General features: G+C 43.4%; 1 protein-coding gene, 2 long non-coding RNA genes and 1 pseudogene across 6 annotated transcripts; 2 read left to right on the top strand and 2 right to left on the bottom strand.

Moving 5' to 3' along the window:
- Positions 1–1,156: 1,156 nt before the first annotated feature.
- On the top strand, positions 1,157–9,270 carry LOC311604473. Its single transcript, XR_014781507.1, has 3 exons — positions 1,157–1,318; positions 2,681–2,780; positions 9,142–9,270. It is a non-coding gene; the product is annotated as an uncharacterized lncRNA (long non-coding RNA).
- Positions 9,271–57,481: 48,211 nt separating this feature from the next.
- HIVEP1 (HIVEP zinc finger 1) lies at positions 57,482–178,678 on the bottom strand. 3 transcript variants are annotated; one of them, XM_084795435.1, is made up of 9 exons: positions 178,567–178,678; positions 172,415–172,557; positions 112,005–112,058; positions 84,564–90,493; positions 81,373–81,506; positions 80,484–80,659; positions 77,213–77,314; positions 60,527–61,032; positions 57,482–59,101 (listed from the first exon to the last, which is right to left on the bottom strand). In XM_084795435.1, the coding sequence occupies exons 2-9, from the start codon at positions 172,452–172,454 to the stop codon at positions 57,989–57,991; spliced, it is 8,055 nt and encodes a 2,684-aa protein (XP_084651561.1). In that variant the 5' UTR covers positions 172,455–172,557; positions 178,567–178,678; the 3' UTR covers positions 57,482–57,988. The 3 variants fall into 3 exon arrangements, with proteins under 3 accessions (XP_084651561.1, XP_084651560.1, XP_084651562.1); XM_084795434.1 differs by lacking the exon at positions 178,567–178,678 and adding an exon at positions 175,887–176,019; XM_084795436.1 differs by lacking the exon at positions 178,567–178,678 and adding an exon at positions 175,487–175,607.
- Positions 178,679–226,765: 48,087 nt separating this feature from the next.
- LOC311605109 lies at positions 226,766–234,769 on the top strand. Its single transcript, XR_014781797.1, has 3 exons — positions 226,766–226,815; positions 228,459–228,574; positions 234,375–234,769. It is a non-coding gene; the product is annotated as an uncharacterized lncRNA (long non-coding RNA).
- On the bottom strand, positions 230,585–230,908 carry LOC311604630 (large ribosomal subunit protein eL37-like; annotated as a pseudogene). Its single transcript has one exon. The product of its transcript is annotated as a large ribosomal subunit protein eL37-like (transcript).
- Positions 234,770–288,358: the final 53,589 nt, after the last annotated feature.

Consider the following 288,358-nt stretch of genomic DNA (forward strand, 5'->3'; position numbering starts at 1 on the left):
TTATATTCAGTTTTCTGTAAGGGTGCAACTCCTGATAAGGTGACCATGATCTAGTGGAAAGGCTACATCTCCAAGAATATTTGGGCAGCACTTATTGGCCTTGATGGGGGAAAAGACCAGGAGATGGGTGGGTAGGGAAGGTGGGGGGGGGGGGAATCTATGAAGAGTTGGAAAAGGGTGGCTGACTATGTTCAAAACACAGTGTATGACATTCTAAAACAACTAATAAAAATACTTTAAAAAAATATTTGTGGGGCCAGAGAGTCTTAAGATCAGTTAAGAGTTATGAGCACTTGCTGCCCTTACAGAGGACTCAGAACTCAGGTGGTGGCTCACAGCTGTCTATAATTTCAGTTCCAGGGGATCCAACAGTTTTTTCTGCATGCATGTGGTGCACATACATACAGGCAGACAAGTATTTCTACATTTAAAATAAACATATCTGGCTTTTATGTGGCTGCTGGGCCTCCACACTCAGGCTTAAGCACTTTACTGGATAAGTGTTTAACTCCAGCCCTCTCTGCACCATGTAACCCTGTCTCAGCTCTGGGTCATTCCCTGCACAATCCTCGGGGGGGGGGAGGGGGGGGCTGCCCTACAGGGTCACAAAACTGTGGCTGCAGTGGCAACCATCTTGCCCCTCCTTTGCCAGGGGAAGGGACCAGAAGAAACCTCTCCTTGGAAGCCAAGAAAAGAATACGTTTTTCCTAGAAGTCCCCAGATCCCTTTGTCTAGAGAAGGATTACACTCCCAGGCTGAACTGCAGAACACCCTAGGAAGGTTGCAGGTCCTACAGCAGGAGGCTGCCAAGGACGGGGGAGGAGGGCGTGGCCTCCGACAGGCAACCCAGTGAATGCCAGGGTTAAGTTTTATTGCAACAATAAACTGCGCTCACACATGTCACCCACACATCAGTTACAGATGAGTAAGAACAAGACCGCTGTGAGCCTAGACATGCCCGGAGAAGAGCCTTTGTAAACTACCTCAGGTCAGGACATGGCAGCTAAAATGAATGCACACTGGTGGAAACTGATCTTTGTTTATGTGCGATTGTGCTCCTTAGGAACTGCTTGTAAATTCATCCATAAGTATATGCATGGAGTGATGAAATTCTCTTGAGAGGCGTTTACAATACCTAGTCCCACACCATTAGAGATAGGCCCAGGTAGGTGACTCTCCCTCCTCCTCCTCCTCCTCCTCCTCCTCCTGCTGCTGCTGCTGCTGCTGCTGCTGCTGCTGCCGCCGCCGCCGCCACCAGCCTATAGATAGACTCTCCTCCTCGATTCTGGATAGACCCTTGACACTGGGCCATTTATAGGTATACATGCATGTGTGTCAGATGTCCTTTCCCATTTCTGCGTGACAAAGTGCCAGTTTAAGAGCATTCTACTCAGATAATCCTTTGCAGTTTATATTACAAAGGCAAATCATTTCTTTCTTTAAACTATGAATTGCACTTGATTCAGCTTCTTTAGATCTCTTCTTTTATTGCCTCGTTTTAGAATGGCTGACTAGTATTTTTCTGGTTCTTGATGTTTGCATGGGACACAGGCAGACCAGCAAACCTGTGTGTGTGTGTGTGTGTGTGTGTGTGTGTGTGTGTGTGTGTGTGTACATATACAGAGAGAGAGAGAGAGAGAGAGAGAGAGAGAGAGAAAGAGAGGGAGAGCAAATAAATGCATTTGCTACCTTTTAGACCTCCTTGGACATGTGCCAATAGCCTTGCTGGATGCAGAGCAGTGAGTCTGGGTGGCTGCCCACTGTTGCCCACTCTGATGGGTTCAGCTCCCTCTCCTGTTCTCATCACACTTTCCCTAAGCATCGTCAACTTCCTCTATCAAATTCCGGAGCCTGGCAGCTCTCCACCAGGACAGGCAGGCTTTATAACTGCCTCTGGATGAGACATTGTGGTTCTGTGACTCCACACAGAGAAGAGCTCGCTGTCATGTGGAGTGAGCTCCACCACATGGGTGTGTTCGTGAGCTATGCATGTAGTCAGAGGCATGGAGAAAGGAGAGGGGGCTGAGAGGAGGGTCCAGCTAAACCGAGACACCCTTAGTGATGGAGTGAAGGAAGTGCTAGCCACGTATACCACCTGCCTGCTTCCTGCAATACAGTTTAGGGCCGTCACCTGCGAGAGATCCCACACCAAAACCCCACCTCCTCAGAAGGGACAGTGTGAGGAATGAAAGGAAAACTGACCTCAGGTGAGAAGAAGTAAGGAAGGTGGAAAGGAGACAAAAAAGAGAAGGTAAATACGAGAGCTGGGGCTGCAAATGTGGCTCAGTGGAGAGTGCTTGCCAAGCATGTGCCAAATGCCTGGGTGCAATCCCTACTGTCAAGAGGAAAGAAAGAAGAGGAAAAAAAATCAAGAATGAATAAAAAGAAGAGTGGGTTTGAGTAGCTATGAAACCAGGTTGATGGGATAAAACTGCTGGTGGAGAAAGACTGAGTTCAAATTGAGAATTTGTGTGGACATTCTCTGTGGATATCCAAGTGCAGGATGAAGTCTGGACCTTAGTGCTGAGAATTCAGCCTTGATCTAGATCTAGAAAGACAATATCCTTTCAGTCCAAGAGGAAACAAGCGTGACATAAAGCCAGGAACTGAGGATTGTGAAGGAAAATGAAGTAGTCAGGTGGGGGAGGGGCTGCATGTGACGTCATGTCTTTCAATGCAGGTAACATGTAAGAAGAAAATCCATGGAAGAGAGAGAACACAGGACTCAAGTGTCTGAGACAAAAGCATGCCAGACTCACAATAACAGTGGCCAGAGGGGAGTAAAAGCAAGAAGATTGGAGAAAAATCTGGGGAGGGGGTGGGGCAGGGAAGTTTACCAGAAAAGGACAAGAAAGGAACCAGCAGGAAGTGTGAGCAGGAGGAAGCTCCCTGAAGAAACAGCGCGTGCATCTCATGTAGGCCTAGGGACTGGGAAAGCTATTTGGGAAGTGCAGGGCAGTGCCTACGAAGGCAAAAGCACAGGTGCCTTGAGCAGACAAGTTCCCTCTCTCGCACAGAGCCCGCAGAAGTACCCGCTTCTGTGGACCAAAAAGCATTCAAACCACACGCTTTTATAACAAGTTAGAAGTAACCAGGTCCAGTGGTCCACCTTGTCCAGTCAATGGGATTCAGAAAATCCTGTGAAAACACAACTCTGGGTATGTCTATGAAAGAGTTCCCAGAAATATTTCAGAAAGGAAGAAAAGACCTACTGTCAATATGTGGGATACATATCATGCATCCCACGACCTGGGGTCACAGGTTTAACCAGAAGGAGAATGAACACAGAGCACCCACACTCACCCCTCTGTCCTTCCTGGCAGGGGACACAATGTGACAAGTTGCCTCTTGCTCCTGTTGCCATCAAGTCCCCACCACAACAGAGACTGTACCCCCTAACTAAATAAACATTTTATTCCTTAAGCTGGTTTTTGCCACAACAGTAAAAGAAATAATGAACACATCAGGTATTCCCTAACTACACAGACACTTACGCTGTGGCATTTATCCAAAGAAGTGAGACACAGCAGTAACAATAACAAACAAACAGTATAGCAACTACACAAGACAGAGTGGACATCACTAACCTAATGGGAAGGTGAGCAAAGCTAAATATGGAAAGATGCATTTAATATCTCTCTAGTCACACGAAGTTCACATGAACAAAAATCATCTGTGGCGATAGAAATCACATGCGTTGCTTCATTACTGACCTAGAGACTTAATGAGTGAGGAGGTAAACTCTAGGATGCTGGATATGGTCCACAGTTTCTCCCCAGTGGGCCTTATACTGACTCTGTGTGTGTGTGTGTGTGTGTGTGTGTGTGTGTGTGTGTGTGTGTGTGTGTGTCTCCAGGCTACTAAAGCAAAGCGCCTTACACTGGGATTCTTTTAAACATCAGAAATTGGTTGCTGTTCATTCTGAACTATGGAGGTCAGTCTGAAGCTACAGTGTCTGTCTGGCCAGGGCCATTTCTCCACTTCACACATGTCACCGTCTATCTGTGTCCTCACGTGGTGGAAGACTGGAGGGAAAGACAAGTTTCTGTCACCTCTCACAAGAGCATTAATTTCATTGATGAAGGCTCCATCTTCATAACTTATTTGTGTCTAGGCCTAATCTCTTAATACTGATACATTGAAAGGTAGGTCTTAGGGGCTGGAGAGATGGTTCAGTGGTACTAAGTGCTCTTCCAAGGACCCAGGTTCAAATCCCAGCACCTACATGGCAGCTCATAATTGTCTGTAACTCCAGGATCTGACACTCTTACATATACATACATGCAGGCAAAACACCATGGCACATAAAATAAAAGTAAATAGATTAAAAAAAAATAATGTTAGATTTTAACATATGAGTTGGGGAAGAGGGCACACATTCAGAGTAAATACTAATATGTAAAAATTTAGCTGAATACTTAAGATTTGAACACCTTGCTGAGTGTGTATGTTATGTTTTAGTATTTTGACGAAGGAAAATGCAATTAGCCTCTGCAAACACTCCATGTAGAGAGGTGTTTAGGAGACCACTGCTGTGACAGAGAGCAAAAATTGACTGGATTAAGATGGTGTGGGAAAGTAAGCCATCTCATTTTCATCTTTAGTATGGGAAAATTTAAAGCGTGTCTGTGTGCCTGTGAGAAAGACCTTTCAGAGAAGAGAAAATAAAGATGGGAAGTAAGAGAGAAAACTAGGGTAGGAAAATACTCATCCACATCAGATAGAGGAGTAGGGGGTTCCCCAAAAGGAGCTGCCTTTCAATAGGAACAAGGACTGTTCTCCTGTCCTAGCAATGGCAAGGACAGAGTGTCATGGCTATAGGAGCAGGCAGGCTGAGACACCACCAGGAGGGAAACCCTCAATATACAAACGTGATTGATCTATATTGTAAAAGTGGAGTGGGTATCGTTTGGGAGACAAGATAGATTGGAGGCAAAAGGTTTGAAAAGCTGTCTGGGAGAGAGCCTGGCTTAGAGAGAAAGGAGCCGACTGCCTGGTAGAAGGGGGAGTGAAGAGAGTCATCCACCAGAGCTCTGCTATTTGTTGTACTTCAGAATGCTCACGTGACACTTATAGACTAGAGCATGAGTGACTCTTGTAGACTGTCCTTACATAGGTCTATATAGCTTGCTATGCACCTAGGCTATGGGGTGTGCATATATGCATGGTGTGTGTGTGTGTGTGTGTGTGTGTGTGTGTGTGTGTGTGTGCGCGCGCGCGCACGTGCGCGCGCGTGCCAATTGTGCTTAGAGCTAAGAAAAAGAAAATGATGAGATGAAATCAAGCACAACAGTCAGGCATGCTGGCACACACCTATAACTTCAGCACTCATGATGCTTGGGGCAGGAGAGTCGTGAGTTCAAGGCCAGGCCAACCTGGGCTACAGTGTGGGACCATGCCTCAAAAGAAGGACAGCAATAACAAATTAAGAAGAGAAAATGGTTGGATTATGAGATATCGCATAAACAGTAAGGACCCGGCTCCTACCACACATCAGATTCTTTGACAGTACACTTCTTTATTAGGGATAGAAGTCTAAAACAGAAGTACAGTAGGGGGCAGACAGGTGGCTCAGCTGTTAAGAGCACTGGCTACTCTTCCAGAGGACCTGGGTTTGGTTCCCAGCACCCACATGGTGGCTCATGAGGATCTGTAACACCAATTCCGGGGGATCTGGTGTTATTTACTGGACTCTTCCGACACTGCACACATGTAGTACCCATATGTACATATAGTCAAAACACTCAGACACATAAAGCAAATTTAAATACATATAGGATAGTAAATACATAAACCAGTAAAACAGATGTTGTTATCATTGTCTCATGTTTTATGCCACACTATGTGTACTAAACTTTCATACCATTGGCCACATAGTAGGTTTATTTATGCCAGAGTCACCAAAAACACATAAAAAAAAACACATAATGCTATTTGACATTATGACAGCTACAAGATCATAGGCAATGGGGAATTTTTAACTCTATTATACTCTTAAAGTCTATGGTCGTATATGTGGTCTGTCATTGACCCAAACAGCATCTTGTATGTGTAGGTACTATGAACCAGATTTAACAAAAGGTTTTATTTTAGGAAGGTTTAGGAAGGTTCTGTGAAAGGCAGGGAGCCACTGTGAACAGGAAAGAGTCATGTGAGTGAAGGTTCAGGGTTATATAAATTTGGTTTTTTTTAAAAAGCCAAGGCAAGCTCTGCTTAATGAATAAAAAGTGGTGAGTTCTCAGGCGAGATCATCATGGAGGAACTTGACACACTAGTAAAGATAAAAGACAGCAGGTTTACCCAAATTGCTCAGAGAAAAAACTCAGATGCCTGTATACAGAGAGATGATTTTTTAAAAAAAAAATGTTCAGAGTAACATTGTCCAAAATGGAAAACAACCACCTGGAAGAAACACATGCCATCAACCAAAACACTGACATAGTCTCATCAAAGGATAGCAATGGGCCATGGAGAACTGTTCTTACACAGCACAGAAGAAAGGGACATGACCCAAGATGACAGTCTGTTTGGTGACAGTAATCACATGCTTAAATGGAACTCTGACCACCATGGTGAAGTGAAGTCGAGGAAGGAAGGGCAGCATGGGTGTGATGGGGACAAAACTGGCATGGAGTCCCCCTAAGGATGCAGGGGGAAAGGCTACAGAGGCCAGTTCAATGCCAGGGATGGTAGTTTTCATCCGAAGGTTAATGAAAGATATTTTAATATTGTGTTATTCTTTATGCTTTTTTTTTGGACATAAGAAATGTTTCCTGGTGTGTTTTACATAAGGACAGTAAATTGGTTTTACTTTAAGATTTAAGAAAACTGCTGGCGTGGGCTTCTTAGAAAAAGAGGTTAACATGATCATGATGAGGTGATCAGAAAAGGCACTGGACCTTTACATTTGTATTACCCTGCCTTTCCCTGTCTCACTCACACACTCTCTCTCTCTCTCTCTCTCTCTCTCTCTCTCTCTCTCTCTCTCTCTCTCTGACTCTGTCTCTCTGTCTCTGTCTCTCTCTGTTTCTCTCTCTCTGTCTCTGTCTCTGTCTCTCTCTGTCTGTGTGTGTGTGTGTGAGAGAGAGAGAGAGACAGAGAGAGAGACAGAGAGACAGAGACAGAGAGAGACAGAGAGAGACAGAGACAGAGAGACAGAGTCAGAGAGAGAGAGAGAGAGAGAGAGAGAGAGAGAGAGAGAGGGAAAGAGAGAGACAGGGAGAGAGAGACAGAGAGAGAGAGAGGGAGAGGGAGAGAGAGAGACAGAGGGGGGGAGAGAGAGAGAGACAGAGAGAGAGACAGAGAGACAGAGAGACAGAGAGGCAGAGAGGCAGAGAGACAGAGAGACAGAGAGACAGAAGGTTTTATTATGTATCCCTGGTTAACCTGGAATTCTCTATGTAGACCAAAACTGGCCTTGAATTCACGGAGATATGCCTGTCTCTGCTCCCAAATGCTGTGATTAAAAATGTGTGCCTCAATACCCAGCCAAGCCAAGATTTTTTTTTTAAATAAAGGAACAACGTGTGGATACTGACACAGGACTAGAAATATAGTCCTCACCTTTCCTTTCAAAAAATAAGCTTACAAAATAAGTATTCATTGAGATAAAAGGAACTTCCTTAAATAGATATTCACGAGAAACCAAGGCCCCTCCCCCTTCCGCCCTTGCAAGACGATGAAGCTATTATGGGACTGAAGGTTATTAATTATAGTGATCACTGCATGTTTAATTGTCTCGTCTCTCAGATGAATGGGGTTGACAGTTACTTTAAAAGCATGAGAAGCCTCTTCACTCACCATCAGCTTCCTCTGCCACTGTGGCTAGGGGCAGCATATCAGTTATTGGGTATGAACGTGCAACGTGCTGCTTCACAAGATGAAGTCAGATGAGAGCCTGAGAGCTATAGTCCCTGAAGGCTATACAAGCTCCCAATTGGCCTTGAAAAAAAAATTAATCTCATTTACAAAATTTTCTTTGGTCACAAAATACACTCACTTCCCCAAAACTCTACTAGTAACATCATTACAGCATAACCCAGAAAACTAGTGCATGATGTATTTGGCTATAGGCATATACTGATAGCCTCTCAGGGTAGTGTGGTTGCTGAACTAACAACATAACTGCAAGTACTGGAGAACGGGTGCTATGAGCCATGCCACCCGATGCCATAAGCTTTATTGTATACAACAGTTTCTTGGTAACTAGTTTCACTGATGACTAAGGAAAGGTTCAAGGTAGAAATGGTAAAATGGCACAGGACTATAGAAACCATTTTCTGCGATACCTCTAGATAAAGCACATGTTTTTTAAAATGTGCAAATTTTCCAGACAGACACCAGATAAGGCCTAGACATTATGTCACAAACACTTTTTTTGTTGTTGTTGTTTAATATCCAGAGAAAGAGAAGGAAGATTTTGGAGTGCCATGCCTCCATGTACTTTTATCTCTAGAAGGATACTAGGAAAGTAAGGCCACTGAGCATCACGACTGTCTCAAAATATATTTTGGAGAAAAAGCAGGCTAGAGGTGATAAGAACAAAACCTAAGGATCAGTAGTCCTCCAAAAAAGCAGAAATCATCCTGTAAGTCTGAAAGTAAAGTGTGATCAGTCAGATGCATCTGTGGTTCCCAATCTGCACATTCCACAGATTTCAGATCAGAAGTATTAAAAGAAAAACAGTTGGTGTCTATCTGCACCGGGCATGTGCGCACTTGTTTGTAGTCATTATTCCTTGAACAGTGGGATACAGCAAATATTTACTTGGCCTATGTGTTGCAGTGGGTACAGAGGATACACAGTGCCGTTGCACACCACTTAGTCTGCAGGATGGGACAAGCTCTGGCGACTGGATGACATTAGGCAAATCCGTGAGCATCTGTACTTACATAAAGCTACATGGTTCAAGTTAATCACTCCCCATGCCTCTTGGTTCAATCATAAGATGCTGAGGCTGTCACATAACATAACAGGCTGCTTCAAACTTTTTTTAAATATGTGTATAAGTAGATGTGCACACAAAAAATAATGATAGGAAGTATAGTCAGTGTATAAGCAGTCACGTGGTCGTTTGTAATCATGATCAACAATTACATGTTGAGCCGAATTGAGTATGCTTTGCTTTACTTTGACAGGCAGTTCAGAAGGGGTAGTCACCACAAACATGACTCGCACAGTATGCTGAGACGTCACTACAGCTGAGACATCCATCGCCCAGCAATACGGTTTTCTGGTTCCTTTGAACAGGGTTTTACGGCCCTTTGAGACTACTGTCATATATATATATATATATATATATATATATATATATATATATATATATATATATAGTCTAAGGGGTGAAATGCCAGTATGTGACACATGACTGTATGAGAAGAAATGCATAGATTCTGTGTAAATGCTGGGCCATTTACTATAGCACGTAGTAACAGCCTTGGTTGCAGGTAGCTGCAAGGTCCCTGGAATGAGTCCTCCATGGGTTCCAGAAGATAATATAGTTAATAATATAGTAGTCATTATAATGGTAAGTATACATTTCCAGCCTCACAATAGCTTTATTATCTTGTCCTTGTGCTTAGAGAAATTTTTGAAGATGGAGAAATAAGGTTCAGCAATGTTTCCAATTTCAAGTCAGCTTCTTTAGTTTGATGAGACCTAATTAAATTTTGTTGTGATTTTTAAATAGTTGCCTCTATAGAATGTTCTTCTCACTGACCAGTCATTTGATATGCTTGTCACTCTCCTTTATCTGTCCACCCATCTACCTAATTCTGCATAGCAAAAACTGCAGTTGACAGGCTACTTTCCGTAGTTCATTTATCCCACGTAGTGTTTTTAAACAAGTTTGAGTAAAGGGCTTTGAAACAGGGAGTTTTACCTATAATGTAGACTTATTGCTTCTGATGGGTCGGGAGGTTTGGCAACACTGGGACCGTATTTGTGCCTGGAGCTGTCTGCTCCACTGAGCCGTTCTTGTCCTTCCTGGATTCACCATGCCCTCTTTCTTCTGCCACGTTGTGCCCTGGCTGTGAAAAGAGCATTTGCTGCTATTTATTATTTATTATTGGATTCTTACTGTCATTGTTCTTAGAAGAATATTTCTCCACGTGGGAGGGGGGGATGCCACAAAAGACTGAGAGATGTGAGTGGATTTTCTTATACCCAGCCCATCTTAACCGCTCAAGTTTCTTTTGACTCCTGAAGGCACTTTTGTCTGTAATGTAGACTTACAGAGGTATAGATAATATTTGCCATGGGCAATAAAATTTATTTTCTTTAGGGGGATATGATTACATATGTGCAAGTTTATGTTTTTATTGAAAACTTTATAAAACATATATATATACACATGCATGTATATATACATATATGTATTTGAAACACATATACATACATACTTACATACATGCATACATACATACATGTGATTGTTTATATAGACACTGATTTCTTATAAGCCAATAAACTTAAAGCATTTCTTATCTGAGAAATAGAATGGAGTTTTCCTGGAAGAGAGGGGAGCACAGAACTCTTAAGACAGTCTACAAACCTTCCTCTAAGTTAGTAAGATGGGATTTTCAGTATAATCTTCAGTGATACCTCGAGAAAGGGAAGGAGGAAAAGAGGATGGAATCAGTCAGGAGAGAGGATAGATAACCCTGAGTTATCAGGGAGGCTCTCATTTGTCAGGTATTGAGAGTTTACAGGATTTCTAAATAGCAACAAGAATAAAAATGACTTCTATCACATAGGAAATATTTTTTAAAGAGGAAGTCACATGCAAATTATAGAGCAGTTTTTGTTTTGTTTACAGTTTTCTAAAGAAAAACGGCCAGCAAAGTTCATCTGGATATGTGACAAGTCTTCCATTATGTTGCACTTATTTAACCTTCCCAGAACTTATCAGTAGTTTACAAAGTTTTTCCCATTTCAAAATTATTCAGTTGAGCCCCAGACATTCTTTCCCAATGTACTGTAAGCCAGAAATTATCAAAGGAGGAAGGCAGCTGTTTCAAACCTGCCACATGTTTTTATTATAGATTCAGAAGAATATTTTCTTATTCCATCTAGAGTCTGCCAGCAGTGTTGACTTTTTCCGTACTGTGCTTGACCTCAGCATCTTTAAACTACTCTATGCTGAAACACACAATAAACAAAATTCACAGCGCTCAAAAATGATGGGGTTTGAAATGTGGCGTTTCAATGAAATCGTCAGCTTTAAAACCATGCCAGCTTGTTAGAGCCTACTTTTTATCTTGGCGGCAGTAAAGAAGGTGGGAAGTTTATGGGCTGAGGCCCAGTGTCCCTGCACATCCAGTCTTTGTATTTCATCTCTGCATTTTTTTTTTCCTTTCCTCCCCTGGTCACCTAAGGCAAGGACTCTGTGCAGCATCGGAGCTCAGCAGCTGGTAAACGCTAGCCCCCATTTATCACAATCTTTTTTTCTGAAAAGATAAATTGTTCTTTGTTCTGAGCCAAGGTTCCCTTACAGGCTTTATCAGCAACTGTTCAGCCTCAGATGAATTTCTTTGACATTTCTCATGCTTTTACAATATGCAATAAAAATAAAAAAAAAATGGAGCGGGGAACATCAGTGTTTTTGAACAACACAGGAATATTTGATCATATGAATGAAGCAATTATACCAAATAGAATGTATTGCCATAGCTATACTTGTTTGATGAATTAATAAATATTAAACACTTAGTATTGGACATACCTTGCCCAATTCACATAATCATTGCTCTTAATTCATTCCTTCAGTAATTGTCTCTTGAATACCTATTACGTGCCCATCACTGCCCAAAACTGAAATCCATCATTAAGTGAATCAAACCAGTGCATTCTTTCTTAGAGTTTGCAATATCATGCAGAAGTCAGATGACTGGACAAGGACATAGGATGTTTAGAGGTGGAAAAGGCATGAGAAAGAAAGATTAGGTAAGAAAGGTATTTAAAGGAGTCTTGGAAGGTGATGGGTAGAGGTTGGTTTGTAGAGATGAATAGGGTGACCAGAGAGAGCTTGGCTGAGGAGGTGAATCAAGGAGGAAAAATTTGAAGGAAGTTAGAGAGTAAGCATTAACTATGTAGAAGGAATATCTTGTGTGTCGTATGGATGTAGCACCTGTCAATAATAAATCTGATGGCCTATAGCTTTGGCAGGAAAAGGAGGCAGAACATCAAGGAGGCAGAGAGGATTATGGGATACTGCCGCGTGCTTGAGACTCAGCCAGCAAGATGTGAGGAGGACAGACATGCAGTACCTGAGCTCAGGTAACCAGCCACGTGGCATTATGTGGGTTAGTAAAAATGGGTCACTTCAAGTTATGAGCTAGTCAGAGAATAGCCTAACTACATGTCCAAGGTATTTGTAAATATTTTAGATCTCATGAGTTACTATTCCAGTTCCTTATGAATGGGAGGAAAAGCCCCTACAACAAGATCTGGAAAAAGTACGTGCCAGGTAGAAGGAACAGCATATGTGAGGGGCAAGGAGGAGACCATGACAATTGTGTATTCTGTGAATTCAGGGAGTACAGACAACAAACATTCCCTAGCTTAGTTTGCCAGGGTCACGACAGCACAACAGACTGCAAGCCTCAAACAACAGAAATCAATATCCTTGTAATTGTGGAGGCTGGAAGTTCAAAACCCAGGCCCACTCCCCTGAGGCCTCTCTTGGTGGCTTGTGTATAGCTTTTGCTCTCTTGATCTTCACATGGCCTTTCATCTGTGTGCCTGTCCCAATCTACCTTCTTATAGGGATGGCAGCCAGCCTGCGTCAGGACCTGCCTTGACTTCATTTCACATTAATCAACATTGAAGGATCTTACTTCAAAATAGAGACAGTCAGAGGCATTAGAGTTTTCACTGTTAGTGTGAATTTTGAAAGAACAAAGCTTAGCCTGTAAGCTTTGTGGTCAGACATACAGTGGCAAAATTCCCTTCCGACAGGCTTCCTTATTACTGCAAACGTCTGGCAGTGAGATCCCAGCTTCAGATGAGCCTAATGACTCATTTCCATTTATAAGAACCGCCTGCTCTCATGAAGTTTATCAATGTCCCCAGGCCTCATTACAGCAGAATTCTGGGGTTATGAGTGAATTATACGAAATTAAGTCATCTTATCACCTAATAGAAGAATAAGAAAGGAGAGGAGTTTCTGAACTGAAAGAGAAAGAATATAATTACAAGGAAACTCAGTGACTTTGTAATTTCTTAAGTTCTCTATTTTTAAGGCTGAATCTAAAAAAGCAAACAAACAAAAAAACAAAAAACAAAAAGCATCTGAACAAACAGTCTTCTTTCTCATTACCCATGGTTTCTCTTTCCGTGCTCCATGAGGATATTATTCTTTGTCAGAAGATGTAATCTTCCGTGTTAGTACACAGCCAATATGTGAGCAGCCAGTCTCTCCGTCCGGTGCCATATCTCCCCCAGTATGATGAACTATGCCTTCAAATGGAGGTAACAGGAATCTTACTTCCCTCAAGTGTTCGTGTGAAGTGCTCTGCATGACCTGAGCAAGTCATCTCAGCTCCTCTATACTTCACTCACTTTGAGAATGAAAATAGATATGGCTGTTCCTTGGGGGAGAATTTAAAATCATGTCCCTGCGTGTGTGTGTGTGTGTGTGTGTGTGTGTGTGTGTGTGTGTGTGTGTTGTCTTTTGGCCCATTCAAAAGCCTTGACCCAAAGTTTCACCTCTTTTCTTAAAAACTATCCTTTTGTCTTTGCCTTTGTCCCACTCCACACACTCAGTACATGAGAGAAAGTTCACCCTCTCACACCTTGATGATCCACACCAGTTCCTTTGACTACATAATTTGAATGTGGAATGACCCCATAAGACCATGTGTTTGAACACTGGGTCCCCTGTCTATTGTGAAACCTCTGGGAGGTAAGGCCTTGATGGACAAGGTGGGAAGCTGGAGGTGGGCCTTGAGGTTTACAGTTCAGCCCCACTTCCGGGTTATTATTTGTTTCCTGACCCACCAAGAGAAAGCAACATCCTGTTCCTGTTGCCACAGCTGTGAGCCACTCCCACCACCATGCTCTCCCACTGTGATAGCCACTCCCACCACGATGCTCTCCCACTGATAGCCACTCCCACTACCACGCTCTCCCACTATGATAGCCACTCCCACCACCATGCTCTCCCACTGTGATAGCCACTCCCACCACCACCACGCTCTCCCACTGTGATAGCCACTCCCACCACCACGCTCTCCCACTGATAGCCACTCCCACCACCACGCTCTCCCACTGTGATAGCCACTCCCACCACCACGCTCTCCCACTGTGATAGCCACTCCCACCACCACGCTCTCCCACTGTGATAGCCACTCCCACCACCACGCTCTCCCACTGTGATAGCCACTCCCACCACCACGCTCTCCCACTGTGATAGCCACTCCCACCACCACGCTCTCCCACTGTGATAGCCACTCCCACCACCACGCTCTCCCACTGTGATAGCCACTCCCACCACCACGCTCTCCCACTGTGATAGCCACTCCCACCACCACGCTCTCCCACTGTGATAGCCACTCCCACCACCACGCTCTCCCACTGTGATAGCCACTCCCACCACCACGCTCTCCCACTGTGATAGCCACTCCCACCACCACGCTCTCCCACTGTGATAGCCACTCCCACCACCACGCTCTCCCACTGTGATAGCCACTCCCACCACCATGCTCTCCCACTGATAGCCACTCCCACCACCATGCTCTCCCACTGTGATAGCCACTCCCACCACCATGCTCTCCCACTGATAGCCACTCCCACCACCATGCTCTCCCACTGTGATAGCCACTCCCACCACCATGCTCTCCCACTGTGATAGCCACTCCCACCACCATGCTCTCCCACTGTGATAGCCACTCCCACCACCACGCTCTCCCACTGTGATAGCCACTCCCACCACCACGTTCTCCCACTGTGATAGCCACTCCCACCACCATGCTCTCCCACTGTGATAGCCACTCCCACCACCATGTTCTCCCACTGTGATAGCCACTCCCACTACCATGCTCTCCCACTGTGATAGCCACTCCCACCACCACGCTCTCCCACTGTGATAGCCACTCCCACCACCACGCTCTCCCACTGTGATAGCCACTCCCACCACCATGCTCTCCCACTCCACTCCCACCACCATGTTCTCCCACTGTGATAGCCACTCCCACCGCCACGCTCTCCCACTGTGATAGCCACTCCCACCACCACGCTCTCCCACTCCACTCCCACCACCATGTTCTCCCACTGTGATAGCCACTCCCACCGCCACGCTCTCCCACTGTGATAGCCACTCCCACCACCATGCTCTCCCACTGATAGCCACTCCCACCACCATGCTCTCCCACTGATAGCCACTCCCACCACCATGCTCTCCCACTGATAGCCACTCCCACCACCACGCTCTCCCACTCCACTCCCACCACCATGTTCTCCCACTGTGATAGCCACTCCCACCACCACGCTCTCCCACTGTGATAGCCACTCCCACCACCATGCTCTCCCACTGTGATAGCCACTCCCACCACCACGCTCTCCCACTGTGATAGCCACTCCCACCACCACGCTCTCCCACTGTGACAGCCACTCCCACCACCATGCTCTCCCACTGTGACAGCCACTCCCACCACCATGTTCTCCCACTGTGATAGCCACTCCCACCACCATGCTCTCCCACTGTGATAGCCACTCCCACCACCATGCTCTCCCACTCCACTCCCACCACCATGTTCTCCCACTGTGATAGCCACTCCCACCACCACGCTCTCCCACTGTGATAGCCACTCCCACCACCACGCTCTCCCACTGTGATAGCCACTCCCACCACCATGCTCTCCCACTGTGATAGCCACTCCCACCACCATGCTCTCCCACTGTGATAGCCACTCCCACCACCATGCTCTCCCACTGTGACAGCCACTCCCACCACCATGTTCTCCCACTGTGATAGCCACTCCCACTACCATGCTCTCCCACTGTGATAGCCACTCCCACCACCACGCTCTCCCACTGTGATAGCCACTCCCACCACCATGCTCTCCCACTCCACTCCCACCACCATGTTCTCCCACTGTGATAGCCACTCCCACCACCACGCTCTCCCACTGTGATAGCCACTCCCACCACCACGCTCTCCCACTGTGATAGCCACTCCCACCACCACGCTCTCCCACTCCACTCCCACCACCATGTTCTCCCACTGTGATAGCCACTCCCACCACCACGCTCTCCCACTCCACTCCCACCACCATGTTCTCCCACTGTGATAGCCACTCCCACCACCACGCTCTCCCACTGTGATAGCCACTCCCACCACCACGCTCTCCCACTGTGATAGCCACTCCCACCACCACGCTCTCCCACTGTGATAGCCACTCCCACCACCACGCTCTCCCACTGTAATAGCCACTCCCACTACCATGCTCTCCCACTGTGATAGCACTCCCACCACCACGCTCTCCCACTGTGATGGACTGTACGAAGAAACTGAGATCCAAGTTAGATCCTTCCTCTCTTAAGTTGCCTTTGTCAGATATTCTGTCACACTGACAAGAAAGATGATATATCTGGCTTCTGGTATGTGCCACTTGCCAGCCCAAACTCTACCAAGCCTCATTGAAGTCTCTAGGGTAATGTATGTCTTGGCACCGAGGACACAGAGATAGGCAGATCCCTGTGGCTCAGTAAGAGATCCTGTCTCACAAACAAGATGGACAGAACTGAAAGGACATCAATTGCTGGAGGTTGACAACTGGCCTACTTCATGCACAGGTACACACATGTGCCCATGAACACACTCACACATACCATCACACACACACACACACACACACACACACACACATACACACACACACCACATGTCTCTGTGTGCACACACATTTTTATTAGCCATTGTTCCCAGCAAGCACCACGTCATAGACTTGTTTTCATTACTATTATCCTTTTCTAGGAAATTGCTCAAGGGGAGTAAAGCATCAGTGCTGAAAAACATTCTTCTAGGTTAATGGGACATCCAGATTGAGAGAGATTTAAAAAACAAAACAAAACACCAAAAATCCAACCACCATCGTCATAACAGTCCTATTGAGAAATCACCATTAAGGAAGCTCTGCCTTCAGTCATCATTACGAAGTTTCTTCTTTTCTTGGGAATCAACATCTACTTCCTAAAGGAGAAACTATATTAATTTTAAAAACGTATTTGGGGAAACTCTTCTAAAAATATCATAGTGGGTGACAAAGTTGAATTCAAATAAGTCAGCTATCCTCCACTCTGTTAGGTCTTGGGTCTTAGATATGCCGCAGGCCCATGAGCTAAAGGCTTGCTCGCCAACTTCTTGTGGTATTGGAGATGGCAGAATGACTACAGGGTTAGTGTGGAGAAGGAGGTTAGGTCACTTTGGCTGTGCCCTTGAGAAAAATATTCGATACCCACGCCTTTCCTTTTTGTCTTTGCTTCCCTGATACCAGGAGGTATCTACCTTGATGCTCTTTCCTGCCACAGCCCAAGTACAATAAAGCTATGACCAAACTTCTGAAACTGAGTCAAAAGAAACATTTTCTCCTTATAAGTTGGTGGTGTCGGGTACTTTGTCACTGCAGTGACATCATGACCCTTAAAGCCCATGATTCTTGTTTTCAAAGCAGTTACAAGGTTGGCAAACAACTCTCAGACTTTGAGCTGTTCCTGAGACTGCCACAGCAGTGATGGGACATTTTCCAAGGAAAGACTATAGTTATGTACGGGTCGTTGGCCCATTGGTCACCTAAGAAAGTTAGTGAACTGGGGAGGAGATGAAGACTGAGGGACAGTGTTAGTATGATTGGGAAAACTCTGTTCGTTGCGCATTTGCATGCCACTGCACTGCACAGATGTCAAAGGCACAAGTGCTGGTTTCTCATCAGGTCTATGAGGAATAGCTGAATGGGGGGGGGGGGGAAACAGCCTCAGCAAGCGCATCTCCTTTCCCTTCAGATGCTGCAAGGAGTCATTGCAGGAGTGATGAAGCCACACTACAGGCAATCAGGATGAGGTGTGCTGCCAGGCTCTCCAGGTGCCAGCAATCTCAGCTCATCAAGGATAACTTGTCATGCTTAAAAAGTCAGCAAAATCTGAACAGATTTTTTACAAGGCGTCTGATATTTTGATGAGGCATTTTTCCCCCACTAGGTCCAATTTCCTCGCAGTTTTACTTGATCGATGTTGGCGACCTCCTAAGTCTACTAACAGGTGGTGTTGGTGGGTTAATTACAGGAGGAAATTAGCACACATCAGAGGTGTTGGTGATCACTCCCGCTTGCAATCGCCTCTAATGGTAAATGACTTATTACAGCTTCCTATTCAACCTGTGGGCAAAAGGATCAGGCCACACAGAGGCTGCAGAGTCCATACCCCTGCAGGAGGCAGATCCCGGAGCTGGGTCTACACTGGAGACTTGGCAACAGCTGATCTGAGTGGACAGAATGTTTTCAATAACCAAAACACAAATCATTCTTCTCCTAGGGCTGCCATAACAAAGGACAACAAAACATGAGGCTTAGATACCAGACACTCACACCCCACTAGTTCTGGATGTGTCTGGTCCAAGGTCAAGGTGTTGGCAGGGCCATGAGTCCAGTACAGGGCTGAGGAAAGGGTCCACTCTTTACCTCTCTTCCAGCGTGTGGTGTATGCCTTGTTTATGGCAGCATTTTCTGTGAGCATCTCCGCTCAAGCTTACCCTTATAAATGGGATAACTGTCTTTTTTGGGGGGGGAGCCCACTCACATCAGCTCATACTTACCTATTACTTCTGTGACAGTCCATCCCCACGTCAAGTCATTTTCAGAAGTATGAGGATAAAGATGCTAGTGTCTATATCATTAGACAGGAGGTATAATTTAATTCACACCTCATCACTATCTCATGAATGATGGCTTCATCATTCACTGCATTAATACATCCAAAGCTGGAGAGGGAAAGAGGAATGTGTCATGCTGCATGACAGTAAAATGAGCACCTGTGTCATACTAATCTGGGTATCAATTCTGACCAGGTTGTGTACGGTGTGTGGCCTTTGAGGTTCACTTTATTAATTGATGGAAAACTGGTCTTAATTGCCTCAGAAATTTCTCAGGGTTACTTTGAAATATTTTTATTTCCTATGTTTAGCAAACATTTTCTTTATAAATATTAACTTATCTAATCCTTATACCAAGCCTAGGGCACACAGGTAGCAGAGTGACTTACTGCCATAGCCGTGGTACCGTGTAATGGATCCTGTCCTGTATGCTGTTCTGCAAAACTCAAATGTTTAGTTTATAAGGACTCCAGGCTTATGAGCCTGTAAAACTGCCCCTCCGTACAGCTCTGTGGCACTGTCTCCTCAGCTTTTCCCTTCTTCACAATTACTCTAGTCAAACAGCTGATTTTGTTTTTGAACACGAAGGCTGTCTGTCCCTCGGGACCTCTGCATCTGTAATTCTCTCTTTCTGTAATGCTCTTCTTCACCAACAGGATAAGTGGGGCTTCCTCCATTTCTTCCTAACAGGCACCCTCCACCTGGCCAGTCTCAGCATGTACTCTCTCCTTTTCCATCATGTCAGCCAACACCACCGGATGTACGTTTATTGCTCATAGACACACTGCACCTCCTCCCCCAGCCCTCACCGGAAATTGCATAAGATCCATGGAGGATGGGGATCCTGACAGGAGACACATGCTTGTGAGGCTTCCCGAGTTGATTCATTGCTGTAGCACGAGGACTTAGCAAACCACAGGGACTCAGTAAGTATTTGCCACTGAACAAATGGAATTAAAGAGTGAGTTGATTCCTACAAGGTCTGCACTGTAAGTCGGATCCCATCCATGGTATAAGTGAAGCTCTTCAACCCAGAAACCAGAATGGATTTAGAGTAGCAAAGAAATGAGTTAATAATAAGACAATCTCCATTAGGGTACCCTCACCCCCAATAGTATAAAGAATTCATGTAGCTGAAATTAGCTATGCTTCGTATGGGACTTCCTGAATAGCACAGAGGGACTCAGTGGAGTTGGATTCGGGAAACTATGATGAGAGAGAGAGAAAGAAAACAGAGGGAAAAGGATGATGCGCCATTTGAGTGATGCCACCTGATAAAGCCCATGGCTGCTTTACTGAAAACATTTCAGGAAACCAAGACATACATTTGAAAGCAAAAATAGAGCAAAGTTCTCAATAGGTCTATTTTAGCAGGGGTTCATCCCCCACTGCTGTGGACTTGGTCTTCAACACATAGATATTGGGGAAGGGGACTTTTAATAGGGGAGACTTAGAGGCCTCAGAAAGGATTAATGCCTGTCTCATGCCAGTGGGTTGGATCTCCTATGCCAGGCTTCCTGACTGAGAGAGTGGCAGTTATAAAGCCAGGCCACCAACATGCTGAGCATAGCTTTTTCTTCACAGTTGTTGCCTTTTCCCTTCTCTACCATGCTAAAGAGCAGCTAGAGCCCCTTCAGAGGCGCACAAAGTTTACCCAGGTCATCTTTAGCCTGCAAAGCTGAGGCAGCTAAAGAACAGTGCTTTTTCATGAAGTAGCCAGCCTGGTTACACGACATGAATAGAGGGATAGCAATGGGCAAGCGAAGACCTTGTATGTGCTGGACAACATAGGAATGTGCTGGAAAACAAAGATAAAAATGTAAGTGGACCCTTTAGGGGCTTTGGGGACTGTGGCTGGAATGTGTCCCACTCATAATGAAAAGACCCAGAAGCAGAAAGACTCAAATGGTATATACTCACTTATATCTGCATATTAGCCCAAGGGGCATGTCCCACGAAAGCCTTCACTTACCAGGAAACTGAGACAGAGGGGAGGACATTCTAGTGGGACTCTAGATGAGAGAATCATGGGAGAATGGCAAAGTAGAAGGATCCAGAGGGTCCTAGAAGCCTACAAGTAGAACATTATGATAGGCAGATTTGGGCCCAGGGGTCCTGCTCAAACTAAGGCACCAGCCAAGGACAATACAGGCAGTAAACCTTAAACCCCTACCCAGATCTAGCCAATGGACAGAACACTCTCCACAGTAGAGTGGAGAGTGGGATATTACTTTCTCACATACTCTGGTGCCTCACCTTTGACCATGTCCCCTGGAGGGGGAGACCTGGTGGCACTCAGAGGAAGGACAGCAGGTTACCAAGAAGAGACTTGATACCCTATGAACATATACAGGGGGAGGTAATCCCCCTCAGGAACAGTCATAGGGGAGGGGAATAAGGGGAAAATGGGAGGGAGGGAAGAATGGGAGGATACAAGGGATGGGATAACCATTGAGATGTAACAAGAATAAATTAATAAAGGAGAAAAAAATAGAAAAAAAAAGACACAGCAGATGCCTCCATGTGGCAGAATTGGTCTCTGCATGGTCCATTCTTCATTTCAGAGGGGAAAGAAACTTCTCAGACCCACTGAACTCCGTGCTTTAAGCCTCAGGTGTACCAAGCCCAGCTGGACCATCAGAGTGACACTTTCAGAGACATCTCCTCTCCTCACTGACAGAGTCACAGTCTCTACCTGCTGTCATTCACTTTCCCATTGCATCACACAAGAACAGATCCAGTGGCTTCCAATGAGCTCTTTTGCCTCTTTCAGCAAAGAGAGTATAGCTTGCTGGTGACTCTGGATGCTACTGTCACCTCTACAGCAAGAAATGATCTCACAGAAAGGCCCCCAAGCAAAGTCACAGCATGGGACGTGCCTATTGATTAGACAATTCCAAATGTTTAAAAGAAGACCAGACCAGGCCCAGTTGGTACTGTGTGGCATCAGTGGCATCGGTGACAGTGGCACTCTGCTATTCCCAGATGTGAAAGCAAAGCCAGGACAAACACCGACGTCACTGCTGTCACTCTGCCACAGGACCACCATACTCTGCTGTGGGAAAGTCTGAAATTGCAGCATTTCTCACAGACCTTTTTGGCACAGTGACCATGAACCAATGGTGCTGTATAAGATTATTTCCAGTTTCCCCCATGTTCTCAGGGACAAAGCCTCATGAGCTAGAACATTTCCCCCCACTGACTTCAGGAGGATGAGAGCTCTTGAATGACTGAACTTAAGGGTCAGATCACAAATGGATAAATGATCTGACGTCATGGCACTCCTGGCGATGGTCTGCAACCCATTTCTGAGAAGGTGTCCCATGTCTGGAATGTACAGAAAGCCAATTCTTCGGGTTCAAAATGCATGTATTGGGGTTCATCATACACACTTGGAATGGTATATCCTCTGATTACTTAATTTTCAGCAAATTTTAAGAAGGAATTATTTTTTCCTGGGAGTCTTCCAGTGGCCTTTGACTAAAGTTCATACCACAGGGAGACGGTGTCCATATAGCTAGTTGTGGCTGGTGGTAACGTCCATTTCCCACCCTTGAGATGTGTGACTAATTCAAAAGAACCAGAAGCGCCATCACACAGCCGTCATCTTAGTACTCAGTCTGAAGCCTGCTTGGGTGGCTCAGTGACACTCTGACTCAAAAACAGAGAGATAGAGGCAATGGGTGGCACAACAAAGCAGTGCTTTCTGAGTGCAACAGGGCAGCTGTGCATATGAACTCATAGAAGCTGTGGGAGCAAGAGACCTGGCCAGACTCAAGCCAGACAAAGCCCCAGTGTGGAATTAAAGAGGTGGTGAAGTCCCACCCGCCACCCCCTCGCTGACAACTGATGGCTTCTAGGAGTCAGAGGGCCAGATTTCTTCAAAGATGCTGCTCCTGGGAGGGTACCTAGGGGCCAGTAGATGGACCTACACCCACATATGCATTGTAGCAAGAAGTAGACTTTGTGGGTTTAAAAGCAAAAAGAACACAGGAAACTAGGAGGGAATAATTGTGGAGAGGACGGGGGAAATTGAAGGGGAGGGAATGGGGATGAGTTAGGTTAAAACAGGAGCTATGAGTATATAAACTCCTCAAAAAATGAAAAAATACATAAAAATTAAAATAAATTTGCATTTGAGACGACCTCCTAGTTAGCTTCGGCTGTCAATTCGACATAGCCCAGAGCTAAAAGAACTGTGACCAATTTGGAAGCAGCCTTGGTCAGACTGGCCTGTGCGCATGTCTGTGGGGCATCTTCTTGGTGGCTAATTTCATACAGGAAGCTTGGGCACAATGTGACCAATGTCACCCTTGGGAAGGTGGCCTGTGTTGTGTAAGAGAGTTGCCTGAGGAGGCTCGAACAATGGCTCTGGTTAAAAGCACTTCTTGTTCTTGTAGAAGAATTGGGTGTGCATCTCAGCACCCGCCTGGCAGCTCAAAGCTGTCCATAACTCCTGTTCCAGAGAATCCTACGCCTTTTCTGATCTCTGTGGGCACCAGGCATATACTAGTGGCAAAGACATACATTTGAATAAGATGCTTATACACATAAGAATAAAAAGAGAGGAGGAGAAAGCTGCCTGAGTGTGAGCCAGGGAGAACAAACCAGTAAGCAGCACTTCTCTGTGGTTTCTTCTTGAGCTCCTGCCTGACCTACCTCTGTGATGAAGTGATGGACTGTGACCCAGAAGTATAAGATGAAATAAGCCCTAAATTTGCCATGTTGCTTTTGGTCCAGGTGTTTATTCATAGCAACAAAAATACAAGCTACGCCAGTGCTTATGCCTCCTTTTTTGATGATGCAGCCAAGATTTATCTACTACATACTCAAGCGAGAAAGGAGGGTCAGAAAAGTTGACACCAAAATAGAAATTTCCAGTAACAAATATCAGGAGAGAAATAGCACCAGCATTAAAAGTGGGTGTGGTTGCACATTCCTATAATCCTAGCACTTGGGAGGTGGAGGCAGGAGTGTAAAAGAGGGTTTTCTGTAACACTTGTTTTTCACCCATGCCCTTATTCCCAGAAATAATGACTCTGAGAATTAAACACATTTACAAAAGCCTAGGCCAATATAGCTAGGCATGTTCCCTGACCCGCTCATAACTAATATCCTGTTTATTCTATTCTAAATTCTGCCACGTGGCTGGTTACCTCTGCTCAGGTTTCATGTGTCTGCCCTCCTCAGGGTCCCGGGATGAATTCCCGGTGTGCTTCACTCTATCCCACCATTCACTTTCTCTATTGGAACATATATTTCCCTCCTATTTCCTGCCTCAGCTATAGGCCAATTAACTGTTTACTGACAGGTGAAGAATCTATAAAGTACACCTGAGATTATACCTACACAGGAGGGAGTTCAAGGTCACTCTCCACTACACATAGAGTTCAAGGCTAGACTGGGTTACTAGAAACCTTGGCTCCAAAAGAACAAAAACAGAACCAAGAAAACAAGGAAAGGAACAAAATAAAATCCAATGCTCCCTAAAACAGTCAAAGTAACAAGAAAGGAACCACCCATTCCAGATTAGGAAATGGAGGAAATCTCTCAGAACAGCAGAGAAGATACTCTATGATGGAAAGCCATAGAAATTTGGAATCTGCCACCTACAGTATTGAAGGTTGGTATGAAATTTTTGTTGTTGTTCCTGGAAGATTAGAAAATATAGAAATTGACCTATATGTTTTCCAAGTTACCAAATCCTAGAAAAGCAACTCCATAAACGCAGAGGGCACCGTTCTTGTTATGGTGCAAGGCACTCGGACTAGAGCCCACATCCTTTCATCTTATGAGTCTGCGAACTTTCATTTCAGTGGCATTCTTGAGAGCCAGCCATAAAGACAACTGGCCTGTAAAGGCTTTATCTAAACTGTATTGGAAAGAAACTAGGGGAAATGCTTTAAAAAATAACTTGCTAGGCTGCAAGAAAGTTCAGACAATGAAGTGGTGCCACAAAATCTTAAGGGTTGAGTTCATATCAGTCCCTGGAAGGTGGAGACAGGAGAATTCCTGGGACTTGCCAGCTACCTAGTCTGATCAATCTGTAAGCTCCAGATTCAGTTTGTGAGAGACACTGTCTCAAAAAAAGAATAAGATGAAGGGTACTTGACGAAGACATAGGATATAAACCTCTAGCCTTCACATGCCACACACATATGCATATGAACACCTGAATATGAATGCACACATGTACACACACACACACACACACACACACACACACACACACACACGTAACTTCCTGTACTGAGTATCTATAAGAGTGCATTTTTGGATTTCCAGCTGAGCTTTTGCAAGTATCTCTCCAAGAAGCCAAGCCAAAATACAATGAAAGTGACCCCAATAGCAGTATTAGAATTAGACAGATTCCAAGACACTTATCAGAGACCTCCCCTGAGTCAACAGTGAAAACTGACATCATGTGCATGAAATCCAGATTAATATATTTTAAGATTCTGTAATACAGTGCTCAGCAAAATTTCTCTTTTTAAATGAATGGCAAAACAAAACAAAATTTTTAAAGAAGAAAAACACATATTTGAAAATTCCTAGACTAGTGAAACAGCAAGAAAACTGTACCAGTCAACCATGATTTATTTATCATGTCCTTGGTTCCCACTTCTTTCTCAAGCATATAAACTATGAGCCTCAGATGGTGTCTACAGGACTGGAAAGATGGCTCAGCAGCTAAAAATGCTTGCCACCAAGCTTGGTCTCTAGAATCCATACATGGAACCAACTCTACAAAGTTTTCTTCTGAGCTCTAAACATGTGCCATGGTGTGCCTATATATGTATGTGTGTGTATGTGTATGTGTGTGTGTGTGTGTGTTGTGGTGGTGGTGGTTTGAATAAAAGTGGCCCCTATAGGCCCATAGATTTGAATGTTTGGTCACCAGAGAGTGGCAGTATTAGGAGGTGTGGCCTTGTTGGAGGAAGTGTGTCATAGGGGGTAGGTTTTGACATCTCAGAAGGCCAATCCAGGCTTACTGGCTCTTTCTTCCTGTGACTGCCAATCCAGATGTAGAACTCTGAGCTACTTCTTCAGCGTCTTGTCTGCCTATATGCTGTCATGCTTCTGGCCATACGGCTAATAGACTAAACTTGTGAAACTGAAGCCAGCTTCAATTAAATGGTTTCCTTTATAGGAGTTACTGTGGTCATGGTGTCTCTTCACAGCAATAAATACTGACCAAGACAAAGGATGTGTTTGTGTGTGTGTGTGTGTGTGTGTGTGTGTGTGTGTGTGTGTGTGTGTGTTATGGATGTATGTATATATGTATGTATGTATGTATGTATGTCTCTAACTTAATGAGCAGTTGTATATTGATCTCCATGTTAATGCCTTTCCACCTGGTTAATGTGTTGTTAAAGTCATGTGAGAAAGATTATATAGGACCCAAAGATTTTAGACAAGTGACTACACTTGTGACCATGGGAATAGCTATTGTTCCTCCCAGACACCCATCTGCCCTGTAGGTTTCCCAAGCACCAGAGACTCAATATCTCAGTAGTGAAGCCAGTAACGTCCCTGACAGCCCATCTTCCCAGGTGACAGCCCTTGAGTATTGCCTGCATATAGCATCCACCAACTTGTCCTGGCCAGAGACCCTGGTTCCTCATCTCCCCCTCCCTCTTCACCATTCTAGATCTAAATTTTTCAGACAAATGTTTTTCAATGCCACCTCCTACACTTCTATGAAACCCATTTTCTTTTCGAGACTCTGTTTAGACTGGCGTTACCTTTTGATCACTTCCTATGCTTTTAATGGACTTTTCTTGGCTTCACCTTCCAGGGCTACCAGCAGCAGTCTCAGTGAGATGTGAAGTTGATCCTAACTTGACTTGCATGACTAACTCAGACTTAGTGAAAACTTACTCCTTCGCGATGAATTAACTACTGTACATGCATCTTTCTGGCATTAGCTCACATTGAGGCAGATTTGCTGTCCCCACCTTTCTACATTTTGCATTATTGAGGACAAATAACGTGTCTTTACACAGTTTTTAAAAACCTTCCATCCTTAGCTCAGTTCCTGGCACAGAGTAAATGATCAATAAATCTTAAACACAATGGTCGCTTCCCTGTCAGCTCCTAGCATAGCACAGCCCCAAATAAATCTTAATTAAATGAAAGAAATGGAATGTGGTACTTAGAGAAGCTTGAGATTAACCAAAGGCTCCTTTCCCATGGAAAAAGATTCCAACAGTGTGGGGAGAAATGTCTGTCTCTACCAGGGTCATGTGCCAGGAAAGAAAAGAGCAAGAACCAGGGGCAGGACTCAGAGGAAGAGCTCCTGCCTAGCATGCCTGAGACCCTAAATTCGGTCCCAGCCTTGCAAAGGAGGGCAGGAAGGAAGGGACGGGGAGGGAAACAAGGAAGCAAATTCAGGATCCTGGTGGGAGCAGCAAGATGGGAGGTCACATTCCGAAAACAAACTCCAAATCAAATGATATAAGTTTCAGCTGGAAGGATGAATGAGCGATGTGAAAATATCCCGAAGTCTTGGGGAACAGGCAGTAGGGCTGTTAGTTACCAAAGAAAATGTGGTAGGCATAACCAGGGAGATACTTGATCTACAGATAATCAAGACCTCTTTGGGAGTTATTATGGGATAGGACCATGGAGCTGCTGATAGTTCCTTCTTAGCTATTTCACAAACCAAAGATTCCTGATAATGGGTGTAGAGGCACGTGGACTATAGCTGAACTCTAACAGATCCCTCGTTAGACTTTTCCTATGATCACTTCCTGTTCTAGAGGGCACTTCCTAGCCATGAGGTAGAAAGGAAGATATGAGTAAAAGACAGTGTGTCTGCTACTTGCCCCCAAAATAACAGTTGCTGAGGAGCAGTGTTGTCAATTTAAGTCAGCAATATCACTGTCTCCAAGGCATTGATCATACTTTTGAATGTGAAATGTCAAGGAGGGAGCTGTGCGCCACAAGACTAAGATGCCTTTTTCTCCTTGTATTGATCACTTGCTTGCCTGGACTTGGGGCAAATGGGTTCACATTCTATTCATGAGTCTGACTGCCCACAGCCAGAATAGCTCCATGCTGATTATAACGGTGCTCCTCGTGTGTCCAGCTTCTACTGCACCCCAGGAACCCCAGCACTGGGAGGCTGAGGCAAGAGGGTTGTGAGTTCCACACATCATGACCTAAATTAAAAAGTTCAAGACCTACCTGGGCTGAATGGTAAGATCCTATCATGGAAAAAACAACAACAACACCCAGAGCCAGACCCAGGTACCACGGCACAATCCTATATGCCAGAATGTGTGAGGTGCAAGGCTTCAAGATAGAAAGTTGAAGGCCAGTTTTGACTACAAAGCAAGTTCAGGGTCAGCCTTGGCTGTATGAAACCCAATCTCAAAAAGCCAAACCAAGCAAACACTAACAGTGGTGACAACAACTTAAAAAAAAAAAAAGACCCATCCAAACAGGACAAAGCCCACCTGGAACCCTCTTATCCTATACATGGTTGGTGGGTTACTATTGTGATGGGAACTTCTTTAAATATTTGTGGTGGTTTGAATAAAAATGGCTCCAGAGACTCACAAGGAGTGGCATTATTAGAGGTGTCACCTTGTTGTAGTAGGTGTGGCCCTGTCAGAGAAAATGTGCCACTGGAGGTGGCTTTGAGGTCTCAGACGCTGAAGCATGGCCCTCTTACTCTCTCTCCCTGCTCTCCCTGCCGCCTGCCAATCAGGAGGTAGAACTCTCAGCTACCCCTCCAGCACAATGTCTGCCTGCATGCCGCCATGCTTCCTGCCATGATGACAGTGGGCCAAACCTCTGAACTGTAAGCCAGACCCTATTAAATATTTTCCTTCATAAGAGTTGCTGTGGTCATGGTGCCTCTTCACAGGAATAGAAACCCAAACAAAGACAGAATTCGGGTGAAAAGCACTTGTTGACTGCATCAACCCTTTAGCAGTTTTGTTGTTGTTGTTGTTGTTTGTTTGTTTGTTTTGTTATTTTAGAAAAGGAAGCTGGTAGAGTACAGCATTCAGCATCCTTGGTCCTTTTGTACACCAGTTGGTTCACAGTATGATGTCCTTAGGAAAACAGTATGATGTCCTTAGGAAAACAGCCAAAGGAGTGTAAACAGTAGGCCTGGGTCAGGTAGCTGTGTTCCAGGGGACAGACTTTCTACACTTCAGATGTAGGCACTCAAGGCACACACCACGAACTTCTTTAGGAGAACCCTGTCTCACCTGCACACTGTGTAGATCACCCGTGAATTGCATTGCTCTGCTGAGTGTACTAGTCTTAAACTTCAAGAAGCATCCTGGGACATTGTGCATTTTTTTAAAATTAATCCACTTAACATGCTTTTTAATGGCCCTTCATTTAAATGACACTTGTGTTTCTATAACCACTAGAACATACATTTCTCTACTTTCGATAGTTCAGGAATTCCCCTCTTTCAGTCCTAGACACGCTGCATCTTTTCCGTTTCCTTTATGCTACACAGTACCAGATGCCTGTCAGTGTGGTAGCCACTGGAACACAGCAGCACCCGAAGGAAATCCATCCAAGTGCCCATAGACCCCAAACTCTAGTGGATAGCTCCATTTGATTTCAGAGAAATATCACACACACACACACACACACACACACACACACACACACACAGATTATTAAGGATTTCATATTGAAAAAACTCAACTGCAGCCCAAATGAAAGTTTATGTACAACACTGCATATTCTTGCCCCTTACATAGCCCAGATGTGATGATTGAATGAGAATGGTCCCTTAGGCCCCCTCTCTCCCTCCCTCTCGCCCCCTCTCGCCCCCTCCCTCTCCCTCCCTCTCCCTCTCTCTCTCTCTCCCTCCTCTTCACTCCATGCTATGGATCAAAATATAAGCTCTCAGCTACTGCTCAAGCACCATCCCTGCCTGCCTGCCATGTTCTCTGCCATAATGGTCAAGGACTCACCCTCTAAAACCATAAACCCCAATAAACTCTTTCCGTGGCCATGGTGTCTCTCCACAGCTTTAGAAAAGTAATTTAGACAGCAGGTTAGCTTTCTCCGAGCCTTGGGATTGCAGGCATATGTCACCACAATCAGGAAACATTCTTTTCAACCTTCTCTTGTGTTTGAATCTGTTTTTCTTAAGAGTTGTTCCTCTCTGTTCCAGATTGAAGGTCATTTTTCTCTAAACAAGAACAGAAACAAAATTACTTACTTAATTAATTCTTACTTCTCTCTCATATATATTAATGTTTTCTCAGATTTCTTTAAGCACTGTCTGTCCTTGGCACTCTCTCTCTCTCTCTCTCTCTCTCTCTCTCTCTCTCTCTCTCTCTCTCTCTCTCTCTGTGTGTGTGTGTGTGTGTGTGTGTGTGTGTGTGTGTGTGTGTCTGTGTCTGTGTGTCTGTGTGTCTGTGTGTCTGTGTGTCTCTGTCTCTCTCTGTCTCTGTCTGTGTCTCTCTGTCTGTTTCTCTGTGTCTCTGTCTCTGTCTCTCTGTCTCTCTCTCTGTCTCTCTCTCTGTCTCTCTCTCTCTCTGTCTCTCTCTCTCTCTGTCTCTCTCTCTCTCTCTCTCTCTGTCTCTGTGTGTGTGTGTGTGTCTGTGTGTCTGTGTGTCTGTGTGTCTCTGTCTCTCTCTGTCTCTGTCTGTGTCTCTCTGTCTGTTTCTCTGTGTCTCTGTCTCTGTCTCTGTCTCTCTCTCTGTCTGTCTGTGTGTGTGTGTGTTTACTTTTATAAATCTTGCTACCATGCTGAATTTTTGTCATGCTTTCCTAAAATATAAGCTTATACTAAACCTATTTCTAGGGTAGCACTGGCCTAGTAGAAGCCACATATGCAATAGTAATTCTCTAGATGTGGCATTTTAGTTAGGAAAAAAAATGAAATGAGTAAAGCTTATGTCAGTCATATGGGTTTTTTAACTAACCCAGTAAATAAATATTAACATTTGAACATGTAATCAATACAAATTATTGGTGAACTTTGCATTCCATTTTTTGTTTTGATCCTGAGTCCTCTGAATCAGGCCTGTATTTCTGCACTTACAAAGATTTCCAGTTCCAATCGGCCCCATTTCTAAGGCTGCATCCACATGCATGCACTGCCCTGAGTGCTGAGCATATCTGAAGACTCAACATGCAGCATGCAGATGGCATACACGCTGTCTCTTATCTCCGTTTAATGTGAAACTGGCAATTTCTCCTCAAAGTATTTCCTTTCTAGAATTTATGACAACAGACAGAAGTTTGGCGGTTCTGAGAGTGAGCCCGTTTTAAGCAGGGTTTACAGTGGTGTCTGCTCATGCTTCAAGCCTTTTGTTTCTCCTTTCTCCTTAGTTGCAAACTGCCGTTCCCAACAACACCACTGAGATGCTCAAAACCTCAGCAGGGGTCACTAGACACCTCCACTCTCTGCTGCTTTTCATCATTAGTGTCTGAGCTGGTCATTAAATCTCACAGCAGATTAATCTAGCCTTAAAAGAGATCCAGCAAACAAACAAATAGCGAGATGCTTTATCTCATTAGTAAGCAAATAGATGCAAAATGAAAGAATAATTGGGTGCTAATTCAGACCGTTAGATATCATGTTTCTTGTAAATGACAACACTCAAAAGATAGAAAGCTCCCAGAGCTGTTTTTCACACTCTGTTGGTGATGGCATTGCATCCTTTTGAGAAAAAGGCTTGGACAATATGAATCAACAATGTTAGCAGCGTTTATTCCAGTTGATCCGATAAAGACTCTGCAGAGAATGCATCCCACAGAGAGAACAAGGGATTGACTGTGACATCCCTGTGGAATGCTTACCTCAGAGCTAATCATAAAAGCAAAGAGTGAAAACAATGGCCATGTTCAAAATGGGGAGTGGTGTAGGTTAGTTCCCTAGCACCGTGAGGCAGCATGTTATGAGGGACTCCAGCAGTAAGAGCACAAGGATCCCTGGGCACAGTGGCCCACGCCTGTAACCTCAGCAGTCAGGGAGGCAGAGGCAGGCAGATCTCTGTGAGTTTGGGGCCAGCCTGCTCTACAAAGTGAGTCCAGGACAGCCAGGGCTACACAAAGAAACCCTGCTGAAAGAAAGAAAGAAAGAAAGAAAGAAAGAAAGAAAGAAAGAGAAAGAAAGAAAAGAAAAAAGGTACAAGAATCATGTGTTAATAAAAAGCACTCATGAGGTGGATCTTCAATGGCCCCAAAAGTCCATGTGTTAACAAGCTTAGTCCTCAACTGGGCACTATGGGGACCTGGCAGGAATTAGGGAAATGCCTTCAGAGAGAATCTTCAAAGCCACATTTTTGTTCTTATATACAAATCAGTGAGGCATTTATTCTGCTAGCTTGTTATAAGTGTTTTGATTTTGACAAGTACATTAATTCACTTAAGGACTATTTGCAGTCCAATCCAGTTGACTGCAGGAAATATAATAGTTGCTATCTAGAAAATAACAGAAATAGTAACGCGCGGCATCCATAATCTCAGAAAACAATGAGGCTAGACACTATAACAGCAAAGAGATGGAAACATAAAATAAGACGTGATAAATAAATGTGATACATAAAAATAGAAGGGGTTAAGTACACAAAGCACCTTAGATTTTGAAGAGGGCTACAAAAGGTCTCTGCCTCCAGTGAACGTCAGCATATGGAGAAAGTCACAGGAGAGAGAGGGGTGGCATTCAGACAAAAGGCTTGCATACACCTTGAGCGGGGTGCTCTGGTTGCCTGTGTCCCCCAGAATTTATGTGCTGGGAACTTCATCTCTGACGCAGTCTTTTGTGTCTAGCGTGGGCCTACACAACCAGCAGGTTCGCGGCAGATGTCAGCACCCGGCTTGCAGATCTGGGCACCCACCATGAGGAGTAGATTTCTGTTGTTAATCAGTTATCCAGTTGGTGGTGTTCTGTAACAGTGTCAGGTCAGCACACACTAAGACAGACAAAGCCAGCTTGGTCTACGGACACCCAGGCAAGCTCATGAGAGCCGGAAACTAGAGTGTGCAGACACCAAAGGAACAGACGTCATGGAAGACATTGGAAAGAAGGCAGCGCAAGGAGGTCTTGTACCTCTGAAGGCGGGGGCCTTTATTCGGGATGCAGTGGAGAGTCACTAAGATATTCACTGCCCACCTCCTGCTTATTCATTTTTGAAAGGGTTCACATATTTAAAATGTTTAATATACATAAACTGTAAATAATTCAGTAAGAAAAAAGGTTAGAGTGAGGAGTCAGCCTTTCTCTTTCCTTCCTGCTTTGTATCCCAAATTCTTTCTCCACCAGGTTAAAAAAAAATGCTTAGGTTAGAATAGAAAAATATGCACATCCATATTTATATCTTTTCTCAAATGCTAACATGATATGCATAATATATACTCTGCCTTGTATTTGGTTTTCCCCTTTAGTTTTGTATTTTGAGACAGGGTCTCACATAGCCCGTGCTGACCCTAAACTGAGGAGCACCTGAGGCTGGCCTTGAACTCCTGATCTGTCTCCGCCTCCCACGAGCTGAGGTTACAGGGATGTAGCACCCACAAAGGGCTTCTTTTCTTATCTCTGATTCAATATATCTTTGCAATTTCCCTATGCCAATACATATAACTACCTCGTCTTTTTCCGTCAGTGGCTGCCCTGCTTTCAGTCGAAGGGACAACCCACAATTTATTTTGCTATTCAATGAATTATATTTAAATAACTGAAAAATATATAAAACAAAATTAAGTGTGACATGTGGTAAGAGTATGTCTATAAAACGAAAGAAAATTATCTCCAGAATTGTAATTATATTATCAAGATCAAGGTGAGTTATCAGATGCCACAAATGTCATTTTCATTAATTAGGCTTATTCTTTAGCAATGCCGTGCATGTGTATAATGCATTCTAATTTCCCTCTCCCGCTACTCTTTCTCTCATCTCTCTTCTATCCCACAAAACCCTACTCTTTATCAGTCCTTTTTCTAGACCCATGTCTTCTCTTTATTTCAAATCCCAGCACCAGGCATTCCAATCAAGAAAGTTCCAAAGCATCCCCCCCCCCAAACACATAAAACAACAAAATAATCGCCCCTATTGGTTACCACCAAGATCTAAACACAAAGATGCTATTGCTGAAGTCATTATACACCTCGGTTGCAAGACATCCAGTCAAGTTGTAACCTAGCAGGAGCCTTCCTCTTTAACTGCTGGTTTTCATAGTGCTGGAAGGCACTAATGTGGCTGCCAGCAGGAAACAGCATTACTGGCCTTACCAAGATTCGAACCATATTAACTATATACCTCACCTGGCAGGGAGAATATACAGACATGTGTAATAACAGTGACACAACAGGCATGGAATAGGCAGCAGCCCTCTGGTTGGATTTGAAGCATGCTTCACTGGACGGAATCTGGGCCTCATATGGTAAGTGTGGCCAGACATACATGGCCGGAGAGTTCACAGAACTTAATAGACTAAAATAAGCTAAAGTAATATAGCATACAGCTATATACCAAATATTCATTTTTATCCTCATAGAAAAAATACTACAATCAGCCTCAAAGAATCTCTTCTTTCCAGTGAATGGCGGTGAGAACACAGAATCATGCTGTTCAAGGTGCTCAAAGTGTGTTAGGTTTTTTTTGTTGTTGTTGTTTTGTTTTGTTTTTGTCAACGTGACAAGTCACCTAAGAAAAAACCTCAATGGAGAGAGCATCCTCATCAGACTGACCTGTAGGCAGGCTTGTGAGGCGTTTTCTTGATTGATGGTCTATTTAGAAGGACCCAGCCCACTGTGGGTGGTGTCATCCCCAGGCATGTATTCCTGGGGTGTATAAGATAAGAAAGCTAAGTGAACAAGCTAGGGTAGAGAGCTAGTAAGCAACATCTTCCCACGGCTTCTACTTTAGTTCTTGCCTCCAGGTTCCTGCCTTAACATCCTTCAGTGCTGGACTGTGATGTGAAAGTGTAACCCAAATAAATCCTTTCCTCCCTAAGTTGTTTTGGGGCAATGTTTTAACACAGCAGTGGAAAGCAAACAAAGACAGGAAGTAGTAGTTGATTGCCCAGCCCTAAACAAGACATGTAACCAATCCCCTTTAAGGCTCAGGGAACAGTGGAGGAAGGAGAAAAGAATCTAGGAGCTGGACGATAGAGGGAAGGGCTGGAAAAAGCCATCACTTGGGCAACATACAATAATTGCAGTCATGGCCAGGTTCCAGCTGCAGGTGCTTGCAATGGATCTGCTGAGAATTGGCCCCTCCTCATGCATGGACTATTGGCTGGAGATAGATTCTAAGAATCACGGAGTTACTGCCTCCAGTTGTCTACTCACCTGTAAGCCTACCAGACTTCAGTGAATAATTCCAGAAACTGACCACACAGAGGGGGCTGGTTAAACTCCATGGATACTAGAAACAAAAATGTAAAAACCTCATTTTCCAAATCAGATCTTTATTTGGACATTTAGCATGTTTCTTTTGTTTGTTTGTTTGTTTTGTTTGTTTGTTTGTTTGTTGTTTGTTTTTTGAGACAGAGTTTATCCGTGTCTCCCTGGCTGTCCTGGACTCACTTTGTAGACCAGGCTGGCCTCGAACTCATGGAGATCCGCCTGCCTCTGAATCCCTGAGTACTATGGTTACAGGTGTGTGCCTCCACACCCGGCTCATTCAGAATGTTTCTAAAGTGGCATGCCAGATGTAATTCTTCAGGGTTTTTTTTTATTTATTTATGATACCTTAATAAAAATAAATTCCCACAAACAGAACAACTTGCTAGAAAGTGTCATTTTAAAGTTGATGTATTAGCCTGCCAGATTGGTTGGAAGGATTATTTTTACTGCAAGCAATAGTGATGTTCAGTGAATCCGTTCTGCATCTGTCCCCACAAGTACATTAGCAGCATCTGGACCATTGTTTTCGGGGGATGGTGGGGTATAGTGCTCTTAGCTCATATTCCACTTAAGGATGAAGACACTTCACATGCCACGGCTCATCATCTCTGCTCTTTCTAGGAACTATTGGCTCATACTTGGTTTTGTTTGGTTTTGTCCGTTCTTCCTTTGAGGGCCTGGCTTTTCTAACTGGCAGACTACCTGTAACACAGTTTGCACGCTGTATCTTGTACTAACACAAAGCCCTTTCTAAACAGTATACCAAAACTCAACAGCGATGGAAGGTTTTATAAAAAAAAACAAAACTTCTGTGTTATTAAAAACAATCACTTTAGCCAGGCATGGGGCACTCGGGAAGGTGAAGCAGGAGGATTGCCACAAGGTTGAGGCCAGCCTGACCTATGTGGTAAGTTCAAGGCCAGCTTAGACTACAGTATGAGAACTTCCCTGGAAAAGATCTATGTGTTTTCTTCCTGGTTGGAAATACTGCTGTCTAATCAACCTAGAATTTATTTTGGTGAAAGAACTAAGAGAAGATTTCAAGTTAATTTATTCCAGATGAACCACAAAATTACCTCATGATTATTTTCTCAGTAAGCCATCGTTTTTCTAGTTATGTGTAATTCAGATATTATATATAAAATACAGGATATATATTATACTTATATCTATAATTGTGCCTATTTATAGAAGTATATTTCAAATAATAAACTTTTTATAATAATAAGCTGGACCCGGGCTCTATAAGAAAGCTAGTTTGCATGAACCAGTGAGAGTGAGGGAGATAATCATATTACTGGCTTACTTATTCCTTATTTCTCCATTGAACTTAAAACTGATTCATATAGTTCTAAGAAAAAAATTCTGTGGCATATTTATTTGTGATCACAGTAAATTCCTTATTTAATTTTGAGAAAGGTGAGGTTTATAATACTCTACTTAAGATCAGGGCATCTTTTTTATTTAGATGGGTATTATTTTACGTTAGTGGTATTTGAATGATTTCTTTGTGTAGCTCTTTGTTGTCCCAGTTACCTTTGCATCCACTTGACAACACCTGGAGTCACCTGAGAAGGGAGTCTCAGTGAGGAGCTGCTCAGACCAGCCTGGCCTGTAGGCATGCCTGTGGGGGCTTTGTTCTGTTTTGTCAACTTGACAGACTCTAGAGTTATCTGAGAAGAGAAACTTCAGCTGAGAAAAGTCCCTCCATCAGACTGTCCATTTGCAAGTCTGTAGGACATTCATTATTTCCTTGATTAATGATTGCTGTGTTCGAGCCGAGCCCACTGGGCATGGTGCCATCACTGGGCAGGTGCTTCTGGGTGGCATAAGAAAGCAGGCAGAGCAAGCTGTGGGAAGCAAACCAGTAAGCAGCGTGTCTCTGTAGCCTCTGCTTCCGTTCCTGCCTCCAGGTTCCTGTCGTGAGTTCCTGCCCTGACTTTCTTCTATGATAGACTATGACACCAGCATATGCCAGACAAAACCTTTCATCTTCAGGTTGCTTTGTTTATGGTGTTTCATCACAACAATAGAAACCTGAAATAAGTCCAACTTCATCTTTAATTGATGTAGGAGGCCTAGCCCACTGTGAGTGGCACCCTTGCCTGGGTAAATGGTTCTAGGCTAATAGCTAAGCATGCACCTGTAAGATCTAGTGAACAATATTCCTGCACAGTTTCTGCTTCAAGTTCCTGCCTCAAATTTCTCTCCTGACTTCTTTCAATGAAGGGCTGTGACTAGAAGTAAATACATTTCTTCCTTCCCTAAACTGCTTTGATTCATGATGTTTTATTACAGAATCTAAAAAAAAACTATAACATTTTTATACTAACTTCTTGTCATGCCATTGCTATTATAAATAGAATGATTTCCTTCATGTATCCTATTATTATGGAAGTAATTAATTGATTTTTTTAATATTAAGTTTTCTTTTAATTCATCTTTTTTTTTTCCGATATAGTGCTTGCTGGGTGCTGCCATCTTGAGGATCTCTAATTTTTTCCCTGCTTTTAGATATACAATGGTAGAATCTACAAACATCAATACAGTCGCTTGTTCCTTTCTTGATTTCTAGTTATCATTTCTTTTTCCTGGTTGTTCTAGTCAGGGTTCTCTAGAGGAGCAGAACTGACACAGAATTTATTAGACCGACTTACAGGTGAGTCCAGCTGCTCTAACAATGGCTGTCTACTACCACTGGGGAGTCCAAGAACCCGGTAGTTGTTCAGTGCACATGCCTGGATGTGTCAGCTGGTCTTCGGTACAGAGTGGGATCCTGAAGAAGTCATCTCTAATACCAGTGAAGGAACAAACTTGCCAGTGAGAGTAAGAGGGAGCAGGTAAAGACCAAGCACTTCCTTCTTCCATGTCCTCTAGATGGCTGCCACCAGAAGGTGTGGCTCAGATTAAAGGCAGATCTCCCCACTTCAAAAGATGCAGATAAAAAGTGTATCTTCCCTCCTCAAAAGATGCAGAGTGAAGGTGGATCTTCCCACTTCAGATGATTTAAGGCAAAAAAAAAAAAAAAAAATCCCTCACAGGTGTAACCAGCTGCATGGGCCTTCGTTAATTCCAGATGTAGGCAAATGGACAATGAAGAACAACCATCTCACTGATTGTGTTAAAAGTGGTAGTGAGCCTGGGTCTGGATACCCTCTGCACACATCGTGACCTCAGCAGCGCCAGCTGTGTCTGCTTCCTCTACCCATACTGATCATTGCTCTCAAGCTGGGAAACTTGCTTATAGAGCAATTGGAAAGTGTCCAAGCAGGAAGCTGAGCTGGAGGTAAGATGGTTCTCCGTGCCTACTGTGAGCATGACAGACTGAGTGGTGCTCTGTCGAGTGCCTAAAAACGCTAGCTGCAAATATTTTGTACTGTGTGGTACCTAATCACATTGAGTAGCTAATCTAATAGCTGTTATGTGGCAATGCCTATAACCAGAAATATCTTATATTTTAATAGTAAGATGTTTATTTCAGAAACATTACTTCTAAATGTGTATAACTAGGCAAAGTGAATATGTATATGTCTAAGTTTTAGCTTGAAACTTTGAAGACTATTTCAAAGTTCTCTTGTTGGTTATTTTTAAATAGATAATGACTCTTAGAAAGATCATTTGTATTGCAGTGAAATGATAATACATATTACTTTCCATTCAAACCAATAACTATGTGGGACAATTAAATAATACCATATAAAACTTTCTATTTTATTGCTGGAATTTTAAGCTTATGGGTACAAAGTAATTTTTTTCTGTTCTAACTGCTTCATAGATAGATAGTGAATCCTAAAAAATCCCATCTGTGACAACAGATTGATACACAAAAGAGCTGCAGTTCAAATTTAAGAGGCTAATAAAAGGGGAAATGGAAGAAGCCATCAACAGCCTCATTATCCTGATCATAATGAAATTAAAATGCAAACACAGTCTGCCAAAATGCAATTGTTTGTGAATGCTACATTAATAAATGGCAATGAATACAGATCAAAATACACTGTTTCTGTATGCAGTTCTGGAAGGGCAGGAAGTTTACTTGAATCTGTATTTACTATAATGACTGTATAATTGAAGAAGGTGACAAAAAAAAAAATACTGACATTTGTATTGAGTGTTCTTAAAGACATTACATGTAAACCTCCAGTAGCTAGCATTCTAGAAAATTCTAGATCAGCCTACGAGGTAAAGACAAGGATGTCAGCTTCATTCTTCATTTCTGGTTATAGGGTGTGGGATGTGTGTGTGTGTGTGTATGTGTGTGTGTGTGTGTGTGTGTGTGTGTGTGTGTGTGTGTGTAGAGCCAAGAGTCAACCTTAACCGTTTGCTTCTATTGCTGTCCATGTGATTGTTTGTGACAGGGTAGGTCCCTGAAGCTGGGGCTTGCTGATTGGCTACACTGGCTAGACAGGGATCTTCCTGTCTCTGCTTCCCAGTGTTGGGGTGACAGGGGTGCCCTCTCACGCAGTTTTTAATGCAGATGCTGGAGACCCACAGTCGGGTTCCCGTGCTTGTGTAGCACACACTTTACCTACTGACCACCTCCCCCTCCAGCCGGCAACAACATGCTTCTTCTTCTTTTTTTTTTTCTTTTTTAAAGCAACTACTTATTATGTGTGTTTCCACATAGCATGACCTGACAGAAGGACTTTAATAGGCTTCTTTTTCAATGTGGATAAGTAGTTTCTACTTCCTTAAGGCTGGAGTTTACCCATCTGTCCATTGTTTATCTATGACTGCATTTGTATATATAATGTAATTTTGTCTAGGTATCCCAACTAACATTAATTACATTAACTTAATAATCTGGAACCTTTAATTTTAATTTTGTTACCTGTACTTCTAACGCTGTATCCTCTTTACACAGACAAAACCAAACATAGACTCTTATCAAGGGATACAACAAAATTACTGATGTGCATTGACTTTCCATTCCATCATCTCCGGAAAGTATTGCTACAATCTGGTTTGGAGCAATGGCGACTAGGCAGGGTTTGAAGATGAATTGAGATCAGTGTCCAATACTCAGATGATCAACTCTTAAAAAAATGCTGGGGGAGTGACAAAGATGAGGACTCAGGATGTCTGGGTTCAGGTAGAAGCAGAGCAGATGAAATTCGACAACGGAAGCTTCATTATCCGTCCACATCCTCCTCTATAAAACACAGCTTTTATCTGATGGATCCCTGCAGAGCACATCTTTTAAGAACTCTGGGTGTAGTTTGCAACATTTGTACAAGGTATTTAACAAACACAAGGGGGTGCTGAAGCAGCTCGCTCCATAGAAAAGAAATAAATGTTGGATCTTTTAGGTTTCTCTCCCGCCACACCCCTCCATACCCTCCTCAGCGCACCTTCCCTTCTGAGTCTGAAAAGTCTACATTTATGAAAGAAATGTTAAGATCGGTAACAACAGGAGCCTTGTTTTACTAAACGGGTGTATTCATTTGTTCCCGAGTTTTCCTGGCTTTCAAAAGCATGGAAACTAAGACTGTTCTGTTTCTCTAGTTTCTCATTTCATTTGGGATTATTTGTTCCTGGAATTTTTATACAAATCATGCTTCTTAGCTCTTCTAGTAGAGAGTAGCTTAGGCACTACTTTTTCAAACATCCTGCGTCAAAGAGTTTCCCAGAAACAATGTTACGCTGCTGTTCGGTCTTTGGCATTATTTTTTTGTAGTTTTAGGAAGAAGAGAAGAGGAAGGAGGAGGAGGAGGAGGACGACAACAACAACAATAACAACAACAGGAAGAGGAGGAGGGGGAGGGGAGGAGGGAAGGGGGGAGGAGGGGAGGAGGGAGAGGAAAGAGAGGAGAAGAAACTAAGATGTACATTCTGAGTCACTGGAGAGGGCCACCTTTTGTGCTGGTTGCACAACACACAGTCAGTCCTCATCGGAGTGACCTCCATCAGAAGTCACTAGGAAATAATGATGTGCAAAAGACGTGGTGTCTGTGCTGCAGAGTGGTGTTTACATCACTCGGCTAATCTAGTGTTTTTCCCCTTCATTGGTTTCTCCCCCACAAGACTCTTGTGAGGCAGTAAGGCAAATACTGTTCTTTTAAAAGAAAGATATGGAAAGTCAGTGAGATGAAGTCCCCAAAGGCCTCAGTAGTGAACACCCACATGATCTGCCTTCTGAACCAGGACTTGATCGCTATGTCATGTCATCTTCGCTCTTTGAAAAGATAGCTATCTTCTTTATTCCCAAACTGAAAGGAAGACTATTTGAAGTCACTGTGGAATTCAATGTCCTGTCAATAGACCGCATGATTAGAACTTTTGTTACTAGTTAGAAGAGGGCACTGTGCATTAAAGCTGACAGTCACCCTGCTAGCTTTCTGCTCTAGACACTGACAGATGCTATTCCTTAGCTTCCCATTCCTGAAGCATGAAAAGCAGCTTCAGAATGGGTTTCATCATGTAGATTTTGAAGTTGTTCTTATGTTTTCTTTCCTTTTTACATGAAAACAAAATGCTTTAGTACAACAGAGAAGGCAATGATGTACAGAACTTGCTCTTTTTTTCTTTTTCTTTCTCCCTTTTCATATGACAAGTTCTCAAAGTTGATTTTTAGGTGTCTCATTAGCCAGCATCTTAAACTATGTCTGGTCTTTTCATCGTGCCATTGTTATTTACTATTAATTGAAGGGAGTCCTTGCAATTTGGGCCCAAGGTATGGGCTTGTCCAACTTCTTAATTTTAGGAGCTGAGAATTGACTACAGAAGAGGGCCCCTTGGGTATCTAAGGAATCTGGTCTGGAAAGATGAAACATAAGGCCTTCCACTGTTTGTCTTTCTTGGCTCTAATGGTAACCCCACTCTACTTGTGCAGAGAAAAGCAAAGCTTTCAAGTTGCCTCTCTCTTGTCACTGAGAGAGGAGAGAGAGAGAGAGAGAGAGAGAGAGAGAGAGAGAGAGAGAGAGAGAGAGAGAGAGAGAGAGAGAAACATACTTTATGATGGCTCATCAGATAGTAGCCTTGTGTTTTATAAAGTGACATCAGATCTTCATTGTGACAATATAAGCTCTCCCCTTTCCTACTCACAGTAGCCTATCAGCATCCAGTATATGTAAGAATGGCACTTTCATGACCCAACCAGGGAGAGAGCCACCGGTTTGGCATTTGAATGTGTTTTTGCTGGCTTGAGAATCTATTGGAAGTCCCCAGGGATTAGTCTTTTGTATTACCTCAGATCTTCTCTACAATAGCAGGTTGGATGAAGTTCAGGAGGCAAGTTAAGCATACTTATAATCAGAATGATAAAGCTATCTGGAGAGCTGAAGCAGCAGCCTTGGGCTACCTTTGTTGGCCCAGGAACCTGACCAAGCCGCAGCATTGTGCTATAGTTCTGCCAGCCGCAGTGAGGTCACCTGATGTTCATTCATCACGTGACTGACTTTCCAGCTTACTCAGCATTGAATACTATTTTCAACAAGAGACTCTGCTGCATGTGGAAGCAAAGACAAGTTCATGTATTTGAATTGCCATCTTTCATGTAAATTTCTCTAATATTGTAGGTCAAGGTCTAAGATAATATAGAAGAAAAAAGAGAATTTGGAATGATCTAAAATTATTTCACTATTTAAGTAAAAACTTTAACAAAAGGAAATTATGTAGTGTTTAGGAAGTATGGGAAACAAAGGGTCCCTTTTCATTTTGTATGCTAACACATCTATTTATAATTGCTTGTTAAGAGTTTTAGAAACAATAGTCATATTAAAGAAGCTTACAATTAGAAGGAATCTGTAGGTGATTACTAAATACCTGGCATAAGTGGCCACATCTTCTCCTTTCAAAATATTGAATGTTTGTAATTATAGTTTATAAAAATAATGAAGGACTCTTAATTTTCAGGAGATGAAGATTGAAGTTTGTGAATCGCTGAAAACACATATTGCCAGGAAAGCGACTGAATTTCAATTTAAATGCACATGCTTACCTCGTCCCATGATGAGCCTGCTGGCTGGAGCTGAAAATGGATGAAAACAGGTGACAGCATATAAATACACAGCAGGACAGGTCTAGGCCTTGGTCAAATGTTTAATCCACTCAAAGCTTCACTGACATTAACAGAAAACAAGCGGACCATGGTCTTAATGCTGTGGTTTGAATATGTTCTTCCTCAAAGAAGATATTGGCTAGTTAATCCCTAAAGGTAACAATATTAGGGGTAGTTAGGTAATGAAGGCTCTACCGTTACAAATGAATTTTCAGTTACTTATAAAAGCATATGAATTTGTGAATTGTCACCTGTTGTCCTAACCCTCTGGACCATCCACCTTCTACTGTGAAGTGGTACGTCTTGAAGGTCCTCACCAGATGTAAGCTGCTCCCTCCGTCCTGGACTTCCTTCTCTCCAGAACTGTGACAAGTCACTCTCTGTTTTCTATAAACGTTCTCAGGCGTTCTGTTACGAATGCACAACAGGTGCCAAGCCAGTCAAGAAGAGGACTAGGTGAAAGAAACACCACGGGCGATAGAATGTCACATCTTAAGCAAGCAGGCATCTTAACACTTACCACTTTTCATTATTTCACGAATGCTATGTCATCGGTGATAGAAAGCTTCCTAAAATCCTTCATGTCAAGTTCCCTAGTTTTTAAAAGGAAAGTTTACGTCAGGACTATTTTTTTTTATCCTGTGTTATTTTCCACATTACTGTTTTGTTTTATTTCACAGACGTAACATGAAGGTATATTCTGCTTTGGAAGCAATGGTCTGTTATTTATATGAAACTATAGTTAGGAAAAAATGCCTAACGTCACTGTCTATTTAAATCTTGGTCTGATTAAAATTCCTTAAAATAAATTAAGACATGTTTGAGATATGACTCGTAAGTAATGCTGTGTGAGTAAAAACACTCACCATGTTCATGGATTATTACAGCAACAACAGCAAATATAGCAGTAGCAAAAACAAGTGTACACTTAAGTTTTCAACATCATCCACTCTCCCTGGGATGAAAGGAGAAATATCTTATTCATTGCCGGCAGAGACCATTGGGCCATGTTTCTAAGTAAAGTAAAGCCAAGCCATGAAAAGGTGAAGCTAAGGAATCCATCTCCTTAATTCCTGGTTTAGATCACTGAGAGTCTGTGCAAAACAAGACCCCTTTACTTCAGGCTGTTTAGGGCTTAGCCTAATAGCAGTGGCAGGGCTTGCAAGGAAGGAATGGTTGGGTACCACGGAGGGAAACTATAGCAACCACAGTTGAAACAAGAACCTTAAAGATGAGCAGCATGATAGCCTTTGCCAGGGCTGGCATTTTGGTCTATGTGTGCCCACTATTTTGTTGTTGGCTTGGGTAAGAAATAAGCATAATAGTCATGCACTTCATAAAATAATGGCTATCGCAATGCTGTCCTTACCGAGGACATACAGCTGAGCTACAAGCTGTATGTGTCACTTCCAGGCTTTCCAGTCTCACTGGTGAGTATTCCTGTGGGTTGAATGGAGGGACGTGGAATTGCAGGAACACCAACTTTGCCGTCTTACTTTAATGAACACTGTGATATTATCTATCTAAATGATTCCCTCAGTTAAGATGTCCCTCTGCCCAGTGTACCTGAACATACTGCTCCCCCATTCATCCCACAACCACATCAGATATGCATAGGCTTATACAACTCATTGCCCCTCATTTGAATTTTTTTCTCATTTGAATTAAAAAGTCCGTGTTTTTTTCTCATCTATTTGTTGACCATTTGTATTTTTTTCTGCTGTGAATTATTACATAGTATCAATTTTTTGAGCATTTTCCTATTAGGGTATTTGACTTTATACTGACATAAAACATTTTAAGTTATGTTTAGGATATAAATTTTATTAAATATCTGAGAAAATATCTTTTCATAACCTAACCTATCAATTAAACATTATAATAAGTTTGTATAGTATCAAAGTTCATCATGCTGATCAACTTGAGGTCATGAGCCTTCATGATTTTTTGTCTTTACCTGAAAGCTCTTTGGTTAACTCTGTGTCCTATGGTGTTGAGCTCGTTAGCTTTCTGTCATCATGGCAAATACCAGAGATAATAACTGTGCTGGGTAGATTTTCATGTCACCTCGGCATGGGCTAGGGTCATGTTGGAATAGGGAATCATAACAGAAAAAAAAACGCCTCCTTAGGATTGGCACACAGGCAAGTCTGTAGGGGGTTTTCCTGGTTGATGATTGAGGGTGCAGCTTACTGTGGGTGGTGCCAGCCCTGGCCAGGTTGTCTTGAATGGTATAAGGAAGCAGGCTGGGCAAGCTGGAGGGAGCAAGCCTGTAAAGCAGCATTCCTCCATTGGCTCCGTGTCAGTTCCTATCTCCAGGATCATACCTGGAGTTCATACCCTAACTTCCCTGGATGATGATGATGAACTGCAAACTGTCAGATGAAATGAACCCCTTCCTCCCCAAGTTGCTTTTGGCCGTAATATTGATCACAGTGGTTACTAAGACAATAGCTCAGTGGGGAAAAGGCTTTTTGGCTCACTGTTTCTGAAGTTTCAGTCCACGGTCACAGGGTACCACCGTTTGGGGCTGCAGTGAGGCATAATTTCATGCTGGGGGCCTGTGGTTGAGCAAAGCTGTAGTTCCTGGGCTAGGAGTGGGGCTTGTGAGATTTCTCCCTTCCACAGCAGCACCCCTTTGTGTTGGCATGTCTAGGTCCTGTTTAGGCAGCCATAGTGTTCACATATCATGGATGTAGCTCCTGTCATTTGTAAGAGACGTGATCTCACAGTAGATTTCCGGGTCCTCTGGCTCTTCCAATCTTTTTGTCTCCTCTTCTGTGCTGTTCCCCTGAACCATAGGCACAGGATTTGTTGTGGATGTGCCCACTGGGTCTGGGAAGCACGTGATCAGTTTGTGTCTCATATTTTGACCAGCTGGGGTGTTTTGTGATTGTCTCCATCTGTTTCAACAAGAAGCTTCTTTTCTGAAGGGTGAGAGCCACACGTGTCTGTGGGTATAAGTATTTAGAAGGAAGTTAGGAATCATGCAGTTGGTAAAGTAGTGGGAAATAGTTCCTGACACTGAAAACTTACCTAACTTTCAAGGGCTAGTGAGGTCATGAACCTAGAGGAGAACCTTGTACCCCTACTTCTCTAAGCCCCATTTTCTTAGGAGTCTACTATCTCCCAATAATACCACAGGCTAGAAAACCAAGCTTTTAGCCCTTGAGCCTTTGGAAAATCATTTAAGATCTACACTTGATAAACTATCCTGCATTTTTCCCAGTAAATGTATATTCTCCCACTTTATAGTTATATTTTGAAATACCGTCTTGAGCACTTTAAATTAAAGTCACAAGGAGCATATGCCTCTGTGGTATAACATTGTGTTGCTGATAATCCCAACACTCAGGAGACTGAGACAAGAGGATTGCTGAGAGTTAGAGCCTAACCTAGGCTAAATGGTAACATGTTTAGATTCAGATCAACCTACGGTACATATTGAGACAGTCTCAAAAGAAAAGGACCTAGAAAATTAAGCTTTTTAAAGCATTGCTTATAAATGTAATCACAACTATTTAAAATATTGAACATCATAGATACAAGCTTTATATACCAGGTTTTCCCCCAACTTTCAATAATGCCTTGTCAGACATATTTAATTAACAGAAAACCCCAAAATTTAAAAGTATAAATGTTTGTCATTTAGCTAACTTGTTAGAAAAAATATAGTAATTTCAGAGTTAAAAACCCTCAGAGCAGAAGGAATATTTGCTTACTATCCACTGTTATTTGGTTTTAAGGTTCTAGCGTTGGTTTTTTTCCCCAAACAGCAACAATAATAAGAGGTAAGTTAAACTGAACACTTTTAAGAGGCTAGGAAGCCTTCTGACACACATGATACGATGTTTCATTTCATCTCCACCCATTTCTAAAGTTGGTGTTCTTATTCTCATTATAAAGATGCAGTGGTGAGTCTCTCTAGTTTAGAAAGCTCCATTGGTCAAGAGTGAAGGATGTTATCCCAAACACTGCATGTAGGATCTGTGCTCAAAAGCCACCATGAATGTGACCCTTTCCGTTTGTGGAGACAGTCTTATGTACTCTAGGTGGCCTTGAGCTCACTGCTAAATAGCTGAAGCCAGATTGATTAATTAATTTATTTATTCGTTTATCATCATCATCATCATCATCATCACCCTACTTTTTCATTTTTGTTGTAGTGGGTCTTGAATATATGTGTATGTTAAGCAAAAATGACCCCATCATCCCCTCTTTATATTTTTTAAAGGTAGGAGAGTCTTCTCCCTTTGGACTTCCCTTTATTTTATTTTTTTTTTATTATTAAATGAGCATGTGGAAGCATTAGCTTGAGCTTTCCTTTTACATTTAGAATTATGATCTTAAAAACCACCAGGACTTAACAAAATGATATTTCCTAGATTCAAACAATGCATCTCCTGTCACTTACTGGTTTCCAATTATGCTGAGCAATCAAATTCTACCTTCTGCAGTTGGGAACTATCTTGGATCTGCTAGGGATGGGGGGGAGGGGGTGGGAGGGGGAGTTGGGAGTCCAGCATAACCCAAAGGACAAAGGCTAACGGGCTGAGTGGGGCTCCAGGAGCTTCGGGCGTTTTAGTGACTTAGCCTTGGGCTCTGAAAAGAGACTCAGCTAGCTTCAGCCAAAAAACAAAGCCACCAGAGGAAAGCTCAGGAATGGGCACGTGGCATCCTTCTGACATCACCACCTCCATGGGTCCCACGGACCCTTCTCTCGGAGGATACATCAGAATACTTCATACTTTCAGGCTTCTAGGAAGAGCAGTTCACATATGTTCCCTGGACGACCTATCGGATTTTGTCTATGTGGTGGTTTCTCTGAGAAATGTCACCCATAGGCTCCCATATTGGAACACTTAGACCCCAGTCAGTGGCACTCCCATTGAGGGAGATTGGGGAGCCTTGGTGGAAGGACTTCACTGGCTCCACACACACACAGGCCATTACACAGTGTCTCTCTGCCATAATAAACTCATTCCTATGGAACTATAATCCACCACCACCTCACAAAAGACCTCTTTCTTTTGTAAGTGGCTTCTGGACATGGTGTCTGATCATAGCAACAGAAAAATAGATAATGCAACCTGATTGTCTGATTTTTCTGCAGGACAGAGGGGAGATATTCTGAATAAGGCATGGAATCTTAAAGTGTGTGTGTGTGTGTGTGTGTGTGTGTGTGTGTGTGTGTGTGTGTGTGTGTGTGTTGCAACACAGCTTCAAATGAAGACGTGGCTGCCATCTCACAGGTGACAAATTCTTCTGAGTGAGTGTTAGTATCTGGTCTAGTATAAAGCCTTGACACAGTGCTAACATTTATTCACATATTGCCATGCCCTAAGAATTGTTTAATACATCACAGTAGCAATGCTTTAATTTCCCGCAAAAGTCCTCTCAAGTAAGAACTTCTTCTGTAGACTGACAAATGCAAAAACTAAGGGCTAGAAAAAACACATTTGGACAGTTAGCTGCTTGGCTGACCAACTGGAGTCTGAATTTGGGCAGTCTGTTCTTCAGTGGTGGGCTTCTATTATCGAACACTTAAATGAATCACAGCATATGCTTGTTTTTGTTCGATGAATGGATAAACCACAGACTATCCATAACTAATGATTGTGCTGCAATGATTTTTTTTTTGGAGTGCATTCTTTCTCATTTACACTCCACTATGGCATGTGGTTGTGAGCTGGGTTTTAACAGGAAAATAGTCTATGGCCACTTAAGCCTTGAGCAGTGATTACTCTAAGGCTGACTAGAGTCTGTCCTCTGGCTGGCGTGAGGAAATTTACAGAATTTGTAAGTTGTTCACTTGTAAGCCATTACTACTGAGAGTCATTTATAAATGAGTTCAGCGTTGGGTCTTTATGCTGAAGTGGTAGTTACTTAAGTAGCTAAGATGACACAACGGCAACAAAACAAAAGCATTCAGTGCCTTAGGAGACAACAATGCGCCTGCCGTGGACACATCAACTTCAGCTGAAATTCCAAGGAACTCACAACTGGACTGAGGGCAGAAACTACATGTTTTGACGCCTGAATCTGTTGTGTCTTTCAAATCCCCACACGCACACACCCCTTACACCCCTTTTCTTTCTTTCTTTCTTTCTTTCTTTCTTTTTTTTTTTTGTGAAGGATTTAGAAAAATGATAACAAAGGGTTCAAGGAATTTGTTTAGTCACAAAACAAAACAAACAGAACATTTTTTTTTCTGGGGTAGGTCGCTGGGGTCCTGGGGTCCAATCTGATGGTTATCTCCATTTAAGGGACTTCAGAGCTCTGACCTGAGGCCTCAGGGTTGCTTAAGCATCAAAGGAGACTGTTGGATATACACTGGATGTTTTACACTATTTCCAACAGAGGCTGAGGCCAAGAAAAATATTGCATTAAACATTTAACTTTGCAGTCTTTAATACACAGGCATTTTTAGTGGTTTGGGACTGACCAGTTTTTTAGTAAGTTTTTAAAAAATAATTTTCTCCTCATACTTATTAACAGAATATTTTTGAGGTTTTTTTTTGTAATTGGCATCATGAATGCAAAGTGTCTCAGCCTTTGTAGATTATGAAATGATGTGAGTTATACCAGCTAGTTAATATGCTGTTAATGAAGATTGGATTTTTGAATCAATAATCATGATTGCATGAGTATCTATTAGTAACTAGACTCTTTACATGAAATTGTAAAATTCTTCCACGGAATATGAATGCCAAAGGAACTAAGCATACCTTGCTGTCTAATAGATAGAGATGTTTCAAATAACTAAATCCAAATATGTCAAAGAATACAAATGGTGAATCAAAACCAGTCTTAACATTTGACCCTACTGGGCAAAAATAAGCCTTGCTATTAGCAAAGAAAACTAAGCATGCTGGGCTAATTGAGTGATCTCAAGGCTGACCTCCAGGAATGTAAAGCCCCATGTCTTCCCTCCAGCCTGGTTTTCTTAGATCTCATTTGGCAACATTCATGGGTAAATAACTAAACATAACTGTCTTTCAAATCACTAAAAACAAATGGATAAAAGATAGTTTGTTTGCAGCAAGAATATACAGAGTAACTAATGTCTATTGGTCTTCATTTATAAATATATATATTAGTCTACAAGCATATGGACAATGAAAACAGGTAATTTGTTCACTTCTACATTTTTAAAACCCTAAGTAAGAGGAAGAAAAACAGGTTAAGTGCTGTGTGATGACCCTACTGGCTCCTATCAAGGAGCATTTGATATCAGCCACTTCTTTCTCCCTCCTGCTGTTTTCATAAGTAGAGACAGTGAATGTCTTTGGTTCCTTCTAAGTTTTCTGATTGCGTTCTTTCCATTGTAGTCCAATAAGTGCATTAAAAGAAGCACAATTTGATGCTTTGTCTCGTAGGAACATGTACGTTAGTAATCATACTTGTCATAAATACTGAGAATTTGCTCCATTTCTTTTTGAAAATATTTTTGAAAGGATCAAACTCAGAGATATTAGAATATTTTTATAATGGGCCAGGTTGTTTTTCAACCACATCCAGAAGCAAAAGAGCAAAAATTCACGTTCATCTTTCTTCCTTTTCCATCCCAGCTTTATCATCGTAAGATAAGTAACAGAGACATCTTGGTATATAATAGTTAATAACTGAAGCCTAATGTAGAGAGGGATTTACTGTCTTACACTTGGTTAGAATTGTCACTTTCGATTACCCTTTTATCTCCTGCTATTTAAATTAAATGTTTCATCACTAAATATTTTTTATGGCTCCTATCATATGAAGTATGAGAAAGGGCATAGAAAAAGGTCCTTAAAAATCTGTTATATACACAAACATGCATGGCACTGGACATAGTCATTTCTGTAGAGAATTTAAATGAGATGCTTTCTGAGTACTAAGAGACTTCCACCTAGAAATGAACACACTATAATCTCACCGCTGTAAATCATGAGTGGGAAAGCAGCAGAGTTCAGGGGGAAACAGACAACCTCACTACTCAGCTAGCCTTGTAACACTGAGCAACTTTCTCCACCATAAAATGGGGATAATGTCATATTGTATTTGTTGCAGCCCTTTAAAATACTGCTATCCGCGGTGTATGGCTAGTTTCATAGTGTACTAGCTTATGAATGGAGCGGCCTGCACATAGTCTCCAAACAAGAATCTAGAGCAAAGTCTCTTGTTAGTTTAAGAGATTACTTGATTTTTTAAAAACTTCATTCTTTTTGTGCGTCTCTGCACACTTGTATATTTGTTCTCCTGTGTGGGGGTGTACACGTTGGGGGTACACCTGCACATGTGTATGTGTGCTTGTGTGTGGAGGCCAGATGTTAATGTCAGATGTCTTTCCCAGTTGCTCTCTATCGAGGCAGGGTCTCTTCGCCCAGATCTCACGAATCCTGGCTAGTCCCGCTGGCTGACTTGCACCAGGGTCTGAACTCTTGGCTCTGTCTCTGAGGTTCTGGGGTGACAGGTAAGCTACCAGTCCAGCCTAGCCTTTTTGTGGGTGCTGGAGATCCAAACTGTGGTCTTTATGCTTGTGCGTCAAATGAACCATATCCCCATCCGTGCTAAACAGTGTATTCTTAAGATTTCCAAAATAATACTTCTCCTGGTGGGCTAGGGATGGGGGAAGGGCAGGTGATGCATTGGTAATTGCTGTAATTTCAACCAAAGTGCCAAAGCTCTGTTTCCCTGTTAGAGTCTGTCTTACATTCAGCCCATCTCTTCAGGTGATGAAATCTCTTTGCCTGCTCACCCACACTCTTTTGTGTCATCAACAAATGACTCCTGTAATTTCACCACGTCTGTCTACTCATTTAAAAAAGAAAGGATGTTGTGGTCAGCTTGGCAAAAGGCAGCTTGCCTGCCTCTCCTCTGCATCAGTTCCCTCTCCTCCCTACTTCTGCTGTCTTGCTAGTGCCGTAACTTATTAGCTCCTTAGAGAAGAGAGGAAGAAGGTCTTTTGGATCTTGAGCCCGTGTGTCCCCTTTTCTCCACTAACATGACCTGCTGAGCATCCTGTGCGGAGGCACCCACAGTGCTAAGCAAGCTTGGACCTCGCCTTTTTTCTTCAGAATGTCCTCATAGCCTGGTTAGATGCTTTGCTGAATCCCAAACAAGTGGCTTACATACAAAGAATGCTGCTGCGACTGCTCAATCCAGCAAGGCAGGGTTTCATAACATCTGTGAGACACCACTTCCTTGCTTAAGACCTGAGGAGGTACAGTCTGCTCATACGGAAGAAATAAATGAGAGCAACAGATGGTATGTGTCTGCTTATGTCTTAAGTCTGCTCCCCCTCACTATCCGTCCTGTCTGTACTGTTCTCCCCACCTACTTCTTGTCTCTGCTTAACAGAGTCCCCGTTTGACCAAGGGTTGATGTCACCTCCTTGAAGCATTTGCTGATCAGTCCAGCTAGAATTTCCCTCATCTGCATTCCTACTTGGTTGCACCGGGTACCACTTTAGACCACTCAAGATAGCGTTCATTCTGCTTACCTCCTTTTCTATAGAGCCCACGCTCCAGAAGGGTAAATGTCATTTCATTTGTATTACAATTGCATTCTCAAAGCACTTTCTTTCTCTTTCTATAATGCTGGTGATGAATATTTATTGAACGTCTAAGTGACTCTTCTCTTTTCCACGTTCCTTAGCCTGACTATTCTTGTTCTACTGTTTGGCATCATGATTATTTTAAAGTCACAAGTCCTTCATATCCTTCACAACAGTCCCATCACACATAAATCCTTTACTAACTATTTCATAACCTTAACTCTCAAGTTTCATATGGTTATGGCCCATGGCTTCCATAGTACATATGGCTTAATATGATTCTCAATTTTATACGACTCAAGCGGGTACTACTTTGGGTTGGAAAGTGTATCTTCTTGTGTAACTTGAATCATATTGGAACTGGTTGGTAATTAGGCCACTACTCAGTTTTCAAAGCCTGAGAACCTTCAGGTCCAAGCCTGATTCAGAAAACAGGAAAACATCTGAGTAGCTATGCAGGCAAATGTGTCCACAGTGCTTCTCACAGGATGTGCAAGGCTGTACGAAAAGTTAAAGAACCCAATTTATTTATAGGCAATAAATCTTTGTTACTTTCAGACTATATAATTTATAGAGGAAAAGCATTTTATTAACCTTGCTTTAAGTTCTTTCTCTCCATTTTTATGACAGTCAGAAGTTTGTTATTAAAACGTTACAAATGCATGTCTAATAGCTATCTCTGAATAGTAAATAAGGCAACAATCAGAGGGAGTTGCTTTGCAGGAAGATTCCTGTTTTCAGATTTACTACCCTAAGACTTTATATAGTTTCCAAACAAACTTAAATGAATACCATCATTTTGGTGTTACTTCATTTTGATGTCAAAAATGAAAGGTTAGGTTCAGATAGCATAAATTGGAGTAGTGGGGCTATTAAATTAAAAACAAAACCCCCAGGCTTGTGGTGGGAGCAGGGAAGCGGAAATGAATCTGAAGAGTTAAGGGGAGGAGACTGTGAAGATGAACAAAACACGCTGTATGAAATTCTCAAATAACTAGCAAATGTACTTACAACAATTAAATAATAGGGGGAGTCTCAAGGTTAAAAGTAGAGATACCAAGAAGATGGTGTAGTTTGATCTGAGCCATTTGTCAAAAAAGAAAACTTAAGTGACAACCTTTAGACAAAAACACTGAGCATACTCACTAATCCTTCTTAAATGCCTTCATTTAAAACTTAGGTCAGAGATTAATGAGAAAAGTGTTATTTATACCACTTCTGTGAAAGGAAAATCATAGCTGTGTTCTAAAAACAAGAAATGAGAAGCAAAAATCACTACATTAAATGTCAGTTAATTATCATTATGAAAGGAGTAATTTTCACTGTGGCCAAAGTTTTGAGCACGAAAATAAGTTACTTAAATGCCCTTGATTTAGATTAATTTATAATAAAATTTCATAACAGGTAAATTCATCTGTGAAAACCAGAAAAGTGACCTTCAGTTCAGGTATTTTTCCCGACACTGCTGGTAGTGGCATGGTGGCAGATTCATGGCAAATAATTAATATTATTTTCAAAATTTCTTTCTGCAGTACTTGGGAGTGAAATTAGGAGAGGAGTTTAACTTCCTAATGCTATGACCCTTTAACATAGCTCTTCATGTGATGGTGATCCCCAGCCATAAGATTATTTTTGTTTCTACTTCATAACTGTAATTTTGCTACTGTTATGAAGAGTAATTCAAATGTTTTGTTTTTGTTTTTGCCAAAGGGGTCGCAACCCACAGGTAAAGAATTGCTGACCTAAGGCTTAAAACATTCTAGGCAAAGGACTCTACCACTGAACTCATCTCAAGCCCCACAGCCTTTTTTCCTCAGTTTTACCAATTATTTAATAGGTTTGGCGTCATTGCATGCTCATGTTTTACTAATCTGGATCTTGTGGGAACCACAAAAGGACATAAGTCTAATGCAGTGTCACCAGCTCAGTGAATGATGTCATCTGTGGATCCTTCATATCTGGAGAATCAGATAGAGAGAGCTTCTTTGGGGATGATAACTGGAGAAACTACACAAACATATTTTGTGCACGCAATTACTTCAAAATACAGTTGCTCAGGTTTTACTAATAGTTTGTACCTGGCCAAGATGGTACTCAACTGTGATGTACTGCTACAAGTTGGAAACATTGTTGAGTTAAAAAAACAAAAACAACAACAACAACAAAACAACCTCAGTTACTCCACACACCCAACCTCTGGGCCATTTAAGTCAGCAACACGGCATACTTTATTGCTCACCTTTGCGTTCACGACACTGACTGGAAACTGGTGTTGCCTGCCTGTACCCAGCTTATCACTAGCCACGGAAAACCCAAACTCCAAGATGTTTGAGAATGCTTTTTTTTTCTTTTTTTTTTTCCGCCTTATTGTAGTTTGGAAACCTTAATTTGAATAATAAGATGATGACTAACTGCATTAGGAAAATACTTTAAAAGCCACATTAAAACAAGGAAGTCACTAGCATTAATGGTATGTGCATAATGGGATGAATCTTGAAACAGCTAAAGGGCAAAATAAGATTAAGTTATCCTAGATTATTAAATTTCCAAGAAGACATCAAGTATAAAACAAAATGTAACCCATGGTTAAATGCAGGAGTCCTCTAAATTAATAATATTCTATTTAAATTGTTTCAAAGAGCCCAGCACTAAAATTGTGAGCCTGTCTTTTGAGTTCTGAGAACTCGTAGATCTGGCTACAGTGTCCTCCCTGGGGTGCCGCCCATCTACAGTGTCCTCCCGGGGGTGCCGCCCATCTACAGTGTCCTCCCTGGGGTGCCGTCCATCTACAGTGTCCTCCCGGGGGTGCCGCCCATCTACAGTGTCCTCCCGGGGGTGCCGCCCATCTACAGTGTCCTCCCTGGGGTGCCGTCCATCTACAGTGTCCTCCCTGGGGGTGCCGCCCATCTACAGTGTCCTCCCTGGGGGTGCCGCCCATCTACAGTGTCCTCCCTGGGGTGCCGCCCATCTACAGTGTCCTCCCTGGGGTGCCGCCCATCTACAGTGTCCTCCCTGGGGTGCCGCCCATCTACAGTGTCCTCCCTGGGGTGCCGCCCATCTACAGTGTCCTCCCTGGGGTGCCGCCCATCTACTGTGTCCTCCCTGGGGTGCCGCCCATCTACAGTGTCCTCCCTGGGGTGCCACCCATCTACAGTGTCCTCCCTGGGGTGCCGCCCATCTACAGTGTCCTCCCTGGGGTGCCGCCCATCTACAGTGTCCTCCCTGGGGTGCCGCCCATCTACAGTGTCCTTCCTGGGGGTGCCGCCCATCTACAGTGTCCTCCCTGGGGTGCCGCCCATCTACAGTGTCCTCCCTGGGGGTGCTGCCCATCTACAGTGTCCTCCCTGGGGGTGCCGCCCATCTACAGTGTCCTCACTGGGGTGCCGCCCATCTACAGTGTCCTCCCTGGGGTGCCGCCCATCTACAGTGTCCTCCCTGGGGTGCCGCCCATCTACAGTGTCCTCCCTGGGGTGCCGCCCATCTACAGTGTCCTCCCTGGGGTGCCGCCCATCTACAGTGTCCTCCCTGGGGTGCCGCCCATCTACAGTGTCCTCCCTGGGGTGCCGCCCATCTACAGTGTCCTCCCTGGGGGTGCCGCCCATCTACAGTGTCCTCCCTGGGGGTGCCGCCCATCTACAGTGTCCTCCCTGGGGTGCAGCTGCTTAGATGTGGCCTTGTGGCTGATGTGCTCTAAGCTGTTAGGTGAGAGCAGAATACAAGGTCGTGTCAGGAAAGTCGAACAGTGACTGTGAGACACTGGGTAATAGGACTCGTTTTCAACTATACTGTTAGAGCAGTGGAACTCCCACGGTTGAGTTTTCTAGGATTCTGTCAGAAGTCTACACTCTTTGTGGGAATTTTAGAACCCAACCTGCAGAAATGTACTGCTAAGTAAAAGCACATGTCCACAGCTCCTCAGCTCCAGAGTGGGCTTGTCACTGGAGTGCAGCTTAACAACCGTAATTAAAAGACAGACAGGTAGGTAGAGTCCCAGGTGCCTTCCCCAAAGCCACAGAAATGATCCCAAAGGTGGGTAACAGGGTGTCTTCAAAGCCCTTCATACTCCCCTCTAACATAATCTCGCTGGCTTTATGTATTTGCAGTCTTCATGAAGAAAACATATGAACTCATGATACACCGCCCTAATGTGCTAGATATTCAAATTCCGACATAAAAATATTTTCCACACAAACGTGCCACCTGCAAATAGCCGCGGTGAGGACTGTGTCGACCCGCCACTTGACATCCTCCTGAAGTATTGACAGTTGGATTTCTCAAGAACAGAGCCGTCAATTCTAGAGGGTCTAGGTTTTTCTCATATGTAATTCTCGTTGGACCCTTTAGGATTTGGTGCCAGTCAGAGCTCTCTACATGAAAGCAGATCTGAAAGGAACAGGAGCCGTTGGCTAAGGGACATGGGGAAAGCCTGCAGGGAGCATCGTGGCTCTCAGGACTGTTTATTCATGTCACCTAGGTTTTCCGGAGTTGTCCACAACCAGTTACAGACTGTTCTTCTCACGATGTCCGTTTTGTGCATTTATACAAAATGCTCCTAAGTAGTCCATCCTCTAACAAGTAAGTAACTACAAAACTAGAAAAAAAATCCTTTATAAACTCTTGGTTTGGGGGACTTAGCCAGTTTCACAGGGAAAGAGACCACTGAGGCTTTGCTGTGGAAGGCCCCGAGCTAGGGGACAGCTTCCCAGAGCAAGTTAAAGACAGCACGATGCAGGCACCAGTGAAGTCAGTGAACAGTATTTTACTGAAACAGTTCATAACACAGAAAATCTGTCTCAAGTGCACAGTTGCTGTCGCACACAGTGACAGATCCATTTGCAAAGACTAATATGAATACAATAAATATGGGGTTTACATACTAATTTACACACAGAAACTGCCCCACAGCCATACAAATTTATATTTAACAGTGCAACATATAATTTACTCATCTGATTTATTTGACAGGTTTCTACTAAACACAACTACCTGGTTTTCATATACATATATAACATATTTGTATGTATATAGATATTCAACCACCTGTACAGATTCTAAACATAAAACTCCTAAAAGGCACAATTGTCTATACAACATGTACAAAAATGGCTGGAGCTGACACAAAACAACAATTATTGGTCAAAAGTTCATGATTGCACAAAGATTAGTCATGAGTTTATGTCAGAAAAAATGTGCTTTAAGGAAAGGGTTTAAAAAAACTGTTATTTAAAAAAATCAATAAAAAATAAACCACTAGGTTGCTATGACAAGCCGGTCCTCGTCGTCATCACTGCTCACGTCGCTGAAGTGCACAATGGGCCGCCTGTGGGGGGCCAGGGGCCGGGGAGCGGGTCTGTCTGCGGGGAGAGACGGGGGACTTGAAGGTGCCACCTTCTGTAAAGCTTCTGGTGTGGGTGTGGGCTGCAACCGCCCGGGCAACACGTGGCTTGTCGAGGATGCCTTCTTGGTGTCCATTTTGCTTGGGCCTTCAGGCCTTGCGTGGTCAGCTGAGGGGCCCGGCACTGCTTTGGGAGTTTCCTGAGGGCCTTTGGGTGACCCTTGAGGCAGCTCGGCGTTGTGCCCCTGGCCTGTGGGTATCTGTGGCTCCATAGCTTTGCTGTTGGAAGTGGCTGTCTCCGGCGTCCCCGCAGTGCCCACAGCCACAGGGCCGACCGAGGGGATCAGGGTGGGCAAGGCGATGTTGACGATCTGGAGACCTGGAATGTGAGCCTGTGGGGCGGGGCTGCTCTGCGCAGGCGCATTGGTCAGAACCTGGAGCCCCACTGCGTTGAGGGCAAGGCCTGGGGGATGCACCTGTGGGCCCATGGTCGCATTGGCCAGGCCCACGATATTGACAGTCTCCATACCCAGGGACGAGAGCGACTGCAAGGCTGGGGGACTTAGGTTCTGCAGGCCTGGCACATGAATTTGGCCAATGGGAATACATGGCACAACACTGCTCAATTCAGCCACGCTGGTGGGGCGATTAGTAGTGCCAGAAACTTCGGTGACAGTATCCCCAGGGGTGCCCATGGTTCTGTGAATAACGCTCACAGCAGGGATGGTAAGGTGCATTGGCCCGGCCTGAATGGGTACAAAGGTGGAGTAGGTGAGGCCGGCAGGCACCACATGGATGCCCCCTACAGGAACCATGTTGTACGGGGTCCTTGATTGCTGCTGGGAATGCAAGGGGAGGTGGCTGAACAAATGTGTCTGAGGGGAAGGCAGGCCTGGAGGCGGATGCAAGGTTATTTGCTGCTTCGGTTCTTGACTATCGGGGTGAGGTGAGTCTGAGGAAGAAATCCTGGCTGCTGGCTGAGGGTGGAGCTGGGCTGTAGCAAGAGGCAGTCTCACAGCTGCTGAATCCTAAAAGACAAGAGACAGTGAGCCTCCTTCATCACGGCTAAAACACTAGTGTTCAATCTGTTCTTGTCAATGAACTAAGAGTATATGTTTGTATTTTATGTTTGTTGGCTTGCTAAAGAATTTGATTTTTTTAAAAGAAATTTTCAACAACAACAACAACAATAACAAAACCTTCAGTTTTAATTTCTTTCCTACTTCCAATACCAGAAGAACATTTTGTGTAATATTTTGTAATCTGCATCCCAGTTTCCTGGGTATCATCAGTTTATATGGATAGATGAGCATGGCTGTATTTTTTTATGTTGATGTTCTTTTTCAGGCACCACCAGCACCACTTTAGAGACTAGGAAATGTTGAGAAACTGCTGTATTAGTTGGCTGTGGGCATCAACTCGACTGGGGGAAAAAATTAACCAAAAACTTATTCACTCATGAAATGAAGAGCTGTTATTAAGACAAAGGCCTGCAGTTGTTCATTTATTTGCTCACTCATTCGTAAGATGATAAAATATCTACTGAAGGCCGACTGTGCAGGCACTGGTAGCTATGTGAGAGATGCTGGCACAGCAGCTTAGAACACAGGTGAACAATATTAAAGCAATGTTGGGGAGGATGAATTTTGCCTATCTTCCTATCCATTAATTTTATCTAAATACTTTTTCTTGATAATGTGTGTGTGTGTGTGTGTGTGTGTGTGTGTGTGTGTGTGTGTGTGTGAGCTGCACTAGTTCACATAATTTAGTCTATATATTTAACTGAAAGATTAAATTAGTTTAGGTTTGTATGTAAATTTTATAAGCTTTTTCTCCAGTGGGAAACATCTTTTGCCATTAAAAAGTAAAGCCTACAGCCTTATCAGCATAAGGCTGGGAGGGAAGAGGTATTTGTTGCTTAAGAGGCAGCCTGGGAAAGGCAGGCAGTATGCTTCCTGCTTCTGGATCTGGGAGGCGGGGGGTGTCTGGCCCTAGGCTTCCTTCTGGAAGGAAACTTCCCCAAGTTGTCCCAAAAGTTTGCTCATCAAACAACATGAATTCTTAAATCATCTTTGTGCCCTGTTAATTTTGTCAGGAAACCTACTAGCAAAGAAGTGATTTGGAAAATGTGCTGTAAGCGCACCATATCTACACTGGTAGAAAATAAGAGTCGACCTCTGGATGTCTAAGACTCAGGATGTAAGTTTACAATGGGTACATATATACTTTATTGTGATTTATTTTAAAAAAGCAAATAATAAAGGAATATGTGGATTTTTGTCAAAATAATTAACAAGGCTTTAACAGACATAAGTGAATTCTGTAATTGACTATAACACAAAAACGGTACATACTCCTAGTCATAAATAAATTAATTTTTAATCTATCAGGCTTTCCTTATGGAATAAGAGGAGAAAACAAAAAACAAACAAACCTTCCCCCAACTCATCTACCTGTACTGAAGCCACGTTCTTTCCAGAGGTAGGACTTCTCAGAACATCAGATTCAGCGTAACGCACAGACATCTGATGGCCGGGAGACCTGGGGGTAACTTCTGGGGACCTGGGAGTGTCTCCAGGAGCAACCAGTTCAGGCTCATCTTTTTCAGTATTCTGCCTGTTCTTTGCTGGTAAGTCTGTCCTGTTGGGGTCAATCTGTTCTGTGCTCAGAACAGTCATCTTGGTGAGCAATGCTCTAGGCAGAAGGTCCATGGGGTCTGTGTGTAGTCCTGAGAAGCAGCTGGGAACTCTAAGGTCCTCCTCTACACTCCCAGGATCCTGAAGGCCACTTCTGGATGGAAGATGCTGTGGGCTGGCTGTGACTGAGGGTGCTGCTGAGAGGCCAGACTCTGCCTGGCTGTCCTCATCATCCTCTTCATTGTCGTTATCATCCTCATCTGGGCCATCAGACTCTTCAAGATCGTACCCAGACCGCTCATAACCGAATCTTTGTTTTTCATCTAATACAACGACAAGCAAAAGGATCTGTTACAGGGTGTTACACAAACACAATGTCCGCATTTTAGACGCTCGGCAATACCGTGAAGCATGTAGCAGATGGGGCAGCCAGTCAAGGAGCAAGGGCTCAGAGGACATGAGAGGCCATGGTCAGGGGAGGTGCACGAAATGAGCCTTCAAAGTGAAATGAGCAAGCAGTGTGAGCCGGAAAGAAAGGGAGTAAAGCCTCAAATATTACATTTGAAAAGCTCTTAAACATGACAAAAGTATAAGAAGATCAATTGTTCCTAAGCCTTTTCTCTATTTTCCTATTGTCAGGTCCAAAGGAAATTCCATCTCCCCAAATTCCAGAAGGCAGGGGGACCAACGGCTGTCTATGGTGCCTATTAGCATAGCATAGCAATGCAGTCCTCCAGGTGCCCTCAGGGTCACTGGAACCTACTACACATTTCAAGGGCCATCCTAGCTCTTCTTACCTCCTCCCCTACCCTAAATTTCTCCAGCTTATGGGCTTCCTTCTCCCCAGTTACTCATTCTTTTCAATAGTAGTAATTCTCTTGGCCTCCGCTTCTCCCTCTCCCTCTATCTGTGGTCCCCTACACCCCTCTGCTTTGCTCCTGCTTCTCTCATGGCCAGGTTGTCTGCTGGGCATGTTCACTCTACCACTCTCTCTGATCTGGGCTTTTCCAGATGGGTCTGGGTAGTCTCTCATACCTACAAATAGAAACATTCCCCTAGCCATGGAGTGGCCATGTTGTCAGTATAAATACCTTTATCTTCCTTTTATTAAAGAAATTAACACAAATTTTGTGGTATTTGATTTGTTAGTAAAATAATTTGAACTGTACTGGAAACATCTTTTAATTGATCTCTCAGTAATAATGCCCATTTGATATTTAAAGCTTTATCCGCATTCCTCAGCTGTGGTATATATCACCCACACAGGTGCATGTGGGACCCAAAGGCCGACATAAAGTGTCTTCCTCAGTCATTTCTCCATGTTGTTTTTTGAGACAGTGTCTTCACCTGAGATGTATTTCAGCTAGATTGACTTGCCAGTGACTCTCTGGAAAACCGGCCTATGCTTACTTGCCAGTGCTGTGGTTACAGGCATGTGCTATGATGTTCAGTGCTGTGGTTACAAGCATGTGCTATGATGTTCAGTGCTGTGGTTACAGGCATGTGCTACGATGTTCAGCGCTGCAGTTACAGGCATGTGCTATGATGTTCAGTGCTGTGGTTACAGGCATGTGCTACGATGTTCAGTGCTGTGGTTACAGGCATGTGCTACGATGTTCAGCGCTGTGGTTACAGGCATGTGCTACGATGTTCAGTGCTGTGGTTATAGGCATGTGCTACGATGTTCAGTGCTGTGGTTACAGGCATGTGCTACGATGTTCAGTGCTGTGGGTACAGGCATGTGCTACGATATTCAGTGCTGTGGTTACAGGCATGTGCTACGATGTTCAGCGCTGTGGGTACAGGCATGTGCTACAATATTCAGTGCTGTGGTTACAGGCATGTGCAACGATGTTCAGCACTGTGGTTACAGGCATGTGCTACGATGTTCAGTGCTGTGGTTATAGGCATGTGCTATGATGTTCAGTGCTGTGGTTACAGGCATGTATTATGATGTTCAGCTTCCTACATGGGCTCTGGGGATCTGAACGCAAGTTTTTATGCTTGTGCACTAAGCACTGTACTCACTGAGCCATCCCCATGATCTCCTCTTTTCAAAACTTACTGATGTTTCTTCATGTTTCTATAAGACTTGACCCATTTCTTACAAAAATGAAATATTATCTAAAAGTCATTAACACTAACATCCCTTTTCAAGCACTATCCAAGAAGATTCAAATGATAGTATCAAAATCCTCATGCATCCATGTAAGACTTGGTTTTAAAAACTTTACTATTTAAAATCATGCAATATAGAAAGTTCATGTTTTAAAGGGTTGGGAAAATATCTACAATATGTCTTTGTCACCAACTCACATAGGTGTCAGACCATATATGGTTTTGTGTGTGATACATTACAAATTTTTATTAAACTATGATATTAGTTTAAGTGGATTTTGGTCCAAAAAATACTCAACAGAGGACAACAGAGATAACAGGTTTCATCCTATGTACAGTTCTGAGTAGTGGGATGAGATTGTGTCCAGTTTGCTCTTTCTTGCCTGGATCAACCCTTTGTCCAACAGAGAACAAAGACCAGCCTGCTAATCACTTAGTAGCTTGTCTTGGTAACAGGCTGGACAGTGTCAAGTACTATCGGTGCTGTGTCATTGCAGCGTCTAACGTTATGGAAACAAGGCCCACGCCACTCATCTCGCTCGTCTCAGCACTGGCCTTTGCACGCATCGCTGTCAGAGGAAGAAGGGTGCCCACAGTGAAGACAACGCCCAAGAGATCAACAACTAATTTTCATTATTAACAGTATTACTTTTGTAATTGTTCCAGTCTATGCATTATTGTTGCTAATTCTTTACTGTGTCCAATTAAAAACAAAAACAAAACCAGAAACAGTCTACAGGACTAGCTGAGGTTCCAGGTATCCATTGGATTCTTGGGAAATATTACCAATGGAAAAACAGTCATCCACTCTATTTTTTGAAAAACAGGAAAAAAATGCAAACAGAAAAATGCAATAGATATTTTTGCTAGACTTCCCAAGCATTCATTTATTTCAATATTATTCTTACTGCAGTGCAAAATAAGACTTTTCTTACAAAGAATGATACACCCGAATAGTGGAGGGTGGTTTCCAATGATAGGAGAGAGTAGAATGCTTATTTACTATAGATGTATGTCATTTTTATAATGAAGGTAGGCAAAGATAAAACATGCACAGAAGTTTATTTTCTATTTTCAAGGTCCTACTATTATGCTGTAAAATAAAGAGAACAACATTCATTCCTTGAGTCCCAGTCAGGGCCCAAGTTAGAATGAGTGATTTCTAGAGAAGTACTTGGGAACTGTGGGTGACTCAGAAAAGACAAGAAGGACCTGGATGGCCTGAAGAGGACAGTTTCATCAAATGCTGACTTTCTGCAATGTCTAGCATGACAATTTACCATATAACATAAGCGGTGAATGTAAAATTGTAGGCCTTACGAACAAGCAGCCCCCAAAAAAACCCTCTAAAGAAACAAAGCTCTTTTTGCTTCTGTGTGAACTCACTCATTATGACAATTTCTAGTTCAATCCATTTGTCCACAAATTTTGGAAATTCCTTGTTTTTAATAGCTGAGTAGTATTCCATAGTGTAAATGTACCACAGTTTCTTTATCCATTCTTCTGTTGAGGGACACGTAGGTTGTTTCCAAGTTCTGGCTATTATGAATAAGGCAGCTATGAACATGGTTGAGCATATGTCCCTGTTGTGTGGTAGTACATCCTCTGGGTATATTCCAAGGAGTGGAATAGCTGGGTCTTGAGGAAGCCCTATTCCCATTTTTCTGAGAAAGCACCAGATAGCTTTCCAAAGTGGTTGTACTAGTTTGCATTCCCACCAGCAATGCAGGAGTGTTCCTCTTTCTCCACACCCTCGCCAGCATGAGGTGTCAGTTGAGTTATTGATCTTAGCCATTCTGATGGGTGTAAGATGGAATCTCAGTGTCGTTTTGATTTGCATTTCTCTGATGACTAAGGAGGTCGAGCATTTCTTTAAGTGTTTCTCAGCCATTTGATATTCCTCTGTTGAGAATTCTCTGTTTAGCTCTGCGCCCCATTTCTCTATTGGGTTATTTGGTTTGGTGGTGTTTAATTTCTTAAGTTCTTTATATATTTTGGATATTAGACCTTTGTCAGATGAAGAGTCGGTGATGATCTTTTCCCAGTCTGTAGGCTGTCGATACTCACTTATATCGAGACACTAGTCCAAGGTGTACGTCCCCATGAAAAACTGTACCTACCAGAATAATGGGTAAGAGGGGAGGACATCCTATTGAAACTTTAGGTGTGAGAAGCCTGGGAGAAAGAGGAAATGGAAGGATCCAGTGGGTCCTGGAAAACTACAGGAGAGTCTGGGCCCTGGGGTCCTCCGCAAACTGTGGCAACAGCCAAGGAAAAAATAGGCAGTAAAAACCTTGAACCCCTACCCGGACTAGCCGATGGACATTCTCCACTGTTGAGTGGAGAAGAAGATCTAACTCTCACACAAACTCTGGTGCCCCATATTTGATCATGTCCCTTGGATGGAGATGCCTGGTGGCACTCAGAGGAAAGATAATAGGTCACCAAGGAGAGACTTGATACCGTATGAGCATATTCAGGGGGAGGAGATCCCCCAGACACAGACATAGGGGAGGGGAGTAGGGGGGGAAAGTGGGAGGAAGGGAGGGATGGGAGGATACATGGGATGGGCTAACAACTGAGATGTAATATGTATAAATTAATAAAAATGTATTAAAAAAAAATAAAGAAACAAAGCAACCTGTAGAACTAGTCAGATAGATATGACACTAATTTATAACTGATAAGATAATTAAAAAGAATGATGACTAAAGTATCCAAAGCTTTAATGGAAAAAGATGGATAACATGCAATGCCTGAAGGGAATTTCAGTTGAGAGATGGAAACTACCACATAAGTGACAAATGTTATAAAACTGGGGCTGGTAGCATCCACCACCAACCTCACCCATTACAAGGTTTGAAACCAGCCTGAGAAGCAGAAGAAGAGCCTATCTTAAGAAAAACAAACAAACAAACAAACAAACAAATTAAGGATGTAGCTTAGTGGTAGAGTGTTTGCCTCACAAGCAAACATGAGAGGACCTGGGTTCAATCAACCCTCAATACCATTTTAAAAAATTGAAAAGGAAAACTAAGATTAAAATGCCATACAGGAGAAATATTACAATAACAGGGGTAAGAAAAATGACAAACTCAAATGCTATGCCCACTAGAAATACCACTCAAAGATAGGAGAAATGCAAGCCGTATGCCAGTAGTGGGGAGCCATGAATGATGGTAAAGACGTGGCTGTTTCTTCCAAAACCCAAACCGGGCTTATTGTACGACTTCTAGGTGTCAAAGTCCAACCAAAGTGCTTACAAACACTAGAAACAACTCAGACACCCTTGGGCTGTTGGGTAGTGAGATGCAGCATGTGTCCTGGGTGAAATACTACTTAGTAGTAAAGTGAGAATAACCCACTGATTCCGGGTTGTGACTCTCCATGCTTCATTAAAGTAAAAATAGTAAGACTCACAGAACAACCTAATTTAATACTTACTTTTATTTTTAACTATGCGCATGCCTATATGCACACATGATAGTGCATACCTGCTGGCCAGAAACTCTGGGTTCCCTGGAGTTGGAAGTACAAACAGTGGTGAGCCCCAACCCCACATGCGTGCTGGGAACTGAACCTGGGTCCTTCAGCAGGGCAGCAAGGGCTTAACCACTGTGCCGTCCTGACACCAAAAGCGCATGTTTTACCCCACTTTTCCCATGACATCCGGTAAAAGGAGGCTAGGTGAGTAGTTGCAAGGGCTTCTATAAAGTGGTCCACGGGATCCGCAGGTGACTGAGCCTACCCTACAGACACAGAATTCTACACATTTGCCAAAACCCATAGCACTATATACACCGTGACTAAGATTAAACCAATCAAGCATGACATGGGGTGAGCCCAAAATATAATGCAAAGAGATAACTCAGCAACCACACCAATGAGACGGGAAGAAGGTCCTAGCCACTAAACCCCAGCCGAAGCTTGACTGCACAGCGCATGTGATGCCTGATTACTGCACTGTGATTGCAAATCTGTCTCACTGGGGTGTGGGTGAGCACCTCTGAAACTAGTTCACTCATGCTAGAGCTGAGCCAATGTGGCCAACTGTAGATGAGGCCAATCCTAGAGGTAGCCGTGGCTTCTCACTGTGCGTACACAAAGTCAAAGTAAAGGAAACAGAAAAAAAAGTGATAAATATGGGGCAAGATGAAAAAGGAAATTTCCATATATATGTAAAGTGTGTGTGTGTGTGTGTGTGTGTGTGTGTGTATTGTGTGTGTGTGTTTACATGAATACCAACATCCCTAACTCAATCTAATGACTGATGCACAAGGAGGCGATAATCAATAACAGTAAGCACGCCAGCCAGCAGCCAAGTTGTCTTGGTTTCTAAGTTCTATTCTCCAGCAAAAAAGACCAGGAGTTCTTACAGAAATGTGTAATTCTGGAGCTGGAACTTCTTGGGGGTGGATCCTAAAGAAAGGAACTGCTTAGAAAAGATGATAAAACTGGATTAGCCCTGAAGGACTCTTCCTGTCTATGGCCAATGCTGGAACCTGAGCGGACGCTGACTATCCAAAGGACCTGGTGATAACTCAGGGAATAAAGTACATCTGAGTCCACAGATACAAGTGGAAGGACAAAGAAAGGAAGTCCCCAGAAGATTCTCAGTTAGCAATGCATTGCAGTGATCCCACAGACAGATCACCATTAAATCAACAGGGCATGCAAAGTAGTAAGACTTATGAAGGGAAAAGACAGTGAAGCACACAGTGCAGCCCACCATAGGCCAGGGATAGAGGCCATTATGACATCATGGGTCACTTGACTGGAAACATCTCCTTGTCTCCTTCCAAATAATCACAACCTCGATCCAATTTGAAAATACAGCCCAAGAGCCAAACTGAAAGCTAGTCTTCAAGGTAAACAATACTCATCAAAGTCACACACACAAAAACCCAATAGATATATTACAGGATCCACAAAAGTGATGGCATAACATGATATGGGACCCTGGGACACAAAGGAGATGTGCCAGAGGGCCTGTGGAATGTGAATGAGAGCTTTATTTCAGTCAGCAATAATGAACTGAGGTAAACTCCAAGGCCTATACATGTTCTATGGAGATGTGAGGCTACCACACAAGGGGAAGCTGGGTAAAAGTGTTTAGGAACTCTCCACGGCAGTTCTACAATTTTCCATACGATAGAAAATATATTTTTTAAAAAACCTGTCAGTGCTTCTGGGTCTTGATTTGTGTGTCATAAACCTGACAGTATGCTCTTCTATAAACTCTGTGTCACATCAAGGGTTCTCAGGTAAGCATTTTCCCATGGTTTAAAAGGAGCCAATTCTTGAAATCAATTCTAACTCTTCTACTGATTAATTTAGAGGCATTGAAAATTATGTGTGTACCCTAACCTAGATGCATGTTTTACATGGTTTTTTAAATTATCCAAGTGTTCTTCCTACTTCTTGCACTTTGTACCGCATTATACATGGGAGCAACAGCATGCCTCCACTGTACATGGGAGCAGCAGCATGCCTCCACTGTACATGGGAGCAGCAGCATGCCTCCACTGTACATGGGAGCAGCAGCATGCCTCTACCGTACATGGGAGCAGCAGCATGCCTCCACTGTCACTCCGGCCATCTAGACTAGGAGAGAACCACACAGAAGCCACCAGCACCTACAAGTTAGAACAGATGAAAACTGAAGCTAATGGTGTTTAGTGATGTGCTACAGCTCACAAGTGTCAGAGTCAAGATTCAATCCACACTGTGCTAAACACTTCCATTCAGCTGCATCTAACCCTGACTACAGGATGATCAGAAAGGTCAACAACAGATTATAGTCATTAAGCTGGCTTATTAAAGATACACATGAGCTCCTTGTTTATAGGCAGAGACATTAAAAGCTTCATATAATTATTTGATTATGCATAGCGGACAACATGAAACACATTCTCCGAGGAGAGGGTGAACTAATAATGGAACTTAATTTCATAATAACGCTACATCTTCCTAACTGTCGAAGTCTGTCAGGGTTCGTTGCTAACCACAGCATGGCTGCTCTCAACTTTCTTCCTAGAAAGAGCCACAAGCCTGCAGTGTTGAGAGAACCCAGGAGAGGCTGGCGTTCTTTTCTTGTAGTTCTTTCTCAGGGTCTGGAGCGAATGGTGTTTCTCTCTCTGAATAACAGCTTGCAATTTCCCCAAGGGAAAGACCATTGTCAAAGATTTGGGAATCTACAAGTGAATAGTGGACCATCACTCAAACCAGGCCAATATTCTGGAATGAAAGAAAATGATAAGGCGGGTAGCATGCCTGAGCAGAAGATACAGGCTCCTGAAGACACGTAAACAAAGCTCTAAGAACCTTAGATAGCCAGACCGCAGGCATCATTCCACTGAAGTCCAGCTTGGCTGGAACTGGGGATATTTCCAGGATGTGGGCAGCAGTAGCACTAAGGAGAGTCACCCCAACAACTAAGAAGAGGATGGCCTCTCAGACATCCTTGGGTTGGGGACAGGCCTTGTATGTGGCACCTGAACCTTGTCAGTGGGCCCAATCTTGTCTCATACAGGTAATCACAGCTGCTGTGACTTCAAGGAGACAAGTGCCAGGTCACATCCTGCAAACAGTTTCACAACAGAACTCTAGACATCTGGTGAGCTCTTCTCTACTAGGATTTATGCTAGTTAAGAGGCCAGACTGAATCCTGCTGATGGTGAATCAGAAGTTGGGCCCACAGAAGTACCAGGCTTTTTTTTTTTTAAGTTAAAAAATGTTTTGAAAGGCTTATGTGTACATGTATGTATGTATACTATGTGTGCACAGTGCTGATGGAGCTAGAAGAGGCTTTAGTATTTCCCTGAAACTGGGCTATGAAGGTTGTGAGCCACCATGGGACTCACATGTAGGTCCTCTGCAGGAGCAGTCAGTGTTCTTAACTGCTGAGCAGTCTTTCTAGCCCTGTTTGTGGCTTTTATCCATATGCCAAAGAGGATGACACAGACTTGACCACTTCTCCAAAAACTCACCAAGTACAAATTTATGAAACTACTTGTGCTATGTAAGATAGGACCCATGACAGAACTCTGAGTATCTTGGTTACTGGGCCTGGAAACTCTGCTCACTACATTTGGCTCACTGCTTCTTCTTGTAAAGGAAGTTTTGTGGGGACACAGCCAGACTTGTTTGTAAGATGCAGCACAACTAGAGTTTGTTAACGGCCACATATAACAGAGAACAGATGGCCTGGTGTGCCTGAATTATTTGCTACCCGGCCCTTTACAGAAAGAGGTAGCTGGCATTTAATTGTTTGTATTATACTACCAAGTCGAAATCAAGCCACCATGCTATGATAGTTAATGGATAACCCGCCTTACACAGGAAGTTAGGAGGCCTGGCAGCCAGAAAGCTTCAATGCCAGCATGCGGACCCTGTTCTCCTGTCACCCATCCAATATGATATAAGGCCTTCTTCCTATCATATTGCAGCTACTACAACATAGGCTAATACCCCAGGAAGATAAATGCTATGGCTTATCCTCTGTAGCCATTAGAGGCTGTAGAAAAGACATAAGACATCCACATTTGCTTAACAAAGTTATAAATAAATGGCTTTTAAAAGCTCCATGCAATTAGCTCTCTTAGACATTCTCCATTCATTGTAAATGTTTCTAACACTAACACACACTTTAGATCACAAAATTATTTCTTTTTCATATGTGCAGTTTAACTCAGGAGGGAAAAGAGATTCTTTCAATGTAGCAATGTCTTTTTCTCCAAAAGGAATGCTTGCATATGCTTACAACAAAGACTTCCCTGAAAGTTTATTCTTCCCAAAGCTCCCTGGATGAGGCACAATCTGCCCCACTGCTGCCAGACAGTGACACCTGCTGGATGAGCTGGAGCCACAGACAGCAACAGCCCAGAAGACAAGCAAAGGCCCCTCCCCAGCTCTTTGTTATTGTAGCTAGTCTAGTTTTGTTTTCCTCCTAGATTAGGAAATACTAGGTTGAAAGCCAAACAACACCAAGGGGGGAGGGCATTTTGTAAAGCTTGTGAAAATAGTTCTATTTAAATTATGAAAACAGCCTATATGAGCACAGCAGGCCAGGACTGCAGATCTGTTCGCTTTAGGCAAGAAGCCCAAAACCCACCCTCGCTGTGTGGTTCATAAATAATTGCTACCAACACTGAATTAAGTATACATTTAAGGGCCATTATGGTTTCCTATTCTACAAAGACGTTTTTCTTAAAAGCAATGGATGTTTCTGTAATGGATTCTGGTGCTGGCAGTGTGTAGGTCTCCCTTAGAAGGAAAATATTGCTAGTACTTTTATAAAATTCACTAATTGTTTCTAAGGGTAAATAGAACCGTTCAAATCTGTGGTCAGAATCATCATCTCATGTATATAGGTCAGTACTTAAAATTCCACTGAAAAGCACAGTCCTCCCTGCACTTGTCCTTTGAGACTGTTGTCCCTAAGGTGGCAGCTAAGGGCACACATTAACATTCCTTGTGTTGACGGCTAGCACTCTGTTGATGAAAACATTCTTTGGATCAAAGGCTGAAAAGCAAATTGCTGGTGGCACCTTTTTTGACACAAAGGTGCAAACTAAGGCATACATCGTAATACTTGCAAAACACAGGGCAAAATTCCCAAGGCTACATAATTTTATATGGCAAGAATATCAGAATGTACAGTGTGGGGGCTTGAAAAGACCCAGCTTTTCACGAGCAGATGCTATAGTTATAGCTTACATTGCTAATTTTAAGCTAAGTGGGAACAACTTCTAAATTTCAAATGTCCAAATTATAAAAGCTGGTGTACAAAAATGTATATTTGAACTCTGCTTGATTCCCCACCCTTGCTTGACCTTGACCCACTGAGAATGAGCTCACACATTCTTGTGAAGTCTCATGCTAGATAGAGGATGAAAGAGGAAAGCCTCAAAGCTCACTTGTGCTGAGGTGGGTAACGAATCACAGCGCTCAGTCAGCGACTCCTACCTCACTCCATGTTTATTGTGACCTTCATTACACACACTCTGCCAATGGAGAGCGGGCGTGAGAAAAACTATCGGCTGACATCTTGGACAGTGCTGCTGCACAACAGAAAACAGCTGCATCAGAAGAGACTAAGGATCTAAGCTGGAACTAACGTAGAGAACCCTTCAGTGAGAGCGACACAGGATCTAGAGAGCACTGACCACTCTTACAGAGGACCAGAGTTCAGCTCGCAGCACCCCTGTCAAATAGCTAGCCTAAAGCTCTAGCTCCAAGGGATCTAGTATTTTTCCCTCTGGCCTCAATAGCAGTGAATACACATGCACAGACCCACACTCAGACATTTGAAATTTAGAAGTTGTTACCATTTAGTTTAAAATTAGCAATGTAAGCTATAACTATAGCATCTTCTCATGAAAAGCTGGGTCTTTTCAAGCCCTCATACTGCACATTCTATTATTCTTGCCATACATACATAAACACACACATAACCTAAAACAATAAAAACATCTCAACAACAAACAAGACAATTGTAAAAACTCGACTTTTTCCACAGTCAGTGCAGTTGACCATAGGGAGTGGCACTATTAGCTGTCGTGGCCTTGTTGGAGGGAGTGTGTCATTGTGGGATGGGCTTCCCAGTCTCCTAGGCTCCAGCTAAGCCCACTCTGGCCCAGTCTCTTCTGCTGCCTGCAGATCACGATGTAGATCAGCTCCTCCAGCATCATGTCTGCCTGCTCACTGCCATCCTTCCTACCACGATGATAAAGGACTAAACCTCTCACACTGTGAGCCAGCCCCAATTAGCTGTTTCCTTTTATAAGAGTTGCTGTGGTCATGGTGTCTCTTAAAGTAACAGAACCCTAAGATTCTGGGTAACCTCATATTTCCAGGTTTCACAGAGCTAATCCTGATGTCCCATTGTAGGAACAGGTCTAAGGCAGGACAGAGGCGTTTGAGGGCATCAGATCCCGTATTCTATTCCAGGTAGATTTCCCCTTTGGGTAGGGAGCAGATTTGGTGTCTTTTGGTGACTCTAATTCTATATGTGGATGCATAAATGCATAAAAACTAGTTTGGAATCTTGCTCTTTATTAAATTTTTTTAAGGAGCCAGAACAAACTATGAGAAAGAGCCAAGCACTGGAATGCTCCTGTGTTGTCCAAAGGAACAAATTTTCTTTGTAGAGGTTACTGAAAATAATGGAAATATCTTTACCAATCTCAAGAGATTATTATCGTGGATGAGAATATGTAATGGTCAGAGGCTTAAAACTTCTGGTATTTTGATCCAATGGTCAAACCCCAGAAAATAAACAATCACACACACTACCATCACTTTGGTAATACCTATATCAATCTGGAGTGGTGATGAAATATTACAGTCAGCAAAGGGTTTTTTGAAGACATTTTGAAAGAGGCACCAAGAGGTTTTATTGATATAGTAGAGGCAAATAGGAAAAGATAGTTATCAAGAAAATTCAAGATTTGTGGTGAACAGCTGAGAGAAACATAGGATGTGCACCTCTTAGGTAAAGGGTAAACTGAGGTATGAAACACACTAAACCTACATAATGTCTATTAAACATCCAAGTAGAGATGGTGTGCAGGCAAGTTTGCAGAGAATGAACAAGACTAGAGGAAACCCTGGAGGCTGGAGAGATGGCTCAGAGGTTAAGAGCACTGTCTGCTCTTCCAGAAGTCCTGAGGTCAATTCCCAGCAACCACATGATGGCCCTTAACCATTTGTAATGAGATCTGGTACCTTCTTCTGGTGGGCAGGCAAAACATTGCATACATAATATAAACAAACAAACAAACAAACAAATGAGGCAAGCTTTAAAAAAAAAAGAGACTACAGAAGATGAGCTATGGGAATGAACAAAGCCAGAGGAAAGGGAAGGTGAGAGGCCTCAGCCCTGAAAAGCATGTGCAAAGTCTAGAAAGACGAAGGAACAAGGCAAGGGGATGGAAAAAGAATGCCCAGCATATGTTAGGCTATGGGAAAGTTTCTGAGTCCTGCTCACCAAACAGTCAGAGACCTCCAAAGCAAAATCTCAGACCATAGAGACAGAAAGATTTCTCAGGAGGTCAGAGAGCTCCCTACACAAGCATGAGGACCTACGTTCAGATCCCAGCATCCGTCTAAAAAGCCAGTGTGGTTAGTTTTCTTGCCAGCTTAGCACAAGCTAGGGTAGGCTGGGAATAAGGAACTTCAGCTGAGACAATGCCTCCAGCAGACCGGGCTGAAGGTAAGCCTAGGGACATTTTCTTCATTAATGATTGATGTGGGAGAGTTCCGCCTACTGTGGCTGCCACCACCCTGGGCAAGGGGTTGAATGTTGTGTAAGGAAACAGGCTGAACAGGCCATGGGGAGCAAGCCGGTATGTTTACCTTTCTTCTACAGCCTCTGCTTTAGTTCCACCCTCCAAGTTCCTCTCTTGAGTCCCTGCCTTGAGTTTTATGACGGACTGTAAGCTGTAGATTTGAAATAAACCATTTCTTCCCCAAGTTGCTGTTGGTCAGTGTTTTATCACAGTAATATAAACCTAACTAGGACAACCGGGCATGCATGCACCTGTGGCCCTTATGTCAGTGAGAGCAAGGGGCAGAGACAAGAGGATGGCCAGGTCTTGCTGGATGCCAGTATAAGGCCAGGATCAGCGAGACCCCGACCCAAGGAAATAAGGCAGGAAGTGACAGAACACCATGTCTTACTTCCTCCTCACATCTTCCCACAAACATGCACATAGGCCCATATACCACAGTCAACCTGCACCTCCACACATACACATCCCACTGTGACTATCATCACCTTAATGGGGTGAAAGTTCTGTAGAAAGAACAATGAGACCAAGCATCAATCATTAAGAAAACACGCAATTAGCCAGGTGGTGGTGGTGCATGCACATCTTCAATCCCAAAACTTGCAAGGCAGAGACAGGACTGTATCTGAGTTCAAGGCCAGTCTGGTATACAGAGTGAGTTCTCGGATAGCCAGGGTCACACAGAGAAACCCTGTCTTGAAAAGGGAAAAAAGAAAACACACAACTATTATCAGTCCAATTGGGCTACAGATAAGTGCAGACAACGCTAAACTAAAGAGGTGGGGGAATGACAGGTCCCATTTGGAAAATAATATTGTAAAAATAAATACTATGCCATGTATCGACATATAAAGTACTATTTTTCCTCCATATTAAAAATATCAGCCAGGCAGTGGTGACTGGCTCGGAATCAGCACTCGGGAGAAAGAGGCAGGTAGATCGCTGTGAATTCAAGGCCAGCCTGGTCTACAAAGTGAGTCCAGTACAGTCTAGGCTACAGAGAGAAACCCTGTCTTGAAAAACCAAGAAAAAAAATAAAATTTAAAATAAAAAAACAAAACAAAACACCAACATGAAGAAAACTGCATACTGCGCATGAACATAGCATATATATTAAATGAACTGAAGGGAAAATGGACTGCCTGTGATAGGGAGAGCAGAGAGGCTGGAATGAATCAAGGAACATGTGGTGCTTTCAAAAACATTCACAGAATGTATGAGAAGGATGAGGTAGACGTAAAAAAATATTTATAATCACCATCTCAGCTATGGGCACATATATATTTAAAATATTTGTAATTACCATTTTGACCATGAGCATGTATGTATTTAAAAGTATTTTTAAATAGAAAGAAAAGAACAACAGAAAAACCAAGATCAACTATTTACAACAACTGCCTATTGCGTTTGTATCTATACTGTTAGCCTATAATAAAGCAAAGGGGAGGACTGTACTTTGTTGTCACAGTGAGAGAACTGTGGGCTTCCCACAGGACAAAGCACTTAAACACTATGCTTTATTATTTGATAAAAGCGAATAAAGCTAAGCACACTTCCCATGAATACAGTGATCTAAAAAAGCATAAATAAAAAAGGCCAACTGGTAAAAACAGCTTATTTGATCTTAACAGGGAAACCTGGCTGTAAGCTTTGACTTAGAACCTAAGGACAGCCTGGGAATGAGGAAAAACAAAGTGACCTGGAACTATGCCAGGGGCGGGCAGGTCAGTCCACCTGGGAATGTGCACTTAAGAGAACCATGTTTCTCTGCAGGTCTGGGCTGTACGGACCAGCTCCCCTTGGGAACTGAGAGGACCCTGCCTATGTTAGCCCATGTTCCTAAGGCTCATCCTGAAGTGAAGCACGGCCGTGTGCATGGTGTTGAATGGCTTCTTACAGCCTTCACTGTGCAGCTCTTCTGGTCGGTGGCTGGTAAATACCCTCACGCAAACCCTTCCACCATCTCCCTAGCTTTTTACACTGAAAGAGTACTTACTACCTGAGACCGAGTCACTGTTCCTACACACCTAGAAATTAATTCAGGGTGATTCATTCAGTGTATTAGTGGCTTAAAAGTTGGATTAAATGAGTTGATAATTTCTTGAGTTAAAAACAGAAAATCTATAAAAATATAGTTTTACACTGATTGCTCAGAATAGACTTAAAGGCTTTGTTCCCTCTAAACTGGTCAGAATAAATATCTGTATTAGTTAACAGTATTAATGGAGAAAAAAGAAAATAACTATTCTTCTAAACAATAATGTTTTCCACAAGTAAAATGTTTTATCCTGGAATGTTTATGGTGTCCTTTTCTTGTTCTTTTCACTGGGGAGGCACTGGGCTTGCTAGGCTGTACTCCACCACTGAGCCCCACTCCCAGCTTCTACCAACACAGGAGCAGGGTGCCCTCCAGGCATGGAGCTAAGCGCTTCAGAGAAGGCAACAGCTGAGCAGTGGGCTATGCTCATGCTGGAGGGCAGCAGCAGTGAGGAGAGAGGGACATGCACACTAGGACTACTCACACAACAGGGAAGAGGCCAGAGTCTGTCAGAGGAAACTCTTAAGAACTGGGAGGTGAGAGAAGGCAAGCACTTCTGCCCAGAGCCATGCAGGGGAAAATCAGACAGGCTTTCTGAACAGCTGTGCGTTGTTACATCATAAACAAAGCCATAGGACCAGTGCGGCTGGGGCAGGGGCGAGGCGGAAGGGCTGTACCAGAGGAGAGGGTCTTCTACACAGGACATTCAAATGTGAGCCAGGGTGGCAATGAGAAAAGGAAGGGCGAAGAAGTAGATAATATTTTAAGGATTCTCAAGTGGTCTGCACTTTATATTGGCAAATGGAAACTAATTCAAAGCCAAGGACCGGTGGGACCAGACACATGCTTTGAGAAAGTTAAGCATTTAAGTTTTGTATGCTGAAGTCTTTCATAGTGTGGCATGAGAAGCGGTCAGAGAACAGTAGATAAAAACACTGATCAGAAATCTACAGGACAAAACAAACAAACACTGCAAAAGGAATTGAGCATATCAAGCAGGCTGGAAATAGAGCACACTGTAAAGAGCAGTCCGAAAGCCACAGGGTGAAGGCTTACCCGATTCTTCTGTGTCTTGCTCATCTATTAAGCCCACCGAGATGCCTAAATCCACACACTTCTTGCTATGTGCCTTGGACTTCATGTGTTTTGTCAGATTTCCTTAAGGGAAAAAAGTGTTTATTAAACTTACGTAGTGTTACTCCGCTGCTGCATTTGTCAGCTCTGGAAAATTTATTTTCACTTCAAACAAACAGCTACACTGTGGTTAGACAATCTCAACAACTAAAATTGTATAAAAGAAAACACTGGCATTTACAGGAAACTGCGGTGAGCTTTGTGCTGACTAGTGATAGACAGCCCTGTGTTTTCAAATCTGCGCTATTTGGATGGTAGCTACTTTGTCCTTTGGGACCTAGTCCCCAGCTCTCACTCCCTCAGAGTGGGCGCACTCCACGCCTCTTTCTGAGTGCATTCTGACTTGCAATTACTGGATGCAACTTATCGTCTAGTTGGCCTTGCTGGCTTGCTCTCACACTAGTTCACTTCCCTGGGTGTGTTTGCATTTGAACTTTAAGTCCACCTTCAGTAATATGATGTTCCATGGAGTCCTAAGGATTCCAGGTTGTAGAAGCATCTCTGTAACAGTTTCTGCCTGGCACCTTAACAATGCATTAACTTTGGGACAATTTCTAATAGCTTATTTCCCATATGGCCCAAAGTCAACGGAAAGGAGGGTGTACTCCAGGAGCCCTGAAGGGCATTACAAGCCCAGACCCCCTGGCATGAATTGCCATCTTGACCCCCCTCCCCCATGATGTTTTAAGTATCTCTCTACCATGCTAGCACTTAGGTTCTCCCTTATTTCTGGTACCTGGGCATTTTCAGTTTTAAAATTTGAACCCCTGATGACTATTCTGGGTTGCTTTTTGGCATCATCAACAGCACAGTGTATGGCACAGGAGAGAGCACCCACTGAGCACTTTCACCTCATGTGCTGAGCAGATCTGTCTGGAGCAGCTCTGGGCTATCTGCTCTGTCAGCTGACATGGCCACATGTCACAGGGTGCACCTGTCTAGAGTGACTATGGATTACAGCCAGCTGCTCAGAGCCTCCCAAGGACCCCAGCCATTCTGAGAGGATGACGCTATACCCAAAACTGCCAACAAGAGCACACCATCTCTTTTGAGAAGGCCCGGAGCAAAATTTGAATACTGAATTTTGGGGGCAGGAACAAATCAGAGATGCATCCTTGTTGCAAGTATCGGGCTTGCACTAGACGGCCATGCAAATATCCTGGGTGTACACAGCTTCTGTTCCTTGAGAAATGCACAGTTTGTGAGGTTGCTCACAACTGTATACACCAATTTGGGCACTACCTCCTATATTCTTGTCAAACAACCACATAGCAACCCCTAGGCAAGTGCTTAAGTAGTTCACGTCTACGATGCTTGAAGCATGTGATCGCTAAAAGGCATTAGCTGCTGCCTGCTGCCAGGTGCATCCAACAGATAACCCTGGGCTTAAATGCTCTGCCTGTGGCTCGTGTTTACATTGCACTGAAAATATAGGGCAGAATGTTAAGAGTCATTAAGATACACAAGGCAAGCTGGTATTTATTATATAAAGCTCTACTTTTCTGTAAGAGCTTCAAAGTTTTCACATTAAAAAGCAAATAAATAAAGAAATGGTGAAAAGCCACCTTGCTGTGGCTGTCATCTCCATTTGTAAGTCAAAATGCTGTCATAGAAGTAACAAACTTCTTAGACAAACGGAAGGTTCACTCTTAAAGACTTTGGTTCTTTAGACAGAGCAAGGTTGGTACTACGAACCTAATACGTAACTATGCCTTGGTGAATTTGGGAATTTAGGTTTTTAAATATATGTGTGTATGTATGTATGTATGTATATGTACATATACACACACACACACACACACACACATATATATATTTTCTCACAGTTCGGTCTATTACTTTATCATCAACCAACTCCTTAATTTTAAAAAACCCTGCATTTCCATGTGCAGCATTTCTCATTTCATGTTACACCTCAATTGTCTTAGTCATAGTATTATGCACACGGTAATGTTTTGTTATTAACTTAGCCTTTTAAACATCCTCCTGTTCATGTCCCAAGTTAAAAGATACTTCTTAAATCACAATGTCACACCAATGAAAGAGCAATAAATTGGTTAAAAGACCCATTTTTCAGGCAACACTGAGGAATCACCCCGACCACTGCCCCCTTGCCCCACCTCTAGGGGAAGGAGGGCCCGTATCCCTGAGGCCTCCTCTCAGCCCCAGGCTTGCTTGAAAATCTGCAGACCTGTTCAAAGCTTTTTTGAAGAGTGCTCTGCCTCTCTATGATCCTTTCGCAGACACCACTGATGTCTGAGCTAAGGCAAAGGCCTCAGTTGTGACAGCTGTAACTTTCTTTAAATGGCAATACATCTGAGGCCGAAATGCAGCAGCGTTGGCTGAAGACATGATTCATCTTTACCAAGGAACTCTAAAGCCAGCCAGTTCAACAACAAAGTGAATGTGAGCTCAAAAGACACACAGATCATTTCAGCAAAAAGATCATTTTTTTACGGACACTGCTATTTAAGTCAGGTATTGCCACGATTAGATTGCTTTGCTGAAGACAGTCCTCTTTGTAAAGGATAGTGTAGGGAACTGCCACCTTTAATGACTTGTTACATAATGACGCGTGAACAAAAAGCAAATGTTTTGTAACCGTGTGTCCATTCCACACAAAAGGAAACCCATGAAGGGCAAAATTACTTCATTATGAGAGCTCACACTTTAAATAAACACAAAACAGAAGCATGCTAAATACAATTTTAATGACTCCTTCTGAGAAGCCATTAAAAACATTTAGTAGTAAAAATGTTTAAAATTTTAAAATCAGAAACAATATAATTTGGGCTGAAGTTTATCATAAAAGATGGCTATTTTGGGCTAAAATCATACTATGTAAATTTACTGTATTATTGAATCCTTTTGAATGCAAACAGATTTACAAAATTGCCTTTCTTCTTCAGCCCCATGTTAGCCATTGTTAAAGAACTACAATTTGGGAAGTAAAATATAAAAACTGGCTGATCCTTTTAAGATGCTATTTTTATTTATGTGTATTCTAGAACCCTGTGATTAAAAATATTTTCCTTAAAGGGTCTAGAAACATAAAGAACAAATGCTACGATGCTGGCAAGATGTAACTTTGTCTATGGAAGCTCCCTGCCCTTGGGCAGAGACTGCATGTGGCCGGGCCTGGCTGTCCTGTGGGTGGGCGTGGAGGAGGACCACAGCGACAAGCATCTCCTACCTTTCGTCTTGAAGGAGAAGTTACAGTAAGTGCAATGGTAGGGACGAACATCTGTGTGGGTTCGGATATGTTTCTTTAACATACTGGGTTTCTTACAACGTATTCCACATTCTTCGCAAATGTACTTTCCTCTTCCCCTGCCTCGGACATATACATAATCCTCATTTGACTTGTACCTAATGTAGAGGGGAAAGAGAACACACAGGGAAATTGGGTACTATGTCTTTGAGAAAATACTGATTAAAATTCAACATAAAAAAAATAAAGCACAACTTTTACACTCAATCTCCAATCACTTTAAGCATTTAAGAAAGAAGATTCCTAGTCCCTGCACCTCACCTAAAGTTCTACTTGAGGTCATTCAATGTGAAGCTTCATTCTTAAATAGTTCCACTATTTTAGATATCAGTCTGACAGTTCTCCATCGCTAAATTCAGTCACAGTGACTGTAAGCGCGGAACTGTTCTGAGCGCTGCCTGACTCTGGCTCTGGAGCTTGCTTCTCCCGTAACAACTGGCACTGGCTGGCACAGCTTATTGCTCTTGTAGGAAAACAGAAGGACAGCAAAAGGCAATGAGCACATCCCACTTAGAGAGATTCCCCGTGCCACTCCATGTTCAAGTGCACATGGAAGGCAGGCTTACTCCCAAGCTATTCTCCAGGCCTTCAGGAGCTATGGTTTTTCCTAGTCATCATTTCCTCTATCAAAATGGAATTACTTAACAGAATACTAACACATGTTGTCAGAAAGATTCTGTTAGCTAAAAAACAAAACAAAACAAAAGAACGTTTAAATAAAATTACCCCTGGCAGCTCTTCATTCACATGACAGCAAATGTACATTTAAAAGGAGTTTAAATGTACATTTAAGAATAAAATATGTACTTGCCCTCCGTCAAATATTTTAATTCTTCTTGGTTCACTTTTGATTAAGGAATTTTCTTTATCTTGCTCACTGATAATTTCAGAGTCATCTTTATTGCTGAATTCAACTACTGTGGACTTTTGATTACCTAATGCTTTCTGAAAGGGAAAAACAAAAAGAGAAACTAATTTCATTAAACTGGAAACACAACATGTAATGTTTCACTGGCAATTTGCATAACAAAGTACAGAGAAGCCATTAGCTTCCTGGCGTGTGGACTCACATGGTAGCAGGGTCAAGGCCATCTGCTCTCTGCCCTCCAGTCTCCCACCACAGCCTCTGATGCCTCAAGTTAACCACCCTCTTTAACAGATTAAATAGGCTCTATCTATGCTTTACTGGCCACTCATAGTTTAAGTCTATTTCTTCAAGAGTTCTTTCCTTGGATACAGAAAAGCACTACTTACCACTAGGTAAGATACAGTCTCAGGTCCCTCAAAGACACTACCAAAGCCCCGTCAACTCGGGAAAGGCACAGAGGTGAAGCAGAGGCCTACTTCCCAGTCTCCAGCCTCTTCCACCCCAATTACTTTGAAGCAAAACTTGGTTTCTCTCTCTCAAAAACCAAATACTGGTTATTGTAAAAAGTCAGGTCAAGTCAAAATCTTTGGGCTGACAATGGTAAGAATCTTTGGAAAAAACAAGACATCAAAATGAGAAAGTATATAGTGCTCCTAGAAGGAATCCTGCCTACAGCTATATACAAGACTCCAGAGGGCCATCCACTTTGTCAGAGCCAGCTGTTAACAGCAAAGGCTACAACCCAACGCCCTTGCCTGCATGTGAGGCACAGGAAGAGCTCCTTTTCTACACTGGGGCTCAGCAAGACTGCAGTGACTTCCTGAGGCCAGAGAGCGAGTATTGTGGAAGGAGCGGCTGTGTCCACTGGAAAAGGGACATGGGGGGGCCAGTCATGACTGCTGCAGCTGTAAGCAAAGACTGCTGGGCAGTTCCATAGAAGGGGAGAATGGTGATTACAGATGTGCCCACATGTTCCCTTCTACTCCCTAGGAGGCAAGCAGACCAGATTCTCCACAATACAGAACACACGCAATCCTGGTGTGGCATTAACCCTTTTGCAAGGGTCTTGCTTACCTCCTTTTCAATGTCAAATTCCTGTTTCTCTTTTTTGGGGAGGAGGCATTTCAACGATGAGACCTAGAGCCTACAGATGTCAGGCATGCTCTTTGTTCCCAGAGCACGCCTCAGCCCTCTGTTCCCTGCATCTTTTGTTCACTCTCCTTCCATCAAATCCAGCTTCTACTTGCTAAAGTTTGGGGTGTGGGGGTGTGGAGGTGTGGGGGGTACAGTGGGGTAGGGGTGTTAAATGCCTCAAATCTTCATCTCATCAGTTCTAGTGTGCTTTTCCACTCCATGGCACCCTCTGTACACTGCTCACAGTCTGTTTTCGTTTTTACTTTATTGCATCTTTCTGCTCCTTTCCATTTTGAATTGTGGACATATTATCACATGGGTTATTTACAACAGTTAGCCGGCTCGCCATGACTCCTGAGCCACTTGAAATGCATTCTTCTGAGTTGTGCTTGCTACCATTTCCCTCTGGGGCTCTCCTCCTTGGAAGAACAATTTCTTTCCATTTTCCCAGACTCTCTTTGTCCTCCCTCCAGTCTCCTCCCTCTGAGCAGTCTCCATCACTCCCGCATGCTGACAGACCTCTGCACAGACCTTCCACCTACAGCTTTCTCCTGAGAGGTAAAGCTGAGTGCACAGTGCCAGAACTGCCAATGCTTTTCCCACAGCACTCGGTACTTATGCACGGTACTTAGGTTTTTTAACTTTCCCCCCAGGTTCTGGGGATGGAAGGGGCATCTTACATGCTCAACCCTGAGTTACATCTCCAGTCTGAGAGAACCATGCTCACAAGGACATTGGGGATACAGGCCTAGATCTCTTTACGCTCTCATGAGAATGTATGGCCCACCTAAGGTTCTAATTGAGAGCACTTGGGAGTCTGGGAAGTTAAAAACAACAAGATCCCCCTGTCTTTGGATGCACCTTCTTTTCCTGACACAGACACTTCTCCATCACTATGTCCAGACTTTGACTTTCACCTGTGTTGTCAACTTCAAACTCATTACAAGGCCTCCTGTCCATGCCAGGGTCCCAGAAGTCTTTTCAAACTAGAATTTCTTCTCATTTATGCATGATTTAAAGACCTACTAACTTTAAAAAAAAACTACTTATTTGTCTAAAATATCTGTTGTTACTATTATCATCATTGATTCCACTAAAGTGACACCACCTTGGAGTGCCTTCCTGTACCCAAACCACCACAGAACAGCCGTGCTAGAGCCATGCAGACCTCTACTGTAAGGCTAGCCCTGCAGGAGTTGATATGGATTGATTCATAAATGCTTATGGATCAGAACTATATGTCTGTGAACCTGCAGAAGTCAGAGAGGCCATCAATAATTCTCAGTGACCAGAGCCTAACATAATGCCTTATTTATTTGATTGCTTAAATGACTTCCCTCACTTTAGAAAACCAACAATTCTATTGAGAATTCCACAAATTACTTCAAATTATAATGCCATGACCCTAAATTATCCCATAAATCTTGATAAAATAAGCTAATAAGAGAATGGGTTCTTCCATGCACCTTTTTTTTTTTTTTGGCAGTAGCCAGTGGCTCTCATACGTTCACTTAGAATATTGCAACAGACATGGCAAGAGTAGACCAGTGCACAGGAGGCACAAGACAAGTGTTTCTGGTCCTTTGTGTATTTCACAATAGAATCTCTGGTCATCTACAGGTTGGTGTTTCCAAATTACCCTGGAGAGACAATGCCATGATCTTCTCTTAGCTAACTACTCCTCAGTGAAGGAAAAGTCAATGTGTCACCTCCTACTGAGTGAAGTCAGGTGAAGGGAAAGACAAAAACAAACCAACGCTCAGTGCCCCAGGAGGTTATTGCTTGCAAAATATTTACAGATGGAGTCACTTCCAGAACTGTAGGTGACTCTTCCCAGTGGGACTGCTGGGGAGAATGTCATGTCCCCTCTAATAGTCACAACCTACGAATTGTCATTCAAAATTAGAATACTTATTGTAAGTAAGGCACTTAAAGGCATCAGGACTTGGTGAGACTAATTTGCACAAACAACATCTGAAGATAAATTATATCTCAAGTACCTTGCTTAAGTTGTTTTTCCACTTGCTTGAATAGACCACTAAATCTGATTTTGAATGGGTGGTTATTGCTTGGCAGTACACTGACTTTCCAGTCTTCTGTTTAGAATTAAGAAGAGAAAGAGCAACTTTCGTAGGCAAACCAAGTGGATTTGGGTTGCTGGAGCTCACTGCCCAGCCAGTGTAGGCGGACGTCTTCTGGTCGCTCTGAGGCAACGGCAAGGACTTCCGTCTGAGCAAGTAACACCAAGTAAAGCTGGTTGCAGTCTTGAGGCTGGGGAATGGTGGCTGCTGAGTGTCTGAACTGCTGACCGATGAAAGACCAGGGCTTGGACGCTGACTCTGGCCCTGGACATTGCCTTCCTTCTCCCCTGGTGACTCCGCGTCCTGGCTGTTGTCTGCAGACTGCAGAGGCAAAGCGCAGGCACTTTCTGATGGGACAGGTGAAGTTCGCATGGTGGGAGTCAACGAAGTGGACGACTTCGTGTTAAACTCCTGCAATTCACGGTCTGTGACTGCAAACATAGAGGGTCCGGATGACAAATTATCAGTTGTTAAGACCTGCGCCAAATTAGCATTCTCGCTGCTCCCTTCAGATGCAGAGAAAGCACCCTGCTCCAGCGCTGCTCCTTCCAGCGGCTCTGTCGTGCACAGCTGCCTCACCAGCACTGGCTTCTTCGGCTTCTGGATCTCGCTAGCTCTTGAGCATGGCAGCTCTAAGGGGCTGATGTTTGTGCTGCAAACAGCTCCGTTCTCATCTTTAGCCCGCTTCTGATGCTTTTCCATGGCAATGTCTAAACTGTTTGCTGGGGAAAGCATCCTTTTACTCGAGGCTGAGGATTCATGTTGCGGGGACAATCTACCAACAGACACCTTCTGAACTGCCGGAAAGGAGTCTGAGACTGAAACATTTTGGCCCATCTCTGGGAGAACAGTTTTGTAAGCAAGATCCTTCTCCGGTGTTGGCAACGCATTTTGGAGATGGTTCTGTGATTTTGGCATAGAATTTTGTTCTTCGCTGACTGGCACTATACTTTGATTAGTTTGGCAAACTGGCGTGTTGGACAGGTCATGGGTCACTAAGATTTGTGGCAGAGATGTGACAGTTGCAAAACAGTACATAGGAACAGTACTCTGTTGGTGCACTGGCAGCATAAAGGATGGTAGTCCCTTCTGCGCCTGCTCGGTTGGTGGGCCGAGCTCCAGTGTAGGCGGAGGGCAGGATTTAGACACAGGATCGGCTATGCTGACTGCTCCTGAAGCCGAGCATGGATCTGCTCCAGTTTGATCTGGAAGAACTGGATTAGGTAAAGGATGCAGAGGACTAGAAGAGCAACCCTGGCCTGAAGTGAGTGCTTGACACTGAAGCTGGTACTTGGGAGCAAAGCTACCCTCGCCTGCAGAGGACATGCACGCTGTGGGATGTGCACCTGGTTTGCCACCCTGTACAGGTGCTGGCAGACACAGCAGTGTGTTTTGGTGACAAAGGGGTATGTTGGTTTTATTTAATAAATGGACACCAAAAAGCTGTTGAGGAAAGCTGTCAGTAGACTTGGAACATGGCATTTCTGCCTGAAGGTCCTCAGCCGGGGTTTGGGAGTACACGGTATGTGCAGGAAACTCAGCAGAAGGCGCGTCAGAAAGTCTTGGGCCCTGAAGCGGCATTGCATTTACAGTAGGAAGAACAATATTTTGGAAAGATGACGCACTGACAGGAGATAGGTGACTATCTGAAGGTATGTTTAAAGATATCTGCCGGATCAGGGGACCTCGTCTCCTTTCCAAAAGGGGCACGTGTCCAGCATTCCCAACACCAGACGGGGAGTTGGAGGGCTGAGATTCAAGGAGCACAGGCGCTGCATGGGAAGGAGCAATGCTCCCACAGTCGAAGGACTTACTTCTGAAGTCAGAGACCTCCATCAACGTGGGCATGCAACTAATCTGCTCTGAGGCAGCACGCCTCATTTCCCTGTGACTTCCAGGGACACTCAGTGTGTTCGAGCCCAGTGGAATCAGAAGAAACTCTGCTTTAGCTGGGAAATCAGCTCTGGGGGACACCTCTGCTTTGGACATGTCTTCTATGTCCACGGAGGCCGAGAAGCTGGACGCGCGGGATAAGCTGCTTTCTCTGCTGAGACTCCGGGAGAGCGTGGAATCAAAGCTTGACTCTGTTGAGGAGTGCTCTATCTCAGCCAGCCGGAGCCTTTTCTTTTTGGGTGGCAGCTTCTCTGTTGGCAGCTTTGATAAGGTTTCACTGCGCTGAGGCCAAGTGAACTTCTCTGACTTTTCTTCGTCATGGCCCTGGGCTTCCAGGTCCCGGTCTGGCTCTTCAGTGACCAGTATTTCTGGGACCTGGATGTTGTGCTGCCGGACAAGCCTCAAGGGCTGGCCCAACACATAACGCTCACTTGGAATTTTTCTGGGACTTTCCCGTGGCTCTCCTCTAAGGGCATGTGTCAGTGCCGTCTGATGTGTGGCATCCCGAGGTGGGTGACCTTCCTCGGGTGGGATCCCTATCACTTTCAGAGCTCCAGGTACCCCAGTTCTGCCTAGCTCCTGTAAAGAAAAGGCAGTGCCTCCTTCCGAGGGCTCCAGCTTGTCGAATGAACTGGGTCTGCTCAGCGAGTTGGTGTGCTGGATGACAGAGATGCCACCGCCTTGTCTTTTCACCTCCATCTTGTCCTGTGCTGCAGAATTCAGCTGTTGTTCAGCCGCGGGGCACTGCTTCAGGTGCAAGGCTTGCTCGGGGACCCTGGCCACAAGCTGGACAGGAGAGCTCTGCAGATGGACGGCTCTGTGTGCCTGGTCACCAGCTGTGGCCGTGGCCTGTTTAGATGGACTGGGAGCCAAGCCTGGGACAGGCTGTAGCTGAAGGGCCTCAGTGCTTTCTGGGGACATCCCACTCTCGCGTGGCTGCGGGTCCTCATCATCGCCTACACTTTTCATTTTCCTCCTCTTTCTTATCTGGGGCGTCTGCTCCCACCCACCTGTGGGGCCAGCAACTCTGTAGTGGAGAACCTGGGGTTGTGTCCCGCCGGGTGCTGGGCTGTGCTCGGGTTCTCTCACAGTTACCTTTGTTTTGGGGCCATGTAACTCTGAACAGTAAAATTTCTTATGATTCTCAAAATTCTCCAGTTTCCTGTACCTGTTTCGACAGGTTTCACACTCAAACATGGTCCCTCGACCCTGGTGCGACTTCTTCTTTTCTAGGTGAGGGGCTTGCGCTGCTTTGGTCTGCATTGGCCCAGGCTGACTGGTGGCAGGGCACCCTTGACAGCTCTCATCCACAGACTGCCCAGATCCCAGCACATGATTCTCACTGGCTGTGGAGTCTTCCACTGCAGCCTGTCTGACCAGGGGACGGTGATGTCCGCTTGGGGGCATGGACGGGCTGGGTCCTGACACGAAGACATCATCATAGAAAGTGCCAATTTTGTCATCAAATGATTGGCTTCCTCTCAGAGGAGGAGGGGGAGGAATTAAATTTGCAGGGACAGCTGAATATCCTGTGGTTGGCATGGAGTTACTTCTCGTAATAGGCAGGCAGTCCAGGGAAGGAACAGACAGGAGAAACACTTGCTTTGACTTCTCAGTTGGGGTGAATGGGGACTTCGGTATGTCAGAGCTGGAGCTTGTCCTCCGTCCCATGGGTTTTAGGTCAAACTGGAAGGAATCTTTAAATATGTATGATTTGGGGGAGTCAATGCTTCCCCGTCTGGAAAGTGAGGTTCTCCGGGGCTTCACACTATCCAGTTGCTTGTCATCGACCAGGGCTTCATTGTCTGAGATCAGCTTCGAAATTCTTTCCTCCAGAGTTTTAGTTGCCAAGGGTGGGCGCATCTGCCCTACAACTGATGACTTCTCTCCAGTGGCCCGAGCAGAAGGTGCGGGAGAACGGACTCCAGGCCCAGGGGGTCCACTGCTCTTAGCTGGGTCTGGGTCCGTGCTGGGGAAAGTTCTGGCAAATGGAGTTGGTGGACTCACAGCTTGATCAGCACTTTCAGATCGTGAAAAGTAGCCAGAATCTGTACTTCCTAAGCTCCGAGGACTCAGAAGCAGCTTTCCTTGCTGCTCCTGGGGATCGTCGGTGGCCTGCTGCCTTTGGAGTTGTGCGTGCGCTGTTCCACTGTGAGAATCTGGCTTCCCTTCCAACTGACTCGCACCCCCCTTTTGATGGCACTTCTCATCTGTCTCCAGGGAAGACACGCCAGCTGAGTGGGACAGGATTGCTGCAACGTGAAGGTCCTTCTGCCTCTGTGTGCTAGGAAGTTCAGACTTGGGATTGGCCACCTGTGGGCTGTCAGTTCTTACGGGGGATACACTTACTGGGTGGACCACAACTTTTGGTAACTCTGCCAGGGCTTGTGACTCTGAAGGTCTGTCCTGTGATGAGAGGACACTGACCACATGATTTGAATTGCTTGGAACAGACTTGGGTAAAGCTTCAGGATTGGCTATCTTCTTCATTATTTGCACAGGCTGCAGGTCCATGACACCTGGGTCATTCTGCCTCCCGTCTCCAGGCCCCTCTTCATCACTTTCTCCACTGTCCTCAGCATCTGAATGGACACTAAGTGCTTTGGGGCACTCTTGGGACAAGAATAAACCACCAGCCTCGGGCTGTAAGACAAGACCCAGTTTGATGGTATGTGCATGGGATTTTTTGTGCTTATACAGATTGCTTTTAGTCTTAAACGAGAACCCGCATGTCACACAGGGGTAGGGCCGCTCTCCAGTGTGGGAGCGGATATGCTTTAAAAGCACACTGGGCTTCGCACATGCTCTATTGCAATACTCACAGATATATTTGCCTTGTTTTTTTGGTTTCTGATCTCGCAGAAGAAGATTGCACATTTGCTCTACACTTTGACTAACAACAGAAGCAACATGGGTGGAGCTGTAAATCGGCCCTGGGGGCGACTGTGCAGAGCTGGCGGGGCTTACTGACGAAGGTGACACAGAATCCATTTGCTGGTGTGGAGGAGTAACCTGAGTTCTACTGGAGGGAGAAGTGAGACCTACAGCGGACGTCACTGGTGTATTATAAACCGCTTCAAGTTTTGAGTTCTCGGGGGTGTGCAGATTTGTCAGAGATCCTAGTGAGGCCAGATGCCCCGGCAGCTGCTGACTCTGTGGATTAGGTTTGGGAGCAAGGTGGTCATGTGGGTTGTCTAGGTGAGAAACACACTGAGCTGCCACGTGCTCACTGTTCTGAGTGGAGGCCACATGTACTGGGTATGAGGTACACGGAGAACACTGCAATTCGGCGACCGATTCCTGGGAAGTAGGATTTGGGGCATCCAGGGAGCTGTTCTTTAGTTTAGAAGGGGATCGTACACTTTTATTTGGTCTCGGTTTTTCTGTCTTTACTGCACAAGATGAGCCCTTCTGTGACAAGGTGCTCAGCTCTGGCTCCATTGCTTTCAGTAAGACATCGAACGCGGTCCTTGTGTAGGAGGGGGGCGTGCTGCTACAGCAAGGAGAGTTACATTCACTGGTGTCAGGCCTGCTTTTACTGGACGGGGAGCTGGAGCCCCACTGTCCATTGTGTCCACCGAGCCTGGCTGGGTCTGAGCCCTCGGACCGCCATCTCCGCAGCTCTGACCGGTGCTGAGGAAACGAGGCTTTCTTTGGGGAGACCGAGTCTTCAGCTTTGGAGGCCTCAGCAGTCATCCCAGGTGCTTCTCCATTTTGCTTGGTCAGTTGCTTCCCATTTTTAGCAGGGACACAGTTGTGTTTCTTGTGAGATTCTGATGCACTCTGGAGAACGCTGAGCGATGATGACTCTTCTGTGTTTTGCTTGTGTTTCGTCTGAAGAGGGTTCCTCAGGGGGGATTTTGGTATTTTTTTCAGGTGATTCTCAGCAACAATCTTTTTTCGTTTTACACCTTTAAGAGACTCAGAAGCTCCTTTAGTGCCAGCCTCTAGGATTTCTGTTAAGACAAAAAAAAAAAAATCTGTTGGTAAAACTGTACATATGTCATAATTGTTTAAAAACTAAGATTATTATCAAAAGGGTGAGAGGCCTCCATTAACAAAGCTATGTCTTGACACTGTGGACATTTTAAGGAGGTGCCCATTCCAAATCTACAGAAACACGGATCAGAATTCTTTCCCCCAGTGGATAATCCTTCCTCACTGCTCACAGAGCTACAGACTCTCCTGATACTCCACTCTGAGAAGGCTGGCCCAGTAGAGCAGGAAAGTCAACCTTCCTATGGGGTATCTGACATCATAAGCCTTTACTGACAGCTCCAGCAAGCTTCTATGCAATGGATGATGGTATCTGTATGAGCAACAAGGCTCTTACATAGTAAAAAATACAGTAGTGACTATACCTCCCGTGGTCATGAGACGGTGGTCAGTGGGATCAGGAAGTGCTGTAACCACAGAGATTGCATCAATGAACAGAAAGTTACAACAATAAAGAAACACTCATTTGTGGTTTCTCACCCTAAAATGAGAAAGTTCTAAGACTGTGATGGCTCGTGGTTTAATAAAATCACCAATGCAACTGAACACAATATTCACTACATATGTTTCTTTGCATTTATGATGAAGGGTAAGTCAAGAGGCCATGTGGAGCTAGAAAGACAAGTGAAACCCACTCAGTAAGAAAGGAAACCGGCCTCATCTGCAGCTGCTTTGGAAGCAAATTGGTTTAAATGTCGTGAACTATCCAATTTCTCTAAACTATTATATATTTAAGCCATGATTATTTGCCATGATTCAGTCTGTTTTTGATTTGCTGGATCCTTGGGCATATAAACAGAAATTATTCCTCTATATATTACTTATTTTAGAAAAAGCCAAATATTTGAAATCATTACTTTCACATGGCTGTTACAAGGTACATATTTGAATTTCATACTGGACCAAAGCACTGCAGTGTAATAACCACTTTGCCTTTGATGATGATGACAGTTTATCTAACACCTTCTGTTCCTGTTGTGACATTTTAAGTTTTCCGAGACAGGGTGTCTCTGTGTAGCCTTGGCTGTCCTGGATTCACTTTGTAGACCAGACTAGCCTCAAACTTACAGTGATCTGCCTGCCTCTGCCTCCCGAGTGCTAGGATTAAAGGCATGCCACCATGCCCAGCGACACGCATGCTCTTATAGATACACTTAGTGAAGAGAAGACACCTACTGAGTATGCAACCCTGGGGCAGGATGGGAAGGCAGGGGCATGGCTCAAACACTGCAGTGACATGTCATGAACAACCAGCTGGCTTCTGCAGAGCACTGCTGAACAAGCCTTTTTTACCCTGGCAGTCACTCTTTTATGAACTGACATTTTCCTCACTGGCTTCCCCTCCTTGCACATAGTGAGCTATGACTTGCTCATGGCACTCTTTGAGCTACCAGACAAGGGTGACAAACTGAGAAACGATGATCACCCTAAGGAGGGGCAGTTTCCCCACCAACTTCCCATAAGCTAGGAGGTGAGCTGTCACAACAGTGCGAGCCATTGAGCAATGAAAATAACTCTGAAAGTATAAAGATGAGAAGTCACTTGGGAGGGTGACCTGTGAACCTGAAACCCTACCTACACTGAGTCTCACTAAAGTTCTCACTGGGTATATGATAACTTTATTATTTCACATACTTTCTAGAATAAGCTGTTTTTCAATTGTTCTTATTTTTAAAACCAAATCTTACTATGTAGCCCAAGCTCGCCTGTCCTTAGGATCCCACTGCCTCTGCCTCCTGAGCAGTGGGATTATTGATGTACACCACTACTAAGCCAGACTCTTTTGTTGTTAATTAAATAGTGCCTGGCATTGAAAAAAAATTGTAGGTGAAATAGTCAAAATTATGTTGTTGTATATAAAAGTAATATAACTTTTGGCTTTGTACAGAACACAAAAACTAGCTGTAGAGTGAGGTGGCCTCTAATCATAGCACCCAGGAGGATGAGGTGAGTGAACTACGTGCTTGAGGTCATCTTGAGATTGTCTCAAAAAGAAAACAGAATTTCTAAGTATCTCTGTTTCCTTATGTTATTTCTGAAAAAAAAAAAACAAAAACAAAAAACAAAAAACAAAAAACAAAACTCCTATAGCTAAGGATTAGAGAAATATTTTTAAGCTTACATGTTCCAATTTCATATTCCACCCTCTATTACTTGTCATTACATTTCTATCCAGTCTACAAAGTTGTTTAGTTTCAATAATTTGTGTCTTTAATTTTAGCACAATGTGTACCATGTGGATGCACCTGTGTTATACACTTATTAAAGTGTGTGCACCTGTGTCATACACCTATGAAAGTGTGTGCACCTGTGTCATGTGCTCCTGTCTGGGTGTGCACCTGTGTTGTATGTCTATGTGTGTGTGCACCTGTGTCATATGCCTGTATACACCTGTGTCATGTGCCTATGTGTGTGTGTTCCTGTGTCATGTGCCCATGTGTGGGTGCACCTGTGTTGTATGCCTGTGTGTGTGCGCACACCTGTACCGAATGTCTATGCATGTGGATGCACGTGCAGTGTATGTCATAAATGTATGTGCACTTGTGTTGTATACCTATGTGTGTATGTGTGGATGCACCTGTGTTGTATACTATGCATATGGGTGAACCTGTGTGTTGTATGCCTGTGTGTGGGGGTTTGCACCTTGATAGGTACAATGTGAAGAACAGAGCTTGCATTGGCTGCGTCATGTGCTACTCCTCTCCATTAGAGTTCGTAAGGCAGGTTTCTCACTAAGCCTTGATCATGTCATCTGAGCTACATAGGACAACTGGAAAAATCCCTAGGCTCCTCTTGTCTCTACCCCCAGCACTGGTATTCCAGGCGTGTGCTCCCATGCCCAGCTTTTCTGTGGGTTCTGGGAACTGAAGTCAGGTCTTTATGCTTGCAGACAAAGTACTGTACCCACTAAGCAATCTTCCCAATCCCTCTTTTAAAATTTATTATGTGTATGTATATATGTATGTATGTACGTACATACGTACGCACATCTGTCTGTCTGTGGACATCTATTAGTGCCATGAAACATGCAGAGTTCAGAGGACAACTTATGGAATTGCTTCTCTCTTTCTTCTATGTGTGTAAGAGAGGTAAAACTCATCAGGCTTGGCAGTAAACACCTTTACATGCTGAGCCACCACACCCTGTTACACATACACACACACACACACACACACACACACACATAAAATGGTCTTTGGTGTCAGTAGTTCAGGCCTGAACACTTAGTGATTCTCTTGCCTCAGCCTCTTTGAGTGCTGGGATAACAAGTATGTCCCCCCAACCCTGGCTCTATTTTCATCTTGGTAGCTAAAAAACACTTCTTCCTTTCAAAATACTACATTCTCCCTTGCCTTCTGGCATCTTAGTCTAGTTAAGGAAACTTTTCTTCTAGTATGTCCCCCAACATACTACTTTCTTATACATTTTTCTTTGGGGTAAGGTTCTTTCCTTTAATGCCAACTCTTTACTGTGGATCCCCCTCACCATGATTTATACTGCTTCCTACTTTTTCTTTGGCTTCTTCTGTTTGGCTTTCTCTATAATTCCATAATGTTTTACCTTTATGCCAACAATTTCATTTTCTAGCTATTAAACTCTTAACTGTTTTGATTTCATTCATTAGCTTTGGAGTGCTGCTGTTGTTTTATTCCCTTAGTTTTATTTCCCATTTCATCTCATTCCATTCTCTTAAGTTCAAGCTCTTGTTCTAATATTTATGATGTCATTAACTTCTGGGCTCAAAGTTACTTCCGTTTCTATCATGTGTTCTCTTGGGAACTGCTTTTGGGCTGTCTTTCACGTCCTCATAGCCTTTCTCTGGCCAAGAACATGGAGGCGGCAGAAATGGTGGACACATTCTAGACCTTTTTTCAAGCTGTACTCATTCCTTCTTGACTTCACTGGATCTCTATCCTAGGTGCTTGGAAGGAGACACAGTGATGGTGCTACACAGAGGGGTTCTTTCCGGGCTATGTCAGAGTGAAAAGCTGCCTGCAGTTTCAGCAGTGAGGGCAAGACTCTTAACAGAGGCAGAACACAAAGCCGGGGGACAGTCTGCCAAAAGCTCCACAGAGGTTCCTGTCTTTATATGAGAGCACTGAGCCAGTCTGAGAGGGGAAGTCCCTTCACTTTGCATTCCACAGAACCTCAACTCAGTACATGTGTGGACTGTGAACCATAGCTGGGAATTCAGAACAAGTCATTTTCAGCAGGAAAATGGTTAGGCTAATTAAGGCAGAGCCAGTTAACATAACATTAGAGAACCATCTAAAATAATTACCAAGATTACACAGCAATCTAGAAATGGTGACACATGAAATATACATGCACATTCTTTTGTTTCCCCCAGAGAGAGGTCTGGGCTAAGAGGCAGAGATCTGGGAATACACAGTGAGAGCTGTTTTTGTAAAAGTAAATAAATGACCAGCCAAAGAGATCATGTTGTGGAGAGAAAAGTGAGCCTGACATCTGAGGCCTGGGTAATTGCTATACTTAAGGCTGAGCCAGGAGTAAGAAGAAACAAGGTAGGAACTCAAAAGATAAAATGAAACCTATGATAGTGAGGTGCCTGGGGACCAGAGCTTCTGCCGGTTTCAAACAGAAGCTGTTGTGGCTGGGAGGATTAAACACACAGGATGGTATTAAAAAGAGTTACCAGGCGTGTGGTCATGAGGATGGCCTCATGTCTGAGAGCCTGGTCACTGCGTTCCAGAGGTCAACGCCATCTCATCCATGGGCGGAGGTGTGGGGAGGGGCAAGCACAGGGGCGGGTGAAGCCAGACTGCTTCCTGGGACCCTGGATATGAAGGGGAAAGCCCAGATGCTACACACAGGGCAAAAGAGATGAGATTTCTCAGGGCAAGAGGGCTGGGTGTGCTTGTAGTCAGGAAGTCACGTTCAATAGAGAGGAGCCTGAAGGGGCACCACACAGAACTAGGAATTAGATACATGGCGCAGAGGCACAATCAGGCAGCTGTGAAGGACAACTGACTGACTGCCGGCGGATGAAGATGTGATAGGCGTGGTTTCACAGAGGTGGCACATCTCTGACTCAACCCTGGGTAGGGTGGGGGTGGGCAGAAGAAAGCATTTTCAAGACAAGGGGGTTTCATAAGCATAGTGTGCAGAAAACGTGTTTAAAACACACATAGGAAATAGCAAGCAAGCCTTGCTGCACATACACTAGCAGAGCGGCCGGGCGCAGTGGGGAAGTGTTCTGCCAGCAGCTGATGCTCAGGCCTGAATACAAAGCAGTAGAGGTGGGAATGTGCACGGTAGGAAACAGGAAGCCACAGCAGCTCACTGCCCAGCTCTTCCTTCCCACCAGGGGATGATCAATATATATTAACCAGGAATACAGTGAAGAGAGATTAATGATGTGGCAGCTGCTTAAATCTCACCCATTTTCCCAACCTGTATCTACTCCATTTTTACACTACTTAAAGAAAACTAAACCACCTGCCCAAAACTTTGTATTGATAATCAATTCAGCTTTCAACAATGAAGGTAAAACACGGAACAGGGATCCGGCACAGTCAGTAAGGTGCTTGGAATGCCCCTGGGTCTGGATGCTCAAAATCCACATTCAAGAAAAAGAGAAGGAAGGAAGGGAGGGAGGGGAGGGGAAGGACCATGTGACAGGGTGTGACAGTGCACATCACATGTGGAGGCAGGAGGATTCCTGGGCTAGCCAGCTAGTCTTGCAGAATCATTAGCCCCATGCTGAGTGAGTGAAAACACTGTCTCAGAAAACAGACATGATAGAGGAAGAAATCCAATGTCAGCCTCTGCCCTCAGTACATACGTGCAACACACACACACATGAACATGTACATACACCTACAATACTCCCATACAAATAAAGGCAAAATAAAGAGTTAATCAGAAAAATGAAAACAGATTCTTTGCCTGCAGAACTATGTGGAAATGCTGAGCCTTTTATCTGAATCCACGCACATAACTGAGTCCTGACCATGCAATAATGAGAGGAACTCTAAAGAGACTGCAAAGCTGCCGCCACTTTGAAATCCACCACCTCAAAGATGTTATTAAGAAGCTGTATTTTCCACATGGCCACATGGAGAGCAAAACAATGGCCACTAAAAGTGGCCACCCGAAGCCCTGGAACACTCGAGCAGAGGTCTTTGAGTGCTGGAGAGGCTGTGCGGGCTGATGACGGCTCAGACTTTGGAATGAGGCAAAGATGCTGAATCACAACGGGATCCTTTCAAATTTCACAGCAGAATTTGTGGGAAAGAGATTGGACTGTAAGATGTGACCTGTCCCTGCTGGCTACAAAGCTGCAGAAGAGCCTGGCTGTGCCTTGGAGTGAGAGCACATGGTAGACCCAGCCCTTGGAGTGTCCTCAGACTCAAGTGCTGGAGGCCTGGCCCAAAGCAACTGTACTCAGAGGTGGACTTCAAAGAGTTAGGTGGATTGAGCAAGAGGGCTGAGACGTCATCAGGTGACCGATAACTAACAGGCTCACAATCAGATGGGGACAATGTGGGGGTAGGGCTTCAGGAAGTGGTGTCCCTGGCCTTTCTGCTCCTCTGTGCCAGGTTGTCAGGAAGTAAACAGTATCCAAGACTCTCTGCTTTGCCTCCTGCCCAAAGGTGTGGCGCTGGACCACCTAAAAACTAGGAATCAAGAGAAACGCTCCCTCCTTTTAACTGACAGCCCTGGGCATTTTGGTACAGCAGGCAAAGAAAACTCAAACAGCATGTGCTTAGCGTATGCAAACTGCTGGCTTCAACCTGCTGTCCTCCAAAATAAATAACTGAACACAGAGGAATGAATGAATGAATGAGGGGAAGGGAAAAGAAACACTGATCCAATGAATGAAATGTTATCAAGAATCTGAGAGTGGCTTTTAGCTGAGAGTCAACAAGTAAATCTAGGAAGAACTAAGAAATATAGTCACAATATCAAGTCCTGCCAACAGGCTAAGTGAGCAAACTGATTACCCATCCTTACCACCTCTGCAAAGACACAGCCTCCTCCACGTCGATCGAGCTGCTCTCACTGACAGAATGACAGGATGATGAGCACTTTAAACTGCTTAGTTTTTCAGGGGTGTGGCTCAATGGTAGAGTGAATGCTTCCTAACAGTCAGGGCACTGGGGTCAGTGCCCTGCACCACATGCATTAATGTAATTAACAACAACTCTAGTAAATGAAAATCAATGTAAGCTATCCAAAGCAATAGAAGCAGACCGTATCTACTAAGGCCAAACTAGATTGCTCAAAAACTAGATGAGAACAGTGTGTTTTCCAGCCACAACAAAGCTCAACTTGAAATCAAAGTGGGAGATAGCTGGGAAAGCCCCATGTGCATGGAAATTAAGCAGCACAATTCTAACTAGCTAAAGAGAAAAAAGAAGTCACCAGGGAAACGAGAGAAATCAAAACAAAATTGGGAAACTGGGAAACCGTGGTGAATATTTTGTTTCATGCCAAAGCCATGCACCAACACAGTGCCACACTCACCACAATGCCACTCACCATGACTCAGAAGCAAAGCCCAGCCACCTCTGGCTGCAAGACTGGAACAGGAGGAACTCAGCCAGAACCAATGCTGTTCTTGATCACCTCTTGAGAGCACTCAGCATATGCAATGAGCCAGAAGTGAGGATAAGGACAAGCAGTGTTTTGTGGGGGCAATGACCAAAGGTCTTGAGTGGTACCTCCTTACTAAACTTACAAACATCAATTTTTTTTTTTTTTTTTTTTGGTTTTTCGAGACAGGGTTTCTCTGTGTAGCCTTGGCTGTCCTGGATTCACTTTGTAGTCCAGGCTGGCCTCGAACTCACAGCGATCCACCTGCCTCTGCCTCCCGAGTGCTGGGATTAAAGGCGTGTGCCACCACGCCCGGCTTTCAAACATCAATCTTTTTACTTACACCAAATCTAGTAGAAAAGATAATGAAAAATGCTTTATTTGTAACAGAAACCTAAAGACTCATCAAGGTAAATGTTACACTAAGTATTAAAAACATGCAGAAAATACAATAGTCTGTGGTATGATGCTCCTGGACCACAGAAGATGGGTGGGAGGGCTGAGAGGTGGAGTATCTGCAAGTTCAGAGATACCCGTGAGAAAAATTCACAGGGGTGGGGGAGGGGGACACCATGCCCCTGGCAAGAATTAATTCAATTCTTTTCAGTTTTCTATATTTCACAAAATTTTAAAGAAAAAATGCTTCAGTTACTATGACAAACCATAATGTTTATTCAGAAAAATAAACCTCAATTAGTCAATAAGTTCTGCAAAGCCTGCAAAACCAAAGTGACAGTCACATCAGAGTCACTAAAGCACAACTTCCCGTAGGACCAGAGCGGTGGTGGAATGGAAACTTAGGAAGGTTTAATATGCTATAAAGCCAGAATTCACAACCTTAGGGAAAAACGATGGCATAAATTTTAATATAAGATTCTGATCTCATATATGAGATAATAAAATAAATATAGGTTATGAGCAAACTGTGTAAAAAATATAAACCCAAAGATTCAATATAAAAAAATAAAACCAGAGAGATAACTAGAAAACCACAGGTGAATTCTTGGTTTATCTTATGCTGGAAACATATTAAGTTTTTAAGAAAAGCAAACAAAAGAAAAGTGATTTAAATACATTAAAACTATAGTCTCTAGGTATGTAAATATATGTAAATATACACAAAGGAAGAAAAAGAGAAACCTGCCTGCAGTAAATGAAAAAAATTATATAGTAATATATAAGTAACTTTTGGGTGGACTTGCTAGTAAAGAAAAATTAAATAATCTAGACCTTTTCTGAGAATGCATTAGCTAAATAAAACATCAGCATTATTAGCCTGGAGGTAATGAAGCACTAGAGATGGAGAAGCTACCGAGTCGAGATCCATGAGGGATTCAGGTCCCCCAGGTTAGAGCACTATAGTGTCCATTTCCCAGGACACTGGCATATTCAAAGGTGGAGCTTAAGGCTGTGCAGTTCTGGCCACCAAACAACAGCAGAAAGAAACAGCAGACTCTAGGGTACACTATGCATTGTGTGCACGCTCAGTCCTGAACGGTCTAGCTGTGAGGACGCACTGGGTGAAAACCAAGCTTTATATCCCTCTGAAGAAAGATTTCAACTTAGCCTTCAACATACTTCCACAGTTTTCAAATAAAATGTCTAGTACATGTCCTAAGACGAACAGTCACCTGAGAAATGAATTCAGCATCAAAGAACCATTACCATAAATGTAGTGACAGGGAGCCAACACCAGAACAAGTAAAGACTTTGTATGTGTTTATTTTGTTGAAGAAGAATACTAAAGGCCTAAAGGAGACCCACAGGTGTGACAGATACTGTAGATGGGAAAAGCCAAATGTAAGACAGTAAGGCTTAGAACCTACTGAACCAATTTAAGCTCACATTGGAACTGGAAAAGATAATAAATATGCTGAAGGGATGTCACAGGACAAAGCATGTCAGAGCTCTAAGTCAGTTATAAAAGCAGGAAGAAATTCCCCAGATGTCTCTGGGAATCGCTGATAGCGGAGATAAAGAATAGCCATTCTTTGTGGAGATAAGAGAAAAACTCTGGAAAGTATGAATTTACAGCTTTAAAGGAACTTTACAAAATACAATGAAGATAAACAGAGAGAATTTCTGCACCTGCACCCTTCGGTAGAAAGTGTCAAAGACAAAATTCTCAGTGAGAAAAGCATACTGATAATAATTTTGAGAACCCAGATTGCTCTCAAAGACTGACAGCTTTGACATGTGATATTACAAAGTGCCCTAGAGGAAATGAACTTCCACACTAGATTTCTACCTTATGACCCAGCAAGACTTCTCCAAACTGAAGGTGACCTAGATTCTGCCTAAAAGATGACACTTTAAAGAATTTATCACAATAGACACATATTAATAGAAAACACAGCATACTCTAATAGAGAAACTCAACACAGTAAATACATAGAGAAATTCAATACAATGATAGAAAAAATCACACAACACACACTAATAGAGAAATTCAATACAACACACACATATTAATAGAGAAACTCCATACAATAGTCACTAACACAACTAACAGAGAAATTAAACACAGCAGACAAACAAACACTAAGAGCAAAATTCATTGTTTTTACTTAAGCAAAAACAAAGTTCCAGAGAGGAAACTCACATAAGGCAAAACCAGCAGCAAACAAGTGACTTGTGGGTGGACCTGTCAAGATATCAAACTGCTACAGGCTGAATCTAAACGTCCCCCTAAGGCCCTTGCTTTATAGCTCCGTTCCCAGGTTGACACTGGGTGGCGGCATAATCTCTGAGGACATATGTCTTCAGGAGGAGGAACCATGCCCTCAGAAGGGGACTGAGGCACTGAGCTTCTCAGCCTCCTCTGCTCCACACCACCACCATGATGTGCCTCACCAAGGCCCAAAACCACTCCAGCCAATCAGCCATGAAGTGAATCTTCCACAACTGTGAGCTGAACGAAACCTTTCCTCTATATTTATTATCTCTGGCATTCTGTCAACAGGACAGTGCCAACATACACAATCTGCGTGGAACATGAGCAAGTACGAAGAATTCCAAACACAGGATAACACTGGGTGAGTCAAAAGCAGGTGACTAGATAGGCCAAGAAAAGAGGAGGGAGGTAATGACAGCACCAACAGTGGTTTGCTAGAATTCCTGTGACTTATGGCATCTCTAAATGCCATATCCTAACAATACTTTGCCATGGTTACTACTCTATCCCCTACCGTTTAAGGATATCACAAAGAAAAGAGCAGGTAATACCTACTGCTGAGTCTAACCATCTCACCCTTTCCATAAGCACCCAGGGGGAAGTTAGGCAACTGTGCCCCTCAACTTAGGCTCTGAGACTACACTACAGCGAGGCTGGCAAGCGGATAACAGAACAGCCACAACTCATCACGGGTGGTATGAAATAACTCTGCCTTCTGTTTTGCTAACGTGCTCTAATTTTGAATGATGAGTCATGCAAAATAGGAATGCAGCAGTTTGAGCTGGGGTAGTAAGTAGTGCACACTTTTACTGCCAGCGCTTTGTGAGTTTGAGACCAACCTGGCCTACATAGCAAGTTCCGGGCCAACTTCAATTTTAAAGTGCTTTTGGTTGTCTGACTTTCATGTGAAAGATTCAAAGACTTTAGTGACTTCTGTAAGAAAGCCCCAAGATCTCTGCACTTCCATGTTACTAATCCAGTTGCAGGATCCTCTCATACTACGGCTGACATGAGCTGATCGTTTTTCCAAGCAGTATGTGCTCACAATCATTTTCAGGTGACATTCTGGAAGCCAGAACCATTGGTAGTGTGACATCTGTCACAGCAGGGGATACATCTACCAGTCTGACAAATGCTAAAGATGGTTTGCTCCCAGACTTTCCGTGGTTTACTGGCATAATGCTGACCCTTAGTCACAAGAAAGGTTATGAGCTATGTATGTGAGATGTCTATTACAAAGGTAGGAAAAGGAGGCATTTCCTGCACATTTGATTCTATCTAGTATAAACCTGAAAGAAATCGGGAATCTTCACATCAGGGTTTCACATCCACTAGGCTAAAAAGATGCTGATATTACAATATAAGAACACCAAGAAGAGTCTAATTTTTCATGATTGAACAAAATCTTGAGGACAGAGCAATTTGTAGCTGTCCACAGACTCTATTAGAGGTGAAAGAATGAAGCTTTTGTTACTGAGACAAACATCAACGATTTGTATGCATCACTGTGCCAGATAATTGAAGATACTAAAAGAAACAATTTGCTTTGGAGAAGCAATCTAGGTTACATGTACCAGGAGAAATAAATAGCTATTTAACTACACTTGAGAAACAAAAGCAATAGTGTGCATTGTTTACAAGTCCTGCCTGCTAGGTAAAGGAATCCATCTTCCCCACACCCCATCCATCTTGATTAATCAATGGTCAAACTCCTTCCCAATACACAGACACCTATGGGCATTTTGACTACTAGGGGCAAACTCAAGCTGGAGGGATTACAAAAAGGTGTCCATGGTAGGGATGGGGTGGAGGGGACCCACAGGAGAGGGGTGCAGAACAGCGAGATGGAGATCTGAGGGTCACCTTATGGAGCTCTGTCATGACTGAAGAAGGAAGGGTCTGCCAAGCAGTTCCAACATGGCTACATGCATGCTCAGTAGAGAGCTGCCACATGCCCTCCTAAGTCGGGATTGGGGATGGTGTTCAGTTGTACCCACACTTAACAACATTATATAGAAAAATCTAGAAATGAACAATTCATAAGTTTCAAATGTCTTTTGTGACAGTACCCTATAATAAGGACTCTGTTTTGTTGTTGGCTGATTTTAATTTCTTCTATTGACCATCACAGAAATGTAGACATGGTAAATCACAGCAAATAAGGGGCTCAGCTCTAGGCTCTGAGGCTGGAGGGATGACCATGCCAGGCTGTCTGGATGCTGTAATTCACACTGGCTTGCCACCATCCTCAGGCCCCTCTTGCATATCCTGGTCATCCACCCAATTACATCTGATGCTTTCTAATCTTTTCCTGAGTGAAATGATTTCATTATCAGAGCCAAAGTTCCATTTTATCTTTCCAATATGTTACCTTTCAGCCACACCACAAAGCCTGAAAAATGTTCTGGACAGCGAAATAGAGAAAGAATGCTGTGGCTTTGTTGAAATGGTCCTTTACTTCCAAAGTATCTTGTTATTTTTGCATTCTTCAAGCTTACTTCTGTATGTCTAGCTGTTTATCTGGCTTCTGTCCATCTCTCTACATTTCCTTTTTCCATTCTTCCCCTTGAATTGTATTCATCATATATGTAGAGTTTGTGTGGTTGGTTTTGGTTCTTAAGAAAACATGAGAAATCCCTATGGAAGGAACCAGGGTCTGAGCTTGTCTTTTTATTACCTGTTTTTGCAGGGGCTACTGTTGCAAAGCTAAAGAAAAGAATAAGTAGATTAACCGCAGCACACAATTTCTTCGAGTTGATCTGTAACATTTACTTTAAAAAATACTGAGGCGTGTGACATCAAGTTAATTATCTAAGGGCAAACTGTGTGCATCCCATCATTGGTCCAAGAAGCCAGTGACTATGTAAAATCTGCTACTCTCTACAGTCCTCAGGGATGCTGTCACAGAACAGCTCGGGCCACATGCCCTTATCTTAATTACTCTTATCAAAAATGAAACCACAGTAATAAATACATATATAGTAGACTCTAAGACAAATGAGATTTTCAAGTTTCATTTCTATAGAACCAGAATACATCTGCTAAAGCAAATATAAGAGCACTGTGTCATAATGTAATTGTTAGCGACTTGTCTCATGCTAAACAGTTACTGTGCAATTTATAATCAACAGCACTTTGCTGAATGAGATACGCTGCAAAATGCACAAACTGCATCTTTTAATGAATTGCTACATGAAATTAACATCACATTAGCTACCTAAATCTCTAACTTAATTACCAGCTTGACAGATAGTTAGTGGCACCCTTAGAAAATGAGGAGGAGGGGCTGGAGAGATGGTTCCGAGGTCATGAGCACTGGCTGCTCTTCCAGAAGACCTGAGCTTGGTTCCCGGAACCCACATGGCAGCTCACAACTATCTCTAACTCCACTTCCAGGGACACCACATCGTCTTCTGGTTCCTGCAGGCACTACACACATGTTGTAAGCAAACACCACACACACACACACACACACACACACACACACACACACACACACAAAATTTTTAAAAAAGACAGAACACACTTAAAAATCTTTTGCCTCCTATATTTTACTCACAGTTCAGGGTTTTCTACTCTAACACAGTGAGGACAGTTAAAGACACTTTTCCTTTACACTGAAGTCTGCAGTACCTTGTCCCTACCACTATGCAGCTCACCTGTACTGAGATGCAAAATGTGCCGTTTTTAAATCTAAAACTACTGACAGGCTTGACATACAATACTTTTATAAATCTAGCACATGTAATTAAACCAACAGTAATTTTCCTATGACCCAAGATCACTGCATTATTTTTCATATAGGAGACAGATCATGAACCTGATTTTCCAATGTGAAGTCTGCAATACATACAGAAGTATGTGGGCACTGCACAGGAGAAGCATCTGTGCAGTACACATGAGAAATATGCATACAATACACATGAGAAGTCGGCATGCAGTACACATGGAAAGACAGTGTGCAATACACATGAGAAGTGCCTGTGCAGTACACATGAGAAGTCTGTGTGCAGTGCACATGTAAAGTTGGAAAGACTCTCTTTTCAATGAAAGCATCTGTTCCCTGGGGCAGAGTGTCTGGCATCTGGCTCACACACAAACTGCTCTGAGGCAATGTAGGTGTCATCATCTGGGCAAAGGACCCAAGGGCTCCTCAGGGTCAGACCTGTCCCTTTTAAAGACTTAGACAGAAAAAGGCTGATACAAAATAAAAGAAACAAACACCTTTACAAGGAAGAACAGTTGATTTCCTCAAACATTAAGAGTGTGGGACTTACAAACTGCTATTTACAGTAAATTCTCATTAAACATGTTCACTAAGATTCTTTTTTCTAATAATTATTTGTAAACCTAAAGACCACAACTTTTCAGTAATATATAGACATGTGTTAACTTCAATATAATACTAAAATTGAAAAGCAGGCCCATCCTTTGAACAGAACTCTGGAGTCCAAATATTTATCTAAAATAGAAGTCTAGTCTTCCTTTTATGAACTTGAGTATTCACTGTGTAAAGTGCTAAAGATCTTCCAGTTTACAACACCCAAACTGAGTTTTTCTTCTTCTTTTTTCTCCTCCTCCTCTTCCTTCTCCTCCTCCTCTTCTTCTTTTGGTATTTTTTTGTTTTGTTTTTGTTTTTTCAAGACAGGGTTTCTCTGTGTAGCCTTGGCTGACCTGGACTCACTTTGTAGACCAGGCTGGCCTTGAACTCACAGTGACCAGCCTGTCTCTGTCTCCTGAGTGCTGGGATTAAAGGTATGTACCACCATGCCCAGAAAAATTTATTTATTTCTATTTATTATTTACATAGTATTTTGCCTGGGTGTATGCCTACACACCAGGAGAGGGCACCAGATCACATTATAGATGGTTATGACCCACCATGTGGCTGCTGGGAATTGAACTTGGGACCTCTGGAAGAATAGTCATTGCTCTTAACCTCTAGGCCATCTCTCCAGCCTCCAAACTGAGCTTTTCAAGTATTTTTCCTGTGTATACTTTCCCTAGAATGGTTTAAAAATATTTTCATCTTATCATGAAGCATATTAAAATTACATGTTTTAATTTAATGGTATCTGTCCAGTTTTTCCAATATTCCACACAAATGTCTGTCTTACGTGAGGACTTTGTCATTCTTGCTGATAAAATATGACCTAGTTATCTTTACTATTATACTCAGCACACTTTCTAAGGAGAACACCGTTAACACTTGTCCTTCCTACTATCAGCACTGGCACTAAAACACACATTGCAGATTAGCTGTCACCTTTAAAATGTATGATGTGCTTAGAAAACAATTTGCAAATCAAGTCACCAATATTTTACTACCTGGAAATTCTTTCATACTACAAAGATCTTAAAATACAACAAGCCATCTGGGATATGGGTAAGAAATTCTAATTTTCTTATTTGCACTCTAACTGGAGTCCAGGATCTACTATGTGTTCTCTGCTCAGCTGGCGCTCTGACTTCTGAGATATGCAAGCTTGCCTCAAGCTCCCTGATAACCGAAGGGTATTCTGGTGCATAAATTCTGACCGTGTTAACAAAAATCCTACTGTCAGCCAGTCCTGAGCAGTCTGTGTGCTCCAAGTTATCACCTTCAGCCCTATCTTTGTTCACTCACACAACCCACTTAGCCCTGCCAGCCCGACTTTTCACTCACAGAAAAAAAAATGGTTTATCTACATTATTTTTAAAATAAAATCCTCCCGGTAGCTAGAATATAAACTGTTGGAAGGAAAGCAACCATGCTGAAAAGAATGAGGCATAGGTTGCCTCCGGGAGGTTTGTTGAGAGTAATGCACAGAAAAAAATAACAAGATAGAAAATGACCTAAGAAAATCCACCTCGCTCTATACCCATGTCTGAATATTAATTTTAACTTTTATTTATTTGTTTGTTTGCTGTGTGCATGTGTATGCTGTGTGAGCCCACACGTGTGAATGTACGGAAGTCAGAGGCTAACTTGTGGGAGTTGGTTCTCTCTGTCCCCCAAGTGGGATCTGAACTTTGTCATGCTTGGCAGCCAGTGCCTTTCCCCACTGGCGCCTCTCATTGGTACCTGAGCCCTAACTCTTCAGAGTGGTGGCAGTGGATGCTGGCACAGATGTGGCATTCAGGTTTTATTTTTTTTCTGTTCTTTGGGTTTTTGTTTTTGATTTTGTATTTTAAGCTTAGTCATCAAAGAAGTAAACCGTGAAACAGTGTTTTACATCGTTCAAACTGCAAACAGTAAGGAGCACTAGTAAGGACCAGCATTGTGGCTACCACACTATCCTTATGCACTGTAATGGAGTGACTGTGTGTTTTACATATGTGTAGCAAATACCATAGATCACCATTTTGTTTTGCTTTTTTAAAAATATATTTTATTAATTTATTCATATTACATCTCAATTGTTAGCCCATCCCTTCTATCCTCCCATTTCTCCCTCCCTCCCATTTTCCCCTTTTCCCCTCCCCTATGACTGTGAGGGGAACCTCCTCCCCCTGTATATGCTCATAGGGCATCAAGTCTCTTCTTGGTAGCCTACTATCCTTCCTCTGAGTGCCACCAGGTCTCCCCATTCAGGGAGCATGGTCAAATATGAGGCACCAGAGTACGTGTGAAAGTCAGACCCCAATCTCCACTCAACTGTGGAGAATGTCCTCTCCATTGGCTAGATCTGGGTACGGGTTTGAAGTTTACTGAACATATTATCTTTGACTGGTGCCATAGTTTGAGCAGGACCCCTGGGCCCAGATCTGCCCATCATAATGTTCTTCTTGCAGGTTTCTAGGTTTCTGGACCCTTCTATTTCCCCATTCTCCCATGCTTCTCTCACCTAGAGTCCCAATACGATGTCCTCCCCTCTGTCCCACTTTCCTGGTAAGTGAAGACTTTCATGGGGCATATCCCTTCGGCTAGTTAGACCGCCATTTTGAAACAAAGTATGAAAGCTGATTCAAGAAGCAGCATACAATCTAAGCAGGGTGTGGTGATGCATGCCTGGAACCTCACTAGTAGACCAGCAGGAGGGTCACAACTTCCAGGTCAAACTGGCAACGTGGGAAACTATCTCCAGAACAGAAAACAGCAATACCAATACAAAACACATAAGCGAAGACACAGGATGCATCCTCCTTCCTGACCTGTTTTCATGTTGGTGAGAGCATTTTATTTAAATTCTATCTGACAAATACTGTGAAGCACAGTGCAAGAGAGCAGGCATAATTTATAGCTAATTTAATCATTATGCTTAGAAATAATTCCCTTCTCATGTGATCATGTGACTACCTCTGTTGTTCTGTGGTAGGCACATTTAAATATACTTACTCTCTCTGGACTCTGCTTCACTGTCAGGTGGGAAATAAGGATCCAATTATGTTCTCCAAATGATTAAAAAATAACAGGCAGACAGCTCCTGAGGAGGGGCACGAGGACCATGGGGATGGCGTGGCCACCACACAAGCACACCTACCTCCAAACTGTTTAAAACTAAAGTAAATCAAAGTTGCCTGGTTTTTATCTATACGCAGATAAAATGAATAAAATAGTGCATTAGAATAGTTTAAGTCACATCTTTATCCTACTGATTTATGACTGCCCAAGTCAGGATCTATATTAAACATATTTACCTTTCCTTTTTTTTTTAAGAGTTGTTTTTTCTTTTTTCTTTTAATATTTATTCATTTTCATGTGCATTCGTGTTTTGCCTGCATGTAAGTCTGTGTGAGGATGCCAGATCCCTTGGATGTGGGGTTACAGACAATTGCAAGCTGCCATGTGGGTGCTAAGAATTGAACCTAGGTTCCCTGGAAGAGCAGCCAGTGCTCTTAACCTCTGAACATCTCTCCAGCACACTTGAAGTTACTTCTTTATCCTGTTGATTAATAACTGTCAAAGTCAGGGTCTATATTGAACAATATTTGCCCTTCTTTAATATATTTAAAAAGTTGTAATTTGATCAATGAACAAGTTTTTTCTCCGGTTTTGTTTTGAAAGAGCTGCAGCCGCACTGGTTCCCACTGAGCATCAATTCGCGGCTCATCCTAGCTGTAACCAAAGTGTGGGAGCAGAGGGGGAGAGAACCCATGATCAGGTGAGGATCACAGGCTCTCCAATGGACGGGAAGCATTTTAGGACCATTTGCCAGGGAGAAGAAAACAAAACATAAAATAGTGCATGTTTTGCTCATGTCAGAAGTTTGTAAAGAAAGTGACATCATGCTGCCTCACCATCTCCCAAAACCAGGTAACTCTATTTTCTATAGCCTCCTTTCATGGAAGAAGTGGATTTTCTTTAGGAAAAAATAGAGAAGTTGCCAAGAAAACAGCCAGGAGACCTCAGCGCTGCTCTTAGGTGGCAGCAGGAGAGGAGCTGCCCTTCTGACTTCGATGCCAAGGGAAAGCTGTTTTCTTTCACTTGCTTAGAACTTCTACCTGAAAAACTAGACAGTGGCAGCAGCACAGAGCACAAACTGCCCTCACTTGTTATTCATGCTGTCTGGCCCCAGAGCCACCTGCCAACTAGAGCCGCTCCCTTATGCTGAGGCTCACTACCCAGCTTCCTTATGCTGAGGCTCACTACCCAGCTCCCTTATGCTGAGGCTCACTACCCAGCTCCCTTATGCTGAGGCTCACTACCCAGCTCCCTTATGCTGAGGCTCACTACCCAGCTCCCTTATGCTGAGGCTCACTACCCAGCTCCCTTATGCTGAGGCTCACTACCCAGCTCCCTTATGCTGAGGCTCACTACCCAGCTCCCTTATGCTGAGGCTCACTACCCAGCTTCCTTATGCTGAGGCTCACTACCCAGCTCCCTTATGCTGAGGCTCACTACCCAGCTTCCTTATGCTGAGGCTCACTACCCAGCTCCCTTATGCTGAGGCTCACTACCCAGCTCCCTTATGCTGAGGCTCACTACCCAGCTTCCTTAGTCCTTCTGACCTCTGTTGCCCCTCCTCCCTCCTCTCAGCATTCAGTTCACTTTTGTGAGAACTTTTTGGTCTGGAGAAAATCAGGGAACACACGTGACATTTGTTCTTCTGCGTGTAGCAGCCAGGAGGGCTGCTGCTGGTTGTGAGCAGAGCTGGCTTGGAAAAAAAAAAAAAAAAAAACCTTTGAAAGGGGCATCTTCTAACTTCCGTGGATACCACCGTGTGGTCGTATGGCAAGGCTGGACAGGCATCTTTCAGCAAGGCTCTGGTAACATCTACCTTTCCTAGTCTGGTTTTTCTGCAAGAATCATCAAGGGCCAGATTCCTATCAGAGTTATCATAGAGGGGGAGGTTTAAAGAAGATACTAACACTGCTACACACAACACATGTGCGCAGAGCCACAGCTGCTCTAAGGAATGGAGACTGGGGGATAAAGAAACTCTTTTCTCTGAAATTGACCAGTCTAATGAAAAGAAAAGAATGACAGACAGACAGACAGACAGATCCCCTCTACGAAGGTTCTATTTGGCTAAAATATTCTGCCAACTAGTCCACTCAAATTAGAAAATATAATAAGGAAATATAAACACTAAATCATGAGAATGAGTATTGAGAGAACCCTGTCTCCACCCACCCCCACCCCACCCCCACCCCACCCCACCCCCACCCCACCCCCACCCCCACCCTCACCCCCAGTGTTAGAGAAAGCCCACCATCTCTCTAAGAGACAGTGCTGGGACAAAGGCATCCCACCATCACCTGTGCAGTACTGGCATCTCTTGAAGGTTCTAGTGTCCGGAAGACACGATACTTTCTGCCGTGAGACCAATGTTTGCATATTGTTTGGATTTTCACTACAAGTTACGGCTACTGTATAACCCAGAGTAACACAAACACAATACAGCATCTCCCTTACTCCCACTTCATAAGCACATTTGCATAAATAAATCCTTCTAAACTTTGTCCAATCCCATAAGTGTGATTATATATATTATATATATTATATATCAGGTCCCACTCCTCATTTGTTTTAACAAAAAATAGAAGTTTATATACTATATTTCACATTTATTTTTTTTCTCATTTAACAAAGTCATCTCCATCCTTTGAAATAATTATCATTTTTTTTAGAAAACTGCACGATCTTCTTCAACCAAGCACGCCTGTCTTACAAATGCTCAACTACTTTCCAAGTGATTGCTGGGATGCCAGGCAGGAAACGGAAGTGCCAATCTCTCTAGTGCAAAAGGAGAAGGGCAGGGTCAAAGGAGGTTCAGGCTTCAAAACACAAGCCAGGTAGCAATGAGGGCACGGCCTGCATGAGCAGTTGGTGGCTGCTTTGTAAGAAAGAGGTAGAGGAGGGACCCTGGTTGTCTCCACAGACAAAATGGCTGCTTGGGAACAGCCTGCTACTTGCAGCAGGGATCCGTACTTGCAAGCTAGTAAATGGCAGAAGCTTGCAGAGGTCAGAAGCATCTGGCTGCCTGGCTGGCAGTCAAGCCCTATGGAGGTTCAGTGCTGAATTCTTCAGGAAGAGGGGAGCCCATCCTTCCCCAGAATAAATGACAAGTCTCAGCCAGTTGTGTGAAATAGATGACGCTGGCCCATTGATTTCATGTGAAACAGGGACTTATCAACCTTGGGCAATGGGAGAGGTTTTGAGGGTGAATGTGTTTGATTCTCTGGGGCTAGAGGTGATTTTTCATTTACATGCAGTTGCACAGCCCAATCATAAGAAGGGGAAAGCAGTACTTAATTATCCTATGGGTGGGGGAAGAGCTCCTGGTATGGGTAAAGGTCACTGGTTGAAAGACAAGGCACCAAGATATATTAGCTTAGGATGGGTGTTTCCAGGAGTCCCCAGGTGCAAACTGAATGGGTTTATTAGGAAAGGGTTGGGCTTGTGGTCTCCCTGCGGGCTATGTGAAACTCCTTTGAGGAGCTGGGGTTCCCCAGATCAGGCAGAGAGGGAACCCAGGTGAGAAAGGGAGTCTGCCATTTTATACCGAGCCCAGAGGCTATCTGGAAATGATGGATTTCAAATTTAACATCAGAGTCCTACACTGCACCGGAACACACATTGGGTTGTGCTACCCACACGGTCTGTGCTACTACATGACAGCATTGCTCAAAAGGGAGCTGCATCTGCTTTTCATATTCCCAGCACCAGGACATGGGCCCATGAAAACCAGTGCTGGAGCAGGTGCTGAGACTGCGCCAGGACACTCAGAACTACAGCAGTAGCTTGGGGCGGGAAAGGCATCGATTCTGAGCAATCTTATGGGCATGGATACATAGGGATGATTTTCACTTACCTTTTTTGGAAACTTCTGCCCCATTAAGCTCTTTTTGTGCTTCTTCAATTTTGTCTATGAAAAAGAAGAAAAGAAAAAACACATCAATAATAGCAAACAAAGAATATGGTAAGATATACATATTTCTTTTAAGCAGTGATAGATACACAACACATTGAAATCATGTATTTGTGAAATTTTACTATTAAAGAGACTTTCCTTCAAATCTACAACTTTAATTAATTTGTAGTTACAAGACACCTTTTAATTAATGTCCCTATAATACAAATTACTGCACTTTTATTTGTTCATTCATTCATTCAATAGACAAGGTCTCGCGTAGCCTAGGCTGGCCTCAAACCATGGAAGATCATCTCGAACTTGTGACTCTTCCGCTTCTACCTGTAAGTGCAGTGAGTTCTGCACTCACCTCCACACCCATGGTGGATAAGCACTCTACCAGCTGAGACAGAGCCCGCCTCTTAATGCATTCTAGATACTCAATCACAAAAATAGTAACTATTTTTTGGGCTAAAAAGTATGTAAAAAAATAATAATTTTTTGTACACACACAGGATTTGTTAAAACAAATGCTAACTACATTAGTTAGGATCAGCATGACTAAACCAGATGGTGCCGTAGACTGATGTGGTCTGAGTACCAAGGGTTCATGTGTTGTAGGGTTGGTCTTCTGTGGGGCTGTGGAGCTTTTAGGACACAGGGAATTGCTCTCAGAGGGACTGAGGTCGTTTCATGGGGCCTGAGCCAGTTCCAGAACTCGCCTCTGTGACCTGTGGTCTTGCATGTGAATCTCTACCTTTTGTGTGTGATCCCACCACAAGGAGACCTCCAAGTTATAACCCACCCTGAGGTGCTCCAACACTGTGTGCTGATTTGGCTGAGGCCAAACTGGCCCTTACAGAACCAGCACTATACTATTTAGACGTTTAATATTCAAAATAGTGAACTGAATAAGCCTTTTCCTTGAGGAATTATCAGCCTATAAATCCATTACCGAAACAGAAAATGAATTAATACCAAGACAAAAGACAAACATGAGAAACAATGCTAATGAAAACCTGAAGACAATGATGACCTCAAGAGTACTGTGACAAAATACTGTCTGTCCCTTGATAATGCCGTAGTGTATATAAATGTAAGAAGATGTGGCTAAGAGGCAGCATATAAAGTAAAATCATGGAACTACTGAATAAGCACAAAGCTCCAAAAGGCAGGTGCATCCCAGAGGCAAAACCATGTGGGCAAGGCAGGGCTGGACCCAGAAGTAAGAAGGCCAGGCAGGGAGGACTGGAGGAGTAGTTCCAGGCAGGGAGGACTGGAGGAGTAGCTCCAGGCAGGGAGGACTGGAGGAGTAGCTCCAGGAAGGGAGGACTGGAGGAGTAGCTCCAGGCAGGGAGGACTGGAAGAGTAGCTCCAGGCAGGGAGGACTGAAGGAGTAGCTCCAGGAAGGGAGGACTGGAGGAGTAGCTCCAGGCAGGGAGGACTAGAGAAGTACCTCAGGGTGAGGTGTTTGCCAGACACGCACCAGGCCCTGGGGTCCATCCTCAGCACTGCAAGCACCAACAGCTAGGACATGGGTGTTGCTTCAGGACAGAGAAGGAAGAAAAGGGTGGCCTCAGGTTCCAGTGGTCCCCAGCCTGTGGCTCTAAGCACAACCAAGCTTTATAAATATACCCATGCTTAGCTTTGGTAATAATCAATTTGAATTTTGTAAAGCAGGCTGCACAAATTTGACGATGGTGACGGTGGTGTAATTCATTCAAGGTCAATGCCAGGCCCAGCAGGCACAAATTCCCAGGGCATTACTCTGTACTCAGTTGAACATGGTCTCAATAACTTCATAGACTTTAGATATCTCACCAAATTATAATTTAGATAAATGCTCTACAATGTTGTGCCAAGTGGATGTCAGCCTCTGCCCTCTGCCACACATCACTAGCCCCAAATGTGTCTCCAACTCTGAACCTATTGCTCCTAGCTGGGGTATAGATGGCCTCTGGCACAGGACCATACTCTACATAAATCAAAGGCAGCGCACCCCACCAGGGGTCCCTCCCCTCTGCTGCAGCTTCCCCTCCCTGTCTCCTGCCAGAAAGGCAGAACTCAAATCTTCGATTCACTCATCAAACTTACTTCAACTGCTCACTGGTCATGTGGCACAATAGGGGCCACAGAAGACAGAAAGAGAGCTAGTGCAAGCTCTGGGGCCTTACACTACATTCCAGCCTGAGGAACTGAGGGGAAAATGCATCCACCAAAGCCTTGTCCATTTGCTGCCCGCTAGTTACAGACTCAGAATATCACTGAAGGGAGCTTGGGAGATCTGCAAAAATACTATAGCGGCTCCCATTATATACCAGTTATTTGTCATGAGATGATGAGTTGACAGTGAAAGCAGCACCCCACTCCACTCTACCTGACCCCATGTGGCCCCACTCCACTCTACCTGACCCCATGTGGCCCCACTCCTCTCCTCCACCCCCCATGTGGCCCCACTCCACTCTACCTGACCCCATGTGGCCCCACTCCTCTCCTCCACCCCCCCCATGTGGCCCCACTCCTCTCCTCCACCCCCCCCCATGTGGCCCCACTCCTCTCCTCCACCCCCCCCATGTGGCCCCACTCCTCTCCTCCACCCCCATGTGGCTCCACTCCTCTCCTCCACCCCCTCATAAGGCCTCATTTCTTTCCTCCACCCCCCATGTGGCCCCACTCTTCTCCTCCACCCCCAGGTGGCCCCACCCCTCTCCTCCACCCCCCCCATGTGGCTCCACTCTTCTCCTCCACCCCCAGGTGGCCCCACCCCTCTCCTCCACCTCCCCCTGGGGCCTGGGGGTGGGGGTAGGGGACAAGTTTAATTCATGCAAGACCCTATACACCCCAGGCACCAGAAGAAAAACCAAGAAGAAAGGACTTTGAGATTTTCCACAAAGAAATGATAAGTATTTCAGAAAATGGGTATTTTAGTCTGACTTTATATATTATACAATGGTCTCATATCTAGAAACATGGTGTTGCCCCCCCCCAAACATGTATAATTTATACGGTTTTGTGTACCAGTTAAACTTGAAAATAAATAAAATTAAGAATGGTGCAAAAAAGTAGACCTAGCATTAAGCATCAGGTTTTGGCTTTGTTTTTCTCAAACAAAACAAAACAAAACCTGAAGGCAAGGGTAAAGTCTGTATAAACACAAAGGACCAAAGAATAAAGGGTATTTTTTTTAACAAAAAAAGTATTAAGTACATCATTGATATTCAAACTATAAATAAATAAATCATATGACTTAAATATACAGCCCTTGAGAAACATAAAAAATTGGTTTTATTACCAAAGAACTATTATTACTATGCCAGCAGTTCATCTAAACCTTAGTAATAAATAATAATGTGTATATTATATATATATTCACAATAGTAATGGATGTGGTTTCTAGAGTTTATGCACATAATTTGACATTATTTTTAAAAAGCAATTTTTTATTAATAGGCTCAACTGTAGATCAAAGCAACAAAAACTTAAGATTTAGTAAATACTTAAAAATGGTTATTTAGTATAGCAAGGCTGCCACTTCTGTGTGTTTACTTAGGATAGTGAGGCCAGCCCCTACCGTGTAGTTATTTAGGATACCCAGGTTGGCAGCATCTGTATGGTTATTTAGTATATTGATGCTGGCCTTCCTTGTACGCACTTCATATAATTCCTTTCAAAGATGACTTTGGCACTTGATTGCAAAATACTAGTCTTCATTTTTCAATTTTCTATTCAGTTGCCTTTTGTCTTAAAAATAATGCTACAAAACTTTGGACCACGACTTAGAACTATGCTCAGTACAGTAAGCTCTTACCCACAGCCCCACTCAGCAGGTGAACCACACCTTCAACTGGAGAGACAGGAAAGCTTCTGCTCAGTCAGTTTTCACAGAATACTCTCTTTATATTTAACCTGTGCGTTACAATTCTCCTAATAACAGGTGTATTTGCAAAACCATCCTGAAATTTCAGAAGATGGTCATGTAGTCTGTGTCTGTAGTTTTTGCTGAATTTAATGGAATATATATTTTGAGAAAGCACAAAAATAACTCAGCAACAAACAGCCACATTACACTCCTTTTATGTCCTTTACTACTAAAAATGAAAAGCCATGTCCCCAGGACAGTGGATGAAAGCTGCAGCCTGACACCATGATAAAACAGAGCATCTGCAGCACATCCTCACTACTGTCCTAACGGCCCCCACGCCTATGGTAGTTACTCTCAATGGTCTAGAACCATGGAGACAGCACATGTCTGGGTGTGTCTTCACGGCCTTTCCAAAGAGGCCTTCTGGAGGGGAAGATCCACCCTGAATGTGGCAGAAACACCCCATGGGCCCCTGTCACAGACTTAATTTTTGAAAAGGGGAAAGTGTCCCCTCTCTCTGCTTCCTGATCACAGACAGTGTCACCAACACTCCTGCTACTGCCAGCTACGATGGCCTGTGGCCCTCCTCAAGCATGAAACAAAACCAACCTTTCTTTCCTTAAGCTGCTATTGTCAGGTTTGGTGCAACATGAAGGAAAAAACCCTAACGTCATGTCCAAGCAATAACATCAAGGTCTAGTTCTTACTTTGGGAAAAGAGAGAAATGGAGACTAGGAAAGATGGGGTATCTGATTTGGAGATACCCACCATGCCTTCCCCACCACTGTGTAATCTGGAATCACCACTTGAGTTGCTGTATGACAGGGTTAATTTAATTTTGTCCATGTCAGTTCTAATGCTGTGCCTCCTGTTTCTCCAGTTGGCCCTACAGTCTCTGTTTTAAAGCCTAAGTTGTCCTCTCTCACAAATTAATAAAATGTTAAAAAGTAGAACCTAGTAAATTAGAAAACGGCACCTGTTTTTTGTCATCTGACTGGGGAAAAAAGCAATGCGAGCACACTGCTTTTACTACTGGATGTGCTCTCACCATTGGTTAGAGGACACCCTGATACTGTCTGTCAACTGCCACAGCCACTTGAGTGACACCAGACAGACCACAGCATAGCATCAAGTAACAAGGCACACTTTCCGTGTGCATGTACTCTTCAGGCTGAGAACACTTAGCAACGCCCCCCCCAACCAAGTACATCTGTCATTAAGTACACCTGCCATTACAGCAACCTCTTGTAACTTACAAGCTGCATATCTCCATGATGTCTGGACCAACCTATGTCTGTAGGGAAGAGAACCCACTGTGGTAAACATGGGGAAATAGAATTCTCAACTACTTGTGTTTCAAATCACAGAAAAGCAAAATAAATGAGAAAAACCAATCCAACTCTGTATAAATGAATCCAACAAACATGACAGACCAAACTGGCACAGGAAGAAGAAAACCTGACCAAAATGTCATCAGACACGACATACCGAAAGTGAGAGCAACAGAGAACTGGATTCTTTTTTAATGTACTTATTTATTCATTCACCTCCCAACTGTAGCCCATCTCTTCTTTCTTCCCAGTCCCAGCCTTCCTCCCTCTTCCTCCTACCCCTGCCCTACCCTCAGAAAAGGGGAGCCTCCCCCACCAGCCCACCCTAGCACATCAAGTCACATCAGGGCTGAGAGCATCCTCTTCCTCAATGGCTTGGCAAAGCAGCCCCACCAGGAGGAAGTGACTGAAAAGTATGCAATAGAGTCCACATCAGAGACAGCCCTTGCTCCTCTTACTAGGGGGTCCACATGAAGACCAAACTGCACACTGGGCACAGATGTATAGGAGGCCTATGTCCAGTCTGTGCATGGTCCTTAGTTGGTGCTTCAGAACAGGACAGGAGAGGGAGTGTGGAGGGAAGTAAGGGTAGAGATCAGATGTGTCGAGAGTGGACGGGGATCGGGCAGGAAGACAGAGGGTTTGCAGAGAGAACAGAAATCTGGGGGGGGCGGCGCTCTTGGGGGAATATAGGGGTGACTCTAGCTGAAACCCCTAGAAGCAGAGGTTGTGGAGACTGAAGAGGACACCCTCTAACTGGACAGGACTCCTAGTGGAGGGAGGAGAACACCAACCTACACACAGAAACTTCAACCCAAAATTTACCCTGCCTACGAGATGTGCAGGGATAAAGATAGAGCAGAGATGGAGGGAATGTCCAACCAATGCCTGGACCTATCCTGAGGCCCACCCCATGGGAGAGAGCCAAGCCCTGACTCTATTAACAATGTTCTGAGTCTAGAATGGCTGTCCTCTAAGAGGCTCCACCCAGCAATGGGTTTAAAACTGGCTCTTAGTAAGACTCTAGGCCTAGAGACTTATCAGATTCTTGCAAAATTTAAAGAATACAGTATCTTCTTAAAATTCCAAAAAAGTAAGATTCACAGGTGTTCTGATTCACTTTACAAAGCTGATATAAAAACCGATACTGCGAACAGTTCTCACATGAATGTGGATTTACAATGTCAGAAATACTATTCACAGCACAGATAACTACACTCAAGTAGTATACCAAACAAACCATAAAGTCATCACTATTCAAAAGTAAGGTACAGGCCAAGCACCCCTCAACCTAGTGTAGTGAGACTAGACATGTTTTGGATTTTGGAATGTTTTCATATATGTGCTATCTCTTAAAAGTGACACACGAGACTCATTGATGTTTCATACACATCTTTTACACAGACCCGGAAGGTCCTTTTACACAGTATTTTTAGGTCACCTGCATTTCACATGGCATTTACCATGTGGGGTCAACTATGGAATTTTCTACTGATGCTACCATGTCTGAAATGTTTCCGTTTTTTTTGTTGTTGTTGTTTTGTTTTGTTTTTAGTGTTTCTGACTTGTGATTTGGAACCTAGACACGCTCAAATGCTATGTAATTTTCCAAGAGCAACAAGATAAGGAGAAAAAGTGACTTGCATAAAATTCACTGTGTTGTTGATTAAATTACATCTGTCTGTACTCTGAACAAAGGCCTCAACTCTGAATAGAAAGGATGCCAACATCTGAGTAACCAAGCGTTATTAACAAATATATGTAAAGAGATGAGTCCAAATTCATGATGTCCATTCTGCCCAAATCCCTGAAGGGAGTCTGTCCAGGATGCTCCCTGCCCACACACACCCCGACTCTCTTCCAACCCAAGGTAACTTCCCTCATTCTGCTGCCAGCTCTGCCACCCTGCTTTCCTCATTTAACTCCGTCTACTCAGCAGAGTACAGTGAGACCTGAAGTCACTAGACCCGTCACTCACAACAGTGTAGCACGTGACCTACTGCTACAATGCTTACTGCAGAGTGTGCGTTAACGATGACACAGGGAAGGTTTCACATGTGTAACAGGACACTAAAAAAACTTCTGTTGCATACACTATCTTTAATCTTCTAAAAACGGTCCTTAAAAATAGTTACTCATGGGATATACTCAAGATGTGTTAGGTAAAGGAAGATGCTGTACCACAAAGATGAGTGTGTGCTTAGTACCATCAACAGGCAGGGAGGCAGCAACACATGAACACCAAGACATACATAGCTGAGAGTAGTACTTTGATAGTTTTCATCCTACCCTTTACATTTTCTTCAATTATTCAATTACCTATGATTAGTAGGAATATAAAACTTAAATTCAATAGAAATGAATCCTAACAATGTGCTAATTTATGATGGTTATTAATTCTAAATTCTAAATTTACAGATCATATGAAAAGCTGCAGGATAATTTCTAAAATGTAGTAATACTACATGTTAGGCAGCCCTAATCTCAAAATCCAAAATGGTACAAAACAAAATTTTAGTGCTCAGAAGTCTCAAGTTTCAAGAACATTTTTAACTTCTTTATTTGACTGTTCAACTTGTAAAGTTGATGCAAATATCCAAATATCCCCAACCTCAGAAATCTGAAACATTTCTGGTCCTTACTGTTATGGATAAAGGATACTTAAACTCAGAATATATTTATTTACTCCTGTCTGCCAGTGTAAGGATTCCCGAGGATGGAAAGTGCTGCATGCAAGTAGCTGCAGTCACAACATCCACAGAGGAAGGACACTCAGGCTGGAGAGCATACATGGCTTGGAAGTGCAGAGCCCAAAGCAGACAGTCTCTGTTGGGGCGGGGCCGGCGGGCAGGCAGAGAGTCTGAACATATAACACTAGAATGTAGATGGAGAGAAGCTGAATGCAGAGTGCTCTTAGAGAAACGGTGGTCGGCACAGCACAGAGTCCCTGCATGCAGACATAAGGCTCTTTAAGACTCACTCTGACCACCCGATCCCAGGAACCACCACTGCCCTTTAACAGTGACCCCTTTGAAAAAAACAACCAAGACTAGGGGAGGAGAGAAACAAAGACTGGTATCAGCCCTATACTAGAGCCACGTATATACACATATAGTACACGTCTACACATTGTATAGTATAGCCCTATACTATATAATGTTTGAAAATGAAAAAAAAAAGTCAACTATTGCATAAGGGGGTCTAAGGGATCCCTAGTGAAGGGCTCAGAGGCTTTACAGACATGGAGGATGACGATGAATGAAGTAGAGAAGGCTGACTGAGCACACAAAAAAGTACCTTCCCTACGGCTAAAGCAACAGAATCATAGAACGGAAGAAAAAGTACTCTTTGTGATATACACTACACTGAACTTTCCAATCAGAAATGCCACATCAGACTCCATGTATGCTCACTTCACCACGTCTGCCTCAGTCCTGGCACTAAGAAATTTAGAATTCTAAGAGAAAAGCAGATGTAGCTCCACGGTGCATCCAAACTTAGAACAGATCAACACAGGGCCTGGCTACCTCGCTTTCAAAACCAGTCAGGGCCAGGTAAAAATGCACAAACATGCAAAACACACTCTGCTGAGCCATTTCTCGGGCCTTTGCCGTTACTTTTGTCCCTTGATAAATGTCTAATTATTCCTATGGAAACTTCAATCACCATCTTCACTTGTGGCCTTGATCAGCAGGAACTGTAGAGACCACAGTGCTTAAATGCTTCTGCTAACGGTGTGTGGGGAGGTTATGCCAACTGGCTTCTTCCTAAGTCACGCCAAAGCAACTGAGCCCACAGTGGATCCTTCCTGACACTATTGCAGGTCCTGGTTGTATAACTCTTTAGAGAACCCCTGAAATACAGGCCCAACGCTGCACAGAGTCACTCAATACTACTGTCCTATAAAATATCTCAAAGCCAAGGCTGTGCCCTGTACCTCTTAAATCAGCATTTAAACTGTTTCCTAGGTGAGTCCATCATGCACTCAATCTTGAGAAGTAATGGACTTTAGGTTGTAGGTATTACCAGGTCAAGAGTCAGACATGTAGGAAAAGGTCTCATCAGCTGGCTCTTACGAGCAGCCTGTTATGAGGTGCCCGGATGGCTGCATTATCCATCTCCCTTATCAACGCTGACACCGATGCCAGGGGATGCTCCGCATGCACCTAAAAACTAAGGACCTCCAAATAAATTAAAACACAAAGCTATACATTCAGTAATGTTACACCAAAACACAGACTTGGTAATTCTCCCTGGTGTCAGGAGGATACTACAGTCATTTTCCTACCTGAAAACCCATCTGAAAAATACATAACTATTTAAACAGTCAACTACTGCATAAAGACATTGAAAGCTGATGCTCTCCAATACATGTTTCCACCAGCTTCTTAATAATCACGAGTGATTTGCCCACTGCATGCTGGACTCCTTAGAGCATGACAACACTCATTTAGCTCCCACTGCTGAGGATTTCTGACACAGCGGATGAAGGGAGTAGTCATGGCAACCACGGTGGAAGGGGGAGGAGTATGAAGCCAGACCATCCTTACTCTAACCACTAGTATAAGGGTCCAGCGGACCTGCTTACCAGCCTTGTCAGCAATATGTGGCCATGTATGGCAGCTCCTGCACACTCTAATGTGCCTGCATGTACACACACACACAGACATACACACTCCCCCCCCACCTCTGGATGTATGAGGTCTGGATGGGGTCCAGACTCAAGAAGTATGGACCCCAAACAGTAAACAAAGAGGACATATCCTGCTCTGGCTTTTCTGAATGGTTGGGTATATGCCTCATCCCTTGTCAGCAAATAATATGCATGTTTTCCCTATTGTAAAATTTAGACTGTTCCTGAATCAAAGGCAAACACCTAACATAAAGGTCTGTTTGCTTAGGCAAAAATATAGGCAACTAAATACGTATACCTGATTGTCTGCCAACAGACTGCCTCCAGGTTGTGTAACATTTTCCTTCTAGATTAAAACATCCCGTCCTGCAGGAAGCTCCTTAAGCAGGATGGTGAACAATTCAAAAAAGCGTCAGGAAGTCCCTGAAACTGACCAGACTCATAAGGTCTCTCCCTGCCACAGTAAACAATAAAAGCCGAGTCCCTCTCAGATAGGACAGGGCTACCCTGCAAAGGCAACTCTCAGTTACACCAAGCTGCTAAAAAGACTGAGACCAGAGCAACTCCCTGGAAGACGTAGAAACTAGTGGAGCTGCCTGGAAGAGGTTATGGCCAACTGACACTCTCCAACCTGTTGAGTTGCTGCAGGCTCTGCAGTGTGCTCCAGGTTCCCAGCTTTGTGAGCTGTCACCCCATGCTGGGGTGGGCTTTAGTGATACAGCTGTCTTTGAGTGATTTTTCCTCTTGTAAGTAACCTCTGGCCTATATTCCTGTATGTAACCCCAATAAAACTCATTGGTTCACTAAGTTGGACTTTGGTGGTGCCTGTCCTTTGGTCTGTCATGGGATCCCTATGTGGGGTGAGTACACAAGTGTGTTGTTGCATTGCCCCAAGATGTTTTGTAACACAAACTCCTGCTTTCCCTGATCCAGCCTTCTGCCACGCCCAGGGCCTTCACCACACACTCACTATCAGGAACAGATGCTGGACCAGATGCTCCAACAAGCTGGGTAAGTCATATTGGGTATCTCAAGTTTTGTGTCCTTCCTGTTAGAACAGGATAGTCTAAGACAAGGCTGATCTGCTGGTGCTGGGGTGGAGTGGGAGCAGAGGCTCTTACAGACAGAGACAATGGAAAATGGAGATAACAGGTCTGATAATATAGAAGAATAATATGGAAACACTGGGAATTCTGTCACATTTTCTTAATCTTTATGTCATCATTTGCCAACTGCTCTTTAGCAGAGTCAATGCTTCGCACAGCATCTTTCACATCCTTCTTCTAGGGCAAAGAGACACCTAGCATCACTTGACAGATACTGAGCCTTCAGTTAGCAGTTACCACAACCACCGTGTAACTGAGACGTGTGCACCACTTCCTCGTCTCCTTACCAAACACTACCCTCTTCTTTCTTAATCCTTCCCGGCATCAGAAATCCCGTGGGGAGGGGAACACAACGGCAAGCAGCCTCTTACCACAACAGAACTGTGTCCCAGGACTCAGGTCACCACAGACACAAGCAAGCCTAGGTGTAAGAAGTGGGAAGGAGAGGGTTCAGAGTGTGTGAGAAGAAAGGCAGTGGAGGTCATGCCTGGATGGGAACAGCAGTATCCACTTACATGGAGAACTGTGTAGGGAAGAAAGTAAGCACGCTCCTTCAAGAACGAACAGAATGAAATGTGGGTCTCAAGCCACTCTGATACTTCTTTTCTTCTTCAGCAATGAAGAAGGTCCCAGCTACTGCGTTTATTTCCTGTCTTGGCCCCTTCCTCCAACTTCGGAACAGTGATGAGGGCACAACTTTCCTTCAGGGAGCTCTGCCCCCATCACACTCTAGGAGACAGGCAGGGTGGAGCATCTGCCCTGGGTCATCTGACCTCCTGAGCTATGACAATGGACATGCACTGTCTTCCAGTCTCGCACGTTAGCAGCAGAGGGCTCTGGGCCACCAGTTACAGTGAACCACAGTTCCTCTGTGGGCTGGGCTGGATCCCTGCTGACAGAAGGCACTATAACCAAGGAGAAATGTGATCTGAGAGGCAAACCACTGGAATAAAACTTGTTTTATTCTCTTGCTGTGTTTGTTATGGGGCCCAGGAATGTGTGAGTCTGGTTAACAATGCTTCACACAACTCACCTGGGAAGAAAGGCATCTGCCTGGAAGAGCCAGCTGGGCTCTGCCTGTACTGCGGCCACCTCACTGATCCCTGGGATCCCTTCAGTGAGAATCACATCTATGGAGAATTTGCAGTCAGGTTTTCCATGTGCATTAGAGACCCTCACTCAGCCTCACAGGACAGGAAGCAGAAGAGCACAGTCTTCCTGAAAACCACTTCATGCCTTGAGCCACCGCCACAAACACTGTGCCAGTGCACACCAGCCTGTCTCACAGGTAGGAACTGGATTTGCTATGGCTTGAGAAACACGGCCCCCTCTGAAATTAATGTTTGAAACAATCTCTAAAGAACAGCAATGGGAGGTGGGGCTAATGGTAGCTTACCCAGGTCATGCAAGCGACCGCAGAACAGGTTGTAGGGGTAGGTTTGCTCCTCAGACAGACAGACAGACAGACAGACAGACAGACAGGGCCTCCTGTGGGGCTACAGTGCAGTAAGAAGACCCTCTCCAGGTACCAGCACCTGGTCTTCACTCTCCCAGACTCCAGAACTGTCTAGCCACATCCTTTTCTTCATGAATAATCCACATCATGACATTCTACTATGGGAGCAAAAACGACAACACTCTGTCTCTGGCTAACATTACATGGTGGGGTTATTTTATTCTTGTTGGCTTTTATGCAAAGGGCATTCTCTATTTTGAACCTATGGCCATTTTACCAGGGACCCATGCAAGGCACAGTCATAAGCAGACTGTCATATGAAACTTGATTATTCTGATTCTGGCAACGGTTTAAAAACCATTTGTCTCCAAATGGAACCGAAGCTCTGCCAAGAGTGTCTGAGCACATGAAGGAACTCCTTTGGCGGAGCTGTTGATGGAAAGTCTCAGTCTTTTAGTGCTTATGTAAGTAGAACGAGAAGGATGCGCCATATCTGAGGTCAGCCTGAGGGCAACGCTGGGCAGTAGTAGCCAGAGGAGTAGGAATGGACCAGCCAGGGGCTGTCAGTCACCATGGCCAGACAGCAGCTCAGAGCAAGTTTACTATCACTGTCTACCGTGCCCATTGAGAAACTGCCATAACACCAAACTGTGAGAAGAAGAAGATGGAGCCTGTTCTGAGATTTTAGAAACTGCTAGCAAGGTATTATTGGCACTTATTATGTTAAAGCCATTAAACAGGGAATGGCATCCAAATGGTGTGACGAGCTAAGAGTTTTCTGGCATGTGGTGGGCATCTAACAAGCCCCAACCCCACAGAAAGGCCCCACTCTAGGATAGCAGGATTGCCACGAGGAGTCAGGTTTGCACACACCAAGGCCATGCATTAGCCAGCACTCCTGATTCCTGCTGGTATGGGATGGTGACTGAAGATGGGCCAGGTGTGGTGACACACGCCTTTAATCCCAGGATTTAGGGAGGCAGAGGCAGGTGGATCTCTGTGAGTTTGAGGCCAGCCTGGTTTACAGATAACAGCAAAACACACACACACACACACACACACACACACACACACACACACACACAAAACAAAACAAACAACCAACCCAAACAACCAAAAGAACATGAAGACTGGAGACTTTCTAAGATACAAAGTTAAAAAAGGAAAGAAAAGAAAGCAGTATTAAAATGTATGTGTGCTGAGTGTGAGTGTGTGTTTGTACAAAAGGGTGTGCATGTGCACGAAAAGATACATAGGCCAGTATACACTTGCAGTTGGGAAAGGAACCTGGGACTTGGAGAAAAGACTCATTCTTCATTCTGCTACCTTTTTAAACCTGTCACTGAGTTTGAATTATCTAACTATGAAATTTAACTTGCTTATACTATGAGAAGAAAATGATACATCAGCCCAAGTTAGCCACTGGTAAGTGCTGTCATATCTAAGTATTTAGAGTATAGCACCTAAAATATAAAATAACGTAAAATCATACAGATTTATTTATTGTTCTTTTTTGGTCGTATATAATAACACCTCCACTTTCTGCCATACTGATCTATCCTCATTCCAATTACAGTAAGTGGTAATTTAAAAACAAAAACAAACAAACAAACAAAAAACTCAGGATGAGCTAAGAACACCCCTACTAAAAATCAGTTCAGTGTAAAGGTTTTCCCAACAAGTCACAGGATGCACCAATCCTGACCTAAACTACATTGCCACCCTCCTTCTTGGTGAGGTTTCATTATTTTATTTTATTTATTATAATATCATATTATTTATTAATCATTTGGGGTTTCTTGAGGCAGGGAGCTTATTTGTTTGTTTGTTTTTCATTTGCTTTGTATGTGGCCCTGGCTGGCTTAGGACTTAATACGTAGAACAAACCGGACCTCAGAGACTCACCTGCCTCTTCCTTCCAAGAACTGGCATTAAGGTGTGGGCCACCGCACCACACTTAAGTGAGGTTTTAAAGACGCATCGTTCCCAGCTCAACCAAATATTAGGGTTCCTGCTTGTTTTCATCTTTCTTGGTTGAAAAGATGTCTCCCCAAATACAAATCTTTTGAACACCAACTAGTTTTTGGCATGTGGTAGAAGTACGGAGTGAAATGCCTAAGTTGCTCCTTTTGCAGCTCACTGTTGCAACCATACAGAGTGGGAGAGAACACACAAGACAAAAGGCGTCACTCAGGAACCCGCAGCTATGCTTAGTGCAGGCCACCTCATTCTCCTCAGAGCCCACGAACACAAAGCTTGGAGCGGGGCAGCAGCTTCCCTTGGGAACATAGGCTCTAACACATACAAAAAAACCTTTAATCAAATAAAACAGACCTATGTATGAGCACTTACAACACATGACGGGCAGCCTTGATCGCCAACTCGACTGCATTAAGAGGCACCCAGTAGTTCATTCAAGTATACTTCAGACTTCTGGATTTGACATGGCATGTGAGGTAAGACTGGGGGAAGACCGTCCCTGAACGCAGATGGCACCATTCACTAGGGTAGAGTCACAGACGGAATAAAAAGGGAAGGAAGGAGGCTGTCAGTGCAGGCAACTCTGCTTCTTCCATGTGGCATACAATGTTCAGCAACAGCCTCGAGAGTGGCTCAAGCCACTTCCTCCTTTTGTTTAGAGTAGCTGTGCAGGAGAGATTTCCCATTTGCTCCATGACCTGCAGGGCCCATGGCATTCCTCAACCTGCTGGTAGTGTTCAATGGATAGTTCTTACCTGCATAAAATCAGAATGGTACTGGCACTGCAGTATCTGCTCACTTGGGACTTGGAGAATGGTACAATGACATAAATGGGTCAAATCTTTATATTATTGATAAAATATCCTGCAAAAGTTTTTCAAAGAAGGAAATGCTGGAAAACAACCCAAGGTGAAGAAAAGCAAAATAAAACAAACAAGAAAACAATATGAGCTGATGTTTAATGATGAGAAGTAAACCAAGTAAGATCACATGTAAATGTCCTCTCTATCTAAGGGTGATTACCAGCTGTTGCGAACACAGTTCAAGCAAAGAGCAAGTCTTAATGGGCTGAGCAAGAGCCACAGCCTGGCCATGGTGGTGAGAGATCACAGACAAGAAGGCAGAGGAGACCCGGAACCCATGAACACAGCTTTGGATCCTTGTCTGTTGTTTGGAATACTTGCACGAGAGCGCAACTCCGAGTGGCCAGGCAAACACTGCACCTGAAGGCACATCCCTGAGCAGCTGAAGCAGTGCACGGCTAGAACGGCCTGAGGCCAGAACAGCACCAGGCAGTGGTGGTCCCGAGCTGCAACCCTGTGCATGCAGCTCGCTAACTCCTAAAAAACTGAGGCATATGGACCATGGCAATGCGGCACACAGGGAGAAAGCTGGAAAAGAAAAGCCCTAGAAAAACTGGGGAAGAGGAAAATATTGGCTAAAGTTTCCCTAATTTTGGTTGAAAACATCTACAGATCCAGTTAGATTGGTGAATCACAAAAATGACTGCAAAGAACACTAAACACGTCATGTGACATTAAATAGAATATCAGGGACAGGGAAGAGGGATGGGAAGAGGACAGGTGGGTAGCGTGCCTGCTGTACAGCGTGAGTTGGGTCACGAGCACCACATAAAATTCCTTATGGCAGTAGGTGCCTATTACCCCAGTACTGTGAGTCAGAGACAGGCAAGGCCCAGAAGCTCACTGCCAGCCAAGAGACTGACACACATGTGTACACACACACGTATACACACACACACACCACAAGGGGACACGGTTTCAAACGACAAAAGTTTTTAAAAAGTCAAATTTTTTAACTTTTCAGCCCAAAAAAGGTAACTCCACATGAACAAAAGTTGAGGGAAAATGCCCATGGATATTAGAAGCATTGCTAAATGGGGCTGGTTCAGGGTGATGAGAAAGGGCAGCGGTAGGGGGGCGGACATACCTGTGGCCGAGAACACTAGCTGGGGCCCATTGCCTGCTCCAGTCTGCTTACCAGCTTTTCACATGTGAGAAGGCAAGGGGAAAAAGAATCTGTGACAGGCTCACAAGCCTGGAGTACTGCCACCTGCTTCTTTCTGAGATGTTTACAACCTGATTCATAAGGAGAATGTAGTAAAGGGAGAAAGTAAATAAACTTATTTGGTCCATGTGACTGAGTGTGTGTGCCATGCATATGCGCGCATGTGTGTGCGCGCACACACGCATGCACATGGATGCGTGCATGCGAGTGTGTGCATGTGTTATTTATGCATTGTGTGTACACCAGCAGACAGCCTCGGGAAGAGCCTGGGAGGAAGGTGGTTTCTCTGGTGCTGTCCACCTTATTTCCCCCTTCTTTGAGAGGGGTCAATCTCTGGGCTGAAGCTCCCTGAAACACTTCTCTGCCTCCCCAATGCTGGGACTGAAATCTCCCATAATCGCTCCTAGCTTTTATTTTGTTTGTTTTCAGGGGGCTGAATTCAGATTCTTTGTTACCTCAACCTTATACTTTGGTTCAATTTAAGAAGTCACTGGCATTCTCAACCAAACAAACAAAAACAACACATTTATAAATAAAATACAAGCTAGAATGTTAGCTTTCTGAAAACGCCCTGAGGCCCAGGCCATCCTATGACAGCAAACTTCACAGGCCGAATCTTGCATCACTTGAGTCTGAAATCGCTTGCTGACCAATACACCTGATACAAAACAACCGATAGCTTCTGCTTTCTAACACACACTGCATACAAAGAGCCAGTGAGTTGTCTGCCATGAACTTTCCAAAAACCTGAAAGCACCTTCTTTGATGTGAGCACTTTTTGGTTTCTCCTGTTCCTGACAGACAAAAACCTGAAAGCACCTTCTTTGATGTGAGCACTTTTTGGTTTCTCCTGTTCCTGACAGACAAAGCAAAGTGTAAAGGCTGAGGAGGAGTTTGGCAGTGCAGACGTCCTGCAAGAGAGGGGGCCAGAGTGTGCCGCAGGAGAGCACAGAGCATGTGAGAAGCATAAAGCTGTGAGCAGCTGCCAGGACGAGCAAAGGGTCCTGGCAACTAAGCAGAGAGGAGCCATAGCATCCAGGAAACAGGCCAGAGGCCCGATGATCTCCCGTCTTAATCTCTGAGGGCAGGTGGCCTGTTCCCAGCACCTCATAGAATTTACACACAGTCCTCCCTTAACTGTGGTTTTACTTTCTCTCATCCGGTTTCCGTTACCTAATATTAGAAGGAATATTTCAGAAATAATTCCTAAGTTGTAGATAACTTTATTACAGTATATTGTTACGACTATTCTACTTTAGTAATTGTAATTTCCTATCATCCCTAATTGACAATTTAAAACTTTGTATAGTAAGTGTATGTATAAGAACCAACATCAGATACAGAAGGTTCAAAATTATTTACATTCTAAGCATCCAATTAGTGTCTTGGGCTGTCATCAGCTGTGAATAACGGGGAGGGGGTGGGAGTCAGCTGTAAGCAGTCGGAATCAATAGGTTAATAACTAACTGAAAAAAATGGCTAAAAAAATTCACTAAGGATTTTTATGGATGGACAGTCAAGCACACATGTGATAAAGAACCTGGAGTGTAGAACACGGGATGGACCTTACTGCAGGGGAAGACATCAGAGCAAAGCTGCACAGAACGCTGTGCACTGCTCACAGACGGACATTTGAATTCTGACGGGGAATTCAGAGTTACATTTCTCATTTATTTTAATGGACTAGAATCCATTAAATATACTTTGTCATATTTTGTTACTATAGCAGTTGAAAGTTTTGTTATTTTCAAATGTACATTATATTTAAAATAGAATTACTTCTCATATTATATAAACACATTCATTTATAAATTACTATTTATTGTTGTTTTAGTAGCCTTACAAGAAAATTAAGATATCACTGAGAAACTCATAAGGTACTGACCACATGGGTAGGACTCAATAATTGTCTAAAGCTGTGTAGGTTTTTATAAAGTCAAACTTTGTAAGTGGTCAGGTGACTATGTTTTTTCTGGGTGTGGCTTTTACATTCACTTTAACCTCAAAACTGCAGGTATTTGAGAAGTGACGTTTTTTACTAGGTAGCGTCTGTTTGCTGCTCCCATTTGGTAGTGTTTTACTTTCTAACGGCAAAGACACCACATCAGTTACCTTCCTTGTGGCTATGATGAATACAGAAGAAGGGCCTGTTTTGACTCACGGCTCAAGGATACCCGGTACCACGGTGGGAAGGAAGCACTGAGGAATCCTGGTAGCGGGAGTGTGAGGAGGCAGTGAGACAAACGTGGTGCTCAGCTCCTTTTTTTCCTCTTATTCAGCCCCAGACCCCAGACTGATGCCACCACATTTACGTTGGGTAGACCCACCTCAATTAACCTCATGTAGCAAATCCCATCTAAAAATGCCCACATGTGTGTTTCCATGGTGGTTCTAAACCCCATCAAGTTAAAAAGATTAACCACCATAATACTATTATAAATACTGCAGACAGACATTTAATTTAGTCAAAATGCCAATCATCATTCCAAGGTCACTGAGGAACTATGTCATTGACTTCAATGTAACCCAACTGGCATGTTTTCCAAATGATACCCCCTCAAGCCTGAGAACCAGAAGAGGATGTGAAACACTGCGTGTAGGTGGTGCGAGTGGGGAAAGAAGCTGAAACAACAGATTGGGTCTAACAGTTTCAGTCATCGACTACTGGTGTGACTTTTATGTGGGGGCCTGCGGTCACAACCAGCCAGAACACAAGCATTTTAGAGCTCTGAGGCAAAGCTGGTGGCCATACTCAGGCTCATTCCCACAGCTCTTGAGACCTGGTATCTCTTTTCCACAGTGGTCATTTCACTTTACTACAAGTTCCTACACCAGACCTGGAGTCCTGAAGGAAGAGACCAGGCAGTGTTTCTCACCACTGTCCCTAGCACCACACTGGACATACAGCCCTTGGCATGCCCAATAATCCAGACACTGGTATCATATGAATGTGGTGGCTCCTCATGGTTCTACACAGTACATGGCTCTTCAAGAGCAGGGAAGAATTAAATTTTTATAACAAGGCACACACAGCATGGGTGCATGCACACACACACACACACACACACACACACACACACACACGTGTTGAAATAGCCATTGCCATCCTCTCCATGTGATAAATGAGAGGACAGCTGGAGGTCCGTGTGAGGCACAAGGGAAAGGTCACATGGGTTTCATTGTTTCACATGGGGATGACTATAAATAGATTAAATATCTATTTCTGACCACTAATTTCGTACGATTGCTGTAATTTCAAATGCAAACAGTATCAGCTACTAAATTATATACTTCGTTAAAAACAGAAAAATCTTTTTAAAGCTTAAAACTCAGAGGTTCAGCCACGTATTACTAGTGGCCAGCCATTAACTAAGAGGAGGCAGCTCTTTACCACTGGCTAGCCCCTGACAAAGCCCTTAAGCTGGTTTTTCAAATAACTAGTATTTATAAAACATTATCATCAAATCTGCCTATTAAAATGTATGAAGTCACATTTTAAGGGAAAAAATTGCTCTGGGTCATTAACATCATCTTTCTAAGCCATTAACCCAAATAACAGTTTGTATATTTTGTACATACATGTGTGTGATATACATATTTCGCTATATATAATATGAACCCACCCTTGCTTGACATGAACCCATCATCCCAGCCGATGCCATGTGTCAATCTTCTGTAACTTTCCACTGTTATCTCGACACAACAGTTCACGGAAAGCTGGGAGCGCTGAATGTTCTCAGTCCGTTCATGCGCCTCCAAACCAAAATCTCTAAATAAGCCTTGCAATGCAATGAATTTCAATCTAATCTCCCCAAGCCAAGCAATTCTCAAGATGCATGTGCTTTGAGAGTTGTCACAGCCGCAAAGAGGAGCTTTTAAGAGGCTCACAGGAGGACACATTGGCCACTTCAGCATCACAAGCAACAGTCATTAGATTTGTAACTTGGTGAGCATGGCCCATCTCAACTGGCCAAACCCGCAACAGCTTTGCCGCATTTGTCAGCTGTTCTTACTGGCTTGGGAGTCTAAGTGTATCACAGACGACATGCTAAGCAAATCATGAGGGAAATGCATTAGCAAACACACAGGCATGGGAAGCCATGGAATGCAGCACAGGGCAGCACAGGGCAGAGAGATGTGCTGTTACTACTTTCAACAGCTGATAAGGTTGACTATTTTCTAAATCCCAGAGCTATAAATAACCCAGCAGAAGAAAATCAATGCACAGGCCCTTCTCTTACGCAGACAGAGGAACAGAGGCAGCATACACCGTGTTCCAACCACAAAGAGTGCGTCTTCTTAGGGGCTGGGGTGGCGAAGCCCTTGTCTATTCCAGGTTATAGGAAAGGAGAATAAAGATGACAGAAGAGCAGGTGGAGGAAGAGATGACGGGAGGGCATGATGGGGAAGCGGTGGAGGGGCAGGGTTGGGACAAAGGAGGCGAGAGGTTAACAGAGCAGGGGAAGGCCAAAGGCCCCATACCCTTGGTCAGTCTTTCTTTCTTCTTTTTCTTCCCCCCAAGACAGGGTCTCTCTGTGTAGCCTTGGCTGTCCTGGACTCACTTTGTAGACCAAGCTGGCCTCGAACTCACATCAACCTGCCTGCCTCTGCCTCCCGGTTGCTGGGATTAAAGGCGTGCACCACCATGCCCGGCCTCCCTTGGTCTTTCTAAAAGAGCAAACTATAGCACCCAAAAATAATCTCACAGCACGAACCTAGAAAGTGCCAAGTTAACTGAGGCACAGTAACTCTAGGTGTGAACTTGGAGAACCAAACCGTGCTATACACACACACACACACACACACACACACACACACACACACACACACACAATGTTCTGTGCCCCTCATGTACACCAGAAAGATGCCCTGCCTAACTTGGCAATTTCTTATCTTCGGTGTGATGTTCACCACCGCGTGCCTGTGAAGGCCTGTCCTGCCCCTCACTGGAGCCATTGTAATAATATATCAGTGAGTTCACCATCAGTGCCCACCTCCTCCCGCCCTAGGCATTATCACTCACTGAAGTCCACACCATGATCGGATCTATCCTGGTTTTGAAATGCAACTCACAGAAATGTCTGCTGATTATTCCTACCCTTCCCACACAGACTGCCCTCGACTCCACATGTTGATATGTCTTCATCTCACTGTCTATTGTGACTGGCACTCTTAGGTGGACCTTCAGTTCCCTGCCTGTGTGAATCCTCTCTATCTTTGACATGTGTCTGGCTGTCATTCTGGGGGCTTCTCCTCGCTACGGGGTAGTATCTCAAACGCCTACCCCTTTGCCTCTGTATGTTAAGAAAACAGAAATCCACTAGCCGAGGCGGAAATGTATTGTTTTATTTTGTTTTTATAAAAAGGATCTATATACACCTCACAATGGTGGCTTGAGAACAAAATACTTATTTGACAGCCAACAGTCATTTACTTTATATAGATATATAAGAAGAAAAGGCTATGCCTAGTTCATTTCCCCAGATCACAACTAATCTGCCACGAGGCAAATCAATACTTCATTTTACACATGGCAGTCAGCGGTTGAAGACAAAGGCGGCAATACTCATGAAGAGCTGAGATACTTGGTAGTTTCTAATGTTCTAACAAACTGGGCCCCATGCAGCCACTGCCAGCAGTCTTCCTTCCTGTGCTGGCCAGTCCTCAGACGCTCAGCGTCCTCTATTCTTTGTCAGGGGGGCAATACTATGAAAAGCCCCAAGTCTCCTGATTCTAACTCTAAAGTGTTTCTCCAAGCCGGACAACTTGGGTACCGTGTTCACAGCCACCTCCAGAGTAGACCTTCTCCTGGTCTTTCGGCTAGAGTTGTGCTCTGCCCTGCCTCCTTTCCACAGTGCAATGTGGCCACACCAGCCAGGCATGACACCTTCCTCTCTAGTGCCATTCATGTGTGAAGTCTCACCTTTCTCATCTTCATCACTGTCCTCATGCTAACACGCTGTCCTGCGATGCAATGGCCTGTGATGCTTTCATAGCAGCTGTGGTTGTAGCCAGGGATGAGGTGTCCCCTAAACGGCATTTGGCAATCTCCAGAGACATGTTTGTTTATTACAACTGAGGGACAGGGGCTGTAACCAGCATCTAACAAGAACAGGATGGTGGTTCTGCTCAGTATCTCACCATAGGCAGGACAGCCTCCAGGAAAAAGACCAGCTGGCTCAAATGGCTGACTGCAAGGAAGGACAGAAACCCTGTGCACAATCTATAAATGAATGACAGCTGGAAGGTTTCCGTGTGGCACTGCCATAGTCTCTTTATTTCTCTTTTGGTTTAAATAAGGCAATAAAAAGTATTTTGCCTAGTCTCTTAAATGCTATCATTTGAAACAGCACATGCTAACAGCACATGCTAACAGCAGCCAACACAGTGGAGGAGGTTTCCCTTGCAACACCCGAGTGCTCTCATGTGTTCATTGGTACAAGTTTGAGAAAACTAAGCTATGAAAAGGAAAACTGCTCCCTCCCTCAGCACAGGTACCTAAGTAGAAGGGGCATCTAAGCCACGCTGCCCCTGCACTGTGAGGGCTGGCGGCTGTAGATCCGCACCCACCTTCCTGTCTCTGTGACCCTGAAACAAATTCCAGTTTCCTCGTCAGTAAAAGGAGAAAGAAGACAGCATCTCCCTCACAGTGCTGTGTGAGACTCTGAAGCATAAGCACGTTGACAAGAGTACTTTAGCGAGCAGTTGCACGCCATCAATGAGCACCTACATACAAACTCCAATACGTTATTCTTCATACTTCTCAGCTGAAACACTTAGTTTTATTTCCCTTTTCAATTTCAAAGATGTATCATGGAACTAAAATTAAGAAAATTAAAACTGACTTCATCAACATCTGCATATAATAACTTGCAAATACAACTTTAGAGAACATGTTTTCTTTTTTTTAATTACTGCTTTTTTTTAAATTTACATTTATTTATTTTTTATTTATTTTACATTGGTGTTTTGCCAGTATGTTTGTCTGTGTGAGGGTGTCAGGTCCCCTGGAACTAAAGTTACCGACAGTTGTGAGCTGCCATGTGGGTGCTGGGAATTGAACCCCGGTCCTTTGGGAGAGCAGTCAATGCTCTTAACCACTGCCCCTAGATAGCATATTTTCAAAGCAAGGAAACGTTTTCTTAAGATACAACACTTAGCACAAAAGAAACAGGACTTTCAAAGATGCCAAGGAAGCCTGTCATCTGAAGAAGAGTTTTCCACATATAAAGTGTGCACGCTTCTGAGATATTTCAAGTTGAAATGATACTTCCAAGTAAATGATACCATAAATTTTTCCATTCTACAAATCTTACATTATATTTATTATTGTCTAGATTCTATACAATCTATCTCTTTGGGTGAGAGCAAGCATCAAATCAGAGCCCTCCACACGCTTGGAAAGCACTCCATCACAAAGCTACATCTCCAGTGTTTGGGGTTTAAGGGAGGGTATGCAATCAGCCATAACTGAACAGCTCAGGCTAGTCTTGAACTCACGGCTGTCCTGCGTCGGCCTAATGAGGGCTACAGAGATGGAAGCTACCGCTCCCTTTCTCCTATCTGCTCTTCCTTCCACCCTTCCTTTCTACTTTTGGCAGAATAACATCATTTTTTTTTTTAAAGAGACAGGGTTTGTCTGTGTAGCCTTGGCTGTCCTGGACTCGCTTTGTAGACGAGGCTGGCCTTGAACTCACAGAGATCCTCCTGCCTCTGCCTCCCGGAGTGCCGGGGTAACAGGAATGTGCCACCATGCCCGGCAAGTTATCGCTCTTAAAACTAAATGGTAGTATCTTGTAGTCAATTTATTTTCTCACCTGTAACACTTTCAACTATTTTACTATTAAGCAGAATTAATATTCAGCTTTCATTTAGATTTCTTCAGACATGATAAACTTAATACATGTATCTCCTCAAGAAAAGAATATTTAAAATTAAAATGCTAATCATGGAGCTGGAGAGAGAGTTCTGCTCTTACAAAGGACCACACACAGTTCCGAGGGCCACCCTGTGTTCAACAACTCCTTCAAACCTGTTCCGGGAGGTCTGACACCTCTAGCCTCTGCGGACACCTGCAATCCCATGTACATACCTCTGCAGAGACATATGCACATAAGTAAAATTAAAATCAAAGCTTTAAGAAATTACCAATACACGAGACAACAGAAACTAATGCAGCCTCCTGCCTAACAGGCCTCTTACATCAAGGCAGCAGATCCAAGCCATAACAAGTACCTCTACAAACTCATACTGTTAAAGACTTTCTAATTGGCATTAAATTATCCCCCCCCCCAAATATTAACAGCAATGATCAAAATTCGCCCACAGATGCAGCGTATTTCTCTAGACCACCCAGCTTCTCTCCTCCTGCATGCTCTGCAGAGGTGTCTTCCGGCTTCCCTGTCACCCTGGCATGAGCAAACAGCACTGCTCTAAACAGCCTGTGTTAGTATTTCCAGCCAGGAATGCATTCCTTTCCGGTTACTGCTCAGCCTACCGTACTAGATTTTTCTGAGTGTATATATTATTTATCTGCCTTTCTACAAGATGCTATCTAGATGCAAACAAGCCAGGTGAAGTTAACCAATTTCTTAGTATAATCAGGGTTCATATTTGGTTTAATTGTTTGAACTCTTTCTTCATTAATTCGAATCAGGTGGAGAAAAATCACACACAGGGTGGGAACACACAACACCACAACCTTCTCCATTCACATAGCAAACCTCAGGCAGTCGCACACACATCACAGCCAGAGATATGTGCACAGTCACGTTACCAGCCGTGGCAGGTCAGCCATCCTCATTATCTGTGTGCTGGCACACCTGAGCTCCCAGCCCCTTCACGTCACACTGAGAAGCAGCTCTGTGGCTCACTGGCTGGCAGGCTGCAGTCCTGGGAGTCCTCCCCCACTACCTCTCCATGGCAACGCAGCCAGAGAGAAGCCAGTCCACCTCTTACGCAAATGAAAGGAGGCCACAAATGTCAGCAGTCAGAACAGGCTGCTTTCCCTCCAGACTTAATTTCCTTCTTAAAGTAACAGTTGTGCATTCCTCGCTCTGTGTTTCTGAACACCTTTCTGAACTTCAGAAAATCGGAGTTTTAAAATCCATTTGTCTGACCACTTACATAAGATGATTGCAATTTGCTGAGTCCCAATTCCCAATCCAGTACCTCAGCAAAACCCTTTGTATCTGGCTTCAAGATTTTAGCTGGCCTACAATCTGGCTACAGAGAAGGAGACAAGAGACCCTGCCTGTCGGTTATAATGATCCCTAACCAACCATATCCAATATACACTGCCTCTTTTGGAGACTAGCATTTGTTCAGAAAAGTCAAGTTGGTTTTTAGTTGCTTTTTGAAACAACCAGTCAGCTATCTAGTAAGAATCCCACAGAAATCATAAACTGATCAGAAACCCCTCTAGCTTTAATAACACTTTGTATTTAAGCTGTTTCAAGTATATGTCCTGGATGCATATTTAAAGAGGCAACAGTGGTACCCACTTTGTATGGTTACAGAAGCAAGTGGCAGGGTCCCCATCTGCACTATCATATTAGTAACTGACAGGTAGCTAGTGGTCACATTAGAGTATGTTTCAATCCATATATTACAACAAAAAAATCAATTTCTATCCATTGTTATTAAATATTTGGTTCTCTCAAAATAAGGATTGGAACTGAAAAAGCATAAGGCAAGTTTAAATGGTAGGTTTAATAACATCTAAAAAGCATATTTTCCTAAGGGAAAACAAGCTGTAGTACATACAGGGAAATCAATACAACAGAATAGTTCATTTAAATACTCATACGAGCATGTACATGCGCGCGCACACACAATTTATAAAAATAAAACAGAAAACAAAATTTCATTTAATTATTCCACAAGCATTTATTAAGTCCTATCAATGTGCTGGGCACTCTGATGCCTGGGGACAGATAGGAGGGTCACTCGAGGCCATGGAAGCTGCATCTCAAGTAGCGGAAGCCCAGCCTGGCCTTCCAGCACTCCAGAGGATACTGAGTGACCAAAGGCATCAGATCACCACAGAATCAAGAGACAGAGCAAAGTGTAACCACTAGAAATGGAACAGGATGCCAGGGAAACCAAAGGGAAGGAAGATGGCATTTCTAACGTTCACGTTCAAAGCAAGACACATGAGAGAAGGGGCGAAGGGATCTATGCAGTGTGAGGAAGGGATCTATGCAGACCTTTACCCTGGGTCCCGTGCCAAGTGTGTATTAGTTCAGATAACACAGTGACACAACTGGATCAAAACTCACCTAAATTACTAACAGTTTTGCTTCCAATATCCGGACTCCTACCACATGCCCCCCAAAAACTGAGGCTGAGGCTTGGAATGTCTGCGTAACTTGAACAGCTGCTGGCTGCAGAAAGGGCTATTAAACGCACACGTACCACATGCATACTAGGAAACAAGTCCCCTCAGTGTGGCCTGTGTCACTCACTAGTCCCAGCAGCAGCCACCACACGGAGCTGGAGAAACCTGTCCTGCGTGCCCAGCCTGTCCTGCACACGGACTGACTATCCAGCTCTTACCCAAAGGCTCTATTTCCAGTACTCAACACCTAGAAACAGGTATTTGTTCAGAAACTATCTTCCAAGCTAGACTTTAAGGGCAAATGCTGGCTTTTATTCACTGGTATAACCCTATCATCAGAAATGTGAAAAAAAATTAATGAATGTTTTGCAGCTTTCCTTTCAACTATAAGATCAATAATTCTGGATTTTATTTATAAGTCAACTTCAAAAGAGACAGGCAACTTAGGCGTAGCCCTGCAATGTAACTGATATCATCTACGCTTTTGAAACCTTCTCTCGACTTTTTCAGTTTCTCTGAGCACATGACTGACTGGTGAATGGTATTTAAAGCAAACTACATTTTCAGTATTCCCACTAAATATTGTATTCAGATGTGAATACGGACAAACTGGACACATTTTCCAAGTCTCTGGCAGCGTTGGCACTAGCCTGTGCTCTCAGTGGCATTTTTTATTTACAGTGACCTCATATTTTGAATCTATGCTTATGATCCTCCAAGGGACAAAGGTGAAGGCTGAAACAGACGTAAGTTATCTGACTTTCAAGATTCTGTCTGGGATGATTCAACAAGCTGGCTTCAGGAATCCAGGAACTTTAAACTCTTCCCATTCCTCCTACCCGCCTCTCCCCAATTAACATTTCTATTCCTCCTTCTAACCAACCCAGAAAGGGTTGTATTAGCATATACTCAACAGAAAACCACCCTGAACAAGCCTGGGCACACTTGGAAATGCTACTGATCCTGGGGGATGGGGGATGGGGGGATGGGGGGATGGAGGGGCATCCAGGGCATGAAGCCTACCGCTGCTGGTGAAGCAGCAGCCATGCTGTCCTGTGCACCTGCTACCTGCAAGCCTTTGATAACAGCAAGAGAAGAAAACCTGAGCTAACCTCAAGTCCTCTCACTGGATTGTGGGACGTACAGATGAGCAGCAACGCAAGGCCATCTTCTAGAGCACAGACTATGTGGCAAGGACAAGAGTGAGACCTTGTTTTGTTTTGTTTCTTGTTTTGTTGTTGTTGTTTTGGTTTTTCAAGGCAAGGTTTCTCTGTGTAACCTTAGATGGTCTGGACTCCCTTTGTAGACCAGGCTGGCCTTGAATTCACAGAGATCCGTCTATCTCTGCCTCCGGAGTGCTAGGATTAAAGGTGTGTGCCACCACGCCCAGTGAGTAGGACTTGTTTTTTAAAGAGGATGGACTACCAATGGGCTCAAGTATGCAGCACTCTCCTTGGCAATGAATCCTTGTCTTCCAAGTGACAGTAGCTCTCCTGATTACATGTCAGTGATAAAAGTACATAAAATTAATACTTTAAATCTACTTGCATTTCATTAACTATAAAAACAGCTACATTCGTAGACTTACTTAAAATATACATAATGATGAAAATATCACCGTAGTGCCTTGACATCAGAAATATACATATCCACAGCATATACTCACTGCACAGACAGAGCAAAGCAACAATAAGAAGTCCTAACTACTTCAAAATAAAACACATAGTAAGTCATGACAAATCATTTCCAGATCTACATAAAGAATACGCCCAAGACATGAACTGCACTCACTGTATAACTTTGAACTATGAGAGTATTGATCCTCACTAAAGTCAGTATTATTTTAACACTAGCAGGCTAAGTATCCCAGATCCAGAAATCAAAAATTCATCAAAATATGAATCCGTTATGAATACTTTTATTTTTAGAGCAGTCTCAGGTTGACAGAAATTTTCATTTGGAAAGCAGAGTTCTTAAACAAACACACACACACACACACACACACACACACACACACACACACACATCACAACTCCCTCTGTTTATCAGCATCTAGACACCCAGCCCCCCATCCAGTGGATCAGCTGCCAATCAAAGGACCTGAACTAAAGTGTCCACTTCATCAAACCCAGAATTTATACTCACATTCCTTCCCGATGGAATCTATGGATGGTGACAAAGGTTCTGCTACACTGCCGCTGAGGCAGCACTGGTATCCACTATACAGAACAGCTTCACACCTTAGCCTCCTCTGTGCACACCCATGTCTCTCCCCCTCTCCACAACCTCATGTTTACTATCTCCACAGGCTACCTGTTCCTAAACGCCACATAGCTGGATTCGCACAGTATGCAGCTGTCTCATATCGGTTTCTTTCCTCCACTCCGCAATATGCATTCAAATGTCTTCATTTTTTTTCCTTGCAAATTAAAAAAAAAAAAAGGCCTTATTTTGATCAAATCCACCCTTCACTACCACCCTCCAAGTCCTGGGTCCCTCCCCTCCTACCTTCATATCCCCTTTAAAAAGTGTGTGTGTGTGTGTGTGTGTGTGTGTGTGTGTGTGTGTGTGTGTGTGTGTACAACTACATAGGGTGTCTGCAGGCACGTGGGTGTAGAGCTCTCCACTGTAGCAGGGGTAATACATTCCTGAAACAGCTCCAGTCTTCTTAGTCCTGCATGTGGCTTCAGCAATCAGTGTGTAACAAGGTGCCAGTAACCAGTCACCTTTCCAGGACCAATCCCCAGGGCAGTACAAAGACGCACAGCCCCATCCATGGCTTGCTGTGCCCGCTTACAAACAGTAGTGGCCTAGAGGACACTTGTCTTGTCTTGGGCTTTATGAACTAGACACATTGATTTTAATCATTTTGCTAACTTTGAATAACTTGTTTTATAGGCACAGAAAAGCTTTGTAATTATAGCAGTAAAATCTCCAGCCTAACATCTAGGATGTTGATAGAAATAACTGAATTTATACTCTGAGATTTAATAGCATTAAAAAAAAGTCCAGTCCAGAAATCAAATATTTAAATAAAAGAATTAGTGATTATTTGTCCTTCACACTACATGTTTAATTTACTTTTCATTATATGTGCTTTGCCTGTATGCATGCCTATACATTCTGAGCATGCATTCATTACCTGTGACGGCCAGAAGAGGGCATCAGATTCCCGAAGACTAGATGGTTGTGAGCTACCGTACGGGTGCTGGGATTAGAACCCACATCCTCTGAAGAGCAGCCAGTGCTCTTAACCTGTAAGCCATCTCCCCAGACCTCCCTCCACACTACATGTTCTATATATATATATTGTATGCTGTGTCTTCTGATTTGTGGCAACTCCTCAGATGTAACACACAGATTTTTTACTTTAATTAGAAACAACAATCCCAGCACTTCTAAGGCTGAGACAGGAGGACAATGGGTTTGAGATTTATTGGCTATACAGAGGCAGTGTTATTTATAAATAATACTTGTCAAAGAGATAACTGTATGTGTGCGTGCGTGCACGTGTGTGTGCGTGGGTATACACTATATGACTGTGCATGTGGAGGCCAGATATAACGTATCTTCCATGGCTCTCCATCTTATCTGAGACAAGTCTGACTGAACCAGGAGCTCCGTCACTGGCTAGGCTGACTGGCCAATGAGATCCAAAGAGCCCGCCTGCCGCCTTATCATGCCTAGCTCTTCTGCACGGCCCTGGGTCCTCATGCTTGCATGATAGGCACTTTACCAACTGAGCCACATCTCTAGCCCAGAACCAATTATTCTAATTGTCCTTCTTCTCTTTTCTTTCCAGATTTATCAAATAGATTTTCCATAGCACAGTGTAACCTTGGTTATCAGTGTTCACTGTAAATATGATACTATACTGATTTATATAATTAGTAAATGTTGCAGCTTCCTAGGAGGTAGCAAGCACTGCAGAAATCCCATCCTGCCCTACACAGCAGGCCCAGGAGAAAGACAAGATCGTGAAAAAGAGAATGAAATGTAAAGAGAGGGGCAAATAAGGATGGGGTTCCGCTGGAGATGCAGCCTAGTACAGCGCCTGCCTAGAATGCAGAAGGCCCTGGGGGCCACTGCCAACTCTACTGAAGGAAAATAGACACATTCCTAAATCTAGTATTTGAAATAATAACTTTTCCTTGAAATTGCTACAAAATAGATATAAAAATGGAATGAACAATCTTGACTTAGATTCTCAGAAGCAATGTTCAGACTCCATGGATGCTGCAGACTGATTCTGGGACTGCGCATGTGCGCGCTCTACCAGGAATCACATCCCAGCTCCAAATGCCCCAACTTCTAATGAAAAAGAAAAAAATATGTTTTTTAAATAAAAAATGCACTAGAGTAAATCACACTTGTTAACTATAAAAGGAGAAAATGACAAAGGTTCCACAGTACCAAGCAGTACAATAGAAATCATCTAGTTACAAGCAGTTACAGTGGTCATGTGACAGCACAGTGCAGTCATCGTAGTGACACTGAAACTAGTCACGGATGACATTGTGGGGTGGCGGGGGCAGCACAAAAGCACATGCTGTACCATGTCAGCTGTGCTGGGCATTTTACACACTTACACTCATACAATGCGTGTAAATGTTTATGTCTAGGCACACGCAGCTAGCTATATAAGCAAACATTCATGAACTACAAGCATTAGCAGTTATTGTTGTATGACTTGGTCATGAATGTCCATGATTCTTGTGAGTATGTGATCTTCCAGATCTTCTTCCTTGAGCACAGATGGACACAGTATAAGTTCTTCTACATCTGCCCAAGAGGGAGGAAAGGGCGCTATACTTCCTAAAGCGTGAACCCTCATATCAAACTAGCTATTTACAGGGTCCTTGGGCAAATGGTTGGTCCAAGCGTAACACTACAGAACACATCAAACTGCCACCAAAATTGATAGATTAAAGTAAATGAATGCAGAGTAGGCACTTTTTATACACCGCTGAGAGCTATTGGCTGCGAGGGCACGGGCGCTATTAGCTTTCAAGTGCAGTTATCTCTACTTGACACAAGGAAAGGCAAGATGACCCATTTTTCTGGCACTCACCATTGGGAGCTCACACTTCTGCACAGTCAGTGAAAACGCACACCTCCTCAATATTACGGTTGTGCTAAGAATCTTGATCAGGAAGAAATTAATGCTGCCCTTAAACAGCCGCCAAGCACGGTGCTGATGTCGAGATGCTCGTCTGAACTGTGCTGGTGCTGAAACTGGAAGCTGGAGTGGTTTCTTTCCTATGTTCCAAGGCCTTCAGCTCTGCAGGGAGCTGATACAGTTGACAGGAAAGCACGCTGTTCTTTTCTCTCCTGCCTTTGCATCAGCTCAAGATGCACCACCTTCAGCCACAGCACCCCCACTGCCTCCCTGGCTTCACTCAAGCCCTGGTTCTGCCCTGTGTAACCCGTGGAGCAGTGCTCAAGGCTTTGGGCTCCTCTGCTGGTCTCCTGCCTCAGGAGAGACAGGCCAGGCTGGAGCACAGAGCACCAAGCAGCCTAGCAGCGCGTGGTGCTTCCCTTACGATGATCCTGTTCTTCTCACTATTCGAATCTACCTGCTGTTGCTCTGACTTTTCACAAACCTGGTGACAGGAAACCCAACTCTCAAAAGAGCTGGAAACTGACGCTAAGAATACAATTTTTAAAGAACAAGTACAACGCCAGGCAGTGGTGGCACACGCCTTTAATGCCAGCACTTGAAAGGCAGAGGCAGGCAGATCTCTGAGTTCAAGGCCAGCCTGGTCCACAAAGTGAGTCCAGGACAGCCAAGGCTCCACAGAGAAACCCTGACTCAAAAACAAACAAACAAACAAAAACAAAAAGAACAAGTACAACTTGGCTAGACAAAACACTCCTGTGCACACACCACACTGGGCGATCACTAACTATATCTACCTTGCCTCTCACACATAGTCCTGAAGCACCAAATTAACTAGAGAAATAGGCCACTGCAGACACTGCCACCCTCCCCACCTCTAGGGTTAAAGCAGCTGCACAGACCTCCTTCTGGTGTGAAGGAAAGTCAGCTGTGGAGTGGGTGCTGGAGACCGGTCCAGTGGTTCAGAGCACAGAATATTCTTACAGAAGACCTGAGGTCAGTTCCTAGCATCTATGTCAGGAGGTTCACAACCATCTACAAACCCAGCGCCAGCACAAGTGACAGCTCTGGCCTCCTTGGGCCCCTGCACACTCATGCACATACCCACAGAGACATACACACATACACATAGTTTAAAGTATAATAAATCTTTACACCTGTAAAGTATAAAGGCATTTAGTCCAGCTACAGAAAGTGCATAGCTTTTCTAATAACAAAACCACAAATTTTTCACAATTTTTGTCCCACTCCACTTATATGGTAGATGGTTGAGCCCAGGTCTTATTGGGACAACAGTCCCAGCCATTTCAGCATCACTGACTATTTAGCATAGCACTGGTTGCTATGAGGGCAGAAACAGTCACTGAGTGACTCTATTGGGAGGAACAAAGGGGAGAGAGCAAGCTGAAGCAGCACAGTACAGTAAGCAAGTCGATGATCTGAGGCTCTTGACCAAGAAAGACATCTTATGTTCCTTTTGAATGGTAGTTCTCATTCCTGAGATAAGCAATGTGTCACAGGAGACACACATGAATATTAGCACCTGCCACCATCTTCAGAAACGCTAGCTTTTTAAACGGATCAAATAATGCCCGGGCCCTGATAACTGTACTTACATCATATCCAATGGGCATCTTATAAAAAGATGTTCATATCCTAAGAAGGAAATTCTTGAAGGTGACAGTGCTCTACACAAGGCCACCTGCGGTCCTTCACACACTCCTCGTGCTTTAAGGGAGCAGCACATCCTTCCTTGGGCCCATGTCTGCAGTAAGTGAACGTAAACTGGAAGAGCACATTCTTTCACAGATAAAGCCCAGTTCTCATTCCACTCGAAAGACCTTTCTTTCTTTATCCATCCCAGGCTATGCTCACACCAGAGTCGGAAGTTTGCAAGCCCTGTTCTCAGCCTAGAGGCCTGCTTGCTTCAGCAGTGCCAGCTGCTCTACAGGGTGACCGCCCCTCAGTGCACCTTCTCTTGCTTGGAAAGTCCCCACACTGGGCTTAAAATCATTCTGAAACCAGCCACTTCGCTTCCTCCTACACCTCATCCGGGCCAGCACATATGAAAGGACAGTCTTTCAGAAAGCCACAGGGCTCTCCCCCAGGACGCTGCAGCACAGCTGCAAGAGAGGGCCATTATGGGGGAAAAGCAGCTGGCTGAGATTGTACAAAAGTTAAACAACAACAACAACAACAAAGGCATCCATCCCTCTTAACAATTTTAGCAATATCCACTCATGTACCACCCTTTCTCACAACTCCTCTTGGCCTAGACAGAACGAGTAGCTTGAATGTGCACCCTCACACACAACTGCAGCTAGATAGGTTTCTTCCCCATTAAATATAAAACACACACACAAACACAGAGACATACACACGCCACAGTTATATTTGACCTATAAGCACAGCGTATCTGTTTGTTTATACACATACATTCATACATAAAGTGAAAACAGAAATAAAAGAACAGGCAGATGTGGACGCACATGGGGTAGTCCCAACACTCTCGAAGGTGAAGCAGACGGATCACAAGTGTGAGTCAGTTCCAGGGTAGCCTAACTGGTCTCAAATTTTATTCATTTATTTACTTCTAAGAAAACACCATAAACCATACATTTTAAGTGGTACTTACTGGACGGGATAAACCAAAGAGAGAAGCTAGCTTCCTTGGCAGTATTTTATTATTTAATTATTTCTTTAAAAAAAATTACTTAAGTTTTTCATTAAGCATTAAGTTGTGACATAACCACAAAGAGGAATAAGTATAAGCAGACTATTAAAACATATTAGTGAGAGAATCAGCTTATCATGTCAGTCTCACTAGGAGCAGACTGAGAAAAGGGAGATCCAGGGGTAGGATGGGGGATGGAAGAACCAAACAAAGCCCAGAAACAAAGGCCACTGGGAGCAATGTGCCCAGCAGAGCCAGCTGCCAGGCTCCCCCTGCCAGCTCGCTGCTGTCAGCCTTAATCTTCCCAGTGCCTAAGAATGGCAGACCTCAATGCTCTCCTCATTCCCAAGGGAGGGTATAAATGCTTAACATGTAGCACACAGACAGTGTACGTAGTGACACTGGAAGCCTCAGCATGGTTTGTTCTTGCTGAGGTGATAGATAAGCACCCCTGACAGGCTGAGTCCCAGGCGGAGCTGGCCCTACACACAGCAACAAGTCTACTGACCTCGTCTAGGGCACAGTGCCTGCCAGAGCCAACAACACCCAGGCCCAAGCATCCTGTGGTGAAAACTTCCTGGCTTTCCATCTTCATTTAATGCTACAAACCAGATCATCAAATTCCAATTCTGTAAGTGTCATCTCAAAAAAGCAAAATGTCACAAAGAAACATTTCCTCAATACAAAGTAGGAATTAGTGAAATCCCAAATAAATGCAAGCTAGAAAAATAAAGCACATTCACTAAAACAGCTCAACGTTGCCAGGAAAGAGTAAGTTTATCAGTGAGAGAAGCGGAAAAAAAGGGAGGGAGGGCCTGATACTAAACATGTCACAAAACGAGTTAATGTCAGTCCACAAACACAGAGGACTACTTTTCCTAAATAATGTTAAAAGCAAGATATCTGGTTTCGGTCCCTAAAGCTGTTGAAATGAACTGGAGCAACACTTTTTTGTTTTTTCTTTTAACTTTGGTTTGGTTTGGTTTACTGAGACAGAAACTTACTCTGTAGCCCATGGTGACCTCAAACTTGCCTAAGACTGCCAAAAAATTGGCATTATATGTGTGGCTTATCATATGCAGCCTACACAGAAATATTTAAAAAACAAATATTGCAACATAGACCTTAACATCAGATTTCCAAATAGTCTACTGAGACACCATTAACACCAGGCTGGCTTTGCCTGTGTATAAATAGCCTAGGAATCACAAAGACTTGATTACAATAAGAAATAAAAATGTAAGCTCTGATGGAAGATGATGGCAGTTGAGGGACAGGAAAGGCAGTGTGCTTGGAGAGAACTGGACTCCTGAAGATAGAAACCATTTCCTCTCAATCCTAATGATCCTCTGGTCACTAAGAGGTAGTTTCTTTCTTTATCTAAAATGTCAGCTTGGAGACCTCTAGAATATGCTGTGTTCGCGAACAGCAATGAGAGATGCTCCCATAGCTAGCCTCACACTCTGCTAAGGCCCGTTTGCTCTATCGTGGAGTCCCCTGGTACCTAACTAAACCTCAGGACCTTCAAGGGAGGTTAAAGAATTGGCCACATGGAGGTGGCTGGCTAAAGGAAAGCCTAGACATGCCTACAGGCAAAACACCACCAGATACTTATTCCAAACCATGTAGAAGCAGCCAAACTGCTAAGCACTCAGCAATGGGAGTCATGCACTCGGGTCACTTCTGAACTCAGGTCTCGGGGTTGGTTCAATACTAGACGCTGCTCAGGGCTCACCTGTGAAAGGGAGAGGCCACTGTTCGACAGGGACACTCGACATGAACCGCAAGGCCAGGGCTGCTGTTCTTTCCAGACTGGTGGGGAAACCCAAGTGTTTCTGAACTGCCAACAACTGCAGGTGCAAAGGACAGCATTTCCATCTGGCCAGCAGCAGCAACACGGGCCTGGGCAACGTGGCCTACAGCACTTCAAGGTAAAAAAAACAAAGGGATGTACCCTTTCTTCAGCCAACCATGCCCAGGACAGGGTGGAGGCAGGCCCAAGTGAATGAGATGACGTGTTTATGGAAGAAGTCATATTTCTGAGTAATGGTTCTGCCCCTGTGGCCATGGGATCTGGAAAAAGTTAAGAGGCTACCAAGGGCAACTCTGAACTCCCAGCATGCTGAGGAATGGCCAGGTAGCCACACCTGTGACAGCACTCAGCAGAGAGCTTGTCACCAGTTACGCATTGAGTTACATCAGTTTCGGCCACATCCCCTAGGATGCCTTCCAGAAACACTACTGCACCTGCTGGCAGAGCGTACAACTTCCTGATTTCTCTAATCACGCCTGGCAAAGTGCCTCCCATTGTTTAAAACCCTGCCGCCCTTCTGTATGCTGGCCTGTATGTAGCTGGACAGGCTACAGTTCAATGCCTAAAACTAAAATTTACAACCTACGCCTAGCAGGCGTTCCAGAGTGTGCCATTCTCACCGGTTTATAAAGTATGCCTGAAGTCTGTGTAGCATGTTCACAGCTTGCATGGTACAGCAGTAGCAACATGTGTAGGGTGTGGGGACCAGACAGCAAGGACATTAATTTTATCCCTGTTCTGACGGCGGCCACCGACTGAGAGCCTAGAGCTTCCAACTCCTCCAGGCCTGTTTGACTCTTCCTACAGTAGCAACCAGCATGCCACAGGATCGTTTTCAAAGGGTTAAATGAATGGTTAAAAAAAATGAGCCTCCAAAAGGAGCACTAACTCCCTCCCAGTGAGAGGGTCCCTCTGACAGCCACTGGGATGGTCACTTTACAAAAGATGGACAACATTCATCCGAAAGTCACATTTCTTCATACAAAGAAACTTTAAGGACTAAAAATACAAATTACCTGCTCAATTTCAAACAGATACATGTAGAAGGCCGCTACAGAGCCAGGCTGCCCAGTGTCCGGAAATACGACCACACTTTTATTAGGCATGTTGGCACCACCATGGTTCCGGTAGTACACATTATAACAGGCACAACGTGTTGAAATTATAACTTGGTTTTAATTGCTATTAAATTAGGTTTGAGATATGTTATAAAAGGTGTTTACGTGCTACAGCCACACTAATAATCCCTCCTCAATAATCACTGCTAGCAGACTCCCTGCACACAGATGGGTGCCCTTCATCCCCAGGAGTTCACGTAACATAAATTTACTCCAGAAACTAACGGGGCAGCTCCAGGTGGAGCCTGCTGCTCGGGTTCAGGCACCATCACCCTCACTGGGCTCCACTACTGTCTTAGTAGCGCTTGGCCAGCCTTCCACTGTGACAACCCATAAGAATACACCCAGCCTGTAAATTATTCAAGGAAACAAGGAAACACAACCATTTGCTCTGATGTGTGTCAACATAAAGCTCAATTTCCATTTTCCTCTCAACTTAAGCTGGTATTTGCAAAGCTAGCACTTTGGGTGGAACACAGCGCCCTGTCTTTCCTCCCTTGCAGCAATCTCTTGGTCCTTCTAAGACCCAGGAGTTGTGATGAGCACCGATGTATGTGGGTCCACGTACTCCCTGGGGCAAGCATTTCCTGCTGAAGTAGTTTACAAATAAAACTGCCTGAGACTAGAGTTAGGGCAGAGCCAAGATCCACACAGCGCCTCATCACTTTGCTCATCGTGTTAGTCTGTTGCTCTCGGCAGCTTAGCTAAGAAGCCACGGAAGCCTGTGGACCAAGAAATAAACACAAAACCTAAGAGATGGCAAAGTAACATGGCTTCTCGGATGGGTCAGAGGCAGAGAAGGCAATGGAGGTTCCAAAGCCACCATTAGTCACCACAGAAGGCTTCCTCAGGCACCCGACTACAAACTTTCAGGAAAGCCTACAGAACAACGGGACCCTTCTATGCTCCACCACATGCCTCACCACAAGACTACTGTTGCAAAATTCAACTAAATTCTTTTATTATTTACAAATTAGAAAATAGTTTCTTAGGGGATAAAAGCACACATTGGTCAGCTCATGGAATACATAGATTAAGGTAGCATTATAGAGTATTCACATTCATAAAGCTAAGCCCTCATTTTCCCTGACCACCGCTCACTTTAGCATAGTGCCCCACAGAGGCAGGCACATCAGACACGGTGCTCACTGACTCGTGTGGAACACTGAAAACACGTGTTTTGCGCTGGATACTCCAGTGTGCATAAACCCACCTGGCCTGCCCAGTATGCACATCCTCACCCCCTCCCAAGGTTAGACACACTCTTCCCACAGCCCGGAAACCCACCGCACAGGTTACTGTGACAAGAAAGCTCCGGGAATTTCAGGTTAAAATAAACACTACAGTGACACTGACATTCAGCAACAAATGCCAGAGTCACTGGAAATTCCAGGAAGTCTAGGATAGTCTCTCAATACACATCCACACATCAGGCCCAGGCAAGAAAAAGGTGCTACTAACAGTAGCTCATCTCATGGACTAAAGGACTGTTAGCGAATCACAGCAATCCTCTTGGTCCACAAGTCATATTCCAAGACAGTTACAAAGTTTAAAACCACTTAGGTTTCCTGCATTAAGAAAAGCTATAAAACCCAGGTGCTTTCTGCTCCAGTGAGAACATAGCACACTCTGGGCTAGTGCTTCTAGCCTGTGATCGCAGCCTGGCGAAGCAGAGGCGGATGGTGATACAGAGCGAGCGCCAAGTGCTCTTCCATGAGACCAAGGCTCAGTTCCCAGCATCCTCGTGGCAGCACACGAGGATCTGTAACTCTAGTTCCAAGAGATCTGATGCTCTCTCCTAATTGCCTTGGCACCAGGCATGCACATGGTGCACAGACTGACATGCACGAAGGCAAAAGACGAATACAGACCAAATAAAATTGAAAAAAGTATTAAAAATGAAAACATTCTAGACTACGTTTCCTGTGAACAGAAGTGAATACAGAGACTCGTGGCTACATAAGATACTGAGAATGAATGAAAAATCAATGTTCCACCCCTGCCCAGATCTAGCCAACGGACAGAACATTCTCCACAGTTAAGTGGAGACTGGGGACTGACTCTCACAGGATCTCTGGTGCCCCATATTTGGCCATGTCCCTTTGTTGGGGAGGCCCGATGGCACTCGGAAGAAGGATAGTGGACTACCAAGAAGAGACTTGATACCATATTCAGGGGGAGGAGGTCCCCTACAGCCACAGTCATAGGGAAGGGGGATTGGGGTGAAAGTGGGAGGGAGGGAGGAATGGGAGGATGCACGGGAGGATGCATGGGATGGGATAGAAAATGAGGTGTAATATGAATTATTTTATTTTTCAATAAAAATGTGTTATTATAAAAAGAAAAAAAGAAATACTGAGAAAAATTGAAAACCAAAAAGAAAAAAAAGAAAAATCAATGTTCCTCAGCCATAAGAAGGCACTTACATCACATCTTCTAAGACTCGGGGATCACGGGGAAGAGGGCTAGAAAACAATGTGAGAGCTGGAAGATAGGAGAAGGGTTGTGAACTGCATCCTGGGCAAGACACAATCCTGAAGTCATAGAGGCTGCAGATTACTGCAGGACTCAAAAGACAGACAAGGGACTGTGCAGAGAAGGCAATGGAGGTTCCAAAGCCAACCACTTTCCTGCAAATGCTCACTGTTAAGCATCATGCTTGCGCACCTAAGTGCACACCCTCTGTGCAGTTAGGTTAGTGCAGTTTATCCATGTTGTTGCACAGAGCTATCACTTAGTATTCATTTTGTGCCTCGGTAGTCTGCATGGAAAGACTGTATTATTATATCAAATGTGTTTTTCGTTTCCTACTGCTCCAGGAGTAAAATTGATCTCAACTTGGGGCTCAGTCAAGCATCCTTGGCTACGTGTTTGTCAAGGGTGGCTTGGACCTGGCAGTGCTTGGTCATATTCTCCTGTGAGAATACTTAGCATAGCAGGTACTACCAAGCCGCTCTCAGCAGTGCTGCTCTGCCTGTTCTTCAACATCATGATGAGTTTTACTCTGTACATTCTACTGTGCACCCAGCTTCTCTGGACACCAGAATTCCCTCACCATGCATCCGAGCTCTTCCGTACATCCCTAAACTAACCCTCTGTATGATATATATACAATATACAAACTGTACTATCAATTTAATGATCCATTCTCCTGCTGATGGACATTTGGGATTTTTTTCTGGGTTCATTGGACAGTCTCAAAAGCCCAAAAACCAATAAATCATTGAGGTATATTTAGGTAAATATACTTTAAATATATATAATCCATATTTTTTTAAAAGTCAGAACAAAATAAAAAAATCAGATCAACAATTCTTCCTATTTTTTGGTGGCTGAACTGTCTTAAACAGAATATAAACTAATGTTTTTTTCTTATCCTTCCAGAAAGCTTTGCTTCAGTGAGCACTAACACATCTGCACTTCCTGATGGAAACGCAATGCCCCAAACACTGTGAGCTCTCTTTATCTGTAGCGGTGCCTAGTTCCTTTTGATCAAAGGTCCTTTTAGGACTCTGATGAAAGGACCGCTTCCTCTCCAAAGGCAGGCAACGCTTGCACACCAACAGCACAGCCTCAAGATCCCCAAGGCCCAGCAGTAGAAAGCACTCATCTGGCCTGGGGATGTCTCCCCATGGCTGCCCAGCAAAGGGATTCTCTCCTCATAGCCAGAGGAGCCACTGCGGGATGAGTCCACAGACAGCCTAAGCAAGCTCTGGCTTTAACCACAGAGACCAACCTGTGGGGGTCACTGTGGCAAAAACTGGTATTTCTCTATAAATTCTTTCCCTAAGTTTAAAGGTCCAGAGATTTTGCAATCAAGAACACTGAGTAGGACACTGAAAAGATGGCTCAGTAGGTAAGAGGATGGGTTAAGAATACTGGCTACTCTTTCAGAGGACCTCAGTTTAATTCTGATCACCCATGTGGCAGCCCACAAGACTTCTAGCACTAGAGGAGTTATCAAAGTGGACACCAGGCACACACAGACACACATGCAAGCAAGACACCCCGACACATAAAGGAAATAACAAGACCTCTTTATCATAAGCCTCTCCAACACTGCAGACCAGCCCACCCTGCCATCCAGGCAACCTGGCATGAGGGTTCAGAAGCTACAGGGCATGAGACTACCAGAGGAGAATGACTGGCAAAATCAAAGAACCCCACTTTTATGAAAACTAACCCCAAAGGGAGGCTTACTTGCGAAGACATTTTCTACATGGCCCTAGAGGGAATGCAAGACAATTAAGCAAACTGTTTTTTTACTTTAGGTCATGACCTTAGGCTTATGAAAGGCAGGGTTTCTATCACAGGTGACTGGCAAATGTTTAATGAAATAAACTGGCAAAGCAAAGGCAGGTGGTGCCAAACGAAAGGCAATGCCCAGGCACAGGCTGGCACTCGGTTAGCAATGCACAACTGGTAAAAGGTTAGTCACATAGCCAGAGTCCAAGGAAAGCTGAGATGTGAAACAGTGCTGGTCCCAAGCTTTGGATGAGGGCTGCTCCACCTGTGCACACAGGCCTTTTATCAAATGGGGGTCTGTGCCTACTACCATTTAGGGGTGCCAGATGAGTATGGGCAAAGCCCAAGGTGCCTTCCTGCAGCCTAGCTAGCCAAGCTTTCCAGCTACAGAAGGGCTGTCCTGTATTTTAAAATTACAGCTGTTTTGTTTTGTTTAGCTGGAGATGCTGTTAATACAGATAAATTATGAGAAATGCTCAGTAGCCCTCCCACAGGTTACAGCAGGCTTCTGATGTGTCAGGACTAAGGGGCAACAGCGATCTCTCTGGACAGATGCCCTGCTGGCGAGGGGTGAGGGGGTTAGGTTGAGGGGGAGCTACTTCACAGAATGCTTAGCTCAGTCTTCATCGTGGGTTTGAGGTGAATGCATCAACAATTATTTGAATATATTGACAATGACACTCAGAGCAGAAATGTCACCCCCATAGAATCCAACAGAGGCAGCAGGGAGAGTCAAGGTACTTGTCAGCATCCACAGTTCATCTTCCTCCTTACTGGCACTGAGAATCACAAGGGAGAGGCTTCACTGCTTCTGCATCCTGTGTGCCTTCGGAGCCTTTGGAGCCTCGTAAACTACATGGGCCCTTTCCAGACTGTTTGTAAATGCATAAAACATACAGGATAAAAAAAGAGAGCAATTATGCCAAAACACAGTTCTTGGATATTAAAAAGCACATTTGAGAAATGCTCCTATGTGTGCCTCCTTATGAAAGCTCAAATAAGGCCCAACGGAATGGCCAGTAGCTACTGCCTTCAGCAGGGAGCCATCACAGAGCAGCACGTCACAGTCACCGCGAGCCCTCACAGCATGTGTTATCTGCCCCAGACGGCCATGTTCCCTAACCTTCTACCCTGGATACTTTTCAGAAAAAAAAGCAATAAACAGAATTTATCATGTAGTCTTCATTCCTCACATCAAGAATATTTAAAACAGATGAGCCAAAGCACTTCTGGCAGCTATTTTGGATTCCAAATTCTTTTCTCTAACAGTCAAACTTGTTTGCTGACCAATATGACTGTATTTTGTTGAAATGTGTTGAAATGTGCTTATGCCGAGCATAACCTTCCATAGCAAGAGGAATATGGTTCCATGGATTGAGAGTAAGAATTTTGAATTTTTGACATTAATTCACTTTACAGCCAGACAAAAATAATCATTGATCTAAATGGGTGACCACAGTAATGAGAACACAAAGAAACTGATGCAAACAGATACCGGTTTGACACTGAATCTCTTGCTTGTTTATTAACTAGTCAGACAACTGGAGCTGTTCAACAGTCAGGAGAACAGGGCATTTCCAACGAGATAAAAGGTACAGAAAGATGAAAGTACTTCAAGTGAAACAGCTCTTCCATCCATCCACTGCATAACTCAGTCACCCACCGCGTGCCCCCTACTGCTGCTCACATTAAATGCACCCCAAGACTCTAATGCCCCATCCCACACTGTGTATGTACCTCACCAGCACTGTAATTTCCCCATCCCATGACACACACATCACCATCTGTCTGCACTGTTGCATCTACCCAGACAGATGCTCATTCTTCAAGTCCAAGGTCCCAGGCAGTCTGCTGGAGAAAGATGTTCCGTCAGGCTGTACAGCTGTGTGTGTGTGTGTGTGTGTGTGTGTGTGTGTGTGTGTGTGTGTGTGTGTGTGTGATGGCCTGAGGCAGGGTATATACCCAGCAGCCTGACCAACCAACATCTGTCTCATAGCAAATGTTCAACTCCTGTCTCACATCTTCCTACTGTTGCCACCCTAGCAGAGGGATTTCCATAAAGATCACACTGCTAGTGTGTGATCTACTAGTCGTTTTTACATATGGTAAGTGTGGTGGCTGGACTGGGATGTATCCCAGTCTCTAGTATTTAAATTCTTGGTTCCTAGCAGGTGACCCGATTGTGAGGCTCAGCAGGTGTAACCTTGCTGGAAGAACATGGCGCTGGGGGTGGGGTTGTAAAAGCTTAAAGACTTGTACCCTGTTCACGTTTACTTTCAGCGCTTCCCATCTTCTGCTTTTCAAGATGTGAGATGTGAGCTCTCAGCTGTTCCTGCTGCTGAGCCTGTGCAAGCAGCCACCCTGCCCTGCCCTGACAATGACAGACTCTGGACCCATAAGCCCCCACACAATAAACCTCCCTTCTGGGAGTTGCCTTGGTCGTGGTGTTTTAACACAGCAACCGAAAAGTAGCTGAGGCACAAGCTGCTAGCAAGGAGTGGGCGGCTGCCGCGGCAGCCCTGAGCACGTTGTTTTGGGTGGATTGTGGAAGGCTTTGGGATTGTGGACACTAGAAGAGCAGAGCAGTTGAAGGCTGTGAGCAGAGTACAATGGGCCGTCCTAGTAGGAACCTGAAAGACATTTTCCAGCTTCCAAAGTTTTTTGAAAGCTCTTATGTGTAGTCAGATAGCACACAAGACCATGCGCTTCTCTGATGAAGGGGCACTTACAGCCGCAGTTCTCGCCATTACAGAAACTCTGAGGTGGAGGTCTCAGCACCACCTTGCTTTAGCTGCAGTTACACTATTTCTCTGAGATAAATTTCAAGAAATAGGACTTCCGTATAAACTCTTTAAACTCGCACCACCATCGCAAGGGAGCACAGCTTCTTTCAGATATAGAAGTTAGGGCTGGAGGGCGGGCCCAGCGGAAAAGAGTACTTGCTGGTCTTGCAGAGGACCCAGATTCTGTTCCCAGCACCCACATGGTGTCTCACAACCATCTGTAACCTCCAGTTCCAGGGGATAACAAGCCCTCTTCTGCCTTCAAGCAGGCAACACACACACACACACCAAAACAAAAAATGAAAACCTTTAAAAAAAAAAAAATAGCAGACGTTTGGGGAAATCAAAGTTGTCTTCAAATTATTCTCATTTCTATATTTTATTATAGAAAATACTTTTTCATATTTGTGTTACTTTATGGTGAGGTTGCAATTAACTTATATAATAAAATAAGCTACATACATTTTAATACTCACTTTATCTATCTATTGAGAAAATAGATCTATTTTGTATCTTCTATGCTTCCTATTGTGATCTGCACAGGTCCAAGACGCCCTGCGATCCCTAACCTCCTGTCTTCATGTTCTCAAGGCGCATGCTCCACAGCACAGGGTGAGTCCCCTGACTTCATCTAGACATGCTCAGCTACAGCTCAACAGGACTCATGCTGAAATTGTAAATATTAGAAAGAAAGAGACACTTTAAAGATTCTGGAAACCACTGACCAGTTGTATTTGCCCAGGCTAAGGGGCAGCCAAGTGAAAGGGCCTGTGGACAATGGTTTGCTGCAAGGAGATGTGCCTGGACTACCGGCTAACAAGATCTGGCCTCTCTGAACTCTTCTGTGTCTCATTAAAAACAGAAAAGTGGCGGCAGCTACTTCCCACACCAGTCACCCATAAACCTGAAAGGCCAGGCGCTGTTTAAATGTTATCTGGTTTCCACGCACAGAAATGCCACTGGCAGGGTTTGATAGACTAAAGTAGAACACTTTTGTATAACTAATCCTCACTTCACTGAAAAGATATTCACTAATGGTATTTTCAAATAATTTAAGAATATAATGAACAAGGCAGGCATGGTGGCACCCATCTTTAATCCAAGCATCAGAGAGGTAGAAGCAGAAGCTGGCAGATCCCTGAGAGTTCAAGATCAGGCAGAGCTATACAGTGAGGCCCCATCCCCAATAACAACAGCAACAACAGGGCTTCCTGGCTTCACTTGAAGATTAAAGAGCTCTAAGTGTCTACGAAGTAAAACTTACGCCTACCCAACTGCTGGATCTCTAAGAGCAACGCGACACACACACCAGGCAACACACACTCTTCGCGATAAACTGAAGGCTTCCAAGAAGTAGTGCCTAGAAACTTGATGGCCAAAACTGTACTTTAAAAAATCATTATAAAATAGCCTGGGACACGGCGTGTCCTACCAGGGTTTGCCTCACACTGAGAGGAATGGCTTACCACTCAGCTCTAAGAATCAGACTGCTAAGAGGAGGATCTGGATGTGCCAAGGCCCATTCTGTCCTCCTAAAAGTAAAGATGACGTAAGAACCAACGTTTCCGAGTTTTACTTCCTCCACAGTAACTGCTGTATCATAGAACACAGCCTGCGGTGAACTCCTGACAACCCTTGCACAGCCTTTGTTTTCTTCCTTCCACAGATGGCCTGAGAATGCCCAAATACAAATTCCACTTCCCCAGTACAGATCTCCCCTCAGGACAAGTATGTCACGTGAGCTGACTCACCATCACCAAGACGCCATTCACATAAAAGAGCTGTGGGCACTTACATGGCCATGACACAGACATCCGAAGACTTCACTGTGAGCACTGGGAATACCTCAGTGTGCAGAACAAGCACTAGAGCAAAACATAATCTAACCCAACTGTGTGCTGCATTGACTGTACGAGAGACAAAATTATTGCTGTGCGCAGGGAGGGGACAGTAAGCCGGCTCAGTACTAAAGACCCTTCCTGCCCACCCTGACCCCGTGGGCTGTTACTTGCCTTGAGCTGGGAATCTTCTCATTGACACCTATAATGCTATTCTTCCTTGTTATTTCAGTATGGTTTTATGTACTCAATTCTTTAAGAAATGACAAATTTTGGATTTCTACTGTTCAGTGAGAACATTAAGCTCCATTAACACATCAGTTTTGTGAAGAAAATTAAAAGTGCTGGGGGGGGGGGGGAACGACAAAAAAAGACCCTTGCTGCTAAGCCTGATCTAATCTCTCCTGAGCTCAATCCCCAGTAGAGTAGAAGGTAAGTGACAACTCCTGGCCAACACACGCACACACTTAAATAAAAAACAAAAAACAAAAAAAAAACTTAAAATTATTAAAATAAAATAAAAAGAGCGAACCAAAGAAGCATAGCCAGGTAAAAACAAGGAGGTAAATCTGGTAGTGAAACTTTGCTAAAACTATCCGCCCATCCACAGGCTGGCTGCATGGCTATGCCAGCCTTCATTATGTATGACGGGCCTCTATGCCCATAGCTGCCACAGCCACCGACTGAAACATAAGCAGACTGAAAATACTTCGGAAAAAGTACCTCAAACTATTGGACATTTATGGTCCCTTCTGCCCCTCACTCTTCCCAGACGACACAGCACTACAGTTAGTTATGCTGGCACTGTGTGGAGCACAGACCCTCAACAGAAGGCTCCATGCTGAGCTGAGGTTAACTGTGGGTGGCATAATTTTATGTAAGGAACGGGAGCATTCAGACTTTGTTCTGTGTAGCCCTAGAATACATCTCCTGAGGAGTCCAAGGAATGACTATCCCTATGTGTGGAGGGTGGTGGCCTCCAAAACAACCTGAAAGGCTAGTTTCATTCCCCAGCTTAAGGCTCGGAGACAGACAGCAGCACTGTGCTGTCCACGGATCATATAGACTGAAGAGTTAGCATTTGCTTCCAAACCCACAACCCAAACTCCAAGTCTTTCCTTTTTTTTTTTTTTTCCAACTCAATAATTCTTTCAGTAACAAAAACTTGTATTTAAAGTTCTCAGTGGGCTAATAATGGTATTGCAAGAACAGATTTTAAATATCAGTAATGCCTACAAGTGTCTTAAAGCACATGCACCTCATAATTTAAATCCTTCAAACAGCATGCAGGCTCTCTACTGACTTAATGGGGTTCTGCAAGGATCCTTTATTGAGAAGCTTGTTAGCACACACTGTGCACAGCTCATGTCCTAAGGTTCAGGATGTTGTCTGCCAGTGGGCTGTCTGGTACATACACATGGCTAACACAGCACAGATAAAGTAAGGTCACAAACCCTCTCCCCAAAACACAACCAGGCAGACAAAATGGTCACAGCCAAGCATTCCTGCATTTTGGAAATCTATCATTGTCATCTGCAGGCTCAGATGCATGTTCCTCACAGGAAGTGCAGACCTCTTGGGTAAGATCAAGGGGGAGGGGCTGCTGGAGGACTCTTCCTAAAGACTGTCTCTGGCCCCTTAACATCAGCTTAGTCAGTTCCACAGTGCCACCCAGGGCAGGCTGCACAGCCAGCAAGTCCACTGCTACTGGACAGGGAACATGGTTAGGTTAAGTGGCAATCTCATAAGCAAGTGAACTTGGAAGGCCAGAGGCTCTCTCTTTCTGAAGGTGAGGCCCTGTCTAGCATGAACAAGATTACCAAGGATTCACAGAAGTTCTGGGAGGGGAGGCAGCCACTGTCGTACTGGATACACTCTCCAAGGTCCACCAGAGGCTCTGCATTAACAGCAGATGATACAGCGCTATGCAACGTAGGCAGCCCTCACCTACAGTGCTTCCATGGGCACGTGCAGAGATGCCACAGCATCTGGCTACAAGTAAAAGCCAAGGCAGATAAATGTCAGAACCACAGGTAAGTCAACAGTGCTCAGGGCCTTCGTGGAGTAAAAGCTTCATGAACCAATCTTTGGCCAAACACAAAATACAGTGTAACCCCTCAGAACCTTGGCTTTTAGAGGAGAAAAAAAAGAAAGAAAACAAAACTTAAATACTGGACACAGGGCTAGTGAGATGGCTCAGTGGAATAAAGCTCTTGCCTCACAAGTGTGCAGACCTGACTTCCAGTCCCAAGGACACCCTAAAGCCAACAACAGCAACAGCTCAAGTCAGTAATCCCAGTGCTCCCCAGGTAACATGGGAGACAGAGATGGGAGTTCCTATAACCCCACCACCAAGCTATCATGATGAAAGCCATACAGCTGCAAACTGCAAAAGAGACCCTGCCTCAAACAACTCAGAACACTAACACTGTCCTTTGACCCCACACAGATCCCAGAGCATGCATGTATGCCTGTACACACACTCACAAGTGATCAGCAGTTCTACTACATGGGGACACACAAGCTGCTTTCTCATTACTCTCTAACAGTAAGAGCAGAAGTCATTTACAGAGCGATTAGATTGTGCTACGTACTGCAAGCCATTTAGAGACAAATATGAAACAGGAGGCCAAGTGCGGGTACATCACTTCCTCTCCTGGGCTTGAGCATCTGAAGAGGCTCCCTCGATGGGTGTGGCGGCACATGCCTGTAATCCCAGCACTCAGGAGGGAGAGACAGGTGGATCTCTGTGAGTTCAAGGCCAGCCTGGTCTACAAAGGGAGTCCAGGACAGCCAAGGCTACCCTGTGTTGACAAAAGGAAGGAAGGAAAGAAGGAAGGAAGGAAGGAAAAGAGTCTTCCTCAGTTCCAAGTGACAACTGATGAGTGATGAGGGAAAATAGGGGGCTGAGGAAGGAAGGAAGTGAAAAAGGTCACAAAGAGTATGAATGGAGAGGTTGCGGAGAGCCCTCACGGGGGGAAGACCTGCTCTGGAAGAAGCATGAACCACAGAAAAGTACCAAGAACAGCCACTAGGAAGACAGACATACTATTAGCATTCCATTCTTTCTTTTAAGATGGTCTTAGAATCAGGTTGCAGAAAGCAGTCCTTGCACCCTGTGCCGCGGACACAGGTCAGACACCGAGGACCAGGTCAGCACAGAGGGAGAAAGGAGATTGGAGCAAAGCTTCTGTACATTACCAGAGTTGGGTTTGCACTGCTCCCAGACGGTGACACATGAAGATGCTCTAGAATAGTCATTAAGACCATAAAAACAGAAATCAAGACAAGCACCAACAGACAAGGGTTAGGTACAAAGGAATACTGTGCAGCGTAAACAGACATGAAGCAGGAAAACGGCAGGCACAAATGCAACAAGTCACGAGCGTGAGGCTGAGGAGCCACCACTGGGCTGTATGATGAAGCAGCTGCAGAAAAACGGCTGTCTACTGAGGACTTAACTGCGATTCTAGAAGTAAAAGGCTAAAGAATAAACACACCAAACAGTAACCCAAAGAATGAGCTGCAGTAACAGCAGAGAAAGTGGAGGTTAAAGGCCATGAGACCTGTGGATCTGAGACTGCTGAGAGCAACGATGGCCACGCTGGGCAAGCCCACGTGACCACTGGCTCCTGAATGCACAAGCAGGCTGTGTATAAGGAAACACCACTTCCCAACCAAAGGTAATATAATCCTAGTGAGTTGATTATATTAGGAAGACAATTTCTATTATGATTTCCTTTGTCTTGTTTTCAGAGGCCATGGAAGAGTAGGAAAGAGGGCAGCAGTTATCTAGACTGGAGCTGGGGATGAGATCCAATTGCCAATGGCTAAAGGGGGGTGCGGGGGTGTGCATACACATGATGTAAAGCTAGATTGTGCGAAAGACTGCCCACTGTATACACTTACTAGGTTAACAGAATTGGGCACTTAGACTGGATTTTCCTGACTATATATTACACTTTACCAAAACTCAAATAATACACACGCCACAGTGGTGCGGCAGACGCAGTGGCTTCACTGCCTGGGGACCGGAAGAGGTAACTATTGTGTGAAATAGCTTATCATCAAATCCACAGTTAGTACAAAATCAAGCTCCTCCAAGCTGTTGCATGAACACTGGATGTGGAACTCACTGCACATCAGACACTACCCTCTCAAAGCACGGAAGGTCAAGCGGACACATGAGCATCAGAAGGTGACACACAGCATCCAAGCCTTTCTATGCCATCACACTTGCCCTCGAGTGTCAGCTGAATGTCTGCTGCACTCACTGTCAGACACTCACACGGGACTTTCATATTTGCGTACCACAGTCTGTATGTCCTGAGCTATAAAAATTTCCCAAAACACAGGGCAGAATTAGTAAAAAGCCACATCATGCCAGCACATCACAGCGGGGCCACAGAAGTCCACACAGAGCCTCTGAGAGACAGAAGTCAATGTGGCCATTTGCTGTCACCATTCTTGAGGGTGGGCTCTCGCTGTCAGAGAAGGAAATGCAAAGTTAGCGCTTCCTGGTTGGCACTCAGGTTTTGAGCTGTGCTGCTAACACTGGCTCTGTTAGGAAGCAGGTACTTCAGCTTAGTCAGCCACATAGAGCTAATCATCCCAGCCGCCACCCAATGAAAATGGGCCTAGACTGGGCATGGGCCAGCAGACACAAAGATGTTCTAATGAAACACTCATTTCAGAAACAGAGTCTAGATTCAGCCGGTGGTTTTCTGACCCCCTGATCCAAATGACAAGTACTCAAGAGGGAGCCCGAGCTCTGCTTTCCATGCGCTCAACCTTAGCCATTTCATTCTTTGTTCACAAACAGGAGACCAAAGGAATACACTTCTGCTGTCTGGTTCATATGAGGGGCATTTTTCTAATGTTTTTACAAGATTGCCTCATTCTTTTAATCATCTATCTTCTTCCATGAATGGCAACAAACCACACTGGAGCTACGTGGAAGTTGGGAGTCTGTTTTTCTTTTAACTTCACAGTGTATGACTACGCCTGGCCTTTAATTTCTTTCAAAAATTCAAATTCACCTACCATAGTAGCATAAAAATATTAACAGTAATTTTATCATTACCCAAAAATAGGAACTACACACATCAAAGCTAAGAAATTTTTACCCTTCAGGTCCTTGAAATTCAACTTCATTAAGAAAGTCACTCTAACTAAACAAACCAACACACTCCCCAAACCCCATTCCGCTCCCCGTGCCCGTTTGTTCTCCTACCAAAGCCTAACCAAATTATTTTCTCTGCCAGTCTGTCTTTCCTATCTTTAAAAGTCTGTCTCAATGCTGTTTCCTCAGTCAAGTTCCCACCAGAAAAAAAGCCTCAAGTGGACACCTCTGAGGAGGACGATGCCACACCGCTCTGGCACTGACATCACTTCCGACTTTGCCAGTGGAGGCCCTACTACACGTGCCATATTCAACTGCAGCTGCATGTGTGTGCTATCACTCCTACTCCCCCTTTGCCAGGACTTAGGAGACATGCTATACTGAAAACAAAGGAGGCAAGAACTAGGTTTTATTTCACTTAACAAGAAGTAAAACAGAAAACCAATAAAACCCCCGACTCTGATCTCTACAACAGTGCCTCATGCCCCCTTTCCCTCACGTGCTATATGAGGGACCCTGACAATTAACAGTCTGCTTGCCCTGGTTTCTACAATGCACAGCATGCAAGGAAAAGCTCAGAGTGGCAGTTAACATCTTGCTTAAATATTTAATAGGTTCCCATCTGAAATGCAAGCTATTATGCTGAAACCTTCACTTAAAGGTCGCCCTCCTTAGTTTTAGGCAAGCCATTTCTACTTCCAGCCACACATAATTCAGCAATCCACATACACAAATGTCTTTACTGATTGGCTACTCTGAGGAGGAACTTGGAAATTCCTGGGATTGTTTATGATGGCAAATTCAACTTGGAGTCATATATACAAACAACTCTGAGGTGGATTCTCCACAAACAAAGACTTAAAAGGAAAAAATTGTATAATCCTCTAACCCCAACCTCCCTGCCATTGCTCTGTGTGCTACTAGTACCAAGCTCCACTCCGTGGCTGGATTCACAAACTTGCCCATCAGGAGGAGCTGCCTCTATCAACATCAGCCAATGAGAGCATTAGTGTAACATGATGATGGGCAGGGTGGTTCATGCCGTTAATCCCAACACTCAGGAGGAAGATGCAGAGGGATCTTTGTGAGTGTGAAGCCCACCTGCTCTTCATACTAATTCCGGGCAAGTCAGGGCTATGTACCAAGACTATGTCTCAACGACGGCAGTGGCGATGGCGATGGTGATGGCGATAGTGATGGCAATGGCGATGGCGATGGCGCTGGTGCAGTAATCCTATACAACTGAATGAGTGTGAGTTTAGAAAGTAACAGCCAAGAGGCCTCCTGAAGAACTGAGCATTCTTGTGAAATGATCCTTCATGGACACAAGCTATGATGTCCAGTGAACAATCTCCAGCTCTAACGAGGTGATGTACACACCTGGTATATTAACACTATTCAGAAGAGTCCCCTTATTAACAGGCAGCAGAACACTGCTCAATATTTTAAATACAAATTAAAAAGTAAGGCACTCCATCTAACCATAAAATACTTTCCCTGAACACAAGAACAAAAGTAGGCCAGATTGGCGCACAGCAGTATGTTCTAACTGCGGGGCTTACCTCTGGTTGTATATGAGGTAAGTTTTTCATCATGTTACTCACTCTTCTCTTCTATAGTGAGATAAAACAATACCTCAGCAGAACGCACTTTGTGCAAAGATGCTCTAAAATGAAGGCACTACTACAGCTAATTATATTATTACATTTTATACTTTCAAATAGAAAAAAAACGGCTAATGTTGATAAGCATTCAGAAATCACCAAATGTACTCTAAACACGAGCTGAAAAATAATTACCTTCAAAACAAACTGGGAGTTTTGTCTGTATATTAAGTCTATCCCTGTATTGTCCTAGTCAGATAATGCCAGCTATTTATAGGACAGCTCCTAAAAGCACCAGTGGTTTTCTCACCTATATCACGTAAAACTGGTTTTTAAATTACTACTTACTTCCTTTCTTTCTTCATCACATACAGGAGAATATTTTAAATAAGCCACAGGGTTGTTTTCTCTACCCCATTCCTGGCCTCTCGGGTCATTCGCTGTCAGCTGGAAAGGCTGACCGAACATTCAAACGTGAAAAGCACTGTGTAAACAGAATTCCCCGTGACAGTCACTAGAATTAGACAAGTTAAATTAACAAGGGGGGCTTGCATTCATAGTAGAGCTTTTATAAAAACCACCACTGGAGCAGGCTCATGAAGTGACAAGTGAAAGGGTTCTCCTTAGTCAGATAACCCTGAAAAGCAGGTTAGGTCTCTTCCTACACTGGAGTGGAGCAGGGGACAGAGGTGGCAGCCATCTCCACACCTGAGAACAGCACTCAGGGGATGAGTCACACTGAAATATTTTATAATACTTCAGTATAATAAAATCGGAGAAAAAAAAATCGGAAACATTTCAGTTTTCTGAATACTAGATGAAGACTAAATGCTGTTTAACCACTTCTAACATGAAAAAAACAAGGCAAGGGCTGAGTGAGTTCAGGCGGAAAACTGGCAGTGGTGGCAGTAAACATGGACGCTCCTTCCCAGGTGCCTTTCTGCACTGGCCTCCCTCTTCTAGAACCTCCATCTCCAGCAGTCAGGACAAGGACAGGCCATGAGCACAGACAAGTGGCCTGTGTCGCACCAAGTACAATCCGGAAAGAGTTCTCTGTGGGCACTCCTGTCCTCCACTTGTGAAACACATGCAATCCAGAGGTTTGACGTAAGCCACTTCTGGGAGGTGACTGCCCTGCACCAGGCATGTGACAAACGCTGCTGTAGCCCTGCAGTCTACCCTTCACCCACTATCTGCACTTTACAGACATGGAAAACAATTTGCACACGACCACACAGCTCCAGGTCATAGCAAGAAGTCCTAATCTGTGCCTTCACCACTAATCTAAAGTACAGAGCACAGCCATATCCAAAGAAACCTCCTTCTCCAGTGTACGGGCACTAACACAGACAGAGCCACTAATGGACAAAGGGCAGAGAGTGAAAAACCTAGAACACTCAGTCCTTAACGGGTAACTCCCATGAAACCCCTTCCCTCAGGGCTCAGGGACATAGTCAGAAGAGGAGGCAGAGACTGTAAGAGCTGGTGGGGATAGACGACACCAAGGAAAGCAGTGTCTTCTAGGCACAACAGAACTGACACACACATGAAGTCAGAGACTGTGGAAGCACCCATCGGGTTTGCACAGGCCGAAGCCAGATGGGGTCCTGGTGCTGAGAGAGGAAGTGGACACAAGTGCTCATCCCTAACCCACAAGTTCTGGCCAATGGAGCCTCACTGGGTATATAAACCACACTTAAGAGCAGACCTGTAAGCCCAGCAGTGGACGGCCAGCACGAAACAAACTCAGTGGCAATGTAATAGGTTGTCTTTGCTTTTTATCTCACAATGCTTTGTCTTGGCATGTTTTCCCTTACTGTCTTTTTACTTCCTACTATAATTTCTGATTTTGTTTTTATGGGTTTTGTATTTCTGTAGGTACACGTGTTTCTCTTGCTTTTTTCTTTGGTTTTCCTTTTTCTGTTTCTCTGTTTTGTTTTATTCTGGTTTGTTCATTAACCTATTTGTTTTCTACAGAGAGAAAGAAGGTGTGGAGTTGGATGAGTGGGGTGGTAAGGAGGAGCTGGGGAGGATGAGGGAGGGCAGTGTCAGTGTGCAGAGGACATAACCCTCCCAAGGCAGCCTAGGGCGAGGTTTCACACCCTACAGAAGCGCACACACTCACTCAGTTTCCCCGTGTAGGTGACGCTTTGGACCATATGGAGTTAACAAGATGATCAAGTAGCAAAGCACGCAATTCCTACCTAAGTTCAAACCCACACATTTCTCCAGTAGCAATTATCTTCTCACTTCCGAACCGTCCTCTGCTGGGCAAGAAGAACAGTCTCCCCTGTTCTAACACAAGCCGGAGATGAGAGCTGTGAAGAACAGTAAGGGCAGAATGTTGTGAGTACAAGAGGACACAGACAAGTATGGAAAGAGGACCCAGAGTGTGTGTGTGTGGACAGACCAGGGACTCTGACAAAGAGGAAGAAGAGAAGAAAAAAAAAAAAAAAACAAAAAAACAACTTCAAACTATAGGTAAGACTTTGGCCAAGACACTCCACGGGGGCAGGGGATAAAAATGGAGAGGGGCAAGAGGCACCTTCAATGAAGAAGGAAAGCACAGAGGTGGTAAACGTTTGAGCTGAGTTCTGAATGGCTAATGGCCATCAATGACACCCAAGAATCCAAGCCTAGCTGTGCAAAGGCTCCTGGGCAAGCTCAGGACACTGCTCCTTATCCTGTAATGTGGGGTGGGGACACTCATAGACCCCCACATGTCCAGATGGCCATGATCTGATAAGGCCCAAATGCTGCCAGGCATAGTTTAATAAAGTTAATTCGCAGAGCATGAAAAGGGGCCTGTCTCATTTTTTGAGGTGTTCATAGTAAAATGCATGCAGCCAAAAAAAGTGAAAATTAGCCACACAGGCTAACATCTCCTATTTTGCATCTTGCCTTCCAATCTTTAAAAAGGCAAGGCTGTGGAACCTTAGACTCAAATACAACCAAACGGGTAGCAGTTCTTCCCTTTCCACAGCCCTGAAACATGTAAGAATGACACGCACAGCACAGGACAGGCCTGCGTCTGCAACGTCTGGCACAGATCATCTGTCAGTTACCAGTTCCTTGAGCCTCGTGACCTAAAAGGCCAGGAAAACAAACCCAGGAAGCTGATGAGGATGACTTGGCCTCAGTGTATGGACTGTGGGCCACATAGCTCCACTTCACTGCCGCCTCAATAGGACCACACATGGGGTCTTGGACCTTGATATCTGCCACATCACTGTCTATTCTTCTGGAGACAACCTACCTAGTTGTGTCAGTAGAGCAAAGGCTGGAAGAGACCCTCTCCAGGGACTCCGGGGCAGCACTCTGAACTGCTCCTCTCAGCAGGGACCTTCCATCTGCTCTTAGACCCAGGACTTGAGTGGGTCACCTCAGAGAGCAGTCAGTGTTAGCGCTCTGTGGCAGCCTGTACTGTGCAAGTCGAAAGAGCAAGGACAAAGACTCTGCCTGGATTATATGACCAGGAATGTGAAAACCTAAGGCCTACAAAGTGGAGCACCAGCCATGTATAGCAGCCTCCTGCAGGCTTCAAACCTACTCTCTGCCTTTGCCAAATCAAGTCTTCTCAGATTTGTCTACTGAAGTGTCTCTGATAGGAGAAATGTGCAAAGGCCACCCCTTTGGGAAGCACAGACCACACATGCCTAACAGTGTGCATGTGTGCTTTCAATACAATCGGGTACTTATAATACTCATTTGTGTGTACACAGAAACATATACAGACAGACAAATACACACGTATACATACATGTATTTATCTGTATTTTTCCCAAAATAAAACTCCCGTTCCAGGCAGTGTTATCCTGTCCCTCTGCAGTATCCTGAGTATATAGCAACCCAGATCAAGGACTCTATGTTTAAGTGTTAAGCTTGGCATCGAAGAGTTAATAAATATAATTTGAGATTTTTTTCAAGAGAGATCAACCCTTTTTTATTGATGTCAATTACTAAGGATAAGACAAATATGCTTCAGAGACTGTTTTCTGAGACAACCTGCAGAGGGCTGGCCTATGATGCCAACAAGGCCAGTGCAGACTAGCCTGCGTCGCACTCCTGGTCTAGCTGTTTTCCTTTCTCTCTATTTCTTACCTATCACAAGAGATGCCTTCGGCAAGTAAACCAAAGGGCCGTGGGGAAGCAAAATATGACACAACAAGTTATCAAGGAGAGAGAAAGAACTTTCCCAAGAAGTAACTTTGGTCATGTCTTTCACCAGCTCTTTTCCAACACCAAACTCTTCTCTCTCTCTCTCTCTCTCTCTCTCTCTCTCTCTCTCTCTCTCTCTCTCTCCCCCCCCTCTCTCTCTCTCTCACACACACACACACACACACACACACACACACACACACACACACACCCCTACAGAAGGAAGCTATGAAAACTCCACTCTCCTTCCACCTTTCCCAACTCAGCCTTTCCTAGCAGAACTGCAAGCTTCACCCTCATGCAGGCCCTGCCCAGTAAGGAAAAGGGCTCAGACTCTGTCCTACAGGAAGCAGGCCCTGCAGCAGGCCCTCCTTCCCAGCCTGCCATCCTTCTCCAACTGCAGTCTGCCCTTTACAACAGCACAAATCAGCCACCTTCCACTATGATGGCCCAGGACCCAACGTATGTCAAGCCCTCTTCAAAAAGTGAAATATATCCTAATTTTAGAAAAGATACAAGTTTCTTCTTCTCGTTGACTCTGTTTGACCAGTACAGATATTTTGAGGTCTCTGAGCAAATGACCTCCTTTCAAATAGATCATCCACAGATGCTCCTGGACACAGAACAGAACTGTAAACTTACCCCAAACTGAAAACAGCCCACATTAAAAATGTGTTTAACAAACAAACAAAAACAAAAAAAAAAGAAAAAGACATAAAGAAGGATGTTGTTAGACGGAGGGAGGGCTAGCAGGGCGGAGGGGAATAAGACAAGTGGGAGCTATGTGATCAGACTGCACTATAAAGTGAAACCATCCAGGAACAATTTAATTTAAAAACGAGTTTAAACGGTAGGGGTAAAGCTCAGTGGTAGAGGAGGGAAGGAAGCAGGCAGGCAGGCTTGGTATTAAGATAGAACTTCCACAATGTCTGCGGTACTCACAATCATACTTTTCTGCCATGTGGTACTATGCACTATGTCAAACAGCATTCTCAGCACCAAAAAATACCATCTCAAAGCCTCGGTGAGCTGAAAGCTTTACAGCTTTCAAATATTCAGCTGAGACTTGATTCTTTTGTGTCAAACTAAACAAGCATATCAAATTTAGTGTGCAAATGTGTTATCATTAATAAATGGCAAAAACTAATGAATAATTATTTTTTAAAGCTTTTATGATTTGGGTCTAGAGAGATTAGCTCAACAGCTAAGTGGACTTGCTAATCTTGCAGAGGATCACAGTTCAGGGGCCAGTACCCCCTACACTGGACAGCACACAGTTGCCTGTAACTCCCAGGCTCTGACACCCTCTTCTGGCCTCTGAGGTAATTGCACACATATGTGCATATACCAACATACAAAGTATCTTTTCAATTATGACTTGTTGTTAATAAATGCTTGCTTTATATCCCTTTTTTATACTTTCTATTCTTACAGAACCAAGAGCCTTTAAAACTTTCTTCAGTTGGGATAACCACTGAGACGTAACAAGAATAAATTAATAAAGGAGAAAAAAAAGTTAAAAAAAAAAAACTTTCTTCAGTGAAAAGAGGTTATGAGCAGAAAAGCGCTGATTGGCCCTTGCCTAGGACTCAACACGTGCTCATGCTTGCATTCTAGGAGCAACAGCCTAAGCCACACAGGCAGGGTGTGCTGTAGTCGAGACCATGGAAGATGTGTGGAGGGATGAGCACTCTGTATTTGCATAACAGAACCACCAACCATGCACTTCCCTATACGTAGCTGCAATATGAAGAGATGTCTATTTCACACAGTATTTTGTTTTGCTTAAGGTGCTCTGATGTAGCAGATCTTTGCTTGACACAACTACACCATTACATACACATCCATATCTTTGCATGTGTGTGAACACTTGTCTGCACTGCTACAGCACATGTGTGGACATGAGGATAACTTTAGGTGTCAGTTCTCACCTTACACCTTGTCTAAAACAGCGTCTCTTGGTGTCCGGGTACACCAGGCTGTGCGGCCCACAGCTTCTCCGCCTTCTCCTGTTTCCGCCTCCCCTTCTGTCAGCCTGAGATTACAAGACCTGTACTACCGCCTCCACATGGCGTCTGGATAGCGGAACTCAGGTCCTCCTAATAGCATAGCAGGCATTTTACCAACTGAGCCATCGCACACATCCAATACTGCTAAATCCTTATATACTGGAGTCCAACGGAAATGATAACTGCTACTCACAGTGAATGAAGCGCATCAAAACAATAAAAATCATTTGACAGGGAAAAATGTGCTTACTTTCCGATATTAAATACCCTTACCTTTAAGGGAAACCATTTACCTTTGAGTGTTAGTCTCAAGGGTGTCTTGTACATATCCTGCATGCTTTGCTTGGTTTTGTTTGGTGCTGGGATAGAACCCAGGGCCTCAAGCATGTTAAGCCCATTTTCTAGCCCCAAGTTAGATCTCCAGCCTTATGTATAAATTTTGACAAGATGCTTCTTTGTTGAACCTAAGGCAGTTTCTTCTGACTTTTGCAAACAACCTACTATGTGACTGTCAGTTCCAACTCTCCCCACTTCTCCAGCCTGATGGAACTCACAGAAGAAACTCTCCCACTGCTATGGAGGGCAGCAGGAGAGCTCACTGATCCTGCACCTGCACCTGCTCAGCATGCTTGAAGCTCAAGGTACAATCGCCACAGACACAGAAAAGACAGAGGAGGAGACTTTTATTCTTTCCTGACCATGAAATCACAGTGATTCAATTATCAGACAACATCAACCATCCATTTCAGATTCCATAATTTCTGCTGAATGGTAAATCATGGGGCAGTGGTGGCACACCCTTTAATCCCGGAACTGAGGAGGCAGAGGCAGGAGGATATTTGTGAGTTCAAGGCCAGCCTGGTCTACAGAGCAAGTTGCAGTACAGCCAAGGCTCCACAGAGAAACCCTGTCTTGGGAAAAAATGATAAATCTCAGCCTTTAACAGGTCATCAGAAAAGATCTATAATTGTATGAAATTAATTCATAGAGCAGGCAAGGGACAATTACTATATAAGACAAAGAGGAATGAAGAAAAATGGAGCTATCCATGAAGTAGTCGGTGTCGAAGAAACCCACAGCCATTGCTAGTACCAACAAAGCACTTGATGGTGAGGTCATTAGAAGCCTTTCTTCACTGCTCACAGAGCCTTACCTCTGAGATTTCTGGGATGAATCTGCTTCGTTCGAGGCATTTTCTTAGATTTAAGAGCTCCTTTTTCTTCTTAGAAATTGTTGGAAGAGGAGGTTACAAAAGGCTGGCTCCATGTACTCGTCAGACATCAGTTAATCCACATGCTGGAAAGAAAAAGATAAAAGCAGTAAATCTAGCTACCTTCAAAAGAAAAGGATACTTCAAAAGTTAGAGCACAGAGCAGTGCTGACCTAAACTCAATAGAAGGCAACCTTTGCAAACATCACTTGCTTTTAACTAGACATAAGACTTACCACTCTCTGGGCCCTCATGCTGAGAAAACAGGTGAAAGAAGTCACCAGACATTGGTTAGATAAGAGTGAAAATATTCACTTTAGAATAGCATTACTGGGTGTCACCAAAGTGAATGTCAAGTGACAAAGAGTCATGTTGTATACAGTCCATACGCCCATTCATAATGGAAGGCCAATGTTCTGGTCATGCCATTTTAGTTGACTCGGTTAATATGCAGTTGCTATGGTGGCTGTTCCCCAGTGATGACATGCCTCCCTTCCAGGCGCATGGCAGGACTGCACACGCCTTTGATCAGCAGCTGCATATTGACCTTGGAGTAGACCACAGACATGCCTCACATCCATGCTGGCACACTGAGTTATCAGAGCAAGATCTTCCAGAGCATTCTGTCCACTGTGGCACAGGCCAGGCACTGTTCCAGACAGTGTATGTGACTAAAGAGTTGCATTGCCAGTAATACAATATGATCATGCTGCCTAAACAAAAAGCAGCCCTTTGTCTGCTTTAAGTCTCTGAGGCCTGGGAATTACTTGTTACTGCAGCATAACCTAGTGCCTTTTCAAAAGCAATCTGAAATGCATCATCTCAAGATGTAATTATCCATCAGGCATGTCCAACCTACAGACCAAGGGCAGTAGCCACGTTTGACTCAGGATCTCTAAGAATACCGCCCAACACAAAATAGGAAACTTATTTAAAACATTACGAGATTTCTTTCGTGATTTTTTTTTGTAACCCTGTTGCAAGGTTCTTGAGCCATGAAATTATTTTGCAATGTCAAAAAGCTGAACATGCCTGAAACTTGATAACCACCCATCTTCCTAAATCAGCAACCTGTTCTTGTCTCTTCCATTAGATTCTTTCTCAATAATCAGTTAAAAGTTTACCTTTAATTTCCTGCAACAATACTGATAAGCAAAGCCCAGTAAGTTGGTACTAGAGGTGAAAGGAAGTTTAATCACTAAACAAACACAATGGACTAAGGATGCTGTGTTTAAAGCCTCTCATCATATCGATTACTGAATACTTAGTGGGGACCTGTTTTACTGTAGCTTTCCACTTATCACCTAATTTAATCAGAACAACCCAGACAACAGCTCCAATTTATCCATTTTACAGGGGGGAGGGACCAAGTTTTGAAAGCGATAACAACTGAGACAACAGTTCTAATTCACCCACTTTAAGGGGGTAAGGGGTCAAGTTTTGGGAGAGATTTTGAAACTTGCCTCAGATCAATAAGTACGGAATGTGGCCCCACATGACTCCATGCCCATTTCCTCTGAGAAGGTAACACCTAGCTACCCTAGTCAACCCCCTTCCCAAAGGGATGAATGACACAGCAAATCAAGCACCAGGCCAGGTTCAAGGCCAGGCTTTACCCCATGCTGTGTAGCCCCCTCCAAGGCACTAGTCCTCTCTGAAAAGAAGATCAGATTTCCCAAGCAGTAAACCCAGGAAAACATTACCCACCTCAGACTGACTGTCAGAGGGACTAAGCTAAACAATGTAGAAGCCTGCCACACGAAAACGCTGAAATATTAATTCTCGGGAAGAACGCCTCTAAAAGAAAGAATGTGTATCCCACCGTAAGGTTTTAAAAATGTATGCTTTCACTTTAGCTAAAGCACAAGGAAAAGGTGGCTACAATTAACGTGCTTGCGGCTGTATTCCTAGCACGGCTATTAGTCGGCATAGCACAAACTATTCAAAATCCAACGCAAGGGGAATAATGTGAAACAGGACGGTCAACGGCGGATGATGTCTCTTGCAGCACCAGTTAATGACCCACAAAAGATAAGGTTCCTCAACTCCCTTTACCACAGAGGCGTCAGTTATCACACTCAAGATTTTGGCTGCACAGAGACTTTAAAGACAGAGCTATGGATGCGCTGTTCCTTATTAAAACTAAAGCTTTTAAGCGGTCACAATATTACGAAGTTTTTAAAGCGAGAACTCTGATTGTAGGCCGATCACGTGACCCCCTCAGCCCACCCCCCCAAAAAAACAGCTCCCAAACATAAATCCAAAATATACAAATTCCCAACCTGTAACAGCTTTTAGGCGACCCCGTTTTGCAGCCTCCACCCCCTGTCCCTAGCTGTCCAGGCCACGTTTAAACCTGCGGTGGAGAAGTGGTTATTTTCAAAGACGACAGCACGGTAGGGACTAGGACCAGTGATCAACCATTCTTTCTCGGAGAAAGAAATGCATACTACAAGGTGCAAAAACAGGACACGATCAAAAAGCGTAAAGACAGTCGCAAGGAGAAAAAACATGAATGAATGTGGAGGGCGGAGCCTGGGAAAACCCCTCTGCAACGCTGCACTGAACAAAGCGCTTCGCATGCCAGAAGGAGGGGGGAATGGAAGTGCCAGCTCCGGAAGGAGCCTAGAGTGGATGCGGAGAGCAGGAGGAGGAGGAGGAGGAGGACAGAGCTGGCTGGCGAGCGCGGCAGCCTAGAGACTCCTCCTCGCGCCAGCCTCGCCACCGCCCCCTCCCCTCTCTAGCCGCAACTCCTGCCTGAGCCCGACCCCGCGGCGATCCCCAGCTGCCCCGCGCCCCTGCCCACCGGCCCCGACCCACCGGCGGCGGGCGCGCGCCCTACCCCGAGAGAAACTACCCAGGTGGCCGGAGTAAACAGGCACTCCAGGCAAAGAACGAAAGGGAAAGCGAGCCACAAAGCCGGGAGGTGCGGAAGCCGCGGCCTGGTCTCCCGCAGCCCCGCCGAGCCCTCCTGCGAGAAACTGCGGCTGCGACCGGGAAGCCGGCCCTCTGTACCTGCTGGGATCACAGGACCGCAGCTCCCGCCGCCCGCGCCGCCAGGACCCGCCGAAGTGGCAAGCGGCTCCCGCACGCAGCATCCCCTCCGCAAGGTCGGCGCCGGCACACGCGCACACACTCACACGCACACCCGCGCGCCCGCCCGCCAGGGGGAGGTGGTCCCGGCCCCCGCCCCCCGCGCCGCGCTCTCCCGGGTGCAGCGCCCCCACCGCCGCGCCCGGCCCGCACCCCGCCCGCACCCGTCGGGAACTGCGCTGCACTTGACAACCGGGACACAGGCAGAACCTCCTCCCGCGGCTCCATCCCCGCCGCGCCCGGTCCAGCTAGCGAGGGGCACAGAGGCGCGAGCAGGGCGCGGAAGGGATCGAGGGGGACACAGCGGGAGAGGGGCCTTTACCTCTCCCGGGTGTCCGTGAGGACGGCTGGCAGCGCGAGGGCCGCCAGGGCGAAGGTCGGAGGCTTCCCCCGCGCGTGGGCGGGGCGGCAGGGGATCCCCGGGGGCGGCGGGGCGGGGGCTGCGGCGGGAGGGCGGGCTTGTGCGAAGCCGGCCCCGGGCCCCCTGCCGCCCCGCCCGCCCGCCGCCGCAGGCCCCGCCGCGGGGACCCAGGACGCAGGAGGAGGCACGGCTTGTGAGGCGGGACGGGGCGGGGCGGCTGGGGGAGGCGGGGCTCCGCGGCCTGGGGAAGCCCGGCCCGGCCTCAGTCGGGGGCGGTTGGCCCGGGAGGAGGGGCGGGGCCGGGCGGGGCCCGATTCTCTTTACCGTCTTTTGACTTTCTAGAGCAGGATGTGGGCCGGCCGGGTGACGTCATGGTGTCTCCCAGCCCCGCCCCTGGCCCTGGTGGGGAGGGGGGGGGAGGGGGAGGAGGAGGGCCCCGGGAGGGAGGGGGGGACCCCAAGGGGGTTTCCTCAGCTCCGAGTTGACGGAAGGGGAAATCATTGTGAAACTTGAAACTCATTAACTTTGAAAAATAACTTTAAAATAAAGAGAGAAAGGGGGTGGGGGTGTTGGTTTGGAGGGTCAGAGGGGACGTGTTATTTATTAAGCCCTGAACTGAAACCACTTTTTTGGTGGCGGATGTTCTATTAAAAGACCGAGGAAAGCCAAGGTTATTCCGGAGAGAGACGGTGCTTCCCAGAGCTAAAGCAGCAGCAGCAGCAGCAGCAGCAGCAGCAGCAACAAACGCAGTTAACCCCTCCTTGACTGCCTGACAGCAAGGGACTAACCCGCTAGGGAACTTTGGGAGTAGAGGAGGGGGTATGGGGCGGAGCCACCCAGCGGGCTTCTGGAACTCTGGGGGAGTGAAATGGGAAGACAGACTAATTTATTACAAACCAGAGTTTGACCCCGGCTGCTTTTAGAGAAAGGGAACTAGAAACTTCTGGAACTATCAAGAGAGCCGAATCTGGGGAGTAAAGCGGGTTTTCAAGGTTAGATATAAAGAATGCTAGCTAGCAATTTGAACTTAAAAATTCTACACATGCGCTAAAAAAGCTGACAGAAGTGACTGATTTAACGGGTCACCTCAAAGTTGGAAAAAATAAGGTGTTAAAAAAAAAGACGCAAAGCAAAAATATTCTTTGCTAAACGACCATACGCCCACTAACAACTGACCATCTGTGCAAACTGTTTTGTTCCCTTAGGCTTTCAAAACGTTATCCAGGTCGTTCCTGCTAACGGTTGACCCCTAAAATCCCCTGAGAAAGTCCTACCTCTAGCTCACTGGAGCTAAGAAAAGCTCAAAGCCCCAGAATGGAAATGATTAAAAATGGAATACTCAGTAATGGCAAGCTTAGAGCCAAAAATAATGTTTTGCAAAGGGGAAAATATGCCTACCAAAAAATAAATTTGGTCATAGGAGCAAAGATCATGCAGCTAGAAAGCTCGGATGGTGGGTAACACGCTGTTAGCCCTACAATGAAATAGTGCCATTTTACTTTTTCATCAGAATAGCACCTATTTTATTAAATGAAATAGCCAGTGGTCAGATTCACAAAACATGTAATATAGCGCCCCTCCCCCAGTTGGGCTGTTTGAATCAAAAGCTAAACTTGTAGACAGAGATGAACAAAAGGTGTTGGGATAAAGACACATTCTTCACATGTCGAGTTTTTGTTGCTTGGAACTGGAAAAAAAACTACCACAGAGTGCATATTTTGACTCAATAGTTACTGAACAAAACAGAAATATATCCAAGAACTCAGTATGTCTTTAGGATACAGCAATGGTATGAACGTTTAAACAAACTGCCTATCTGGTTTTGAATTGTCATTTCACGATGTTTTCTTAAGCAGCAAACCGGTAGAACCATTTCCTAGTAAGTTTTCTGACATTTCTAAATGTGATTTCTTTCATTACCAGAATGCAGGGAAACGAAGCTACGTTGTAGGTAAGGAGCTTGTTTCGGTTTGTTTTGTGACACGGTAAATAATAGATCCTCTGAATACAGCAAATAAATGGACTTGGATAAATGAACCTGATCGCCCTGTGAGTGGTAAACTTCAGCTTGAACTGTCAAAAATCCTGGAACAATAGGGATCCAGGTGCCCGGTGACGGTTCTAGACTAGCAAAGGCATAGAGGTTCCAAGGGACCCCTTTCTATTTAGTGATCCATGTAAACCTCTATGTTGCGCCCCTTGGGAGAAGTAGGATCCTGTGGGGACTCTGACTGCATTTCTCCAACTGAGCAGCGAGGCGAGAGCACCAGTCCAACTCGTGGCCAAGCCCGCGCGTTCCCTAACCCCAGTTCCCATGCAGCCGCCCAGGCGCTGCCTGGTTCGGGCTCCCCCTTGGTGCGGCCCCGCGGCTCCAAGGCTCAGGCCCTCCGCCCTGTGCAGCTAGCAGCGCCGCCGCCACGCCGGGATCCCGGTGGTTCCTCCCGCTGGCCCAGGGTCATGCTGCCCGTCCCTCCCCTCCGCCCTGTGCGCTGGGCTTTCCCGTCCCCTTCCCCCCCCCCCCCCCACTCCTGCGACCAGGCGACAAACCTTTCTTCGCACACATGCTCCCGCATCAACTGTCCCCTACACCCGGGCTATTCCCAAGCGAACCAGACAAAAGAACCGAGGGAAGAAAACTTACCGAACTACAAGGCAAAAAGTCTGCTCCCAAGCTTCCTGGGTTCAACTTTTCATTTTAAAAACAACAAAAGCAGAAACCAAAAGCCTCCTAGGTTGGAAGTGGGCGTGAGAGGAAACGCTGGGGGAGGCGCTTGGTTGGCTCGCTGCGCTGCCCCCCCACCTTTTTTTTTTTTTTGCTGGCTCCTACCCGGGGCTTTGAGTTATCTGCCGCACCGCCTACGCGGGTTATACCTTGAGCTCAGCGCCTGGTGACAGTTGGATATTCTCTGTGGGTGCTGCTAGCAGCCAGCGCAGCAGGTGGCCAGAAGACCGGAATCCCCCAGCTGTAACCCCTGCTGGAAAAGGACCTCTGCTGGCTCCCTTCCTCACCAGAGCTGAAGAAAGCTCTCCCAGCTCGATCTTGGAACTGTGCTGCTTGTTTTCTGTTAGAATCCGAGAAGGAGGTCTCCCAGATTACATCCTTTTTCCTACCACTCACAGCAACAAACTTGTAATAAGATTGTTTGGGTGTTCAGTTTTCAGCTCTCAGCTTTGGAAGCAGATATTATTTTCTGAGATATCCCTGCAGCCTCGAAGAGGCAAGAATACAACTCCCAAGACGATAAACTATAGTAACACACTACAGGTTCCTTCCACATCCTCCCTCTTATGTTATAGAAAGCTTGCAACTCTTGGCTTTATTTTATTTATCCAGACACTAGCTCAACCTAAATTGTGTGTGTATGTGTATATATATACATATATGTGTGTGTGTGTGCGCGCGCGCGCGCGTTCGTGCGTGTGTGCACGCACACACACGTTTTCAGTCTCAGAAGCATTACTAAGGAAAGATGTTCTGAAAGTCAAAACCAAAACAGATTAGTACTAAAGGAGGGGCAGTGTCTCCCATTCATCCCTCCTGGCATGGCACATGCCCTCTATGACAACACCGTGCTATGTTCAGGCCTTGCCCTCTGGGAGTTTACAAATTAATGGCGACAGCACAAACACATGGAAAAATACCTGGAGGGAGAAAAGATAGAAGCTACAGCTTATAAACAGAGCCAATTAAAGTCACACCGAGTTATTTCTATGACTGCTAAGAGAGCTTCAGGTGGAGGGTATGTCTACCCAAAAACCGTTCCAGCAGAGGGTGAGCACTTGGGAGAGTTTTTAGGAAGAGTTCAGGATCTGCTCGTAAGATAAACATGGTACCCAAGCTCAGTGAAGCAACCGCAGAGCTAGCAGGGGAAAACTATGAGATGCTGTTTCCTTCCTGCAGTAGAAAATCCCAGCACATGAGAAAGGAGTGACAATCAAACTAGGACACTTATTGAAAGTGGGACGGGAGCTCTTCACATTCAAACCCAGATGCGGGCTGTGCACCTGGGCTGTGCCTCACAGTTGGGATGGCTAGGTTCTTCTAACAGTAGCTGTGAGGCAGTCAGAGTGAACTGGCGCCAGGCAGTTAGAGAAGAGCCAACTCATTCATCGTTTGGAAGGAATTAAGACATGATACTGCAAGCAGTTGGTAGTCGTTTGGAGGCATCTGGACGGAGGATGGTCTTTTTAAGCAAAGTTGTTATGGCCGGTGGATTTGGGATACATATGGGAGCTGGATACAAAGACTTCGGTTGTAGTCACACGAGCGGTAATAGTGACAGTGGCAGAGGTGGTGGCCAGTGTCCTTCCCCCATTTCTCCGTCATCCCATTCCTAATACATTAAACAACCTGCAGGAAGCTATGGAGTTAATACCTGGTTTATTCATGACTGGGACCCAGAACATATAGAAGGCTAAAGCATAAAGGCTAACTAGACTATAATCTTAACAATATTCTGCATCTGCGGAGCAGAAAAAGGGGAGAAGGCATTGTCTAGAGGCTTACAGATATCACGTTCTGAGAAACTGGTAGGAGATGTCACAAAAGTGAGGGTGTTGGGCTAGTTGAGGCTGACAGGAGTGAAAGGAAAATGTGTTTGCGTTTGACCATACCTAATTTTTGAGCCGGATGATACCCCAGGCATTTGTACTGGCCTCTAGCTCTGTTGGAAAGTGCCTCATTCTATGTTAAGGATGCTTGTTTCATGAATAGTATTTGTGGTGCCACCCGTTAGAGAAGCTGACGGATGGGATAGGTAGTTGTGATTGATAGAAGTGCTACACACAGTTCTCAGAATTGCACGGAAGTTGCTTCCTAAATAGCGCATTAAGAAACACTACGCACAAGGAAGGGGAGAACAGCATTCTTTAAAAGCAATTTTATTATGTTAAAAATAAGTACAAAAATCTAAGACATGGTATGAGTCTGCTCAAGCCGATGTAACAAAATACCATAAACTGGAGATCGTGGGCAGTATGCATCAATTCCTACCCTGCCCCACCCCACCCCGCCCCTCCCTGCCCCACCCCGCCCTGCCACCAGGTTCTAGAGGGCAGAAATTCACAAGTAAGTTTACAGCAGAGTCCTTTCCACTGAGGTCTGTCTTCCTGATCTGCAGATGGCTACCAGCTTGATGAGTCTTCACAGAGCTTTCCTAAATGCTGTGTATTCATGGAAGGAGAAAGAGAGGAGAACTAAGGCTCTGGATACTCTTCCTACAAGGGAACTGGAGAGATAGCTCAGCAGTTAAGAGCACTGGGTGTTCTTCCGTAGGTCCTGGGTTCAACTCCTAGCATCCAAGTGACAGCTCAAACTGTCTGTAGCCACAGTTCCACAGGATCCAACACCCTCACACAGACAAGAATGCAGACAAAATAAAATTGAAACATTGAAAATAACAACAACAACAAAAAGTCTTCCTTTAAGGACACTGCTGTGGATGGAAGCTCAAGTGCCCACAGAGACGCAGGAGTTTAAGTACCTGGTCCCCAGCTGGTGGCTCTGTTCTGAGAGCTTGTGGAAGAAGGAATGCTCCGGAGGGAGAGCCTCGCTGGTGGCCCTCAGGCTTTATAGCAGAGCCTACTTCTAGGCTTTTCTTGGCTCCTTGTTCTGAGAGCAGTAAGAACAGAAGCATCTCAGCTCTCGGCACTACCACAGTTTCAGTGTCTTCCCCTCTGGAATGGACTACACCCTCAAACAAACCATGAGCTGAAAAAAAAAAAATCACAGTAATCCCATGGGATCAGTGCTTTAACTTAGGACCTCGTGTTAACTCTAATTGCTACTAAACTCCCTATTTCCAAATATGGTCTCCCTGGGGAGCAGGCTTCATGAATGAGGTAGGGGACACAATCGGTCCTGTGGCATGCAATGGTTTAGTTTTGAGGTTGTTTTGTTTTGTTTGAGACATTGTCTCACTATGTACCCCAGGCTGGCCTAGAACTTGCAGAGATCCACCTGCCTCTGTCCCCTGAGTGCTAAGATTAAAGATAGCCTTAATCCTAGCCTACAGGGAGTTTTTTAAAGGGAACCTGAGCACTAGAGTTTGTGCCAACCGAGAAAGGGTGTGTTGTGTACTTTAGAAAAGATCAAGGGGATTTCTAGACTTCAGTTTCCAGGAAATATTACTACTAAATAACTGTTCATTTGCATTTGTTTGTTTGTTTGTTTGTTTGTTTTTGAGGCAGGATCTCTCTGTCAAATTTTGGCTGCCCTGGCACTCAATATATAAAGCACACTGACCTCAGACTAACCGGGATCCTACTGAGTGCTGCGATTAAAGGCTTGTGCCTCCAACTCTTAAAATAGTGCTGGGTACTCTACACCTTAACATATCTGGGAATAGCTATCAAACCCTTATGAAAACCCATCTGTGTGCACAGGTATAGTGGTATAAATAAATCTGTTTTATGGATCACTTAATGACCAAAGGGTCTCATTTTTCTGAACACAGGTAAATTAAACTGGTACTGCCTCTCATATACAAACTCTGTCTTACCACTATATTAGTTTCTTTTATAACATCTAACATTCTGGAATTATCTAATTGGTTTCCATGTATATTATTTCTCTACCCTTAAATACAGGGGTCTTTGTTGGGTAAGGCAGTGCAAGCCTTTAATCTCATCACTCAGGAAGCAGAAGCAGAGGCAAAGGAAAAGGCAGAGGCAGGCAGAACTTTGTGAGTTGGAGGCCAACCTGGTCTACAGAACTTGTCCCACATCTGACAGGGCTACACAGAGAAACTCTGTCTTAAAAAGAAAAGAAGAGAGGGGGGGATGAATATAGGGCTTAGAATGAGTGAACCAGCCTTGGTTTCCCACTATTTTTGTTCCATCCTAGAACAACGTGGGAAGCAAATGTTTGTGGAATGGAAGATTGTTGGCATCTGAATCTTGTTCATCTTCCACGTCGTATAAATGCGCCCTTGTCTTACGTCTTCCTTCTTTATAAACATCTTTCTAAACTTCCATTTCTAGACTCGAAAGTATGTAACAGAGCTTAAAGAGATCTAGCCAGGTTACAGAGGAGGCCACTGGGATGCAGAATGGTCCCCTAGATTGTAAAGTGCCACCAGCAAACTACAAACTACTGAAAGAGCATGACTGGGGAGCTCACAGACCATACGCTTCCCCGGTCCGACCCCCCTGCCCCCCCACACCCCCCCACCAGCCACTCTACTGCTGTTTGCTTGCTTGTAATCTTCATCCATCATTTCAAAAACAAAAGTCTTCCTCTACTGCAGTTAGTGGAGTTTTAATAGCTTAGTATTTTGTGTGAATGGAAGGGAAATGGGGGCAAAAACAAAAGAGGGAAGGACAGAAATATTTGCCCATAAAAATGAAGAAAAAATATTGTGGAGTGAGGCCAAGCAGTAGTGGTACACACCTTTAGCCCCAGCACTCAGGAGGCAGTGGCAGGTGGATATGTGTGTGAGTTCAAGGCCAGCCTGGTCTACAGAGCAAGTTCCGGGACAGCCAGAACAGCACAGAGAAACCCTATCTTGAAATCTACCGTTCCCATCCCTGCCTTAACATCGGTGGAGTAACGATTTAAAGGTGATCTTATAAGAAAATTTTATGTCGAATGATCACACCTAATTCAACGCATGTGCCTCACCTTTTCTCTCTGGGTTGCTATAATAGTTGGGCTAAAGCGGTTTAAAAGGCAAACGCATTCTTAGTGAGGAATAAATGTCAAGAGAACACTTAGTAATGCTTGGGACTGCTGCTAAAATGCAAGTCCATTGGTTAGGCTCCTGGTGTCGTTGGCCCTCTCTGAGATTGCTCTTCCCGAGCCTCCTAGCCTAGCAGTTCCCAGCTCTCACCATATTATGAGGTTCCAAGAACCTTTCCCTCACTCCTGCTCATTGATTGAATCAGATTTTTGCATCTGAGTTGCTTCTGGCAAACAACCATTCAGACATCAATTTTTCCCTTTCCCTAAATTCTCCACTGCATTATTCAATACTATTTTGTCAGTTTTCCTGTTTATAAAAGCCCATGGTTTCTGGTTGGGTGGGTGGGGGGGGTGGCTCATGCCTGTAATCCCAGCCCCAGGGAGGCAGAGGCAGGCAGGTGGATCTCTGTGAGTTCGAGGCCAGCCTGGGCTACAAAGCAAATCCAGGACAGCCAAGGCTACACAGAGAGACCCTGTCTCAAAAAACCAAAAATGAAAAGTAAAAAAGTGCCCACGCTTATGAATTTGTGATTTTGAGTTCATTGGCATCTTTGTGTTTTTGTTGCCTCTTCCCTCTACCGTGGTAATTCCTATTATGCCAAAGCGTCTTTGTATAAAACAAGCCAAGAGAAGTCAAAGACCAACTTGGGGAAAACTGGAGTGTTACATAAAGAACTAACAAAAGGGAAGGTGATATTAACTCACCATTTTTCAGTGAGATGAACAGGAGTCGGGAAGACACAGACTAGCAGCTAATGAAGAGACAGTAAGAGCTCGTGGGCAGTTTTCAATGGTTCTCACACTCTTACATTTTTTTTTCAGCTATTTTAATTTCTGTAAGAGGAGGTGGAACTTTATTCATGGGCGATGATAAGAAAAAAATAGAACAAGGGTTAAAATAAGACATCTAAATAAGGTTAGAGCCGGGGGCTCAGCTAGCCAAGATGGCTATCTAGCCTAAAGCCAGTACACATCTTATTTGAAAGATTTTTTTTTTTTTACTATTAATGGATCACACACAAAAGGGTTGGTAATTATAAAAAATATTGATGCAAGCAGCAAATCTTGGCAGCCTCGGTATGGAGTGCTCAGAGCCCGAGTAACAGGACACACACATTTGTCTTCTGCTTGCTTCTCATACAACTGTTGTTCCCAACTGCTGTGGAACCTTCTGGTTGTAAAATTCCATCCCTCACATAGTAACAGGAGCGTCAAAACAGCCCCCCTCCCTTCCTGGGCTGGGATGGTACAGCAGTTTTGTAACCATGCTCTCTCAAAAAGTCTCATAGTCCGCAGGGAACGAGATACTGCGACTTCCAGGAAAGCAAACCAAGTGTTGTCTACCGATATCTCACACCAGTTTTGTATAATTCTGAAGGCACACCTCTCTTTTAGCAAAGCTTGATGAACAGGAGGAGAACGGGTCTTCCAAAAATAATTCTACTCTCTCAATAACCATGCATTCTTTGGGAGTATCTAGTCTGAGCAACCGATAATCCTGCACCCATTTGAATACAGTGGGGGATGGGGGGGGGGGCGGGGGAATCCACACAAATTGTTTTCATTAAAACCCCCTTAAGAAATCTTCTTAAGAAATCTCAAATTTTCATAATTTTGAAAACACAATTTATCCCAACCAAACACATATGTGGAAAATTATCCATAACAAATATTATGATAGTGGTGTCCATGAATCATGAGTCCCCAGAGACCAATCTGCAGTCTAGCACCACAGAGTTTGTATCTGCTCTAATGAACTGTGGGAAGGTTTTAACTGAGCAATTGTGGGCTGAGGGTGTGGCTCACTGGTAGAATACTTTTCTAATATGTGCCCACTCTGTGATTCGATCCCGAGCACTGCAAAAACAAACATATAAATAACTCCTAAAAATAAAACTATAAAACAAATGGGAAATTTTGAGGCCCTTTAGAAATACTGGGCAGAGTTGAGCAGTATGGAGTATCTCCTATTAACAGCTCCTTGAAGCTTCCTTGCTTTTGGGAGGACAGCGTAAATATTTGGTAATGTTGGGAGTCCTGTGTGTACTATTGACCAACGGCTGGGTAAGCAATTTAGTAAAAGTGAGCATTCTGCTATGTGAATCTAGAGGTTCTAGGAAAGAGAAAGAAATATTAATATCATTTATGTGGCCAAATTCCAACCCGAACACATTGCTCGTTGGCAGCCTAAGTTTAAATATGTTAAGAAGCATTTTATACATCGCCGTCTGTCAAATAGGTTGTAGTGGTGCCCTGCTTCCTAGAGATGATCTACAGGAGAGCAGTGCATGCTTATTAATGACCTGGAAACACCTACTTCCATGAGTGTCTAATTAAGGACATATTTCCCTTTAGCCTTGTGACATGCACATGCGCAAAGTCTCGTGTGTGTGTGTGTGTGTGTGTGTGTGTGTGTGTGTGTGTGTGTTGGATCTGATGGAGCTATAATCACAATCCACTCAACACAGGTGCTGGGAACGGAACTCAGATTCCCTGTAAAAATAATGTATTTAGAAGCTAAACCGTCTCCCAGCCCCCAGATTCCCTTTAAGCATTTGCAACTACTTGCCATTCCTCTATACTGTTTCCTCTTTCTTTTTCCTTCTTCATTTGAAGTAAATGGTTTGTTGGCTTGTTCCTAACCCCAGGAATACATACATACATACATACATACATACATACATACATACATACATACATTATATGAATGTGATGAGACATCTGCCCTCAACTCCACTTATAATTACTTCTATTAATATTTACAAGTGTTCTTATCTTTAAATGGAAAATACTACTTTCTTTGAGCTTATTGCACCAACACCTGGATCCTTGAATTTAGATTTCTTGACTAATTATAATCAGAATTATCTCTTCACAGCCGCCTACATGCTGCAGTTCTGACCTCAGTTCCAACAGTATCTTCCAAGCCTGGTTTTTCTCATAACCAGCCCTCCCCTCCCCCCCCCTTTCTTCTCACTTCCAACCCCAGGCTTTGTTCTAGCATTTAGAAAATTTGTACAGGCCTAATGTGACACATTGTAAATTTTTCTCAATCCTCTTCAAAAGATAGCTAAAGATGAAACGAAAAAGCATCTATCTCTATTACACTTTATAAAAGACTGTGTAGCAGGCTGCTCCCAAGGCCCTCTGGTGCTGCCAATATTAATATCTAATGGTGCCTGGGGGGAGAAGGCAGTTGTCCACCATGACATCAACTTGGCAAAGAAAGTCAGAGTCCAAACATGCTTAGCTTCTTTTAACCAGGCACACCACCCTAATTATCTCCTACAATAGCGCTTTGATCCTGTAACACCCTTCCTGAGGAAAGCCAGTAGCTCCCTTCTCACCACCAAGCCCATACTCTGTACCTGGTATTCCAACCTCGGTGTGATCTGGCAGATCGTGTCCAGCTTTCTCTTAGGCTGCTTCCCTAATGAGGCCCTGGTTCCCCTGCACGGCTCCACCCATTTTTGCCTGAAGTTGTATTTCATTCACTCACTCCACCTCTACGTTGCCCCTGTGCCCAATGCCTGCCTTCACCTTTCACACGTGACCTGTGCCTTCCCTCCATGTTCTCGGTGGTGATACAGAAAGCCAGCCTCCTCTCAGCCAGGCACGTGGGCTCGTCAGCTCTGTGACTCTTGTTGCTGATCTTTGAAGCAGAACCAACGAACCACCCCGGATTCATTAACCTCAAATGGATTGCAGTGGCCTGCAGTCACTTTCTACAATGGAGCTAAGGCATGGTAACAGTGATGTTAATGATATAAAGTAGCACTTACTGCTTGGGAGTGCACACACACACACACACACACACACACACACACACACACACACACACCCCTCAAGAAAACTACCAACAGATCATGGATCTCTTTTTCCCCAGACCATGACCTCAGCTAATAACTTAGAAAGGAAGGAGGTATATCCCAGCACGCAGCTTTAGAGGCCGCATTCTGTGGACAGTTGGCCGGTTGCTTTAGGACCTGTATTGAGACATGGCATCATGGTGGACAGTGTATCAAAGTTGCTTAATGCATGGTGGCCAAGAAGGAGAGATGAGGAGAGAGAGAAGAGGAGGGAGAGAGAGAGAGAGAGAGAAGAGAGAGAGAGAGAGAGAGAGAGAGAGAGGGAGAGGGAGAGAGAAGAGAGAGGGAGGGAGGGAGGGAGGAAGAAAGAGAGAGAGAGAGAGAGAGAGAGAGAGAGAGAGAGAGAGAGAGAGAGAGAGAGCTGGATCCCATAGTACCTTCCTTTAAGGCTGTATCCCCAGTGACCTAACTTAATTACACCCCATTCTATAAAGGTTCTCCCCGCTTCCAAGTAGTGCCACCTGGGAACCACGCTTTAGCACAGGGGTCATTTTTTTTTTTTCAAGACAGAAGTTTCTCTTTGTAGCCCTAGCTGTCCTAGCACTCACTCTGTATACCAAGCTGGCCTGGCACTCAGAGATCCGCCTGCCTCTGCTTTCCAAGTGCTGGGTAAAGGCGTGTACCACCACACCCCAAAAGCAAAGGGGTCTTTCCAGGTGTTGCTGGTCCAGACCATAGCAGTAACAAACCATACCTGTCACTTCATAAGCTATACCTCCTACCCTGGCCTCCAAAATCCTTTTGCTCTTTAGTACTTACTAATAAAGAGACTGTTTGGGACCAGATCAGTTAAGCACATTCTAGGCTTAGGATCTATGGTTTGTAGGCTTTGTGATAATAAAAATCTAATTTCAGAACTCAATTTCTCATGGGCTCCTTCATTATTTCACAAAATTTCCCACTTAAGGTGGTGTGGTTGCAGCCATATAGCATCCCCTGATCTGGAGAAGGTCTCCAGTCTTCAGTAACAGCATTTAGACGGCCTGTTCTGGGCCCTTCTCCTTCCCAGAGCACAGGCTGCATGTGCTGGCTCTCACTATAGCCTGTCCACTGATTGGAGAGCAAAATCAGTATGTGTATTTTGTCCCTTTCCACTCTATCTGTTTAAGGACTGTGTGATTATTTTCCAGAACTTCTCAGTAAAAATCAGGAGGTGGGAGGTGGAGAATCTCAAATTGCTTTTTTGATAAAACAGTGAGACAGGATTAGCACCTACAGATTGTAATTATTCAAAAAAATAATACACAGAGAGGGGTGGAGGGCGGGAAGGAGGGAGGGAGGGAAGGAGAGAGAGGAGGGAGGGGGAGAGAGGGAGGGAGGGAGGGAGGGAGGGAGAGAGAGAGAGAGAGAGAGAGAGAGAGAGAGAGAGAGAGAGAGAGAGAGTTCTTTTAATGATTGCTTTAAATCTTGAATAGAAACAGTGTCCCAACCCTAGAAATCTACATGTTGGTTTGACCTTTCTAATGTGCAGTTCAACCACCAAATCAATGAATCAAAACCATTGTCTAGCCTGGCGTTGCAGCACACATCTATAATCCCAGCATTCAGGAGGCAGAGGCAGGAGGCTTTCTGTGAGTTCAAGGCCAGCCTGGTCTACAAAGCAAGTCCTGGAACAGACAAGGCTACACAAAGAAACCCTGTCTCAAAATCCAACCCCTTCTCGCCCCCCACAAAAAAACCATTTTCTAGATAAAACAATGGAATGATACATTGAATGCATTGAGTAAAGCTGAGTCACACAAGAGTCCAACTCCAATCTAAACCAGAGGCTTGTAGTGAGAATGCCTCTGTGTTGCTCAACCCGTTATATCCATTCAACGCTGTTAGCAGCAGGTTGCAGTAAGGGTTAGAAGAAAGGCTACACATGAATTCTCAGCTTTCTCTCTCTCTCTCTCTCTCTCTCTCTCTCTCTCTCTCTCTCTCTCTCTGTATCTGTGTATGGTATATGACCAGTGTTTGTGTGACCCATGTGCATGTGTGCCTTCAAACATACATATACCTACGTACATGTGTGTCAGTGTCACATAGAGCATATTCCTCAACTGCCCTCCACCTTATATCTTTTGAGACTGGGTCTCTCTCTGAACCTGGAATCCATTGATGTGGTTTGGCTGCCTGCCGATGAACTACTGGAATCTGCCAGCCTCTGCTCACCCAACACAGGGGTTACAGATAGGTACCACTGTGCTTAGATTTTTTACATGGGTGCTGGGAATTTGAACTCAGGTTTCCAGGTATTTTCACTAGGCACTTTACTGAACAAGCTACCCCACCCCACATTTAAAGAGACATTTATAAAACTATTGCCTCTCAACGCAGTTCGACCCAGTAAAGATATGACTTTTTTCTGTCTTGTTCATTTCTTCAATTTTGTACTTTTTTGTTTAATCCCAGAAAGTCTTCCTGTTGTCCCAGAGGGATTTTTTTTTGTCCTATTGTAACTCTTTCTACCCACAAGCACTTTGCAGTAAATGTATGTGCCTTTAATCCAGTTCAACTCAGGTGTGTTAGAGATGGGTAGGATAACGTTCTATCCTGTGCCCTCTTCATTTTCTGTCCTCCGGAGATGACTGAAGGTTTAGGCAGTGGGTCTGAACCATCCCAATGCTCCAACTCTTTAATACATTCCTCATGTTGTCCCAAACAACAAAATCATTTTGTTACTACTTCATGACTGTAATATTGCTACTGTTAGGAATTGTAAGTATCTGACATGTGACCCCTGTGGGGGTTGCCACCCCACATGTTGAGAACCCACTGGGTTAGCGGTTTAGATAGTAGTAAGACGTGATAGGAAATGCTCTTTCCTAGCATCTGCTTGCTCCTTCCGAGGAGCAAATGGCTTCCAGTTCTTAAACACCAGTGATTGTACATTTGCATGTGTCTCAAAATATCGCACCCATCCTTCTGAACTTTGACTTTTGAATATTAGATATCGCTAGTGATGCCTCACTCTCAGACAGAAGGCTTTTTACCATGCTTTCATCCATACGCTCAGTGCCAAGCACACATCAGCCATGTGATGGTGTGGAGCACCATTTGATTGGGTCGTCAGTCAGCATAGAGTGTTATCACCATGACTTGATGGTCATGTGGATAAGGTTCAAAACCAATCAGCACACCATACTATGATGATTTTCCCCCTTGATTTATGTATTTACTTGGATGTATTTGTATTTATTAATTCATCCTGTTAGGTAAGCATGTCAATACATTTAAATTCACTGCATATAATATTAATCTTGCCCTATGGAACATCTCTGGCTTGGTTTGTGATGGGAGTGCACTGTGCAGGCCAAGCTGGTCTTGCAGTTACACTCTTCCTGCCTCACTTTCCAGGGGGTCCTGGGGCTACAGGTTTGAGCCACCACACCCAGTTTTCTGCCCAAGCTTTTGAGGTCTGACTTGCCAGTTTTTTGTGGTACCCTTTCACAGCCATCTGGACAGTCACCTCCTTTTCCTAAGCTGGAAAGCCATTTTCTGGATCCCATGACTTCCTCTTTCTGGGTTTATTCCTTCCTTTGGGGTGTGTCCACCCTCCAGTCACTTCTCAGGAGAGGATTCATGGAAAACAAAATTCTGGAAGACTTTACAGCTGAGATTGTCTTCATCTGACACTCAGTTAAACTTATATTAGGTTGGAGAGAGAATTCTAGAATAGCAAGATTTTTTTTCCCCAGAATTTTGAAGGCTCTAAATCCATGGCTATGTAGCTTCCAGCTAGTTGAGAAGTCTCCTGACTCAGAATCTCAATTCTTCACATGGAATGTCTTTTTTTTTTTTCTCAACGTTCAGAGTCATTTCTCCTTCTTGTCTCTATATTCTAAATTTCACAGTGACATATCTAATTGTTTATTATTATATTTTGGGTTCTCTTGGTTAAATTTTGACCTAAAATCTGGTGTTATTTCATTTGGAGAAAATTATTTTCAAGTTATACCTCCATCTTTTTTTTTTAAAGATTTATTTATTATGTATACAGTTCTGTATCTGCATGAGACCACATTATAGATGGTTGTGAGCCACCATGTGGGTGCTGGGAACTGAACTCGGGACCTCTGGAAGAGCAGTCAGTGCTCTTAACCTCTGAGCCATCTCTCCAGCCCCTCATCATTTTTTTTTTAAATCTACTTGTTCTGAGTCTTTTCAGGACACATGCACAGACATTGTACTGCCTGGGACTGCCACTTCTCTCTCGTCTTTTATCACCTATTTTTCTACTTTCACTTCTTTTTTGAAAAAATTCTCTCTGCAGTGTCTTCTAATATTTTCCTTCACTTTTTTCATTTCCATGATTCAGGTTTTTTTTTTTTTAATATCTAAGGACTCTCCCCCCCCCCCCAAATTTTTTTTTCTAAAAAAGCCTTTTCTTATCTTCTCCCTGTAAACATCTTACTCTAGAACGTTAATGGCAGTTTTTCATTTTTATTCTTGCTCACACTGTCTGCTTTCTCCTGTTGCTGGTTCTCCAATTCTTTCCCTCTTGTCTGAGACCCTGATAACACTCATCTCACTAGGAACAGCACCCTAAAAGCTGACTAGTTAGCACCTTCTTTACTGATGTGTAGCTGGTCTGCACTGACTAGAGAATTCCCAGCAAGCTGACCTGATTTACTCTTCTTTTGTAGTCTTAATTTATCAATATTTTCAGATCTGTTCTCTGGGTTGGTCAAATTACCCAGAAAAGACTTCTGGGGTGTGTGTGTGTGTGTGTGTGTGTGTGTGTGTGTGTGTGTGTGTGTGTGTGTGTGTGTGTGTGTTAGAAGGTCAGCATCTCTGGCTACAGTACCCTCTTGTGCATCTGGAAGTCAGCCTCTCAGCTGTGGCAGAGCAGACACCTGTTGCAAAGAGACTAGAACGGGCCCTGAGGTCCAGCTGGTTCTCAGTCTCACCTGCAATGCAACTTCCAGGAAGTAACCCTGGTGCCCATTCCTGAATCTCCTTTGGATTCTATCTAAAAAAGAAAAGAAAAGGAAGCTGCTTGGCTTTCCTCACCATCAGCTGAAGATTCTTTCTTGGATCTGCTTCTGCCTGCTAAGATTTTATTACACTGTATATTCTTGTTTAGTTTGCATTTGCACTCTGTGCCTTTCAAAATTCATATTATTATCTGAATGGAAGCAAAAAAAAAAAAATCTACTGGTTCATCCGCCACTTTTAACTGAATGGCTGGTAGTATCTAATCACAGTGCCCAAAGGATGTGTGTGGTTTATTGTTCAGTAAGAAATTATTTTAGCTGGGTGGTGTTGGCACACACCTTTAATTCCAATACTTGGGAGGCAGAAACAGGAGAATCTCTGAGTTTCAGGCCAGCCTGGTCTACACAGTGAATTCCCAGATAGCGAGGGCTACACAGAGAAACCTTGAAAAAAAGTATTGTAAAGTGTAATCATGTGTAAAAACAAAACCAAGGAAAGTGTAATTATGCTCATAATTTAATAACTTCTCTGGGAGAAAAGTAACATTTTAACCACTTTTCTAAAAAGCCAGGCAACATCTGTTTTTAACCTTACATTTTGGTTAATGAGTACGTCCTTCCTTTTTGTCTGTTCTCTCTTAAGCTGGCCTTGTGAGCTTAGGGCCTTTCCAGCCAGTTGCTGTTGCTATTCTGAAATGTACCTGTGCCTGGGAGGTTCCTGCAGGTTAGATTTTGCTGCTGAGAAAGCTGCTGTTGCTGGCACTGAATTTCAATGACTTCCTGCAGGCAAACACCTGGAGGCAATTACCTGTACTTGTCTGCCAGCAGACACACGTGCAATTTGGATGGGAAAACTATCTGTATGAATTCAAAAAGGGGTAGGGGTAGAGATTTACTTGGTGTAATATTTTGCTTGTGTCTAGGTTATCAGTCTAGGAATTTGCCTTTGCCCAATTATGTGTGTGTTTGTGTGTGTGTGTGTTAAGCCATTTCCCCCCCCCCCCCCACCATTAAATTGACAAGTGTAGACTTTGTCTAGTCTTTTTCTTCTGCCTGGTGATAGACTTCTTTTCTTTCTTAGGATATAGGACAGTGATAACGAGGGAAGAAATAAGGAAGGTCAGTGATCTACATTTGGCAGCGTCTTAACTTGACAGTCTTTAATAATAGACCTGTCATTACTCTGAAGAAAAAAAAAATAGGTCAAGGTTGAGGGCAGAGTCACATGTAAAACTGTATCAAGCCTTATTGTTAATATTTATGCAGACTTGGTGATACATCATATAACTAGATATGGTCTCTGGGGGGAAATTGTTGTGTTGATCATTATTTTAGCTAAGTGGTTTTTCCTTTAACTGTATCATAAGTGTTTTTAATGTAACTGTTGATTTAAATTACACCTTTGGAAGCCTCAAAAACATCATTAAAATGTGTGCAGAGTTAACACTGAAATGGATAATGCTAATGGAATGTATTTTATGATTTTGTAGAGTAGTGCAATGGGGCCAAATTATGAATTTATTTTGAATGCAGGCAAACCTCAGCCCTTACTTAGTGTGGCTTCAAAGTGTCACTTCCTTCTGATTTCATTCTATCCAGGCAATACTAAAGATGCCTAGCAAAGCTCCAAAACGTCTTTTCTTCGGCAAAACCAAAACTTCATACAAATGCCACCCCCCATGTCTCTCATTCCTCTTTCTAGAATCTCTCTCAGTTTTATACTTAAAATTTCAGCTTTCATTTTTATATAATCCTCAGCCCCCACCACTACCACCACCCCTCCCCCCATTGCCCTGCACTTGTAAAGCATAGTTGCCTGGGGCTTTTTCCTCCTGCTGGAAAATTATAACAATCCATGTCCTCCCGACAGATGGTCCAAATTTCTACTATACAGGTCGCTAATACATAAAGCTTCTGCTTTATTTACGCAGGGCCCCTGAGAGCTGTAAATAAATCATACTTTCTGCAGTCTTAGTGTTATAATTGGCTACTGCTTTGCCACAAAGAACTTGACGTTAAATAAAACAAGACCATGACTAGCAAGATCCCACAAAATGAAACCACTGTGGTGACTCACTAACGATTTAAAACACTCTAGCTCTTTCTTCCAGGAATTGCCGGTTGAGAAAAAAGGCCCACTAACTAATCCAGGACAGCTTTAGCTTGTTGGTGATGTTCTCCACACGTCCTTGTCTCCCCACCCCGCCCATTCCAGACGGCTAGAACTGTCATCTGCCCAGTCCGGAAAAACACCCAAACTGTACCTTTCTCCTCTCTTCAGAGAGTGAAAGTTTTGAATAAGGAAGGGCGTATCAGTTAGCCTTCGCTGTATAACAAATAGTATTAAAATGTCGTAGTAGTCTAAAATAGTAATTGTTTGCTCAGCCTATAATCCTGTAGGCTGACACTTTAAGTGGACCTCTCTGGGCACTGCTGGTCTCTACTGGATTCACTTGTGTTGGCCGTGGGCTTGGCTGGGCGTGGCTGGCATCAAATGGCTTCAGTAAGACTGTCTCATATCCTACAACAGTCACTTCCCCCTAGAACGTAGGGCGGATTATAACATTGTCTGCCAAAGCAAGTCACAAGACTAGCCAAGCAGAAAAACAGGATCTAGAACTTGATGGGGGAGATTGAAAAATAATCCAAGCAAAGGGATAAGCTTTCAACGGGAGAAAAGCTGGCTTTCAGTTTTATAGAGTCAGGTTTCTAAGAAACCCATGGAGACTACCAATGATAGAGCAAACCCAATGAAAACAGTAACAAATTCTTGAAATCAGTTATAGGTTCAGAAAAGACAACTAAGATGGAACAATACATGGAATCGCCTCAATACCCCCCCCCTTTTTGGGGTCTTTCAAGACAGGGTTTCTCTGTGTAGCCTTTGGCATCCTGGAACTCATGCCATAGACCAGGTTGGCCTTAAACTCACAGAGATCTGGCTGCCTCTTCCTCCCGAGTGCTGGCATTAAATGTGTGGAAATCCCTTTTTAATCATCTACTTCTCTGTTTGCTGCAAGAAACAATACTCTGTCAAAAAAGAAAGAAAGAAAGAAAAAAGAAAAGAAAAAAAAACCCATAACCTGCATCTCCTGTGTAATTTCTGAGCACACTAAACTTATCACAGAAACATGCAGTAATCAAAAGCAATCCGCCTGCCTCTGCCTCCCAGGTGCTGGGATTAGAGGTCTGCACCACCACTGCCCAGTGAGAAGACTCTTAAAATAAGACGGGTGGAATTAGAGTGTTCTAATTAAAGTGATTGGTTCTAGATTTGATGAGTTCAGAACCCTTGCTTCTTCCTGGAGACTAAGTACTATAAGAAGAATCAGTGAGTGTGTCCCCCTCAGACTAATGGAGGAGAGACCAAAGCAGGCATCTAAGACCCAGTTCAGGAGACGGGGAAACACTGAAAGAAAAAAAAAAAAAAAAGGAACATTAAGTAGACCAGGCGATTAATACAGCATTCAATGAGATGGAGATTTTGAAACAGAATACTAATAGCTGCAAGATGTCGGAACGGATCGAATAGCCCAATTAAAAGATAAAGACGTTAGTCTGAATAAAGTGAGACTTCTGAAACGAGGGGTGCTCATTCAGTTACTGAAAATGAAGAGACAGAAAAATGTGCCATACAACTGTCAGCCCCCCCAAACCAGCGTTCCTAGGTCCTTATCTCTCAAATTAGTCTTTAAGGAAAAGATCTTTTTTTTTTCACTAGGTGTAAAGTGGTACACTTCAAAGATAAAATTGTAGCTAACTAGGAAGAAACTAAAATTTAAACTCACCATCAGTATTGCCTCAGCATATGTAAAGAAAGTTAGCCAACCTCTGAAAAATAGGCTACTCTCCCACCACACGAAACCACACCAAAGGGTTTTTCTGTTTCTTTGATTGATTGTTTGTTTGTTTTTAGCATGTCTCTTAATAAGAGAACCAGCAGACTAAAAGTCAGCCAATATATAGGAAGCTGAGCATTAATAAGAAGAAATCAGAATTTGATGTGCAAACATCCATCATCACCTCATGCAGGACTCTCGTTCAAACATCCTGGAACACTCATGGGACATGGCAGCAGTCACAAGGTCAGACTTGTCACATTTGGATGGACTCCACTCTGACTCCATGTAAGCAAATGATAGCAAAATATAAAAGCAAGCTCAGGACACCCGATATGTTTGAAAACTAGGAAATTACAAAACGAATCTATTTGGATTAGTTCAAAATAGCACATGGATCCCGATGATACTACAAAGAGAGTTAGAAAATAAAAATAAGATGTTACATATTGTCTTCGTTAGGGTGACTGTTGCTGTGATGAAACACCATGACCAAGGCAGCTTGGGGTGGAAACGGTTTGTTCGACTTACCTGTCCAAATCCAGGCTCCATTGCTCAAAGAAGTCAGAACAGGAACTCAAATAGGGCAGGAACCTTGAGACAGGAGCTGATGCAGAGGCCATGGAGGAGTGCTGCTTACTGGCTTGCTCTCTTTGGTTCCCTCAGCCTGCTTCCTGATAGAACCCAGACTCCAGCCCAGGATGGCACCACCCACAATGGGCTGGGCCCTCCCCCATCAATCACTAATTAAGAAAACGCTTCACAGGCTTTCTGACAGCTGTATCTTATGGAAACATTTTCACAGTCAAGATTCTCTCCTCCCACATGACTGTAGTTTGCATAAAGTTCACATAAAACTAGCCAGCACACACATCAAGTTATAAATACAGTTAACGTGGCACATAGAGCTCCGTGGCTTCAAATACTCTAAATAAATGAGCGAGACTGGCATCAATGAATTAAACTCAAATCTTGAAAACAGAAACGTCTTTTAAAATGGGAGTGAAATAAAAGGCAGATTATTAATAGAAACTGAACATAAATAATACCAACAAAGCCAACAACAATTCCTTCAAAAATAAATCAAAGGTGGAAATAGTATCAGTAATGTAAGAATCCTACAGGGCAACACAGCTCATTTTGAAAAATGACAATTATTATAGTCATAGTAAAGAAAACAATTTAATGCTTTTGAAAGTGTTGCAAGCCTGTAATCCCAGCACTCAGGAGGCAGAGGCAGGCGATCTCTGTGAGTTTGAGGCCAGCCTGGCCTACAAATCAAGTTCAGGACAGCCAAGGCTACACAGAGAAACTCTGCCTCGAAAAACCAAATTAAACCAGACAGACAGACAGTGTTAGCAAAATGTACTAATTTCTAAAGGGAAAAAAAAATCACTGTAGAAGTAGAGAGGGAACTGGATTGGAGAGGTTGTGGGGAGGGAAATATGTGGTGTGTGTGTGTGTGTGTGTGTGTGTGTGTGTGTGTGTCAGGGGAATCAGATGTGGAGAAAATGTGGAGGGGAAATTTGATGGCCTGGAGAGGAAATAAAACTGATGGTAGAGGCACTGAGAATCTTTCCCAGTAAGTCAAATGAATAAATAATCAAAAAACCAAATATGGGTGTTTTATATCCAATGCTAAAAAAAAAAGAAAAATGACCCCCAAACTGGATTAAATATGTCTTTGCTGTCTGCAAGCTATCTAGAAATGAAGAAATGAAAAAAAAAAATAAGCTAAAGGTTAATTTAGTCCTGGAAATATCATTTTCTGTAAAAGCCAACGAGAAAGAACTTTTCAAACTCGTCCATGGACCATGGACGAGCCACAGTTGTGGAAAAAGCACGTTTGCATGAAAAAGCCAAAAGGCACGAACCGGAAGAAGAAACACCATTGTTTGCCATCGGCTGAGGTGAGCATGGAGAGGGATGGTATGCGAGCAAGACGGCGGAACTGTGGTGAGGTTGCATTGTGTTAGCTGCACAGCTCTGTGAATGCCCCAGGATAGTAACTAATACTTAAGAGAGTCACAGAGCACACAGGCTTTACTGTGGGTCAGAGCTCACACTGCTAACTGGGAGCAGATCAAACATGGAAGTGTAAGCACTACTCAGTGTGGACCGACCTCACCATGGTCAAACCTGTAAGTCAAACCATTGCATGATGGGAACATCTGCTTTCTTCTCCCTAGTGTCCAGGCTCCTCCTTTTTTGGGGATTGAAGGGGTGGAGTTGGGGTCAAGACAGGGTTTCTCTGTGTATTCCTGGCTGTCCTGGAACTTGCTCTATAGACCAGGCTGGCCTAGAACTTGAAGATCCATGTTAGGTTCCTCCTTTTAAAATGCTCAAAAGCCTTACCCTACTCTAGAAAAGCCGATCCAAACAAAATGCCGGGAATTGGTCAGGGACACTCTGTGAATCAAAGCCATGCCAACATCTCAGTGGTTTGAAGTGGGGATGTTTTCCTCTTGTAGTGCCAGGGAAGTTTGAATCTTGGCATCATGTTGCCTCCCATCTGTGGCTCAGGTAGTTTCTAAATGGAAGGTCCCGGATCTGCATGGCAGGACGAAAGGGAACCCGGAAGGGAAGCGCTTTGCTGAAGTGTGCCGGGGATACAAGTCTTCACGTTAAACTGCCCCTCGTTTAGAATAACCAACAGATACGCTGCTCTAGACTGCGCGTCTTTCCCTGTGGACACTGGCCTTGGTCCTCCGGCTTTCTTTGGCCAGATAAATGTGGGCAGAAGTGGGCTGTGGCTTTGGGGTGGACGGCTTGCTTCCGTCTCTCTCAGGAGACCACATCACCAGGGAGCCACGGCAGCTGCACCTTGAACCCCAACACTGACCTGACATTTAAGCCAAGGATGCCTCAGTTTATCTGTGTTTTTGCTGGGGAGAAAAAAAAATCACAATGGGTTCATCATGATGCCCCCCCCACCTCCACTGTCATATATGTCACAGAATGCCTATGGGTCAGGCTTGCGTTGTGACAACAAATACTTTAAACTACCTGTCGCATGAATTTAAACAACATGCCATTTAGCGCCATTTAAATACATTTGTAAAAGAAAAGAGCTTTAAAATCTCCGTTGAAACTAAAAGATATCCATTGTCCCCACCCTGATCCCAGTTCCAAGCACTTTCGCCGTATGCCACTGACATTTGTTGTTACACAGCGAAGCCCCGACTGATACAATAATCATTTCATAAACGCCAGTAAAATCCAAATGCGTGAGTTCTGATGACTAGGTGCCACGTCAATGCTTTAACGAAGGACAGGCTCACAACTGCTTTCCTCCCCGCTTCCTCCTCAGCTCATGACCTAGAAGCAGCTGCTCCAACCAGCACCAGCACCGCAGTTACAGAACAAGGCTTCTCCGGACCTGCGCTTAGCAATATGGAATACGTGAGTCCCGCCTCATTCAAATGATGATTAGTGATGATAATCCGACTCCTTTCGTCTCATCATGCTTTATTTCTTTTTTTTTTTTTTTTTTTTTTTTTTTTTTTTTTTATCATTGTTTTTCTTTATGTGCCAGAAAGCAAACACATGTAGGACACATGTAGACTATTAAAGCCACTGCAAATAAAAAGCAAACAAAAGACTGAAACATGAAATGAAAGATATAATTAAAATATATTCTTTGAGAAACTGTTTACATAATAAATATTATTTCATGAAATTCTTATGTTTAGATGATGACATTCAATTTTCATAAAGTATTTAATATAACTGTATCATTTTCTGTATGAATAGTTTTTATTTTTTTTTTTATTAATTTATTCATATTACATCTTGATTGTTAGCCCTTCCCCTGTTTCCTCCCATTCCTCCCTCCCTCCCACTTCCCCCCTTCTCCCCTCTCCTATGTCTGTGATTGAGGGAGACTCCTTCCCCCTATGTATGCTCTAAGATTATTGAGTCTCTTCTTGGTAACTTGCTATCCTTCTTCTGAGTGCCACCAGGCCTCCCCATCCAGGGGACATGGTCAGAAAAGGGGCACCAGAGTTCACGTGAGAATCAGATCTCACTCTCCACTCAACAGTGGAGAATATCGTGTTCGTCGGCTAGGTCTTGGTAGGGGTTCGAAGTTTACTGCCTATTTCTCCTTGGCTGGTGCCTTAGTTTGAGGAGGACCCCAGGACCCAGATCTGCCTGTCATAAAGTTCTTCTTGTAGGTTTCCAGGACCCTGTGGGTCCTGTTATTTCCCCATTCTTCCATGCTACTCTCGCCTAAAGTCTCAATAGGATGTCCTCTCCTCTGACCCACTTTCTTGGTAAGTAAGGTTTTTCATGGGACGTATCCCTTGGACTAGTGTTTTGATATAAGTGAGTATATACCGTTTGTCTCTTTTTGCTTCTGGGTGAACTCACTCATTATGATAATTTCTAGGTCAATCCATTTGTCCACAAATTTCGGGAATTCCTCGTTTTTAATAGCTGAGTAATACTCCATAGTGTAAATGTACCATAGTTTCTTAGTCCATTCTTCTACTGAGGGACACTTAGGCTGTTTCCATGTTCTGGCTATTGTGTATAAAGCAGCTATGAACATGGTTGAGCATATGTCCCTGTTGTGTGTTCGAGCATTTTCTGGGTATATTCCAAGGAGTGGGATAGCTGGGTCTTGAGGAAGCCCTATTCCCATTTTTCTGAGAAAACGCCAGATAGCTTTCCAAAGTGGTTGTACTAGTTTGCATTCCCACCAGCAGTGAAGGAGTGTTCCTCTCTCTCCACATCCTCGCCAACATGTGGTGTCATTTGAGTTTTTGATCTTAGCCATTCTGATGGGTGTAAGATGGAATCTCAGTGTCGTTTTGATTTGCATTTCTCTGATGCCTAACGAGGATGAGCATTTCTTTAAGTGTTTCTCAGCCATTTGATATTCCTCTGTTGAGAATTCTCTGTTTAGTTCTAAGCCCCATTTTGCAATTGGGTCATGCTTTATTTCTAATAACTGAGCTTTGTTTGGTAACTATTTAGGAAGATTCGTGACAGGGTTATGTTGTTTTGACTAATTATGTACTAACAATAGCAATGATAGCTCTATCCAAGAGGCAATTGACACGTAAAGCCTTCTGTTCACTCATGATTTTCAAAAATTAGCTTTCAATTCATATGCTTATCTTGTTATGGAAAAAATATTTCCACAAATTTGTAAAAAAGCAAATAATAAATACATCGGATAAATATTGAAAGGAATTATTAGGGAAGGTGATTTGAGGTGGAATGAGGATAAATGTTGAGGAACAAAAAGGGATAAAATATAATTTCTGACTATTAAAACGGTGATTGGTACTTTTAAGAATGGATGGAGGCTGGTATTAAATTGCTATGGTATTGTGATGCTATTGATGAAACTGAAAGATAACTTTTAATAATATTGTTACTGACTGTTGCATCTTTATACACTTATTAGTTTGTATATGTGTTTTTGCACATGCACACTTGTATACCTCTGCACTAGCCACACATTGGTGTTAGCTGTCTTTCTCACTAGCTCTCCACCTTAATTTTTGAGACAGAATCCCTCATTGCTCGTTGACCGGGAGCTCATGCCTTTGGCTATACAGACTGGTCAATGAGCTGCAGGGAGCCACCTGTGTCTGCCTGCCCTCCTCCCCCCAGTGCTGGGATTACAGATATATGCCATTGTATCTAATGACTTTACTGGAAATGATGAGAGGCAAGTGCTGCTGAAGAAATGGGAACTTTAATTGGTGGGTCATAAAGTAATATAACTGGTATGGAAATTCCTCCAAATATTAAAAAGAGGAACTTCCAAATGACCCCAGGAATGCTACTACTAACTATTTACCAAAAGGTAGTAAAGTTAGCATGTCAGGGGTATCCGCCATCTTATCTTCATTGCATTACTATTCTGAACAACCAACATGTGGAATCAACCTATGCTCACATATATATGTAAGCAGAATGTGATAAAAGACACACACACACACACACACACACAGAGAGAGAGAGAGAGAGAGAGAGAGAGAGAGAGAGAGGGAGAGAGGGAGGGAGGGAAGGAGAGAGATTATTCAGCCATTAAAAAGGACACTATCTTGCATTTGAGGCAACATAAATGGGCCTGGGAAAGCTCCATGTTAAATGAAATGGCGTAGGCATAGATTGACCATAACTTATTTATAGAATCTCAAAAAGCATATGCCATTGATATAGGGAACAGATTAAAAATTATTAAATGCTGGAACAGCGTCTTAGTTTCTTTTCTTGTTGCAGTTTTAAATATTCTGACCAGAGAAGGTTAAGGGAGAAAGGGTTTTTGGTTTTTTGTTTTTTTGTTTTTTTGGTTTTTTTGTCTCACTCTTTCTGGGTACAATCCATCCCTGTGGGGAAATCAAGGCAGCATGAGTGTGAAGCACATCACACCCACAGTCAGGAAACAGAAATGAGTGCATGCTGCCACCCCAGCTCTCTTTCTCCATCTGTGCTGTCTTGGATGCCAGCAAGGCAATGGTGCCACCCACAGTGCATGGGTCTTCCCACATCAGTTAAGGCAATCAAGAGGATCTCTTACAGGTGTGCAGGAGCACACCTTGGTCACATTCTACATTCTGTCAGGCTGACAACTGATGCTAACCCTCAGAAAAGAGTAAGTAAAAGGCGGAATATTCGCTAAGTGGCTTCAAGAACACAAAGCTATATTGCCCCATTATCGCATGTCAAAATGACTAGAAAAGATGAGTATGAATAGTTCACCTCAGAGAAATGATTGATGTTTTGGGTGATACATATGTTAAGGGCCCCAAAGAGCCTGATTCTTACACAATCTGTACATATGTAGAACACTAGAGTCCATCCTGCCAAACACACACACACACAAACACACACACACACACACACACACACACACACACACACACACACAAAATTGTTAAGCTAGGGAATCTCAAAGAATGTTCACTTTCTTTGATGCTAGCCAGTTGGTCTTTTGAAATACTCAGAACTTATTGAGATTTTTATCTTTTTAAAGAAACAAAACTAAAAATAAACGAGACTGGGGGCCAGTGAGATGGCTCAGTAGGTCAAGGCTCCTCTGCCAAGCTTCATGGACTGAGTTTGGTCCCCAGAACCTGCATCTTAGAGAGAAACAACTCCTGCAGGCTTGCTTCTGCCTACCACACACATGCTGTGACACACACACACACACCGCTCAAAGAAATTAAAGAATGTAATTTTCAAAATAATTTTTATTTTAAACACCAGTGTGTGTGTCACAGGCTACAGTGCAGGCCAGCCAGTTTTGTAGTCACACTGTTAGAATAAGCAATGGATATTCTTACTCAAACATTTTTTAACTGGCGGCGCTGCAAGGATGAACAATAAGAGCCGATTCCCTCTGAAATGCTTGATGAAGTGCATGGTCTGTGTGGAATATATAAATAACCCAACTGGCTCAAAATGTAGATGATCCACCCTGAATAAAATTGTAAAAGATGATAATTATCCCCCCAAATTTGCCAAACCCAGATGAGTTTATGGATGTTATTTTCAACTCTGAAATTACAGATTTCTTTTGCAATTTAAAATATGCAAGGAGAAAGAAGGATGGAAATCTTCCCAGTTTATTTTAACCTCATACCAAAACCTGATAAAATTATCACAATGGGAGAAAACTTCAGCTAAATCTCACTGGTGATTATAGAGGAAGAAAAACCCTAAATAAAATCATCAGCCCACATATATTAACAGAACAACGAGTGACTACCATAGTAGGCTTTATTCTCAGAACCAACAATGGCTTATAATAAAGAAGTCCATTACTGAAATAGATGTGTATTATTTTTGAAATATCATCATCTGGTAAGGGTCCTCCCAAACACACAGTCTAGATTATTATCCAGGGTTATTCCAATCTTAGAGAAGCCAAAGAGAATGTTTTTATAATACACACAGACACACACAGACACACACACACACAGATATATATATACACAGCTAACAAGATAAAAATCTATCCTCCTCTCTTTTCTTCTTCCTTGCTCTCCCTCCTCCACTTCCTACCTTCTTAAGGGAAAATACTATCAAATTCATAACTGCGTAGTATAAACAATTACTACAGTCTGATAAATTTTAGTCAACATAATAAAAAATATAAGTTTAAAATAGCCAAAGAATGGATCAATATTTCATCTAAAAATTCTTTCAATGTGAAAGTTTAACAAATGGCCATTTATGAAACACACATAGACATATTCATGGTAAAATAGTTTGTCCCAAACAAAAATAAGTGACCTAGACAGTCTCTGAATCATAAAATGATTCAAGAATCCAAGTGAATCCACCTGAAACATTTCCGAGGAGTTCAAACAACTACGAGGGGACTCAAACAACTACAAGGGACTCACACAGGTAAGAACAATCAACATTATTACAATAACAGTTCTTGATAAATAATTACAAATGGCCAGAATTCTAGCAATAATTTTTAGATATTTAAATTTTATCTTATGTGTATCAGTATTTTGCCTGCGTGTATATTGGTGTACCACCTACCCAAAGTACCTAAGGAGGTCAGAAGAGGAAGTTATAGAGTTACAAGCTGCCATGGAGGTGCTGGGAATCAAACCTCGCTCTCTCAACCACTGAGCCATCCTGCCAGCCTCCTGTAATATAATGTAATAATTAATTAGGTAGAACAAAGTGATTAAAAAAAAACCAACCTTGAAAAATAGACTCTAATAATCCAGAAAAAAAATTCCTAAGAATGGAAAGGGATTTTTAAAAATAGCGCCTAAAATACAATGATTGAAACAAGTACGGTGGAAGAGGCAAGGCCCTGGAAGGATGTCAGACATTTTAAGTGTTTCAAACATGCTACAGTAACTTCATTAGCAACAGGAGATGTATATGTAAATGTATATGTATTGTTTAATAATGATGTTGAAACTATTGGCATACTTTTAAAAAATAATTGCAATTTCCCAAGCCTATAATACAAACATAAAAATTTCCCCATATGGCACTAGGGAGGTGGGTCAGTAAGAGCAGGTGCCACACAAGCATCAGGACCAGAGTTGGAATCCCAGCACGCACTTAAAAAGCCTAGTGCACCTTTAATGCTGGTGCTGGTGAGGAGTGGACCATGTCAGAGAAGGAAGGACCACTGGGGCTTGATGTTGCCAGCCTCTCCCCCAGGTGGCAAGCTACAGGCTCAGTGAGAGACCATGTGTCAAGGGAGAGCAGTCAAGGACACTCAACGTAAGTGCATCCAACCATCCCATATCCCCCTCTGGTACATGTGTACATGTGTGTACACATACAGACACACACTACGTAAACACAAATATTTCAAATGTGAAAACCAATCACCTCTACATTTAAGAAAAATTCCCTAAACAGAAGAACATGTTTGCATTTAGATTTTTCTGAGAACCACCAAGTTTAATGAATTTTAGAGCTAGCACTTAACAAAATACTGTAAAAATGCAAATGTGGAAATTAGAGACAGAGTGGGTGCCTACTAGTGAGAAAACACAGCTGGCAAGTGGCACAGGCATCATGAAATTCACCCAAATTAAACTTTTATGAAAACACACCCCAATACTTTCTCTTTTGTTATTTGTCATGAAATTGCTGCCTTAAATGACAATAGTTTTTAAGTGTTTTCTAAAGAGAACATAAAAAGACAAAGCAGCCTTGTATTTCCTGTTTGGCCAAAGTAGGTTCTTTAAGTTAACAGATAGAAAAGTTCCCACAACCTTTGAACAACCTGTGGATGGCATGGGGTGAACTTTTAGTGCTGTGGGCAAACTGCAAAAACTCACGTGTTTCTTTCAGTCATGAATTAGAAGGCCCGGGGGCTTTTCATGCTGTCATCTGCAGAGTCTAACTGTGAGGGATTTTTTGAATCAGCTGTATTCTTTCAGTAACTTGTCCTTGATGGTAATGAAATGTATTATATCTGCCCTGATGTTTGTAGTTCCTGACATAGTAGCAAGAAAAAAAAATGTAATCTTTTCTCTTTGATAATATGATTCACTCCATTTATTAACTAGAAAACTAATAATCCTGTGGCCATTTATATCTTTCTTTTTGGTATGTCATGTTCCAATATTAGGTAAGTCTTTTTGGTTAGATTTTGCTTCTTAATGTCCAAGCATTTTATATTCTATACAAATATACAACAAATGGTTTTATTGTATGGATATTTAAAACTAGCATGTAATGGAGTACCTAGCAGAGGTTTTTTGTTTGTTTGTTCGTTTTTCTACAGTAGATCTGAAATGTTCCTACAGGTCCTATAATCAAGAATTGGTCTTCAGCTTGGTATATTTAAAGGTGGCTGTGCCTTTAAGAGGTGGGACCCAGTGGGAGATTTGAAGTCACAGGGAACTTACCTACCAAGATGATGGGCATTCTGGGACTCTGATCTCTTTTGTTACCAAAATCTCTTCTTACTTTTGTTTCCCTCCTCCTCCTCTTCCTCCTCCTCCTGCCCCTGCCCCTCCCCCTCCTCCCTCTTCTAATGCAGTGTTGGGCATTGAATCAGTGGCCTGGAACACAGTAGACAAGTGCTCTGCATTGAGTGGTGTCTCAGCAGTCTTTCCTCTTTTTAAGTTATCTCAATTGTTTGTTTGTGGTAGTGGAAAGCTGATGAGCACGCCCTGGTATCAGGAGATTTGATTTTTTTTTCCCCATGACGAGGCATTGATGAGAACCACGCTCTGTGCTTTCCGTGTTGCAGTACGCTTCATCACACTTCAAGCAGAAGTCGTATTTATGAACATACTTCAAGCAGACTGTCCTGCTTCTGGGAAGCATTCTTAGAGAGACACAGTTAGCAGTGTCCATAATTGATAGTCAGAAAGGTGAGCAGATCCAGCCAACAAACCCGATGTATCTTTATCTCAACTTAGTTAGAGCCTTAACTGCCCCCTAACACCACAGAGCATTAAGTCTGGCATAAGGGCACAGGAGCCAGAATAAAGGAAGATGGATGGAGTGTGGTTGAAATATTCAACTTCAGAACGTGTCCTGGCCAGGGTAGCACGTGGCTAGCTTTCCTTCCAAAACGCTAAGAAGGGCCCAGGTACATGAGGAGCTCTGGGGCTCTGCACATCAGTGAATTCTTCCCTTGGATGTACAAAGAAGGCAATAAAGAACAGCACCGTCCGGTTAAGTAGTGCAAGTATCGCCAACAACTGTAACTCAGGTATGCATCCAAAGTTTTAAAAGGCAAGGGACATGTAAGGAAAATTTTGCTGTGATTATCACAAAAAGTTCATAACAAAACTACAGAATTGGGGCTGGAGAGATGACTAGGTGGCTAAGACCACTGGCTGCTCCTCTGTGGGAGGTGTGGAGGAGGACCCGGGTTGGATTGCCAGCCCAGACAGGGCAGCTCACAGCAATCTGTCACTCTAGTCCCATAGAATCTGATGCTCTCTCCTGGCTTCGGCGGGCACTGCACGTGAGTGGTGCGAGGTCATACATGCAGGCAGAACACTCTGCACAGAAAATAAAATAGACAAACTCTTACGAATAAATGCTGCAGTATTCACAAGAACACATATAAGTAGCATATCAGGAGAAGGGCCCCAGGGGGGACCTACCCTTCACTACTCAGCTGTTTGCTACTGACAGGTTCACGGTGGGAGAGTCATTACCTTCAGTCATGTGCCCACTGATGATCTCGTCAGGCTCCGAAGGTGGATTCCAGTCCAGTGGACACACAGATGGCCCTGGTTATAGTGGGCCACAAGAGACTGGTAGTGGTGAGGTGAGCTCAATAGGGATGTGGGGGAGTAGGGATAGAGAACAATCCGAATAAATACACCGTCTCATGGGCAGAACTGTCAAAGAACACAACCAGTAATGTTTTGGGTAATCTTAATATCTGAAATGAGACACCTAAAGAGGAATAGGATTTGAGGGACTCCTTTATATTTTAAGTGACAATTTTAAATTATCTAAGAGTTTGATCAATTCTGAATAAAATATACTAACATTAATGAGGAAAAAAATAGTTGCATCACAGAGCATTTTAGAAATCATACTTGGTTTTGTCCCGGCATCCCTGTGAGAAAGCCTCCTACAAAAACTAAAGGTGAACTGGAGAAGGTGCCAGGCTTCACCTGGTATAAGCAATGCTATGCAGCTGATTTTTTTTTTTTGCCTTAAATTGATACTTAACCAATTACTTTCCCCAGTTCTTTCATGGCTTTCTATTTTTTTTTAATTGTTTGTCTGTTTATAGGCAGAGTCTTGCCTCAAACTCACTGTGTAGTCCAGGCTAGTCTTGAAGTTGTAATCCTCCTGCCTCAGCTTGCTGTGCTCTGTAGTTTTTTTTTTCCTTTCTACTACACGCTATTTGGTGTTACACTTTGGCCAAATATATTTTCCTGTGCATAAGAGGTAGGAATGTAGTCCTTGTTACCGTCTGTTCTGGTCTGAAGATGAAATTTCCACTTCTCCCCAAAAGCTGTTGAGACGCTTTGAAGCAAGAGAAATGCCACTCAAGTCACCTTTCCAGGATGGTTAATATTGATGGCAACTTGACTGTATCAAGAACCAATCAGACTAGTGACGAGGCATGCCTCTGAATGTGCCTATAGGAGCATTTCCAGAAAAGGGGGGCTCATGAAGGCTCCAGCCTAATCAATAGAGTAATCCTTGCTGCATTTGTAATATGATGGTATTATTGATCGTGCTGAAATGCAGAAGGCAGGGCGTCTCTAGGAAGGAGGTGCCTGCAAGGGTGTGTGTGTGTGTGTGTGTGTGTGTGTGTGTGTGTGTGTGTGTCCTTTGGGCTGTATCTTGCTCTATCCCCCAAATGTATTACACGTCTCTTTGCATTCTGTCTTCCATGATGTAAGCTACTTCACCATGCCTTCCCCAGTAGACAGCTAGAACCCTCTGAAGTCAAGAGCTGAAATAAATTGTTCCTCCCTTAGGTTGTATCTGTCGTGTATTTGATAACAGCGGTGAGAAAAGTAATTGATATATTTTCAGTTCAGTCCATTCCATTGCATTCAATAGATGCATACTGAAAACCTGAGATGAGTTCTTGTCTTCTGTTACTGTACTGGCTGCTTTCCCGTGTCGACTTGATCTAAGTTACAGAGAGGAAGGATCCTCACTTGAGAAACTGGCTTCGTGAAATCCAGCTGTAAGGCAATTTTCTCCATTAGTAATCAATGGGCGGGCCCAGCCCACGGTGGTGGTGCCATCCCTGGATGTTGTCCTGAGTTCTGTAAGAAAGCAGGCTGAGCAAGCAATGGGGGAGCAAGCCAGTAAGCAGCACTCCTCCATGGCCTCTGCATCAGTTCCTGCCTCTAGCTTCCAGCCCTGCTTGAGTTCCTGTCCTGACTTCCTCCAATGATGACCTATGACCTGGAAGTGTAAGCCGAATAAATCCTTTCCTCCCTAACTTGCTTTTTGGTCATGGTGTTTCCTCACAGCAATAGAAACCCTGGCTAAGACAGCTAGTTGCTGGGGATTAGTAGAGCTCGTCAGGAAATAACCACACAGAATAGCCACAGTAGTATGTGATGAGAACTGCACAGGAGATGGCTAGTCAATTATATGACAATGAACTTGAGGGAAGGCCAGGGCTATAGATGAGATAAATGGAAAAAACCAGGATGTTACATATTCATCAAGAAGCCCTTGATGGGCAAATGACAGGTAGTAAGGCAGAACGCACAGAGTAGTGGAAAATCTTGTATTCAGTTACAGGTGGTGTAGGTGGGACCAAGTGAAAAGGCTAATGTCACCTCTTGGCTTCCTCAGAAGCCACAGACACTCTCAGCCCATGGTGTGATCCCCTTAACTGACTTCCTTTATCTTGCATGAGGGAGGGGGTGGTGGGGGAAGGGCTAGGGGGACAGAGGGAACAAGGAAAAGGGGGAAGTTGTCCACTGATCCTTGTTCAAAGGCTTTCTGAGTTTTGTGTGCTGTAAATACTCTCCGGTGTCCTAAATACCACATACGGGTCCCTTTGTGACATAAAACTAGTGTACTATCCATTTGCCATTTGCTAGAGTGATTTTGGCATAAAAGTAACCACTTTCATGAACTTCTTGACAAAAGCTAGGGCTGAAGAATAACATTCGAATGTGCTTGTTTTGCTAAAAGAAAAGAAAAGAAGAAGAAAAGAAACCACCATCCTCAGAATTAATCTGTAATTAAAAGTATGGCTTTCAGAAGTTGACATCTTTGTTGAACACTTCAGCCTTGGGAAATGGCTGAAGTTTAAAAAGACCAGAGTGTAAACAATGCCTCCCAAACCTCTCTTGAGGCAAGAAGGTAGCAACTGAGCATTCAGGACTCAGACCCCTCAACCCACAGAGCAGAGCTGAACCTGCTGCTGGGACTGGCTCCCTTGGGCAGTCAGAGGAGACACACTTAGTGGAGGCTCATGTAGAGAAAGATCTAACTTTTACTGTCTTTCTAACTTTGAGGCCAAGAAACATTAAAGATTCATCAAGAAGTGGTGAAGAAAATAGAGCTCTGTAGAGAGATAAGGGGTAGGCCAAGTTGACTGAGGTCACAGGCATAGTGGTGTTCTGCCCAGAGAGGAGATGACAACCTTTGACAAAGGCACAGAGCTCAGCATGGCTGCTTCTTCCTCTGACAGTGCCTGCAGCTACCTGTACTGAGCCACAGAGAGTGCTCTCTGAGACAAGAGTGGTGCAAGAATGTGGGGTGTGTGTGTGTGTGTGTGTGTGTGTGTGTGTGTGTGTTGTGTGTCTGATTTCATTCTGTAGGGAATTTCTATTCTCACTTCGGCAAATGTCTGAGCAAACCACACAGTACCTTGGAGCGGAAGCTCACCTCCAAGAGTTCACATCATGATGTACCTGCCCCCCAGCAGGCACAGAAGCAATCATTTAGCCAGTGTGGGCTGAAGCCTTCAAAACCGAAAGCCAAAATAAGCTCAACAGAATGGTCATGTCAAGTACTTTTTACAGGCACCAAAATCTGATTACACACATGCAGAGGCATGCTCTCCCCAAGTGGGAACAAGGCCCTTCCTGCCCAGTGAGCTTATGCTATCATAGAGTAGATATGTTTATATTTTTGTTTGGTTTTGTTTTTGTTTGTTTGGTTTTTTTCAGGAAGTAAGAAATAAAAAGACCCAGATTTCGATGGTTAATCTTGACGTGATTTAGAATTACCCAGGAGACAAACCTGGGTGAGTCTGTGAGAGCATTTCTAGGTGGGACTCACTAAGGTGAAAGACACAGTCTAAGCATGGGCCCCACGGCATGGCCTGGAGTCCCGGACTGAATAAAAAGCCAGCAAGCAGAACACAGGCTGCCGACCCGAACCTTTTCCTGCTTCCTGACTACAGTTGAGGAGCCCAGCAGCTCCTGCTTCTCCTCCTTGACAGAGTGGATTCTCAGACTGAGAACCAACTTGTCAAGTATTTGGTCAGAGTGTCAAGGAAAGTATCGAGCTGATGAAGATGTATGCACTTGTATTATTCTGGCACAAACCGGAGGACCCGTGTGCTTTTTTACGTATTTACACAGCCTGCTGTTAATGAAACAGATTCGTTTAGAGATATTTCAAAGATGAACACACACATACATTTTGGTATTAGACATAATTTTATATAAAGACATACTGATTCACAGGCGAGTTTTATATGTTTATTTAACACTTTCTGTAGGAAAAAAAAACTATTGATATCCCTTATTGCCATATTTGTCCATCCAGAGCTTTATTCACCAAGTGAAACAATACTTCTATATCCTAAAAGGTTCAGTCATATGCAGTATAATCTACATAATATCTGACCATTTTCAAAGGTCAAAATTTTAATATGTTGGTACTGAGAGGTGACAGACCCGGCATATGTTATATATTTATTTCTATTTATATCTCCTAATGATAGTGCTACGTAAAGTTCAGCTAGACTTCACTGACAGGCCATCTTCAACAGCCACTGACAGGCAGACCCTTCAAGATGTCATCCATACATGCAGAGGGTCCCATGTCTACCTGTGGTTACTCACAGCATCCATGATCTCAAGCAGACTTCATGCGATGATGCTAACAGCCTCACATGTAACATGGCAGCCTGCCTGCCACTCCTCATATCAGACAGAGAGGATTGTCTCTCGTTTTGTGCCACAAACACCACTGCATTATCCATGCATAGGTCATCCTCTCATCCTCTAGAATCTTCCATTCTAAAAATAGGCACCACAGACACACCTAACAATAGACAAGAAGGCCGAGGAACGGGATGAATTGTTGGGGTGGCATTCTGAAGATGAAGAAAGTCCCCACTTTCTCTTTTCTCAAAGCTTCCTTCATTTTGTCAGATAGAAGATAATTATTCATTCTGGTGCCCTCATACAGTTTCTTCCCCTTTCCCTATTACTTTTTCCTCCATGGTTGTCATGGCAGGATGCACAGAAGGGACATTTATCAGTGAAGATGACAGCATGGTAATTTTCCAACCACTTTTTACTTAAAAACATCTTTATCTCTTAGAATGGTCCCCTGGTCTAATTCTGACTTTCTCCCTTCATGTTGTTCACATCTCCTCCTGAAACAGACTTCCATCATGAACTGAAAGTGCAAATACTCGCTGTAGAATTTTTTTTTTTTACTCTGGACTAGGTTTAGGTCTCTGCTTTTCACTCTTGAGTTTCCTGTGTGAGTCTTCATGGATGTGGCATCTTTTGTACTGAAGGACTCTTGTGCACCGAGGCTCCTCATCTCCCATTCTAGAGTACATAAGGGCTGTAGGTGTGCTGTAGGTTGCTGCTGGCTAAGAGGATATGTCCAACCAGGCATTTTCTTGATTGCTTATGATTGATTAGCTTCCACTCACCTCGACTAGAACCAGCTGCTCAGGACTGGGATAAAATGGTGTTTTCATCATTTTTCTAATGAGTTCAATGTGGGTCTTTCTCTTTTGGATGAATAGCCGTGCTTCTTTTATAAACCGATGTGTAACATGGCATTTACTGTTTTATTTCCCATGAATGCCTCATTTGTCTCAATAGTGGTATAAATGGGAAAGGCATGCAGACCCATTGTGCACCCCTGATGGTGCTCCGAGGGTGACCCATAAACAGAGACCCACAGGTGGCTTCCCCAGAAACAGAGGAAATGACTTGCCTTTTAGATCTGCTCAGCTTGTATTGCGTTTATTCTGTAAAGAGCCAACAGTGACATGTACACTGCAGTTCAAATTTAATTTATGCTGTTTGTTGTTGGAAATGACTCAGTGTCTGCTGAATTTACCAGGGGGCTGTTGAACAAGGTTGACGAGTTCCTTTTAAATTTAGTGCTTCCATGCTATGGCAGATTAGGTGCTCAGTTCAGAGCCATGTTTACCCAAGGCCTTGCCTTCAAGGTGCTGTCTCCCTGGATGCTCCAAACACACATCTGCTTTGAGGATACACTTCTATTTGAAATAATAGAGTAAGCAGCAGCTGGCAGTGCAAGTCTACCATCACGTTTGCTGATTGACTTAGTTTGGGATCCCTGGTGGACTTGAGAGAAAGGGAAACTGCTTGAGAAATCAGCTTATTGAGTCATCCTGGAAAATACAAATGGGGGCACAGGGTGGAGGAATGCAGGGGGAAGAGCAACGCCCAGCCCAGGTGGGATACTTATCTCTCTCCCCGCCCCATCCCAGAGATGATAACATCTCCACATGTATTCTCAGATGCCTGGCATGCTGGCTAGGGAAGATGACAGGATTGTGTACTTGAGGAAGACCCAGGCAGGACAGCTGAGATTGAAACCAGCAGGCACCCAAGAATTATCCCTGGAAGATGCTGGTGAGCTTAGGCAGAAGGAGGGTGCAGAACATCTATTATCCTAGCTGCATCAAATTTCCTTGCAGAAAACACATGCCAGCCTATGTACATTCTTCGTATGAATGCCTTGCAGATATTGTGAATTTGCAATTTACCTAAGCAGAGTTCTCATCCGAGGACTATCTGGCCACCTTGGGAGAGACTGTCTTTACACTGCAGGCAGATTACAAATGTGGGCGAGAGGCAGTGTGGTCTACTGGTTAAGAGGTCTGATCGGCCACATGAGAACAAAAGCCTTAACGCTTACTCCTTCTGTAGCATGGGGATAGTTGCCTGTCCTAGCTAGTCCTTGGCCTATCCCACCTGGGCCTATCTTAGTGCCTTGCAAAGCACTTAAGTATAAGGCTGTGGTGAAGATCAACTGAGCTTCCATTGAGGAGGTCCAACATGCTGACTGGTGTATCTAAGCAGAAGTTGACTACCATCATGGTGTCATGGTAATGGTTGCTTCTCCTTCTCACCTATGGGGGGGATACAGTTGAAGAAGTGGGGTTATTATTAAAAGCTTAGTGTAAGCCAGTTAGAAGAGAAACAGTATTGTACAATTCCACTAATAGATAAAGTGCAAAGAGAAGTCAAATAGAAAGAAGTAGAAAATAGAGAGGTGTTCACTGAGGGTCAGGAGATAGGGAGCTACTGTTGAATGGATACATGGTTCTTCCTCTTCTTCTTCTTCTTCATCTTCTTCATCTTCTTCTTCTTCTTCTTCTTCATCTTCTTCATCTTCTTCTTCTTCTTCTTCTTTTGTTTTTTTTTTATGGTTTTTCGAGACAGGGTCTCTCTGTGTTAGCCTTGGCTATCCTGGACTCACTTTGTAGACCGGGCTGGCCTCGAACTCACAGCAATCCGCCCGCCTCTGCCTCCCAAGTGCTGGGATTAAAGGCGTGCGCCACCACGCCCGGCTTTCTTCTTCTTCTTCTTCTTCTTCTTCTTCTTCTTCTTCTTCTTCTTCTTCTTCTTCTTCTTCTTCTTCTCTTTTTAAAAGACTTACTTATTATTTATATAGTATTTTGTCTGAATGTATGCCTGCAGGCCAAAAGAGGACACCAGATTTCATTATAGATGGTTGTGAGCCACCATGTAGTTGCTAGGAATTGAACTCAGGACCTTTGGAAGAACAGATAGTGCTCTTAAACTCTGAGCCATTTCTCCAGCCCAGGTATGTGATTCTGTCTTGCAAAGTGGAAGAGGCAGATCAACCATCACTTGTACAATGGCATAAGTACACTTAACACTACCACTTGTGTTTTAAATGAGTAAGAAAGTTGTGTGAAAATAACTTTTGATTTCATTTTGAGATAGAGACTCTTGATGTAGCTCAGGCTGGCCTCAAACTCTCAACTCTCTTTCCTCAGCCTCCCAAGTACTTACATTGCATTGTATGTGTCACCACAGTAAACTAAAACATTTTGGTTTTAGTCATGATGAAAAACATGTAGCAATAAGGAACAAGGAACATAGTGACACATACTTGAATCCCAGCTCTCATATCAGGAGGTAAAGATGGGAAGATTGCAAATTTGAAGGTATCCTGGCTATAGAGAGAGACTCTCAAAATTAAAACTAAGTAACCAATTTTTCTTGAAAATGGTATTCTTGTCAAAGTTCCATTGGCCATCATTTCCATATTAGGTTTACATGTATCTGCCAAACACTGAATTTTGGAAGCCTATGTGACAGTTGAATGATTCATTTTGGAGACCAGAGGCAAGCCCTCAAGAAGAGAGGGGGTGAGGAGGGAGGGAAGGAGGGAGGGAGGGAGAGAGAGAGAGAGAGACAGAGGCAGAGACAGAGACAGAGACAGGGGGGAGGGAGAAAGAGAGAGAGAGAGAGAGAGAGAGAGAGAGAGAGAGAGAGAGAGAGAAGGAGGGAGGGAGGGAGGGGGAGATGGAGAGAGAGATTCACTCCCTGCCACAGAAATCAGTATAGCTGCTCCTGACATAGATGATTGCCAGCATCAAGCCTCCAACATAAAAAAAATCATACCTCAGATGCATCCCAGATATACACAGGTGCCCCAACTGCCAGCTCCTTGGAGGCAGACTTCATTTTCTCAATGCAAATTCAAGGACACAAAAAGGTAGTTCTTTAGCAACAAAGACAAAAATTGTAAAAATATTTTTTTAAAAAAAGAAGATATAAAATATAAAATGAACAAAAGTCCAGAAAGTTGGCGTAGTACCAAAGCTGAGCTGGGCAGCAAAGTCTCAGGAGTTGTTTCTCACCTATGGATTGTATAAGGCCAAGAGTCTCTCCATCCTCCTCCAGTCTCCAAGAAGGAAATAAAGTCACTTGTGTCCCATTACTGGCAATTCCACTATCTAAACATGGTCTTCTATGGATTTTAAGCTGTAGTTACAAATACAGAGTAATTGTATTGATGAGTGGCTTTCACGGTGACATTTCTACACACATATTTGTCATACTTTCACCATGTCCCCTTCCTCTACCCTGACTTGCTTTCTCTTAACTCTTCCCTCCCTCATCTTTTTTACCTTCCCTGTCTTAAGGAGATTGACAATTAGTACAGTTACAAAGACACCACAGAGCAGTCTCCTCAAAATGTCCCCTAAGATAGCAATACTTGAGTGTGGCACCCATGCCCTCATAACTAAGTTCTTGACTTTTGTTGTTCTGAGTCTATGCACCGATTCCCGGAAAGTGACTAAGCTTAGATATTACCGTCTTGTAGGATTTTTTTCCCTTAAGTGACTGTTCAGCTTCTCAGAGATAAACAGCATTCAAGTTTATAAAAGATTGATGCCTCTGTAAGACTTCCAATTTAATCATTTGTCTGGAATCTAGATACTAATTCCTCATGCCAAAGCCCTATTAGCAGCTGGAAGACTACACATATACATGGAAGTAGAAAGCAAGGACCTGAAATAATATGAGAGATTCCCACGGCGAAAGAATCTCTCGCCGTTTAGCTGTGCTGCCATAGCTAGTTCCTGTTTGGTGATCTAGCAGGCAGTATTAGATTAGCACCAATAAACGCTAGATCTCTGTTCTGCTCACTCCTTTTAAAGCTCTATTCAAAGCATCCTTTCCTTTAACATGATGGGGGCCTATTGATTAGACTTGACCTTCCTTAGCTACAATCTCATTCTTTCCCTGCTTTCTTTAGATGACTATGACATAAGCATTTGGGGCTTGGACTTCACCCAAGCTCTCAAGCCATGTACTTACTGGAAATCTCTTGGCTTCTTTCTACTGATATCATCCCAGCCAACTGGTCTACGTCCACTTTAGACACAGAAAAGGCTTTCGGACACCTCCATTAAAGACCGGTAGACTATTTAGGACTACTCTTGAAGTTTTCACAGCTTTGTCCCAGGGTGAAAGCTGCTGAGAAACTGGCACGCATAAAATAAATACCCTGTTTTGTCATCTATGACATTTGTGAAGATTTAGCATATGGCATCAAGTTCAGCTGGCATCCAGAAGCCTGGCACTTCATGGCTGCTGCAACTATGCTCCTAATATTTGTAGCAGTCCCTGCTCACCAAGATTGCCACCTCACAATGAGTTCCCACTGGACTATGGGATACCCAGCAGACAGAGGCTGGGTGAACTAACATTATGAGTAGACAGCCTATGGTATGGAGGGAGGGAGACGTAGGTCCTCAAGATATTTTCCTTGAAGAGAATTGTTATTGGAGCTCAGTTAAGTGAAGGAAGCCACCAGCAAACAGTATGCGGACTGAAGTCACTTGATAGCTTACCACAACTTTCACTTTATGAGATGTGCAAAGTTATAGGCATTTATCCATTCTCAGCTCTGTTAGTTTCCTCATTTTTTTTTTTTAAAGACGAAGACAGTTGCACCTAATTTGGGAGAATGCTAGTGATGACATTGGGTACAATGCAAGTGCTCATTACGTAGAAGTTCTCCACTGTAGTTTCTTGTGGTTTTTCTCAATGGCCTCAAGCTCCTTGCATCTTCTCAGTTTATCTACTGACTTGACTGTGGACCCTAACGTACCAGCACGTAGCTCTGGACCCTGGGTTTGGCATGCCCCTTCTGCTCTCATCCGTGCTTCTCGACTCTGACTTCTCTTACACATCCTTAGAATGTCAGATCTGGAGGAGCCTTTAAAATAAGATAGCCCTTCCCACACATACACTCTGAGACGCTGTTATGTTTCCTGACCATGCTCTCCTTGCCTCTTCTCTGCTCCCCAGTGAGTCCAGTGGCCACATTCACCTTGCTATACCATCACTGCTGTAAGTCCCATACTTCAGAAAAAAGAACAAGTTGACTTAATCACTGTATTTTAAAATGAACACATAACTCTGTCATGAGTTTATTCAGTATTGACCAGTTGCTATTCTTAGTGGCTGCATTTACAAGTTATTGTTAGATCCACTAATAGGGCAGACACGGTGGAAAGACACATTGTAATTTTGCTGTATTGTTTGGGGAGCCATTCAATCTCCCTAGAGAGCCTTATATAGAACCTTATAACACCGTTTCCATCTTTAAATAGCACAAACAATAATTATTCCTATTAATATTCTCCTTAGTGGGCATTTACGTCCTTTCCAGGTATTTCCGGACCCAATTATACAAGCGTGTTTACCAAGCCATCTGAATGATAGCTGCTATATGTCAAGGCTGGGCACTCAAAGTGCTATAGCGGGTAAGGCAGACATGTTCCTTGCCTTCTTGGAGTCTATATAATAAGGAAAGTCTACATTAAGCAGGTATACTGTGAGTAGGCAATTACACATTTATGTTATTGCTACCCGCGATGTGTGGTCAAGGAAGCATTGATTGACAGCTGCCATTTGAGTTAAGGCTTGACTGGTGAGAAGAATCAATGTGGAAAAAATTGGGGTGATATGTGAATACAGATGCAGAGAGAGAAAGGAGCTAGCTTAGCAAATAGGAGCGGCTTATACGGAAGCTAAAGAAGTGAAGGCATTTCACGGCAAGAACTTCTGCCCGGAAAGGCCAGTACCTTAAACAGGATGGGAAAGATTGCACATACACAAAACAGAATGAACTGCTTCAGAGCTCACACAGGGGCCATGCAGTTGGGTGTTCAGAGCAGGAGTGACCCTGAGAGAAGTTGGATCACTATGGCTTTGCTGTGAGTTATCTGCATTGTAGGACATTGCTGTTGGAACTGACAATGGAAAGTGCTGAGAAGATTGGAGAGATATTTTGAAAGTTGAATTGATGACATAATTTTTCTCAAACTGATGGAGAATGAAGAGAAATAGGAAACACGATGCCTGCTTTCTAATTTGAGCAACTGGCAGATGGGTAGAAAACTACACGTTTCTAGACTCAGCATCCCACCCCACCCCCTGCTGCTGCTACCATAGGTCTACTTACAGGATTTAAATGCATGCTTAAAAAGTGTGTCCTGTGGCTCCATCACTTGCTTACTGGTTTTCAAATCGTTCCTCTAGATTGTGTGTGTGTGTGTGTGTGTGTGTGTGTGTGTGTGTGTGTGTGTGTATGCAAGAACATTTGATGCAGTTAGTATAGTAATGCTCTGCAACCCCCCCCCCCTTTATCTGAGCTCACTACCATTTTCCAGAGACAATCCAGTTACCTGCAAAGACTACAGAAGGGCTAGAGTTCCGTGGAGCTAGAGTTACCTGCAGTTGTAAATTGTCCAAAGTGGGTCCATGGAATCGCTTAGTCCACTGCAAGAGAAATACATGCTCTGGGCTGCTGAGCCATCTTTCCAACTACTCCTCTAGATTTTTATGTATAGTCTTACCTCTTAATTTTTGTTTTACTCAAGGGTCTCTGTGTACCTTGTTTGGTAGAACCTACATTTGTTTCCCTCTTCATCTTGCCTAAGGTTTATTTCTATCAAGTGCAAGGAATGTACTGAGATTGTTAAATTCATTCTGCTACCACCTAGTGAAGTCTAGGAGTCAGGCTCATGTGCCTTGGACATGGACTGCATGAACAGGCATGCTTTTATCAGAAGCTGGATGGTCCCTGGCTCCTCCCACCCCACTTCATCCTCCCAAATAATTATTGTACAGATATGTCCAGAATTTTACCCATGTACGCTTGATGAGTGTGTATAAAAGGCAGTCATTCATACTTTGCATCTTTATGAAAAAGCAGCTGTACAGTTTATTTTGGGTTGCGTATTCTACTTTAAGCTAATTTTCCCCTTCTAAGTTTGACCTTAAAAGTTGGAGAGAAGAGTAACAGTGACATCATACTGCATAGACCATGTGGAAGTGTTTGCTTATCTTGTTTTATGTTTATAGCTGCATATAGCACTCATGAATGTGTTCTCAATGTAAACATGCAAAACCAGGGGGCTGGAGAGACACCTTAGTGGTTAATAATAGTGCTGGTTGCTTCATGGGATCCAAATTCAGTTCCTAACACCCATGTCTGGTGGTTTACAACCACCTGAATCTCTAACTTCAGATGATCTGACATTCTCTCCTGGATGGTGTGGGTCCTTGTACATGTGGCACACATATATACACATACACACAAAAGAAATAGAAATAAAAACTTCAAACAAGGATTACATGGAACAATATAGGTTCCTCTTTTTCTACAAGTATGAATAAAGTGAAAATATACATGTATACAGTCATACTCAATAAAAATTGGCATGCAATTTTTATTTTATACATAAAATACCTTAACGGAAATTCTGTGTTTATACTTATAATAGTATTTCATTCTTCCTTTTTAATAATGTTTACTAATTTTTTGAGAATTTTATACAATGAATTTTGATCATATTTACCCTTTCAACTCCTTTAAGATCCACCCTACTTCCCTACCCACACAGATTCCTGATGCTTCTGCTTCCTCTTCCTCCTCTTCCTCTTCTTTCCCTCCTCTTCCTCCTCCTCCTCTTTCCTCTCATAAAGCCTAATTCGTGTTGCACAAATACTCTTGGTATAAGACCAACATCTAGAGTGTGGTCTACCTTCTTGGTTTCACATCCTTCATGAACACTAACCCTTTCTCTCCCAGCAACTATTAATTGCCAAGAACTCTCCAGGTTGGGTTGGGACTTCATACCCCGCTTCCTCCTCCATGCTGAGCTTGGGCATGCTTGTATATGCTATTACTGGTTCTTGGCCTCAGTAATAGTTTTGGGTATGGGCTCCATTTTATGGGATGGACCCTAAATCCAATCAGAAAGTATTTGGTTCCTCTCATAACATTTGGGTTCCTATTGTGCCAGAAGACATATTTTGCTAGGCTGCTAGTATTGTAGTTTTTAGGGTTCACAGCTGGGTAAGACAGATAATGACTTTTCTTCTCTGGAAACATGTATAATACTTTATGGCATCATGTTAGCCAGTAAGGATGAAATTGAAGTCAGTAGCAGGTTGATTTCTTCATGACTTATGACTCAGTTGAACAATAGGGTTTTAGTGTCAAATTCTGGGGGTAACCAAGAGCAATGACAATAGTATGTACTGTTGAGGGGCTCTGGGAGCTCTTCGACTAACAACTCTAAAAGATGTAATCCAGTCTTGGCATTGAGCTCTTTATTTGCTAGTCTGTTGGTAAAGCATTGTTGTCTCATTACAAGGTAATCCCATTTAAACTCTTTGTGTGTGTGTGTGTGTGTGTGTGTGTATGTGTGTGAGTGTGTGTGTGTGTGTGTGTGTGTGTGTGTGTGTGTGTGTGAGTGCTTCTATAGTGGTAGATTTCCATATAACCTTTTTGTTTGTTTTTTTTGAGACAGTTTCTCTCTGTGTAGTCTTGGCTGTCTTTGACTTTGTAGACCAGGCTGGCCTTGAACTGACAATGATCCTCCTGCCTCTGCGTCCCTAAGTGCTGGGATTACAAGCGTGCACCATCATACCCAGCTCAGTATACATTTTTAGCATTGTTCTTTTAAAACAATGTGCCATTCCATGAATTTTTAAATAACCCCCAGGCTCATCAGCGCGGGGCAACCCACCAGAGGTGGGCGGGATAGGCGATTTACTAGTGGTCAAGCCCCCGAAGGAAAAGTGACTTTTCATCTTGAGGCAGATATCAACTGTCCATAGCTCCTTATAGCTGTGGAGTCTCTGGAACTCTTTATGCAATCATGCTGGGAATTTTTTTTCATGCTGGGATTTTAACTGGCTTGATCTTGTATGCATTGTGTGCATGTAACAACAGCAGCTGTAAGGTCATGTGTAAAGACTGAATTTCACAGCTCTGGAACTTGTATTATTTCTAACCCCCTTTCCATGATGTTCCCTGTGCTTTGGGGAAGGGATGGGGGGAAGGAGGTTGATGTAGAAGCCCCTAGTCTATGGCTGTTTGTTGTTGTTGTTGTTGTTTGTTTGTTTCTTTGTTTTAACTGTCTGTTGCATTGTCCTTTGTTATAGGAACCCTTTATTTTCGATTGAAATTGGTTGCATACATTAAACTGTTTTTACTGTATTCCACATTTAAAATTTATTTTTGGTATCTTTTGTTCTGTAAAAATTAGGATTGTTGTGATATTAAATCTTAATTTTTCTCCTAATACATTATAGGCCCTGTCATAGTTAGTGTTCTATTGCTGGAATAGACATCATGACCACAGCTTTTATAAAGGAAAGCATTTAACTGGGGCTGGCTTCCAGGTTCAGAGGCCTAGTCCATTGTCATTGTGGTGGGGAGTGTGGCTACAGGCAGGCACACATGGTGCTGGAGTAGTTGAGAGTTCTACATATGGATCCCTAGGTAGCAGGGAGGGAGGGAGGGAGAGAGAGAGAGAGAGAGAGAGAGAGAGAGAGAGAGAGAGAGAGAGAGAGAGAGAGACAGAGAGACAGAGAGACAGAGAGACACAGAGAGACAGACACAGAGACACAGAGAGAGACAGAGAGAGAGAGAGAGAGACAGACAGACAGACAGAGAGACAGACAGAGAGACAGAGAGACAGAGAGACAGAGACAGAGAGAGGGAGAGGGAGAGAGATTGGAACTAGATTGGCCTTCTGAAACCTCAAAGCCCCCGCCCCCCAGTGATATATTTCCTCCAAGAAGGCCACACTTCCTAACAGTGCCACTCCATGGTGACCAAGCAGTGAAATCTATGAGCCAGTGAGAGCCATTCTTATTCAAACCATCACAGGTCCCCCATGTTAGGAAGAAAGTTTTTTTCTCATCTAAGATTATAAAGACAATTCTGTCTTTATTATCCTAATAATTTTCATACACTTAAACAGACTTACCTCTTTATTTCATTAGAAATTAGTTTTATGTAGGTGGAATTGGTTATACTATACATTCAATTTTTGTTCTTAAAATATGTAGGAACTTAAATATTTGCTTAATTAGTAAATGAACTTACTATTTCCCAAAATATTTAAATAAGCATAATAACAATTATTTACATAGTTAGCTATCCGTGTTCAATGCTGAAGTCTCACAGAAGGAGATGCATGTGGTTTAGTCCTCTGTCACATACCATTAATCTCCTCTGGTTCTCTTATCACACCATTTTAATTACTATAACTTGAAAGTACATTATCTTTATTAATACCTGTTATTAATCTTTGTATAGAATTAGATATTTCATCATCCATATAAATGTTGCAGTTAACTTTGAAGCCCCATATAACTCAGTGAGGTTTTTTGGAATGAAAATATATAATATTACTAGATTATAAGAAGAGTATTTTACTATGTTACTCTTGTGGTCATGTCATCATTACAAAGAGAGATGTTGGCTCTCCCTTCTCTTCCTCCTCCTCCTCTTCTTCTTCTTTTGTTGTTGAAAGATTAGAGCTTCTGCCTTAATATCAGTGATAAAGACTACTTAAGATACATATAAATGTGTGTAAAAGCTGTCACTCAGCATGCTGGCCAGCACAAAGGATCCATTCAACCTATTCATTAAATGAATGTCATCATCATTTCAAAATCTGTACATTTTTATAATTTTGTCATTTTTGTTCATTTAAAAACTGGGATGGTTTTATATTTAGCAAAAACGTTGTAAAAAAAAAACCTTCTGAGAACTCCTGCACACATTTCACATTATAACAATCTTGTCTATAAACATCCTGCGTAAGTATAGTCTAAAGATTGAAAGGAACAAGGTAATAGTGGTACAATATAAAGAATTAACATCAAACCGTATTCACATTTCTTTACTTTCCAGTTTCCTCAGCTACTGTCTGATTTCCTTTTGAAACCCAATTCTAGAGTCATATGACATCAAATTGTCATTCATTAGTCCCCTTCAATCTTCAATCGGTGACAAGTAAAGCTCTTGACACTCTCTTGGTGTGGTTCAGGGGATGTGATGCTTGGTCCTTGTGTGTGTCTTGCGAGCATTCTGCCCCCGAGGTACATCCCCAGGCCATGCTTGAGGCTTTTCACTGAAAGTACTAGCCAGTTACCTCACATAGTGCTCCTCATTGTCTATCCTCCCACCATTTGCTCAGTAATTGGCTGGCGTCATTCACTTCTGGAAACAGTGCAGAAGCCATGCTATGTCTTCTTCAGGCATCATGTCCAGGGATGTTATGGGTTGGGGCGCCTTCTTGTTGATAGGAACCCCAATGATTTGGCTAAGTGGGTGTTTACTGAGTTTCTGTACTATAAACTTGGGATTTCTCCTTCTTAAATGTTCAAGTGTAAATCTTTATTCCTCCTACGGTTTTGCCCACTAATTTTAGCATCTTTACAGTTTTCTTCTGTATGACTTTACGACACTTCCAGTCTCCATTGCTTTCACATTACTAACTGAGATTTTAGCAGGAGGAAGAGTATTTCCCACTCCTTATTGGTTGAGTAAACATGGACTAGCGGGTACTTGTTTGGTTCAATGGATTGTCATCTGACTGTCATTTCATGTCTCAGCACTCATAAACATCTAGTTGGACACACCTCCAAGATGTTTTCTCTCTGTTTTTTTTTTTCCTTTTTTAATGTAGCCCTGTTTCTTGCCCCTTGTAGCATCACACATCCTGGGCCCATCTTCTGTATTCTGCCCAAACCCTGGATGTTGTATTTTTGGGAACTGACAATGAGAAAATACATCTGTGCTCTTAGTTTGCTAGTTGCTAGTGGAGTGTCACAATTTCTAGAACACTCCATAGCTAGATCTAGAGGCTTGGATACTGGTCTGTGCACATAGTCATGCTGTAGGCCTTTGTTCATCACAGTGTACGGATTTTATAAACAAATTAAGCACCCACTATCCCATAGTTAGTCAACTAGCAAGGAGACATTCTGACAATAGAATCTTAGTCCATATTAATTCCTTTATCTTTAGCATCTGCACAGTACCATAGAGATTAGTCTAGTCTTCTCTCCCTCTTTTTGTGCCTAAGTTTCCTACAACAGGGAACAACAGTCTCCCCAGCCGAGTGTGTTTATATATTTTCAACCTGAATAGAATGGTGAGTATTTCTGTGGAGTTATTTCAGTTTTTTTTTAAAGCCTTTGGATATTATTTTCTGAAATTCTTATATTCTACACATGAGAGAATCCAGGACCACACGATTAAGTTGCCAAAGGGAAAAGGCAAACTATTAGATGGAAAAAACAAAACTATAGCTGTCAGGATTTAAAAGTTTTAATACTGCACATCTCACAGGTGGGATTAGAAAAGCTCAGAAATGAGGTCAGGTCCCTAATGAGAAGAGGAACCCACTCATTTTTATGCCCTATATCTGTACAAATGGAGTCATGTGGGCTCGAAGAAAATAAAGTCAAGCATTAAGTCACCAGGATTCATGTATATGACAAGGCCCAAAGCCAGTCAAAGACACGCTGTGCATGTGAGGTCAGGGCAGTGCTGGGCAATGGAAGAACACCATAGTTCCTTACCATGATTTGTCTCTACAATCGTGGATACAGACACACTCCAGCCATCCCTAGCGTTTATAAACTTGTTATGAGAAATAAATACATATGAAATATTTTATCTGCTCCTCCCCATCCTCCTCTTTCTCCTTCTCTTCTTTCAAATCTCCTTCAGGGAAGGGTCTTTCTTCTATAACTGAGGCTGTCCACAGACTCACAGTCCAAACTGCCCTCCGAATCTTGGCAATCCTCCTGCTGCAGTCTCCCTAGTGCTAGGAGGGAGTAAGCGTGAGACACCACAGGTGTTTTCCATCCCGTCCTTCTCCCATAAATGTCACCAACATCTGCCATGGCAGTGATGCAGCCACAGAACCGGAAACTTCTACAGCTACAAAGAACAGAAGAGCCAGCCCCCTGGAAGGGAGTTTATTTTTAAGTCTGAAAAGTGGAACGCTGATTCCTACCCTCTTCCGTGTTTTGTCTCCACTTACTACAGAGAGGGTTGGGAGTCCTGTCTTAACGATTCCTTAGGGCCCACTTTTCTTTCAGAGGACCAGTACTGGGATAAAGAGGAGGATCCTGTTTGTCCCCATTGTCACTGTGGCGATGGAGGGAGACTTCTACAATATCTGGAAACTGAAACATGGGCCTTGGCTTCCTGCAAGATGATGCTACACGTGATCTTCAGAGTCCGATATTTCTTGGTAACCTCATGCATATATGTTGTGAGCTAAAACCAAAATCTCACAGCTATTGCTGATTCTGTGGGAAAATATTTTCTGGCCATCCCTGGAACTGAACTTACTGTTCCTGGAACTCTATTGAGTTTGTTTGTATATAGAGTTTCAACAACTATCAATTATAGTTATTTCACTATGTACAATAATATATTTAATTTCTAAGTCTTAACCCAGATGCTGGATGAATTTCATGTCTTCTTCACCCAACAGGATAAAGATCTAGCAGAAGATGAACCGGGAAGTTGCCTTAGGCTCTGAGGAGCAGAGACACTGCAAAGCTGGTAAATAGAGCCCTGTTCCACACACAGAAGCTTTGAAAGCCCTCCGGAGGTTCAGAAGACTTTGTACACCACAGCAAGCTCGTGGATTAGCTGCATGCTCTTCAGAGCGACTGCTTAGTGCCAGGTTCTGGTCTCATATCTGCCCTCTGCTTTTCTTCATGTCTGCCTGTACTTGCTATATATTTTTACTTCCTGTCATCTCTAATACAATATTTAAGTGGAGATAAATATAAAGGGTGACTATAACTGAGATTACACTCTGGGGATATGAGTTAGTCCCAAATCGTTATCTGGACGAGATATTTATGGGCATTAAAAACAAGAGATGTATGAACTCTGTTCCTTCTTTGTATGATTTAAAAGAATTACAGTGAGTTTCTTAATTAAAAGAAGATCCATGCCAAGCGTGATGGCGCACGCCTTTAATCTCAGCACTCAGGAGGAAAAGGCAGGTGGATCTCTGTGAGTTCGATGCCAGCCTGTTTTACATAGTGAGTTCCAGGATAGTCAGAGACATATACTGAGACCCTGTCTCCAAAGAAAAGAAAACAAAAACAAAAAACAAAAAGAACAAAAGGCCCACTACAACATCTCTCATAGCATCACAGAACCATTGGTTAGGCAGTCTAGACATACATTCTTACCATGGAATTTCTACCTCTTGAAGGGGGTCTCTTCGCATTGCAGAAGACATTAATTTTTTTTTTTCAGGAAAAGCACTAATTCTCTGTAGCTGCTGTGCCACTGGATCATCCTTTCTATTTATCAAAGGCAAAAAAAAAAGTTTTCTTTGCTATGATCTGAGAAAATAAAAGTGTTCTTAGATACGATTATTTTTGAAAAATCAACCAAAAAGGACTGGAAAGAGCTGATTGAAACACAAAATTTGCAATAATAGTGGACTGAGTAAAACTTGTCCTCCAAGTAGATTTACATTATTTGAGTTTTTCTCTTTTCACATCTATTAGTTAAGATGAGAAAGTTTCTCTTTATGTTCCCAGGGGATGGGGGTCCTGAAGTCAGAGCGCATCTGTCTAAGCGGTGTTCTGAAGTGAGTCCTGCAAAGCTCTCTGCATTGCCAAGCATCTCTCTTTTTTGGATAAATTTCATATTTTGAAACAAGAAATTATGTTACAGCAAGAACATCTGATTATCTGGTGGGAAGATAATTGAAAATAGTCAGAAGGACACGGAGGGCATTTCAAGCTGTGAAAGGAAAACTGCTGTCGACTGAGGACCTGACTTGTGGTAGTGAGAAGGCAGGTGACTGTTCTACCTCATAATGATCTGCTCTTGTTAAGGACATTTCTTAGAAAGTTCATCTCCGAAATAGTCTTAAGTAGCAAGTTTCTACACCACTTAGTTTTCTTTCTTTGTTTTTTTTTTTTACAGAGTGGCTAAGATTCCAGCGTATTTCAAGTCAAATCTAACTTGAGTTAGATCATGACTTTTTTCCACTTAATAAGACAATGGGATTTTTGTGTGTGTAAATAATACTAACTATGTAGTCTTAAAATAAACAATGAAAAATTACTCCTAACTTGGTAGCTATATATGCCTAAGGACTGAAGAGGATTTAAAAAAGCACTAAAACTTATGTATTTATTTTAATGATATTCTAATGTGACTTTGGTATCATTTAGGTGACATTCTTAATAGCTGAATACTGAGCCCAGTGTTTTTGTATGAGTCAAGATCTCTTTGATACCAACACGTTCTAGCATGACTGGGAAAGCTAATGAAGCTAAGAAGATAGCAGGTAAGGCATCAAGGGTGTGTGGGATCCATGCTTGACATATCACAGCTTCCTGTAACAACCAGGGCAGACTATCACCATCCACAAGAGTATTAACATGTGAAACTCTAAAGAGCCTCCCTGTCTCCGGCTCAAGATTCTGAACAGACCCTACTTCCTTATAATCTCTCTCTGTCTATCTGTCTGCCTGTCTCTGTCTCTCTCTGTGTGTCTGTCTCTCTCCCTGGAAACGATGGTGAAATTCAGACAACACAGTTCTCAGTCCAAAGCATTACAGAGGACAAGGTGAGGTGCATTGGAGTTTCACCAAAATTTGGGGGATAAAAATTGGGTGAAGAATGTTGAATAGTGAAGGAACACAGGAGAAGCGACTGCTTAAAATGTACACGTTTGGGGAGGAGATGGCAAAGGAATGAATTTCCTCCCTGCTTGGAACCTTCCTGGTTTTAATGCTGAAAGATGCGCACGCCCCCAGGCAAACCTAGACAATTGGAAACCGTCGGATATCACGTACAAGCTCACAAACCTGCAGCTCTCATTTTATGACTCCAGAGCTGTGCATTTTTCAAAGAAAGGGAAGAGCCCCAGAAGGTGCTGTGCAGGCTGCTAGGGGAGTCTCCTAATTAGCTCCAGCTGTCAACCTGATCCAGCCGGGTGTTAGCTCAGGGAGTCTCAACTGGGGGATTGTCTCAATCAGAGTGGCCCATGGGTATGTCTGTTCAGCATTTTCTCGATTCCTAACTGATACAGGAAAGCCCAGCCCACTGTGGGCAGTGCTGTCTCTGGGCAGGTGGGCCTGAGCTGTATGAGGAAGGCAGATGGCTGACTGTGAGTCTGGGAACAAGCCAGTAAGTGAAACTCTTCCACGGTTTCAACTTCAGTTACCACTTGAGCTATTGCCCTGAGTCCTCTCAGTGATGTATTGCAACCTGGAACAGGAAGCCAAATAAACCCTTCCTTCTCCAAGGTGCTTTTTGTCGTGGAGTTTACTAGAGCAATAGATGGCATGGGAGAACAGAGGTACTCAGCTGTGTCTCTTTCAGTCTTTGAGGACAATCTATTAAACACTATAGGTCAGCCGGGCGTGGTGGCGCACGCCTTTAATCCCAGCACTCGGGAGGCAGAGGCAGGTGGATCTCTGTGAGTTCAAGGCCAGCCTGATCTACAAAGTGAGTCCAGGACAGCCAAGGCTAACACAGAGAGACCCTGTCTCGAAAAACCAAACCAAACCAAAACAAAACAAAAACAAAACAAAACAAAACAAAACAAAACAAAAAAAACCCAAAAAACAAAAAACAAAACCAACCAAAAAAAAAAAAACACTATAGGTCCACTTGTGCAATAGTGGCACTGCTATTATGGCACTGCTCTCTGATTGGATTAAAGATTGGCTTTGTAGGAGGAAATACATGTCTGGGTGTTAGAAACCTGTTTAAAACAAACAAACAAACAAACACCATGATGGGGAGGTCATAGACCTTAGGGTCTATGCTGTTATTTAGCTAAATTGACATCGTGTTATGCTGCTCTCTGAATATTACACTTATAGCTACACATAAATGCTACTCTTGACCTTAAACAGAGAAGCTTCATTTTCCAGAAAATGGTGGTGAATACCGAGATCCGTGGCTGTACAGGGTGTTGAAGTAAGTGATGGGTGAGTGTTTAGCCCTCACTAAGTCATCTATGCCATCCTTTCCAAGACTCAGGGAACAGTGGGAAAGGGAGGATGGGAATGATGTGAGGGCTGGAAAACAAGGAGAGGACAGTGAAATAAATAATGACTTCGGGGCAAGACAGCCACCTCAGTCGCATACTCACAGCTCTTGAGGATGCCTGCACTGGCTCAGTACGAGGGTGAGGCTGTCAGCAGTCAGGCATGGATGAAGAAGGACCAAGAAGGCCCTTCCTCCCACTGCTGCACTTATTTGCTGTTGATAGATCCGGGAAAGGAGAAATCATTGCCCTTAGTCTTTTTATTTGTTTGTTTGTTTTTGTTTTGTTTTGAAACCAGAGCATTTATTTTATGACTGCTTGAAATCTTCAAGATGAACTGGATGCTGCAACAGCTGCCCTCTTGGGTTTAGGTGTTGTTACTTCACGGAATCCATGTCTGAATCTCCGGTAGACAATTTTTAGGTGTCTCATCCGCCCGGTCCCGGTTGTGTTCCGCCTCTTAGCCTTGGCACTCCAGTTATACTTTCTCTTGTGCTTGGCAGGGCAGCCACATTTGCCACAGGTCGACTTCTGAAGGTGGTAGGCCTTGGAGCCACAGCGGCGGGACAATGTGTACGTCTAGTTGCGACACTTTCCAAAGGATGACGTCTTTTTTGTCATCTTGCTTCTGCCGCCGAGGCCAAAGACTACCCTTAGTCTTACACCCACTGATGACCCCACCAGGCTCCAATGCACAGTCCCAATCCAAGTGTCACATAGCCAGCCCTGGTTAAACTAGAAAGGCCACAAAAGAACACCGCAAGTCATGAATCTGGGAGCGGGACAGGGAGGGGAGAGGGGGTCGAGAGGGGGAGAAAGTAATCAGAACACATTATATATCTGTATAAAATTGTCAAATAACAATATAATTTTGAAAACCAAGAAAACAAAAGGCAGAAAAGAGAGCCTCCTGTGGTGGTGCGCACCTGTTTTCTCGCTGCATGGAAGGCTGAGACAAGAGGATTCAGAGTTCAGTTCCGACCTGATTTATATAGCGCGTTCCAGGCCAGCTTGATCTCTGAGAGTTATCTCTGGACATTTATATTGTTTGTTTTCCATTAGTTTTAAGGAACCGAGTAGTCATAAAATGTAGTGACAATTATAGTTTAGTTTATATGAAAAAACAGAAGTGTACTTTAAATGCATATAATTGTATCTAAGGTACCTACTCTAATTATATCAAATACAATTGAGTGCTTTATGAATGTGTAGCTCTGAGTCATGGAGGGATTAAGTTTTTTATAACTGAAAAATAAAGGCAGCCTTGTATCACCTTATGTCATATGAACACACAGCAAGCTATCTGCCATGTCTATTTTAATTTTCAGTTACTGATATTGTATTTTATGTTTGCATTGAATTGCTATTTTTACAGTTATATAGACAGATCTGAGATAGAAATGTTATGGGTATATAGGTACTCATATATGTATAAATATTTAAATAAGATTATAGAAAACATTCAGCATGCAATGAGGTATAAGAGAAAGTTTTGAAGGAACATACATGATATATTCTTTTTGAGGTGGGGGGGGTGTGTGACAGGGTTTTTCTGTGTTAGCCTTGACTGTCCTGGACTCACTTTGTAGACCAGGCTGGCCTTGAACTCACAGCGATCTGCCTGCCTCTGCCTCCTGAGTGCTGGGACTAAAGGTGTGTGCCATACATGATATATTCTTATATTTATTAATATATTTATTATGTATTATTTCTTTGGTTGGCTTGATGACTTGAGTCCACTCAGCTTTACTTCATGAAGTCTCCCAGGCCTTTGGGGCTGTGGTCGGCTGAATGTCACCAACCACAGCACGTTTGCTATCCCCAAGTAGACTGAGTTACATGCCACCGCACAGTCCTTATGAAATAATTTACTTCTGATGGTTCTGGGTGTCATAAGATGTGCGTGCATCAGTCATAAGTTGTACCCCAGAGATAACCACAAGCCTAAGATGACCTGAGCCTTCTGGACAGCTCAGGAGCACTGACATCCCTTGGGATATGTTGGCTTAAGAAAACTGTTTAACTCTGAGCAAGAGGAGGCAAGTGTAGGCGCGGCTTGGAGAGCAGCTCCTGGAGGTCCAGAATAGACTAGGAAACCGAGCAGTTCCCAATGAGCTGCCTTTTCCTAAGCATTTATGGAAGATTAATGGAAAGAGGAGCTATCTCGTATCCAGGGGCTTCTTGTCTATTTTTTTCCCTGATATGGGTTAAAACAAAGCCTTTTGCAAACACTCCATCAGTGATCCACATCCCTAACACTATCCAAAGTGCTCTATAGAATTGTCAGATAACAATATTAATTCTAAAAAAAAACAGGAAAACAAAAGACAGAGAAGAGAACCTCCTGTGGTGATGTGCACCTATTTTTCCCACTACATGGAAGGCTGAGACAGGAGAATTCAGAACTCAGTTCCAGCCTGACCTACATAGTGAGTTCCAGGCCAGCCTAGACTTCACGAGAGACATGAAAAAGCACACTAACCTGATTTTTTTTGCACACTGGGGTGTGCAGCAGATCTGCAAGGGTGTGTTGGGATATGGAGCAAGCATTGCCTATAGCCTTAACATTACTTTATTCCATCAGCTGGTGGTGGAATGTTCACCAAAGAACAGGTCCTTTTTTTTTTTTTAATGACATAAAAGTCTAGTCAAGAAATTGCATCTTAGCCTCAGGATATCAAGAATATTTTTAGTTTCCGGTTTTTAATAAAGTAGGGCACCACTCCAAAAATTAATCTATGTGTATGGGAGTTTAAGGTATGTGCAATTACTCTGAATTGTTGGTGCTCTTTAGATAGATGCTTGTTTTTACTGAAAACTCGAAACTGCTTTTTTAAAAAACTGTGAGAGAAGTTTAGCTATCAAAATGGTTATCAATTATCTAACTTGTTTAAGGACTGGACTGTGGCTCTCTCCAATGTGTACGTAGAAGCAACAATTCCCAATGTGAGAGATGGGAATTTTTAGTAGGTTAGTTCTTGTTCAATGAAGATTTTAGGGTGGAGCCCCAATATGGTAGAATTGCAGTCCTATAAAAAAAAAAAAGAATTCTCTCTCTCTCTCTCTCTCTCTCTCTCTCTCTCTCTCTCTCTCTCTCTCTCTCTCTCTCTCTCTCTCTCTCTCTCTCCCTCTCTCCCTCCCTCCCTCCCTCCCTCCCTCCCCGCCCCCCCCATGTGCGCTCACGTGTGTGCGCACCATGAGGAGATTTGGTGAGAAGGCAGCAACTTAAGGTTCAGAAGAAATCCTGTAAAAACTGAGCAGCCAGTTCCTCCTTCGTGCACCTCTGCTAAGCCACCTGGTCCATGGTGCTTTGCTGCGGTAGACTGAGCAGACCAATACTCCTTAAGCAGCGTCTTCAGTTGGCATCCAGCCCTGGCTGTGATGTAAGCTATTTCTGATTCAGCCTCTCTACACTGATAAGCAATTCAGAGCTCACGGTGTAGAGTACATACCTCTTCTGATACATGTCGAGTTCCACATTCATTGAATTTTGCTTGTGTTGTGGTCCAGTTCCATGATGATAAGGAGGTTCTGTTGCCGTCCGTTTCTAGCACTTTTCTTGATTTAGCTCTCTGCTTCCCCCTTTGAGACAGGGACTGTATAGCCTAGGTTGGTCTAGAAACTCACAAGGTTGACGTCAAACTCACAATCGACCTGTCTCAACCCCCTTAGTGATAGGATTATAGGTGTGTCCCAGCACTTTCTGATTGTTTCAGACTGTTCCATTTACAATGAATGACTTGTCTTAATAAAGCAATATTAGGCAAACAAGATAGTGCTTGTAAATGTTGTTTTGTTGTTTTTGCTGTTATTTGTTTGGGTCTTTCTCCCCCCCCCCCCCCCCCCATTTAACAAAGTTGGTTTATTATGACTCCTACTGACTGACTGGAAAGACTTCGAACTTTACCCTTGAGTTGCTGTGTTGCTGTAAAGGGATGTGGAGAAGGTGTCAGAAGAAGTGGGCTTCTTCCCAAGTGTTGCTCTGGGGCTAGCCCAGCTGGCTTCGCTGTAAGCCTGTTAGCAGGAACAACAACAGTCTAGAGATGTTGCTCAAGGTTTAGTCTGTTTGTTTATTTTCTCTCTCCAGCCCCAAGATTCAGAGACTGCCTCACCTTGTGGAAGCCTTCTTGTGTTACCAGATTTCCCCCTCCCCTCCTCCTGAACACTGGACCTGCCACCTCCTTTAACACTTTCTCTCCCTCAAGAAGCATTATTTTTGTTGCATGGGATTTACTATAGATGTCGTATGCATTAGCCCCGCCCCCATGGCCCTTTCATCCATTGCCTCAAGCCCATGGATATCAAATGCCTTAATCAGGAGAGAGGCTGTAACAAACTGCCTAGCCTGGGTCATTTATGAATTACAGAAGGGTACTATATACTGTTCTGGAGGGAGATGGTCCAAGATCAAGGTGCTGAACAGATGCCCATGTTCATGAGGGCTACAATTCCCAAACATGTGTCCTTCCTTGCATGGCTGAAAAAGTAAATGGGCTAATTCAAATCAATGTTTAAATATTTTCCTCTCTTTATGTATTTTATGTTGTATATATTCACAGTGCATGTGTACATGTAAAAGCAAATTGTGTGTGTGTGTGTGTGTGTGTGTGTGTGTGTGTGTGTGAGTGCACACGCCACTTATCCATGTTGGGTGTTTCTACTCTCTTCACTGTATTTTTTTTCAAAGCATCTCAGTAAACCTGGAGCTTGTCTATTTGGCTAGATTGGCTTGCCAGTGAACTTCCCAGGGCTGGGATGACTGGCATGCACGGCCATGCCCAGCTGTTTACATGGGTGATGTGAACTCAGGTTTTCATGCTCTTGTAAACACGTTACCAACTAAGCCATGTCCCTGGCTCTGCCTGCCTTATCATTTGAGCCAGGGTCTTGTTATCTGATCCAGATATAGTCAAACTTGCAAAGCTGCCTGACTTGGACTCTCAAGCTTTTTTTTTTTAATATATAAATAAGGTCATTAATTCCATAACTGAGGGCAAAGACTTTGTGACTTGATCATATCCCTAAGGAGTTAGGTCTCAATAGAGGAGCTGTGTGGGATTCAGACCATAGTATCCAGGACCCCAAATCAGCCCTTTAGACAGCAGTAAACTGTGATGCTGAAAGGATGATTGTGCCTTGTTCATCTCTTGAGGTTTTCTTTTGTGGGACATGGTTCATGGGAAATATTTCCTTTTTGATATATCAACCAGTGACTGAATGAATGTAAGCCAGTGAGAACTAGATGCTGCCTAAGGGCCCTCAAGGCTGAAGCGGAGACAAGGTGGATGGAGCTAAACTGCACACTTAGGAAACCACGAGCACTGCATCTCTACCACCCGGGGCATCGCACCTGGGCAGAAGCTTCCAGAATTATTCACAAAATTGTACAGGACCTTCAGTTATTCCACAAAATAAGTGCAAAATCGTACAGATAGCTAGCTACCTTTCTTTTGCACCCTTTAAAGGCATTTATTTAGCTAAGTCTACATAAAGCCAACCCTAACAAAACGGGATGCTATTTGGTGCACAGTGAGGGTGGGGCAGATCAGAGTAGAATTAATTTTAGACAGTTAACTAGGAATCAAGAAGCGTAATATATTTTTATTGAGAATTTCATACATGCGTATTATGTGTTTTCATCAAATCTGCCACCTCGCTTTCCCTGCCCTGCCTATTTCTCTCCATTTCCTACCACCACTTTCGCTTCCAACTTCACACAGTCTTTCTTCGTTATTTTAAACCCAGTAACTGTCCGTATGCACCCGGGTGTTGGTTTATCTATTGGAACAACATATCCTTTCAGAGGCCACATCCTGGAAGAAAATTCTCCGTCCTCTAGGAGCCATCATTGATAATAGCTCCTCAGACGGCGGTGGAATTTCACGAGCTCCTCTATCAACACAGGGATTTTTGGTTAGCTTGAGCTTGTGCCTGCACTCCCAGGCACCAAGGGTTCATGCATGCAATGGCCCTGTCATAGCCAACAAATACTGTTTCACCGCAGATGTTCAGTATGAAAGCATAATATTTCTTTAATGCATTTTACTTTGACTGACAGGAGATTAAATTAAGCTCAGGAATGTGTGGGTAATAGTATATATTATGCAGGTAGTGTGGCTTATACCATAAATCAGAAAAGCTATATGATATGAATATTGATAAACTTTGGATACCATAGTGCCTGATGCAAGTGGATCGTATTGAATATTTATTGCTGAGTGAAGTCACTGGTCATTATAAATGAAGCCTTCAATTATGGGATTTTAGTTAGAATTAACCAAATGTATCTTCTTTTATGACCTAGCTAAGTCATTTGGAAAACATTTACCTTATTCAGTGAGCTTTATTTTTGTGGCCTATTCTTGTCACAGATCATACACATGTTTGTCTGTCTACACTATCTGGGAAGGACAAATGCTTGATGGTCATCCTAAAACAGGAGTTTGGTTATTATCAAAGATGACTCAAAACAATATGCCATTTAAACATTTCTATAGATAGTATCTGTTAAATTAAAAAAAAAAACTTTGTTCTGGTTTGATGAAGGTGCCTGAGAGTGAATTGTATGTATGTATGTATGTATGTATGTATGTATGTATGTATGTATGCATATTACGTGCTCACATGTGTCTTTGGGTGAGTACATGCATTTACATGGAGACCAGAGGAAGATATTGGGTTTCCTGTGCCACCATTCTCTGGCCCCGCTCCCTTGAAACAAGGCCTCTTACCAATCTTGGAGCAAGGCTGGCAGCCACAAGATCCAACAATCCTCCTGTCTCCTCTCCCACAACATTTGAGTTACAAGTGGGAAGAGGTGGTTTAAAAATTTGAGCTATGTGTGTGGAAACCCCAGGACTACTTTTTTTTACATGCTGGGGACTTGAACTTAGGTTAGCATGTTTGTGCAGCAAGCGGTGGTTGTTGGGGACAGGGAAGCTGGTCAGTCTTATGGTATAATCAAGCTCTATAAATCTAATGTGCTTGCTTCAGTTAACCATTTATAGTGTATACAACACATCGTATATCTGAGCATGGGCCAGTGAGCAAGCCAGTGGGCAGCTTTCTCCATGGGTCATGCCTTGACTTCCCTCAGCAATGGACTGTGACCTGAAAGTATGAGCCAAATAAATCTGTTCCTCTCCAAAATGCTTTAGGTCAGAGTGTCTTTTACCACAGCAACAGAAAGGCAAATCAAAAGACCCAGGGTTGGTTCTCAGTACCCACATAGGCAGCTCACAACTGCCTGTAACGAGTTGCAGAGGCCCTTTAAGACCTCCATGGGTACCTGTGTGTGCATGGTGCATATAAATACACTCAGGAAGGCACACACACACATGCACATGTGTTCACACACACACATTAAATAATTTTCATGCTCCTCTCTGGATATAAAGGATCTTAGTACAGGTATAAGTCATCTTTTTAGAAATTTATTTATTTATTCTGTTCACATCCTTGTTGTAGCCTTATCCCTCCTCACTTCCCAGGCCCACCCTCCTTCCCTCTCCCCATACCCCTTCCCTATTCCTCACAAGAGGGGAGCCTCCCCCTTTCTATCCACCTCAACTTATTAAGTCATATGAGGACTGAGGGTGTCCTCTTCCCCTGTGGCTTGGTGAGGCAGCTCCACCAGTGGGAAGTCGCTGAAAAGCTGGCAAGAGAGTCCATGGAAGAAATAGCCTTGACTCCCCTTACTGGGGGTTCCACATGAAAACTGAGGTGCCCGTTGGCTGCATCTTTGTAGGGGGCTCAGATCTTGTTCATGCAAGGTCCTTGGTTGGTGCTTCAATCTCAGGAGGCCCCTCTGGGCCCTGGTAAGTTGGTTTTGTTGGTCTTCTTGTGAAGGCCCTGTCACCTCCAGGTCCTTTTCTCCTTCCCCCAACTTTTCTCCAAGGCTCCCTACACATCGCCCAATGTTTGGGTGTGAGTCTCAGCATCTGTTTCAAGGTGCTTCTGGGTGGAGCCTCTCAGAGGACAGCTCTGCTTGACTCCTGGCTGCAAGCATAGCAGAGTATCATTAACAGTGTCAGGGGTTGGTTCTTTCCCATGGCATGGGGCTAGGGTCGGGCCAGTCCAGATCACTTGGAAGGAGAAATAGAATAGGCAGAGGTAGTGGTTGAAGAGAGGGAACAAAGAAGAAACACAGAGAGATATGGGTGGAGGGAGAGGGGATCAGAACTGGGGAGAGCAAGGGTGAGTGTGCATGGGAGAACAAAAGGCCTATAGATAAAAGTGAAACTGTGGTCCAGGGCTTTTGGGTGTCAAGCTGGAGACCTAAGTCAGGGTAGGCTCCCAGGGGGATATGAGAGGGACTCTAGCAGAGATTCCTAGTAGCAGGGGCCATAGAGACAGAAGAGGACAACCTCTAACTAGACAAGCCTCTGTAGAGGGAGGGAAACACCAACCCACTCACCAAAACTTTGACTCAAAATTCACCCTGCCTACAAGATGTGCAGGGATAAAGATAGAGCAAATAGAGCAGAGATTGAGGGAATGTCCAACCAATGCATGCCATCTTTTAATGAATTCATATTTCTATAAATTTACTGTAAATTGAAAATATTCCAACTTGAAACAACTTAACATCCTCACCTAGCAACACAGAATACCGTGGGCTGCTGGTTACTTCCTTGTGAGCATAAGGCTGATTGGGAGTGACCATGAAAGAAATGAAGAGCCTATCACGAGCCTCTGAAGATATGCACATTCAGAATTTAAATCATGGCTTCTGCTGAATGGGCATAAGCCAAGCCACCATAGGTTAGAAGCCATCTGCACATTGCTGGCTGTGTGGCCCTAAGGACAGACCTGACTAGGGTGGTGATGGAATGAGGAAAAGACAGATTTGTGGACAGAAAGCTGGGCTCAGATAGTCTCTCGGCTAAAGAAACCTCAGCCCCCTAGAAGCAAAGTGTGTTTAACCATATAGCATCGAGTGGGGAGGCAGGGTTACTGCATGCAGCTGAACAGGGAGGTGGGGTTATTTCATACAGATCAACACAGTCAGGACTTACACGTCTGGATCCATAAGACTAGTTGAGTTAATCTTGGTAGGAGTAGGAGAAAGCTATGGCGGACACTTTCTGTGAACACTATCAACATTCACACATGGACCAGAACAGGGTTTGGTTTGCCATTTCCTTTTGAGCCTCACGCCCCTGGGAGTACGGGTGGGGGTACCATCCCTCCATGGGCCTAAGGCTCTGGGGTCTTTGGCATGACTGTGCATGTCAACAGCACACATTTACTCAAGACTTCTTACTTAGGTCTTCCTCCATTCCCTACAGTATATACTTTCTAAATTTAAGGGGCAGCATGCTTTTGGTTTTGGTTATTTTTTTAAGATTTATTTTTATTTTATGTGTATTGATGTTTTGCCTGCATGCATGTCTGCGAAGGTGTCAGAACCTTTGGAGTTGGAGTTACAGACAGTTGTGAGCTGCCATGTGGGTGCTGGGAATTGAACCTGGGTCTTCTGGAAGAACATCCACTGCTCTTAACCACTGAGCCATCTCTCCAGTCCCCGAGGCGATGGGCAGCATATTTATATTAGAGATCTTGGACCTAGGTGACACTGACTCAAACCCCTTTGCAGCTATGGTCAGTGTTTTGACCAGTGAGTACAAAAGCTGCAGCCATACAGTGAAGAGAGAAGGCCAGAGCTTGGTCTTGGACTTGAACTTATTTTAAATCAGATTATTTATTTATATGTGTGTATCAATACACATGAATGCCATAATGTGTGAGGGGATCCGAGAGTCTCTTTTGGTTTTCTCTTTCTACCTTGTGGGACCTGAGGAATTGGACTCCTGTTGTTAGGTTTCGTGGTAAGTGCAGAGCCGTCTCATAGGCCCTTGGGTTGAACTTTGAAGGTATAGCATTGAATCTCAACCACTTTCCTTCTTTCTCCTCGTACACAGCCATTCCTGTACCCTACAGAGAGAGGAGGCCTCATGTGACAGGTGCCGGGTGTCCTGCTCATTTGTGGTGTGCGTTGTTGAAGATGGAACCCCAGGCTTTCCCTATTCAAAGTGAGTGCTTTACACTCAGCTCCATGTTGACTTACCCCTAAATATAAAGTAATAATAAATTTAAAATCATAGGTAAAGAAGACAAATTCTATGAGCATGAAAGGAGAAAGGTATCAGTGATGTAGTGATTAGTTCTCCTAGACCCTAGGGCCTAGATTATCAGAACCAATGGGAAGTGGGGTTTTTTTTGTTTGTTTGTTTTGGTGTGTGTGTGTGTGTGTGTGTGTGTGTGTGTGTGTGTGTGTGTGTGGTGTGTGTTTAATTATAGGAAATAGAGCCAGGTGGGCAGAGATCTAGGAAAGTCAAAGCTGTAGATTTCAGACCTAAAGCCAGCAAAGTTGAATCTCAGGAAGAACTGATGACTCAGTAAGTCCAGAGGAGGGGAAACTAGAGCCCTACTTCAGGGTCAAGGGATTTTTCCTCCCTTGGGGTGTTTTGTTCCTGTTCATCCTTTGAGCTGATTAACTGAGGCCAGTCTACATTAGTTGAGACAAATTTGCTTTAATTGGCCTACCAATTAAAATGTTAATCTCATCCCCTCAGAATGAGAGCTGACCAAATATGTGGGTGGGCTGTGGCTCAGTAAATTGACACAAGGCCAGCCCCCAACTTTTCCACCAATACTCTGCATATCAGAAAACAGTAGCTGTGGCCCATTAGGATAAGGGTAGCATCCAAGAAGTCTGTAAACCACAAAACAGTACTCCATTCACAAGTAGTGGTGACAAGCGACATGCTACTTTAGATAGGGACAGGCTTTTAGATAAGGAAAGTGTCTTTCTAAACATTTACTCACAGGTGCATGAAAGCTATCGAAGTCATAGAGAGATCCAGGAGCACATCAACAGAAAACAAGGTGAAATGTTACTGTGTGACTAAGTAGTTCAAATAAAGGCTTAATTATTTTAGTCATCTGATGGTGTACCCCAGTCAGCAGACTTGCCTAATGTGCAAGAGGCCCCGAGTTCAATCCAATAATAATGTTAATGATGATGATGTTTAATAATAATAATAATAATAATAATAATAATAATAATAATTTTACAAAAGATTTTGAATAGCAACAAAATGGAACCAAATTGTCAAAAATATTGCCCATTTGACATTCAATGATACAGGGATAAATAATTAGAGCAAGGCAAATTAGAATAAAAAAATAGTGCTATCTGTCAAAGAGAAAGCATTGAAATATTGACAATCTCCTGATGCTATGAAGTCCTCTTTCCTAATCTACTTACAGAAATACTGAAGTGCAAAATGAATTAGAAGTTGTAAAAAGAACTCAGATCTTTATATACATTTTTCCATTTAAGGGACTATCTGTAGAAATTAATCAGGGATGTGCACAAGGTTGTTAATGCAAAGAGGAAAAATTAAAACCAAACTCAGGCATCAAAGACTGTGAGTAGTTACTGAAAATGGCTCACTCAGGGTTGACATGAATTTATGAAAGTTATTTTTACTGGATACTGTAACTAAATAAATTTTGGTATTTTTATAAATAATATTCATTAAACAACCTTTGAATTTTTTGATAAAATATTTTGGAATCAAAGTTTGCTGAAGATAACAGTGAATAATACAGAAAACTGTAAAGAAGTTAGAACATTTTAATTCTATTTCCTATGGCTAAGGACTAGTAATATCTTGGTATCTAACCTTCCAGTTTTGAATTATCTCCCCCTCACCACCCTCACACACTAAAATTGAGAACTCACTGTATTTGTGGTAGTGTGTTTTGTCTTTTTTTTTTTTTTTTTACACATTATTGCAAAGCAAGCCTCTTGAGATAACTGATTAATCTTCAAAATGTGACTTACAAAGGCTGGATGGGATTCCTTTCTGTGACTGGGGTGTTTATGCTTTTATTAAATTTTTAGTAAGTGTACAAAATGTTCAGTTTCTTTATGACTTTCTCTATGTAAGTATCACTGCGTTCATATTTGCTCATATTTGTCCCCATTACTCGGCCATCACTGTTCTCGTCTTCTATCCAAATAGTCTCCTCCATGTTAGAGTCCTGTGAGTGTCTGTGTGAGATACGGGATGCCTTTCTCGGTTCCTCCTCACTCTCCTCTCATCTTCCTTGTTTCCTTTATCTCTCACCTTCCCCTCCTTTCTACACACATACACAAACACACACACACACATGCACGTGTGCACACGCTCACACACACAGACACACACACAAAAAGAATAACTAAAGACAAGGCAGAGACATTTTTTCTAATGTGTCTCATTATTCAGAAATTGTATCATCTAAAATTCTTCAGTGGCCTCATAATATGCAGGACAAGACAAAGATGAAAGTGCAGGACAGAGCGGAGTGCTGTGGGACGTGACACCTGTCATCCCAGCATTCAAGACGCAGAGGCAGGAGAACTGGGAGTTTGAGGCCAGCAAGGGCTACATCGTGAGTTGAAGGCCAGTCCGAGCCATGTAGTGAGACCCCCCCCCCCCCACATCCAAAGCAAATACCGGAAAACTTTAAAAAGCAGAAATTTTCCCCCAAACAAACAAACAAACAAACCAAAATAAAACATAGGAAACAAAATTGAAGTAAAAAAAACCGCTATAAATATGCAAATACTAAAAGAAAGCGTGTCTATTCTAGAGTATAGTTAGTGTTTCTCTCTGGATAGTGAAATTGCAGATGACTAAACATGAATTTTCGTATGTGCAAAGTGAGTGCTTCTGTGTGCCTTTGCATTAAGTTGTTTTCTTTCCAAAGATGAGCTCCAATCATTTCCTATTTGTTCTACTTAAATTTAACAGGTCAGATTAAACGTCTTGTAGAGAAGCTAGATCTAGATCTTTCCAAAGAAATAAGACATGCTTCTGATACTATCACCGGCCTTCTCTTACTCACTGAATACTCTTTATTTCTTTTACTAATACTTAAAAAACTCAGAACAGTAGCCTGAGGATTTTTTTTTTTGAGTGGAACATATTCCAGCTAGATCAAAATGCCAAGCTGTCAGTCTTTGAGAAAATGTTCCTCTTTCCCCAGCTGAGGTCTGATTCCTCAGCCAAAGCATGATTTCTCTTCCTCCCTGTGATCGGGTGGAACCGAGCACATTCGGCAGGCATCCTTACCTTTTTCACCCTGTGTTGTGTGTGTGTGTGTGTGTGTGTGTGTGTGTGTGTGTGTGTGTGTGTGTGTCTGGAGGGAATGTATGCAAGTTCTTCTCACTCTTTCTTCTCTTTGTGCAGCACTCAGTGAGATGGCCATGTCACAGATTGTGAAATGGTCATTATGCTGGATGCCTGGGTGAATCTGGGGACTAGATCTTCCCTCTGGAGGACACTAGACATGCAAGCTGAACACAAAACACATCCTTATATTGTGTTGAATGCCTGAGAAACAGTTCATTTGTACTCATGGGCATCTTATCCTTTATTTATTATTTATTTATATTATTTTTAAATTTTTTATTTCAATTTATTTTATTTAATTAATTTATTTTTTATTTAATTTTTTTTTTCAGAGACGAGGTTTCTCTGTATAGCCTTGGCTGTCCTGAGCTCGCTTTACAGACCAGGCTGGCCTCAAACTAACAACAATCTACCTGCCTCTGCCTCCCGAGTGCAGAGTTTACAGGCATGCGCCACCATGCCCGGCTCATTTTTTTTTTTTAATTATCTTATCCTATTTTATTTAATGTTCTGGTTTGGATCGTAAATGGCCATCCAATGTTCATATGATTTAAAAGCCCGATCTGTCTTTTGAGTTACTGGAAAGTAGTGGACTATTTAACACGTGGGGCCTCCTGGGAAGAAGTTTGGCTGTTTTGAAGGGGATATTGCAATTCTGGCTTCCTCCTTTTTCCCTCTTCACCTCCCAGCCACCAGGGCAACTGCTTTGCTCTGCCACACTTACTGCCTCACCATAGGCCATAAAGCAACAGCCCAAACTACTGTGGACGGAGCCGTCTGAAACAGAGCTGAAATAACCCTTTTCTCTTTGTAAGTTGATTGGCTCAGGCATCGCTGCCAGCAGTAGACAGCTCTCTAGCATGACCAATGGAGGGACAAGTGGCAAATTAGCTTTCTCTGGCACTTAAAGAACTAGAAGTGGCTGCACAATTGTCTCCTTGTGCTTGTGTCTGCTTTGTTCCCTTCATTCCCTCATGGGATTACATTTCTCTTCCCTGACAGTTTCTGTCTCTGTTAAAGTTTGGATGTAGTTTGTTTTCCGAAGGCTCGCATTCTGGTGCCTTTGTCTCTACTGTAAGGGAACTGAAGTGGGGGGGGGGAGCGGGAGGCCCTGAAAAGGGAGTAATTATGTCATGAGAATGCTACCCCACCCCTAAGATACCTACCCACTGCCTAAGAGACCCATACCTTTGTCAGAGCAGGGGACTGGTTTTCTGAGAGAGGGCTCTTAGGAAGCTAGGCCACCATGTATTTGGTCTCTTCCACATCGTCTGTTTGCAGTTGCTGTATGACATCAGTTTCCATACTGCACAGCAGACAGCCTCCCTTGAGGCCACTGGAGCTCTCCAGTGGGACCTCCAAAATGATGGTCCCCTTCTCCGCACAAGACATGAGCCTCTACTGTTTGCTTATAGCAACAGAAAACTCTTTTAACATAGTCTTAGAATGCTAATTTCCAAGACCCACTGAAATCGTTTTGGTTGTTTTCTGATTATCCGCCCTGAACGCCCCGTCTTGCTGTACTGCCCACCACCTTTCCTGCAGTTGCCTCTCACCAGTTCACCGCTTTATCCATCTTGTACGTCATGCCACACATTTGGGTTTTGCCATTTGCTCAGAAGCTCATGACTGGCACCTGAGCTCTTCTTAGGCTGTCACTCAAAGTTCTTTATAGCTGTTTCTACCGTTCTGCAATTATGTTCCTGGTGTGTGCCATGCGTTCCTGATGCCGGCATGCCAGGAGGATGCACGGCTGCAAGACTTTCCTGGGGATATGGGGACACGTGTCTGTTCATTTCAGACAGAGCGCTGGTGTCAAACCGAAGAAACAACCTTATGTCTAGCTTTGTGAACCAATGGGCTGACTGGGATTTGAGGAGCAGGGGTTACTTGCAGATCTCTTTAGCTCAAAGGCAGCCGATTCATGAGAGCACCCCAGGTGCTCCCCTGAGCACCTCACAGGCAGCTCTACCAGAGAGTCTCCTACTGTCTAGCAATTGTTAATTGATCCTATAACCTTGGGGACCTGCCCTTAATCTTCAAGGCTTGAAAATCTTGCAACTATGGTAGCTTCAAGAGCCTTGTATGTTTTCTTAGCTTCTAAAGTTTTAGGAGCCTGCCTCCTGCCTCCAGGGGAGAATATTTCAGTTCAGAGGAAATGGCTACACTGCAGCTTCCACCCATTCATTCACCCACATGGTTTCCTGCCTTTGATGACATCATATGTCTCGTTGCATTTCATCCAGCCCACAGCTACCTTTTGGGCCTAGCTCAGGTGTCTTCTCCCTCTCACTGGACCTTGGTGCTCTTTCTTCTGAATGCCCTGTAGGCCTTGGCTAAACTAAGCAGCTCTACTGCTTGCCTGTCTTTTCAGAACTTAAAGGAGTTTTCCCTTCAGTAACCTCTTATAGATGTCTACATTCAGACCCAGAGGATAATTGTTTCATCAATGTTGTGCTTAGTCTCAAGGAATAACATACATAAATCAAATCTCATTTTCTCACCTAAAGCATCAATCAATGATTTGGAGAAATTAGGATCCATAAGTATAATACAGAATCTTAAATATGCATTGCAAAGTGATGTTTATTTATTTATTTATTTTATTTAGGAACATATTTTTTTTTTATTTAGCTGATCTTTTTAGACCCTAAAATTTTAGTCTTATCAAGAAAACTGATGGATTGACCTATATAAAAAGACAAGGCCTATGAGCTTATATGAAAATCACATATAATACTGTTGATTTACTCAGTGGAACCTACTACTTGAGAAGCTAAGCCTACTCACACCCCAAGACAGCCACAGATGACTCGGAAAACAACAACAACAAAAAAGGTAAGTCTTGGGGTGTGAGTAGGCTCAGAGGTGTTGGGGCACTTGCTTAACTTAGTCTGTGGGTTCCATTCCCAATATGAGAAAAAGAAAGATGAGAGCAGCTGCAGATTGAATTATACACCCATAAAGGGCTTGTGGAAATTCTAGCCTTAAAGTGGGACCTTGGTTGGAAGTAAGATCATTGCCAATGTATCTAGTTAAGATGAAGCTGTATGTCCAGATGAGGGAGGCCTTTAATTCAGTAGTCTGGATGCTTTAAGAAGTGGTAGGAGGCCAGTCAATATGATTTAGGCCTGAATCCAACACACTCAGAGCGCTGAGGCAGGAGAACGGCAAATTCAAGGCCTGCCTGGGATACAGAGTGAGTTCAAGGCCAGCTAGGATAAGTTTGGATAGTCTGTCTGAAAATAAAAGGTAAACTGAGGGCTGGCAATAGAGGGTTTGCCTACATCATGGTGAGGATGAAGGATTGGACAGACACTTCTGCCAGCCAAGGGATGCCAAGAGATGCTTGGCAAGGTGTGGTGCAGACTGACTTCAGCGCGTTTGGAAGAAATCTCCTCTGCTGAGGACCTGAAGGTGGGTTTCTGGCCGCCAGAACTATGTGGGGGTTAAAAAATAACACAATAATAAACCATTTGGTGGTAAGTACTTGGTTAACCAGGGCCCCGAGAAACAAATCCATCATGTTACGATATTTAATGGTAAGTGGCCAGGAATCAGTGAACCATGCACCAAATCCTGCCCATTAACCAGTTTATAAATACAATATTATTCAAACATTGCAATACTATGAAAATATCGAACTCTGTTAGCTAATTACAGACTATCAAGGCTCACCACAGGCGCGTAAGGCAGAGATGAGTAGGTGTAACAGAGACTGTCAGATCCATAAACCCTAAGATGCTATTGTCTGGACCTTTATATAATAAGTTTGTGGATCTTGAATATACACTATAAAGTATTTTTTAAAGGCTGGGATGGTGGAAGACTCTAACTATAGACTTTTGGTTAGCTTTCAACACTTGAAAGGCACTCTTATCTTGTGTGTTAATCAAGACAGGCTAGGCTTCGCTGTGGTAATAAACATCTCCCATGTCTCAGGGTTTTGGCGTAGTTAAGGTTAGTGTCTTCCTCTTGTGTTGTTCACTGTGTGCTTAGGAGATGCAGCTTAACGATGCGCCTGCCATGGAAGCAGCTTTGGTCTCTGCACCCTGGAACGCTTTGGTCAACTTTGTAGATTCAGAATGTTAGAGAATCATTCAAAGTTTTTCCTGCTGTTGACTGCAAGTGACATGTTTGTGCTCTCACATTCATTGGCCACAAACAGTGTTTCTTATTCTTTTTATAGAGGCTGAAAAATACAGTAGAACAAATGGAATATTTCCAAATATTTGTATATTTATCATACTAATACTTTGATAGTGTATTAATCACTTAGGTTTTTCATTTTTGTAGCTTCTAGACACACACACATTCTCATAGTCTATATGTTGAGGGTCACTGATAAGCATCACTTATAATAGGATAATTTCTTAGAAATATTAGCCACATGTAAGCTTGTGATCTTTATAAACAAGACTAGGATCTGTAAACACTGGAAATGATGTTTTATTTTTCCCCTTTGCTATTGCCAAGGAAATACCCTTTGTGACTTACAGAGTATCAAGATTAATAACTCCAATTAAGAAATATAAATCTTTATCACACACCCTGACAACAGGCTGTAAGCATGCTTAAGCACTGGTATTAATCTCTTTTTTACATATACCTGAGGAAAACCAACTCTTGAGGACACCTGCTTTATTTAAACATGCAGGAAGAAATGTGTTTTTAGTAGGCCTTTATTATTTTTTTGAAAGACAGTAGCAAATAGATGAAGGAAAATCAAATATTAAATGTTAAACAAAACAAAACAAATGAAAACAGAAGATCTGGCCTGAGGTCATGAGAGCAGGAGAGCAGGCTCTGTACCTTACCTGTTGCAGCACTCGGGAGAGCAGGCCCTGCACCTCGATGGCATGGGCAAGGCTGAGGCAGCCCTGAGGGTATGAGAGCAGGAGAACTGGCTCTGCTCCTTGCCAGTTAGGTGGGTCAGTACTGGAGAGCTCTCCCTGGTGGTGTGGATATGGGAGAGCTGACCCATTGACTGCTTCAGCTATCACCAGATCAAGGGCTTTGAATTAGCTTACCGTCACATCTACCCCATCAATGTACAGCTGGTGACTCCTGAAGGGTCCAGTACTGCAGATCCAAAGCTTCAGGGTGTCCATGACAAAGGGCAAAACCAAGATATCAGAGAGGAGCCTCCATGAGGATCCAGTATTGATAGTGTAGCCAAAGCCAGAGGCCTTGAACCAGACCAATGACTCATTGCAATGAACATTTACAAGTAAAGATGTGTGAACAAAAGGGCATACCGTGGGACACACTGAGACACACTATGGATTCCACAATTTTTTTTGGAGGGGGCTTACAATGGTGGAAGGCAGGTATGAGGGGGTGAGGAGGTAAAATTCACAAAGAACCAATAAAAAGTTAAACAAACAAACAAACAAACAGAAACCTTGGCAACTCTAGTGATTATCCCCAATTGGAAGAAAATGCTGGCTTAGTGGAAAGTAAAGTCATCTCCCCCACATCTTATAGAAGGAATAATTAAGAAAAGAGGGCAGCAGGAGTCCTGAAAGGAAAGAGGCGTGGTCAGGTGCACAGCTCACGGGGCCCAGCTTGTTCGTGTACAGGTGATTCAGCTGGCCTGCCTTCAGGGTCCTTGCAATGTCTTACATCATCACCTGCCATCACCAGCAGGTGGTCCAGGCTATGTGCAGGGATAAAAGGACATCCTCTCCCCCAACTCTCTCTCTATCTGTCTGTTCTCCCTCGGTCTCCAAGTTCTCCTGCTCTCTCTCCCCTCTCTGTTATGAGTATCTCCTTTTCTCCTTCCCTGCTCTCTCCCTCCACCCCTGCCCCTTGCCCTCATGGCCCACTCACTCTACCCCTTCCTCAGCCCACCTCCCTTTTCCCCCAATAAACCTTTAAACCAGATCTGTTGTGTGGCATGTAATCCCTCAGAGAGTATACCTTGGCATGGCCTCGCCATGGTTTCCTTGCTGCCCCACTGTACAACACAGATACAATAACATGCTCTTCCAACAGAGGTGAGGTCCATTCAGATGTCATCACAGCAGGGTAAGTTGTCACTTCTTCACCTTCCTGCTATTACAACCTAGAGAGGGATTTTAATCCAGCCACATGACTATCCTGGCTGGAATACAGACATGCCCTTAGCACACACCTTTAATCCCTCTGGCTGGAATTCAGACACACCCTTAATATACACCTTTATTCCCAAACAATGACTGCACAGTTAGTTTGTAGAAGGAAGCAGCGAAGTTGGAGTTCCTCCGTGAGTTCAGGGCAGGCCAGCAGAGGCAGTTCAGTTGAGCTGGTGAGATGAGAGGCAGTGGAGCAGAGTGGAGTTCACAGCAACTGAGTTCTTGGAATTCAGAGGCAGCTTTTACCAGGACAGATTTACAGAGACAGGTTCAAGAGAGGACAAGCAAGACACAGGTGAAGACAGAACGAGCCAGAAGATGAGAAGGAGCCAGAACAGAGATTAGAACAGATTGCTAGAGTTAGTTTGAGGCGAAACAGAGATATTCAATGAAAAATCAAGAGAAGCCAGACTGAAAGAGTCAGGTAGGAGAGGAGTTTGAGGCAGAACGGCTGAGTCGAACCAGCCAGCCAGAGTTCAGAAAGAACAGGGAGCTGATTCAGCAGGAAGTCTCAGAGGCTGAAAACACTCTGGGGCTAGATTAGGATGTACAGAGGCTAGAAGCTTCCAAGGCTAGGCCTGGGTTAGCAGACAGAGGCACTAAGCCTCCGGGACAACAATCAAATCAGGCGAATGAAAGTTACTTTAACAATGAACTCTGTAATCTTTGAAGCCCTCTTCCTCATTGATGGCTCCACCATCTTGCCAACAGCTCCTTTGCTTTGAGCATGTCAGCAGGGCACACCAGGAGGGATTGCTACTCTTAGACTGTTCCTCCAGAGATCACCAACCTTCTTTTACTGAGAAATCTAGACAAAAATAGGTGCATGGCTCCATGGCAGCCAGTTCTGAATCAGCCACTGGAAACTTTTAGTTCACTGAAATGGTCGGCTTGGGTTCCACTCACTTAGGAATTGTTCTCCATGCCTACTTGAGGGAGAATGTATGTAAAGCCAGTGCTCACCCGAGGAAGCCACCCGATGAAACCACACAAGGACACGGACTTTGTTCTTAGGTAGATTTCACTGGTAAAAGGTGGAGGTAGGCGTTTGGTTTTGCTTCAAGTCCATTTGGGATGCAAGGTTTAAAATCTCAAACAGAGAAATAAATAAACCCGATCGATTTTGTGTACGTGAAAACTTCACTTAAGACAAACTTTTATTTTTATGAGTATTTGCTTTATTTATTAGATGAACCCAGTGTATATAAAACAAAAGTAATTTTTCCTTTGGTATCAGTTTTAGTTACACCAAGGAAGATGCAGAATTGTAGATTACAAAAAAAAAAAAGTTAAATAGTACCAGGCAGTGGCACACACCTTTAATCCCAGCACTTGAGAGGCAGAATCAGGGGGATCTTCTGAGTTTGAGGCCAGCCAGGTCAGCCAAGGCTACACCGAGAAACCCTGTCTCGAAAAACCAAAACTAAAACCAACCAAATAAATAAGTAAAAGGAAATACAGAGAGAAAAAAAAAGAGAGAATAAATATATAATGAAATTATAAAGTCATAAACTATTTATTAGTAACCCAAATATATTAAAATCCAAGACCAGTATCGTGGGATCTTCAATATATGTTGGCAGATTTTTTTTTCTCATAGCCCGTCTACCAAGGAATGTCTAATTTACAGACTAATTTATTCTGGCTATGTCTTCTTCATTCCTTCTTTTCCCTGATATTTTAAATTTTAATATATATATATATATATATATATATATGACTTAAAATTTTTCTCCCATTCTAGAGGAAAGTCAGTATGATTTAACACTCCTTCAACATATATTGATCTCTGTCTGCCATGAGATCTAGGAATTCAAAGGTAAGATAAACAGCCTTTACCCTTCAGCCAATTATGAAGTTACAAATAGGCAAACAGGGAACGAAGTAAACTGCATGCGTGTAGTTGTAGCTGTGACCATGGCCCTAGGACCACTCCATGAGCCACATTCATTAAGAAATTAACAGATCTCGTGGCAAGATAGGCATTCCATAGATATTTAGGTGAATAAATTAGAGTGACGTTGTGAAGTCACTTCCACTAAACGGGCCATTTACATGAAGCAAGCAAGAATCTTTACGGGAGGCATGTCCCTTCCTGTATCAAATTGGAAAGTAGCCTTAACTACCAAAGACTATAGCTGGGAACTGTAATGAGGTTTAATAAATTAGCCAGACAAAGTGACCTCCATTTCCCACCGGCCTTAGTGACATCCCAAGAATTTACTACACTACCCACCAACCCATTCCTCCGGTCATCCCTTTACAAATGCTCAATCTTTGTTTCAAAGCAAATAAGTCATAAGCCATTATAGTTTTTTGCCTTTCATCTCCTGAGAAGATATTCATGTATATGCAAATTTAATAAAGCTTGTGTTCTTTCTCTAGATAATCAGCCTTGTACTGACTGAGTCCCTAGATTTCACATGAGAACCAAGAGGGACGGGGGGCGGGGGGGTAGGGGCATAGTTTGCTCTCTTATAAATGATATATGTATATCATTTATATATATGCTCATATATATATGCCCAAACACAAACACACAGTAATGTAAACACAGTTGAGAGCAAACAAAGATAAATTCTAGGTGACAGGTCATGGAGTCAGTTTCTTCCCTCATCCTCACATCACGGAGTAGAGCTGTGGCATGTTCCAGGCACCAGTCTTTTCTCCTCCATATCGTATGCAGGCTTGGGGGTCTCCTTATATTACGAGCCTCACCTTCAGCACGTGACTTGGAGAGGGCTTCTTTCTCAAGTTTAAGCAGGCTCTCGTGGAGAGGGCGTAGCCACACATCCCTTCCTCTGTTGCTCAGTGTCCACCCCTCATGTGAAAGGAACTTTGGGGTAACAGATAAAAATGATGAAAGGGATAAAATAATGCTTCCGACCAACCAGTTTGCTGACGCTGCATACTTTTATGTAATGGCAGACGCCTTACAAATGCATAAAGTACATTAAGCATTGATTTCGAGAGCGAAAAGGTGTATTGAAGACGTGCTGTCACGCTTTCAGAATAGCTACCGCTGAAAGCCTCGGGAAAGTCGTTTCTTAAACAGATCTGACGTAGTGGAAAGCATCTCGCACCTTCCAAAAATGCACTGGAGCTCTTTCAGTGCGGAGAGGGCCAGTGACGAAGGATTTGCTGTTCAACGCTAGGGTCTAGGTTCTGAAAACTGCGTGGAGCGTTCCATTCCTCTCCTTCTCACCTTCAGAAGAACTGAAGGCCGAGGAGGGAAAGCAAGGTAAAATCCTGGCAAAGACACCGTGGATATAACGAAGCAGACCCTCCTTCCTGTTTGTTCAAGCTGCCCGACGTGCTAAAAGTGCTCTTTGCCACACAGACCTGCACTTGTAAACGGTGTTGCAAAACCGGCCTGAGACTCGCTCGAGCACCCTAACATTGTTTGTGCAATAAAAAAATAAGTGAAAGTTGAAAACATTTTGGCGACCAAAAGTCAGCCCAGCAAATTAAAATTTACCCCGTTTGCCAGCTCGCTCAAATTCAGTAGGCCTTTGCTGAAATATGCTAGTGTTAGCTTTAAAACCACCAATATGTGAACGTCTGTTCTCACAGTGCCCTACAGAACCAAGAAATAAAGCCACCACCTCAAACCCTTCTTTGAAAGCAGCTGGCCCTTAAGGATAAACTAGAGAAATGAGGGGCAGTTTTGCATTTAGCTCCTGGCTCTGTGCCTTAAAGTCTTTTTCGTCAAGGAATGCTGACTAACCTGTGGCTCTTCTAAGAGCATAAATGCCCTCAGATTGGTTTTGTTGGCGGTGTTTTGTTTGTTTGTTTTTGTTTTTCATTTGTTGTTGTTGTTGTTGTTGTTGTTGTTGTGTGTGTATACATATATTGCTGAGCCATGGGTGGTACCAGAGGGATCAGATCCAGAGGTGTCTCCTGCCAGGTCAGAAGAGAGGAGTGCGCCTACACAGGGTTCCCCTTCTGAGCACTGTCTTCAGGTAAGAGCGTCCTTCACTTCATCTTACCTCCGAGTTCTCCCATGGCCCCCTTCTGTGCTTGCTCACACATCCTTCTAGGATGTATTTACTTGGTTTCTCCTTCTGGCTTTGAAGTTTTCCCTCTGTTATATTTCACTGGAATCTTCACTAAGGCTGGACTTTGGGATATTTAACAAATGTATACTGAGTTTAGGGATAGCTTTCAGTAAAAATGTTGCTCAGAAACACAGCAGAGTCCAGCACCTTAGAGCCCTCCCTCGTGGGACTGTCATTTTGACTTAGGACTTCTGTTTCTTAGTCTCCTTTTCATGTTCTTTCCTTCCATCTGTCACCGTTCCCAGGGGTCTCTAGCTCCCCGACTTCCCAGCAGGTATGGGATGCTGTGTTGGCCATGGCTCCTGTGTAGCTCTGTGGGCAGACTGTGGCCTCCTGGAGACAGAGTTCATCAGGACTCACGGAGGAGCTCCTGGGCTTTCATCTCTGCATCATGCATTCTTTAGGTCAAAGGTGGGGTCTGGGAGTCTCTCTGCATTTAGAATACATCCCAGATAATTCTTACGCAATCAGAAACCAGATATGTCTTTTGAAATGACTGCCTCTACTCCAGCAAGCATGATCGGTTTTAGATAGGCAGATGGGTGAGTGACAGCGGGGCTTCTTTGGAAGTCTTGAGGAGGTTTAGGACCTAGGCCAAGCTTTTCCTAGGAGCCCCAAGCCTGAGAGAAGGGGAAACTGAAGCTGACCTCCCAGGGCGGGAACAAGGCCAGGTGCAGCCAACTGATAACCAATCTACAAGCCTCTACAGGGAGCATTCCCCTCTGAGTCATTTGGGACTTTTTTTTTTTTTCAACACTAGAAAAAGAAAAGTATCCGTATTTGAAAATATCTCCAAGTTGACAGGAACATACCCGGCCATTTTTGCAGTTAAACCATCTTCTAAGGTTTGATCTCAGGGAATCTTGGGACGTAAAAAAGATGAACAACCCAAAGACAATGTGTGATGCATCTATCAATATTTATTATTTGCTAGAAATTAAACCAGAGACATGTTTTCGATAGGTACTGAATTCATTTACAACAATAATGAAACATTGGATTGCTATTAGTAATGTGTTTTTATGAAAGATAATTATTGTCTAAAACCAAAACAGTGAGGGAAAAGCATTGCTTTACATTCCACAAATCGGTTTAAGGTCTGGCTTGAGAGAAGAGAGCTCCGTAGCTCAGTTGGTCAAATATGCTTTGGGAAATAGCATTAGACACTGAAACAATGCCATTTACAAAAGTACGTGAAATCTTGACATTATTATTGAACAGTTTGACCATGAAAAGGTCATGGGGGTCCTAACCATGCCAAGCTTGGGGAAGTCCTGGGACCTCTACCCTCGCTTCCTTTGTTGTTTTATGGCTCTCAGAAGGACAGGGTGTTATAGGGGAGAATATTCCTACAAGCATGCCTCACCAACAGAATTTTTAATAGTATTTTTATGACTGTTCTAGAAGACACATGTTAGAGCTACATAAGAAAAGCCTTCTTTTGCAAATATTTATGTATTAAATATTCTTCATAAAATGAATTTAATCTCATGGTTATTTATAAAAGGGTAACCTTTTATTTAAAAAACAAACAAACAGCCTTACCCGTCTAGGAATACAGTAAGGAATTTAGGGGTTGGTATAGACAATAGTTAAAAAAAAAAAATAATAATAGTGGTTATACTATCTAAGGACACTAATCGCTGCTGGCATGGACAGTTCTCATGAACTGCTGGAGTGGGGGACTGTAGGACAGAAGCTACACTTTTTTTGTGAAATAGATGTCAAATGAAGATTAAACATTCCTTACACAGGATCTAATAAAATTTAATAAAATGATGGAGTTGGAGAGCTGGGCTCACGCATTAGAATGTGCACTGCAGAAGGAGAGCAAATCCTCAGGGCCTGTGTTCTAAAACTCGACAGAGTGGTGGACCTCCTGTGCACTGTGGGAGGGATGGAGGCAGGAGGATTGCAGGGTTTGCTGGCCATGAGCCTAGTTCCAGGTTCAGCGAGTGATACTGTCTCAAGGGAATAAGGCACAGAGTGATAGGCCAAGACACTTGATGTCCTGCTCCAGCCTACACCATACACACATAGTCCACACTCACTCACTCGTACACTTACAGAGGATAAAATGATTCCAGTGCATACTTCAGCCCCAGGCCTCAGAAAGCAGAGTCAGGATGATCACACGTTTGAGAGCTGCTTGGGCTTAAATATCTTTGTCACTGATTATGTGAGTAATGGAAAGACTGTACGAAGATAGGTGTGTGTGTGTGTGTGTGTGTGTGTGTGTGTGTGTGTGAGTGCGTGTGTGCACACACGTGCATGTATGTGCATACATGCAGATGTGCATTCCTATTGGATGATAGTGTAGTTTCATAGTATTGTGACATACATGTTTTTATGCTGTAAACAGTAGTTCTAAGGGAAAAATATAGCTTATTTTGTAAAATCATTACAACATTAGTAACATGCAAGTTACTACTAAATGGCAAGCATTTATTCTGCTTTCTCTAAAGAGTTAACTTGCTGAGCCTCAGGTACACGCCCCCCCCCCCCCCGCTGTAATAATAATCTTTCCAATTCTCTATGTCAGGTTGGCGAATGCTTTGTCACATGGATTAATAGGATTTGCAATATGAGAGCATGTCTGTGTGTCCTCCTGTGGAGGGCTCTGAGGGCCTCTTGATCTGTGGTCGGCATGGAGGACAAATACACCTTGACCGCGAATGCACACGTGAGAGTAGCTAGGCCACTCTCTGGCAGTGCTGCTGCTGTTTCGTTGCATCTGGGCTAACATTAAAAATGAGTTCACATGGAATGTTTTGTTTTTCCACTCCTTGGAATATACCCAGAAAATGCTCCACCACACAACAGGAACATATGCTCAACCATGTTCATAGTAGCCTTATTCATAATAGCCAGAACCTGGAAACAGCCTAAGTGTCCCTCAGTTGAAGAATGGATAAAGAAATTGTGGTATGTTTATACTATGGAATACTATTCAGCTATTAAAAAGATGAGGAAATCCAGAAATTTGTGGGCAAATGGATGGAACTAGAAATGATCATCCTGAATGAGTTAACCCAGAAGCAGAAAGGCTCACATGGTATATACTCATTTACAATTGGACACTAGCCCAAAAGACATGTCCCATGAAAGTCTTCACTTACCCGGAGATTGGGATAGATGTGAGGACATCCTACCGGGACTCTAGGTAAGAGAAATATAGGAGATGGGGGGAAATTGAAGGATAGAAGGATCCAGAGGATCTTAGAAACCTACAAGAAGAACAACATAACAGGTGGATCAGGGCCCAGGGGGGTCTGCTCGAACTATTGCACTAACCAAGGACAATAAAAGTAGTAAACACCTACTCTGATCTAGCCAATGGACAGGACATTCTCCACAGTTATGGGGAGAGCAGGGACTAACTCTGACATAAACTCTGGTGCCCTGTATTTTATGACCTTGCCTTGGTGGGGAGCCCTAGTGGCACTCAAAGAAAGAGTAGGCAGGCTACCAAGGTGAGACTTGATAGCCTGTGACCATAAAATTGGGGAGGAGATCCCTCTCAGTCATGAATTTAGGGTAGGGCAATAGGGTAGGGGTGGGAGGGAGGGAGGAATGGGAGGATACAAGTGATGGGAGAACAATTGAGTTTTAATCTGAATAAATTAATTAATAAGAAATTAAAATAAAATAAAATGAGTTCACAGGACTTGGGAGATGATTCAGGAGTTAAGAGCATTGGCTGCTCTTGCAGAGGACCCAGGTTTGGTCCCCAGCACTCGCATGACAACTCACAATCATCTGTAACCCCAATATCAGGATATCCAATGCTTTTCCAGCCTTGCATGCACCAGACACACATGGTACATAGATGCCCATGCAGAGACATCACTCATACACATTAAATTAAAAATAACAAATTAGCAGGGCATGGTGGTACACACCTTTAATCTCAGCACTTGGGAGGCAGAGATAGCAGATCTCTTGTGAGTTCAAGGCCAGCCTGGTCTACAACGCAAGTCCAGGACAGTCAAGGCTACACAGAGAAACCCTATCTCAAAAAAGAAAACAAAACAAAATAAATAAAATAAATAAAAATAATAAATTTAACTCTCTAGTGAGAAGAAACAGTGCAAATGTGTATATGCTATCAAGTGAGCATGGAGAGATTATCTTCAGCTGCTGTAATTCTGGCTCTTCATATCCATGTAGCTAATGATCCTATTTCCCCATTTTCATTTTAAAGATTAAGATGGGAAATAAACTCCTTGGACCTAAGCAATTTTATTTCTAGACATAAAATCTTGTCAAATATTATTTTGTAAATACATTTCTTTTATTACACATGTATAAAACAAACTACATACACTCATGTGACAATCATGAGTTCTCTAAATGTTACCTTCATGGTGGTTTGGCCATTTGTATTTTTTTCAGCTTGAAGTAAATGTCTTTCCTGTCTTGTTGGGTGTAACTTTCTGAATGGAATTTAATATCTATCCTATCTCAACTCTAATAATTTAACTTCTTTATCTCCATCTAAAAAGATCTTATCCTCTAGCCAACTAAACTTGACTGTAAAACTAAACTATCTTGCCTTCAATGCCCCTCAGAGACTTGAGAAGGAATAGAACTAAAATTCCTGAGTGAACCAGCAGCGTGGGTTACCAGCTTCCAAAATGTACAAATTGACTTAGCCGGTTTATTGCCTGAACCGTCACCCAACAGTCTCTATAACATTGGTGCCCCATCTTCAGCTTTCTGGCTCAATATCTCTGCCAAATTTATTCGCAGGGCAGGAACTATTGAGGACTTGCTTACCCTGTCTTAGCAGAATGTGGCCATTGCCTCTGCCTGCATCTAAGTTGCCCATTTTTAGGCAGAATTCTGTTTGTGGCAGGAATGAGGATATTTTGCCCAGTGGCTTGTTTGCCACATTTGAAGCCATCTCCAAAGGAGGCTCTTTGATGATCATCATCTTCTTTGAGGTCAGCTGGGTGCTGTCAGGAGTTAACTTGTCTTGTTGTCAAAGAAATTTAGTTTTCAGAACAAAATAACGAGACACAGATGGTAGATCAGACCTGACAAGATTCATTCCTCTCAACATGATGGACGCTGACATCCTGCATCCTCCTAGCTCCATCCCCAGATGACTCTGTTGCTGTTACCCATCAGATTTGGACAACTTCCTGGACAACATTGTAGAAAGCTTCTGATTCAATTTGGACCACCAGTTCAATCTCCTGCTAAGCCTGGAATCTCTCAACATTTAGAAACTGGACCACAAATACAATCCCTGGCTTGCTTAACTATATTCTCCAATCTTTTTGGGCCCCTTCCAAGGTATTATTTGCCCTAATTCAGCCTGAAGAAACCTTAAGAGAGCAATGCCCTATCCCCTCTAAGGGGGTTCGTATAGGTTTCTGTTTGCTCTCTTGGTCATAAGTCATTATTGGTCTTATACAGAGAAAAAAACTAGGTGAAACTCCGGGACATCTCCCTTTTCCTTTGTCTTATATATGTAGGTAAGGAGATAGGAGCTGAAAAGAAAGAAAGGGAGATATAGGAACGTAGAGTGAGGATAGAACAAAAGCTAGAGTTAAATCAAGGCCTTAACTGTTACTCATAATGAAGATTATGTCTAAGTCATTGCTATAGAATTTAGTATATTGACACAAAACATGGGCATATCCTAAGTCTAACAGATAGATATGACTTTCTTGATATATGAGGTAAAATAGTTGAATAAGGTCTTCGAAAGCATCAGAGACACACAGAATATGCCATTTAAAGTTGTTTTTAATAATCAGATATTATTTTTATCACATTGTCTTAGTGAGGGTTTCATTGCTGTGAAGAAACACCATGACCACAGTAACTCTTATAAAGGAAAACATTTAATTGGCCCTGGCTTACAGATTCAGGGGCTTAATCCATTATTGTCATAGTGAGAAGCATGGCTGCCCACAAGCAAGCATGGTGCTGGAGAGGTAGCTGAGAGTTCTACATCCAAATCAGCAGGCAGCAGGGAGAATGACACTAGGCTTGGCTTAAACATTTGGAATCTCAAAGCCTGAGTGACACATTTCCTCCAAAATGGCTACACCTACTCCAACAAAGACCCCAAAGGCTCTATTTTCATTCAAACCAACACACACACACACACACACACACACACACACACACACACACAATTTTTACAGCAGTATTAAATTTCATTAAACTTCTGTTTCTATAAAAACAGAATGCCAACACCCTCCAACAAGAATGCTGACCTTAGAATAGTCTAGGGTACAAAGAGCTTCCTTGATTAAAAAGCTCTTTTTCTAGAGATAGAATCAGGTTCTCACTGGCCTGACCACCACCTAGCTGCATCTCAGCCAGTTCTTCTTTATTGAAAACAATTAGTCATAGCTTTGGATTATAGAGCATGTCTTCTGTTGCTGTGCCAGTTTCTTCTGGAAACATCATGTGCGCCCTCCTTCTCACACCATCTAAAACTCCTCACACACTTGACAGATCCCTCCTGTGCCTTTGCTGATTTTCCTACTAGCTAGAGCCTACTTAACTCTGGTTTGCTAAATTATGGTTTCCTAGCTGTGTGTGTGCGTGTGTGTGTGTGTGTGTGTGTGTGTGTGTGTGTGTGTGTGTGCAAACCCATGAGTCTGTCTCCCATTTATAATATATTGTTGATGGGCTCAATACTGAACAGGTGAACACTAGCTCTAAGAACCTGTCATGTTGAGCAGGCAACATTTCACAGCTCTCTCCCAGTCTCCAACTCTTCCATTCTTTCTACCCTCTCTTTTATAATGTTTCCTGAGCCTTGGAGGAGGGGTGAGGAAGATGTCTGCTTGGGACTGAGAACTCTAGAATCACCCATCCTCAGCACTTTTGACCAGCTATTGAGTCTTTGAGTTCATCTTCCCCACTACAAAAAGAAGCTTCTCTGGCCGGGGCTGAGAACAGCACTAACCTATGGACATAAGTCTAAGCATGGGGGGAGTTTGACATGTAACAAAACATCAGTAGCAGGATTGCCACTAAGGCACAGGAAGATTAGCCAATGTTAACACTGAATGAAAAACACTACCAACACCTACTATTTTGTAAGCTAATTTCAAGTGATAACTTAAGGTCTGGTGAGATGTCTTGATGGGTAAAGATGTTGCCTGACAAGACTGATGACCCGAATTTTCCCTGAGGCCCATGTGCTGGAAGGAGAAAGTAGTCTCCTTCAGATTCTCCTTCGCCCTCCACACTCATGCTGTGGTTCACACCCACCCAAACCCATGCAAATCAATTAACTGATCAATCAATCAATCATCAATCACCCAATGTATATTTAAAGTAATGACAGGATCTCGTTCTAAATTTAATAAGGAAAATGAGTCTGAGCAAAAAATACCTTCCATGGATAGGACATTGCTGCCCGCAGTAGTCATAGGCTATTAAGTGAAAATCCCAGAACAGTATCCTGGGATACCACTCTATGAGTTGTGATCATGAAGTCTTCAGAGTCCCCAGAGACAAGGCAGGCTATCTACCACCACTATTCTTGGTTGCCTACCAGGACCAGACAGGAAGACTGTATTATGAAACACATCAGACACTTAGGTTGTAGGACATCAAGAAATCAAGCTGAAACTGACCTATGGGTTTCCTCTCTTCACTGTGCTGGAGGGTGCTGGCAGGCCACTGGAGTGAAAAGTCATCAAGCCCCTGACATCATGCCTTGACCCCTTGACAGACTGTACCCTGTCTGCTTGTAAGCCAAAATAAACTCTCAGGTCCTTAAATGGTTATTTAATAGGTTTTTGTTGGTTTGTTTGTTTGTTTGCAGCAATGAGATAAGAAGTTAATATACGTTTTGAGTGGGAGTGGGGGGATGGTTAGACTATTGGGCCAGGGATATAGAGTCATGTGGTGTGCAAACCCAAGAGTTCATTGACTACAGGTGACTTGGTGCAGCGAGTGTAACAAGGAGGTGCCAGAGGAAGGAGGAATGAAGGGTGCCTGGATAAAAACAGAAGGTTGAAGTCTGCTACCCAGGTGTGGTGGTTTGAATAGGAATGGTCCCCATAGGCCCATGAGTTTGAACGCTTGGCCCATAGGGAGGGGCACTATTTGGAGGTGTGGCCCTGTTGATGTAGGTGTGATCTTGCTGAACAAAGTGTGTCACTGTGTAGGTGGGCTTTGAGGTCATGTATGCTCAGTCTCCCCTCAGTGTGGCACACAGTCTCCTGGGCTGCCTTCAGATCCAGATATAGCACTCTCATCCCCTTCTCCAGCACCATGTCTGCCTGGATGCTGCCATGCTTCCCACCATGATGATAATGAACTAAACTTCTGAAACTGTAAGCCAGCCTCAATGAAATGTTTTCCTTTATAAGAGTTGCCATTGTTATGGTGTTTCTTCATGCAATAAAACCCAAACTAAGGTAGCAGGGGTGGTAGCAAGGGTGGGCCACTGTCTGGCAATTCTAGATTAGGAGCTCTGTCAGGTGTTCATGTGACAAGATGGGGCACCAGGGAAGAAGAAACCGGAGGAGGATAAGGAAGGTGAGGATTGTCATCATCTCCTTGTACTTGCCAATGTTTGGTGAAATAACACCCTTGGGAGAAGGCACCTGGCACCTTCACACAAAGGCCTGAAAAGGAATGATAAAATCAAATCACAAGCTCATATTCTAACAGAGAAATATCATTTTCATAAATTGAAATCTAAAATATTCCTTTGCATGACTATGTATGGTGTGTGTTAAGAGGACAGACACCAGGACTGGTCCTCACCTCCAACCTATTTGAGACAGAGTCTCTTTTGTTATTGTTGTTTGCTCCTGTTTACATCAGGATAGTGTTTCCTTAGCATTCCTTAACTATAGTTATTAATTTATAAAATATAAACCATGATAAATATGGTGGGAGTATTCACTATTGACCCCACCACTATTAACACACACACACACACACACACACACACACACCATCACTAGCAATCTTGCTCGCACGTATACCTGAATAGATAAATATTCCAACACAGAGATACACAGCTTCTGAACACTCATAGGCACACATACATGTATTTCAATGTTGTATCTCAAATATTTTAGAGAGATAAAAACAAGCAAATGGCTGTATACATTATGTTATTAAGAAACTAGTATATCCAGCATGGTGAGCTAGTTTATTTAGTTACAACTGTGAATCCATTGTGTAATTGTGTAATATATTTCCCTTCATTTCTCAAAAACTGCTAAATAGATTTCACTTATTGAAAATTCATTCTATTTCTTTCTGCTTACTCTGTTCGACATTTTTCCTCATCTGCTTTTAATGGCATTATTCATCTTAGATTTCTTTTATAATCATTTTTGTTTTCTATCATAGTAAATTTTAAGTCAATTCCTAGTACTATTAGGAAGAGATTTACAAAGCCCAAAATACTATACACTATAGCAATGTAAAATCTATGTGATAATGCCTGAAACAGTAAAAGAAGATGAACCCATAGCTTTAAGTTAAAAATCAGAAATAACAAAAGTGTTCACTGGGTCCTTCGTGGGATATTTAAATCATGCCCACATTTTACCCACAAAATTTTATATATGGTGAAGACAGGATAATGTTGACTAATTTGCCTAATTTTACACTCCCTCTACTTCTTATACACTTTTTTATGAGATGGAAGCTCATGTAACTGAGGCTGGCCTTGATATATAAGCACATATCACCATGCCAAGGCTAATTTTTCTGATTTTGTACTAGCCACTGGTGTGTGTGTGTGTGTGTGTGTGTGTGTGTGTGTGTGTAATAAACAATTTTGGCCTAAGTTTTTAGGGTAATTATGTGTAACACTTAGGAATATACTAAATATGTATGTACACATGACTTTGTATACCTGAAGGCCAGAGTCAAAATTAAACTGTTCATTAAAGTTTCCTGTGTGAGTGCTTCTCAAAGAAGACAAGGATATTAATGAAGTCACAGTGCCAGCCATGGGATAGCTCTCTACCAGTTGTTAGTCCCAGAGTTCCCCAAAGCAAAAGCTCTTGGTTGTGTGCCATAACTAGGTAATAGGACCCTATTGCCGAACACACTACACACAGGTTGCAGAACATAGGAAATTCGATCTCAAACTCACCAGGAAACTTTCATCTTGCTCTGGCTAGCTTTCTTAGGTCCAGAAGATGCTATGCAGACCAAGGAGGGAGAAAAGACAACAATGGTTCTACTAAGTGCTAGGTTCTGGATACTTCAACACTAACCTGACAGCAAGATACACTGGTGCAATAGTGGCATGGATGTTACGGGGTAACCAAAGTGGTTTCTGACTTGGCCTGAGGCTGCTCCATAAGGGCCCTGTACTATCAAACAGATCAAAAGTCCATAGCTTGGAATATCCTAGGCCCTGAGAGGGGAAGACATACTATTGTTATTTTGATATATGGTCATGTCAAATTACCTTCTAAATCCTTTTTTTTTTTAAATCCCCTAGATCTGGGCTGCTCTCAACCTTAGCTAGAGAAGTTCCTTTTTGCAGTGGGCAGAGGGGACTGAGGTTTTGTTTTGTTTTGTTTTGTTTTTCATAATTAGAAACAGTGCTGAGAATAAACGAATGAGTGCTCAGCCCCAAAGAGACATTTTTATCAACCCTTCACCAAAGCTCAGTACTCATTGTGGAAGAGGAAGTCAAAAGGTTCTAAGAGCCGAAACATGGAGGGGAGCCGTGTAAAATGCACTCTTCTGAACAAGACATGGCTAGTGCAACCATGTACTCACAGCATTGATGGTTACCTGCTACATGCACAAGATCTAGCCAGTCAGAATTGCAGCATGGATGAAGGTGGGCAGAGTGAGGGGAGGTTCAAAAGGCTCCACCTCTTGCTGAGGAGCCATTAATCATCTGGTAGTAGCTAGGGAGAGGAGATTCATTTTTCTTTGGGGTTGTGGCCACTCACTGACTCACAGCTGCTGTGAATATGTAGGAAAAGACACAAAGTTGAAAGGGGTTTCTGGGGGGTTAGTTGGAGGAGAGAAACGGGGGTGGATATGATCATAATGCCTTGTATACATCTGCAAAATTCTCAAAGAGCAAATGAAAACATTTGTTATTCATTGTTACTCCTTTCAGAACTACCTCATAACATCAGGAAACAAGCAGAGTAACCCATGTAAATAGCATAGTATTGTGGGTCTCTAGAACAGTCTAACCTGACAAGTTTATACATTTTTATAAACATGTATTTTTAGATAAAAATCAGAGACCTAAAATCTTACCCCCACAAAGCAAGAAAAGGGACAAAAAAAAAAAAAACCCAAGAGTTGAAGAGATGAAGTTAAAAAAATACCCAATAGTGCCATGTGAAAGATTGCCATCAAGATCATATGAAAGCAAGGAAAGAGAAAGCTCTTTGGGTGATGTCAAAATCCCAGCAGACCCAAGTTGACGTCGATACCTACAAGGCACAGCCTGGAGACATGTCATGAGCTGGGATTTCTGAAGTTACAGATGGCATTTGTAAATCCAAGTCTGCAAGGCTTCCATATTATACTGGGAAATTTTTTTTGCCATTGTACAGCAACTTCAAATTTGTACAGAGTTTCCCACTCCCAACTCCCCTCTTTTATTCACGGTGCACAAATGTTACCAGACTTAGTACATAACAATTATCATAGTTTTATTTTTCCCATGAATTATCCTGGCCAGATTTTTGTTATTTTCTTAATGTTTGGGGGGTGGTGGTGGTGGTGGTATAGTATCTCAACATGGTTTTAACTTGTGTGTTAGTGTTGGCTTGAACAGCTTTTCATGCACTTACTGGTCTTTTGGTGGTGGTCGTGTTTGACTTTATTTGTCCATTTATTTATTGGATTGTGTGTGTTTTTAGTATCATTACTTCTTTACGTGTTCTGAATATTAGTACTATTTGTGAAGAATAAAGAGACTAATGGGAGGGAGCGGAGGATGGGAGAGGCCTACATGGGTGAATGTGGTCAAAGTACATATGTCTGAAAGAGAATGCCACAAAACAACTCGTCACTTGCTTCTGGAGTTTGTGTGTGTGTGTGTGTGTGTGTGTGTGTGTGTGTGTGTGTGTGTGTATACCAATGTTCTAAACAGGATTTTTCTACATAGCCTTTGCTGGTCTTGAACTCATGGTAGTCTTCCTGCCTTAGCCTCCCCAACACGATACTATGCTCATCTCTCTTTGTACAACGAGTATATGATGATACAGCTTTTAAATGAGATTTTTAGGTAAACCAAGCATCATAAGATCCAAATTAGACTTTAAGTACCATTTTAACTGATTACCACTTTCCGTTCATCTTAAAGTAAAATAATTAATTAATTAATTAATTAATTAATTAAGTCAAATCATAGCAAACTAAGGACTGTCTCGATAAATATGCCCAGAATAATATTTGTAGCTTATGTTAAAATTTATTTACTGCTTATCATCTGAAATGCTAACTTACCTATAAATCTGTAACTTCCTCAGGTAACTACCGACAACTTGGAAAACCCATAGTTTCTGGAAAGCCCACATCTTCCAGATTGCCTCTTTATGCAAGAAAGCCTCTGTGAGGAACTCAGGGACTAGAGGGGGTTGTTACTGTGAACCTGGGGGAAGCTCTCAGCATACTAGTGTAACTTGAATAATAGACAGAGGGACGGGCATGTACCTTACCGACAGCTAAGTCTAGAACTCAGTTTACCTGAGGCCCAGGATCACAGCAAGGCTAAGAGCCCGGTGGCTCTTCTTTCACCCGGGCCATCCTTGGTTGCTGACGACAGACTTGTCGTGCTCCGGCCTGTGGGGCCTCCCGTGGGCTGGCAGCAGGAAGCTGGTCAGCAGGCTGTCTGGCTCTGCTTTCTGCTTTTGCTCTGGCACCACAGTACCGGCCATTGGGTTCATCTGATTGCCACTGCCAGTGCTTTGACGTTCTCTCCTCGTTTCTCCTCCCAAGCTGAATACAAGCTCTCAGCAGACCCCCTCCCTTCAAAGAAGAGGATGGGGCGCTGGCGTCCAGAAGCTGTCCCCATAACATACTCTCTTTGGCCATTTTACCAATTGGGACTCCAACATACAATCCACGGATTCCTGCCTTCCAAAGCCTTTAAATGCATCAGGACAGATCTGCATTTAATTTCACAAAATGGGGCTCACAGAACTCTTGGTGCCCCCATTTTGGGTACATGGGTTAAGAAGATTGGGGTGTTGCTAAATGTCATATGAGCACATTGCTATAACATTAAAAGATGAGAGAAGGCCGGAACACTGACCAGAGATGTTTAAATCTTTGCCTATAACATACTTATTTAGAGAGGTGCGGGACCGGTTAGGGTACTCCCTACAGGCTCCAAGTTGCATTTGAAATAAGGGACAATGGATGTGAAGCCAGAGAATTTCTTGAACAGAGGCCTCCAGGAATCAACCACGGTGACCGAGAAATTTCTGTGTACCTCTCAAAGAGCATGATGCTACACACACCCTAAGGCCTGCACAGACAGTAACGATGACACTGACAACTGCCGATGCTCAGGACAACCACTGGCATTCACTGGGTGCTGGTCATGCCGCAGGCACGAGAGAAAGCGGCACTATGCATTTGGCGAGGCTGTGGTAAAGCCTCTATATAAACAGGCAGGAGGTCATGGAGCCTCAAATGCAGGAAGTAGGAAGCCACCTTCTTTGCATTGGCCCTGCCCCCCCCCCCCCCCCCCCCGCCTTGTGCAGACATAGGATGCAGGCTGCTTGTAGCTTCTTCTCCATTTACAGCTGCCCTCTTTGTCTACTCAGAAGATAACCTTTCTGTGGCTGATTGAGACTTTCTTCTTTTGGGGGTGAAATGGGTTTCAAAGAATGGAAATGGGGGCCTTGCGTGTGCAAAGCGAGTCTCCACCACTGACCTGTACCACAGGGCACGTTCCACTTTTTAAAAAGTAATTACTTCACTAATTATATTTATGTTGAAATTACTTGTGCTCATTTTATTTACTCACATAAACCTTTTATTTTGAGACCGTGTCTCATTCAGCTGCCCACGTTGCCTTGAACTTGAAGTTTATTGCCTCAGTCTGTCAAGTAGCCGGGATTACAGGCCTGTGCTGCCAGGCCGGAGCTGAGTACTTTTATTCTTGAAGTACTTTGGAGGTGGATTGAGTAGAGAATTCCTCAAAGCTTCATCAGGACAGGAGACTAGGTCCATGTCTCAAAAGGCATGTGCAAACCAGGTGTGCAACTAGGGACCTTGAAGCAAAAGGATCATGATTTCCAGGCCAGCCTGAGCTACACGATGAGTCCTTGTCACTGAACACACAACAAACAAACAAACAAACAACAACAACAGCAAAACCCCCCCAATCCATGAAAACAAACCCACCCGGCCAACCCCTAACTCTCCCAAGAAAGCGCATGGGATGTACTTAGGTTTCTGTTCTCAGAATTTTCTTAAAACGATAAAAGATGGTCACAGAAGTGAGTGAACAGGGCCTTAGAGCTGCGGAACCTTAAACAAACAAGCAAAGATCCCAGCTTATGGCTGGTGCAGTGACCAGAACCAGCCAGCCGGGAGACAGGAATCAGCTCATCAGCTGTGCCCATCCAAACAACTGTGGTCCAGCCTCCCAGCGGCCCGGACAGAGGCCAAGAGCCTCTGGCTGGAGGGTTCTTCCCTCCCCTCTTCCTGCTTGCCTCTCCTCCTCTCTCTCCTCCTTTCTTGTCTTCTTCATCCTCCCTTATCCATCACTGCCTGCTTGGTGTGGTCCTTAGAAGACCCAATCTCTACTGTAGTGAGTTCTTTACTTTGGAAAAAAAAAAAGAATCAGGTTTCAAACCTGTTCTGTGTTTAGGGAATTCTTAGGCTAAACCTTCCCACTTAGGACCGTTCCAGTGCCCACTGTGTGAATCCAAAGCTATTGTGAACCTAATGTGGTCTAATGAGCTTTGCTCAGGAAACAAAACAAAACAAAACAAAAAACTGTCCCTGGGTCACAGAATCACATGCGTTGCTGTCACCAGCCAGCTTTTAATTATGTGCTTTTGATTACCAGGGCAACAAGGGGAGAGACCAGGTCCTCTGGGTGACCTCATCACCACCAACAGAAAAACAAAGAAAATTGCAGGCATTCCTCCTCAGACACCAGTGCTGTTATTACAGAAGGCACATATTCCTCCTCAGACACCAGTGCTGTTATTACAGAAGGCACATTCACAGATGGGTCCTTATAGTTGCTGGGTGCTAGGTGCCACCATATTGTCTGTTGCCTCTTTGCAGGCTTTGAACTGCTTGGGAGAAGATGTTATAGGTTTCTTTAGAATTCTGTTCTCTCCCAGCACACACATGTGCACACATACACACACACACACACACACACACACACACGCATGCACTCATACACACATACATATACAAACACATGCATTTGCATACACGCATGCACATCCACATCCACACACATACACATAACATGCACACACACAAATACACTCATTCACACATGCACATATACATAGACACACATACATACACAAACATAAACACATGCACACATACACACATACATGCACACATATACATACACACAACACACATTCATACATGTACAATACACACACACATATATATAACACGTACACACACACAAACACACATGAGTGTTATGCTGTTAGGATTTGTTTCTCTTCAGACAAAGGCCTGAACAGATTGAATGTTTTGGGAAAGAAATGTGTGGTATAGAGGTTTCAAGGGATCAGGTGTGCAGGCGAAATCTCTAGGGACTAAAGGATTTGCCTTGGATGAGACAAACCACAGTTGGCCAATTAGAAGGACACAGGCAGCAGACACTATATACACTCAGGCGCTCTGATCCCACCTACACTCTTGCCTGAATGTTGTCCCCTCACTACACACTAACCTATCCTACAGCTGATAGAGAACCTTCATTTCTTTGTATGGAGTATCTCTTTGATGACCAGGGAAGCAGGCCTGATACCCTAGGAAATCACACAGCTGTGGGCAACAGCTGTCAGATAGCTGACTGTTGGTGTGTGGCCTGGATGTCCCTGCTTCCTTGGTGTATGTGCAGTGACTTAGTCAAGCAGATGGTGATATTCTTTCATATGACCTCTTTTTCTTTTTCTTTCTTTCTTTTTTTTTTTTTTTTTTTTACATAGCATGGACTGAGAACTCTGAAACCATGAGCAAAGAGAAACCTTTCCTATTATTTTAATCACAGCTCTGCAATCGTCGCTGATACAGTCAGACCCTAGAGGCCAATGGACATTTTGTAAAGAGTCTAGACTCATGTACAAAAATAAAATAATTTTTTTAAAATTAAGAAGTATAAAGAAAGATGAGATGCTCTGTAAAAAGAAAGAGATCGCACAAAGGGATATCCAAGTGACAGACAGTACAAGCCTTTTGTGGTCGTCCAGTCCTCCAGGTCTCAAACCTGATATCACACAGCAGTAAAGATTATCCAGGCCAACCCTGAACTGACAAAACCAAGAAGGATAATAAAGCATTGCTCCCAACTTCATGTCTTTCATGTCCTTTTATCATTGAGCTTTTTTAAAAAATCCCACTTAGTCTAATTAGTGATCCCTATATGTGTATGGGTGTGGAGCCATCCACCAGAGCAAAGTCGAAAGCAGGCACCAAACCCCTAAAAAACAAAAGACTTCTCTCAGTAGCCATCAGTTGCTATAGCTGCGCAGCTAGGAGCTGGACCTTGTGTGACCCTCATCTTCCATTCACAGCTGCGGTTACCTATATAAGACCTGCACAAAATCAAGCCCCCATCAAAAGGAGTAAGAGTAACCTTTATTTGCCTGATGTAATTGTCTTGGAGGCTTATTGCCTCTGTCTGCTAACCTAGGCCTAATCACAGAAGCTTCTAGCCTCTAGACAGTCTTATCTAGGCTTAAAATGTTTTCAGGTTCTGAGACTTACTACTGAGTAAGCTCATCCTTTCTAGCTCTTTCTGAACTCTGGCTGGCTGGTTCAACTCAGCTGTCTGGCCAAAACTCCTCTCCAAGCTGAGTGATTCAAGCTGGCTTCTCTCGGCATCTGAGTGACTTGCTCTACTTGGCTTCATACTAACTTTGACAATATGTTCTAATCTTCTGGCTCTTTCCGATTCTCTGGCTCATTCTGTCTTCACCTGTGTCTGGCTTGTTCTCTTCTTAACCCATGTTTTGCAACTGTCCCAGTAAAACTGAACTGCCACCAACCCAACTCCACTGCACTCAACCAAACTGTCTAAACACAACTGACTAGAACTCAGATGTCTGCAGGCCTGTTTCCTGACTACTGGTATTAAAGGCGTGTACCGCTACACCTGGACCTAAGCTTTCCTTTTCCTGAAACTTGCTCTACGCCAGGCTGGCCTTGAACTCAGAGACCTGCTTGTGTTTGACTCCTGAGACTATGGGTCACACAGACCTGGAAGAGACCTCTTGCCAGAGCTGCCATGTACTGAATTAAAATTCCTCTACAATCATGCCTGGCTCATTTGTTTGTTTTGCTTGATTTGGGCTTACTTTCTGTGCTGTATCCTCAGCCCCTGTAACTAGTGTCCTAGCCCTTATCAAGACTTGCAATTTTGTCACACAATACAGAAAGGCATATTTAAGGAAATTTCAGGGTCTGAGAGCAGACTGGTGGAGAAGGAAAGACATTAACGAACTCACACTACATTAGTAGGTATAGCTTCTGCCTCCTTCCTGTAAGACAGCCCCACCGTCCCTGAGAACATTCCTGCTGGCTTTGGTTATGGACACAGCAGTATCTCAGTGGTTGGAGAAAGATAACACAGGTTTCCATGAGTATTCCCTAGTGTGATTTTTCTGGAGGTGATCTTTCTCCACTGTTGTTTCTGCACCGTGTACCTGCCAAAGTATTTTAAGGTGTGTGTGTATGTGTGACTGTTTGACAGAGCTAGTCTATAGGCTCTGATGGTAACTGTAGGATAATGGAGACTCAATTCACATTTCCTCTTCAGAACTCCCAAGGCAAAATATTCTTTTTTCATCCTTTGGGCTCTGTGAAATATTCTATTTGACTTCCTCTCCAACAAGCTGTCTGCCTCACACATTTAAAATCACCTCTTACATTCATTTCCTCTGGAAAGCTCTTCGCAGGCCAACAAAAAACTCCCCTGAATAATGGTGTTAAATCCCAAGCATTAGTTTTAACTTTACATTTCTCAAATGCCATATAGCATCTCCCCAGCTGCCCCCCGCCCCCCCGCAGTGTGATCTGCTGGCAAATACTCCTGTGCTTGTTTATTTAATTTCAGTTCCATTTATTACTGTTGTTTCCATGGCATTGGATGCTGTTATTGCCTCTCCTCCTCAATTGTAAATTAGTGTTTTCTGGCCATGCGTGATTATTATCCCATCCATCCATCATCATCATTACCATCATCTCTGAGTGGTGGCACAATCCTAGGAGCCCTATCACGTTCCTTCGTCATTTATACTCACCCAAAGTTTCTTTTCACATTAATTTTAAAAAATAGCTTTACTGGTTTTATGAAATTGCTGAATGTACCTGGTTTAAAAAAATCAAGCAACACAGGAAAGCACAAGAGTAAAGTGCTAGACATGTTGATGCACACCTGTAGTCTAGTCTGGAATGACATGGCAAGATCCTGTCTCAAAAATGCTTTTCAATAAAAAGTTTTTGAGGTATTTCTCTATTCCACATAAGTATATGTACATTATGTATATAATCTTACATAAATATAACATGACCATATACATGGTTCTATAATGTTTATTTGTATTCAGTTAGGTGTATTTGAGAGCTCCTCAATAAATTTCTAGATATTCATTAGCACTTGTTGATGTTGCCTTAATCTGAGTCCTAGATATACTTTGCTGTACTTAGGTTGTCTCTTGAGTTTTATGAATGGAAACAGTGCTAAAATGAAAACTCGTGCATATGAGCTTTTCTATTTTTACATATCTATGCAATATTTTTATATCCTGTATTGTAGTAGAAGTTTTGGTTTCTTTGTAATTTCAGTTATGTTATATAAATATGTTTTTGTTCTAATCTCAAGCATGTGATTTTACTTTGGGCTTCAGTACGTCCACAGATGATAACTGCCTTCTGTGGGATGTGGTGTTTTCCAGCTGGCAATGGCCTGCCTTATGCAGCATGATGAGGGGGCGTGGTCTAGGACACTCGAAGGAGATAAATAGGAGAGAGAAGGTGTGCCACGCAATGGTGGCACATGTCATGCAGCAGTTTTGGAGAGACCAGAGATGGACAATGTGGCAGACAGAGAGGAACATTCCAAAGCAGCAACTCGGAGGAAACCGCTTGCTGTGTTTGCTGTTGGTGGAGATTGGAATTGCTGCAGAAGAACCCAATTGATCCTAAACAGCTGGGAGAAGTAAAGGGTCTGCGCCTCCTCTCCCTACTAACGTTCTTTCTCATACTCAGAATTAAAGGGATTGGTGGAAGAGAGGTAGAGGCGTCAGTAACCCCAGATAAAATAGAGTTTAAAAACAAACATCAACACTCTATTACCTCTTTTGGGTTGAATTTTCAAGAAGTAGAAGTTACTGAGCATACATAGTGTTACACCTTCATATACATTTGGCCCCACATTGGCGACTGATACAGTGAGCTTTCACACCAACAGGACATGCCTGTTTTCTGCATTGTCTTTCTCATCACTGTGTCTGAGATATTTGTTGGAGGAGCCCAGGGCTGCTAATTGACAAACTGAATGGTCAATAAATCAATAACCTTTTCCAGACATTATTAAGTTGCTGTTGTTGTTGATAGTATAGGTAGAGTGACCCCTCTCATACCCTTGTCACCATTGGGCTCCTTTATTTTCGTTCCTGGGATGAGATGAGTTCACTGAGCTCTCACACAGGAAGGGTTTATGACAGTCAATTTACATGAGCACTGAACCCATTATAGAGTCTAATTCCTACCTGATGTGAAGTGACAGATGTGAGAAAAATCACATCAATATTCCCTCAGAGGTGACAGTTGCTCAACAAGAATCATTCTGAATTGATTAACCAAGCCACTGTTCGGCTTTGTGGAGTGACACTCTGGGACCAAGAGAGAGGAGTGACACTGGGCCACAAAGGGAAAGGAGCTGCTTGCATATTCTGTGCAATATCATCACTCAGGAAGTCTTACATTACTGATCCCATTAACGTTATGAGGTGCTTGACAGGACTCTTATCTGTCTAACCCTGTGGCCTCCAGTAATGCATAGAGAAAAAGGCAGCTCTTTTCCTATGACTTTTCTCTGGTATAATGGGTGTGGCAAATGAAATACACACGTATTAATATATGATGGTATTGGATTTGAGAAGGAGTGGAGAAACACAAAGGTATGACAATGATGCTACTAATTTGAGCAAGGGAGACAAACCAGAATGCCAGTCCAATGGAGTTTTGTCTTCCTTTGTGTTGTTTTCAGCTCTTGATAATGAACTTTGCTTCAGCAATCTCAAAAATACTCGTTATGCCTTCTACTGAGCCCACTTACACCAATGGTTCCATTCCAATGTCTGTATTGCTTCCTGGAGATTCTAAACTTATCCTGCTGGAGTGTGGCCTACGTGGTGGCATTTTAAAGAAGCTAACACGAGGCCAAGACTAAGAAAACTCAGTGTACAGAAAGACTTTCAAAATGAATGGTAAGGTACAAACTGTTTTGGAGTTCCTTCAGTTTTCCTCGTGTCTCATTCAATGTCAACAAGGGAAAGTGTGGTTACTTACATGCCTTTTACACTTAGAAGAAGCTATGTGACTCATACATCACCTCCTGGTTGCTACTGTCAATAGGGTAAATCTGTGGCAAGGGCTCTCAAACTATGTTGCACAGGAATCTTCTGGGTAGTTAGCTAAAACTGGGATCACCAGGCCACCCTCCTGTGGCTGAGGGTTTCAGCTGGGAGGGAGCATTTGTGATGTGCATCATAGGCAATTCTGATATAAAGGAGCCCAGGACCACACTTTGCCAACACTGAACTGTAGAGGCCAGACTCACTGCATACTAGATACTGCTCTCCCAAGATAACTTCAATGAACTCTCTCTCTCTCTCTCTCTCTTTCACACACACACACATACACACACACATAAACACACAGATAGCTTTACTGTTTTAAAGTTATTTTAAGTGTGGAGGTGAGAGTAAAAAGGAAATATTTTGAGGATGATGCGATGATATTCAATTAGAGAGGTATAGAGAAATGAAAGACAATGACAGACAGAAAGACAAAATTCAATGTCACTCTGGGAGATTGTGGCACAGCTCAGTGATAGGGGACTTGCCTGGCATGCATAAGGGCCTAGGATTAGTGCCCAGTAATGACATATGTGTGTGTATGGAGTGTGTGTGTGTGTGTGTGTGTGTGTGTGTGTGTGTGTGTATTCAAAATTAATGTAATGACTTTTATGTGCAAGTTTATGGACAAAGGCATCTTTAGCCATAGCACAGCACCCCACTGCCTCCTGTCACTCTTTCTTTTACAGGTTAACTCTAAGCTGGGCTGTGTGTGAGGCACCAGTAGGTTCTGTTTTGATCCAGATGCTTTAAACAGGCACAAGTGTTAATTTCTCATACCTTCAAACCTTGTGCAAGGGAAGATATTTGCACTGTAGACTTGCAAAAGTATTATTGACCATGTAATATAAACCGATCACTATTACCAGGGCCGTGAGGTCTGCCGACTTAATAAAGGCCAGGGCAGTCCCATTGGGAAACTGGAAGAAGACGCCCATCTATCGTAAAGCACATGGGCTCATAGGGAAGGCAGTGATTTGGGGTGGGGGTGGGGGACACTGAATAAGGATCAAGGTGCACATGTGGGCTATTCAGCCATGCCAATAAAGCTATCTACTTGAAGCAATGCTTGATAAATTCTTTCCCCCGCAGTACAAAATGTGCTTTGGAGCACATGGAATTAAAAGCACCAGCTATCACATTTTTTTTTTCCACAAAAATGATGAGGAGAGAAGCAAAGCATTATGGGTTGATGACTCAATACTGTAACTTGGTTTTGACCTCCCTGAACAGATGTGGGATTAATTTAAATTTAACAAGAGATAGGAGTTACAATAACTAAAGATTTCCTGTACCTCAAATGCCAGAAAATCTAAATTGGCATTTCTGCAGACATTTTAAAGCGTGAACCGTGCTCAGAATAATGAGCAATGTCTACTGTGCTGAGGAAGCAATGTTCCTCCAGTCCCACACACTCCTGCTCCCTCAGCTTCCCAGCTCCAGGGCTATTTCCAGAAGGCAAATTCAAAACAATGCTTCCTTAAAATTCTTTAAAAATAGGTTTCTGCTTTCTCTTTCTCTGTCTTCTCTCTGCGCTGCTCTTATTTGGCTTTGATAATTGGCTTTTGCTGGGGACTCCCACAGGTAGGGCACTTTCTCTGATCTCTAATATAAGAATGGTTTGGGGGATATAATTGTCTGTGCCTAATAATCATAGAGATACAACAAGGTAGGAAGAAGTAAAAGTGGTCTAGATGAGTAAGGATAAATTCTGGGAAAATAACGGCAGAGGCGAGCCCCATCCACTATTCCTGGGTCATAAAGATCACAGATGACTTTCAGGTGACTTATACATGTGGCTTTGAACTCCCTAACTGCCAACACTGAGGTAACGATTAGTCACTTGTTTCATAATATAATTTGAGACACAACTCTTCCTAGAGTAGATCCAGTATTCATCGAAGATTAATCCAAACTCCAAACTACTGCAAAATATACAACATTTGAGACCATTATGATGCCATAAGTGGAAAATTCCAAAACTCACATGATGGGTAATAGACAAATGTGGGTGAACTAAAATTAATACTCAACATTTGCTTCAAGATGTGTATATAAGTTACACTTGTATTGCATCTGGAGTTTGTTTATGCTTGGACTAAATTTCTAACATATCTCATTATGTCTATACAAATATCCCCAAATAAAAATATCTTAAGTATGAAATTCTCTGTGTTTTAAGCCTTTAAGACAAGGGTACTTAACCTTCACTGTGTCTCAAAGAATTTCCTCCCCTACATTGCTGGCACACAAGCTTATTGCCCCACTACTTACAGCAGCCAACTGATGGACTCAGCCTAAGTATGCATCAACAGAAGCATGAATAAAGAAAATGTGGTACATATACATAATGGAATTTTATTCTGCAATAAAGACAAATGAAATCATGACACTTGATGGAAAATAGTTGGAACTGGATGTCATGGCGTGAACGTATAAAGGAAGGACACAGCTAGAACAGGGCAAAGGTGAAGGCAGTGGGGGAGGGGGCAGACTAGAACAGAATTTGACCTGCATCCAAAAATGTCAGCATGAAATCTATTCCTTTTTATGCTAACTTAAAACAAAATCTACAGAAAGAAATTAAGTAGCACTAAAGGAAAAGTAGAGTGGGCTCAGCCTCAGTTCCCCAGCTTATTGCTGGAGAATACATAGGCTAGTTGAGGTATGGGTCAATGACATAAACTCTACCCAGTAGATCATGCTGTCTTTTGACACTGAATAGCAGGCAGTCTGGGGCTGCCTCTCCTAGACCTTTGTATTAGTGACCTAGAACACCCTATTCTGCAGGAAGAGCCTTTTACCTACCACCGTGCTTCTGAGGTTAACTCTTGGTGTGGCCCTTGTCAATAGATCATTTCTCTTCATGATGAAAATACACATGATGCCACTGTTTCATCCATTCATTTGGGAGTACATGCCAGGCCACTGGCCAGGTCTGGTTACCATAAACAGAGTTAAATGCCACACAGAAATCTTGGAATGTCTTAGGTATGAGATGCAGTTCTACTACTTTAAAAGATAGCTTGCCTGGGGGCTAGATGGCTTTACCTTCTGTAAACTTAGAGACAGCGCCTGAAAAGCACACTACCTTCAGCATATCTTGGCAAGTCAAAATAAGCCTTGAGAAGTATTTGGAAGGCAGGCTTCTTTGCACAGATAAGACATTTTGGACAAAACTTGAAGGTGAGTATGCAGATGTGACTTTAAGCTTTAGGCTCAGCCTACAAATCTTATCCCCTTGTAAAAATCTTGCAAGTTTTATCAGTTATTTAAAGGGATTTTTAAAAATAATTTAGTTTGGTTATATATTTAGATTCAGTCAAAATGTTTAATCCTCTAAACACTCAATTTCTTTGAATCTGATGCTTAATTTTGCCTTTCAAGATATATGTTAAATGTACATGTAAAAAAATTGTACCAACAGTAACACTTACTGAGCATTTACTCATGTTGTTGATTTCCTAATGTATGTGATTTTAGCTTACTGTTAGATAAATATCTCAGTTATTTATTTACAGAATTTTAGCTGAAGCTAAAAGCTTGTTCCTTTGTTCAGCCAAATCCTCAAACATGACATTAGCATGAACTGTGACATATCCACACAGGCTTCTCCATGTGAAAACAATGACATGATGCATTTGTTTGTTTGAATGTTTTATGTCATTCCCTAGAATAATGCTTACGTACCATCCTGGACAGCTATTTGGATATCCTTCTGAAAGCCTTGCTCCCGATGTCTTTGCCTTCAGATGAGTTATTAAAAAGACACTATGAAATTAAAAGATCTGTGTGGTGAACATTCACATACATGCCACCAGGATTCCTTCATTAATACATTACTGGAGTTGGTTTTGTTATCATGTATTTATTTTGCAGCCCTGACTTTGTTCACCAATCAATCCATTCTTCTATAAATTGAATACGAAATTGTAGATAGTAATCCCAGCACTCAGGAGGCAGAGGCAGGTGAATCTCTTGTGAGTTCGAGGCCAGCCTGGTCTACAAAAAGAGTCCAGGACAGCTAAGGCTGCACAGAGAAACCCTGTTTCAAAACAAACAAACAAGCAAACAAACAAACAAAAACCATCACCACCAACAACAACAAAAAAGAAATTGTAGATAGTAGTGAACTTCAACTTCCTCCCAAGTGTACCAATAAATATTAAATAGGATTGATGGTTAACTGGAGTGCACAATATCTTCTTTTTATATAAAAATGACAATCAATTGGATATATTTTACATTTTGTCCATTGGTCCTGCCTACATGGCCATAGCTACAACTTGTGTGTGTGTGTGTGTGTGTGTGTGTGTGTGTGTGTGTGTGTGTGTGTGTGTTAAAGTGGATGCCAGAAGAGAACTTCTGATGTCTTTCTCACTTGTTTTCTGCCTATATCCTTGAAAGAAATTTTATCACTGAGCCTGAAGTTTGCTGTTTTGGATAAGTTGGTTGACTAGCAAATTCCCAGGATCCCCTAGTCTCTTCCTTCCATTGCTTGAGATTTGAACTCAGGTCTTCTTGCTTATACAGTAAACAGGCTTATCCACCGATCCATGTATACAAGCCTAACTACAACTATCATTGTGACAGATACTCTCTCCTGACAGTTCCTTTATGCCTGCTCCAGTCAATCGCTGCCTCTGCTCACAGGGACAACTACAGTTGGCCCTTTTTTTACTATAAATTTTTACCTTTTCATATAATATCCCATTATGGAGTCATCTAAATGCACTATTTTGTTCAAAGCATCACACACCTGCCATAAAGCTTACCTACATCAGAAGATTTCTTCTTTTCCTGCTAAGGAAACACAAAGGATGCTGTGCTTGCTTCATAGCCCCACCATTCATGGCTGGATACATCCTGGGCCACCTCCATATTGGGCTGTTAGAAGCAAAGTTATTGCAAAATGACCTAGAAGTCATAATTCCATGGAGAGTCCCCCTTATGATGTACTGTATCATGGTTTGCACAGCCCAATAGGCTGTTGGTCTCCTTAGTACATGTTACCCTAACTAACTTGGATTCATAGACACCTTTAATTCCTACCTCAGTTAGCTGCTATTTATTTCCTGAGATCTTATAATGTATTCATATGATTTACTTTTAACTTTAAAGACTTCAGATAATGGGATGTCAATACAAATAAAATGTGATTTGCATTTTGCATAATAGGCTCTTGGGTTCTTTCATATTCTTAGACAATATGATGCCAGTATCCATAGACATTTAGATACTGAGTGGAAGGTTATGTATATAATCAATGGAATATTCGGGACACAAAAAATTCTAGAGAAAGAAATGTTTCAAAGACTTTGAAAAGTCTAACAGTCAACTGTTTTTCACTTGAGTACAGGCTTTGTGCGATCTTTGACAGTAATTGCTTTGCGTGTTTGATTTGCTTACTTTTGTTTTCTTTCCTTTCTGATAACTTCTGGTACTGGTGTTTAAACCCAGGGACTTGTATGTGCCAGGCAAATGTTCCACCGCTCAGTGCTAGCCCGAGATCTTAAAGGAAACACTTCACTTTCAGATAGGATCTCACGAAGTTGTTCAGGCTGGCCTTGAGTTAACTCAATAGCCCAGGCTAGCCTCAGACGTGAGATCCTCCTTGTGCCTCAAGCTCAGGGAGCTGGGATTGTAGATATGTGCTAATACAACTGGCCCCTCCATTCTTCTCTTTCATTTAACTTTTTTTTTAATTTTTGTGTAATTTTTATGCAAAATAATGGGCTTCGCAGTAAGATTTTGAGGTCAAATATATCAAATTCTTTAGTATATTTATTCCCCATTCCTTCCTGTCATCTTCCTCCTGTCACTCTCATTTTTCTTCTCCAGTGGTTCCCTTTGCTTTCATGTCATATTTATGTGTGTGTGTATGCGTATAAGTGTATACACTATAAATCCTGGATGTGCATGTGTGCACAAGTGTGAGTGTGTGCATGTGTATTCTCCTTTTCTATGTTCCGCATTTCCATTCATCTACTGATAGACATAAGTTGGTTCTGTAATTTGGCTATTTGACCAAAGCCACAAGAATCATGTTGAGCAGAAGCCTTTGTAGCGCACTGAGTTGCATTCTTTTGACTGTGTTCTGGCAAATGGGTTAGTTGGATTATATGGTGCTTTTATTTTGGGACTTTTGGGGGGAACCTGCATTCTGATTTTCCTAGTGGCTCCAATACTTCACATTCTAACCAGGAGTGTTTAAGTGCGCCTTTCCCTATGTCCTTGGCACAAAAGTTGGCTTAATGGTAGCCATTCTGATGTGGGTGAGATGGAATCTCAATATGGCTTTTATTTGATACAATTTTCATGTGTCTATTTGCACTCATTTTGAAAAATCTCCCTGAGAGAGAGAGAGAGAGAGAGAGAGAGACAGACAGACAGACAGACAGACAGACAGACAGACAGACAATCTCTCTTGTGCATCTATGGAAGTCAGAGACTGACGTTAGGTATTTTTCTCTTTTGCGTTCCACCTTTTGTTTTTTTTAGAACAGGGCTCTCACTAAACCTGGAGCTTGATATTTTGGCAAGACTGCTTAGCTAGCCAGGCCCTGGGGTTCAGCATCTCAGTCCATCCACTCTCTGTGCTATGGTTTCAGTCACATGTGTGTGCCTGGCCTGTAAGTGTGCCTGGCTTTTACATGGATTCAAGCAGAAGGGTGTGAGTGGATGTGTGCAACTTCAGATCTGAAAGAGGAATCCCAAGCAGGGCAGCTTGGTCACACTGAGCAGAGGAGCAGGAGTCGGTGTTCTGGAGGCTGCAGAGCCCCCTTCTCAAGGATTTCATGAATTCTACACTTCACACAGACGAGAGTCAAGGCCAAGGCAAGAAGCACCAGGAACTATTAAGCCGAATGATTCCTGGAGATAATTTGCATTCTCTCCAATCAGAATATAGCAAGAGGTGTTTGCTGGAGTCCTCTGAGCAATAGTGCCTCAGTATAGGGTCTAAATTGGCCCCCAAACTCTAAAGTACAAAAGGAGAGTAAACAGATAAAATTGATATGTAGGTAGTATGCAAAAAAAAAGTTCAGCTTTTTCTAAAAAAGTAAATAAATATGAAGAAAAAAATTTAGGGCTCCAAAATGCCTACTGTCCAACCCAAATTAAAGAAGCGTTAAATGAAATGCAAAATATTTTTCACAATTAAATAAAATCACTAAAACCAGAAAAATAAATGGGAGTTGATAGAATTTGTAAATAAGAAATTTAACAAATCTATTCTAAATATTGAAATATTTCTGAATATTCTAAGTAACATTAAATTTACTAAGAATGGAAAATGTTCAAATAGAAATTTTATCTATAGTGTATTAAAAGACAGCATTGCAAGATATTAATTAAACTCTCTACTCCTTTGAGGAACTTGAGACCATTGAACATGAAGCACAGAAAAGCTATTTCACAAAGTGACAAACCATGTGGGGAGACGTTGAACAGTGTACACATGCCTGCCTCAGGTCCTGAAGGAGCAAGAGCAACAGTGGAAAGATGGCAAAACCATCTGAATAAAGAATTGTTTAAAATGGCAAAACTTAGATTTAAAAAATATAAATGTACAGGAAAAAAGAAACTTATAAAATTCCAAGCAGGGTGGACATAAAATGATACAAGCACATTGTATGGCATTAATAAAAAATGAATAAGAGACAAAAGCGCCTCCTCCATCTACCTCTCACAGAACTTCATTTTTTTTTCTGTCTCTTAAAACCAGAACAACCAAACAAAAAATCACATATGAAAAGAAAGCCCACCCAAACAAGCAACAAACAAACAATCTCCCCTCACCCTCCCAAAAAGTAAAACCATGGAGTCTGATTGGTGTTGGCCAACTACTCCTGAGCATGGCCTCTGCCTGGGAGTATAGTTGATGTACCCAGTATCACTCCGTCAAAGAAAACAGATTTCCCTTCTCCCAGCAGCTATGAACTGCAAACAGCTTCTAGATTAGGGGTTGGATATTGTGTCCATTTCCCATTCTCCATGCTGAGGTTTTGTCTGGTATGATATCATGCAGACCTCGGGTGTGCTGTCCCAGTCTCCGTGAGTTCACATGTGCACCAGTCCTGCTGTGTCTGGAAAGCACTGTTTCCTTGAACTCACCACCACTGACTCATATTAGAAATACTTTAAAAAGGACAACCCCCCCCCCCGAATCCAGCCCTTTTTACATCAGGCAGAAGTGCCATTCCAGGGGTGCGAGCCACCATCTGCCTCTGGTGAAGTGTGTTTCCCACTGTGCATTTCTGCTGAGAAGAGAGGCAGAGCAAAAGAGCAGAAGCTCTCACAGAGGCGCTGGTTTATGTGTGGTACACTGTGGGGTTGTTTTAAGCCTGTGAGCACAGCTGAAGCCAATGGAGGCTGTGATGGTGTACGTGATTAAGAGGATGGCTGTCCAGGGATAACAAGATGAACCGCAGATCAGCCAGAAGTCTGAAGGAGAAACAGGGAAAGGAACTGCTAGGAAGACCCTTTCTGCACATCAAAACACATGCCACTGCCTGGATGGCCTCAGAGACCATTTCTGCAAATGGGTCTGAATGCCAGCACAGTTGATCTAAGGCGTTATGGAGAAGAAGAGACGTGGGCTAGAAATGGGCTTGTGATACCAACAGAAGTAGGCAAGGCTACAAACTTAATGGAGAGACCATGGGAAAGAGACACTTGAAGAGAGCCTACTTAAACCATTATCACTCTAGGGTGACCCTGTATGCCCGGCTGGATGCTTTGAGGAGAACAGTTACAGTTGCACATGGCAGTTGCATCGCACTAAAGCAGTTCAGTTAAAGTACTAAACAAACAAAACCCAACTAAATAAATGAATAATAATTCAGGGAAAGAGATGATATTCAGACCTCCTACAAGATGATGGGTAAATGTCTTGTTTTAAATAAAACGATCACACAGGCTAAGAAAGAGAAAGGGTATGGTTTTTAATCAACTAGGAAAAATACAAGAAACAAAAACTATATAAAGCTTGCAAATGAATGCTCATAGAAGCTAAGAGCCAAAAAGTAGGTGTCAGCTAAATGTCTTATCAGTTGGTAAATAGATAAACAAGATATGAGAATCCAGACTGGCGTATTATTTGACAAACATTTTTGGTATTTGTAACAACAGGAGGAATCTTGGAAAGCTACCTGCCGGTCACAGAATGCCACACACCATCAGTTCCATATTCATGAAAAGTGAAGATCAGACAAGTCTGCTGGGAAAGGCAGTTGGTCACTGGGTGTCTTAGTTTAGATTTCTATTGCTGTGAGACACCATTGCCACAGCAACTCCTATAAAGGAAATCATTTAATTAGGGCTGGCTTACAGTTTTAGAGGTTTAGACCATCATCATCATGGCGGGAAGCATGGCAGTTTGAGTCAGACATGGTGCTGGAGAAGGAGCTGAGAGTTCTACATCTTGCTCCCCAGACAGCGGAAGGTGACTGTCCCACTGGGCATGGCTTAGGCTTATATGAAACCTCAAAGGCCACCTCCACCACACTTCCTCCAGCAAGGCCACACCTACTCCAACAAGGCCACACCTCCTAATAGCGCCACTCCTTGTGGGCCAAGCATTCAAACACGTGTGTCCAAGGGAGCCATTCCTATTCAAACTACCACACTGGGTGTCCCTTGATCGGTAAAATGAAAATGAGAAAACTGCTAACTTGGAAGCATAGCTTTTTTGTGGTGACAGTGGCAGTGGTTGCATAACTTTGTCAGTGAATTAAAATCCAGTAAATTATATACTCAAAATAGGTGGATTACACACTCTATGACTTATATTGAAATAAAGCTGTGAAGAAAAAGTCCCTAAATATTGAGAGTAAAACAAGGTAATGAGGAGACATTTTGTATATGCACGACAAAGCCATATGGCAACACACACACTCTCACACGCACCCTACACACTCACACGACACACACAGAGAGAGACACACACACCACACAACCAAAGAACTAGCTATATGAACAGTGCAGACATCAGTGCCACACAAAAACCAGTGTTGAAATGCCTCTGCACAGACATTTACTTATGTACGTATGTGAATAGCTGCCTCCGCCCTCACCCACATGGAAGATCAGAGGACAACCTGTGGGAATTTGCTCCACCATGTGGGGCTCAGGTATTGAACTGGGGTCGTCAGGCTTGGTGGCAAGCACCTTTACCTGCTGAGCCATCTTGCTGGCCCGAGAAATATTTTTAAATGCTCGTTTCCTTGGCCCAGTTACTTGATCAGACAATTGCCCAATTAGATGTAAGAAGAAACTGATCACACAGGACTTCATTTTCAAATTCAGGTGGTTCAATTTATATCCAAAGTACTAGGATGCTTTTCTAATGGTTGAAGACAAATGCAGTCTTACCCGATAAGAGAAGAAAACGCAAAGGGTGTCTGTAAGGACATGGACCAGACTGCGATTATTTATCTATTCTCTGGTTCATCATATAAGGAAAAAAAAAAAAAGACTTTCCCCCAACATCTGCATTATGTTAATACCAAGGGCTTTTGTGTATGGATGGATACCTTGCTTTCTCTAATCTTCACAATATCACAAAACAGTGCTGGTCATCTGCCATGCATTGACGAGGAATTTAAGTCTAAAGAGTGACAAATACTTTGTAGAAAATTAGAGTAAGAGCAGAAGGATTTCGACACGAGTTTTTACGCCTGTGCTGTCTATGCCGTTTATGCTCTTGCATTCTTCCTTTGTGTATTGCCTGGCTTTGGCTTGTATATATGAACTGTCTTGCCATCACCATGTTTACCTCTCAATATTTAGGAGTTTTTTTTTTCTGTTGGAGTTCTTCTTTTCTTTTTTTGGGAATCACTACTGGAATTTCTGGCTCATTTCTAGTCAATGCCTTAGCTGGGCTTATATAAACTCATAACTGAATGCCTTAGCAACGTGTCCCATCCCAGGATTAAATATAAAACTGGTTTAGTTACAGATTTTAAAATATAAAAATATTGGTTTACATCAGAAGTTATTTTTTGCCCCAAGGTTCAAAAATCTCTCTTAGAGGAAACTCCATTTAAAATGTAAAGGAAAAGTGTAGCTTTTTAGACTTAAAATATCTCCAGGCAATTAGATTTTACTTTAAACAAAGCTAACCTTTTACTACGCCAATGGATAGCAAACAAGTCACAGAAAGTGTTGAAACCACAGAAGAGCGGAATAAAAAAACAATTGCTAGTTTCCCTCTAGTAGTTGGACGCATTATCTTGTAGAGTTTCTGCTGTGAGGTGCTTACAGCTGTGTGACTCACCCTGTGGTCCTTCGTCTTTGTAACACTTTGCACCACTTTCCGCTGAAGTTAATTATATTCTCATCTTCTTCCCGTTGGCTTGATGAGCTATGTATTCTTTCACTTCTACTTTTAAGCCTGGATCCCTCTTGTAATATATAAGGATATCTAGTGGTCCCTAAAATGTTTATTAAATAAGAATAATGTTAGTTACTAATATGTGCTAATAACTAGTAGTGCGTGCATATTAATAAATGTAGCGTTTACTCGAATTCTATAGCTTATCTCTCTTTTTGGCCGCATGAATTTTTTAAAAATTATTTTTACGTGTATAAGTGTTTGCCAGAATATATGTTTGCGTACCACATTCATTCCTGATACCCTTTATTGCCAGACGGTGTCAGATCCCCTAGAACTAAAGTTAAAAGGCATGAACGGGTCACCGTGTGGGTGCTGGGACCTGAACCGTGGTCCTCTGCTGTCACAGCAAGTGATCTCAACCGCTGAGCTCTCATTCCAGCCCCAGCACAGATGTTTTAAGTCGCGTATGTGACAGACCTCTCTGTTTGTTATCAAGGGGAAGTCTGGTGTTAAAACGAGAGTTTAGGGTGAACGAACAGTAAGCGGAAATGGAAAACTTTCTACCGCAGCCTCGAAGCTCTTTGTTACACACACCAGAACAGCTGCAGGAAAGCGGGGAGATAGCCCTTCTGCCTGTTCCTACGCAGTGACACAGGAAAGCTCACAGAAAGGTTAGCCCCATAGAATATTCTGGAGAATACAACTCTCTCTGCAGGACCCACGAGCACTTCCATTATCACTGAGTCATGGCAGAGGAGTAAAACAAACAAACAAACAAAAACACCACTAAAAGTCTACTATGGGGGCACACACTTGTAAGCCCAGCACCCATGAAACTGACTCAGGAAGGTCACAGATTTGTGGCTAGCCTGGGCTACATGGTAACGCCCTAGCTCCAAAGAAAGATATCAAGATATCATGTTTTCCTGGTAGCCGTGTCAAGCGTTTTGAGACATTTTTAGAAATGAATTGAAAATGCACACTGTGTATATGGTGTGTGTGTGTGTGTGTATGTGTGTGTGTGTGTGTGTGGTGTGTGTGTGTGTGTGTGTGTGTGTGTGTGTGTGTGTGCATATGTGGCTATGGGAATGCCTGAGCTGACTGATTTATTTGTATGCTGTGTGTAGTAATTGGTGCCTAAGCGCCTTCTCTGCTTGGGTGTCCATCTGCTGGCCATTACCCAGTGACGCATGCCAATAGAACAGCTGCTGTCATCTTCCCTTCAGTTAGCATCACACAGATGTCACAACCGTATAAACCTCTGCATATATCTCGATATGCACGTACTTAAATATAGAAAGGGAGTTGTGTAATTATGCATGTCATTATAATATTTATTACATATAATATGTGCTATTTCAACCTTACCAGTCTGACTTCTAAAGCTTAGTCATTGCTACTTTGTCAGAGAGTGAAACTAATTAGTTTTCATTCATCTGGGCGTAGAGAGGAGCTTGGCTTACTCACAGGCAGGGAAGTGTTCAGTCGGCTTTGAGCAGCAAGTACTTGATGGGAGTTGTAAAAAGTCAGGTAGAAAACATGGGTGAAGAGTGAATTATAAAATAAAAATTTGTCTCTGGGGGGATAGCTCCGTCAGTAAAATGCTTGTCACGCAAGCGTGAGGACCTGAGTCAAGGTGCTTGCCCCGAGTGAGCGAGTTTGCATAGCGCTTTCCTTGTATTATTAAACTTGAAACGCTCATTAGCTGGAGATAAAATGGGGGCGGCGGCGGGGCGGGGGGGGGGGCGCGGGGAGGAGGACGGGGCCTGGGTAGCAGGAAAGAGGGGCACAGTTCAGCATCACACAAAGCTCCTGGTCTCGCCGGATCCTCTGATGAGGATTCAACTAGTTTCTCTCTGCCTAGCATCCCCTAGAGTTTTTCTCGACTTTCTATTTCTGTCTTCCACCTACCCACACTTCCTCTTAGAACTCAGTCGGCTTCTGCTTCCCATGGTGGCTTCCCAGGCTAACTACAGCATGGAACTCAGAAGTCTGCATCGGCCACGGGCCCCTCGCCCCCGCCCCCGCCCCCGGCCCAGCTCCCGCCCCCTGCCTGCCCGCCCAGGTTGTTTCTGAAGGCTGGCTGGTCTCATCCATCTCATTCATCTATTTCCTCATCTTCTACTCCTCCTTCCTCTCACTTCTCATCTTTGTTCATTTGTAGTTTTGCTTACATATTTTCTTCCTGACTTTTTTTTTTTTAGTCCACACACTGTTTAGAAGCATACTCTTTGGTTTCTAAGCATTGCAAGATTTTTTTTTAAATGTATAAATGTATCAAGGGGTAGAGAAAGCAGTACCTTTATTGCATGAGCTGAGGCAGGCCCTTGTGTCCTTGATTTCCTGCAGGGGGATTCCCAGCTTCATGACTTCCAGCAGATAGGTGTAGCTTGGCCGCACTGGCCCCAATATGGAAGGTACACAGGAAGCTGGCCCTGCTCAGCCACTTCACAGGGAAGACTGCTGGATTTTGGAGTTCTTTTGCCTATCATCATATTTCTTCTGAATTCTCCTTGACTTATTTTTTTTTTTCTATTGCTTAAAACCTTTTCATCCTTAGGATTCACTGTGCCCCTC

Source organism: Acomys minous (assembly GCF_964271855.1).
Source record: "Acomys minous genome assembly, chromosome: 9".
Classification (NCBI taxonomy): Eukaryota; Metazoa; Chordata; class Mammalia; order Rodentia; family Muridae; genus Acomys; species Acomys minous.

Coding starts and splice junctions, on each gene's coding strand:
- HIVEP1 (XM_084795435.1), bottom strand. CDS start 172,454: ATGCCTCGAACGAAGCAGATTCATCCCAGAAATCTCAGAG. Junction 90,494..112,004: donor GGCAGAAGTTTCCAAAAAAG/GTAAGTGAAAAT, acceptor TTGTCTTAACAG/AAATCCTAGAGGCTGGCACT. Junction 59,102..60,526: donor AGAACGTGGCTTCAGTACAG/GTAGATGAGTTG, acceptor CTTGTCTTTTAG/GATTCAGCAGCTGTGAGACT.